This window comes from Thamnophis elegans, chromosome 11, assembly GCF_009769535.1.
Source record: "Thamnophis elegans isolate rThaEle1 chromosome 11, rThaEle1.pri, whole genome shotgun sequence".
Classification (NCBI taxonomy): Eukaryota; Metazoa; Chordata; class Lepidosauria; order Squamata; family Colubridae; genus Thamnophis; species Thamnophis elegans.
Window position 1 is genome coordinate 30,729,317 of NC_045551.1, and position 288,358 is coordinate 31,017,674.

The 288,358-nt window shown below is 39.4% G+C and overlaps 7 protein-coding genes across 13 annotated transcripts in view; 3 read left to right on the plus strand and 4 right to left on the minus strand.

The window, feature by feature from the left end:
- Positions 1–2,268: 2,268 nt before the first annotated feature.
- JADE3 (jade family PHD finger 3) lies at positions 2,269–34,216 on the minus strand. 3 transcript variants are annotated; one of them, XM_032226396.1, is made up of 11 exons: positions 33,874–34,216; positions 20,603–20,662; positions 18,602–18,684; positions 17,271–17,428; positions 16,116–16,306; positions 15,229–15,440; positions 10,780–10,947; positions 8,684–8,800; positions 7,583–8,053; positions 6,353–6,470; positions 2,269–3,518 (listed from the first exon to the last, which is right to left on the minus strand). In XM_032226396.1, the coding sequence occupies exons 2-11, from the start codon at positions 20,649–20,651 to the stop codon at positions 2,626–2,628; spliced, it is 2,460 nt and encodes an 819-aa protein (XP_032082287.1). In that variant the 5' UTR covers positions 20,652–20,662; positions 33,874–34,216; the 3' UTR covers positions 2,269–2,625. The 3 variants fall into 3 exon arrangements, with proteins under 3 accessions (XP_032082287.1, XP_032082288.1, XP_032082286.1); XM_032226397.1 differs by lacking the exon at positions 33,874–34,216 and adding an exon at positions 33,270–33,446; XM_032226395.1 differs by lacking the exon at positions 33,874–34,216 and adding an exon at positions 23,241–24,074.
- Positions 34,217–38,983: 4,767 nt separating this feature from the next.
- On the minus strand, positions 38,984–48,885 carry RP2 (RP2 activator of ARL3 GTPase). Its single transcript, XM_032226724.1, has 5 exons — positions 48,572–48,885; positions 44,682–45,347; positions 43,084–43,198; positions 41,025–41,110; positions 38,984–40,217 (listed from the first exon to the last, which is right to left on the minus strand). The coding sequence occupies exons 1-5, from the start codon at positions 48,704–48,706 to the stop codon at positions 40,134–40,136; spliced, it is 1,086 nt and encodes a 361-aa protein (XP_032082615.1). The 5' UTR covers positions 48,707–48,885; the 3' UTR covers positions 38,984–40,133.
- Positions 48,886–54,341: 5,456 nt separating this feature from the next.
- SLC9A7 (solute carrier family 9 member A7) lies at positions 54,342–122,774 on the plus strand. 2 transcript variants are annotated; one of them, XM_032226372.1, is made up of 17 exons: positions 54,343–54,845; positions 85,845–86,044; positions 86,821–86,898; positions 88,804–88,880; positions 89,718–89,830; positions 90,331–90,436; positions 90,974–91,115; positions 92,005–92,110; positions 93,743–93,831; positions 94,998–95,111; positions 97,969–98,080; positions 98,754–98,907; positions 106,024–106,083; positions 109,429–109,492; positions 114,483–114,565; positions 116,234–116,339; positions 120,826–122,774. In XM_032226372.1, the coding sequence occupies exons 1-17, from the start codon at positions 54,407–54,409 to the stop codon at positions 121,066–121,068; spliced, it is 2,286 nt and encodes a 761-aa protein (XP_032082263.1). In that variant the 5' UTR covers positions 54,343–54,406; the 3' UTR covers positions 121,069–122,774. The 2 variants fall into 2 exon arrangements, with proteins under 2 accessions (XP_032082264.1, XP_032082263.1); XM_032226373.1 differs by lacking the exon at positions 106,024–106,083 and having other exon boundaries at positions 54,342–54,845.
- A 3,851-nt stretch (positions 122,775–126,625) lies between these two features.
- On the minus strand, positions 126,626–137,269 carry CHST7 (carbohydrate sulfotransferase 7). Its single transcript, XM_032227015.1, has 2 exons — positions 135,665–137,269; positions 126,626–127,964 (listed from the first exon to the last, which is right to left on the minus strand). The coding sequence occupies exons 1-2, from the start codon at positions 137,163–137,165 to the stop codon at positions 127,960–127,962; spliced, it is 1,506 nt and encodes a 501-aa protein (XP_032082906.1). The 5' UTR covers positions 137,166–137,269; the 3' UTR covers positions 126,626–127,959.
- A 25,820-nt stretch (positions 137,270–163,089) lies between these two features.
- On the plus strand, positions 163,090–189,978 carry TUBGCP5 (tubulin gamma complex associated protein 5). 3 transcript variants are annotated; one of them, XM_032226581.1, is made up of 23 exons: positions 163,090–163,385; positions 166,572–166,625; positions 166,707–166,815; positions 168,572–168,668; positions 169,156–169,232; positions 170,403–170,532; positions 171,792–171,906; positions 172,752–172,841; positions 173,541–173,634; positions 174,655–174,901; positions 175,001–175,203; positions 176,626–176,741; positions 177,525–177,793; positions 181,981–182,179; positions 183,533–183,721; positions 184,478–184,660; positions 185,206–185,290; positions 185,378–185,498; positions 186,630–186,808; positions 187,529–187,654; positions 188,584–188,672; positions 189,536–189,636; positions 189,923–189,978. In XM_032226581.1, the coding sequence occupies exons 1-23, from the start codon at positions 163,213–163,215 to the stop codon at positions 189,967–189,969; spliced, it is 3,093 nt and encodes a 1,030-aa protein (XP_032082472.1). In that variant the 5' UTR covers positions 163,090–163,212; the 3' UTR covers positions 189,970–189,978. The 3 variants fall into 3 exon arrangements, with proteins under 3 accessions (XP_032082472.1, XP_032082474.1, XP_032082473.1); XM_032226583.1 differs by lacking the exons at positions 163,090–163,385; positions 166,707–166,815 and having other exon boundaries at positions 166,570–166,625; positions 168,576–168,668; XM_032226582.1 differs by lacking the exons at positions 163,090–163,385; positions 166,572–166,625 and having other exon boundaries at positions 166,632–166,815; positions 168,576–168,668.
- Positions 189,979–194,369: 4,391 nt separating this feature from the next.
- CYFIP1 (cytoplasmic FMR1 interacting protein 1) lies at positions 194,370–257,561 on the plus strand. The gene is made up of 31 exons (XM_032226645.1): positions 194,370–194,614; positions 210,743–210,866; positions 210,992–211,081; positions 213,182–213,259; positions 215,624–215,725; positions 216,028–216,209; positions 219,632–219,728; positions 220,055–220,183; positions 221,010–221,114; positions 221,686–221,777; positions 222,590–222,707; positions 223,515–223,637; positions 225,315–225,440; positions 225,540–225,706; positions 228,041–228,188; positions 229,687–229,840; positions 231,836–231,992; positions 232,243–232,339; positions 238,661–238,737; positions 239,638–239,746; positions 240,509–240,628; positions 243,450–243,649; positions 244,847–244,934; positions 247,466–247,609; positions 248,348–248,438; positions 249,362–249,492; positions 251,301–251,373; positions 252,099–252,193; positions 253,725–253,963; positions 256,088–256,235; positions 256,320–257,561. Exons 2-31 carry the CDS (start codon positions 210,750–210,752, stop codon positions 256,482–256,484), a joined length of 3,762 nt encoding a protein of 1,253 aa, XP_032082536.1. The 5' UTR covers positions 194,370–194,614; positions 210,743–210,749; the 3' UTR covers positions 256,485–257,561.
- Positions 257,116–288,358, minus strand: part of NIPA2 (NIPA magnesium transporter 2) — a 35,174-nt gene continuing 3,931 nt past the window's right edge. Inside the window, exons 2-7 of one of the 2 annotated variants that reach the window (XM_032226647.1) lie at positions 270,169–270,224; positions 268,130–268,360; positions 267,196–267,252; positions 264,455–264,545; positions 262,681–262,841; positions 257,116–260,022 (exon numbers count right to left, since the gene is read on the minus strand). In XM_032226647.1, the coding sequence (XP_032082538.1) occupies positions 259,385–260,022; positions 262,681–262,841; positions 264,455–264,545; positions 267,196–267,252; positions 268,130–268,268 (1,086 nt within the window). In that variant the 5' untranslated portion in view covers positions 268,269–268,360; positions 270,169–270,224 and the 3' untranslated portion in view covers positions 257,116–259,384. The remainder of the gene's footprint in view (positions 260,023–262,680; positions 262,842–264,454; positions 264,546–267,195; positions 267,253–268,129; positions 268,361–270,168; positions 270,225–288,358) is intronic. The other variant, XM_032226646.1, reaches the window with a different exon arrangement.

Here is a 288,358-nt window from a genome sequence, read left to right on the forward strand (position 1 = left end):
TCTGGAAAAAAAAGTTATCGAAGACTGTCATAAGAGGCATTCCTACTCCCCTTGTCTTATATAACATGGGATGCCTTTGGTCTAGTAGTTAAGGCACCAGGCCAGAAACTAGGAGTCTGTGAATTCTAGTCTCATCTGAGGTATGAAAGTCAACTGAGAGAGTTTTGGTCTGTCTTTCTCTCTCATCCAAGCCACCTCACAGGGTTCTTGTTACGCAGCAAACAGGATGAGGAAGGAATATTAAGTATATTCACCGCTTTTAGTCATTTATCAATATAATAAATGCCATAAATAAATGTCTTTTCTAGGATAAGATATTGCTAAAATGTTTGATTCAGAACTTTTGTTTGATCCCCATACTGATTTAATAAAGGAACAAATTAATCAAATGCACAGAATTCATTAAAACTCATACAAACTTACTTATATTTATTTAATCTGATTTTAGTCCTATAAAAATTAAGAGTCATACATTATTAAATCTTTATATGGAGACTATACTGGATTATGCGCAAGTTCTTTAAGATCCTCAAGGCCACTTACACACACCTGGGGTTGCCCATGTGCTTTTTTTGGGGAGGAATGTTACTAGTCCTTCATGAATTAACTAAAGAACTAAATGCAGTCTTCCTAAGTATTACAGTCTCTAAATGATCACAATGAAAAAGTAAGGTTAGCAGTTTCATAATTTAATGAAAAAAGTATTGTAAAAAGGAGACGTCTGAAAAAGATAGTCCATTTTTTTAAAAAAACTGAATTTGGGTATGCATATGTGTCAAAACAAGAAAACAAATTAAAAGGTAACACTGCAAAGTTAGCTACTGAACATTTTGTGAAAACTAGCAATTAGATTTTGGAGAAGATACTTGAAATTATGAAGTTAAAAGGTCCTTCATGTATCTATGAAAATCATATAAAAGTATTAGGAAGAACACTATTGCCTGATGAGATTTATTTTAAACCATCAACCTAAAATTTGCAAAACAGTTGTAGCTTGCAGAAGCACCATTTCTTTCTTTTTCTCAAGCATGAGTCATGAATTGTAATGTTTTCTCCCCCTGACTGCTGAAAAAAATGTATCCCAATTTAGTCAGAACCAGTATGAAGAGAAATGAATTTTCTAGCACCATTCTGAATGGCTCAAAACACAAAGGCTACCTTTTCTCAAACTTAAAACAAAATACAATTGCATATTTACACTAAAGGAAATGCCTTAAAAATACAACTTTTTAAAGACAAAAAATAGATACAAAAGCTGACAAAGCAATTTTAAATATGCCTAAAACAAAAAAGTACAGACCTGCCAAAATTTATTATATAACTTTCATGAGTCAATTTATTCTTCCTAAGTAAATTGAATAGTATTAAGGCTTTCAAGGACATCAAGGCCCTCATTTGTTGTTATTGGATTCCAAATGTACAGCAATTATTGTTGTTTCACATTATGGCATTACATTACCAAACTAAATATGTGATTGCTCCAAAAATAAAAAAATTATTCTGATTAAAAATCAGAGTGCAGCAATGTATGTAGCAATGAACAAAAGAATAAATTATGTAATGATGTTATGTGTGTGGATTTTATAATATTACAATGTTAGTTTAAAACAAAATTAGCTATGAAGATGTTTGGGAATCAAAAATACTTTATGATTTTTGATTATTTAAACCTAGAATTCAATGTACAGAGACGTTTGCATAAACTGATTTTAAACATTTTGGCTCAGAAATCTGAACATATTTGTTAGCTTACAAAAAATACTAACATGTTGGGAAGGGAATCAAGTTTTAAGAATATATGGGAAAATTTGGCATCACCGGTGATTGCCTGAATATGTTAAAGAAATTAAGTTGTTCTAGTGTTAAACATTATCCACACACCAGCCATTTTTATTGGCTGGCTGCATAACCTATTTTACAGGTGCAATGCACAACAAGTTACTATGTACAAAGGGATTAAAAACAATTTAAAAATACTAGAAGTTAAAAGGTATTTACAGAATACAGCAATTTATAATAGTGAAAAGGAACACAAATTTTAGACATTTACTATTGGGAAAAATCTAGAGGTCAGTGTGTGTTTGGCAGCATTAACTGTGGAGTTTATAAACTTTCCTCAATAGATTAGGAAGATATATGATATATTCTGATGATATATAATGTTTATTTGAAAGTAAGCCCCACTGAGTTAAAATCGGTCCTACTTCTAGGGAGAGGCTCATATAATTTGTTCTAATATTGACTGAGAACATGATTTTTTTTCTAGTAGTCACATGACTCAATTCAGGAAAACACTTTAGCAGACATTATTTCAAATGTGACAATTCTTGGAAAAGCTGAGCTTGAAGTGTTTTCATGAAATGAGAATCTATTGCAGCTGCAACAAGAATTATATAGTCACTTTGTAGATTGTCACAGGATGATGAGCTTTTTGAGTGTCCCCCCCAAAAAAATAGTTGGGGGAGGGGAGGGAGCAATCTCCTCAAAAGAGCAAACCATTGTAGTTTGGAGAAATATTGTCAATTGCTTGTGGACCCTGCACTCTAACCTGGAGATTTCTCAAGGTTTATAATCATTACTCAGATACCCACAAAGTTGAGCTATTTTCATTTTCAGGGATTTCTATCACCTTTGCACTGAACTATGAGAAATTAAGTTTCTTTTTTTTCTATTTTGACAATCTCTACTGAAGTCTTTATTTGGGCTTTCTCGGCCTGAGCTGCTTTTCCTCAGTCTGATCTGCCCTTTATTCTCTTCACTCTCTGCTTCAGAATCACTGAGTTCCAGATCAGGGCAATACCCATCATTTTCTTGATAGGGGGCACTCCCCATTTGATATTCAAAAGTCTGCTTGCCCCACGGACGCTCTCTTACTGAAAACCTTCTTGATGGTTTTTCACACCTGAGATCTTCGGTAGTCCTCACCAAACTGTTGGTTGCTTCTTTGAACGACCTGCTAAAGTGTTCCATGGTGGATTTTCTGAAGGTACTCTGACTAGCCTGGTGGGCTGAGAGTAAAGACTGTTGTTCGTATGTTGTTTGGCTGGAGCTGTCTCGCTGAGTGATATCTCTAACTCTGCTCATTAAGCCATTAGATTTTTCTAATTTAGAATTGTGTTGAATTCTCCCATTCCCAACAGAAGACTGTCCATGCAATGTAGCTTGAAGTGCCAGTGGTTTGCCAGATGATTGCCCAGGATGGAAAAGTTCAGATAAGTTCTCAGACCCAGAATCCTTTGTTACAATTCTAGCTTTTGTAATGCCTTCCAGTAAGCCATTGCTTCTGTTTTCATGCTGAAATCTTGAGTAGGACTTCATATTTGAAATAAACGTTTCCTTGGATAGTGAAATACCTTTTTTATTATAAATCATGACATTGTTATCAGGAGAAAATGTTTTGGTACCAGTTTTTAAGTTGCTTTTGCAATCTCCCAATGATTTTGGCATTTTTAATTTTAAAGTGATTCGAGGAGGAGGGTAGAACAATGTATTGTCTAGTGCACTTGTTAAGGAATGACCTGAAAGAGATAAAGGTAAGAGAGAGATTTAAGATCCAACTTTTATCATGAAAACTTGTATAATGTATCCTTTATGAAACTGTTACATATACAGTAGCAACCATACATATTCAAAATGTAAATTACAGTTTTTTTAATTATTTGTTAAATTTATTTGCTGCCTATCTTGCTGTAGGGCTACTCTGAGTGGCCTACAACAATAAAAACATAGAAATTAAAAGTGTAAACATAACAGTAGCAAAGTAATGGAACAATACAATAAACAATGAAAAAGGAAACAATGAGAACAGATCGTATGAAAATAAAAGATGGGCAGGCAAGGAAGCAAGAAGCAAGGGGTGGGATTTGCAATCAATCTGGTAGCCATCTCCACCTCAGTAACCCCCCCTCCCAATTGTACTCCTAAGCCTATCAGCAGAGCCAGGTCTTCAGGCTCTTATGGAAGGATAGGAGAGTAGAAGCACCTTGGAGGATATGGAGTTCCAAATGGTGGGTACTATGGCAGAGAAGGCTGCTCTATTGGATCCCGATAGTCAGGAGTTCATTGATCGACGGGATCTACGGTAGGTCCTCTGCCAGCACAAATGGGGCAGGCTTGTCTTAGTGGGATGAGATGGTTCATCAGGTAGCCTGGACTTATGCCATTAAGGACGTTTTGAAGGTCATAACCGACACCTTGAACTGCATCCAGAACCAGACCAATAGCCAATGAACAGAGGTGTAAAATGGGCATTCTAAGGGCCCCAAAGCCTGCCCCACTGAACAAGCTGAAGCTTCAGAATGGATTTCAAGGGTAGTTCCATACAGAATGCATTGGAGTAATCCAGATGAAAGATGGGGGTGGATCTCTCATTCCCTATCAACACCAATTGGTCTGGCCTTGTCTAGCCTCAACTTGCACAGCTGGCCCAAAAGGAGACCATGGTAGAAGGTATTGAAAGCCACTGAGAGGTCAAGGATAACAAGAATAATTGCACTACCGCCATCTTGCTCATCGCACAGATTGTCCATAAGGGCAACCAAATCTGTCTCTGTTTCACAGCCTTGACTGAAATGGGTTCAGAAAATCTCTTTCATCCAGGACTCTCTGAAACTGCCAAGCAACCTCTTCCTTTACCATCTTCTCTAAAAAGTGAAGATGGGAAACTAGAAAACAGTTGTCCAGATAAGTGGGATTGAATGATAGTTTTTTAAGGAGGACAAACCAAGGCTTCCTTAAAAGGTCCCAGGAATGTCCCTTCCTGCAGTGAGAAATTTATCACTGAATAAACCCACCTGCTGGTCATCATTCTGGAGTTTTCACCCGCCATGAGGGACAAGGATCTAACTGTCAGGTAGTTGCACTGACAGTACAGCCACACTTCCTTAAATCCAACAGGACCAACTGTTCTCAAATTACAGAGCAAGGTATCTCCCTAGGCATCTCATAATGACCTGCACTATGCATGGAAACAAATCTAAGCAATTTTATACAGGGCTTCTGCATAGCCTGAAGATGATAATTGAAACCCACCTGGCCTAGGTGGGGGCATTGTAGAAGCAATAAGAGTAGAGAACTAGTATTGTTTTGTCATTTTTATGAGATAGGTCTTACTAATTCTCTAATGTCCAGCTAGAGTCATCATTCGTTTTTCTCTAGTGGCACTCTAGGCATCTCTTAACCCATTTCAGAATCCTCAGTTCCTCCATGAACTATAGGAAATGATGGATGCAAAGGGTCAAGAGTGGTCACAGGTGCAATCTTGTCCAGAGCCTCAGTGGACTTATGGTTCCAAGCCATTACTAAGGCTTCGGCAGCACTGCACAGCAAATTCTTAAGGATATCCCTCAGTTCCTCCTAGCACCTTTTTGGATCCATCTGTCTCCAAGGGCAGACTGCTTGAATGGGTCCAGTCAGAGTGGGTGGTGTAAGAGAGCCTCAGGGATATCAAGGAGTGATATCATGGTCTTTTTCCTCTCCAAATACTGTTTATTTGCAAGTATTAAAACTGCTTTGTTTTGAGAACACAAATGTAATCCAGAACAAAAAATGTTATTAAAAAAACCTCAAATACTTATGTACTGTTTGTACAATTGAGCGTAGATGCCTGTTGGTATCTGCATATTTTTAAATGGGAAAAACAATACGGTACAATCAAATAAAAGCAAATTATTATACTGTCTGAACCTGATGGTGCACTGCTGCTAGGGGCTGTTAGGGGGCTCACAGACTACCAACCTTTTTCTGATGGTTAACTACTACAACTGCCAGCACAACATTCTTTTTTTCTTTACTCTCCCACTGTCTTTAGTTATGGCTTGCATCACAAGCAAAAGAAAAATCCAAAGGTAACAGTCAACTGCTTTCTTTCTGTTAAGTTCTAGCTTAAAAGCTGAAAGGCTAAAAGGATTGATGCCAATGTGAGTGTCAAAGTCAATTTAATACAATGATTCTGGGGGTAATTTTGCAAAAGGAGAATACAGATTTAGATAAGCTTTGAATAAAAATATTAATTTAAAGAAACAATTAGGGCTAAGCCTGGGAAAAACAGTAGAAGAGCAAGGTAAGATTCAGAGAAAAGGGATGATTCCATATACAGACATGGAATCCTATACAGATTCTTTCTAAAGCAATGCAAGCTTCACCAGATGTCTATTTCCACATTCTAGTATATGCTATAATTATCCAGTTATTTGTACAGTGAATATATTACAATTGCATAAATTGACTATAGCATATAATTATTAGATAACGTATTCTTGTGAAAAAGAATTTTTACGATCCAGTGAAAATACGATTTTAAAGGTTGAGAGATACTAAGATATAGAAAATAAATCTGTTATGCATTCATTACCTGCAGCAATTTCCTGATTAATAAGTTGGACTTGTAAATTGAAGACCTGTTCATGTGCTTTGCTATGAGAAAGTTTTATTTTTTCTCTTCTGCTTACCATGTAGCAAAGATTCCTTACCTACAGAAAACACAAAATCAAGCACCTGAAAAAGCTTGCAAAACATTTTTTTTAAAAACCATTAAGAATAAATTCCTTGACAAAAGTTTATTTCTATCTGTATACTTAAAATTATTTATAAAAATGAAATCTAAAGATTCAAATTATATTGAATTATCTTGGCTTAAAACAATTCTTTTTAGAACTCCAGTTGTAACTAACCATGCGTAAAAAACTGCTTCAACTGACAGTGGACGGTTCCACCACAAAACCGCGTTCGACTAAACCGCACTCGACGAAACTGCGTAGCTGACATCATCAACAGGGCGACAACAGCGCGGAGACAGAAGCACGCTATAAACGCTAAACCTAAAATTAACCCCTAAACCTAAACCTAACCCCCCTAAACCTAATCCTAAACCTAACCCTAAACCTAACCCTTAACCTAACCCTAAACCTAACCCTAACCCTTAACCTAACCCTAAACCTAACCCTTAACCTAACCCTAAAGCTAACCCTAAAGCTAACCCTTACCTTAAGTTGAATCGGCTTGCTTTCAAAGCGCTATTTAAAGCGCCCTTCTTTTTCCGCGCTCGCTGTTGTCGCCCTGTTGATGACGTCAGCGACACGGTTTAATCGGGCACGGCTTAGTCAAGCACGGTTTTGTCGTGCCACGACAGTGGACACCCATCTGGTTACAGAGAACTATAAGGATCTCAGGAAGATAAGTTTCCTTTATAATCTTTACATCTTATCTTGCAACTAATGTTGTATAGTTTTATGTTCACCAGAGCACTTTCTTTATGATCTCTTTAAAATACTCCAATTTTTCAAAATATTCCCCTTTATAATTCTATAATCCCATTTTACTCTCCTTTCACATATTACTCTTTTGGATACTTTAAATGTCCACAATGAAAAGATTAGCAGTGGCCATCATGTCGGAGAACCAGGTTAGTCCCTTTCCTGTTTATTGGAGGTAGTTTCTAAAACCAGAGTTAAAAGGGAAGTCTATAACAATCTCATCAATGATATAGTATCTTCCATTTAATTGTTACTCTATCCCTCATTCTCCAGTACAGATTTTTTTTCTTATTGCAACAGCTTCATTTATAACAGCATCAATTACTTACCCTCTCTAAATCCTGTCTTAAATGCATAAACATTCTCATTCGAGTATGAATGCTATCTTCTTTTGGCTGAACCAAGCCATTTTCTTCATCCTCCTTGGGAGGAAATAATGGTTTATTAAAGTTACTCTTCCTTTTTAATTTCCAGTAATTAAAAGTCAAGTCCACAGTGAGCTTAGGAAGCCCCAGTTCTGCTGCAACATCATCTATTCTCACAAGTGAGTAGAACTCTTCCTCCAGTTCCTGAAGTTTTTGGGCACGCAAACTGGTTTTCTCCCTCTCGGATTGTTTCTGGTCTACTGTGTTCTTGAGGTTCTCTGTATCAGACATCAAATTTTGCTTGGTTTTGCTATGCTTTAGACAATATGACTTGAACTTGACTTCATCACCATCATCCAGGATTGTTTTCATTTCTAAGCTATGCTCAAAGGCACATGTGACATGAAAGGCAGTGATACAGCTCTTCACAGAGCACTGTTGAATGAAAACAAATCAAGCATCAACACACTGAAACTCCCCTTAATAAAGCTCTTATGATTATAGGGGCTATTTCAGAAAAAAACTGAAGAAACACTGCTTCCAGCAATGCACTTGTATCTCTCCCCCACCCCCTTGGGCAAACCTTTGACCACTACTGGAATTCCTCCTAAATCGTCTTCCCCAAAACTAGATCACTCTAAACAATTCATCCCTTCCTGGCACACAGTTAGCAACAATTCAAGATTTGAACAGAACTTTTAAGCTCCTTAAAGAAGTTACATGTTTTTCTGTATATGACACAGAGATACAAGAAAAAAGCATGTAGCAACAGTGAAACATATGCACCCATGGAAATGCCAAATTTCTCCTCCATCCCATATCAAATTGGAAACCTTCCACAATCCTACAAATGCCTAACTATCTTGTTTATTGTCCACATTCTTTATCTGAAGACCAAAGATTTCTAAAAGCTGCTTATCAGGGAACAAAATGGCTGCTAAACTTGTATTCTTTCCTCATATTATGAGGAAGATATTTGATACCAATCAGAATGAACTATGCTTAGCTAGTGAACCATTTCAATTTTTTAAGTTCAAACAATACAGCATAGAAATCAGTACATACTTGGATACAAGCACCAGTTTTCACTTTGCATAAACTGCAAACTAAAGCCCATCTACTTGGGGGGATGTGAGACACTTTTGTAATCGGTTCCATCCTTTCTGGACAAGCAATGCTTACCTGCAATGCAAAACAACCAAAACTACTTTATTTTTCTACTTTACCATTTTGCAAAACAAAGAAAACATTTAAACCACAGTAGTAACGCTAATAAGTTAAAATGAAATTAATTAAATTTCTGATAATGTTCCTATGATAGCTAATACAGTAAAAATATAATAAAATACTATAACACTTTGCTCTGAATAGAAGTGATCTATCTATCTATCTATCTATCTATCTATCTATCTATCTATCTATCATAAGCAGTCACAACAGGAAACCTATGGAATAATAATCATGATACAAATAGCGCAATTGCCATACTAGCATCAAACTTCAAAGTATCCAAGGATGGAATTTGTATCATGATATGACCTGCACTGCAAATTTTCAAATTTATGGCTCACTAGGTGTACCATTGGTTATAAAGGAAGTTGAGGTTTTGAGCATCACATGTGTCCAACAAAAGACTAAGCTGGAGAAGACTTCAAGGTGAACCAACTGGACTCATCCTGACCCAGTTTTTTTGCTGATATCTGTCAATTACTTTTAACTAATATCCAACTAATTGGGCAGATTAATAATAAAAAAGATGTCGAAGAAAGGTAATCCTCAAAATGGCAAAGGAAGTACAGCTATGAATTGAAGACAGCTGAGTCAGCACCCTGAACTAGTAGTAAAATGATGGAGAAAGAGGAAAATGTCCCATATTCTCTCTAAGTCCAATCAAATGCAAAAATCAAGAGTTATACTTGTAAGGGTATCTATAATTCAGTTTATATCACTCATAAATTGGTTCCTGATAGCAACAAAAATATTTGATATTGTTTATAATACTTGGCAAATATTTAAGATAAAATAGAGAGGATAGCAAAGTATTATTTGGAAATTAAAATAAAGATGAGTTGGGAAGAAAGGGGTGAGAGTTGAGAGCTCAACATAGCACTCACCTTAACTAGTTAAACAGGGCTGTCAAACTCATGGTTCGTGGGCCGGATGTGTCATGCCCACTCCCAGTTTAGCGAAGGGGAAAAAAGTCCCCATACATCACGTGATCCTGCTGTGACGACGCAAGTTTGACATCCCTGAGTTAAAGGATCTAATTCATCAACTGTGAACTCTATTCTCTTCTGAATAGTGAGGGTGGGGGAGTAAGTGGAAGAGGAGATTGGGGCAGCTGTGAAAGAATAGAGGACGAAAAGGATAGCTAGTCAGAGTAGGATAGTTGTGGTTTCATTGTTGGTAATCTGTTTTGTGGGAATGATAAAGAAAACAAGAATACTAGAAGTATAATGGATGGTTTCATTAAATGATAGGGGATAAACTACAATAAAAAATATAATTAATAAATACTAAAAATCCTTAAATTTAATTGAAGTTGTCTTATAGGAAATATATATCAGAAGAATTATGATAAATATATTGGAAGGAAATTTCTTCCAGAAAGAACTATAGAGGTGGCCATCATAATAAAGCAGAAAATATTCAAAAAGAGAGGGAAGATTTACTTTTATTAAAGGGAAGCTGAACAATTGTGGTTTAAAAAATCTTAAATAAAGTTAACCTGGGAGAATTTTGTTCTAGGAGGTTTAAATATTAATATAGGTACAAATAGAGCATTCAGGAGATTGCAGGCTTTGATGAAAATGCATCAAAGAATGGCTCAAAACTGGAACTTTCTAGATTAACTTTCAGTGAGTAATTATTGCACTAAAGTACGGCGAATTGCTCTTATAAAAAATTGCCAATAATATTCATTGCCAATAATATTGACTTCTTAGCTGAATTTTAACTGTATCTGGAAAGATTATATCAGTTTTATATAAGTTACACTAATAACTTTTGATAAATTGCTGAAATTATTTCTTCCTGCCCTATAGAATATTAAAAATGAAAAATAAAACAAAACAAAAACTAGGGTTCTTGTATCACAGAATCTTCTCCTTGCATATAAACAGTGTAGATAAAAAGACAACATGTAATTAATATAATCATACCTCTGGAATCCAGAGAGCACAACTCACATGTGCCCACTTAGTACCCGTTCTTGTGGCTTTCATAGCTCCACCCCTCTTTGGACACAAGAGACACTGAGGATGTATACCTAAAACACAAGTACGGCAAAGCCAACTCCCCTCAGGAACCTTTAGGATGCCATAGCAAGCCTGGAGATTAAAAAAGAAAACAGTGTTTTATATAAGAAAGAAGTATATATTATTTATCTTTTTATTTACTCTTTTAACCATTATTTACCAATTTAACCACAGCAAATTTTTACACAAACTTATTTTCAAAGTAGAAACACAATGTTCAGAAAAATCACCTTTTCCTTAATAAATTACATTTTATTTTATTCTTAGTGATTAAAACAGAATATCCATCAAGGGCACAGGTGTGGCTTCTCAAAAGAAAAGGAAACTTGGGTAGCAACTTCAGTACCAGCCCTTTTTTCAATTTAAATATATACAAACAAGGAATAGACTATGAATATAAAGAACAATTATTTTTGTAAGTATTATTGATTTAGGAAAGGAGCTTTTTATGACACCTACGGATCTTTTTTACATGTTTACACCATTTTTAAAATAATTTGGGAAAGTACTCTAATTGGTTTTAGGAATAAAGGATCTCAAAAGGACTGTTTATAGATAGTTGCATCAGGAATGTACTATTTTTAACCAGTAGGGGGAACTCTTGGCCAAGCATAAATTTAATAAAGCTGAACATCCCTTTTCATGAGTGTTATTAACAAGGATCATTCTATAGTTTAAAAACTTGTTGCTTTCTGTCCTGTTCTTTTCTCATTGTTCATGAGGTAGAAGAAGATAATTTTCAGAAGATAATTTTCCTTAATAACTTTATGAATTCTTAAAAATATTAATAGAATCAGACCTGGAAATTTAATTCCTTATTCAATGTAAGAATTAATTTAAACCTTCTCCAAGAGATGGCTGTCCAGCCTCTAGTTAAACACAGATATCTCATATGTTCAGCTAAGACTCATTTGGAAATATTCTTCTTTCCTCTATGACAAGCATAAGATTGATCATTACATTGGCTGCATTCAAGATTTGAATGCCCATCAATATAGACATTGCAAATCCAGGCATATCTATTCAGAAATCCTGGGTTATTTCCCAAAGCACATACTTAGAAGATGCATTCAGACTTCCCCCCAACCCTTAAAAAAGGACAAAATCTTGTCTTTTTAGATCTGATCCAGTTGAGAACTCTACTCATCTCCCCTAACATTCACCAGAAAAAATAACAACTATTCAGATCTCATTTTCTGGCAAGAGCTAAAGCAAGACATGGAAGTACTCTACTGCTGATTTCCAGATAATTCCTTCTGTGACTCTTCCCACTTGACCCTTCTCCTTGGGCCTGGAAGTTATGTAATGCTGTTTACAAGTTGCATTGCTAATTTAGTGAGTGACTAATATTAAAATAGGACAAATGACAGCTGAACGTTTGTACATTATTCTGCCACACATTCTGGAATGTGATTGGTAGACAGAGGATGCGGAGTGTGAGGACACTATATGCCAGAGAAGGAATCTTGAACTCAGTGGACCATCCAGTCAGAGGTGCAGCAAAAGGTTACATTGTGGGGAATATTAAAGCAAGATGTTTCTGTATCAGCATATTTTCTATCCTTTCAAGGACAGAAGAAAAAATAATTGGCCTTAAGAGTAAAGGAGTAAATTTCAAATGATATGAGGAAAAGCCATTTGACTCAATTTTAATACTTCTTTACCTCCCACTACATATCAGGGGTGTCAAACTGGCGGCCTGCAGGCCGGATGCTTCATACGCAGGCCATGCCCACCCCAGCTCCACGAAGGGAAAAAAATGTTGTGATACGTCACGTGATGGCAACGTGATGAGGCGATTTTGACACCCACGCCCTGTATGATGACCTGAACTGTAGACTGCACCTAAAGTGATATAACGTGCACAGAGTAGGATGAAATTATTACTTCCAATGATTGAAACCAGCAGTTTTAGTAAGGTAACTGAAAACTGGATTTGAATGCTTTGACACTTTTATTTCTTTTAGTGCCATCTCCTGCTGAAACAGTCAGCAGTAATAAATACAGTTTGTTATTTGATGTTTTTGTCCAAAAACTATACTTTTGCTAAACCATGGATGTAGATTTTTTTTTTTGCTAGGATTTTGGTCATTTTTATATTTTATACATTGTACACTCAACATGTGCTTTCTTGTACAGTAATACTTAGTTCAGAGATTTTATTTATAATAATTACTTTAATTGTCTTCTGATTTATATTTAGTCCACAAATTTTGATTAACATTTGCAAACATTGCTCAATATTTACTAACAAAACAGTATCTGAATAAATTATTACTGTATCTTCTTTTCATGCTTCTGAATCTTCTCTGAAAATAACTTGTACTGTATTTAATGTACGGTATTTAAAGATCAACAATGGCAATGCATATTCTTACCACACATAATATCTGAAACTATTTTCTTCTTTTTCTTCAATTTTAAAAACTGCTCTTTGTTTCTAATATAAATTCATAATGATGCATGTGTCTCTACCATCCAATCCTGTATTTTTCAATATATTTTGTTCTATTAAATTAAATGCATTTTCATACAATTCTCAACACACATAAAAACCCACTTTCATATCTCTACAATTTTACTGGTTTTCATATGCTAAAAAGAACATTCCTGCTATCTAATACATTCCTGAATCCAATTTATGTTATGCTCAGAACAATTTCACATTTCTGAAAAATCCTCTCGTTTATCTTCGGAAGACCATTTAAAAATATGACTTACCAAGGCTATCATAGAGATTTGTTACATTTGTATGTTTGTTTTAGACAGAATAAGTAAACTTAGATATTATATACCCATCTGGAATAATTCCTGTATTGTGTAATATGTTGAATTTTGTAAAGTATCTATCATAATTTTATTACTTATTGAGCCGTTCTATAGTGAGTTAGGTGGCATATACATTTAATAAATAAATATTTAATATTTTTAAATATACAGTATAATTAGACCCTACACTTTTTATTCTTTGTTTGCATGTGTGTGTGTGTGTGTGTGTGTGTGTGTGTGTGTGTGTGTGTGTGTGTGAGAAACATCCTATATCCATGTTCATATAATTATAATCTCATGATGTAAAGTAACAGTGGGGGACTGGGCTGGACAACTGCAACATCCTTTATATGGGGCTGCCCTTGAAGAGCATTTGGAGCAGAATGCAGTGGCAAGGGTAGTTAATGGTGCCAGTTATTCAACATATATCTCACCAGTGCTCTGCAAGTGCACTGGCTTCCAGTGTGGTCACAAATATTGGTCAAGGTGCTGGTAGTTATGTTTAAAGTTTAAAGATGCCTTGGGATTGGGTTACTTATCCAATCTGGCAAGGGACAGGCTCTGGGTACCAACAGCTGAGAAATGTCAGCTAGTGGGGCCCAGATAAGCCTTTTCTGCTATAGTGCCTGCCTTTTGGAACATCTTCCCTCAAAGATCAAATTAGCCCTGACCCTGCTTGCCTTTTGTAAGACTGAAAAGTTGGTTTTGCGTCTTGAGTGTGGAATCCCAGGTGTGTGAGGGAGCTGGTTCTAGTTATGTTAATGGCAGCTGCTATGTATTTCTATGTTTGTATTATGTCTTTTATCCACTTTATTGTAAAATACCCCAAATGTAACCTATATAAAACAGCCAAACAAACAAAGACAACACAATACGGTACAATACAAACAGTTGTTCAAGGTGTATTTCCAGGTATGTAATATATTCACATAGTTTGTGTATACGTAATTTCATTTATTTTTAATGCATATATTTAGCTTCCAATATTTTGTTTCACGACATCAATTTTTCTTTGTACTTCAAATTTTTCTCCTGACTTCTCCTGGTACATTTTTGAATATTTTCACTTGTTTTTTGTTTTTGTTTTTAAAAAATGTGACTCTTCCCCTAGTTCTAAAATTTTGTTTGTCAGAACATCCCTTCTTTTGTGACAATTTTCATCAAGTAAATTTTCCTTCATTTTCTTCATGCTGTTGTTCATATTTTCTATGCTTCATAATAATGTTTATATTTTCTATGATAAATTTTGGATTCCTAGATTTTTCTCTTTTTATTGCTAGTAATTTTTTTGTCCTCTATCAGAGATATTTCCTGATGGCATATTTCATCAGAGTACATTTTTGTTAGTAAGATTTTCTACATATTACTGATACAACATTCTGCTAGTGTTACCGCTAACTGCCCAAAGCTACTGATTCAACAGAGCTTATACTGTACCACTGTATTATACGTAATGGTCATCTGACTACATAACAATATCTCATGTTTCCTTAGCATATTTCCAAAAACCACTTAAAAATCCTTATTCTAAAAAAAAAGGCTGAATGTTGCATTTATATAGGCAAAGAATTAAACCTAACAAACCTGATGCACACAGATGTTACATTTATCACAAAACACCATATCATTTCCATCTTCACTATCAGGAGATCGGCATACATCACAGATTACATCTTCATCATATTCTATACCAAGCCCTTCTTCTGTTTCAATGGCATGGTTCATATTCTCATGACAGTGACGTTCCAGGACTTCTACCATTTTCTCCATGGTATTTTCATCAAGTTGCCCATATCCTGCCAAATGGTAAAAATTACCATTAAAAATGGTACACTGAGTATTGCAAGCTAGATGATATATTATTAGTAGAAGATACCCTAATTTTACAGTTCATGTTAACAACTTTATGTATGAAAGAAATTCTAGATCTATATACTACTAAACTATCATTTCTGCAACTATTAACTGGGTGAAATGGATAAAATGTTTTCAACCAAGGTACTTCATATGGGCTAACTTACAGAATGTGTCAAAAATCTGGGACCCATGAAGCCTGTGGAACTGAAATCTGGCAAATTTTATAAAATATGTTATGTTCTAAAAATTATCATACAACAGTTTATGACACGATACAAAATGTCATAAAACATTTCTTGTGTTGTTTGGATGTGCTAAACAATTCAACGTGGACTATTTTCAAGACAGATATATCTCCAAACGTATCCCAACTTTTCCAATGAGGCAGTACAACAGAAGTTCTATTATTATTGAAGGCATTGAGTAATCTGGTAAGGAAATATCTCTGAAAGGATGACTCAACAGATCAGAAGTTATCCAGTATTCTTTAAAACTTTACAAACCTATAATACTGGGAAAGAATGATAGAACCAAATATCAGTGTATGTATATTTTATTTCAGAACATTTGTTACATTATCAAATGTTGAACAAATTATTATTTTGCTTTCTCACCCATTTCAGCAAGTTCCTCATTTACTTCCTGAAGCCAGATGATGTCCATGTCATCCAAGTCATATCGACACATTGATTCTGCCAATTCTAAAATGTTGATGTAGCCAGGTTCAGCAGACTCTTGGCTTGAACAACGGATGTACTTTCTGGGTCGTGTATAAAGTACTTGCTTTACTTTTTCTGCTACAATTCTAAGCAGCAAAACATTACAGTGAGCTACAAATCCTCTGGTGGAAGAATTTTTGAAAATCAAGTAACAATGAAAGGTATTACATTTTTAGGACCCTTAGGTCAAAAGACAGCATGTTCACACTTTTAAATTTTTCATAATATTGTTATTTACCAAAGGATTACCTTATGTTTAATTTATTTGATCACTAACAATTTGTTGGTTCATTCAACCAACAGCAGTAATGGTGCTAGTTGAATGACAATAGTATGCTTAAACAAAAACGTAACATAAGCAAAATCAAAGCTGAATAACCATAAAAAAGTACTTCCTAAAAATCTGGCTTGAATTATGTCCATTGAATATATACAAAAACATTAGTTCAGCTCTGAAATAATAAAATACATAAAATAAAGGATAATGATCTGGTGTTGGTATGTCCTAACATCTAGAATTGTTAATCTGTTAAAATGTCATCTGCCAAAATAGAACTACCCTGGCATGCCCAGATGAAATGAAATTAAGACTAGCATTCAGAGATATTTTGGATATGACTGCAGAGCAAAGTGGTTACAAAGATGATTTTTTAGACATCCATAGGCAACATGCAGTAACAAGGTGTTTGGAAGAAAGGGAGCCAACAATCCAAAGATATATTTTTTTTTGGAAGAACCAGAAATTCTATCTGACCTAAAAACCATTGAAAAAAAGACCTGCTTAAGTAAACTGTATAAATTGCTGCAGTCAGTTCTGTTTATCAGACAGCACTTCTCAGCACTCCCTCTGAATTAAAATTTCAAAACTGCCTTCATTTATTTTTTATTATTTTCTTCATATTAAAAATTGAAGCAATACATGTTTTATTTCTACAAAATGGAATTTATTGCAGCTGATAACCATCATAGGATAGTACAATGTTAATATTACTTTGGGATGGAAGCACAAAAATTATGTGCTTTAGTAAGGCACACGTTTAACAGAAATACCGGAGAGAAGGTTGGGGAATCATTTCTGGGCTTGCAGGGACTTGCACACCCTTTTCCCATTCTTGTTTCCATGAATCTGCAAACAAGTAATATTCATCTGTGTTAATATGATGAGAGTCTGGCAGTTTCATGGCACTGATGAGGTCTTTTCGAAACACCTGAAGGCATAGTGAGAGATAAAGAAATAATCCATTAAAACTTTATTTTTTAAATTTAATGATAAATATCTACTAATGTATTACACAAAAAAGCCTTCAAGACCACAGGATTATGCTTGTGGCAAGCATGGCATCAAAATTAATGTGTGTTTTTTAACTATCTCTGCATTACAATTTTAGTACAAGAAATACAAGAAATATTTATTTACATTTTCATAAGTTGACCCAATCTAAGGGCATACAACCAGAAAAAGAATAAAAAACCAAAACTAAACAAGAAATAAATAACCATCCCACCACAATGCATGGAGATGTGTGTCCAAAACAATCAATCTAACAAGATTCAAAGCACAGTGGAAAAAAGCTATACAAGGAATGGTGTTGCACAGGCCTCAAAAGGAACAGTGTACCATAACATGCGAGCTCTTACAGATAAGTCCTGCTGTCTTGCCAAAGCCTTGTGGCTTTTCTATGGGACAGGATTTGCTATCATCATAAAATATTCTTACTAGACTAGCAAATTTGATCTTGATAAGGCAATGCCATTTATCCTGCTGCTTTGCCATTTACATATGACCAGAACTTTGGATTGATCCCAAAACTTTACAACTAGCAGATAGTCTACAAGTTACAACTTAAGAGCCGAGGTGGCGCAGTGGTTAAATGCAGCACTGCAGGCTACTGCTAGATCAGCAGTTCAGCGGTTCAAATCTCACCGGCTCAGGGTTGACTCAGCCTTCCATCCTTCCGAGGTGGGTAAAATGAGGACCCAGATTGTTGGGGGCAATATGCTGACTCTCTGTAAACCGCTTAGAGAGAGCTGAAAGCCCTATGAAGCGGTATATAAGTCTACTGCTATTGCTAAAAAAAACAAAAAAAAACTGTAATGGAGTCTGTCCATTAAGGTTATAAGTCATAACCATTGCAAAATGGATCGATCCCATGACTGACCCAATTTTATGATGTTTTTTTGCAGCAACTATAAATCAATGTCTTTAATTTAGTTTGCCATAGCTGTCAATATCCTGAAATAAACTTTATAAATTATAAATCTAATAAATTGATTGTTCATTCATATTAATATATATTCAATAATAAACAAGAATATTGGGATATGAAGAAGCAAACATTTAGGTATACTAGTAAAATGCTACAAATCAAATAAAACCTTACCTCAGCAGGCCTCTTTTGTTCATTTGTTGGTGTTTTTGATTTGCTTCTGTATTTAGAACAAAAGGAGAAAGAAGTAGAAGGACCTATAGGAACATCAAGAAAAAGGAAGAGAATGAAAAGGAAGAAAATTGAAATTTGACTAGAAAAAGAAATTTGCTCAATTTCTGATTTTTCATCTAGTTTTTGTAGAAGTATAAAAGCAAGAATTTCTAAATAACCTAAACATATCAAAATATTAATTTGTTTGCTGAAAAAGCCAACATACATTTGTTGCCCTGGATTATATGGGAAATTTTCTCAAATGTAATTTTTGCAGAAATATATATTTTAGATGAGAGCAATATGTGCATAATTTCTTTTTATGAAATGGGGGAAAGGTGACATTTGTGTTTCTGGATATTTTAACGGAATCTGCATTTGTCTGCATTTTAAAGGTTTATTCTTACATGAGATTTGTGATTATTATTTTTTTGCTAAAAGTATGTTCGTGAGGGATGATGTTGTTTATTTTTTGCAAATATATGTGAGGGGCAAGGGTCCCATATTAATTTTTTTTGTTACAACTATGTGTAAGGGGCAAGGGTTCCATATTAATTTTTTTTAGCATTTATACTTTTCATTCTGTAAACCGAACATTCTGTTCAGCTTTGGCAAGGTATGCATATATGCCTTCAGATTTGGAAATTAAGGGCCTGCCTCTTCCTTGTACTCAGAGAGGAGCAGAGCAAGGAAAAAAACATCCTCAAGAAGAAGAGCCAGAGAGCACAGTTCAGCCTTTTTACATTTTTTGGCTTATGTCTCAATTGACTGCCAAGAGGCTTGAGCATCCCACAAATTAGAAATGAGTCATCGACCAGCTTCAGAAAGCTAATTATAATAAACGAAGTCTTGATTGGTGCATCAAACCTCAATTTCAAACAGAGGTACTTTGCCAGAACTACACTACAGTTCATTGTCCGAAGTGAGTTCAAATTTTCAAATAAATTAGACTACAAAAAAACCTGTGTTACTGTCAAACATAAATTAGACTAACATATACTTAAATTTCCTAAAATTATAGGAAATACCCACCATGTTCTAACAATGTTGTCTACTGCAATCATAACCATTTCCATTGTTAGGAAGCAGATAAACAATTAGGAAGAAGATGCCCTAAATCCTTATTTTGTTATAGATTCAAGAGGTAAATGGCTAGTGAAAGGAAATAATCTGCCTACTTCAAAAGTAGTTACCCACTTTGATTCTATTTTGATCCCTATATACATGAAGGCAATTAATATTTTTCTTAACCTGCATTAGTTTTTTATCTTTATATTTTTAAACTTCAATTAAAAATATTATTTAAAAAGAAGGAATGCAAGAATGCCAGAGGATTTCTAAAACTGCAAGTCCAGCATACTGTATGAATTTTAGCAGCTGATGTTTGGGAATTTCCAGCATTTTTTCCAACAGCTGTGCCACTGCAGCCATAATAGCAAAATGACAAAAAGAGGAGCAGAGGAAGAGCTACACTCACTGCTTAAAAAGAGAAACTGATCAATTGATTACATATATAAAAGAACTGGAATTGATATATAGTGTCAACTAGAATCTAACTTTTATTTATAGTCATTTTAAATTTGCAAGGTGGGGGGGATCTACAAGCTATAACCAAACATTTCCACATATAGGAGTGAGTAAAGCAGCAAATCTCCTTTGGAAAAGAGAAGCTTGAAAATACTAAAAAATACGTTAGAATTATGCAGCTTTTTACATTCTACAAAGGCTCTCAAGAAGCCTCTGTATTTAATAGTTACATTTAACTTCACTTTGTAATGTTTCTAATTTTGTTTTGATCTCTGATATTACTAAATACCATAGCATACAAGAGGAAATGAAATTGAACAAAAAATGCAATTCCCTTTATAGCTGAAGAAAAAGTATAACAGTTTGCCCTCAAACCAAAAAAAGAAACCACAGGAAGAGTTACAGATCAAAGGAAGATTAGATCACTTTATTTACTTTCATTGTCTGAACTGTCACTGCTGCTTAGATGCCTGTGGCGTTTCATCCTGACGCATCCTATAAAGAGTGAAAACAAACAGTTAGCAAAATTCTTCCTGCAAGGGAAATAAGCAGCCAGATAGTTGCCTTAATTCTGCGCCCAGAATTAGTTGGTGCTGTGCAATGAAATACAAGGATATCTTATTTATTTATCACATGTATACAGCTACTTAATTACAAAATAACTGTGGTGTACAGTATTAAAATCAAATTAAGAACAATAAGGCAGAAAATAGTAAACATTTAAAAATAACAAAAATATTTTCTCAACCATACTGCATACCCATAAGGGACTCAGCCCCCAATCTTACCCAATGTTTCAGGATAACGCATGTTTTAAGATTCTATTTGAATGAAACCAAGATAGTGGTAATGCAGATCTCAGGGTGGGGGAGGGGGAGAAGGAAGAATGCTGTCTAGAGTCCAGGTGCAACAGAGAAGCTTACATTCTAGGCCACAAGAGACAACACTGTTTACAGACACTGTCCAGGCAAAATGTATTAAAACATCCATTTAAACCAACTGCATTAATCAAAATACACATTAAGATAAACTAAATTCCTCCAGATCCTTGTTAATAACAATTATTAATTAGGTAGAAAAACATGAAATCAGACTGTATAATTAACTAGGAATAAATTACACACCTCTTGATTCAATCTTTGAAAATATTCACCACAATCCACATTTTAATAATTGTTCAATAGTTATTTATTGCTTTCTCTTATTTAACTAGCTGCCTATAAGAGGATCTCTCCTCTTATTTCATGATATTATTTTTTTTAATCAGAGTGCTTTCCAAAAGCTTTTTGAAAGTCCAACCATGCAAGCACACTTCAAGAGCGTGCTTCATATTTCCAAGAAATTAGCAAGGTTGACTCAGCCTTCCATCTTTCTGAGGTGGATAAAATGAGGACCCAAATTGTTGGGGGCAAAATGCTGACTCTGTAAACCACTTAGAGAGGACTGTAAAAGCACTGTGAAGTGTTATGTAAGTCTAAATACTATTGCTATTGCTATTTTTTACTACCCAATTAAATTTAGCAGAAGCTATGGTAATTCTTCTACATTGGTATTTTTTTGCTATGTGCCCATTAATTTTATAGCAACTAATAGTTTTATAGTTTTCTTTAAAATTTCTCAGATTTTCCAATGTTTTATCTACTAACACTGAAGCAAAAAAAATAAAACCTAATACTACTACTACCTCCTCCACCAGGAAAAAAACTATTCTAGTTTTATCAGCAATTATATAATTGCTTTTATGGGGAAAATAGGAGAAGGAAGGAGTATTATGTATGTTGGGTACCTTGAATTGTTTATAAAGTGTGGATAAAAATCAAATAAATAAATAAATAAATATCACATTACATTTACATACAAACCAATTTAAATATCATTCTAAATCAGGAGTGTCAACCAATACATAAAACACATACAATATAATGGATGCAACATTTAAATAAATACCTCCTAGATTACGTCCTACATTTATGGAACCAAAATATTATACTGGAATTAGCTTATATATTAGTGTCCCAATAACCATGTTTGAGGTATTTCAGAATCAGAGGAAAACTAAATGTAAAAATAGCAGTAGTTCTGTGATTGGAGAAAAAATGAGCCATTTTTGCAACAAAATTCAGCAACTGCTTTCACTTCTAAAAGAACACAATAAAAACATGAAGTGAACATTTCCAATGATTGCCATAAAGAAAGTTCCAGTTTCCTTTTTTATCATTTTCCATTATATTTTTCTACAGAAAAGAGTTCTTATAGAAAGACAATTTAAAAGTTACTATCAATAATTTTATTTTAGAATGTCCTTTTAAGTTGCTTTAAAACAAGATACTGTATTTTTCAGAGCATAAAACATACCAGAGTATAAGACACACCAAGATTTTGAAGAGGCAAATTAGAAAAAAAAAGTTTTTGCACTCTGCAGACCTCCTAAAAGTGACCCATTTTTTGCAAAAATGGGTTCATTTTTTGTCAAAAGGAGGCTTATAGTGTGCTCCTGGGGGCTGGGGGGAGCAAAAAAAGTCTATTTTTTGCTCATTTCTGCCCTCCCCAGCCCCCAGGAGCACTCTGGTAGCCTCCTAAAGGCTATGCACAGCCATTTTGGTGAAGGGGCGGGGTTTCGGGAGACCAAAAAATGTTGTATTCAGTGTATAAGACGCGTCCAGATTTTCACCCTCTTTTTTGAGGGAAAAAGGTGCATCTTATACTCTGAAAAATACGGTAAGTCAAAAATTTCTAATCATGCAATTGAATTATTTCAGTCAATAGCAGATTTGTATCCAATGCTAATATGTGATCTGGTGCTATTTGAACAAGTTTGGAACACTAATTCCTTCCCTTTTCCATTGCAACTCATTCTCTATTTTTTAAAATTTCTGGTAAACCAGAGTTTACGTCTGCAATTAAACTTTAAAATTACAAAAAGAGAAAAAATACTGCAATATGCAATTCAAGAACTCAAGTTTTTCTATGTTCAAATTATGCTGCCTGCTTCCCTAATCATTAAGAAGGATTAAAGAACCATAACATAAAAATCAAATGAAGTCCCATATAGCAACAGGACTAAGTCACATACCACATATTAACAGTTGATGCAACATCTTGATCCAGTGCCAAAAAGAACCAGGTCCAAACCTTTCTGAAGGCTAGCACTACTGGTGCCATCCTTATTTGGGGGTGGGCCATTATGCTCCATAGGGCAGAGACTGTAGTAAAATAATTGAGAAGGCATGCTAATTGAGTGACATAAAATGGCAGTTTGATAGATGAGTCTTGGAGCATGTCCAATCTTGTTGGATAGGCAGATAACTTGAGATAGCCTCTTCTTGGCCCTGTGCCATATATGGTTTTATGGGTGATCACCAGCACTTTAAAATGCACCCCAAGTTCACTGGTAACTATTATGGCTTGTGCCATAATAGGGTTATATGGATGTTCCTGCAACTACTCACACTAATGTGCACTGGATCAGTTATAGCTTCTGATCTTCAAGAACAGCCCCATGTAAAGCACACTGCAGCAATCCAGATGAGAAGCAACCAAGCGATTATTAACTATGAATAGTGCTTCCTAATCTAGAGAAGCAACCAAGCGATGAGTAACTATGAATAGTGCTTCCTGATCTAGGTATGAGCACAACTGACACACAATATAAATTTGTGTAAAAAGACCGTTGGCTTACCTGAACGGTCGTTCTCTGGGCACTGTAAGGAGAGTCCAAGCGTGGGTTAACACAGCCTATCTGTCCTTTGACTGAGTAATGTTTTTCTTGACCACGCCTCCATTTGCCTCCCTATGTTCAGCTTAAAAACAAAAAGACAATCGTATGGTAAAGGTTCAGTCAATAACACGGTCACATTTTTGGAAGAAAAACCTCCTGGGCGGGTTTGGACTCTCCTCGCAGTGCCCAGAGAACGACCATTCAGGTAAGCCAACGGTCTTTCTCCAGTGCGCTGCTTGGAGCGTCCAAGCGTGGGACATGCCCAAGCTATTGTGTCCCAGGGCGGGTAATGACCGGAGTTTCCGGAGTCTCAGCAACTCTTTGCAAAATTCTTCTTCCGAAGGAGGCTGAGGCTGAGGCAAAGGTGTCTATTTTGTAGTTCTTTATAAAGGTGGTGGGGGAAGCCCATGTGGCCGCCTGCAGATGTCCAGAATAGATGCCTGGGTCACCCAGGCTGCTGAGGCAGCCGTGCTCCTAGTAGAGTGTGCGGTGAGCCTGCACGGAGCCGTCTTGCCCTGATGTTCATACGCCAGCTTGATACAAGCGCACAGCCAACGGTGGGCTGATGTTCGTTGTGCCCTTCAGAAAGCTTTTAATTTCAGGGTGCTGGCTCAGAGATTGAGAAGAACCCCTGGCCAGGATGGTCGATAATGCTGCAACCAGATGCCTGAGTGTACTGGGTGCCAGACCCTTGTCCAGACCCTCCTGTAGGAAGTCCAGAGTCTGAGGGACTGAAGCAGAAAAGTCAACAATGTCTCTATCTTTGCACCAAGATGAAAAGGCGGCCCAGGTCGCATCGTATATTCTGGTAGTGGAGGGTCTCCTGGACACTTTTATTGTTTGTATGACCTTGTCAGAGATGTTCTGTTTCCTCAGGAGGTCCCCCTCAAGTGCCAAATGGCTAATTGCAGCCATTGGGGGTCCAGGTGACTGATGGCCCCCTGGCTGAGGGAGATTTGATCCTGAGGAATTCGCCACGGTCTCTGAACGGAGAGACTGACAAGGTCTGCGTACCAGGACCTCCTGGGCCAGAATGATGCCATCAGGAGAACCTCTGCCCGTTCCGTCAGGAGTTTGGCCACCACCTGAGGGATGAGTGGAAGAGGAGGGAATGTGTATAAGAGTTCTCGGGGCCCACCCGCATCTCAGTGCGTTTGTCCCCTCCGCCAATGGTGAATGGTAGTGGGTGAGGAATTGTGGCAGTTGTGTGTTGGAATGTGTGGGAAATAGGTCTACTTGCAGTTTGCCGAATCTCCTCACGATCTGCTGGAACAGATCCGGGTGTAGGCGCCACTCCAAGTGATCGATGCGTTGCCGGCTCAGCCAGTCTGCCTCCTGGTTGCTGGTTCCGGAGATGTGATCTGCTCTGAGAGAAGCCAGATGTCGCTCCGCCCACCTGCCCAGAGCCTCTGTCTCGACCATGAGTCCCCTGGGATGGATACCGCCCTGCCTGTTTATGTGGGCTTTTGTTGCCACATTGTCTGTCAATAACAGTACATGTCTTCCCTTTATCAGGTGAGCGAAGCATCGCAGAGTGAATCGGGCTGCCCTCAGTTCCAGCCAGTTTATGCTGTGGACAGCCTCCCTCTAGAGACCACTGACCCTGGGCAAGTTGACCCTGGCAGTGGGCGCCCCACCCCAGAAGGCTGGCGTCTGTGGTCACTACGACCCTTTCTGGCTCTTTGAACGGACAGCCTTTCACGATCGCCTTGGATCTCCACCAGGCCAGAGATCGGGTCACCCTCTGCAGGAGACGCACACGCCTGTGGGAGTTGCTGGTTTTCGCTCTCTGCATTGGAAGAAGAAAACATTGCAGTTCCCTGGCATGGAGACGGGCCCAGGAAGCCACCTTCAGGCAAGAAATCATGATCCCTAAAAGCTGGGGCAGTTTGATGATCGGCACCAACCTGGACTGACGCCATTGGTTCACCCCGCTCCTCAGGTTGTTCAGTCGATCTGGAGACAGGAATACCTGGCAGGAGGTCGAATCGATGATGGCGCCCAGGTGCTGAATGCGCGTGGACGGTCGGAGCTGGCTCTTCTCCAAGTTGACTGAAAAGCCATGTTGCTGCAACGTCCAAACGGTCAGTAGGACATCCCGTCGAGCCTGCTCTGGTGTGACAGAATGTATGATTATGTCGTCTAGATAGCATTCTAGACGGATGGGATGGCGGAGGTGAGCCACCACCACCGCCAGGATCTTGGTAAATGTTCTGGGCGCTGACGAGAGACCGAAGGGGAGAGCCTTTTACTGGTAGTACCTCCCCTGGGAACAGAACCTCAGGAACCTCCTGTGGGCAGCATGGATGGGGACATGTAGGTATGCTTCCTTTAGATCTATGGAGGTCAATAGATCCCCTGTCCTTACGCAATCCAGGATGGAGTGGAGGGATTGCATCTTGAACCTTTTGTAAGCCAGATGCTGATTCAGGCTTTTTAGATCCAAGATGGCCCTCCACCCCCCTGAATTCTTCGGGACCAGGAACAGGATGGAATAGAAGCCCTGCCTTTCCTGGTCCCTTGGAACTGGTTCTATGGCCTCTATCTGGAGAAGATGGAGTATCTCCGCCTGCATGAGCTCCCTCTCTACCAGGTTCCTGAAGGTAGGGCAGCGGATGAATTTCTTCTGGGGAAAGGTCAGAAATTCTAGGACTAGGCCCCTCCTCATGGTATTGAGGACCCATGTGTCCGAGGTGATCTCTTCCCACCTGTCGGCATATAACTGGAGCCGACACCCTATGGGAGGAACCCTGTGATGGTCACTTCCCCCTGTGGAACTGGTGGGAGTTGTTGTTGTTGCCCCCACGAAATGGCTTCCGAAAGGAAGACTGCTGCTGTCTGTTACGGGACCCGAAGGAGGCCCTATCCTGCTTCTTGTCACCCCCCTGATGGAAAGACCTCTAGTAGGAGGAAGATGAGGACGCCCGAGCGGCATCCTGATTTCTAAAGGTTTGCTTACAAAATGAACCAGAGCCCTTGCGCTCGTTTCTCTTCAAGGTGGCCGGGAGAATTTTTCGCTTGTCCTTAGTTTCTATGACAAATTTATCCAAGGCCTCCCCGAACAACTGCCCTCCCTTGAAGGGGGCGGAAGCCAACTTCCATTTGGCCTTCATCTCAGCCTTCCAGTGCTGGAGCCACAAGAGGCGGCGAAATGTAATATTGGAAGCTAGGGCCCTGGAGGCGAACTTCGCTGCATTCAGCAAAGCATCAGCCGAATATTCAATGGTCATAATGATCTTGGTAAGATCATGGCGCCACTTAGAGCCCCGGGAGAGAGGTTTGGATCTGAGTTGTCTCAGCCAGAACAAGGATGCCCTGGTGAAGAAAGAGGCAGACGTGGACCCCAGGCGGCCGCCATGTGTGTTTTATGGCATGCCTTCTCAGACCTCTTGTCTTTGGCCATCTAGAAGGTCAGCAGGTAAGTTTGAATTGGATGTTCACCGCCTTGGCCTTGTGAAGTATGGACTTAAACAAGGATGGCTTAAAGAGACCAGTGAAGGCTGGCTTGTCAGGAGGCAGGTCTTCGTCCTCCAACAGCTCAAAGCCCTCAGCCACCTCCTCCTCCGAATCAGAGGCCTCAGAAGTTAACGATGTAGGAGGAGAGGTCGGATCTTTGGAGGTGGAGGCCGCAGTAAGATGCCTGGCCTTGGAAGAACCCGATTTGCGGGAATCTCTGTTTAATGCCCTCCGCAATACCCTGGGAGATGGCTAGAGAAATCACTTCCCTCATTTCAGCTGACAATGCTGGGCCCTTAGCCTCTCTCAGGGGTTGCTTGTTGGCATGCACAGGGCGCCTGGCCTTGCCTGAACGGGTAGCCTCTTCCGCGGGTAGCATGCTCTGGAAGGGTTCCATTTCTTCCCTAATAGAGGAACTGGGTGATTCCGGATATCCCCAGGAAGCATCTGGGGAGGGTTCCCTGGACTCATAATCCTCTACAGGAGACCTACTGACCCTGATAGAGTCAGCACCCTCGCTCCTGATAGAGGGCCCCTTGGGAGAATCAGCCCCTTGGTCTGAGGGAGAACAGGCCCTGTGGTGGTGTGGGGCCTTGGCCTCCGCAGGTTTATGGGACCGGGAACTCTCTTTGGCCTTATCTGGTGACGCTGAGGGACCCGGGGAGGACTTCCTGATGGTGCCCCTGTTCCCTTTTCCCCCTTTTGGTAAGGGATCCATCCTACTGCGTTTGCTGGAAGGCCCTGGCTGCTCCTCCTGCGCCTCCTTACAGTCATCAGCCATGCTGCTGTAGGCCATGGAATTGAAGGCCCTGGTGTAGAACGAGCTTGCAGTGGAAGGGCATCAATGCTGGCCAGCCAGCTCAAGCACGCCCGCATATACTCCAGGGGGGAGAGGGCCGCCTGTTGGACGGATTCCTTCCTCCGACCGCCCTCAGATCCCCGAGACTCAACTGAAGGAGGGAAGGGCTAGCCGGCGCCCCGGACTAGGCCCCGCACCCCCGGCGGCAATCTGCGGCTGAGAGGTAAGTGTTCACTCTCTCCCTGGCTCTTTCTTCGTTCTTTGCTCTCCCTGAGCTCCAAAGCGTCCGCACACAGCAGCGACCATTGGGGTGCACAAAATGGCGGCCAGTGTGTGCGCAGCCTCCGCCCGCCAAATTCGCTGTCACTCAGGGAAAAACACATGAAGGGACAAAAATAGCTGCCGCAGTTGCCGGGCAAAACTGAGCACCACCACGGCCAGCGAGCTAGCACTCGCAAGGCTCGAGGATTGTGGCAGTTGGGGATTGTAGGAGAGGGGCGACCACCTGATCCCTCCCCCCTCACTCGCCAACAAAGGCTGGTCAAGCGACTCATGCGACCTGCACCACTTGCGACCAGTGGGAGACAGGAACCAGCCCGGAAACCTCTCAGTAATCTCTATTTTCGGAATAAATCTCTGCAGAAACTGTTTGAGACGGTATGAGTGGTCAAATTATGTTGGGAACCCCAGTCTATCTGTCCTTGAACTGGAGAACTCCCAGAACAGTCCTTACAGGCGGACTGAATTTTTAAACTGAACATAGAGAGGCAAAGGGAGGCATGGTCAAGAAAAACATTACCCAGTCCAAGGGCAGATAGGCTGTGTTAACCCACGCTTGGACTCTCCAAGCAATGCACTGGAGAAACCATTCTAGCCATCCTACTATTATCTCTTTGAGAGTTTAAGAAGATTTCCAAATTGCACACCGGTTATGTTGTGAAAAATCCCATCCAGTACTAACCTGAAAGATTTCCAGCACCAGTGCCCAACTATCAATAGTCATTCAGTCTTCCTAGGATTAAGTTATTTCTACAGTCTACAGACACTGAGACAGAATCTTGATGGCATCACTTGGACAGAATTTGATATAAATAACTGAGTGTCATCAGCATACTATTGAAAATATCCAATCCTATGCCACCAGATAATTTTGGCCAGCACTTCCTTAGTTATAAGACATATAGATTTATGAAACAAAAATTAACTCTTTCATTTTTCAAGTTATCTTCTACAGGCAGTCCTTAACTTGCAACAGTTTGTTTAAAGTGACATGACCATTTTTCACACTCATGATCATTGCAGTATCCCCATGGTCACGTGATTTACATTTGGATGCTGGACAACTGATGCATATTTATAATTATTGCAGTGTCCAAGGGTCACATGATCACCTTTTACAACCTTGTGACAAGCAAAGACAATGGGAAAGCCAGATTCACTTAATAACCATATTACTAACTTAACAACTTCAGTGATTCACTTAACAAATGTGGCAACAAAAATCATAAAATGGGCAAAACTCACTTTAACAAATTTTTCACTTAACAACATAAACTTTGGACTCAATTGAAGTTGTATGTTTTGGACTACCTGTATGTGTAGAACACTCAAAATGTCCAAAAAAAGAATTATAGGCATACATATTAAAAAATAAATAAAAACAAGACAATGAAACATTTAAAATATATAATTCCAGGAGAGAAAGAGAAGGAGAGAGGGTAGGAAGGGGAAGAGAGAGGGTACGAGTAGGGGAGAGGTAAGGGAAGAAAGAAGGGGAAGAAGAGGAGGAAGGAAGTAGAGAAGGAAGGGAGGAAGAAAAGAAAAGAAAGAGAAAATAAGGTGGTGGTTACAACAGGCGCTAGGGGTGGTAAACAAAGCAATCCAAACTGTACCTTATAACCTTTTAAGTGGAATAACAATAGTATAAGAATGGCAAAGAAAAAGAATAACTATGTGAATGTATACCTATAATTGTATGTAAGAGAATAAATGACAGTAAGAATATAAAGCACAATATAGGTAAACAATATTTGGTTATAAATAACTAAGTATAAATAAATATAGAATTGTACATAAAAATAGATAATGAATAAGGAGACCATAAATGCAAAATAGAAATGTATAGAAGGGAAAACACTAACTGCAAAGAAACCGCTGTATGATATACTGCTGTATGATATACGATGGAACTTCTTGTTCCTATGCTGTTTTAAGTCATGTATCTATTTTTGTTGATGTGTTTAAAATAAAAATTTATATATAAAAAAATAAAATAAAATAAAATATATAATTCCAAAATCTAGCTTGTTAAAGAAATAAAGTGGCATATTTTTACAAATTCTAATTTCAGTTTATCCAAATAGAAATGTGATGAATAAATTATAGTTACACCATTGGTTTATTTTAAGATTTGACAGAAATTCTATGTTGCTTTTTGCAGAAATAAATTGCAGATATTTCTACACAATTGAATTGGGCCCATTTTATTTCTCACATTTAGAAAGTAAATAAAAGAAACAGAAACAGGTTAATAGCCAAAAACATTTAAATGAAAGAAATTCATTACTTTTAAAATACATTGTTTGGTAAAATACAAGGCAGTATGAGAATCACAAAACAGTACAGCAATATATTCCAGAAAAAAGCTTAACCTACTGCATAATTTAACTATCCCATTGAAGTTTCCAATTTGCTAAAGAAGAAAGCAATTCAAGTTGCTTTTTATAAATAATTTCAAAACACCCACAAAAAGAATAAAATTGAAATACAATATTATATTTTAGCCTTTTTATTAAAGTTATTAAATAGCTGTTTCATTAAATTATTAAATGTGAGATAATACTCTATCTTAATAAGCTGTGATTTGGATGAGATAACAGATTTTATTATTACTGTTGTTTGGTGCAAATCTAGATTACCCTGCATTTGCTCTGACACCTTACTACATTTTATACCTGAAGTGACCAACACAAGAATTTACCAAATAAATTTAAATTTGTAAAATATCTCCAACATCATTTGCATTCAGAATACAGTTGCAGTTAAAAGAAATCAAATTAGTAGCCACCTTTACATTTTGTTTAGATAGCCACACATTGTTTCTATACTCTGTTGTTAAATACTTAACAATATTTACATTTGTTTTTGGAAGAACTCTCTTTTCATTACCCCTTCTATTCAATTACGTGCTAGAAAGAAGGACTTCTGTGTTCATATCCTTCCGGACCAAAGCAAGTTAACACTGTTCTTTTTTTACTCCTATGCTGCCTTTGAGCAGACATCCTTTCAATGAATAGGTACCCTGTGTGTAGCTGGCGGGAAAGCTGTGGGGAATAGTTAACAGAAGCAAAATGATTATTCCTGATCCTTGTCTGTTTCTACTGCAGTCTGCAAGGTCAGGGACAGTTTCCATTAATTGCCTTTCTATCAATAATTATATAAAGTATTCTATAATTACAGACATACTTGTTTCAAGAATTTATGAGAAAATTGTATTCAGTTCAGAAACATATCTGAGCACATTATGCAGCCAAATAAAGAATCCCCACAACGAAGGCTTGAGAAAATAATTTTAAAATATAGAGGCATATTAGACCTACGACAAAAGGGGAAAATTTCGGATATAGATTTTGAAAACAGACACCTTTTACTTAAAAAGTGCATCGCATCCATTATACAAATCCCATTGACAACAAATTGCAATTTATGAGCACCATGGACAGACATTATTTCTTCATATTCCGATATAACATTTAATTTGCAGTGTAGGTTATATTTATGGGATAAATATAAAGAGTTCAAATAGAGTGTTTAAAATAATCATCTACATTTTTTGCTTTATGAAAATGTAATTAAGATTATTTATTTACAATATGAACTTTAAAGTAGAATTTTTAAAGGAAAATAAAAAGAAAACCTTCCTGTTTTAGAAATACCTCAAATGCATTCACTATTCTTATTATTGTCTTATCTGTTTTCTGCCATAGAGATGCTTTGTGAAAACTAAATAAAAATCAGCTAACTACATTGCTTTATCTTTAGTGACATTTTGTTCTCTGAAAGTTTCCAAAGAAATGCGATAACCATTATTCCATATCTATCTATCTATCTATCTATCTATCTATCTATCTATCTATCTATCTATCTATCTATCTATCATCTATCTGAAAAGTATAACCATCTCCAATCCTGCCCTTTTAATTCCTTTTTATGTGCTCTAACAATATATTTATTATAAAAATTCATTCCTTTCACAAATATTTCCAATTTCTTAATTAATCAAATCACTTATATTCCACTTCTTCTATATTTAATAAGATCTTCATCAATTTTAAAAAGGAAAAGGAATGTCCAGAAAATGAAGGGACACACCAAAAGCTTTTCTCTTCTAAATGTAGACTAGAAACTACTCTTTGTTTAGTTTAATCTCAATTAGAATAAAAATTTAATAAACTTCCATTGAATTATTTTTCAAGCAGCTTAATTCAAGAGTATCCAAATCTGGTGAAACATCTGATGGTTCTTTTTGTTTGATATATTTATGGGAATCCAGATTTTATTATTATTTTGTCTCAAAAAGGAGATACAGAAATCAATTTGATGCTCTGCGAAATATGAAGATTAACATTACTCTGAATATTAAGCAGATTTGTTATCAACAAAACTGAAACATTATTTCCATTAAAGAACTTTGGTGAAGGAATAAGTAATCAATATAGAGCAATTTTTGTCTGTAACAGTAAAATAGTTATTGCATACGGGCTACGGAAGAGATTGCCCAGCAGAGCCACAACCTGAGACAGGGATCCCCAAACTTGGCAACTTTAAGACTTGTGGATTTCAACTCCCAGAATTCTCCAGCCAGCACAGCTGGCTGGAGAATTCTGGGAGTCCTCAAGTCTTAAAAGTTGCCAAGTTTGAAGATCTCTGACCTAGCGAATCGATTTAACTCATTTCTTGCACACATTCAGCAACCTAGATGATGAACGGTTATCAACTTAAGTAAACCACGGCAGATGTGTGAACTCGCCCAAACGCAGCGGTTATACGGTAGACCCAATGGCAGAAAATAAAACACTGCAATAATAATAAAAACAAAGAAATAAGTAACTAAAGGGAGGGTGTTCTACCTCGCTTCCGGGCATAGCGATTCAGGCGGCCACATAAATGCAAGGCTTGAGTCGCTGCTGTAAAGCCGCCGTGTCCGCCCCCGTCCCCCCCCCCCCAAGCCGAAGAGGTGGGCGACGAAGCGAGAGGAGAAAAGTTATTTCCCCCGCCCTCACAAGCCAACGGCCACCCGCCCGACCACGTGTCCCCATCCCAAACACGGGCAGCGGTCCTCGAGGCGGAGCTTAGCACGGCGGCTCCTCCCCTTCCCCGCTCACCTCATGGAGGCTCGGCCCCCTTCCCGCCCCGCCAGCGTGACTCCAGCGGCCAGGCCTTGGCGCCAAGCGCCGCCCGTACGTGGGTGGAGGGCGCGCACACGCGCGCGCGGCGCGACTCGGTGCGGCGGCGGGATCGGCAATGTGGGTAAAGCGCCATCCCGAGTTCGGTCCCTCCATCACGGCGGCTGAGCCGGCCTCGGCCGGGAGATGCCCCGCTTGTTCCGTCTCTCCGCCTGGAGGTGGTTCCAGCGCACTCGCGCCAGCCCCTGCCCTGCTCGTGGCGCCAAACAACCTCGCCGCCCGCCCGGGGCTCGGGGGGGGGGGGGAGAGGCTGTCTTCCGCAGCTCACCTTGTGGCTCTGGGGCGGGCGGCGACCACGGTTTACGCTCCGTCAGGCCTGGAACTCGGGTCTTGCTGGGGCTGCTGCTATCTGGAGTCGCTCATCGGTGTCCTCCTTCAGTCGGCGCGGCGCTGCCCCGGGGCCTGCCCGCCCTGACTAGGGCCCAGCAACATGCCGCCTGCTTGACCTCTCTTCCCTCTGGCGTTCTGGGGGAAGCGGGCCCTTGTCCTTGCAGTCTCCCTCTTGGCAGGCCAGGCGGCGGTACAAGAGCCCTATTGTATTATTGACACTACTGCTGCCGCCACCACCACCGCCGCCTCTCAGGCTCCGCCTCTTCCCCTTCCCTTCTCTCCCACCCTGCCGGCAGCGGCGGCGGATCGGCTCTTCTCTCGCGGTCGAGTCCGATCGGGCTGCCTGGCACCTGCATGGCGAAACGCTCCGCCGCTCCCCGGGTTTCTTAGCATCCCCAGCAGGGCAAACTTCCAGAGGTCCGTTATCTGCTTTTGCCTTCCAAAGCTTGGATAATCTTTGTTCTTAAACTCCCCATTTCTTTTTCTAAACCTTAAATTGTTGGGGAAATCGTCGTACTGTCGTCAGTACACTCTTGTCTCCGTAGCGGGTTTTTTTATCACGTTCTACCCATCGCGTAGGTTGAGAATAACATTACTTCCACCAAAGAAATGTTACCATGCTTATGTACACGTTAAAGTTAATATAGTGCAAAACAAGCTACTTAATGTGTTGGTATACATGGAAGCAGCTAAATAATTGCATTTGTTTTGCTAATAAATAGCAGTGGAATTCACCCAAAGATATTCAGGCAATTCTGGAAAGAAAATATGCACCATATACCCAGCCAATCTTAGCTAGTATTTGAAGGTAAGCATAGTTAGTCCTACAGTAGTTAACGGTATTATTTGGATGTCTTGATGGCATGACAGTTTTAATGTTACCTAGCATGAGAAGTTGAAAAAAAATCCAAAAAGACATAGCGAACCACCTGTGTAACATTGCTAAGAAAACTTTGGATAGAGTCACCAGAAGTTGATCTTCACTTGAGGATATATTTATGTAATTGACAAACAAGTAGAAAAAATTAGAAAATCCATAAATCTTCCTGCAGTCTCTGAAGACAAGACACATTTCAAGTAAGAGAAATTTTAGGAAGAAACAGGATGAGTTGTGATAGAGCAACAATTTACATATGTCAACTGTATGATTGAATAAACAAACCATTTAATACTGTATCTGCTATGCATTATCCTAATACTGATAATATATTGAACAGCCTGATAGTCAATACTTGCACTTTTATGTTAACCAGAGGTGGGTTCCTGCCAGTTCTAACCTCTTCTACAGAAGAGGTTCCACAAATCTACAGCGCTGTTTAGAACCGATTCCAGCTTCCTCCCCTCGCCCATCCGCACATCAAGATGAAGAGTGAGAGGAGGAATTCTGGGAGTTGAAGTCCACAAGTCTTAAAGCTGTCAAGTTTGAACACCCCTGGGGGTTTTTTCTAAAGGGTTAGGGGTGCAAAGGTCTTGTAACTTGACAGCTTTAAGACTTGCGTGCTTCAAATGCCAGAGTTTCTGAGCCAACATTTTGATTGCTAAGCAAGAGCATTAAATGAGTTTCATCACATTTTACAAGTTGGCCATGCCCACCCAATCACATGACTGCCAAGCCACTCCACTTGGTCACATAGATCAGTGTTTTTCAACCTTTTTTGTGCAAAGGCACACTTTTTTCATGAAAAAAAATCACGAGGCACACCACCATTAGAAAATGTTAAATTTTTTTAACTCTGTGCCTATATTGACCATATATAAAGTAATTCTCCCACGGCACACCTTACACTATGTCACGGCACACTAGTGTGCCGCGGCACAGTGGTTGAAAAACACTGACATAGATGACAAGCTGCTCCCACCCGGTCACGTGGCCGGCAAGCCACTCCCACAGAGCAGTCACACCTACAGAAGAGGTTCTAAAAAAAATTGAAACCCATCATTGATGTTAACACAAATCTTAGCACATTTAGGGAAGTGCTATTATATCCCAATACAATGCAATTTCGTCACATAATCTGAGATGCTAGAACAGCTTGCAGCATGGTGCCAATTTCATAATCCCTGTTTTGAACAACTGTTGCAACATGGAAAAGCTGCTGATTCACGTTCAATTATTTGTAGAAAAGGAGACTATTATGTATGAAGTCACTTCATGCATAAAGAACTCATACAGTAGCTGAATTATAAAAATACATCATATTTATCAACCTAATTTGGAAACTAGGTAAAATTTGATGTGTGGGCAATTAAACTGGAATAACACCATAGAACTTTGAAAATGAAATGAAACTGGTAGTGATGGAAGACTTATTGAGGCAGAAAAACTTGATCCAATATGTGCTTCTTTGGCTAGATACATAAAGCAAGACTGGCAAATCATTTCCAGAAACACTAAGAATACCGTACTTTACCAGGACTTGGACACATTCTCAAAGCCATGTGGATACTTATTGCAGTATTGTTTTTGTACTCAATATCCAAAGTTGTAGAACTTACCGTAATTTGGAAGAACCATTTTCAACCTTGCAAAATTCTCATTATTCTCAGCCATTCTGAGTGATGATTGATAAAGAATAGCTGAACCTGTTTTAATTACTTCCCCATATGGTAATTTTTATACTTTCATAAAATTGTATTTGTAGCTTGATAGCATACAACCAGTGTTTCTGATAAAACACATAGCTCTATTCATCATATCATAGTGCTACTATTAAAATCGTTCTGTTATAAAACATTTTATTAACCTACATGTGAATGGAAGTTTAAATGCCAAAAGGAAACTGCTGGATTAAAGCAAAAGACTACCTACTACAGCATTAGCTACACTACTCATCTAGGAACCAGTAATATATCCTCAAACAGGATATAAACATGGCAGTCATCTCCCAATCATATTTGTTGGTAGTAAATTACTTGTAGGATGATATATCACCAGTGTAAACTTACCTTCCATAAATCTAACCAATCTATTTAAAATATATAAGTTGGCACATGCAAAACATAACTATCTCAGACTGTCTTGTTTGAAGTTTGAAAATACTCAGCACATCCAGATCCAAAGTAAGTTTTTATTCTCTCCCCTACATAAAACTCATTGATTTTGTACCATACTGAGAGAAAGCCATCAGGATTATTCTGAGTACTATGTTCATTGTTATTTTATTAACTAATGCTAGGAAAATTAAGAGCTATAGTACTATTCTGTTGCTTTTACCTGTTTGAGTAGAGAGATTTAAAATAAACAGTGATGTTCTGATGTAACCTTGTTACCTACCTAGTAAATTCATTGCTTTTTCATTTTTATCTTGGGAAAATTAAATGAGTAGACAAGACTAGATATTTTTGCTGGCTCCTATGGTCTGAGGACTTTCAAGATTATTGAAGTACAGATATCTAGCCCTTGATTTACATCTATTCATTTAGTGACTATTCAAAGTTACAACAGCACTGAAAAAAGCAACTCATGACCATGTTTTATACTTAGACCTTTGCAGCATCTCCATGGTCATGTGATCAAAACCTGGATGCTTGCCAACTGGCATGTATTTATGATAGTCAAGTGTCCACGGTCATGTGATCACCATTTGTGACCTGACAAGCGAAGTCAATGGGAAAGTCAGATTCACTTAACAACCATGTTACTAACTAAACTGCAGTGATTCACTTACCAACTGTGGCAAGAAAAGTTGTAAATTGGGGCAAACTCACTCTACTGCCTTGCTTACCAATGGAGATTTTGGGCTTAATTGTGTTCGTAAGTCAAGGACTACCTTTAGTCATTTCCCCAGTTTCTAAGAAGCTTTAAACCTCTGCCACCTACACATCTTCCCAATAGTTTTTGTACAGTGTGATTATCAGCATCAGATCCAACAAAATCTTATCTAAAATAAACACAATAAGATTACAGATAATCCTTATTTAAAAATCAGTTAAACTTCAAAAAAGCAACTCATGACCCATCTTTGAAGTTATGATTGCCACAACACCTCCATCTGCCTGGTCATATGTTGCATTTTGGGCAGTTGGCAACCAACTGACATTTATGACCAGATGCATTATTTCACAGTCACATGACTATAATTTGCTACCTTTTTTTGCTATTTTCTGGCAAAAAAAAAAATCCCCTTGGATATGCTGGATTCACTTAACAGCCCACGCACTTAACAGCCATGATGACTCACTTTACCACTATTGTAAAAACAATCATAAAATTGAGCCCGGTCACATAGGTTCTTGATTTACAACAGCAACTACTTACAACTGAAATTCTGGAGTTGTGATCATATTTTGAGCCTGTGTAAGCTTAAAAATTTAGGAATTAACTGCAATACTGACCACAGTATTTTTTTTAAAAATAAAATGTATCATAAATAAAGGGAAGCTTTCATTTAAGTATTTATTATAAAACACATTTCACAAATGCTAGACAAGTTGTATATAAAAGCTATAATGTACTGTATAAATTTTTCTTAAATTCTATAGTACCAATAAATTCAATTCATAAACAATATTAAATACATAACAATTCAGAAATTAATTCATGAGTCCTTCCATTTTGATAATATAAAAACAAGTAAATGTCTGATGCTTCCGTTGATTAAATTGACTGCACAATGCAGAAATTTTCTTCTCTTTTTTCCTCTTACAGTTGTTTTCTGTTAAAATGTACAGGTAAAAATTCTATACACAATCTTTATCCAACATAAAGTGCTAATATAAGAAAGAAACCAGTATTTACATATAAAACATTTAACTATACAAAAGAAAATAATTTTACAGTTGTGTAAAATATCAAACTTTCATATATCAGTAAATTTGCAGTACAATCCTTAAACAGCAACATTTACTCTTATTTAAAGGAAGCTCCTGGGCAGCTACAGCATGGCTAAAAACCATTTTGCTACACTCTGAACAAGTGATAAACTGATTGCATTATTATTTTTTAATTCTCATAATTTATATTGGATCATTTTAAACCACTTCAATGGTATAGATAATATATCTGAAATACTGAAAAAAGATTTGTGTAAATGCTTTTTTTTAACCTTTATTTAATAAACAGTAAGTTTATGAGGAAATTTTGAAGTGCCCTCTGTTTGAGTTGAAAGAATCATGTTATTCCATTATGTGCATGGAGTTTGGGTGGAACAGGCTGTGTAATATGCCTACATTTCAGTTTCTTGTTTGTTAATGAGTGGATATTGATATTAGAGTTCCTCTGTGACCCGTGTTCTGTCTTAAATATCTTCTAAGAATCACTATTTGCTTAATGTTACTCTCAGTTTTTTGCAGTCAAAAGCAGTTTATGAGCTCCACCACTCCCCTGTATTTGGAGAGGAATTCAGTATGTAAAAGAAGAAGAAATTATTTGAGAAAATAAGATAAAGTTCAGCCTGGGGAGAAATGCTGTTCTAGCAGCCTTGTATCTCTGGATCAGAAAAAGATTTGTAAAATGGGGATCAGACCTGCAGGTCACATTCATTTCTATAAGATCTGTATTTATGAACTGAATATATTTGGAAAAAAATATACAAAAATCTGAAGCAGGAGTCCCACAAAAATTCAGTAACAACAGCAATAAAATCCTCTGTTGAAGATACTCATCAGAAGCCATAGCAAGATCTTGCCTGTTTCCACAAATGCCTTTTCTTGAATGGTTATGTCATTCAAGCATAATCAAATAATTGAAAGTCACTGTTGGACTGAGAGCAAAAGTTAAAATAACTATTTTTCTCATTGTTGCTAATTTTGTATAATAAGACAAAGCTACCAGAATTAAAATCTTTTGAATGATATTGATTTCATGTGAAATGTTTGAAAATTTCAGGACATACTAATTGTTAGTAATGCTTGTTCAATGTTGTAAAACATGCCCTTGTGAAAATGAGTTTATGCTCAAAGATACAAACATACATAAAAAATCTTCAATTTGCACCAGCTTTCTAACATCTATACTTCCATCTAGTGTACCATTATAGCTGAAAATATTATATTAAAATATAATATGCAGGAAAGAAATAATCACATTACAGTTAAGAGCGATTAGAGTTTCTTAAATTTTATAGTTTTACTGAAAAATCAGTATTAAAAGGAAAAGGCAAAAAAGGTTAAAAAAAATTCACTTAATTCAGAGTGTTGTACAAACCTAATGCTTGACTCAACTATTAGATATTTTTCAGTAAGGTGCTTTTGTTTCTTTCACATTCCCATCTGCATATCAGCAAAATTATAGAAACTCTCTATTTCTCTTGAAGCAGACAACTTGTCCTCAGATACAAAAACCTGTATTTTAGGATAAAAAAGAAAGCACAATTAAGATTTAGAATTCAAGTGTTTTATTCCAGAATTTTAATTTGTTTTTTTTTAAATAAGCCAATCAACTGGTTCAGATTAGAATGCTAATCTAAAACTGCAAATTGAATGACACAAACATAATAGAAATATATGCTCATTTTCAAAAGATCTTTGAAATTATATAATCTGACTGTTTAAATGATACAGACTTGGTAACTTCTAGCTAATATATAAGATAATTCACTTCAAGAACTAATTTAACATAATTATTCAATATTCAGTAATTATGGACCCACAGTTAATTGAATAATATTAAGAGAATCACCATATATTTATTAAAAGATTCCAAATTCATAAAATATATAATAAAAATGCAAAACATATTAATACTGTAAAAATTTAAAACATTTTTCATTGCCCATATTGACAATATAGATCAGGGACATCAAGCTTGCAGCATCATGTCACCACATGACATATCACGACTCCCCCCCCCACTTGCTTAACTGGGAGTAGGCGTGGCCAGGGTGTAATGCATCTGGCCCACAAGTTTGACACCCCTGATATAGTTAGGAAAATTCATGTGACTTTGTAGTAGCAGTATGGATGTATTTTTATTTATTACTATCACCAAATAGAACCATACATGTGTCCTATATTTTTCAAGTTTCTAAAGAAAGGACAGAATTAATTTCATTTTTAAAAAGTAAAATTCTGTGGAGAAAGTAGTACAGTGGAAAAACATGCTATAATTTCCAGAAAACAGTTTCAAGGAGAATCTGCACCACTACACACCTGAGCTCCACTAAAGACATTGACAACAATGTCTTGACAGGCTGCTATAGAACCATCTCCATTAAACTCTAAAGCAACAACAGGACCTAGGAAAAGGAATAATTAAGAATTAGTATTTTGATATTAAGTTGTCTTCAACTCTGTATGCCTGTGAGTATAAGAAACTGAACAAAATAATCATTTCTACATTGCAGACTTCTCCCAAATCTACTCTGGAATATTGGGAAAACATACCAGGTACAACCCTCTATTTTTCTGATGGGTCCCCTATTAACTTTTGATATTGTAAACTATGGTACCTTTCTGAATTGCATAAATTGAGGATACAGTGTTAACTATATTTGACTCCTACTTGCATAAACAATACTAAATGGCTTTATTTCTGACTATGGCAGATCTGTTGTGGAATGTCATAAAGCACTAACTTGATCCCTAATACTATTTAATATTTATATGAAGCCACTGAGAATAATCTTCAGGAGCTTTGGAACCACATCTCATTAAGGTTATTTTATTTTAAACTATTGCCAAATAATTGACTGCCAGACTTGCAAGTTACTATTTGGGGACAACTTACATGTGCAAATTTATGCTTACATCACTACAATGTAAGGGGGACTTTCCTTCCATTTAATCTAGAAGTGGCAGCAATGTAGATTGCAGTAATCACATTGCTGAGTAAGGTGTATCGTCTTGTAACTTCTGCTGAAGCAACTGAATCACTTTAGGTTAGAATCTGAACCATGTTCAGGATTTTGCTTAAAATGTGTATGTTGGGACCATAATCCTGATGAGCCACCTTTAGTTACAGATCTAACTAAATGCTGAGATTGTGGGGGAAGTTCTGCTATGCTATGTCTGCCAAATGTCATTTTGCATTCTCTCAGATGGGGTTTTGATGTGGTTGCACCTACATTATAGAATTATCACCCCTGGAAGTTTATGAGGTACTCATTTTACTGTCCCAAGACATTTGTTGAAGAAACCTCTTCACAAAGACCTTTTCTAGTTGACTATTGGATAAGTGTGAGGGTTTTTTTGTTTTGTTTCTGCTTTTGTTTTCAATTCCCCTGTCACTTTTATGTATATATTTTATATGTTTTATTGTACAGTTGTTATTGAATATTTTATATTCTGTAGATGGCTCAAAGATCCTGTATATAGCACAGGTGAGAATAAATTAAAACATTGTAAATCCCTCATGTTTGTGAAAGAAAAAAGGGACTAATTATTAAAAAGTATATTTACTAGTAGGAACTATGTCCCCTCCCCCAAAATATTACCTGTAAGTTGATTCTACAGTCACATGACAATAAGCTATAGCCGAAATTGAGCAAATGGGTAGAGGGTCAAGTGGCTGAAGACATCAAGATCAGTCTTTTAAGACAAGCTACCACTTGGAAGAGGCTGCTTGCCTAGTGGATTTAATTTTTCCTGTAATGCTGAAACATGGCATACTTTTTCCCCTTCCCTATCCTTTTCCATATCATCTCTATCCAGTTTTGTTTCCATTCAGTCTCTCCTATCTCCATGTAGCTTTCCATACACACACAAATACACCCAGTTTTATGATGGAAAGAGAATGCGAGTGCATATGAGAATATTCCATTTGACAATATGATTTTATTGTTGGAGGAATCTATTTCATAAATAATAAACCTTATTCTATAGACAAATATAAGTAGCTATTTATACCTTATTTTCTTGACTTGGGTTTTCTTGGAATGCAACGTTTAGCAGGTATATAAGTGGAAATACATGTGTACATATGTCTGTGCACACATTTGTTGGGAGAAGTTCTCCAGAATTTATTTCAGCTAGAGTTGACTAGCCTAGCTTGACAAAGTACAAAAAGTGGACATCATATTGTCGGTTTATACTTATTCCCTGTTTACTTTTTTGAGTTGGGAAGCAAATGAAATGTGCCACTTGGTGACAAGGCAATTTTAAATAGATGTATGTTCAGTATAATTTTCATTGCCCCCTGCCTTAAGAATTACATTCGGATTTAAGAAAAAGTTTTAATTTTTCAAGGTTTTAGTTTTTCAAATAATTATACCTTTGTCAAGTAAAGGGGTGAATTCAAATGCTCTTTGCTGGAACACTCGTTGAGCATCATCAGCTTTCATTGAAATCTCTTTTGTCTGTATCAGCCAAAAGCCTTTGCCAGTCATCTATTGAATTTCAGTAAGAATTGGAATACACATGAAATATGTAAAAATTTAATAAACATCATATGGAAATAATCCTTAAAAAACCCAAAATATTTATTTTTATGCAAATGTTTCTTCCTGCATAGCAATTTCCCCATTATTTAAAGCCATCTATATCCTCTAAATCAGTGGTCCCCAACCTTTTTATCGCCGCGGACCAGTCAGCCTTTGATAATTTTACCGTGGCCCGCTGAGCGCGCGCAGGGGTGGGGGGGCGTTGTTCGCAACGACACATTCGCGACGACGGCCCAGGAGCTTTTGCGCACGGCCCAGGAGCCTTTGCGCTGCAGCGATCATGTCCCCCGGCCGCTGCAGCGATCATGGCCCCCGGCCGCTGCGCGGCCCGGTGCCAGGTACTCCACGGCCCAGCAACGGTCCGCGGACCGGGGGTTGGGGACTACTGCTCTAAATCATAATAAATTGAAGGGGGGAAACACATAACATCGAACCATATAAAGAACTGTGCATCATTATGTGATCCAGAAATAGCTTGAATGGGACCTAAGTCAAGAAAATGAACCATCAATCAGTGAGAAAGATTAAGTCCAATGGAGAATAATTTATGACAATGTATAACAATTCAAATTTAAATGCCCAGATTATTTAATTTGAATTTTATCATAAGTAGGAGGATGAACTCAATGATCTATATGATTCCTTCTAACTCTGATTCTAAAGAACTGTTAGTCAGACATTGACTGACTGGAAATTTCCAATTCCTTCTTGAAACAAGGATGCATAACTTCTGCTGGTGTGATGACCATTCCAGCTTTGTGTAAAATATAATGTAACCTAACAAGCAGCACCAAAGCTCTTTCAGGAAAGAGATTTAAGCATTTGCAAAGGCTTAAGTATCTATTTTGTGCCTTAAGACTCTTTAATAGGCAGTGAAAATCCAACATACAACTCCTCCCATTCTGGATAGTAAAATTTTTTGCATGTGGCTCCTGGACCTTCTTCTTCTTCTTTTTTCTACTTCTGCCCTAGCAAAGCACACTTGCAGTAAAACTAGATTCTTATTCTAACCTTAGATCAAAGAACTTGGTTTGACATGTTTTACACAGCCACTGATCTTTTCGGAATTAAAAATGAGATACAGAAAAACATTTACCATGACGATATTACAAACACTTTTACAAGATTCTCTTTAATGCTGTACCAGCAGACCTCAATTTATGAAGTGGGATTTTTCTCCCTCTGCAACGCTCATGTGTATCTTCAAGTTTTACTCTGGATTATTCTCCTGTTGCATCCTACAGGTTATATTTTCAGAGTGCAAAGCATAGGCAGTCACATAAATGAACACATTTCAAAATTGCATTATGTCAGGATTTGATTATGCCTTCTAAAAGCCATTTAAAAGCTACAGATTTGTAATACTTTAATTTTTAAAATAGCTTTAGTTTTAAACCCAAAGTATAAACTATAGCAAATTGCTTCTTACCTCATCAATTAACTTCCTTGCATTGGCAGTTGTATAGTCTCCAGCAAAGAACACTACAAAGCAAGATTCCTCACTTTTTTTTTGGCGTCCTCCCAGGGTTATTGGAATTATGCTCTTGCTGGCATCAGCTGAAACCCTCACGGCTTTTAATTCTTCAGTAGTCGGCAACGGTACATAGTCTTGAACTAAAGCATCCTCAGCTAGAAGACCCCAATTATTTTCTTCTGAAACTGGTGTGAAGTCATGGATATTGCTCCATGTGTTGTTAAAGATGCTTAGCCCAGCATCTTTCAACTGCAAAGCCAGCTCTGGATAATAGTATTGGAAACATCCAAATTTCATACCTGTAGAAGATTCAATAATGGGCTGGGTGGTACAGCACAGAAATATTTCTATCTTTCGGCAGTCTCGAGTACGAAACTGTTGGCATGCCACAACACACTTACAGTCTTTGCAGTCACGCAAAAACACACTGCCTTTTACAGGTCCTAGAAAAATTTGGCAGTTTATACAGTCGTCAACAGTGATTGTAGCAGAATGATCAAATATATAAATATTGCAATTCTCACAGTCCTGAATGACAAACTGTTGCCCTGCAACTTTCCCAGGTAAACGTCCAACTGTTTCATTCTTGAGTCCAGAAAACATGTAATCTTTTGGATCAATCTAGAACAAAAGCAATATTTTATAGTCAAGGTATATATTCTTAAAAGTCATGAAATGTTCCCCATCATTTCAAGTATGGAAAAAATTTAGAATCAATATTTACCATACTATATTATGCAAAGTATCTAGCATCAATGTTATTTTATTTCCTCTCTTAATATAGTCATAATTTCTATTCCACTGTTGGGGAAACTGAAGGAAATGGGGTTTTTTAGTCAGAGAACTTCTATTAAGAGCTTATAAATTGTTAATCAATACAGTATTGTATATGATAGTTCAAATATGCTATTGATTGGTGAAATACTATTCAATTACAGAGTGACAGCACAGCGTAAAAAGAAAATCAAATATTTCGTAGAAGACATGGGGGAACCTGGAGGCAGTGAAAAGGGGGATCAGCTTAGAATCCTATGTAGCCACAAGCAAATTAAGTCCAATCATGCTTGAGAGCCATGGACTCTTATTTATGTCTAACCAGTATTGACTGTTAATTGAGAAGATTCCTGGGCATAGGCTTTTAGCAATAAATCACTGTAACTTAACCATGTGTGAATCTGATCTTTTGCACTTGTCAGTTTTAGTGGTTTACATTTATTGATATAAAAGATTTCTTGCAAGATGGTAATAAGAATTGTACTTCTATATATAATATTGAAGCACTTCATTAAACATTTACATTTAAAAATATGGATTTTATCAGAAAAGTATAACAATTTGTCTTAAAATGTGTTATTTGATTTAATTAAGTAGTGAGCCATAGTTACATAATATAGGTTCTAGACCTATATATGTCAAAGGCATCACATGCTGGCCACCCCCACCCCTGTTCTAGTGAAGGGGGGGGAATTACGATATGTCACATGATGATGCACATTTGACACCTCTGTTCTAGACACTGCATATAATTCAAGTATATTTTCAGAAATTATATCACATATTCCATTCCTAGAGAATACTGAAAAAATATTTAGCCACATAAAAAATAAAATTCAGAGTTTCTCACACTTCATTGCACATCCAAGATAAAAAACAGGAAAATAGTGGGTGCTAATTAAAATTAAGCCAAATAGAATTGAGAAGCTGTGTCACAACTAATTGACCTAATCTGAAAACACAAGCAAAGCTGTTCGTTAAAATTGGCAGGATTGTGCAAATAATGACAGAACAGTATAGTTCCACATGTTATCATCTTTTAAAGTAGCATTTCAATTCAGTTTAGATTCCTCAAATGTCAAAATGTTCCCCATCATTTCACGGGGGAAAAAGCTAAGCATACCTTTAAATGGATATCACAACCAAAATTAAATTATCAATTGTGTAATATTTGTAGTCCCCATTAAAATGTTTTATTATAAAACCTCATCTAACTTAATTTCAATTCTTCCTAATATTAAGACAAGTTAAATTTATTACTTGGCATAACATTCTAACGCACCAGTTGATACAAAATGGCATTTGAAATATAAAAATTTAAAGGCACAATTAATTTCTGCAATTTGTTTTTAATTCAAAATTCTCTTATTTCATTTTTAAACATTTTGTGCTCCCATAATTTCAAAAAATAGGTGAAAGAAGTCATGTAGCCATGAAAATTATTCCATATGTGGCCTAATTGTCCCTGGAATGAAAATCACAGGGAAATCCCAAGGTGATAAGTTCAATTCAACTCAATGGAGCAAGCAACTCATAAATACGACAAATAAAGCTATAACCCCACCCCAAAATGAAGGTGGAAGTCCCTAAAACTTCCAGCCTTTGGTCATTGCAAATTATAGAGAAGTTATTTTCATAACTCAAGGAAATGAGTCAAAAAATGTTTCCAAGTTTCCTTAGGCACCAAATGTAAAGGACAATTGAAGGTGGCCCTCTCTTAAAGGGGAAAAAACTCCCAGGTTTGTGTTATGTATCTTGAAAGGGAGGATTCCATACAGCTTCACTTATGAAAAAGAGAGAGAGAACCTCTGGGAATACCCGCAGTCTCATTCTTTATACACAAGAGATATCTAGATAGAAAACAATGGAAGATCATTACATCTTAGATTATGTACACAAGAATACATTGATGTGCTCTGAACTATCACTAAGTATTTACCAAGTCCACTAAATTATAATTGACGAAACAGAAGTCAACAAGAAAGGTTGTAGCAATGCTAAACTAATTGTGCTATTTTCACCAACTTATCTACACTTCAAAAATATGGCTTAACACCCATTTCCTCCAAAGGCTCCCTGATTTTTTTTAAAAAAATTCAATATCTTTCAGTATCTCTAACTTTGCAGCTATATTGATCTATGACACCCATGCAGAAATACATTATAATAATCTAATTTAAATACCATTTATCTGCCCAAGGAAGCCCAAATCCAGCTTCCAGAAGCTGGAAAGCGCCATACTGCACAGAGGAGAAAGCTCACCACAATTCTTCAAATTCACCAGGATGGTTAAAGACTGGTAAAGAATATCTAACCACACATCTTTTGAGATGACAGGAATAACCAACCTTTCAAATCTTGAAGAGGCTGCAAATAATGCCTATTCGCCACACAAGCAACACTTGCAGTTTACAGAAATAAAATGACAAGACCAAGCAGGCAACCAAAAACATTGCAAAAGATGATGGTGGGGTGCCAGATGGGCTAAAAAGCAAACTCCCCCAAATCCAGCACAACACCCAGAATCCTCATTCAGCATAATCAACAATGAATATTTTTGAGAGTTCCTCTCCCAACAAAGCGAGAATGGTATCCTATCCGTTTGAGGAAACCCGAAGTTAGGAAAATCTCTTTGGAACGAGAGAGGAAACAGTTCCTGGAAGAACAGGAGAATAGGACAAGACAGTCTTGAGGATGAGGTTACCTAGTCTGGTAACGAGACGTTCAGAAAGTAAATTGAAACAAGCTTGGAGAGGAAACCAGTGCCAAAAATCTAAAACCCAAGCTACAAATATTTATATTAATTCAAAGGAACGGTTGGTGTCTCCCAACATATTCTCTCGCAGGAAACGGGATTAACTCGATTGGGTTCACACGATACACTGATCCGTGATCTAGTCAAACTGGCGAGGGCTCGCGCGACACACCACCAGCCAAGCCCCATGTATCCCAATATATTGTGCAAACACAGCCAGCAAAGAAGAGGAAGTAGCCCTGTGCGCTCAGCAGAGAACCCCCACCCACCACCCACCCCAAGGACAGCCGCTTTCAGAGGAGGAAATCGCGGTTACCTTGGCTCGCTGGTCCCAACTATACTGTGGCTGTTTGTCGGCCTCGGCGGACAGAGAGCCATTCCGATCTCCGCTCTCCGCGCCAGCCTTTGCCTCTTTGGCCTGCTTCCGCCTCTTGGAGAAGAAGCAGCCCATGATCTGTTCTTTCACCTCAGAACACGAACACACACACACACACACACACAACACAACGGGCACCGCAAACACCTTCCCTTCACTGCCCCTCCCTCCAGTCCAAACAGCCCCAGCGGCTCCCGCGAAGGAAATATAACTGAATACGCCCCACCCACTACTTAAAGCTCCTGCTTCCGGCTTCTCCCTCACCCGTCTCCCATGGCGACCGCGGCTCCTCCCTTCCCGGCGTTTTTCCCAATCACCATCGCATGTCAAAGATTTCCGCCAATCTGGTTCGCTGACAAATAACGAAGCGCGTCGTCGACCCCGCAGCTCGCTGTGACTCCCGTATGCTGGAAGCCGGGAAAAGAATTGTGTGTATAAAAGAACGAGGCGTTTTCGCCATTCTGCGCGTGCGCTCCCAGATTCGTTGCTTTTGCTTCGTGGGGGGGTGGTCTAATGAGCGAGTTGAAAACGTACGTCGCTCCTAAGCCTCGAGTAGGGTGTGCACGCAGGTTGCTCAGTGCGGCGAAAAAGCATTCTGCTGATGTACAAGGAAGAGTGTTACCAGCCTTAAAGATCATCTGCACGTGAACCTACGAATCCCTTCTTTCCTGGGTGTAAAGTATTGTGGATTATGCTACTAACTGGAATGGTCGGCTATTTTATCATATTTATTGCATGACCTATAAAGATTTAATCTCTTGTCTAGACAGTACCAGGAAGTTTTTTGTTACCAAGATGGATGTTCTGGCGGAATACTGTCAGCAAAAAGTTTTTTTTCATGCCTCCTTACTTGGGAAGAGGCTTCTGCTGAATATGATGGGACTTCTAAGGAAATAGAAAAAGTTGCTCTATATATGTTATTAAGATAAACATTCCATCCAGCATTTTAATTTGAGGCACAAATGACCAGGATCAAATTATTCTACTTTGGACACATTATGTGAAGACCCAGCTCTCTGAACAAGGTTATGTGCTAGAAAAAGTGGTAACAAGTAGAAGAGGATCACCAGCAGTAAACTGGATGGATTCAGTTACAGTGGTAATAGATGGAAGATTGGGAAGATCACGTTAGGGACAGATCATGGAGAAAAAGCTATGGGTACTAAGAGCTAACAATATCTTGATGGCACATAATCATCAATAGGAGCATAGGTTTTTATTTGCTTTGTGTCTTCAAGTCAGTCTTGATTTCAGCAACTGACTGGACAAGTCCCTCAAGTTTTCTTGGCAAGATTTTCAGAATTGATTTGCCCTTGCCTTCTTTCCATTGTTCATAGGATGAGTAGTACAAAATTCCTACTACTCTAGTAAATCTACAGAACTAAAATCCCTTGTGCACACTTTATATTGGCATTGGCCAATATTTTGCTAGGCAGCTGAGATGATCAGACAGTATTTTATTTATTAAATTTGTATGCTGGCTAGCTCAATGGTTTTGAAATATAAAGTACCTATTAAAAGTGTGTGAAGAATTAAGAAAACAGTCATGTGTATACTTAATCAGAAGCAAACAAAGTTTAAAGCCTTAAGCTAAATCTCAGCTGCTTATCACAATCTAAATTGTTGTGTTTCCCTCCCAAAAATTTGACCAACATACCATCACTCAGGCTGGGGGGACAAAACTTACACCCCTCAGAAAGGGCCCGCAACTTGGGAGTCCTCCTGGACCCACAGCTGACTTTTGACCACCATCTCTCAGCTGTGACCAGGGGGGCATTTGCCCAGGTTCGCCTGGTGCGCCAGTTGCGGCCCTACCTGAATCGGGAGGCCCTCACAACAGTCACTCGAGCCCTTGTGATCTCCAGGCTGGAATACTGTAATGTGCTCTACATGGGGCTGCCCTTGAAGAGCATCCGGAGACTTCAGCTAGTCCAGAATGCGGCCGCGCGAGTGATTGTGGGCGCACCACGGTTCGCCCACATAATACCGATCCTCCGTGAGCTGCACTGGCTACCTGTCGATCTCCGGGTGCACTTCAAGGTTCTACTCACCACCTATAAAGCGCTCCATGGTAGTGGATCTGGCTATTTGAGAGACCGCCTTCTGCCAATTGCCTCCCTGCGTCCCATCAGATCGCATAGAGTTGGCCTCCTCCGTATTCCATCCGCCAGTCAGTGCCGACTGGCGACTACTCGGAGGAGAGCCTTCTCTGTTGCGGCTCCGACACTATGGAACAATCTCCCCGTGGAGATTCGTACCCTCACCACCGTCCAGGCCTTCCGCACAGCCCTCAAGAACTGGCTAGCCCGTCAGGCCTGGGGATAAGTTTACTTTTGCCCCTCCCGAATGTTGAGTGAATGTTGAGTTTTACTATTTAATTTACTTTTGTGCACATTTCTTTTTGTATTGTCCTACACTCCCTTTCCTTTTTGACTGTAAGCCGCCCTGAGTCCCCTCAGGGAAAAGGGCGGCCTATAAATGTCTAATAAATACAAAAAAAATAGGATGCCACGGTATCAAAAGCCACACAGTCTTCTTGCTATTTCCTTCTCCAGAGATTTTCTTCCCTCTCTAACATATGTCTGTAGCATCTCCTGGTGGTCTATCATTCAAGTACCAAGCAAGTCTGATGGCTCACTTTCAGATCCAAACAAGTTACTAACCATAAGTACATCTGAATTCAAGATGTATGTGTCTGTATATGCATTAAAATAAATAATTGAAATATAATTCACATATGCTGTGGTAATTTGCTACTTATTTTTTTGCATGTTGAGAAGACAGTGTAACATGAAAAATATATTTGAATCATATTAATTCATTAAAGGTTTCTAATTCTTTTCTTGCTGCAGAATAAATTACAACATCCTATATGAATAGCATACAATTTATAATTTAGTCCTGTTAAAATCAAGGAGAAGAAAATTGTAACAGCTCTTAAGTGCAATATTAGAAAAGTGGTTTGTGTCAAGATACCCCTTCTCTTTGATATAAATAGGTTTTCTTTTGTAAAGCAGCACCTTAAATAAATAAAAAGGAGGTGGTTTGACTCCCAAAGACAAAGGAAGAAAACAGTCATCCCAATCTCATGGTATTGTAGTCCCAGATCCCAGCCTCTTTAGTCTAATCCAGAGGCCCCTGACCTTTTGGATGCCGTTCAACTGTTCATTGGAGAACAGTTTTTCCACAAACCAGGTGGGGGAGTGGTTTCCTCATGGTTCCGCATGTGCAAGAATGGGGCTTTGCTTGCTTGTGCAGACTGGTTCTTGGCAGGCCATGGACCAGTGCCAGTCCATGGACCAGGGGTTGGGGACCGCTGGTCTAATTAACATGTATGTAACTAACAAGGATGTAACTAAATATGATTATTCCTTTTTTTCTGTGAATTAATTTCAAGATGATCCAAAATGCTTAGTTGATTTTAATAAAAGGAAATTGTCTCTTGATTATTTGTGACCTTTCTGTTCTTGAAATTAGAATTCCACTGCAGCTGGTGGACCCAGATTGTTGGGGGCAATATGCTGACTCTCTGTAAACCGCTTAGAGAGGCCTGAAAGGCCTATGAAGCGGTATATAAGTCTACTGCTATTGCTAAGTCTACTGCTATTTCCAGCATACTGATAATACCTCACCAAGTGAGTTCATGTAGATCAGGGATGTTAAACTGGCAGCCTTCAGGCTGGATGTGTCACATGCTAGCCATGCCCACCCCAGTTCCACAAAGGGAAAAACAAAAAAACATCACGACGGCAATATGATGCAGCGAGTTTGATACCTGTGATGTAGATGTTGAACAGGACTGGAAAGAGTATCAAACCCTAAAAAAAAATTCCCTGGTTCAAAAGTATGCCATGGTTTGAAAAGGATGCCACGGTATCAAAAGCCACTGAGAAGTCAAGGAGAATAAGGATGGAAGTGTTAATCTTATCCCACTCATGCTAGTGGTCATCCAAACGTACAACCAATGCTATTTGAGTCCCATACCCAGGCCTGAAATAAACTGAAATGGGTCTAGATAATCAGTTTCATCCAGGGTCCTCTGAAGCTATTGTGCAATCTCCTACCCAATAACTTTCCTCGAAAATGGCTTCTTGTCAAGGAGTTGAATTGATTCCTGGTTAATATGACTGTTTTCAACAGACAGGGAAGTAAACATTATTCTTCTTCTTTAAAAAAAAAGTCTCTGAGGAATTAATTAGCCCAGTTGATGATAACACAAAATACAAAATAATCAAGAAGTTTAAAATGATGACATGGAAAAAAACGCAAATCTGAACTAGCTAATTTACCTAATTGTGGTTCTATGTACACTTACCAGAAAGCAGACTCAATGATACTTGCCTCAGAATTGCAATCAAAGGAGTGTACTATGAATAATATTTTCCATTTGTCTAATACTTTGAGTGTTTAGATGTCTGATAATTATTATAGCAAAACTCTTGGCAATTATATCCTCTGAGCATAATTATTCTTAACTGATAGATCAAGACTGAAGCTGAGACCAGTAGTTGAACCAAACCTTCGCATCACAGTTGGTATCAGGAGAAAACTTAAGATATTTTATGTGCAGTTAGCATTGTTTATATTTAATTTTCAAGGGATTGCTGTTTTGAATAATTTTATTTACAATGTTAATTTGAAGTAGTTATGTAAACATTTAATCATCATTTTAGCCATTGTTTATCCACTGCAGGATGAAGACTTATTTTGCATGTTTCCAACCAACACAATTCTGAGCTTTCTTTTACCAATGTTTTAAATTTTACTTTGTTTTAAATATATTTTATGTGAAAATACTGCACCTGAAAAACAAATTAGAAAATTTCCCAGTATTTTGAAGAGACTTGGTGAAGCAGAGACTTTAAGGACTGCAGTACACAAATCTATGTAGCAAAATCCCGTTTATATAAGTCTTAAATATTGCCTACTCCCAAGTAAATGTGTGTGCAGAAGGGACAATCTTGTGCCCAGTGGTGATTCCTATCAGTCGCAGCCACTAATACCATCCTAATTGCATTCACACAACCTGCCTCCCCAGAATAAACCATGGTTTTCCAAATTTTTCTGGGTTTGAACTACTTTCCAAGTCATAATTGACCACATAAGATTGGATGAACACGCAATGAAATAAGCTACAGCTTGGTACGCTAACTTGTAACTAGGTCATGCAAACTCAAGTCACAGAGCAGAATAACTGGAGATGATCAACTTTGTTTTAGGACCTCGGTTTGAGGCTGGATTATTGACAGTACCAAATTGGCCTGCCGTAATTTCCTGGTTCATCCGCGTCTTTTACTTTTCCCTTGGAATTGGGGAAAGAGGGCAAAAGCCACAAGAGCAGAATGCCCTCCGGAGTAGCAAGTGAAGACGAACCTCACTCGCAGCCAGTTTATTCCGAACTAACAGAGCTCCCTCAGCCGAATAAAAGAGGGATCGAACAGCCTCTTTAATGTGAAGGTTTGGGATTCTATTTTGAAACGCGACTACAATTCTCTATGTAATTCCAGCGAGCGGTGCAACTATCGAAGACCCATTTCTCGGACTCGCCTTACGCTAGCTTTCTAATATCGCTTTGAATAAAGGAGAGCATCAAGGAGAGCGATCCACCCCCCCGCCCGCAGCCTGCAATGGTGCAGCCCACTCTATGGCCTCTTTCTGCTGCAAGCATAGATCCCGCCCCTGTGCAACGGGAGGGAGGGAGCGAAGGCGGCGCGCTGCCCTAAGCGTGGCCAGCCTTTAAGAAACGAGGCGGGAGAGCGCCTCTCGGCAAACTTAATGCCGGAGCTGCGACGCCGAGGGGTGGAGTTGGGCGATTCTGCCTGCCGGAGTCACATGCACCTGCCTGAGCGCCCAGCACCGTCGCCCGAGCGGAGCCCGCCTGGCTGCTGCAGTGGCTGCTGGCAGGAAGCTCGGCGCGCCGAGAGGACGCAGGCGGGCACGAGCGGTGGTGCTCCAGGGGAGCCTGCCATGACGCGTCTGCGGCTCCTGCTTCTCGTCCTCTGCCCAGTCCCCGGGCTGTGCCTGGGAGAACGGGGCAGCAGCAGCGCCATGGAGGAGATCACCACGGAGAAAGAAGCGGAGGAGAGCCACCGGCAAGACAGCGTGAGCCTCCTGACGTTCATTCTTCTCCTCACCCTGACTATTCTCACCATCTGGCTTTTCAAGCATCGCCGGGTCCGCTTCCTCCATGAGACCGGCCTGGCCATGATCTACGGTGAGTCGCAGGCATCTGGGCATTCCCGCTGCTGCAGACCGGTTCTTCAGGACCGCCGCTAAAGACCGGTACCAGTTTTGTATTTGAAAGTAATAAATGGTGGGCGGGCATCTAAATACATGTGCGCACGTCTCTCTGTGTCTCTAGAAAGCCTCCCCCCCCCCCCTTTGGCTTATTTGACAGATCGCAGGGAACAAATGACAAACTGGAGGTTTTTGTTTTGTTTTGTTTTTGGGGTTTTTTTGCGAGTGCGCCGGTTCACGGTCACTCCTGTTCCTCCCTTCCTCCCCCAAATACTTGGTGTGGCTTCATTCTTCACTGATGACTTTTCAACACATCGGTATTAATTTCAGGATGAATATTTTCCAGTTCTACCTGGTGTGTCCGCCCTGTCTTGGCCTTTGAATAGGAACTGGCAATATGATCTCTAACAAGGGGGGGGGGGGGACAACAGAACCTCTTGCATCTTTTGCTTTGTTACCCGCACAAATATTTTATCTGTCTGTATTAGGAAGATTAATGGAGATAAATATTCTATAGGGAGGATAAACGGTTCTCATGGTCACATGATTTTCCTCTCCTTCTTTACTTGGGAGATTAAACTCTTCTCTCCACACCTTTCTGCTAAGAGTCATTTAATTCACTTGCTGCATCAATCGCAGTACGCTCCTGTTCAATATTTGATCCTCTTACAGGCTTGAGAAGAGGGTAGAATATCCTAAAATTTGGGTATTGCCAGGTGTTCTTTTGCTCAAGAAAATTCAATGGCATTATTGGGTGTAGTTTCCCCCCTCTTCCAATGTGTGAAAGGTTGTAAAGGGAGCTCTCTCAATGGATATTCTATTATTTCTTTCTTGTGATATGCGTTTTATATTATATCAAAGGATCATCATTCTTTCCTTTTACATAATAAAAAGTAATATGAACTGTACCTTTTTGGATGCTGTTACTAGTTAAATAATCATCTTAGAGATGTGTTATAGTATTCTAAAATATATCTACGTTAAATTTTCAAGTCCTATCATGACAGTTGTTCATTAATGAAACAAATAAAGATGCGGGGTGGAAGTTGTGGTCAGTGCCCTATAGTTAATATTTGAATTGTGGCTTGTGATATGCTACCTTTGACTACCATGTACCTTATTTCTGCACCATACACATGGAACTTTTTTTTGTTATTGATACCTTGAAATTTGTAGAAGGTGAAACAAACCTTTAAATGGGGATGCCTTTTTCCCGATCAACCAGCTCTGTGTGTTTATGTGTTAATCTTTGGCTTTTAGTGCTGTTTTTTCCTCTCTGATTGTACTGGAACTAGATACTAGTTACTAGTACTAGTAACTAGTTATTAGTTCTAGATACTAGATAACCAATTTTGTTGTATTTAAGTACAATGACAATAAAGATTATACTTATACTAGGAAAGATTACACAATGTATCATTGTGTCCATTGTGAGTGATTAGGCAACCAAATGAACAGTGTACCCTTCAAGGGGTTTCAGGATGCACAACAAAGTAAAAATGAGACCAGGGATTTATTTGTTCCTGCCATCGGATGTAGCACAGGCTTGTGATCAGTTCAATGCCTGCCAGATTTGATTAATGAGTGATGCAGAGGACTGTATTGAATCTACAGTGACAGCATGTAACCTTGTGATGATTTGTGCTTTTCAAGCCTTATTTGCAGTATTCAAATTTGGATCACCTTTTAAGATTTGTGTTTAATGTTGGTAGCTGGCATAGGGAAAAAAAGACCTAAAATTGGCAACTGTCTCTGTTTAACTTTCTCTGATAGAGATGCATATTCTGGTAAAGATCTACCAATGGATGTTTACCCAGAGCAAAAAAACATGTTTCTTTTCCAATGGCTACTCAGTGCCTTCTTAAAAGTTAACTGTTTAAAAAGTTATGGAATTTTCCTCTTCTGAGGTTTCTCAGTTTTGACTCTCTCCTTAGTCACTTGTTCCTTGCTGCATTACTGTGTGATACTGGAGCTGCTTTTTTTTAATGCCCCAGATCCCTGCAGATCTTGAAAAACAGATCAGAACCTGGTATAATCCTGCCTAGCTGCTTCAGAAATAAGCACCGTCAGCTCAGCAATACTTTTCCTTTTATTATTTACCATTTTCATCTCTTGTTTTTCTGGCTTTGTGTGTACAACTTTGTAGGAAACGGCTTAATTAAATCATTCATGCACTGGATTTATATCCCATTTTTCCTCATGAGGACAGAGGGCACATGTAGGAATCCATTTTCCATCATGATCATCATGTGGCTGGATTGAGTATAACTGGACCAGTGTCTCCCACTGATATTTTAGGGTTGAGGGTGAACATGATCCTAGTCCTCAAGGTGATTGCTTCACTATATAGACTTCCTATAGTGAGCAATCACAAATAATAAACTTTTTTTCTCCTCCATGAAGATTGGAGACCTTCTTAAAATTGCCTTTTTGTCCATTTTTTAGAGAAGTTGCTCTTCTGGGATCTGATTAGAATAATCTGCAACACAGCTGCACAGCTAGTAAAGGAGAAAGGGCCACTTCAACATTTTTTTAAAATAGCAGTGGGCTGCAAAGGATTACCTGTCACACAGATCATCTGTTTTGGTGGCTAACACAATAATGGCAGCACTGGAGCTAGCAGCACTGGTAAGTCCTGGAGGCATTGGATGTGCTTGGCAGTGTGTCTTTTGGAGTAGCGACAGATCGTGCTTGGCAGCAATGATATTTAGTGGCAGCAAATTGAGTTTTTAAAAAACAGTGGTAGGCATCAGAAGGCTTCTTGGAGGGCCCCATGCTATGCAGGCCTAGTTTAGAAGGCAATATATGGGTTTTATTCTACACAAGAAGTTTTGAAATTAATAGGTAATATTTATAGAATGCACAGATAGCTATTAATAGGCTATATATTTAACCTTTGTGGGTTTTAGTCTATATCTCTACTGATTTTTTAAAAATCTTTTGGAGTTTTCTTCACAATTATAACACTATCTTATTATTCTGTCTTTTCTAACATCTTTTTTGTTAAGCTTTTATCGTGATAAAATCAAGAAAATTGGCAGGTGCTTTATATTTCCATAAAGAAAGGATTGCAAAACAGAACAATGTTCCCTTTGTTTAAGTAATGCCTTCAGAGTATATTGTACTTTTAAATTAAATAAACAAAAACATGTTTTGTCCTGAGGTGCTTCAACCTAAATTGACAATGAAATCAGGAAAGCATGTGAGCAGGTGCCCTTAAATTTTGTGTCCATGGTAGAACAAGAAACTAATTCAGCCTTCCCCTGTAAAATAATATCTAGGTCAGCTGGACTTAATTCTTTAGCCGTTATCAGTTATGTGATAGACTACCATATCAGTATCAAAATATCTAGCTTTCCCTGTAGCATAAATGTACAATGATTATGATTTGAAGCTTCAAATATAGTTAGTGTCCTCTTCCCACTGTTTGTGTCAGATAACGGATCTCGAGATTGTGGGTTGCCTTTCTTGGCCACTGGATGGCCACTGCAAGGTTGTATTTATGTGCATGATAAATCGATGCTGAATCACAGGCTCATGACTTGGCTTCAAGTGATTCATTCACTTAATTAAACTAACTTTGTGCGTCCTTTTCCATACAATTATAGAATATGAAGAGACTGCAGAGTTACTTTAATCTGCTTGTTCGGTACAGGATTTGCTAGAGCATTTGGAATGGAAAGTTATCCAGACTCTATTTGAAGATCTCCAGTAACAGGAACCTATCACTGCAGAAAGCAACTGATTCCACTAGTTGATAGCTCCTAATGTAAGAAAATTCCTCCAAATATCTAACCCAGGTATACTTTCCTTTTAATTTCATCCCATTTGTCCTGTCACATATTGAAATAGAAAACAGGTTAACTGCTCTTCTACAGATGGTTATCGACTTAACAACCATAATGGACCCCAGGATTTCCATCATGTCATGATGGTCGTAAGTCAAAGCAGCTATGTAACCAACTCATTTTATGACCTTTTTTGCAGCAATCATAGAGCAAACACAGTGGTCCGAAAGCAAATGTGGTGTGTATAAAGCAAGTTCATTCCTATAATTGTTTTTTCTTCACTAGAAACCAGCCAAAATGGCTGGAATTTGGAAAAGAACTGTGTTAATCATGGTCACATGACCATGGAACGTGGCAACTGGTTGTAAAATTGAGCGAGTTGCTAAACACTCAAAACGGAATCTTGTAATTGTGTGTGCACACTCCACTGTCAGAACTCCATAACCAGGTTGTAAATTCAACCGGGGGGGGGGGGGTGTCTTTCATAACTTCAGTCACTAAGCAACCAATTATTAAGAAACCTGTACAGATGGTCCTCAGCTTACAATTATTCATTTAGTGACCATTCAAAGTTACAGCAGCACTGAATAAAGTGACCTGTGACCATTTTTCACATAATCATTGCAACATTCCCATGGTCACATGTTCAGAATCCGGTTACTTGGCAACTGCCATGTATTTATAATGGTTGCAGTGTCCAGGGGGTCATGTGATCAACTTTTGTAATCTTATGTCAAGCAAAGTTAGTGGGGAAGCCTGATTCACTTAACCATGATACTAACTTAAGGACTTCAGTGAATCACTTAACAACTTTAGCAAGAAAGGTTGTAAGATGAGGCCAAACTCATTTTAACAATTGTCTTGCTTACCAATGGTCATTATGGGCTCAGTTATGGTTGTAAATCAAGGACTAACTATATATCAGTGTTACTCAACATAAGCAACTTAAAAGGTGCTGACTGAGGAATTCTGGGAGTTGAAGTCCATACAAGTTAAAGTTGTCAAGGTTGAGAAACCCTGCCCTATACAACAAACATTTAAGATACCAGAAGAGTTCAACAATGTCTTTCCTTGGTCATCTTTTCTCATTTGGTGACTAAGGCAAGCTCTAATTCCATTTCAGTGTGGGGAAATCTTTTGTCCTCCAAATGTTGCAGCATTATAATTCCTACCATTTCTACAGTGAAATGCTTCTTGGAGTTACTGTCAGTGTAGGTCAGCAATGTCCAGAGAGTCATAGGTTATTTTCACCTATATGAATGTCTAAAGCCATGGTATTTTGGTGATTGGAGAAATGTTGTATTCTGTTGTGTAGTGTTTTCTGGGCCGTATCTTGAGTATGACAATGACAAACAACACTTTTGGTGTTGACACCCTAAAAGTTTTTTTTAAAATTGGCAATCAGAATTTTTTTAATGTTCCTTGTGTTATAATTCTATATATGATTTAAACCAGTGACAATCAACCTGGTCCCTACCACCCACTAGTGGGTGTTCCAGCTTTCATGGTGGGCGGTAGGGGTTTGCTGTAACTCTGCTTTATAAATTTTATAAAATTACTTCCTACTTTATAAATCACCATTACTGTGGAACCGGTGGGCGCTTAGAAAATTTTACTGCTAACAGAGACACAAAAGTGAGCGCTAGGTATAAAAAGGTTGACTACCCCTGATTTAAACAGTGAAACTAAGCTTGACTTCTGTAACTTCATGGACACCACTGAACAGTGTGCTTATTTGAACAAAACAATTTTTTTTAAGTAACCGTACTTACACAAGGCCAGGGCAGCTTGAAAAAACTGCTAGCAGACCTTAAAACAATTCTTTGTTTTCTAGTGCATTTGGCAGCTTGACCTTGTTAAAAATTTGTTGTTAATCTCTTCTGGCTTGTTTTGCCTTGATGTGATATACACACCCACCCATTGTGGCTCCTAAGCCATTGTTTTTGGTGGGGGATGGGCTCATATATTGTGCTAAACTAAAGCCAAGCACCATGTTATGGATTAGTGCTATGTGTAAATCAGGTTCTATTCTTACTTGTTAAAGATGGTATTAAAAGTATTAGTTCTATATATTTTTTCCTTTTTAGATGTTAAACTCTGCAGTTTTCTTCAATAGCTTCCTGTAACTCCAGTCCCCATCTTTAAAATATGATACAAGCTTTACATCTGGGAATTGGAAATATTTTTTACAGTAATAATGGAATAAGAAGATTGAAGGCAAAAAATGATTTATTTTTTCAGGATTGATAGAGAAGACTGACAATAGTTGGCTCAATTCCACGAAAACCATGAAATTTGTTAAGATAACTGTGCTAGCTTTTAAATGTAAATGCCTATAGAAGATAAAACAGGGCCTGATGAAAAAGAGGCTGAAATCTCAGAATTGCAGAAGGCTATAAAAATTAGTAAAAGTTGGAAAGAAGTGTCAAGGTTGTCTGGAGGAAGAAATATGAAGCGTTCTTTCCTTTCCCTTTCCTTGCTATTAAGGAAGAAATTGTAACACTTTTGTCTGCAAACAACCAAACCCTGATATTACTATTATGCTGATGGAAATTCAAGCAGGAAGTATTGCCATTCTGATTAGCGGTGCACAATTGCAGCTGATTAACTTGCACACACTCATATCGTTACTTCCCTGTGTGACAATCCAGGTAGTCCCCAATCTACAATAGTAGATTGTTTAGTGACTGTTGAGCGTTACAATGCCACTCAAAAAATGATTTATGGATTTTTTCACAGTTACAAACATTGCAGCATCCCCATGGCCACTTGATCAAAATTTGGATGCTTGGAAACTGGTTCATATTTATGACAAGTGCAGTGTCCCAGGGTCATATGATCCCCTTTTGTGAACCTGTGATAAGCAAAGGTAATGGGGAAGCCAGATTCACTTAACAACCATATTACTAAACACCTTCAGTGAGTCACTTAACAACTGTGGCAAGTAAGATAGTAAAATGGGGCAAAACTCACTTAAGGTCTCACTGAACAACAAAAATTTGTAGCCATAGGTTGAGCTGTAAGTTTAGACAATTGATTGTTTTTATTTATTTATTTGAGTTTACATAGTAGCCTAATGAATATATCTTGGATTTAGCATGTGAGCATTGCATACATTAATGGTTAAATGCATTGCACAGTTTCAAAGGAGGATGGTGTAGAAATGTATCTATTTCCCAAAATGTGATTCAAAGTCACAACCGGCACTGATAGTTTCCATTTTTCTCTTCCTTGCAGGTCCTCAGTATACACTTTGCTGGCGATATCACACTCACAATATACCAATGCAGAAACTTGCACGCTTCATATAGGGGTTAGGTAAGTCTGAACCTTTACACCAATATTGTATTTTTTCACTTCTCTTAATATTCTTATTTTATAGCTTGTCCATAAAATAAGAGTATTTTAAAAGGAAAATATGCCATATTGAATAGCAACACAGGTTTCATTTATTGCTATGAACATTAGTTATTGTTAAGGGGTGTGATGTCGCCAGCAGAGTGCATCCTGGGCTGGCTTGGGCTGGCCAGTCACTGAGTACTTGGAGGTTATGTTGAGGTCTCAGTTTTGTGGACTTTTTGAGAACATTATCTTTTGGGGAGGGAGAAGGCAAAGGTAAGTTGCTACCATAAAATGCCACTTCAACCTCTAGTCTTAAGCATTTCCATTGCACCATATTGAAGACCATCAATTCTAGTGTGTAGTGCGATGACTCTCCTAGACACATCCCCAGATACCTTTCCAGATGTCAGTTCGGAGGAGGATGAACCAGTCACAGGTGTATCAGGATGGGTGTTTGTCAATGAGAAGCTGTCTGAGAAGGATTTGGCTGAAGAGCAGCTGCAGCAGGACAGCCCTGAGGCTCCCGGTGCAGAAAGTACACAGCGGCAGCTGGTCAGTGATGAGGAAGAAAAAACGCCTTCTGCAACTGATCCAAGGGCAGACAAAAGGCAGGAGCAGCAAAGGTCATCCTGCTTGCTTATGAGGAGGCAGCCTCGTCCCTCTTGATGGGCTCTACCAGAGACTGGCTATTTAGCACAGCAGACTGATGGAGACGATGATGGAGACAACATGTTCATTTCTTAACTGCGTGTTTCCTGGTCGCTGTGATTCCTGCCTTGCTTTGGATTGACTTGGTGCCTTAACTTTGGAACATGCCTTTTGATTTCTGGATTTTTCTTGCCTCGTGAATCCTCTTGTGTTGTAGATTTATTTTTACCTGGTGGATTTGTCTTATTTAGGAAACTTTCAAGTGCCTTGTGGACTCATTGGCCATTGGTCTACTTTTGGCTGGACAGTTTTTAATTGGGACAGTTCTGGGGTTTTGGTGAAGGGAATTGCTGGGAAATATTAAATAAATATTAAACTCTGAAGTAAATAAAGAAACCAAGATCTTGGGAAAATAAGTTTGCTTCTTAACCTGTGTTTTTGTTTGATGTGACCAAATCCCCTATGGAGGGAGCTGTGGAGAGTGAGAAGAGAGACACTTAATCACTCACTCTCCTGTGATCTCTTCTTTGCAACCTCTTTCTTTCCCTAACCTTTCCCTCTCCGGATATCTTATCTGCCTTACGGATTGTTTTGTTTTTAAAACTAAAATTTTCCGTGAAGTAGTTGGTAAGGAGAGGGTTTGAGTGGAAAAATAATATTAACTAAATTCTAAAGTGCTTTGATTCAGATTGGATTTATCTTGTTCTGTGGCTTTTTTCTCCACTATAAAATTGAGCTTTGTAAAATAGCTACCGTTTCCCTGAAAATAAGACCTCCCCAGTATCATCCTTCTTTTTACAGCTAGTCCTCAACCTGACCCCAATTGAGCCCAAAATTTATATTGCTAAACAAGGAACTTAAGTGAGTTTGCCTCGGTTTATGACGTTTTGCTGAGTTGTTCAGCAAATCACTACATTTGTTAAGAGTCATGTAGTCGTTAAGCATATCTGGCTTCCTCCATTGACTTTGCTTGTCAGAAGCTGCCTGTGACAAATGGTGATCACATGACCCCAGGGCAGTGCAACAGTCATATATGACAGTTGCTAAGCATACAAATTTTGATCACATGGCCAATGAGGATGCTGCAACAATTGTAAGTGTGAAAACTGGTCATAAATTACTTTTTTCAGTATTGCTGTAATTTCAAATAATCATTAAACAAATGTTGGTAAGTGGAGGGCTATCTGTACTGTTTCTCTGCTGTAAACACCTGTTCCTGTTTTGCTTTTCTGGGGGAAATTCTGGGGGAAATTTCATACATAGTATTTTGTTTCTGAAGATGGACAGAGTTTCAGTACAGCTGAGGACATGATGCAGGGATCTGCTATACAAAATCCATAATCTTTGGGTGGTCCTAAATTATCTTGGGTGTACAAAGCGAACTCTGATTTTTAATTTAAAAACTTCTGACAAGGAATGGTTCCATTTTCGGTATACACTATATGTTTTTTCACATGAACAGTATTATCTCATCATTTGGTTTGTGTACTCTAGGAAAGAATGATTGTTACAGGTAGTCCTCAACCTGCAACCATTGGGCCAGGGACCATTCCAAGTTATGACAATTCTGAACAAATGGTGGTTACATGGAACTGTCCTAGTATCCTAAATTTTCATATAAGCATGATCTGAGCTTGGTAACCCATTTGCACTTACTACCGGTTGCCAAGAACTCCACAATCGTGATAACCATTTGTAATCTTCTCTTCTGGCTTTCCCAGGCAACAAGAAAGTCAATAAGAAAGCCAGCAGTGAATGTTGCAAGTCACTAGGATAGCTCTCCCCCATCCACTCACTGTCCTCCAAATCCTTCTGTGCTTGAATTGTGTCAACCACTCACATCCCTCTATATACCCTCCTCAAACCATGCAGAGCCTGTTCCACATGCCTACACCTGACCCCTACTTCTCATACATCCCGCTCACCCTCATGCATCCTCCTTAACTTCTCTGCATCTCCATGCATCTCACTAGTTTTGGTTGTGGGAAGTCTCTAGGATGTTGCCTCACATAATTACTGTGCAATTGAGTTAACAATGGCAACCGGGACTTCAGGGATTGCCATCGCTAAGTGATGCAGTCAGATCCACCAACTTTGGCTTGGCACCTTGCTGGCATTCTACCATCAATCGGGGAATGGTGAGGGGAACAAGTGGGCAATAAAGCTGTATGCCTTTATTATGGGAAATTGGGAAGGGGGAATTGACAGTTGAGGAAGAACAGAGCATTTGGGAATCTAGTTTGTGCTGGTGTGCTGGCGTCTTCAAGGCCATTTGCCCTGAAAGTAAAATTTCACCAACCCAAACACCTGAGTGTTTCCCAAAACATCTCGGCAGTGCTGGATTTGCTACTCATGGATGTGCCATGGGTGAAGGGCTAGGGGAAGGTGCAGTCAGATCCACCAACTTTGGCTTGGCACCTTGCTGGCATTCTACCATCAATCGGGGAATGGTGAGGGGAACAAGTGGGCAATAAAGCTGTATGCCTTTATTATGGGAAATTGGGAAGGGGGAATTGACAGTTGAGGAAGAACAGAGCATTTGGGAATCTAGTTTGTGCTGGTGTGCTGGCGTCTTCAAGGCCATTTGCCCTGAAAGTAAAATTTCACCAACCCAAACACCTGAGTGTTTCCCAAAACATCTCGGCAGTGCTGGATTTGCTACTCATGGATGTGCCATGGGTGAAGGGCTAGGGGAAACCAAGGGTTTAGTTCTGTATTGGCATGCAGGAATTTTAGATTCTGTTTGACTTTTAATAAAAGTTACAATTTATCTTTTTCCAGACAGAATTCTGGGTATTTTAAATTAGTCTAGTACGAGAATAATTTCCAGAATATTGCTTTTTGAAGTGTAGGCTTCCTTTTGGAATTACAGTTAGCACTGTTTGACCATGTGGAAGAAGAAAGCAGCCATTGATGAGAACAGCATCTGCAAAAGATGAAGTAAGAGTAGGAGTCATAGAGAATGGCAATTCATGAAAAGACGGATTGTCTTGTTGTTTATGTTTAGTTGGCAATCTCTTGCATATGCAGTAAGAATGAAGTTTTAACATACTTGGACAATTTGATAAACTTAAAATAATTGATTGCATTTAGATATGTTGTTGAAAAAAAGAAAAGATTTTGAAATGCAGTATTTGTTCTCCTGCCTATCACTGGCAATAATAGAATTTGCCTTGTGTCCTTGTAACTGTATGTTATGATGATGATGATGATGATGATGATGATGATGGATGATGATGATATCCATTCAGTTGTGTCTGACTTTGGCAGGTCTCATCACATCTTCTGATCTTGTACTACTTCTTTACATTTTTCTATGATTTGGTTGCTGTCAGCTTTGATGGTGAGTCGGTGACCCATATAAACTTACTGTATGTAAACCATAAATGTACTCACATGGTGATAGAGCAGTTAGGCCTTTCAGCAGATGTCCAAACTGGAAGAGAATGAAAGAGAATAATAAATGCATCATTAACTTTTCTTGCAAGCATCTGAGAAAGAAATTTTAGGTAATTTCCTCCTTCAGTCTCATTCTTAATCAGCAAAGTGGAAGCAGATAAAATTTCTGTAAGAACTTTTGCTGTAGAAGACAGATTCTCTCGGTTTTCAATTTATTGGCCCAATGAGAAATTTCTCACTTAGAAGGGGTATTTGGAGAAGATGTAAGCAGAGTGGGCAGCTCAGTGCACACAATTATATCCAAGTTCCTTGCAAGTGAAGCGACAAGACGGCATAAATCACGTCTTCAAAAATTTGTAGTGCATTCATTTGTTAAATGGGGTATTGAATAGTCATTTTCCTTGCAAAGAAAAGATCACCATTTGGCGAATTGTACTTTGAGGTGGGGGACGGACAAAAACGAGCTGCTGTACATGGCTACAAAAAAGTAACTATTACAAACTGCACACCTTAGACCAGGTAGGCAAGATGCTATAGTGCAAGCTTGTGGTTGTGCTAGGCGTCCCAGGGCCTCTCCTACCCCTAAGGCACACAATGCTCCACTTAACAACCTGCACGGTCACTTAACAATCACAGTGGGGAGAACAGGGATTGAGGTCATTAAGCAAGAAAATCACATTGGTACCTTGTTTAATGACCAGTATGATTTGTGACAATAGTTGTAAGGCTCCATTATGATCATAAATGGAGGACTACATGTCTGGTTCTTTAGGATAACTCATTCCCACCATCAGTAAGTGAACAAAGTTCACCCATTGCCACAAGATGCAGTGAGGTTCATCAGTTTGATTTGACTAAATCCATCAAGGTATAGGATGCTTAAGTCATGGCAATGTTCTGAATCAGTGTATGGTTTGAGGGCAAGTTGCTGCAATGCAGACTAGATTTCCATTTTGATTTAACTATAATTAACTATGAATAAAACATAATTTGTACAACATATTGGACAGCAATGGGCAACCTTTTAATGAATAAGGGACATACTTTGGTTTGGGGGAGCTGAAAAACAGATAGGAATACATCATTTCATTTTTAAAAAGAAAAGAACTGGAGACTAAAACATATGGAGACTAAAACATATGAAGAATGGTTGCAGGAACTAGGTATGTCTAGTTTAATAGAAAGACGGACTAGGGGAGACATGATAGCAGTGTTCCAATATCTCAGGGGTTGCCACAAAGAAGAGGGAGTCAAACTATTCTCCAGGGTAGAACAAGAAGCAATGGGTGGAAACTAATCAAAGGGAGAAGCAACTTAGAACTGAGGAGAAATTTCCTGACAGTGAGAACAATTAATCAGTGGAACAGAATTTGCCTCCAGAAGTTGTGAATGCCCCAACACTGGAAGTTTTTAAGAAGATGTTGGATAGCCATTTGTTTGAAACTGTATAGGGTTTCCTGCCTAGGCAGGGGCTTGGACTAGAAGACCTCCAAGGTCCCTTCCAACTCTGCTATTGTATTGTATTGTATTGTATTGACTATGCCTTGTATCCTTACTTTAGAGTTTGCCAGATAGCTTTTATGTGTTTCCTAATCCAAGGTGGCTCAATGGCTAAGACACTGAGCTTGTCGATCAGAAAGGTCGGCGGTTCGAATCCCTAGCACCATTACTTGTCCCAGCTTCTGCCAACCTAGCAGTTTGAAAGCATATAAAAATGCAAGTAGAAAAATAGGTGGGAAGGTAACAGCGCTCCATGAGCATTTGGCATTTAGCCATGCTGGCCACATGACCATCTTTGGACAGCGCTGGCCTCTTCAGCTTTGAAATGGAGATGAGCCCCCTAGAGTCAGAAACGACTAACACATATGGGCGAGGGGAACCTTTACCTTTAATTCAAAATTATAGAAACTGAGATCAGCTTGGTGAAGGTGCTCTGGGTATTGTACATGCAGCACCCTTGTTCTAAGGCATGATCTGCTCCTTTGGATTTGGCTTCCCATTGTAAATCCAGCCATAGGGCACTGTGACCTGAAGTTTTTGGACTTCTGTAGTAAACTAAAATAATGGAATGAACTGACCCAGCATCTGTGTAATAAAACATACAATGCCAGAAGTGGTTAAATACTATTGTGTTGTTTTAGCAGGTGTTCAGCAGTTGTAATATAGAATGTATACTATTGAAACAGCATTATTTTGAATAGATAATGGAATGAATGAAAGCTGAAAGCACTTTGTAAGTGTGATTGTTTATTCCATGATGTACGAAGAAGATTAATGATATGCTTGAGATACTTTCCGATAGTTTATTACTGGACAGTGAAATATTTTGTTATAGTGCTATGCTTTTACAGAATGAAGAAGACACTGACTCAGATCCATTTTGACAGACTTTCCTATTACTTTAGAGTAATTAAAATATCAGTAATATTATATTATGGTGTTAATGTTTTTTTTTAAAGATATGCTTGAGAGTCAATGGAACAGGATTCATATAAAATACTTGGGCCAAAAAGTTGAGGAGTTTTCTTTACTACTTCTCCTGCCACTGTCCTACAAATTCTAGGTAAACCTTCCCCACTTTAGTGCTCTCCAAGTATGTTGGGATCTTCAAGCAATGGAAGAGGCAACTTGCCTGATGCAACTTGCATCATAACATTATGACACTGTGATACAGTATATGAATTTGTGCCCAACATCAGGCTGCAAGTACACAAGGTCCTATTTGCATTGGTGCCAAGTTTTTTTTATCATTTTAATTGTAAAATAAAAAGGTGCTTTCAATTTAAACTACAACTCCCAGAACTTCTAGATGGAAGCAAAATCCAAAAGCAAGAGAACATTTGCGGCTTTTACACGCTTCTGATGGGCCGCTCATGCTTGTAGCCGAATGAGAAGAAAAAACACCGGACAAATCCTTCTTGTGATAAGCTTTGGCCCCGAGCAAATGCCCGGGAGGCTTTTTTATTAGTCCCAAACAAAGAAAAGGTGTATACAATATTACATCAACAGGCACATGACTAAATACTCCAATGATAATAATGCAGCGTGGCAAAAAGCTTCATCTCTGGGCAAAAAAGGGGGTGAGTGAAGAGGGGGGCTGCTTCTTCCCTGGGCAGGAGAAGTGAGATAAGGAATAGGGAGGGGGGAGTGGAGGAAAGTGAGCAGCTCGCATTCCTGCCTTTGAAATGCTAACTGCTAGATAGATGCTGGTACAGAAAGGCACACTAATTAATAGGAAGACTTACGTATTGCTAACAAGAATGTTTTTGTTAGCATCCATCTCTGGGCCTGTGTTTTCCAGACAGCCTTAGCCGTCCTATACACAGAAGTGGTAATGGATCTCAACATCTCCTCATTTTTGTTTTAAAATGAGAAGGAGGAAAGCAAACATATCAAAATGCAGATTCTTCATCATCACTGGTTATAGCAAACACCTTTACAAACAAATTGTTGTCCAACTCATGGTCGTTCTCAGCGTCCAGAAGGGACTTAGTTTCGTGGATAAGCACGTTCTTCCTAGCTGAGGAAAAAAGGCCTTTGAATAGCTGAAAGAGGGAGGGTAGGCATTGAATGCAGCAGCAAAGTGACACAAGCACTACTATAATACATACAATGGAGGAAAAAATGCTTCTTAACCAGGAGCCATCCGGTAGCCAGGACCACAGACCATCCCACCAGGCTGGCAGGACGTCTTCTCGAATCTGGGAAGCCAACTCCTTTAAGGAACTGATCTGATGCTTAACCAATTGAGAGGTGTCTGACAGGTTAAAACAACACATGTTTTTGACAGATTCACAGCCTAGATGATGTACCAGTAACAGAAAATCAATGGCAGCACGGTTGTCTAAGACAGCATGTCTGATCTCTGCCTGTTCCATATTCAAGGCAGCTATGGCTGCAGATGTGATGTTTATAGTTTTTGCAAGGGAACAGGCAATGCGATGGGCTGTCCTGTGGTTATGCATTGCTAATGCCGGAACACCAACTATAGAGGTAGCAAGGGAAAGATATTCAGCCTCGTTAAAAAGATTAATTGAGCTGTCACATGTTTCATCAAGGACTACCGACCTCTGTGGTCGTGGAGTGAGGTCCTGTTTGGTTGGTAGAACCGCAGTGAGGCGACTCAGACAGCAACGTGTATCTGATAGATTAGCAGGTATGTAATTAAAAGTTTTTTGACCACATGTGAAAAACCAACCAGCAGGAAGCAGAACGTGAGCCCAATTGTAGGAAATGTTCTCATAGGTGGAACAGTTGGCAGGAAAGATTCCTGTGGGCATACAGGATTGTGTGAGAGAAGCAGTACAATTTTGAATGCGTGCACATGTAATGTTGGGTCCACTAGCTACAAAGGGTGTGGTGAGAGACATGGCATCAGCTGGGAGCCGTCTTGTGAAAGGGCCCCACACCATAGAGTCACCGTAATTAACTTCCTTTCTTTTTTTAAACATTGCTAGCTGGGTGTCTTTTAAAATAACAGAAAGAGGTGTGCAAACTGGTATTAAACAATTCCCTAATAACATGTTCAGGTCCACAGCTTCGCTTAGGCAAAAATTGGATACGTTTGCCTGTTCTGCCAAACGCATCCACAGGTTGTATGTCATTCGAGTGTGCAGACCGTGAGAAGCAGCTGACCTTTTCACCCTGTGTGTGAGAGATCTAGTAGGCACATGTAATGGTTCCTGTAACTTGTAAGAGGCACGATGGGAAATTTCACAGCGTATTAAAAATGCAAGCAATACTAAAACTATGCCACACAGTGAAAAAATAATGATATGAAAAAGTTCTAAAACTGAAAGGTTTCATACACTCCTGCCACCGCGACAGGGGATAACCTGGAGGTCTTCTTCGAAATAAGGGACATCCTTCTGGTGGCGAATACGGTGGAGGGTGTCCTTCCCCTTTTTCCTGGTCGGGGCAGGAAACAGCCTCTGTGGTCTCATATGGTGGAGGGTGTCCAGGCCTGTTTCCCAGGTCAGGCCAGGAGGCAACCTCCACAAGCTGTACCTCATTTGGGGACTGACAGACGATCGCCATCCCTGGAAGTGTGTGGTGGTGATTTAGGAAGAAAAGGTCTTACGTGTCTTCCTGGCACCCAGAGCACCTTGTCTTTTAGCTGGATGGCAGCGTAGCCCCGTCCCCAAGTGATCAGGTCAGCAGGTCCTCGCCACGTCAGGTCAGGCAGGCAGCGATAGTAGACAGGTGGACGGGGGGTGTCTGCAGTAGGTGGAGCTGCAAAATGACGAGTCGCTGCTGAGGATGGTGGGCTGCCGGTAAGATTTAAAAAATTCAGGGTATAAAGGCAGAGGTTAAGCGTGTCTTGCACTGCTGGGAGGCCAGGGGGCATTTTTCCCCTATTGCCAATATATCTGTCCAGGGCATGTTTTAATGTCTGGTTGGCGCGCTCAGCCAACGCCTGACCCTGGCTGTTATAAGGAATGCCAAATTTATGTACAATGCCCCATTGGTTACAAAAGGCAGCGAAGGCTGCACTTGTGTAAGAAGGGCCATTGTCTGTTTTTAATTCTTTTGGGCGTCCCAGCGATGCAAAGGTCCGAATACAATGATTAATAACATGTTTGGTGGCTTCGCCCCTTTGGGGGGATGCCATAATGTAGCCTGAATACGTGTCAATTGAAACATGTAAATATTTCCAAGGGGCAAATGAAAAATATTGGGTAATATCCATTTGCCAGATTTGGCAACACTCTGTCCCCCTGGGGTTTACCCCCATAGGGAGAGAGTTTGCATGCTGGCTACAGGAAGGGCACTGCTGAATAATAGCAGAAGCCTCATTTGCAGTAATGCCAAATTGTTTCATGAGCGCTTTCTTGTTCTGATGAAAGTAAGAATGACTCTCCCATGGCGTGGGAGCTGTCAAGGTTAAAAGAGAAGAAGAGTTGGCAGCAGCCGCTGCCGCAGTGTCGGCCACATCATTGCCTTCCTGGAGAGGCCCAGGGAAGGGCTGATGGCTTCGAATGTGGGAAACATGAAAAAAGTGGGTGCGGGCAGAAATTAACTTCTGCAAAGATAAAAAGAGCGAGAGTAATTGTGGTTCCAATGAGGGAGAAAGATAGGCCTCATAAATTGATTTCACAATCTGAGTTACATAGAGGCTATCCAAAATCAAGTTAAAGGGTGTATTTGGAAAAGTTGAAAAAGCCAAAATAGAGGCAGCAAGCTCCGCACGCTGAGCAGAAGTCTGCGGGGGGGGGATTTTTGTGCACCACTGACCATTCTCCTGCCAGGCACAAGCACCATAGGTTTTGCTTCCGTCAGCAAAAATAGTCATGGCCTGAGGAAGTGGGAGGGGGGAATATGGAGTGTGCCATTGCAGGGGAACAGTTTTCAAAAGAGCCAATCTTGGGTCAGGGGGTGCATGGCAAGAAATCTCACCTGGCCAGTCAGCGAGTGCAAATTGAAGGTTTTCCGAATTAGCAAATAAGGTCTCCCAAGTTGATAAAGAACAAGGGACAAAAATCGTGGAAGGTTCAATTCCTGCCAACAATTTTGTTCTGACACGGGCTTTTGTAATTAGAGCTGCAAAAAGTGCAGGTTTCTGAGAAATTGTGGATTTTGGGGTGTGAGACAAATGTACCCATTCAATAATTAATAATTTTGAAGTTTTTTGTACCACGGCTCCTGTTGGGAGCCCAAGAGTGTTACATATAATGAAAGCTAAGGGAGTGTTATCCTGAAAACGATCCACCCAAATTTGAGAAAGGGCCTCATTTACCTCTTTTAAAACTTGCTGATGTGTTTCATCTAATTTAATAACATCTGCAGGGTTTTTGCCCATTGTTAATGCAGAAAACAATGGAGCCAATTGAGGGGTTGTGAGCCCCATATATGGGCGTGCCCAATTAATGGAGCCCAAATATTGCTGTAACTGTACTAATGTGGGAGTGTGTGGCAAGTCCAATTTTGGCATTGCAGGTGCAGCATGAGAGGCCAAAAGCTTATGACCCAGATACGAAAAAGGTTGTGCTGTTTGAACCTTTTCTGGAGCTATGTGCAGGCCATTTTTATGGAGAAGATTAGTCAAAAAAGGTAATGTTGCTAAAACCGTGCCTGGGGGCCCACATGCTGCTACCAAGATGTCATCCATATAGTGGTAAATTAAAAAGTGAGGATGTGCCATCTGATACGGCTGCAAAGTTTTGTCTACAAAATATTGACACATGGTGGGGCTGTTGAGCATTCCCTGAGGCAGGACTGTCCATTGAAAGCGAGAAGCAGGTTTGGAGTTGTTAAATTCTGGGACAGTAAAAGCAAACAGCTTGCGATCTTTTTCATGGAGTGGTATAGAAAAAAAGGCATCTTTTAAATCAATGATCATGAGATCCCACCCTTGGGGAATAATTTTATTAACAGCCCGCAAATCATGCAAAAAAAAACGCCATTTACCAGATTTCTTTTTTATAACAAACACTGGGGTAATGTAAGGGCTGTGGGATATCTCTTTCCTCTTTCTCTCTTCTCTCTCTGTCTCCCTCATCCTCTTTCTCTTTGTCTCTTTCAGTCTCTGTCACTCTTTTTTCTTTCTTCCTCTCTCCCACTCTTTTATCACTTTCTCTTCACTCTCTTTTCCATTCTTCAGTCACTTTCTCTGTTACTCTCTACTGCCCAACTTGTCCCCATAATTTATCTACTTTCCTAGTTTCCTTACTGGAGCCCTTGCTCCCTCAAACAAACACACACACACAAACACACTCATGCATGCACAAAAGCATTCTTCTCCATTCCAATTCAGATCCTATAAATCAATTGCTCTTTGAAGCATCTGTGAAAAAGATTCAGGTGCTCAGGCATGAAAATATCATCAAAGCAACAGAAGAGAAATCAGAAGAGTCAGTAAGAAAGGGAGTAGCAAGAACTCCTTGAGACATGAACTCACGATGAGGAAAGACTAAGAGAGGTATCGTAGGGGGTAATGGAAGAAAGGTAGCCAGGATGACCGGAAGAAAGTAAGAAGAGCCAGGCATTGGAGCATCTATAGATTCACTTGCCAAGAGATTGAAATAAGAAGGAAGATAAGAAGCAGCCTTTTATGTGAGGCTGGCTTAGTTTCCCGACTATGAGTCAGGTTGGAAAGCAGGCAGAAGCTTCCTCTAAAGGGATGTAATGCCGGGGAGCTTCAAAGGCTGAGGGTGACAAAGGCATGCATATAAGGGAAGAGAAAGCCTTGGATTCAAAGTGCGAATTTAGTGAAGAGGTTTCCAAATATGGCAGGGGGGGGTCCGGTCCCCCCATCATGGCCTTTTCATGAACTTTTAAGCATTCCATGACGATCTGCCAAGTGGAGAGTATTTTCGCTGGTGATTTGTGATTTTTTGTGATTTGTGATTTTATTGACATTTGTAGGCCGCCCTTTTCCCTGAGGGGACTCAGGGCGGCTCACATAAAATCAGGGAAGGGGAAATGCAGACAATAACAAAGACACATATAATAAAAACAGTAACCAACATGCATTCATCATTCGGGAGGGGCAACTATCTTCATCCCCAGGCCTGACGGGCTAGCCAGTTCTTCAAGGCTATGCGGAAGGCCTGGACGGTGGTGAGGGTACGAATCTCCACGGGGAGTTCGTTCCAAAGGGTCGGGGCGACTACTGAGAAGGCCCTCCTCCTTGTAGTTGCCAGCCGACACTGGCTGGCCGATGGAATACGGAGGAGGCCCAATCTGTGTGATCTTATTGGTCGCAGGGAGGTGATTGGCAGAAGGCGGTCTCTCAAGTATCCAGATCCACTACCATGTAGGGCTTTATGGGTGATTAACAGCACCTTGAAGCGCATCCGGAAATCGACAGGTAGCCAGCGCAGCTCGCGGAGGATAGGTGTAATGTGGGTGAACCGCGGTGCACCCACAATCGCTCGCGCGGCTGCGTTCTGTACCAGCTGAAGACGCCGGATGCTCTTCAAGGGCAGCCCCATGTAGAGCACATTGCAGTATTCCAGCCTAGAGGTCACGAGGGCCCGAGTGACTGTTGTGAGTGCCTCCCGATTCAGGTAGGGTCGCAACTGGCGCACCAGGCGAACCTGGGCGAATGCCCCCCTAGCCACAGCCGTCAAATGGTGGTCGAACGATAGCTGTGGATCTAGGAGGACTCCCAAGTTGCGGACCCTCTCTGAGGGGTATAGAATTTGACCCCCCAGCCTGAGAGATGGAATATTGGTGGAATCCTTGGGAGGGAAACACAACAGCCACTCGGTCTTTTCTGGGTTGAGCACAAGCTTGCTAGCCCTCATCCAGTCCATAACCGCCTCCAGGCCCCGGCTCATCACGTCTGCCGCTTCATTGAGTTGGCACGGGGCGGACAGATACAGTTGAGTATCGTCCGCATATTGATGGTATCTGATCCCGTGCCTGCGGATGATCTCTCCCAGCGGTTTCATGTAGATGTTGAATAGTAGGGGGGATAAGACCGAACCCTGAGGCACCCCATATGTTAGGGGCCTAGGGGACGATCTCTGCCCCCCCACTAACACCGACTGCGACCTGTCTGAGAGGTAGGAAGAGAACCACCGCAGCACGGTGCCTCCCACTCCCACCTCTCGCAGTCGTCGCAGAAGGATACCATGGTCGATGGTATCGAAAGCCGCTGAGAGGTCAAGGAGAACCAGGATGGAGGGAAATCCTCCATCTCTGGCTCTCCAGAGATCATCAGTCAATGCGACCAAAGCGGTTTCTGTGCTGTAACCGGGTCTGAAGCCTGACTGGAAGGGGTCGAGATAGTTTGCTTCCTCCAAGGACCGCTGGAGCTGAAAGGCCACCACCTTCTCAACAACCTTCCCAAGGAAGGGAAGGTTGGAGACTGGACGATAGTTATTAAGGACAGCTGGATCCAAAGATGGCTTCTTTAGGAGGGGTCTCACCACCGCCGCTTTCAGTGCGGCGGGGAAGTTCCCCTCCCGAAGAGAGGCGGTCACGACCTCCTGGATCCAGCCTCGTGTCACCTCACTGCTGCTGGTAACCAGCCATGAGGGACACGGGTCCAGTACGCAGGTGGAGGCACTCACAGCCCTCATGGCCTTGTCCACATCCCCGGGGGTAACATCCTGAAACTCAACCCAGAGATGTTCCATCTGATCCTCTTGTGCCTCGGCTGGAACTGCAGGGGTGGAGTCCAAGTCCGACCGAAACCGAGCAATTTTGTCCGCTAAGAATTGGGCATAATCCTCAGCTCTGCCCTGCAAGGGTTCCCCCGCCTCCCTTTTATTTAATAGGGAGCGGGTTATCTTAAACAGGGCGGCTGGGCGGGACTCAGCGGACGCAACCAAGGTGGCTATGTGGGATCTTTTCGCTGCCCTAAGCGCTCTGGTGTATTCCTTGGTGCAGGTGGTTACCATTGCTCGGTTCTCCAGCCCTTGGAGGCTGGAGAAAATACTTCCCTAATTTTGCCCAAATGGTTGTTCGAATTGAGCCCTTCTCAGGATAGGTGGGACAAATTTGATAAATGTACCTGAGAAAATTAGTAAGATCTTTTTTTGAAGGGATGGGGAGAAAGTTCCCATTGTTTTTTAAGATTAATATTGAGGATTTGGACAATTCTCTAAGTTCGAAAAGGTGTGCAACCCGAGGCTTAGAGAATCCTGCCCCCATTACTCATGAGTCTGGGAGGATGCTCCGTCTGCGACGGCCGGTCCTGGTATGCAAGAGGCGTTCCTTCGCCGGTGAGCAAGAGGACTCCAAATTGGGACGAATGCAGCGACGTGCTTGATCAGCAAGATCACGTCGGGGGTCACCAGTTGCGGCTTTTACACGCTTCTGATGGGCCGCTCATGCTTGTAGCCGAATGAGAAGAAAAAACACCGGACAAATCCTTCTTGTGATAAGCTTTGGCCCTGAGCAAATGCCCGGGAGGCTTTTTTATTAGTCCCAAACAAAGAAAAGGTGTATACAATATTACATCAACAGGCACATGACTAAATACTCCAGTGATAATAATGCAGCGTGGCAAAAAGCTTCATCTCTGGGCAAAAGAGGGGGTGAGTGAAGAGGGGGGCTGCTTCTTCCCTGGGCAGGAGAAGTGAGATAAGGAATAGGGAGGGGGGAGTGGAGGAAAGTGAGCAGCTCGCATTCCTGCCTTTGAAATGCTAACTGCTAGATAGATGCTGGTACAGAAAGGCACACTAATTAATAGGAAGACTTACGTATTGCTAACAAGAATGTTTTTGTTAGCATCCATCTCTGGGCCTGTGTTTTCCAGACAGCCTTAGCCGTCCTATACACAGAAGTGGTAATGGATCTCAACAAACATTAATTTGGGGAAGGAGATTCAGATATTCTTCAGCTTACAACAGTTCATTTAATGACCATTCGAAATTACATCATCACTGAAAAAAGTGACTTATGACCATTTTTCACACTTGGAACTATTGCAGCATCCCTTTGGTCATGTGATTTACATTTGGATGCTTGACCACTGACTCACATTCATGACAGTTGCAGTGTCCCAGGATTACGTAATCATCTTTTGCAAACTTCTGACAAGCAAAGCCAAGATTCACTAAACAACCATGTTACTAACTTAACAACTGCAATGATGTACTTAACAATTGTGGCAAGAAAGGTTGTACAATGGGGCAAAACTCAACAGCTGTATCGCTTATCAACTGGGGCTCAATTGTGATGGTAAGTCAAGAACTACCTATCTTTCTGGATCACTTTATAGAATTAGATGTTGGTGGCAACAGGTTTTAGCCACAAATAAAAAAAATGTATTGACTAAAATATTCTATACATTATTCTGCATTTGAGTCATAAAGAAATGCTTGAAGTTTTCTTCAGATAAAGTTCTGTTAACCTAACAACTTAAATGAACTTATTCCTTATAATGGGGAACAAAGATGAGTTGATTTATTAATATTTCCAACTCAGGGCTAACTTGCCCAATTCTAAAAAAATATATCAGCATATTAGGGTTTTTCATTCTCTGAGGATTTAGAGGTCTGTTACCAAATATAAAGACAAGCCAAAGGAAAGTAGTATAAATAATATTAACTAAATTCTAAAGTGCTTTGATTCAGATTGGATTTATCTTGTTCTGTGGCTTTTTTCTCCACTATAAAATTGAGCTTTGTAAAATAGCTACCGTTTCCCTGAAAATAAGATCTCCCCAGATAATAAGCCCAATTGGGCCTTTGAGCACAAAAATAAGCCTCTCCCCCCAAAAATAAGCCCTCCCTGAAAATATTGCAACACAGCAGCAGCCATAAGGTGACCACGCTTGCTGCCTCCTGCACCTCAAAAATAATAAGACCTCACCAAAAATAAAGCCAAGCCCTTATTTCGGAGGTCAAAAGAAAATAAGACCCTGTCTTATTTTTGGAGAAACATGGTATTACATTTCTAAAAATAAATAAATGGATGTGCTATTTATTCACTTTGTGCAATTAAAATGCATGCTTTTGAAGAAAGAGAAAACCTAACAATTCTTTCATCTTTCTTAGTTGCTGTTTGAGTTAGAAGAATGCCTTCAAGAGAATAAGATTCCTCTTAAGGTTTATTTGTTTGTTCCATCTTTAATAAAGACAGGTATCATTTAAATGTTTGAAATGTGAGACATCAGATTTAATCTCCGGGCTAACAGAAGGGCTCCTGTTTGATATTGGATGAATCATTGATGGATTGCCTAACCCATCTCAGAGGAAGGTTGCTGAAGAGATGAATGCTGATAGGGAACAAAATGAGTTGTTCCAAGCCTTAGAGGAAACCAGGAGTAAAGTTCAAATTGCAGCTGACACTGTGGACAGCAAATTCCGAGTTTCATTACTTTTTAAAAATAAAATGCTAAGATTGCATCCAGCTTTGGTAACGAATCCTACTCTTGGAAATATGAAATAGATCTAAATCTGATCTTTTTATAAATGCAAAAATGTTTGCATTGTGATGTATCAATTTTATTGTTATCAATATTGTGATAAATTTGACAATGATAAATTACACATATAGGTATAAAATAATTTAATTAGGCTTCAGGTTTTGTACTCTGATCTATGCCAGCTACAAGTAGTTCACAATTTACAACTGGTTAACAATGGTTCAAAATTATAACAAACTTTGAAAAAGTGACTTACAACCTGTACAGTCAGTTATGAGCATCGCTCCACCCCCATGGTCATATGAACACAGTTCCACCCATGGCAACCAGCTCCCATTTACAAGTGATTGCATTGTTTTATGGTCACATGGTCACAATTTGCATCTTTTTTTTGTTGATTTTTGACCAAAAAAACCCCATGGGAAAGCTGAATACACTTAAGAATCATGTGATTCCCTTAACTACCACTGTAAAAATTATTGTAAAACCAGCTTTGACTTATGATCACACAATGGAAATTTTGGTCCCAATTTTGATCATAAGGACTATCTGGACCTTAGATTTTTCCTGAAAAGGGATTAGAGATCAATTGCATTTAGTCAGCATGTAATTGGCTGCTTTTGTACAATGTAAAACAAAACTAACCATTTTATGACTAATGCAACGTGGGAATGCAGCTACTTATGCAGCTTTCTTGGCAAGACTTTTGAAAGTAGTTGCCATTGCCTTTTTCCTAGTGTTGAGAGAGAGGAACTTGTGCCTAAGGCAGAACTAGAACTCAAAACTACCTGGTTCCTATTTCAGGGCCTTTAACAATGACTACAAACTGGTTCTCCAAAAAAGTACAGGCATGGTGCTTACTTTTTTGAACAATGTTTATTTGCATTTTTCTTTAGAAAGCCATTGGTAATTGAATCTGACAATAAATATATGTGATTTGGGTGTTTGTTGATGTTCCAATATATACTTGAAGTCCCTGTTATCTGCCAAACTCTCATCATAATGCTGGGCATCTACAAAATATATCAGTGATATTATTGAAAGAATGAGGGTTTCTTGAACTTGTGATCATACTCTTTTGCCCTGAAACATTTTATGTTGTACCTTAGGAACACTCAGGGTCTTGAGCCCTTCTCATTAATCAATTTACATCCCAATTAAAATGTTCAAGGAAGCCTAGATAATCGATCTGGACATGCATTAGGTTTTGTTCCTGCCTAGGCACAACAATACCACCAAAATAATAATTATTTTCTAGTTTTGGAATGATCTCAGGTCTGACCTGAAGTTTATTTTTAGGCATTTGAGAAAAAAAATTACCATGTTTAAAAAACTAGAAAAGCAATATTTATTGCATTCACGGATTGTAAATACTTCAAAAAAAATGAGGCATTCCAGTGGAAATGTGTGTAGTCATTAGGGAAATTATAACTTTAGTATGTTGAAGAAACATAGTTTCTCCTTGACTAGAGATAAATGGTCCTGTTCTATAACAGGTTTATTTCAAAACAGTTATTAAACCAGTCAAATCTCCTTTAATAGTTCTGACCACACACACTAAAGGGAAAAAAACAATTTGGGAAATATGGAACAAGGTTATATTATATCACTGGCTCTTTCTCATATGGTTAGAAAAGCATCAATAATGTTTGGAGGTTATGATGTGTGTTGCCAGGCCTTTGTAGCAAGTGCTTTGTTTTTTCAGCTGTAGGGTCTTTTCCAGCAAATTTGCTTTGAATAGATATGAAAGGGAGATGAATGGACCGCTTTAAGTATTCCCACTACACAAGTTAATTAGTTTAACCCTGTGCATTAGTGAGTCCATTTTAACTGAAATTTAAACGGGTTGAGTCAATGGATCCTTTTTTATTGACATCATCTTTACACTTACCTCTGTTGATTTAATTAGGCATCTTATGGAAAGTTTTTCACTTTGGTAGAAAAGGAAAGTGGGTTTAAGAGCATGATATACAGTATTGTAAAGATGTGAAAGTGAAACTTAAAGGTGGTAACAAACTTAAAGGTGGTAACAAACATCAACCTCTGCAAGTGGGAGGAGGTGGGAGTGATGGTATTATGACATCACACAATGCCATGGATTATTTAATATGTGCAAATTACAGAATTTACATCATTTGTATGGTGATGACATCACAATGGCTTGCACCAGGCACCTGTTAGATAAGCAGTGCATAAATTCCCTGGCTTAGGTCTTTCAGAATTTTGTCCTTGTGACTAATGTCTTAAAATACCAGAAAGAAAGAAAAACAATTTTAAAGCCATTCAGCCATGAAATTCAGAGGGCTGGTCACTGTATTCTTCCTCATCGGGTTGTTGCAACAATAACTTACAAACTACAAAGATGAATCATTGTGTGTCACTTTCAGCCTCCAGAAGAAAGACAGGGTAAAAATACAACAAGATAAATAAATGCTGCTCTTTTTCTCTACTTCTTTTACTTCGATCATTAGTTTTATAAGATGGTTATTTAATAAAGCTTGTAGAAATACATTTCCTGTTTTCCTTTGGAAAAAATCCTAATAGTTCACGGTTTTTTATGTTGTTCCTTTTTAGATATGCTTTTAAAAAAATGTTTTTTTACAATGAAACAAGGTTCTCATTGATTGGTTTCTGTTTACTTTGGTGCAAACAGGGATATCAAGCAACTGGAAAGATTAATTCCCTTCTGTGAATTGCATCATCCTGTTGTCCTTGTCATCTACTTTTCCTACCTCCCTCTGCTTCCCAAATTGAAGACCAAATACAAACAGAAAGACCGGTTGAACAGGAGAGGCCACAAATTTGAACAAACCTGCCAGAGTATGTGTAGAAGCCAATCTCTTCTGTCAGTTCAGCAGAAAAAAGCCTCAGGTGCTGCTGAGATAACAAATGTTATCTTTTCAAGCACTGGTTGGGTTTGGAAGCAAAAGGATACTCCTTCTCTTCAGCTGTTCATTTCTGAAAGTGAAAGGGGCTGCAGAGACATGCTGAGCTAATACTGCCATCCTGATAAAGCCCCTGTGCCACCAGAGGGCTGCTATTTGAGCAGAGTAAAGGCTGCCCTCACTCTATATATAGGGTTTCCCAGTAGGAGCTTGATTGGCTAAGACACCTTTGTTCTTTATTATGTAATCACACTTCTGCTAAAACACCTATGAAGACAGGCTTTGAAAAGTTAACTAACCAAGAAACCTAGCCCACATGTTGGAAGTGTGCAATTAAAGTGGCCTCTTACAGTTGCCTTAAGAATGCTTGCCAATATGACAAAATGAGGTCAAACTAGGTAGAGTTCCATTATTCCACAGGGCTTTATCTGTTCAATCAGCAAGTCCCTAAAGAAGATCAGAAGTGAACTTCTGTACAGATTCTAACTTTCATTCTCCCACGCTTCAGTCATTCATAACCACAGCCTTAAGCATTAGCACCATTTTTCTCCTGCTGCTCAAATTCTTAGCTTCAGCATGCCAGCAATAATTACAGAAAAATTCTAGGTTCAAAATATCCATCTGTGGCTCAGGTTTTTGTTTTTTTCAGAATTAAGTATTTTGGCTTAGATGCTACTATTCTTCTGCTTTTATTTGCTTCTTCTGCAGGTGCTTTTTTGTGATCAAGTTTTAAAAGCAACTATTCAGAAAGTATTCTCAACGCTCTTGTACCCAATATAAATATATCCAAGTCAAAATGTAGACCTATGATAAGCCCTTCCTGTGTAGGGCTTTGGCAGAATGTTTAACATGACTTAATGTCTCAAATAACAAAACCAAATACATTTGAACTTAGATTAAGGACTCTTTAAGTGAGCAAACTGGTTATTTAATCCTGTCTTACAATACTTCTTTAAAACTAAACAGCGGAATTCATTTTGAAGCTGGCTACTTGTCAAATCAACCTGCTAGTTGCTGGAATCGCTGCAGAAACCAAGGTGCTAAACAAAATGTATTCTTTTCAGTTTCCAAATTGATGCTTAATTACTCAGTGTGTTTTGGGTTTTGTCCAGTGAATTGCTCAAGCATAAATCGGATAAAGATAGGACATTTTAAGGATCAAATGCTTACATTTTATGTTTTCTTTTAGAACTTCTGAATGGTTTGGTGGTTATCAGAAACTGCAATATACTGAATCAAAAAAGAGGGTATGAATCCCTCTTAATGTTTTAGAAAAATGTTTTAGAAAAAAATCTAGTATGTTTATGGACATGAGTTTATTTATAAATAGAACTTCCTCATTTTCCAAATAGGAATTAAAATGTCAACATATGGCAGCGCCGCAGTTCTAAAATGATGCCCCACTGAACCTATTAAGCTTGCTTTGCACAATGCTGTGATTCACAGGTCTGCGACTAAAAAGCTGTTTGATTATTTTCATCTAATTTCCATGTATTTTGGTGTGCTGAAAACAAATAAAATATTGAAAAAACTCCTAGACGTCATGATTTGCCACAACATGCAAAATTGTCTTCAAATTTATCATTTTTTTTAATTTTTGGTATTTTTTTATATTATGGATTTTTAACCAAATTTAAAGTCCAAATTACTATTAATTAATTCATATATGTACATTTAAGATATAAAATGCCAAAAAAACCTTTAAAGGGTTTGTCCGAGTTATGTAAAAAAAATACCACTGTAAATCTGATGGTCAGCAATATATACATAAGCTGAGCAAGTTTTAAGTCTGTGCTTCTAATGGTAGAAGGGGTTAATCTTTCCTGAAGAATCCAGTGGGAGGGAGAAACAGGGCAGATAGCAGCATTTCCGGTCAGTGCAGGGGACGTGGCCAGCACTGTGATGTCTCGTGTACAGACACAGAGCTGCTCTCTCCTGCATGCCACACTTGTGCAGGAATCATCATCAGGTTCTTGGTTCTAGGCTGTTCACACTTTTTCATTGCAATTCATGTTAGCTCATCATTCTTCAACCGTTATGTTATGGCTCTGCGAAAGTATATTAATTCATCTGTGGTGAATATACAGTGTTGAAGAAACAGCAGAATATTACAGACTTTGTGAAAAAAGTATACTTGGCATACTTTGGACTAAAAATTGGAGATCAAGATAAAGTTTGGGCACCTCATAAAGTGTGCAAACGGTGTGTTGAGGACCTCTGAAACTGGTTCAAGGGTAAGAAAAAAATCTTTCCGTTATGGGATTCCTATGGTATGGAGAGAGCAAAAGAACCATAGTGATGACTGTTACTTTTGTTCATGCGATGTGAAAGGGTTTAATTCCAATTGGAAGCATTCCATTTCATACCCCAATCTTCACTCAGCAATTCGTCCCATCCCCCATAGCACAGATATACTAGTACCCAAGCCCCCTGCTACCTTGGAAGAGATACCTAACTCTGATGAAGGTGAAGTCATACCTGAACCAGATGACTAATCAAGTTCTGACTTTGAAGATGATACAAGACCAAAATTGTTTTCTCATGAGGAGATGAATGATTTGGTAAGAGACTTGAATCTTCCCAAAGATGCCACTGAGTTACTCGGATCAAGGCTGAAAAGAAGGAATTTATTGTTGCCAGGAGTGTCATCTTCATGGTTCAGACATCGTGAAAAGGAGTTCGTTCCTTACTTCGCCCAGGTAGACAAGTTCGTTTATTGCATCAATGTCGAAGGTCTGATGGGTCAATTTAAAATCCAATATGATTCGGAGCAATGGCGTCTTTTTATAGATTCTTCAAAAAGAAGCCTCAAAGCAGTTTTACTCCACAAAGGTTTTTATGCTTCCATACCTGTATGTCATTCTGTACACTTGAAGGAAACCTACAAGAACTTGGAATTGGTTCTTCGTAAACTTAAATATGAAGACCATGGTTGACAAGTGTGTGGGGACTTGAAGGTCTTGTGCATGCTGCTCGGGCAACAAGCTGGATATACCAAATACCCTTGTTTTCTGTGTCTATGGGATAGTCGAGACCAACAAAATCACTGGAACAAGAAGAGTTGGCAGGCAAGGGTACTAACTAATAAAGTTCTTCTACCACCTCTCCACATAAAATTGGGATTGATGAATGAATTCGTAAAATCACTTCCAAGAGATGGAGAATGCTTCAAATACTTGGTCACCAAGTTTCCATGCCTGTCAGAGGCAAAATTGAAGGAAGGTGTGTTCGTCGGACCAGACATTAGAAGGCTTATAGTTGATCAAGAATTTGTCAATACCATGACGATCCTCAAAAAGAAGGGTGGATTGCATTTAAAGAAATCGTACATAAATTTTTAGGCAATAACAAAGATCCTCACTACAAAAAGAGTGTCGGAAGAATGCTGAAAGCATTTCAAGCTTTAGGTTGCCTGATGAGTTTGAAAGTGCATTTCCTCCAGTCCCACCTTAACTACTTTCCTGAAACTTTTGGGAGCTGTGAGTGAGGAACAAGGTGAACGATTCCACAAGACAATAAAGAGATGGAAAGGAGATACCAGGGAAAAGGGAGCATTACAATGATGGCAGACTACTGTTGGATGCTTCAAAGAGACATTCCAGATGCTACTCATAAGCGTAAATGCACCAAGAGGAACCTCACAAGGAAGAAGAATTGAGTTTAGTGTGTGTAGGTGAGCTCATTTCAGTTCAAAAAAGGATTTTCGTGAAAATATTGTAATAAAACTTTAATTTTATAAGCCTATTTCCATTTATTTTGAGGTATTGCCTTATTTAAGATAGTTACCTAAATTGTCAGGAAACGTGATGTCCTATGACAAAATGGAGGTCATTTTCGGATTCAGCACACCAAAAAACATAAAGATTACATGGAATAACCAAAACAGCTCTTGAAAAAAAGTTTTTTTGCAGACCTGTATTATGGTTGTACTTACAATGATGAGAAAAATATCTGCATACCCATTCTTGTGTAGAACACGAAAATGAATATAAAATGTAATCAGTCAATGACAAATCCTTCTTAATAATAAAACATGTAAAAGCTTATATGGCCCCAGTAGGATGTAACTTGTGGTCCTATTTGTCTTTCAGGGTTGATTGTTGGAGTAATCTTGAGATATGGTATACCTCCTGCCAGTGGTCATGACAAACCTTTCAGCTGTTCTCAGGAAGACAGGGCTTATTCCACTCTGTTGGTCAACATCAGTGGGAAGTTCTTTGAATATACTTTAAAAGGAGAAATAAGCCCTGGAAAAATACACAATGTGGAACAGAATGATATACTGCGAAAAGTGAGAGCTGCCTTTTGTTGACTAAGGTTCCTTTCTTACTGAATGGTACCATTTGACACAAGATTTTTTCAAAGCTGAAAATATGAAATGCTATGTGATCTTTCCTAGTAGTAGGATGCAATTTATAGTGTTGTTCAGATACAGTAACAACCCATCTCTTCTGCATTCTGTGGTCCTTAAGCATGATTATTGATCTTTCTGTAGCAATTTGATAGTTTATTTTCTCTCCTCCTACTACCTAGGGTACTTCCTTCATATAATCTCAAAATCTCAGGGTGTGTGCAACATATATTATTAAATAGTTGTTTCTTCTTTCTCACAAGTCATGATGTGGTTTGCTTCTTCTTTTATTTTTTTTATAAATCAGGAACTAAATGTAAGGGGTAGATTATCCAAAGCCACCTACCCCTATCCATATCCTTATCCCTAATAAGGATATGAATCCAAACTTCTTTTGTTCAGCTGCTGGTTGTATTACTAACTGTGATCTCAGTATCTGAAGAAAAGCCACCATTTTGCTATGTGCAACCTGTAGGTTAAGTGAAACTTTTGTTGGGAAAATTAAATGGTTGCCTGAATCATCTTGCAAAGTGGAACACACACTTATGAATTAGAGCAATGTAAGAACTTCTTGCAATAAAATCTGTTTCCTGAGGCAGATATCAAAGTAATAATTTCAGAAAAATAATTTGAAAAACATGTCACGAGAAACTATCAAAAATATAGCCACATAGACATTTTATTCAGTAACATATTCTCTCTCTTTTTCTTTTAAGGTAACTTTTGACCCAGAAGTATTCTTCAACATCCTTTTGCCTCCCATTATTTTCCATGCTGGCTACAGTTTAAAGAAAGTAAGCTTCATGTACTCTTATTTTCACAATTGGGATTTTTACCTTGTCTTCACATACAATTGACTTTTTCGTATATTATGTTCCAGTTTGAAAGGTTTACTTTTGGAAACTACTGAACTGCTAGAATGGCATGTTCTGGAGGAGAAATTGATCATGCTGGAGTTCACAGGAGTAGTCTGTTCTTTAATTTGTAAATTGTTCATATCCCTGCTATAAATTAGTTACAGTTATCACCTAACTATGTGGCCACACACTTAACTTCCATTGGCTGATGTTCAGACCTCAAAATTTATTGTAATCTCAAATAGTGTTCTTTAGGGTATCAACCAAGATCTTCCAAGTTTTAGAAGGTTGATTGGGTTATATGGAATAAGATGCTCTTGGAATGTTTTCAAGGTACATAACCTGTATAGAAATTTTCATATAATCTTCATGATGTAGGCCATGTCTTATGCTGAAAGTCTTGTAGTTTATTTTCATAAGAATAGTTCCACTTAGAAAATAAGGCAGTCATCATCTAAAAAGCATTCAGAGAGATCTAACATGGCAAATGATAGCCATTTTATTTTTTCCTTGTCTCTTAAAGAAGTAAGATGTGGGTTTATAGTATTCAGTTAAGGTAGCTGCTCAAAAAAAAAACAAATGCAAAAGTCTTTATTGTTTTTTGTGATTATCGTGAGATATTTCATTATAATCAGTGGAAATTAGGGCTTTAAACTCAGCCACAGCTGGATTTCACTTAATATTTTCTTCAGTTTCTCCGTTTACATAAAAGCCTGCTATGCTTTTTTGCAACCTGGTATGTGTGATAGCTGCTGCAGATGTTTTGTGTGCCTGTACATTTGTGATTTTTTTTTAGTCCAGAGATAAAATTAGAATGATCACATATCTGTTGAAACTAGTGGGCTAGATTTCTTGAATATTAAGGTAGGAGACTGGATATCTTTAGCAAGGATGCATTCTATATTCTCACCTATATTACTTGCTTTGTTCTAGTTTTTGTTTCATAATTGGTAAGAAATAAAGGATGAAATTATAATATTGTATTTTGCATACCCCAGAGTATGCAAAATCCTAAACCCATTTAGGATTGTAAACAGCTTGTTGACATGATAGACCAAAGTAGATGAACCCTTATGGCCTGTAAGGTGTTGATAAATATTTCCTCCACCACGGATTCAAACATGACAAAGTCATTTTTAACCATTTCTTGAATAGAGAGAGGATTATGTGTTAGTAACTGGATTGTTTGTAATTAACTTGCAAGCTCCATTTGTGTGAGCGGTGTGTGCGTGTGCTCACCGCTCATGCAAATGGAGCTGTATGCTCATTTGCCCAGCACACATGCAGAGTCAACCCTTCTTCCCCCTCGCCAGTCCGCAAAAGGTTGGGGAACTCTATTCTAGAGGGTTAACTTATGAAGCAAGCACTTCTCCATCAAATAACTTCCTTTTTTGGCATAGCCTGACTCAGCCCTGAATGGACACCCTGAGCTATATAGATCAGTGGTTCTCAACCTGTTAGATTAGATCAGTGGTTCTCAACCTGTGGGTCGGGACCCCTTTGGGGGTCGAACGACCCTTTCACAGGGGTCGCCTAAGACCATCGGGAAACACATATTTTCAAAAAAATACGGAAAACATAAAATAATGTTATGGATGGAGGTCACCACAACATGATGAAATACATTAAAGGGTCACGGCATTAGGAAGGTTGAGACCCACTGTATTAGATAGACCACCGAAATGATTCAGAGATGATTGATGTTCTAACTAAAGCCATTCTGTTCTCTGGCCGGCGTTTCCGCACTCACATTACCAAATGTACTCTCTTTTTTGGAGTTTAGCAAAAATTCTGAAGGACTCCTTTTTGCAACTAATTCACTTTTGTCCCCCCTCCCTACAGAGGCACTTTTTCAGAAATCTTGGATCAATTTTAACTTATGCTTTCTTGGGAACTGCAGTCTCTTGTTTCATTATTGGGTGAGTTTGAGTATTGCAATACTTTTTAGGCCTTGTGGGAGATAATTTTGGAATCAGCTCATTCAGTAAAAGAGCACACAAGACACGATATTTGGCAAAACTAACAGTCAATACAATTTTTTTCTCAATAACAAAGGTAACATTTTGGTTACCTTTTCAAAATAGCTTTAAAGTAGTTTCCTCCCCCTCGCACCCCCCTTTGGTTCCTCTCTTTCTATGTGTGATGTGTATGAGAAGAATCAAGGGCAATGTTGCCCTCTTATTTATTTACATTTAATGAAAAGAGAGGTCATGAATGTAATCTCAGGCCCATCCATTTCATTCATGTAGCCATATATAAATTAAGTTATATACTACAATGGTTAGAATGCAGTATTGCAGGCTACTTCTGCTGACTGCCGGCTGGTTGAAATTTGGCAGATCGAATCTCATCAGGTTCAAGGTTGACTCAGCCTTCCATCCTTCCGAAGTAGGTAAAGTGAGGATCCAGATTGTTGAGGGCAATATGCTGACTTTAAACTATTTAGAGAAAGCAGTAAAAAGCACGTTGAAGTCTAAGTGCTATTGCTATTACTTGGAAAACAAAACAAACATAGTTTTATATTTTTTTAAAAAAAGAATAACAGACTAAATCTAAAATAATGTGGTTTTGTGACCATTTCATTGTTGTTTATATTTCATATTTCTCTACATGGCATTTTATGTGTTATATTATATTTTACTGAATTTCATGTATTTTTAATTCTGTGTAGAACTGGAAAATATCTAAACAAGGCCAGAGAAATAAATGAAAATACTGAAAAAAATAATGTTTCCTTGCATCCTCTTATCCTGCAGGAATCTCATGTATGGTGTGGTAAAACTAATGAAGCTGGTGGGACAGCTTTCTGATAAATTCTACTACACTGATTGCCTTTTATTTGGAGCCATAATATCTGCTACTGATCCAGGTGCAAACTTCAGTTCTTAAAATTAGGTTCATACATGGTTGTAGCATGTTTTCATTTGTGGTTCAATTACCTTATAATTGGCTGGGTTCATACAGTGTGTAAGGCATAAAGCATACTTTACATATGCAGTGGTTTCACAAACATGCTAAGCAAAACAAACAAGCAAAATGTGTTTGGCTTAACATGATGTGTGAATCAAATTTTGTGTCTATATGGTTTTGTATAACTAATAAAGTACAGTTACTTTGTAATAAATTTAATACATACAAAGCAAGTTAAATATTTATTATAATCATAGACCAGCATAATTCATGGAAATATAGAAATTGCAAAAATGCTTATGTCATTTCACTAACACTCAACCTCTCAACATCTTTGATTACATGTCAGTATTGCAACATGAAAACATTTCCCTATATAGTAAATGTAAAGAAAATAAATTCTGTAAGGAATTATATACAATGTTAAATCTTTTACTCTTTTTTGTTTCCTTATTTTAGTCACTGTCCTGGCAATTTTTAATGAACTTCATGCTGATGTTGATTTATATGCACTGCTGTTTGGAGAAAGTGTTCTAAATGATGCTGTTGCTATTGTATTATCTTCGTAAGTAAAATGCTCAGGGGTTTTGCTGTGTTTTGTAATGTCAGTGTGGGGATATCATTGTATTTACCTGGAGAAATTGGGGACATATGCAGAGGTGAAATCTATTTACCTTCGCTACCAGTTCGCAAATGTGAGAGCTCACACATGCCACCTCCGTGCATGTGCAGGACCTTCCGTGCATTCGCAGAGTGTCAAAAACGGACGTGATGATGTCTGGGCAGGTGGGTGGAGCCTGCTACCGAGTGTGCCTGAAAGGTAAGTAGAACAGCAGGGAGTAGGGGGGGAATCCATTGTGCCACACGATTTAGATTAGCTAGAAAGCAGGAAATCGTGCATCATGGCTGATCATCGGAAATATTGGTTTGCCTGAATCAGTAGCATTTTTTTTACTACCGGATTAGGCGAACTGGTCTGAACTGGTAGCATTTCACCCCTGGAGAGATGACTAGGTGAGAATTGCCTGATGTCTAAAACGATAAATGATGTAGGATAGATTTTTGGCTCATTGCTATTTCCCTTTTCCTTCTCTTTTTCCAGTTCTATTGTAGCATATCAACCCACTGGGGAAAATGCCCATGCCTTTGATGCAGCAGCCTTTTTTAAATCTGTGGGCGTCTTTCTTGGAATCTTCAGTGGTTCTTTCATGATGGGAGTAGTGACTGGAATTGTGACAGCTCTTATATCCTTCTGCTAAAAATGCCTTCCAGCTGTTTGCATGTGCAAACCAAGTCCTAGTTTCCCTTTTTGGCACAGGCAACTTGTTTTTCACTTCTTTGCAGCTCTTATCTCTGGAGAATTGTGGTGGGTAGCATATAATCTTCTAAAGCTGCTCTGAATAAGGGAAAAATTTGCACCACAGGAGAGTTGGTTTAGAGACAGGATCTATTGTGGGTCAAGCCTAAGTCAAACTTTTCATTCAGATGAGGCTAAAATGGGAAGATTATATGCAAGAAAATTTAAGGAGGATGCAGATAGCAAGATACGGAAGGATACAATGAGATGAGAGGGATGAAAGGAATTCAGAATCTGTCCATTGTCCAAGCAAAGATTTAAGGCATGGTGGCTCAGTGGCTAAGATGCTGAGCTTGTCGATCAGAAAGGTCAGCAGTTTGGCACTCCAAATCCCTAGTGCCATGTAACAGAGAGAGCTCCTGTTACTTGTCCCAGCTTCTGCTAACCTAGCAGTTCGAAAGAATGTAAAAATGCAAGTAGAAAAATAGGAACCACCTTTGGTGAGAAGGTAACAGCGTTCTGTGCACCTTCGGCATTTAGTCATGCTGGCCACATGACCACGGAGACGTCTTTGGACAGTGCTGGCTCTTCGGCTTTGAAACAGAGATGAGCACCGCCCCTTAGAGTCGGCAACGACTAGCACTTATGTGTGAGGGAAACCTTTACCTTTACCTTTAAAAACATTTTTCATCTGGCTACATTAGAATGTCATGAGAATCAGCAATTAACTTGCATAGCTGTTCTACAATTCTGCCTCATCACTAATACCTTTGAGACAACTCTCAGTAATTCTTAAATCACATCTAGTCTTTGTATGGCCTTGACAAAATGTTCACGTGACAAAGTTTACCAAACTACACTGCTTTCCCTTGCTGGAGACAGCCCTTTTTTTCCTGATGTCTTGGAGTACATTCTTGTTGGCTGAAGCTTGTGGTTTTACAGGTAAGGCACTTTTATAGAAAAGAAGAATGTAAGTAATGTCATGATGACATAGCAATTCCTATTGTTGGAACACTATCATTGTTCCTGTCATCAGATGTGTATGTTTATTGTTAAGATAAGTAAATTAATTTATTTTTAGCAACTATTCCTGAATGGAGTACATAATTGAATAGACTTCTGCAAACATTTTGAATTCAGTCTGGGCTTTGAATCATGTGCAGGAACAAAATCATAGTACTTGCTCTCAGTATCTAAAGGCAGTGGCATCTTTTCCTAGAACTGTGTGTGGTGGCCTTAAATATGTTTTGAACTGATACTAGATTCACACTGATTTGCCTGGAAGCATCGTTAGAATATTGAATTTGAAAAGATATGCAAGCTATAATTTAGTTCCTTGCCCTTATCCCTACATCAAAATAAATGCTAAAAACAACAGTGTATACTTTAATTGAGAATGACTTTTGCACATTTCTTAATATTTTGATGATGTGTATGTTCCTGGACTAAGTTGCCTTTAGTGGTGTTACAGAGTTCAAAATCGGCTTGAATTGTACAAAAAGAGGAACATCCTTGTATATTTTGAATTGGCTACTGTACCATAAGGCAGCTTTTGCTAATCAGATATGCAGACCAACTCCCAGAATTCTAAGCCAGCATGACCATTATTGAAAATCCCGGTAGTTGAAGAGCTTTTATTTATAATATTCAGATTTTCTATTTTGTAGATTTGTCATTGGAAATACATTTTTAAACATTATTATGGAGACTGTGATTTTTTGAAAAGCAAACTCAGAAGTTTCAATCAGAGCCAGAAAAGCTGAAGTTGATTCCTTAGCTCTGTATTTGTTTTCATTTAAGTAAGATTGTTAACATTTTTAATAGACTGAATTTTATATAAATACAGAATTATTTATATTGAACTATTGTAGACAACATATGATCTATGTTGTATTATTTTTGGTTCTAGTAGGCTATTTACAATTTTCTTTATTAGCAGGAAATAAATCTTTTAAAATGTTGAAGCATTGTATGAACTGAAATGTAGTACATTCTAAGCACTAAGTTTCAAATATCACTGAATTGCTGAAACATAAAAGCGTCTAGTTGTAATTTTGTCCTTTGTACCTAGATGGTTGTAGACAAAATGCTTGTATTATATATATATATATATATATATATATATATATATATATATATATATATATATATATATATATATATATATATATATATATATATATTGATTTCTCAATGTCAGAATGAGCCTAGTATTTTATTTCAATCTCACCAATGGTTTGAAGAATCGGGAGTTGTCAAGATTCTCTCTACAAATATGGAATATATATAATAATGGGCATCTGAGAAGATGCTGTATGGCAGGCTCTACAGCAGTTTTCTTCTAGGAATACAGAACTAGTATCTAGGACCTATGATAATATCTTCAAGTAAGATTAAGCTCTGTAGCTTTTCATGGGGATACATGCCTTAGAAAAGGTTAACCTACCAGGTCCTCATAGGCAGATATTTAATACTTTAGGAATGAAAGAAAACATATTTAAAATCTTAATGAGCATAAAAAAGAGACAATCTACAGTTTTTTAATGTTTCTTTTTATTGCTGTTTTCTTGACAGGGGTAGTATCTGTTCTTTTCTGTGGTATAACACAAGCTCATTACACATACAATAATCTATCTGTTGAATCAAGAAGCCGAACCAAGCAGGTGAGGAAAAAAAAATCTTGGCTTTGCTGTGTAAATAGGCATGATTTGTATTGTTCCTATGCATTTATTGTGTCAGGTGGTTCTTACTTGATAAGAACAGAAAACGCTCTTTGCAATTAATAAAAATTGATGAACTGAAATATGTGATTGGGAAAACAATCAAGTGCAGTCTTCTTTGAATTGTAACCCAGACCTCAGGGGATCCCGAGTTGTACATTGAACTGTACTCTGTCATGTTCCCCAAAACATTGTTAGGCTTACAGAACTATGGGGCTGGGACAAAGATTCTTGACTATTCTTCTATACTTTTCCCTGTGTGTGACTTATGTATTCCCATCTTTGATACATGATTCTGCTAGGATACCTTTCATGAATTATGGCAGGATTGGGACCTTCTTTTATTCAGTGGTTTCAGTTGTGCTGAGACATTTAAGGACTAAAGCAGTGACAACATGATCTGTTCTTCCTATATGACTAAATGATTGTGAGGCAAGGTCCAAACACTGGTATCTATAGATATGGTGATATACTTCAACATTCAGCTAATGGAATACTAGGCACCTCTTATGCTACTCATTGTAGTATATGAGATGATACATAAAAGACATTTGATTCGTAATTAGCTTTAGTGATTTAGTTTTTAGGGGGGTTAGTGTTATAGCTCTGAACAGGAATCTTAGGTGCTTCACATATTGCTGAATAATTATTCATAAGATAATTATCATAAAACAGGAATTCCTTTCTGATCTTGCTGGATTACAACTCTCATCATCAGCTGTGCTGCTCAGATTGCTTTAGATGTGCACAGCTGATGATGAGAGTTGTAGTCTAGCAAGATCAGAAAGGAATTCCTGTTTTATGATAATTATCTTTGCTATTCTGGAGGACAATTCAAATTAAGTATTTATTAGGAAAAGCTGCACATATGAATTTGGGAATTACCTTCTTGACATTATACTATCTCAGGTGTATAATTTCAGATGCATAGTATAAAATGATGAAAACAATTGTAACAAACTGACATTATTTTCCCATTATTTTCTATCATTACATATAAGTTTATTTTACTTAGCATGAGCTTTAGACAAGAAAACATAGATATTTATATAAAGTGTCAGGTATATTGAATGCATCTGGCAAACTAATCTTTTCACATTTACCCTCAGCTCTTTGAAGTTCTGCATTTCCTGGCTGAGAATTTCATATTTTCTTATATGGGCTTAGCTTTGTTTACTTTCCAGAAACATGTTTTCAGCCCTGTTTTCATAATTGGAGCTTTTGTATCCTTTCTTCATGTTTCAAATGTATGTTTCAAAGGTTTTGGAAGTTTTCTCTGTTTTTATGGCGTTGAAATAAGATATTTTTAAAAGTGCAATCCCATAGATGTCTACTTAGAAATAAGTCCTACAGAATTCATAGGATTAGCTCCTAACTACATGTGTTTAGGGTTTCAGCTGTATTTTATAGCAGGTTGGAAAACAGACTACAGTAGCTTTTGCTGCAGCCTCTTTTATAAAACCATGGCTTTTGAATGTTATGTTGCTGTAATACAAACAAGAGGATGGAGCTTCTTAAACTATAATCTATTAGATATTATATCTGAAGATTAAATATTAGAAAAAAATGTTATCTCTGTCTTTGAGTCAGAGTATTGTGTTGGATAAATCTGTGTACTTGCATGATCTTTGAAACCTGCATATTTATTAAGGCAAGTATGAGATTTGAGAAACCTTCAGAAGAAGGTAGACAACGTGTGTTAAAGTCAGATGACAAAAAGTCAAATTCTGGTATCTTCTGACATTCTCAAGAGTCTGAGACTAAAACTGAAGGAGAAGTAGTTTGGCGATAAGAAAAAAAAAATTCATGGAAATATAATTTTGAAAAATATAATTACATTAGAATTACTTTAGTTTCATATTTCTGAGAAAGATGAAAAAGAAGAACATGGTACTTGCTGAAAACTAGAAAATGGAGACTTATACTTTCAGATGAAAACTGAGGGATGAGGAACTTTATTGTTCCTAAATATATCATGCAGGGTGGGGCACCCAAACTTAATCTTGCCTTCAGGATGAAGTTTAAAAAATGATTTTATTATCATACCTTTGCTGATTCTGTTACACTTCTGAGGTTGTGTAGTCAGCCCTAGAGAGAAATTTACTCTAAACCAGAATCTACTTTTTCATCCCTCTCAATCATTTTCATATAGTAACGGCAATATCTTAAGTTGTACTGATTATTGTAAATATTTATGATGCAGTTTCAGAGAACTGATACTAAAAGGTTTCTCTTCCTCTTCTTTTTGCTGTCATGTACTTGATTTCTCCATGGAGATCATTAACAGTGTCAGGTTTGGTTGTTATTCAGATGAGAGATCTGGAGGAAATCTCAAGAATATAGACCAAAGTATGGTTGAAGAAACATCCCCCATGAAAGGAATGGTGAAAAATTTTTGTACAGTTAGTCATTGACTTATGACCATTCAGTAAACATTCAAAATGGCTATGGTGCTGAATGAAGGGATTTGCAACCCGTACCCAAAGTTTTGGCTTCTGAGCTCCCCTACAGTCAAATGATCACAATGTGGGCGCTTGGCTACCATAGGAGCACCACCCACCTGTCTTTCCTCCTTGTTTGACTGGGTGCCTTGGGCCTACTTCCCACCTGACTGGATCCCTATAGGCCTTGGAGCCTGCTTCCGCTTACACTGGGTCTCATACCCTTGGGCGTTCTTTGCAACCCATCATGCTATGCTCCACCTACTTCTTCCAAAGGTCCTCTTTCAGAAAGAGAATCAGCCAATGTCCCACAGCCTTCCTATTTAGAAGTTGCCTCTTGTTGTTTTGGAATTGGCTAAAATTCTCGCATTCCAAGAATTAATTAATAATTACATTTCCTTACCTTCTTACAAAGATTTATTGGCTTGTATAGTTCTCTCCAAAACCTGTAACAGAGATAGAAATTCAAAGTACTACTGGTACTATTTTGCCCTACAGCATTGATGTTTCAGCATGAAAAGATGATTAGGAGAGCCTATTTATTTATGGATTTCATAACTCTGCCTTCGGGTTCAGTTTTATTGGTTAAGCAACAGTAACATTCTTTGGAGCTACTCTTGAATGTCCTTGTGTCTCTGTTTGTATTGAGCTGACCAATGCCCTTTAGGAAGGCTCTTGCAACATTCATATATATGTAGAACTGACAACTCTTTATTTCAAAGAGACCTTGTTCTTCCCTCGTTATCTTAAATCTTCTAAGCCAATTTAGGTTAGTTCTGTGGAGCATCTCTTCCTGTTAACTTTTATATAGACGCTCAGTTTTAAGTGTTCATAAACATTCAGTAAATACTTCTTCTTAAGCACTTGCAAGTGAGCAATGCACATAGGCAAATGAGCACCTAAAAAATCAAGCCACAGTTTTGCAGGTGTATGCAATATGGAGTATATATGCAAGGATTTTCCCATTTGAATTGACTTGGCAAAGAAGTGCAATTTATCTTCTGCTTGCTTTCTCTAAGGATCCGTTATTGGCTTTCATGATATGAGTGGATTCTTAGTGACCAGTGCAGGAGGGAGATTGACTGACTGTTAATCCTATTTTATTTCTCAACAGCAGCCTTATGCAGATAATGAAGAACAAATAGATAGCAAGAGATGTTGGTTCTCTTAGTATTGAAGTAGAGGCTTCCCTTGTTCAAACCTCACAACAGATTTCAATGGAACAGAGGTGTTAGGATGTAAATATTACATGTTTAAGAGTAAGGGTTTGTTCCATGAGAAAAAGATGTTGAAGGATACTTATTCTTAAAATTATTAAATTAAATTATCTGAGTTTTAGTCTTAGTCTTAATAAGATGTTTTACCATACTATTTTATACTTCTGCTATGTCCCAGTGTTGTTTAGTAGAGCACATAGATGCAGTATTCCCTGCTTTGCATTTGTTTTTTATAAGTCATTGCTTAGTTTTGGTTCAGATTTTGTGTTTTATGCTAGTCATTGACTGAAATAAGGCAATTTGATGTTCGATGTAACGTTTGATATTCTTAAAATTAATGGAATTACTTGAAAATAATACAAGAGATGTATATATATACTGTATATATGCCTGTTGGATTCTTAACCAAAAGTTGTGGTTAGCTAGCGGTTTTCCTGGGACGAGCTGCACACATCTATCCACTCTCTTTCTTCCTGAATTTGGGTAGAAGGCACAAGATCTCCTGGAATTTTCAACATATGATGATGTTTTCCGGTAAATCAATAAGACAAAACCAATAAAAAAGGGTTTCCTTAGTCCTTTGAAAACAATAACATTTCTTGTTAAAGTAAACAAAAATAAAAATTCTAAAGTCATGTCAAGCCTCTAAATAGATCACAATTTATCTCTGGCAATTTATCTCTGGAAATCTGAAAGATCTACCAGAAGGGGGGAAAAAGCAGTTAAAAATTCAACACTGATTTGAAAGAATAATACATACAGAGAGGCATAAAGATTTAAATATGTCTTGAAAATATATTCTACAAGTCAAATGTTGGGATGTCAAACGCTATTGCAACTTGGGTCCAACTGCTAAATTCTTCCTCAAGTTTCATAACTTTGAGCTTTCCCACCATTTACTGTGGGTTTTTTCCCCTGAAACTTGATTTTATAAATCACCAATTAAATGGTGGATTTCTTCTAGCTGCTTTGTTAATTGTTGAGAGGCTTGCATAATCTTCAACAGATACATACTGGTTTTGAACAGCATTCATATTTCATCATAGTAACAGATTCTCTTTCCTGGAGCTGAGAATCTGCGTGTAAGGTTCGTAATTATAGATTACATCAAGTATTAAGCGCTGGCTTTCTGTTTGGATGGAAGTATTCAAAGCATCTCTCCTCTGCTGTGTGACAACCACCATCTTTTTGTCACTGTTGCCTGCAGGTCTTCGTGGAGCCATGGCATTTGCTCTTTCCATCCGAGACACTGCAACTTATGCTCATCAGATGATGTTCACTACAACCCTACTTATTGTCTTTTTTACTGTCTGGATCGTTGGTGGAGGGACAACACCCATGCTGTCATGGCTAAATATAAGGTATTCTTGCTGAATTTGAACCAATTTGTTCATAATTGACTTTTTTTAAAAAAAAAATCAGTGTCAACCTAGGTATTCAGACTAGAGCCCGTTTGGTCTATTGGTTAAAATACCAAGTTAAAAAAAAACAGGAGACTGAGTTTAAATCCTGCTGTAGCCACTTTCGGCCAGTCACTCTCTCTCATCTCAATCCATCTCAGTGGAGCTGTTGTTGTGTGGAAAATAGGAGGAAGGCATGTTGGATATGATTGCCCCCTTGATTTATTTGTAAAAATAATAAAGGCATGCTATAAATAAATAGAATAGTGTACTTAATTGCATAGAAAAATATGATCATAATTCATATATTCAGAAGTTTGCTTACTTTGAAAGGTTAAACTGGTTTTGTATATGTGGGGGTTTTTATGTAAAGGGAGTGTTTCAAATCGAAGATTGCTTTTGATTGATTACTAGTATGAGGAATAATTCTAAAGCAAAGAGTTGCTTGGACCAGAATCTATAGTTTACTCATAACAAAATTCCATCCTTGATTGTTTTCATTATCCTTCATTTCAGCAACAAAGTTCTTTGGGATGTATTTTGTCAAATGGTCAGGAGATACTCTTTCCGAACACTTAGGATTTGTTTGGAACTTTGGGATTGTTCTCTTTCTTACCCAAAGGAGAACTTTCTAGTCACTCCTGAGCTAAATCATGGATAAAGGAGTGTGCTTCGTAAAGAGACAAGCTTTTAAAGATTTGCAGTGATAACCTTGTCTCTTTTTAATTAAGCTGAGTCTGTCTGTATGTATCAGATACAAAATCATAGAAGCTGCAGGACATAAAACAATCCAGACGATGGCAGTCATGGGCAATTGTAATACAAAGAGAAGAGAAGGAGGAGGAGGGATCATAATACCGTAGTATTAGTTGGTTAGAGGTTGAGGCACTGCCAGTTAATCAAATTAGAGGATACAGGTAATCCTCATCTTACGACCACAATTGAGCCCAAAATTTATGTTGCTAAGTGAGACATTTGTTAAGTGAGTTTTGCCCCATTTTATGACTTTTCTTGCCACATTTGTTAAGTGAATCATTGAAGTTGTTGAATTAGCAACACAGTTGTTAAGTGAACTTGGCTTCCCCATTGACTTTGCTTGTCAGAAGGTTGCAAAAGGTGACCCCGGGATACTGCAACGGTCATAAATATGAATCAGCCATCAAACATTCAAATATAAATAACATGACCATGGGGATGCTGCAATAATCATAAGTGTGAAAAATGATCATAAGTCATTTTTTTCAGAGCCATTGTAACTTCAAATGGGCACTAAACGAACTGTTGTAAGTCGAGGACTACCTGTATTCTCCCTGCAGCTGAAGAATATTCTAGTTGAGGTTAATAATACCGTACTTTGGCACAGTAAGAAACATAGCTGTTACTGATCTTGCTTGTGTTCAGAGGCAATGTGCAGAGGAGGGATTCTGTTTAACTGAACTTATAATTAGAGTATAAGATGAGGATTACTAGTGAAAACAAAGGATAATGTTTACAAGTGAAAAGTTATTTGCATAGCGGTCATTTGTTATCAGGCAAACTTCCAATACAATTTTTTTGTTTACCTTATTCAGTTAGATATCTCTAGCAAGTATTAATGTCCTGCATAACGTTTGGCTTAACTACTTTGAAGATTTCTTAAAGGTTCTTCATTAGTAAATGCTTGGAAAGAGGGAGCCTTTAGTATAACCTAGTTCATTAAGATGGAGGATTGCATTACATTTAAGTCCTGCATAAACATGAGCACTTAGCATCCAGTTATCTTTCAGATCTTCAGCCTTTAGAGGAAAATAATGCTTGAATCAGGATATCCTAAACCACTATGATGCAGAAAAGAGCTGATAAACTGCTTACAGTTCTGACAAAGGAAATGGAGGCAGCAGCAAAAATGTTTTCTGTGAAACAAAGTTTGTGCTTTAAAAATCAATAATTTGAAATGTCTTGTTTTTCTTATATATACCAGAGAGATTTACTCACTTAAGGGAAGTTCCAAGAATCTGTACTAAGCACATAATATTACCCAGCCACTGAATAGGTTTATGTGGTAATAGTATAGGATAGTGTTGACCAGTTTACAATATTACAATTTCAGATCATGTCTAAAGAACCAATGATAGGCAAGAATTTAGTGTGGCTTATTGTGATTAATTATTCCGGCTAGAGATTATATAACTGTGATGGTGAACCTATGGCATGCGAGCCACAGATAGCATGTTGAGCCATGTCTGCCGGTACACAAGCCGGTACGCGAGCCGTCAGTCAGTTGATTTTCGGCCTTCCGGAGAACCAGGGGAGGCCATTTTCACCCTCCCCAGGCTCCAGGAAAGCCTCAGAGGACAAAAAACTGGCCCAATGGGCCAACTAGAAGTTTGGAAACGATCCATTTCCAGCTTCCAGAGGCCCTCCCGGGGAGTCGAGGGAGGTTGTTTTCACCCTCCCCAGGCTTCAGGAAACCTGAAGCAGTTTCTGAACTTCCAGTTGGGCCGTTGGGCCCGTTGTCTGCCATCCCCAGGTTCTGGAGGCTTTCCTGAAGCCTGGGGAGGGGAAAAAGGCCTCCCCTGGTCCCTCAGAGGCCCTCCAGAAGCTGGAAACGAATCATTTCCGAATTTCCAGTTGGCCTATTGGGTCTGTTTTTTGCCCTCCCCAAGCTCCAGTGGCTTTCCTGGAGCCTGGAGAGGGCGAAAAGGGCCTCCCCTGGCACCCCGGAGGAAATACCAAGCTCAGCTTGGAGACGTGGAGTTCGGGTGAGATCATTCGACGGCATGGGATAAAATACCATCAATATGCAGACGACACTCAGTTGTATCTGTCCGCCCCGTGCCAACTCAGTGAAGCAGTCAATGTCATGTGCCAGTGCCTGGAGGCTGTCAGGGTCTGGATGGGGGTTAACAAGCTTGTGCTCAATCCAGACAAGACCGAGTGGCTGTTGTGTTTCCCTCCCAAAAATTTGGTTAGTATTCCATCACTTAGGCTGGGGGGTGAAATTTTACGCCCCTCAGACAGGGCTCGCAACTTGGGAGTCCTCCTGGACCCACAGCTGACTTTAGAACATCATTTGTCGGCTGTGACCAGGGGGGCATTTGCCCAGGTTCGCCTGGTGCACCAGTTGCATTTCTACCTGAACCGGGAGGCACTCGCAACAGTCACTCACACCCTCGTGACCTCAAGACTGGACTACTGCAATGCGCTCTACATGGGGCAGCCCTTGAAGAGCATTCGGAGACTTCATCTGGTCCAGAACGCGGCCGCGCGAGTGATTGTGGGTGTACCTCGATACACCCACGTTACACCTATCCTCCGCGAGCTGCACTGGCTTCCAATCAGTCTCCGGATACGCTTCAAGGTGCTAGTTATTAATTATAAAGCCCTTCATGGTATTGGACCTGGGTACTTGAGAGACCACCTGCTGCCAATTACCTCCCAAAGACCCATTAGATCGCACAGGGCCGGCCTCCTCCGGGTTCCATCCACCAGCCAATGCCATCTGGCTACGACCCGGGGGAAGGCCTTCTCTGTTGCAGCTCCGGCCCTTTGGAACGAACTCCCCGCGGAGATTCGGACCCTCACCTCTCTCCCTGCTTTCCGAAAAGCCGTTAAAACCTGGCTGTGTCGGCAGGCCTGGGGTTGATGAGCTCCCCTCCCCTCTCGACAGGTGTGGTTGTTGGTCATTTTAATATGTTTATTTTGTACTTGTATGTTTCCCCTTCCCGTTTAAGTTGTTCGCCGCCCTGAGTCCCTTTAGGGAATAGGGCGGCATATAAATAAACTTAAACTTAAACGTGCAGTGTGGCACGCATGAGAGGAGTATGGGGGGGGGGGTGTTGTGCGCACATGTGCATGTGGGGACACGGTTTGCATTATGAGTGCCGGTACACGCGCATGCACTCTCACATTTGTGGCTCCCAACAACAAAATTATTCGTCATTACTAATATATAACATTATAGTTTTGAAATGAATTTATAAACCTGAGTTGGAATGATTTAGATTCTGAATTGACCAGCCATAAATATTTATGTATTTACTTATTTTATGTAGCTGCTCTACTTATATTAAATTCTGGGTGTCTTCCAATCAATTAGTATTAGCAAATACTTCATTTTAACAAGTTATTAAAATTATGTGCTATCTTTCTGCATGCTGCTAGAGACTGAAGGACAAAATAGATGAGAAAGGGAAAGTATACAAGCCACTATAGTTTGCCTTTGATAGCTATTAACTTTTTTTTAATTGAATAATAATTTAGGCTCTAATTTTATGGCTTGAAAATACTCATGTCTGAATTGAGTCACAGTTTCATATAGTTGATGCATCAGTTGCTAGCACTTGGTGGGGTAATTTCTGAAAACTTCTGACAGTTGGAACTTTGAAACTGTTCAAGATAGCCTGGCAAGACTTATTCAGTCAGTGAAGAACTAGCAGAAAGGCTTGATCCATATTTTGGAACTTTTATTTAGTAATTTTAAAACAAAACATTCCATAATTTTAGTTCCTTCTAAAACATCAAGAATGGCATCTTGGATAGATGGTATAATACCACATAAGTTTTGCATTGCCCCAGGAACATTGATCCAGAATTTTGAAAATAAATATAACCTGTTAAATTTTATATGTGTATTTCCTTCTGTGTAATTGAAATTCTGGTAACAATTTTATCCATAATGATCTACAAGCATTATGTGCAAATACAAGGATATTTATCCTTATCTTTCTAATCAGTTAAACTTTGATTCAGCTATGGCTTCACAACAGTATGCATCGAAATTTATTCCTACTGTGTTTTTTTCTCCACACAACATTCCTTCAAAGAAAGCCTCTTAAAAGGAGGAGGAACATTCTAGAAATGATGAGATACATTGCAAAGGACTTCAGTGGAAGGGGCACAGTGGTGAAAAATTTAGCTAAGGCATCCGATGCAAACAGAACTTTTCTTGACAAAACACTTGAATTACGATCACAGAAAATGCCACAATATTCCCTTGCCATTTCCATAGAGAAAAGAGCAGGAAAGCAAATACAAGTAGCCCTCAAATAACAGGCATTTGTTTAGTGACTATTCAAAATGACAACGGCACTGAACAAAGTGACTTATGCCCGTTTTTTACACTTACACCTGTTGCAGCAGCCCCATCGTCACATGATCAAAATGTATACACTTGCCAACTGGCATGTATTTATGAGGGTTGTTCGGTTTCGTGATCACATTTTGTGACATTCTGACAAGCAAAATCAACGGGGAAGCCAAATTCACTTAGCAACCATGTTTACTAACTTAATAACTGCAGTGATTCAATTAACAACTGTGGCAAGAAAGGTCCTAAAATGGGAAACTCATTTAACAACAGTCTTGCTTAGCAACTGAAATTTTGGGCTCGGTAGTGGTCGTAAGCCGAGGACTACTTGTATAAATCATATAGTTTGGACACATTGTGCTGCAAGGCAAAGATGGGTTGCATTCCTTCTCTACATTTTTGATGTGACTGCTGAACTCTTGAGTCCTGAGTAATAAAATACCATGATGTTACACTGCATGCAAATATGCACCAGCTGCCACATTATAATCAGTCTCTGGATTTTAACCAATAAAGTGTAATACTTAGATGAGGATCTGGCCTGAATGAAATAGAAAACTCTTGCCTATAATGGTGCATTGCAGATAGTCCTCAACATATAACCATAATTGATCCCAAAGCTTCATTGCTAAGTGGGACAGTTATTAAGTGAGTTTGGTCCCATTGTATGATGTTTCTTGCCACAGTTGTTAAGGGAATCTTTGCATTGTTAAGTGAACTTGGCTTCCCCATTTACTGTTTGTCAAAAGGTTGCAAAAGGTGATCACATGACCCTGGGACACTGCAACCATCATAAATATGAACCAGTTGCCAAGCATCTGAATTTTTATCGTGACCGTGGGGATGCCGCAACAGTCATAACTGTGAAATATGGTTATAAGTCACTTTTTTCAGTATTGTTCATAACTTTGGACAGTCACTAAATAAACTGTTGTAAGTGAAGGACTACCTGTATTTGAATGATCATATGAGGGTCCTTCAGCAGTCCAAGCTGAAGCTTTCTCTCCAGGAATAGATTTTTTTTAAAGTTCACAGTTCACTTTTCTTAGTATTGTAAAATTAAGGAGAAAACAGTAGAAAGTCCTTTGATGTTGGTCAAGCAGGCATCCAGAGTTACTGAAGAAACAACTGAGAAAATCACAGAAGAAGCAAAAAAAACCTCAGGAAAGTAGGTTGCCACTCCAGGAAGCAAGGACCTGGAAAGAAGATGGCCGCATTCCATAAAAGCATAATGAGAAGGACAAAAGTGATTCTGAAAAGAGTAGAAACAAATGAACCTAGGAATGAGAGGAGGAATGATGGGAAAACTTCTTATTATAAGTACCTCTGATTAATTATCATAACAAGTTTTCTATATACATTTCAGCTCAAGATTTTTGTTTGCTTAGTACGGTTGATGAAGATTTGTAGTGTTTCATTATGTGGAAATTTGTAAACTTAAAGCAGGAGGTCATCAAGACTTCCTCCATCCTTGCTCTCCACATTCCATTGGAGCAGTGGTGGTGTACACTTACCTTCCCTACTGGTTTGCAAATGTGAGTGCGCGCAGATCCTTCCGTGCATGTGCTTTTGACAGAAAAGGGGGCTAAATGGGATGCCATAGAACCGGGCGTGGGTGGACAGAGCCTCCTGGAATTTCCGCTACCGGTTCAGGCGATCTGGTCCAAACCAGTAAAATACCACCTCTGCATTGGAGTCAAAGTGGATGGCAGTGAGAGGGGGAAATGAATGAATGAACCCTGATTATGGATCAAGGAAACTTGAAAGGGAAGGTTTGCTTGGTGCCCTTAATTTCTTTTAATTATAATCTTAATAATACTTGTTAGTTTACTGAGTTACTTAATATTATTGTCTTTTATTTTACTGTTCTTTTTTATTTTCATACTTTGCATCCCATTGATAATATTTTGTTTTGGGTAAAGCAGTCCTAGAAGAAACAACATGGAAAGGCAATTAGTTTTTTTTTTTAAATGTGTAAGTAAACCAATCCCATTTTTGTGCTATACTAGAGTCGGTGAATATATTCCATCGGTGGAAGAGATGAATGAAAGCCGTTGGCTGTATTTCAGGTGACCAAACAAAATGACCTTTACCTGGTGCTTGGCTTTCTTCATTTTTCTAACATTTTCAAGTGTGTGCATTCTTTGTCTGCTGTTGCATGCCTTTCTCTTAATGCTGCAGAAGACTTTTTACCATTCTTCGTTTTTCTGCAAAGTTTGCTATGTGTGAATTGGAAAAAATACTATTGTCATTCTCCATGATGTTCTGTCTAGCAACTGAAAAGAATGCAGAAACTCACAAGCAACCATAAGTGTGCTAGGAGCTAACTCCTTTGTAAATCAAATTGCATTTATTATCTTGTCCCAAAACCCACTTCAACTTTTTTACATTATCTGGCCTTTGCCAAACTGGGCTATTTGTCCAAATCCTCATGAGGGTTTGGATTTTTTTACATTGAAGAATTTCTCCTTAAATAAACTAAGTCAATTTGTAGGTAGAATTCTAAAGAAATGTTTGCCAGAAATGGATTTGGGAATAATAATAATTCAACTGGCAGCCACATATTAAAAATACATAGGTTGCAGATTTGGTTTTTGAATATCTAATAACTAGATTTTTGAAAAATCTAAGTAATGTTCCACTGGTTTGGATTCTTCTATGTCTGCTCATTTTTTTCTTTTGCATTAAATGCTGTAGCTATGGGTTACTATGGATGTTGTACTGAAATTTAAAACCCTGCCAAATACAAGGCTTTAGAGACTCAGTTTTGCTTATCCTTGTTGTGAGGAAAACATGAAATAACTGAGCTGTTTGAGCAAACTATAGTTTTGTACTGAGTATAAATAACTATTATATAAATAAAAACATTGTTTGCTTGCCAGGCATCAGAGAAAAGAGGTGGGAGTTTATGATTTTGGAAGGCTGTCTTACAAATTTTTGCCAATTATGTTTCCCAAGCAGATGGAACAGAGAGAAAGCTCTTTCCAATTTGTATTGGGAACATTCTCATTCAGATAACCTCGTTTGAATTATGGAGGAGATTATTACCGCTCAAAGTTTGGGTTTTGATGTACAAATAAAAGTAGAGTTTTATGGTCCTTGGTTATGATCTATAAATAAAATCATATCCACCCAGAGTCATTGTATATGAGATGGGTAGCCAATAAATTTCATAATAAATAAAATTGCTAAAAGTATCCTGGAATTAGAATAGAAGCACAGTAATATTTAACAATTGTTATTTTACCAGACACTTTCTGCTATTTTGCATCTTTCCCTAAGTAGTTGTGCTTAAATATGAGTTCATAGATGTTGCTAGTTTAGGAAGCCAAAACTGTCAAGACCCTGATCTGAAAAAGAGGCTGTGCTGTCTTCCTCTCTATTCTATACACATAAACTGCAGTCTAACCTAGATTAAAATCCATTGCCTGCACTTGTGTATAATACAAGATCCTAACTGTTCCCTTGGGCCATGTGTCCTCAAACTACGGCCCGTGGGCCTCATGTGTCCCGCCAAAGCCGTTAATCTGGCCTGCGCAGGATCACAAGGCTGCTCGCCCACATCGCCCCCCCATACTCTTCGGCTGAGTGCAGGACTTACCTTCACCAGCCCCACGGGCTAGAGCTAAAAGGTAAGGCCCACAATTTTGGCCTGCAGAGATGTTCTGGAGGCAGGGGATGTGAAAAATGGGGTGCACAGAGACCCTAAAAGGCAAAAAACCAGGCAAAAACGGCCCATTTTTGCCCAAAAAATTGAGCCATCTTTGCCTGGTTTGGGCCTGCAGAATGCTTCTGGAGGTGGGGATATGTGAAAAATGGAGTGCACAGATGCCCAGGAGGCTAAAAAAACCCAGCAAAAAGCCCCATTTTTCACCTCCCCCGCCTCCAGAAGATAGATAGAGATAGATATACAGAGGGGGGGGTGACAGAGAGAGAGAGGGACAGAGGGAGAGGGAGAGGAAAAGAGACAGAAAGAGAAAGAGAGGATAGAGACAAAGAGAGAGAAACAGAGAGGGAGAGGCAAAGAGACATAGACAGAGATTTCTCAAGCTCCTTGGGGCTGGGAAAAATTGCTGCAAAACTGAGTTTCCTGAAGTAGACCACTAGACTCCTAAACAACTGAAAAAGCGATCTAGTAAAAAATAAAGGCAACCAAAACAGCAATATGCAAACAAAAGCAAATAAAACACCCCCAGGAGCAAAACAAATTAGAGTTTAATTTGTGTGCATTGTTCAATGGACTGTTAAATTGGCCATGTCCACCCAATCACATGACCACGTAGCCACTTCCACTAAGCCAGTCCGGGCCCCCAACAGTCTGAGGGACCATGAATTGGCCCCATGTTTAAATGGTTTGAGGACCCCTGCCTTGGGCCTTTCCTTGTCAATACAGATTGCCACTCAAGGCCCCAAGAATTAAATTGCCCCATACATCTCCATACCAGGGTTGCAAGTCAGATGAGAGTGTCTTGCTCTTCAAAGTACAACCACAGAGTTAACTTTATGTTTCTGTTTCATGTAATTTAGCTGGGTGGATGCGAAACAGTAGAAAGCTATAGATGGATAAACTGAAAATGTGGCTTGTTCAAAAGAATTTGGGCAGTAAAGTTAAGAAACAGAAAATCATAGTGGAAAGTTTTGTTTGTTTGTGATGAGTCATAGAAACCCAGAGGAATATAAGATATATTTTAAAAAAAACATTTCACTGTATTGTAAGTTAAAACATTACTACAAAGAATCCTCTTTCACCTAAGAATGGTATCAGCCATATTCCTTGCCCTTTGCATTTACTTGGCAACAAATTTCCCTTGGGTTTGAATTTTTTGTTGGGTTCTAAACTTCACTGATAAGGTGTGTTATTGGTGAGTGATCTTTTCATGCTTACAAGATTTCTACTGCCTTAAAAAAACTACTTGCTTATGGTGTATTTTCCGGCAGCGTTGATTAAACTGTTGGCTTGCTATGCAATCGGTTCTTCAGTCTTTATTTCACTTCTGATAACTGAATTCCTCAAAGAAGCCTCTACAGAATTGATGTAGTCACTAGAGACTTCCGGTCACATTCTCCTAAACTCTGGGCACTGATTTAAAACCATGGTATAAGTGCAGGAGATGTGTGTGTGTGTGTGTGTGTGTGTGTGTGTGTGTGTGTGTGTGTGAGAGAGAGAGAGAGAGAGAGAGAGAGAGAGAACAGGGTGAATTCGGTAGAGTGGTGGCTTCTCTACTGGTCCTCAGACCCTGATAACATCTAGTCAATGCTGTAGGTACTTATTATATTACCAGACACTTTCTGGTACTCTTTGTACTATGCATACGTACACTATGCTAAATCTTTTCCACTAGCCTCAAGCCCAGTGGAAAAAGTATTAATTCGGTTAATTATCTCCTGCTCTTTGTTTCCCGATATTTCTACAGAGTTGGAGTTGACCCTGATCAAGACCCTCCACCCAACAATGACAGCTTCCAAGTCTTACAAGGAGTAAGTAGTTAACTTTTTCAACAGGTCAGTGATGTTCCTATACAAGCATGTTTGAGCAGCATTCATATTCTACATTTCCGCTCCCCACCCTAAACATGTGATCAACTCATGTGGTTGTGAATTTCACAGGTAAGATTCAGCCTTGTATTACAATATATACCGTATTTTTCGGAGTATAAGATACACCGGAGTATAAGATGCACCAAGGTTTTGGAAAAAAAAGTTTTGGGACTCTACAAACCTCCCCAAAACGGCACATTTTTTGCAAAAACAGGCACATTTTTTAAAAGGGGCATGAATAGCCCTTAGGAGGCTTGTAGAGTGCTCCTGGGAGGGTTGGGGGCCAAAAGCGAGCAAAAAACAGCCTGTTTTTCGTGAATGGGTGGTGGTTGGGGGGGGGGCAAAATTAGCAAAACCCAGTTCATTTATTGCTCATTTCTGCCTTCTCCATCCCCCAGGAGCTCCCTGAAAGCTATGCACGGCTATTTTGGTGAAGGGGGCAGGATTTCAGGAGGCAAAAAAAGCTGTATTCAGTGTATAAGACACAGCCAGATTTTCAGCCTCTTTTTTGAGGGAAAAAGGTGCATCTTATACTCTGAAAAATGTGGTATGTATATGGGGCAGCCAAGTTCTTTGTTAGAAAGTTTTAGATGTTTAATCTTCCATTTTGTTCCACTCTATATGTACATAGGGAAAGGAAGGGAAAGAAGGAAGTCACATATTGCCTTGTTTTCTTTCATCTTTGTCCTCTTCTGCTGTGCCATCTCACCTTGTTGCCCCCATATCTATTTTATGTATTTCTTGCCAAAGAAGATCCAATTTTGTGTTTGTTTGTTTGTTTTAGGAAATTTATCTTGCTACCTATTAGCACATGGCGACTCAAGGCAGCTTACAAGAATATAAAAACTTCATATAGAAGCAATAAAACTAATAAAAGAGAATCATATAATAAAATAATATAATAAAATAATCCCCACCCTGGTGACACACATCACATGAGCCATTTAATGGGCTCCATCCCACTCTGCATTTCCCAGGCCCGCTGGCAGAACAAGGTGTTCAGCACCTTCCAGAAGAGTGTTAGAGTGGGGGCCAGTCTAATCTCTGGGGGAATTATATTCCAGAGAGATGGAGCCACCACGGAAAAGGCCCTTCTTCTGGGTCCCACTAGGTATACAGTTGAAACTCGAAAAATTAGAATATTGTGCAAAAGTTCATTTATTTCAGTAATGCAACTTAAAAGGTGAAACTAATAGACTCATTACATGCAAAGCAAGATAGTTCAAGCCATGATTTGTCATAATTGTGATGATTATGGCTTACAGCTCATGAAAACCCCAAATCCACAATCTCAGAAAATTAGAATATTACATGCAATCAATAAAACAAGGATTGTACATAGAACAATATCAGACCTCTGAAAAGTATAAGATGCATATGTACTCAGTACTTGGTTTGGGCCTCTTTTGCAGCAATTGCTGCCTCAATGCGACACAGCATGGAATCTATCAGCCTGTGGCACTGCTGAGGTGTTATGGAAGACCAGGATGCTTCAATAGCAGCCTTCAGCTCTTCTGCATTGTTCAGTCTCATGTCTCTCATCTTTCTATTGGCAATGCCCCATAAATTCTCTATGGGGTTCAGGTCAGGCGAGTTTGCTGGCCAATCAAGCACAGTAATCCTACGGTCATTGAACCAGGTTTTGGTGCTTTTGGCAGTGTGGGCAGGTGCCAAGTCCTGCTGGAAAATGAAGTCAGCATCCCCATAAAGCTCGTCTGCGGAAGGAAGCATGAAGTGATCCAAAATCTCCTGGTAGACATCTGCGTTGACCCTGGACTTAATGAAGCACAGTGGACCAACACCAGCAGATGACATGGCTCCCCAAATAAACACAGACTGCGGAAACTTCACACTGGACTTCAAGCATCTTGCAGTGTGTGCCTCTCCATTCTTTCTCCATACTCTGGGTCCTTGGTTTCCAAATGAGATGCAAAAGTTGCTTTCATCAGAAAAGAGGACTTTGGACCACTGAGCAACAGACCAGATCTGTTTTTCTTTAGCCCAGGTAAGACGCTTCAGACGTTGTTTGTTGTTCAGGAGCGGCTTGACAAGAAGAATACGACATTTGAAGCCCATGTCCAGGATCCATCTGTGTGTGGTGGCTCTTGATGCACTGACTCCAGCCTCAGTCCACTTCTTGTGAAAGTCCCCAACACTTTTGAATGGCCTTTTCCTGACAATCCTCTCCAGGCTGCAGTCATCCCTGCTGCTTGTGCACCTTTTTCTTCCACACTTTTCCCTTCCACATAACTTTCCATTAATGCGCTTTGATACAGCACTTTGGGAACATCCAACTTCTTTTGCAATTACCTTTTGAGGCTTTCCCTCCTTAAGGAGGGTCCCAGTGATGGTTTTCTGCACAACTGTCAGGTCAGCAGTCTTTCCCATGATTGTGATTCCCACTGACCAGACTGAGAGACCATTTAAAGGCTCAGGAACCTTTGCAGGTGTTATGGCTTAATTAGCTGATTAGAGTGGGGCACTTTGAGCCTAGAATATTGCAGCTTTTCACCATATTCTAATTTTCTGAGATTGTGGATTTGGGGTTTGCATGAGCTGTACACCATAATCATCACAATTATGACAAATCACAGCTTGAACTATCTTGTTTTGCATGTAATGAGTCTGTCTCATATATTAGTTTCACCTTTTAAGTTGCATTACTGAAATAAATGAACTTTTGCACAATATTCTAATTTTTCGAGTTTCACCTGTATCTCTCTAGAGCAGTGATGGGCAACCTTTTTGGCGTGGTGTGTCAAAAATCGGCAAAAAATCGAGCATAACTCGGGTTGTGTGTCACTTCGACAAAAACATAATTTTATAATAATCTTATAAAGGTGTAGCTTCCTGGAAATGTATTCCCTCCTTTCATCCTCACTTTTTTCCAAGAGCTGGGAATGATTAGTTTCAAAATGTCTATTTATATTCCACGTTCTGCTTACTACCGTTTCAGTACATAGAACGCAAAATGATCTGCCATTTTTTTCTATAATGCCATACATCTCGCTCCATGTCTCTTGAAAGGGTCGGCCACTGCCACTACCACTCCCTTTACTTAACCTTTGTTTTTTATTTTTTGGGTGCTCCATCAGTGGGCCAGTGACAGAAGATAGAATTATAGATAGCCAATTAGGGGTTAACTAGCCTAACAAGCTAACACAACCTCCCCCTCACTTATCTCAGTTATTGTGGGCAATTACAAGTCCATGGCACCCCAATAGTTGCTGCTAATGGCGCTCACAGTTCCCGTTGGCACTCCGCTGTTCCCTGCTGTGGTGCGGTCGTAACCGACAGTCCCAGGAGTAGACTCTCTGTGCCGGCCTGACTGGAGAGAGGCGCGCACTGTTCCCGCGCTCCTCTCCTGCAGGTCCTCCCTCGCCGCGCTGATGACGTGTGTGCGCACGGCACACACACCTTACCAGCAGCCCCTGCGCTCAGAAAGGGGCGGCGGCGATACAGTAAGTGAGTGTGGGCGGGGGAGATCACATGTCCCGCCCCCCCCCGTTCCTCCAGCACAGATTCTTTCATCCTCGGCGGCTGTGCAGGAGCCGAGGATGAATCGCATGAAATCCTGTGCGTGTCACCCCAAATGGCTACGCGTGTCAGCACTGACACGCGTGTCATAGGTTCGCCATCACTGCTCTAGAGGATGGGACCTGCAACATTCCTTCCCTCCCTGCTCTGGTGGGTTGGATATACTCTATGTGACCGGCAAGAGATGATCCCTCAGATAACCTGGTCCCAAGACATGAAGGGAACCAGCACCTTGAATTGCACCCGGAAGCAAATCAGCAACCAATGCAGCTCCCACAGGAGAGGTGACACATGTGCACACCGAGGTCTGCACAAAACCATGTGGGCTGCTGCATTTTGCACCAACTGGATGCTCTTCAAGGGCAGCTCCATTTAGAGCATGTTGCAATAGTCAAGACGGGAAGTGACTAGGGCATGAGTGACCATGAGTAGCGATTGTTGGTCCAGGAAAGCTGGCGCACAACCCACAGTATTCCTAAATTTATGTTTTTAAAATTAGTTTTTGCATATCAAAACAGCTAAAGCTTAGTGTCCCACATCCCTGACAGTCACCATATCCATTATGGTGGAGGGAGAAATACAATGTTCCTTTTGAATAATCTTACTTCCTTTTCAAATCTCTCCTAAGGATCTTTCTTTTTTGTTACCTTCTGTTTTCAACTGCCCTGACTGAATCTTCTAATTATCAGCAATTGTCCAAACTCATCTCAGGAAAGAAAACCATATAGCTAGTTAAATAATTTATTGATAATATTTATTTATGTTTATACAGACACTTTTCATCTGATCTTCCTTATAACCAGAATTCCATTTTGACAGTTTTTATGCTGTTTAGAGCTATATAATTAGGATAAAAGGCAGGATGCTATCCTGATACTCATGCTCTAAATAGGAGTAGTATAAGTTACTATACATCCTCCCTTTAAGTCCTATGGAGGAACTCCATGTTTGTAAATGTTTCATACAACTCATATAGCTTAAGTACAGGTAAACCTTGGATCCAGTTGGTATATTTAGTAATGAGATTCTGTATTCTGTACATTTTCATACAATGGACTCCAGGTTTTGTATGGATATGGTCACTTTACATTCTTGTATCAGAAATGAAACTGGAAAAAAGGATACCCTCTTCCCCAAGATGTCCTTTATTTGACTTTTTTGGCTTTCATTTGGCAAGATGGACACATTTCCAAACAAAGTGCAGGGTTGTATCCCTCATCCAGTTTCATTTTCTAAACATGTCTGTAGGTGTTATGTTTCTGACCCCTTTGAAAAGAAAAAAATCTGCTGGAAAACTATTGCCATTGATCAGTTTTGTCTTGCGTACACTCAGTTATATTATTCCTTTATTTGACAATGTTCCTTGCATAACAAAATCATCTTTCCTGCCCAGGATGGTCCAGATGCTGAACGAAGGAATCGGACAAAACAGGAAAGTGCATGGATCTTCAGGCTTTGGTACAGCTTTGACCACAAGTATCCTTTCCAGACTCTTAATAGACAAAAGTCTATGCAATACAAGAAGCCATTGTAAAACTGCCAATCCTTGTCTGGTCTGAGCAGGCCATGTAAAAACAACTGCTAAATGAAGTTTCTATTATGCTCCAGAACAGAAATGAAGTAGCCAAATGAATCACTCTTATTGTGAGCAAAAACCAATATGGCCTATCCCTCCAAGAGGTACAAGACAGAATATGTGAAGAATTCCTATTAGAGCAGCTCAGCTACAAGAAAACATTATGAACATGTTATTCTACATCTTCCAGATTCATTTCAGAAAGTTTCAGAAAGTTGGTCCAGACCATGAGATGGTTGTTGACTGCACTTGAGTACATCACTGCTGAATTTAACTGTTACACTCAAGATGCCTATATTAATCTTGAAACTAACATTTGGAATTTGGTTTATAAATAGTTTTTACAGATGGTTCCTCTACTAGTTTCACAGCTTGTTTTTACACTGGAGTTAGTTAATGTGCTCTGAAGGCTTCTTTATTTAATCAGCGCTATGGTCTGACTGATGGTTGATTACCTTTTGTCCCATTAATTCTTCATTTTCCTTTTTTCCTTATGATGCCTGATACCTGGTGGCTAGCTCTATTCATAATTCATAGTTCAGTAGAAGAATGGGCTGAAATTACTGTATCTATTAATAGTGGGATGTGGTGTATCTATTAATTAAGGTGGCTCAAAGGGACATAGTGGCTCAGTAGACGCTGAGCTGAGCTTGTCGATCAGAAAGGTTGGCAGTTCGGCGGTCCGAATCCCTAGCACAGTGTAACAGAGTGAGCTCCCGTTATTTGTCCCAGCTTCTGCCAATCTAGCAGTTCGAAAGCATGTAAAAATGCAAGTAGAAAAATAGGGACCACCTTTGGTGGAAAAGAACAGCATTCCGTGTGCCTTCGGAGTTCAATCATGCCGGCCACATGACCCTGGAGATGTCTTTGGACAGCGCTGGCTCTTCAGCTTTGAAATGGAGGTGAGCACCATCCCCTAGAGCCGGGAATGACTAGCACATACCCTATTGTTCAGAGTATAAGACACACCAGAGTATAGGACACACCAAGGTTTTGAAGAAGCAAATTTAAAAAAAAGTTTTTGTATTCTGCAAACCTCCCCAAAATGGCCTGTTTTTTGCAAAAATGGGCCCGATTTTTTCAAAAAAAGGGTGGGGGCATGAATAGCCTTTATGAGGCTTGTAGAGTGCTCCTGTGGGATGGCCCCCCCAAAAATGAGCCATTTTTTTGTGAAAATTGGCCCCCTTTGTGTCAAAAAAGGGCATGGATAGTCTTTAGGAGGCTTATAGAGTTCTCCTGGGGGGCTGGGGGGACAAAATTGAACAAAAAATCGTCCATTTTCTGCTCATTTCTGCCCTCCCCAGCCCCCAGGAGAACTCTGAAAGCCTCCTAAAAGCTATGCACGCCATTTTGGTGAAGGGGCGGGGTACTGGGAGGTAAAAAATGCTGTATTCAGGGTATAAGACGCAGATTTTCAGCCTCTTTTTTGAGGGAAAAATATGACTTATACTCCGAAAAATATGGTATGTGTGAGGGGAACCTTTACCTTATTAATGATAGTTTGAACAATTTGAACAATTTGCACATGGTTGCTTGGTAGGTGTATTTTCCTTAATAAAATGTGGCAGATACCTCAAGCCCATTTTGACCCACAGTGGTCCACCTCTCACAACAACTCTTCCAGGTTGGTGTGGATTGATAGCTCGTTGTTTAACTAGTCCCCAGGTTTATGAGGTAAGTGCATTTTGTTGCCTACCAAATTCTTAAGCAGCATGAGATTGAGGTGGTGGTGGGTGGGGAGAAAGGAACTGAATGAGAAGAAGGGTAAATATTCCAGGAAATCACGATGCAATTTTAATACATTTTAATAAAGTTTGCTTGCACATCTGGACAGAAATGGGGTGTATCAACCTTTTGAGGTGAGGTGGAAAAACAGACAAGGTAAGGATTCCAAGATCTTTATTGTTGTAAAGTAGATGAACAAATTTTGAAAGCCTATCAGAATTTGTCTCTCCCTAATTTATACCAAACAAAATCAACGTGAGGTTGTTTTGAGGTTTTCTCTCTCTCTTTTTCCTCTTTCTCAGGACTGACTCATATTTTCAGAAACTCTCCCCCTTCCCTTAACAATTCACACATTCCTTTCCTACTTCCGAGGCCTGGTCTATATTTCTTTCACACTGTCCTCTCATCAGAATCATGCATCCATTTTGCCCTAGCTGCAAATGTATCTGCTTTGATGTAGAATAGGACAGGACTTTCCAACCTTGGCAAGTTAAAGACTTGTGGACTTCAACTCCCAGAATTCTGGGAGTTGAAGTCCACAAGTCTTTAACTTGCCAAGGTTGGAGACCCCTGGAATAGGACATCAGTATGGAAATTATGCATGGCTATGTTTAGTTATAGGAGTATATCAGTCCAACGAGTGTTGTTATTAGTGAAGCAAATAGAGCCAGATACTTCTCAAGTGAATTTAGGAGATCTTATCTGCAAGAATGCAAGGAATCGGAGAGGCCAGCATCAGGTTATTTTTGGAACATTTTCAAGTCTCCAGGGATCCAGATGGATTGTTTTTCTCTCTGCCTCCAAAGAATGTTTTGGATTACTGGGACTCCATGTTAAATTTTTAACATGGTTTTTCTATTTAATATTGAATATGGAGATTAAGTGAAGAATTTAGTCTACATGTATAAAAGAAAAAGAAAAAAAGTCCCTACGATTACACTGTTTCTGAAAAAAATCTGTAAATTAATCTAAAACAAAATACTTTTAGAAAGCAGAAACTTAATAAAGAATGCAATTTTAGGTTTCCTCTTCTTATAAGCACATTGGGAAGAAATAAGGAGAACAAATGTGCTTTACTTCTGGGGAAAACAAGGAAAGAATCTTTAGAGAATAATACAATGATTTTTTATTCTTTTTTTAATGGGAGAGTTAGCCATTTAGAGCATTAATTAAGACATCCTTGAAAATATTTATCCTTTCCTTTGTCTCATACAATATTGTAGAAAGCAAGGTGCTTGGTTTTCATTTTTGGCCTGTAGCTACCCTTGGAGTATGCTATGTTAAGACAGGTGCATATGACAAAACTAAATGACTTAATTTAATTTAATATGGTTACAGTACAGGTAGTCCTCGATTTATGACCACAATTGAACCCCAAATGTATGTTGCTAAGTGAGAAATTTTTAAAGTTCGTTTTGGCCCATTTTACAACTTTTCTTGCCAGATTTGTTAAGTGAATCGCCACAGTTGTTAAATCAGTAACTCGTTTGTTAAGTGAATATGGCTTCCCCATTAACTTTGCTTGTCAGAAGGTCACAAAAGGGGAACAATGACCTGAGATCCTCATAAATGTGAATCAGTGATTGAGCATCTGTATGTAAATACATGACCATGGGGATGCTGCAATGGTCATAAGGGTGAAAAATGGTCATGAGTCACTTTTTTCAGGCTCATTGTAACTTTGAACAGTCGCTAAGCCAACTGTTGTAAGTTGAGGACTGCCGTAACACCGTTGACACTGTTAATTGGTTCTGGGAGGTGCAATGAGAAGCAAAAACGAGAATACCAAACACATTTCTCCATAAGGAGTAACATAATCAGTCACAAGGTAGCCAACACTCACAAGTTCAAGCTTGTGCGTTGCGTACCAAACAAACAATGAGTCCATTTTTAAATGCTTATTTTATTTGATTGCAATAGGTAATTGAAGTGGCATCTAACTAATCAATCAGTGAATCATCTATCAGCAAGGGTCCTGTCTCAGGCCATGCATTCACAAATACATAGGGAGGTTTGCAAATTTACTGTGAAGTTTCCAAGCAAATAAAACAAGCAGCCAAAGGAAATGTACATGCAAACACCCCCTCCCCCACACAAATCAAATCAAGTCCCTTAAAGGCCAGCAAGTTTCTAAATGCAAAACAGCAGGCACAAGAGTGGGCAGAAGTCCAAGAACCCAATGTCATAACAGAGTCATCCGCCAGTCCAGATCCAGAATCACGGTGAGGATATTTTGAGTCAAGGGACAAGGCACACAAAATCTAGATCAACAAATGGAGAGTCTTGAGTTTTCTGGACTTCTTAAATAGAAGCAACGTCGGTGTTGCTCAGGTGGAAGAACAAAGTTCCTTTCTGGCAAGGAGCCTTGCAGAGTGCCTTTGCTCTGCTCTGTTCTCTGGAGTGCTTGCACTGGGTGGGGTGACAACTCAGAGTCCTCATCTTCTAAGATTGGTTGCAGCTGTGTCTTCTCCAGTAGCATAGTTTCGGCGGCCTGCAATTTCTCAGGCAGCAATTTGTCGGACAGCTCAAGAACTTGAGTGTTTATTGTTGGTTTCGTCATCAGAGTCTGAGGTGCCCAGGCAGCAACCTCTTTTGTATTCCATTTAAGGAGCTCCACACAAAATATAGAATGCACTAGTTTAGATACACTAATTTAGGAGATATTTCTGATTGCCTCCCTCCAATGACAATTTTCATAAATTCTCTGCTGTTGTAAACCCAACAAGGTAGACCAGACTAAGAAATGAATGCCATGTAGGACAAGGCTCCTTTTATATCAGAGTCTTGCAAATTGTAATCTGCTTCCCCCAACGCATACTTTAATTCCATGTAAATCAGGGATTCACTCAGATGTTTTCTCAACTCCTTTTCTTGGCCTTGCCTCAAGCCCTACTTATCTAACTACTGTCTTGATACTGTCATTTCTTCCTGTCGCCCAGGGTGATTTCCTAGCTATTTTCATACCAACCTCTTTTTTTATTTAATAAAAGCCTCCTACGGTGACATATGAATATACATTTCCAAACAGATTTTTCCAGAAAAACTGGTTTTTCTCCAAAAGAATTTTTTTCTCCAAACACACAGCTGGAAACATCATTTATCCTGTGATTTCATTTATTATCTAAATCATGATGGTCAAAACAGATCAGTACAAATCAGATTAGTTTGCTGAAATGAGGCTGAACAGATTATTGAAGTATTCATATGGTATCCTCTATCATGCAGTAGAGGACAAATATAGATCACCTCTTGTACAAAATATGCACATGAAAATACCCGATTCATAGTACTTTGCAAAATAAGTACAGGTAGTCCTCGATTTATGACCATTCATTTAACAACAGTTTGAAATTATGGTGGCGTTGGAAAAAGTTATTTATGACCTGTCCTTGAAGTTACAACCATTGCACCATCCCTGCTCTCAGTTGATCGCTATTTGGGTGCTTGGCAACTGGTTCACATTTATGATAGTTGTAGCCTTTTGCAGTCCTATAATCATGATTTGTGACCTTCCCAGATGGCTTTTGACAAACAAAGTCAGTTTGGAAAGCCAGATTTGGTTAGACCATAATGATTTGCTTATTGACCATGGCAAAAATGGTCATTAAATTGAGTCTGGTCATGTGATGATTCATTTTACAACTGCATCAATTGTGGTTGTAAGTTGAGGACTACTGGTAGAGGTTCACTGTAGATGGAAAATTAAACAAAAAGGGATGTTTATAAGATATGAAGCTACGATATCTACGTAACTTATGTCATATCTTAGCTGCTAAAAATAGAAAAAGGATAACTATTAGATGGCAGAAAAGAATTGGGATCTCTGATCTCTTTGCTGGCATCTAGAGGTCACCTGGATTTTTGTAGCCCAGATAGCACAACAGACCATATTGTTGGATTGGACTCTGGTAATAGTTTTATTGAAAGGCTACCTTTCAATGCCATTTAGAACAAAATAAAAATCAATAAAAACAAAAACAAATGCCCAAAGGAAAATTTCTTTCAATACCTGTAGTAGGCTGTGAAAAATAAGAAGTTCACATGATAGTAATCAGACAAGAGAAATGAAGTCCAAAGCTGGAATGACATTTGTGAATGTCTTGCTAATTTCCTCTAGTTTTTTTTTAGCTAAAAGCAGGGAAGGAATAGGTGCATTCAATCTTTCAAGAATCTTGCTCCAATCTTTTAATAAAAATAGCATTGATTTTTCTGATATGGACTATTTCTAAGAGCTGACAGTATTGACAATACATCTCTGTTTGGTAGAGGGGGAGGGAATAGATGGAACTGTTAAACAAGTATACGCCAAAGCTACTCCCAAAACATAGCCTCTTCCATATGAGGGATGTAGCTGCACCAAGTTTCTGACCATTCCATTAACATGCAATGGATGTTTCTGCTGTTTTCCTTAAAAACCTTCTTGAACACATTTCAGAACCAAGAACAGCTTAGAGACGAAGATTCTGATTTTATCTTGAATGACAGTGACTTGACACTGACCTACGGAGACACAACAATAACTGCTAATGGCTCCTCTAGTTCCCATGGTGCTGTTATCAACCTGGATGGCAGGAAGGCAAAGAGTAGCTCTGAAGAAGCCTTGGAAAGTGATCTGGGAACAGAAGCACCTGAGGTGATGAGCAGAGGAACTCGGCTCGTGTTTCCGATGGATGCATGAAGACTGCTTGGCATATGGAGCAGTAAAGGATAGGTCCAGTGCCCCCAAATCCACACTATCTGCAGGCCAGTTGTAAGTGGAGACACTTATCGAGTAAATTAATGTCCCTTGTACAATGTAAGTTTTTTTAAAGTCTCAAGATGTCCTTGCCCCCCCCCCACTCCTGTGTCTTTCTTAAAAAAAAAAAAAATCGAGATGCTGAGAATTTCTAAAATGGAAAATGTCTAAGGTTGTCGTATTAAGGGAAAAACACAACCTTGAAATGAAAAGCTAAATGTCATAGTTCCTCTAATTCTATGCACTGTGGGGATATTAAGCGTCCCGGCGTCTAAAATATTTCTGACCCACGGAAGGCCTTTTCATCAGAAGTCTTTGGTCACTTTTGTCAGGGACAAAAGATGCAGTGTTGACTTATACTCGAGAAAAAAGTAGTTGGAAAAAAGGACGAAATTTCCATATGAACATTTTCCTGGACTTGTTGGGGGGAAAAAGGAAGAAAAAAGTCCCTTCTCATTTCAAGAACATTTGTATTAGTAAAGTTTGACATTAAATTATTCTGTATCTGACAAGGAAAGGAATATATATATATATATATATATATATATATATATATATATATATATATATATATATATATATATATACATACATACATACATACATACACATACACACACAACTTTTTGAGACTTTCAGTGTGAGTCCTGTGGTTGCATCACAAGCTGAGCTGTTGCTGTCTAAAATACATGTTTTTTGCATCGTGCCCTTAATATTCTCCAGTAGACATCTGTAGACAGTAACATTCTTCTATTACAAATGTGAAGAATATTGAATGGGTCTAGTGAAGTTACAAACTGCTGTACAATTGCCCAAGAAGTATTGATAGAATCTGTCTCAGGCTATTGTAAACTTTCCCAGGCCGATGTCTTCCAGATGTGTTAAACTACCATTATTAACATCCCCAATCAGCATGGCCAAGCTAGAGATCATCGGATAAAAGCCATTTATTTGGACTTAAGCAGTGTATCTTCTGTTTAACAGGAGAAGACTACTGTAAACTGTACCTGTTTCTCTGATGTTTGCATCAGAACAAAAGGTGTAATCGTAATCAGTTAGAAAGACAGTGTTGGTGTGTTTGTTAGTGGCATATGGCACTATGATCCTGATGTTTAAAAATGGTACAGTGCCTTTTATGTAATAAAGAGTATCATGTTGTGACCGAAATAGGGAGACCTTGTCTAAGGCAATGTTTCTCAACCTTGGCAACTTTAAAATGTGTGGATTTCAACTCCTAGAATTCCCCACTCAGTGTGAAGTCCATGCATCTTAATATTACCAAGGTTGAGAAATGCTGGCCTAAGATACAGCAGTGCTCATTTGCAAATAAGGCATATGCAATTCTAATTATAAAAGAGCATCTGCTTTCCATGGTGTAATTTGGCAACTCTCTACAGCTTTCTTTGTCAGGAGGTTAGCTGTTAAAAAGCAAGTTTAATAATACTGTAGCGTAATAATTCAACTCTTGGGCACTATTTTAATGGGCTGCCCTATAATTTAAAAATGCTTAGGAAAATAAAATATGCTCTCGCGTTCTTGTTTTTTCTTTCTGAGTACATTTTTAATTGCTGTTTCATTTTTAGTCTGTTTGTGAAATGAAAACTACATTTGAACCTACCTATGTAATAAAGTCTGTTACTTTACCATGACTCTTATGGTGTCACTGATCAATATTTAACTAAGAAGATTCAACTTTTCAAAAAGTAATGTTACTTTAAATTATCCTTTTCTATAGAAGTATATATAACTGGATTAGTTGTGGAGAAATAAGACACATCAACTGAGTAATAATGTAGAGATTAAATGATTCTCATTTCCCAATTCATTTCACATGTCTGATCCTATGAATTATCAGCCCTCCAAGGTAAACCAGACAGGAAACAAGATTAGATGAACTAATTGTACTAATTAATTAGTAGAACAGGTTCATGTGGCATACTAGTCCTCTTTTTTGAAGGAAGTAGTTGTAAGTTATACAGCAAGAGTGTGAAGGGTACCAAGCTCACAAAATGTAAATGGGAATCTACACTGATTAATAATCTTTACTATTTGCATTTTCTAACTAGAATTAAGAATGTATAATGGAATATGAGAATGACCTTGGGAGAAAGAAGGAAGAGCTACAGCCTAGACAACCATCATGTGAAAGATATCTCAGCACTCAGAAAGAAAGAAAGTATTTAAGAAGAGACCCTCCCTGTTTTTCTGGAAAGTAAAAGTAAGGATAGGGAGAAGTGTTTTTAAACTTGTAAACTTCTGTTAATGTAACCTTACAATAAAGTAGTCTTAGTACTCAGGATTTGTGTTTCTTGTCTGGACTGCCTCAAAGGACTAAGAACAGAGGTGCTGGAATATAGTTAGGATAAAGATTGCTTTGACTTCCAGCGGAGGCACAGCAAGTTACACACGTCTCCATGGGGAATGGAGATGACCACAGCAAAGAACCAATGTTTCCTTAGAATCTGACTGGACAACAAGTTGATAGAAGATCCTCCACGTGTACTTGGGATGGCTGCTCCACATAAGGAGACCGCAGGACGTTGGCCTCCTGTGGGTGTGAGTACTGGGAGATAAAGAGATTAATGCTACAACTGTGGCAGGGCCTTTTAATGGCTACAAAGTTTGTTAATCTTCTAATCATTTTTGCAAATGGCTTATCTAACCATCAAAAAGCTATTAGAGATTTTCAAAATGACAAGCTTGAAAACCTACCTAGTGAATGTATTTTCATTTCTGAATAAAAGAAAAAATATCTATAAATGTAAGAATTTTAAGTTGAACATTTTCTTGGTTCAAAATCTTAAAGCTAAATAAGATTTTGAACCAAGAAAATTATAAACAATTAATGGTCCAGATAAGCATAGAATATTGAAACTTTTACAACTGAATTATGGGAGTGAATAGCTTTTTCTGAAAACCAAAAGTACTTTGCCTACTGTAATCATAAAACAAATTGAAAAGTTTATAATTTAAATTGAACACTAAAGGGGATTAGAGATTCCAGGTAAAAAGAACAAAATGACAACAAAAGAACACTGCCTTTGCTTTTAATTGGGATCTGTAAAATAACACAAAACATAACATTTGAAATATTAAAGGTCTTTGAAGATGAGGCCAGAAATTAGTAGCCACAAGCAACGACAGATGTGAAACAAATATGAAAGTAGTGGAATCCAAGACATTGGATTAAAAAAACTGGATTATAAGCATGAATTTATGATGGTTGCAGCATCGCAGGGTCACATTATCATCATTTGCAACTTTCCCAATGGCTTCTAAGAAGAAAATTCAGTGGGAGAAGCTGGATTCACTCAACGACCTATGAAGATTTGCTTAACGACTGTGGCAAAAATGTTTAAAAAATTAGATGCAACTCATTTAACGATCACAATGCTTACTGTCCCAACTGTGATTGTAAATTGAGGATTACCTGTATAACAATTATAAGTCCTATCTAGATATGTCAATGAAAGTAGAACCAGCCTCTAAAACAACAATCCATCAAAGTCTTCTAGCTATTCTGTTATGGTAATTTTATAGAAACTTTATCTATAATCCCCACTTGATGCTAGTGCCAACAACATGAAGCAGAAAATGTCAGATATCACATCCTGGACCTTTTCATTTGAGTTATGGACCTTTTGGGCTAAACTGAGATGGACAAGTGGCCAGTACTATCTGGAAATCATATACTGGAAACAAGGCAAAATAAAATGTGCAATGAATACTTAATATCAGAGAGCAGGCTGAAAATATTTAGTGTGCCAATCAGCTGTATAGTAGCAAGCCAAGCAGTGGCAAGCTTGAAACTAGTGGTCATGGTAGTGAGCCCTGGAGGAGTTGAAAATGCTTGGTAGCATTTTTTGGGATAGAAGCAGCAAATTTATTGACTTTTCAAACAATGCTCACAGGCCACATGCATTCTCTATTCAGACAACTTTTTAGTCACCTTCCACTTAGGAGGAAGGGGAGTTCTCAGCACAATTTCATAGCTTTACACTATTTTCTTCTCAATCTATTAAGTTCCTTTCTACTAGAATTGATTACACGGAGTCTCATTTAGCAACCACAATTGGGACCAGTAGCACATTAAGTGAGGCAATTTGTGATCTTACTTTGTTTTATATTTGATTAATTTGGTGCTGGTTGAGCACTTAAGAAACAAATCTTGCTCTACATACATCTTATAAACAAATTTTGGTCTCTAGTGTCATAATTAAAAATAGTCTCTCCTATAATAAATTTTACATGAACTTGTTTCTTCATAAGTACAGTTGTGTATCAAATGTAATATAATATTGGCTGTACCTTAAACTTTGTTTATGAACTTTGTCTCAACTTTCTTACAAGAACATAAAAGGACAATCTAATAGAGATAACCATGAAAAGGCCAGCTAGGAAAACTTCCTCTTCATAGCCTAAAATATCAAATATCATAGAATGAATTTAGGCATTAAGTCAATGCTCCACTACACTCAGTCATCATTGCTGAAGCTACAGTTAGGTTCAGAGATTCTATTATGTATAAACCAAGCAAATATTATTGGTTCCACCACAAATCCGCGAAGCCCTTATCCACGGAAACATAAGCGCGAAGACTAATTCGCGCCGTTCTAAGCGCTAAGGAAAAATGCGACCCTACCGCGATGACATAATCGCGGAGGGCAAATTCGCGCATTCCCAAGCACTCAGTACCCTAAACCTAACCCTAAACCTAACGCTAAACCTAACCCTAAAACAAACCCCTAAACCTAATCCTAAAGCTTACCTTAATTGAAGTCGGCTTTCTGCCGCGGCGCCGTTTTAAAGCGCCCTTCTGTTGCCGCGCTGTTGTCGCGGCGGTGATGATGCGCAGTGATGACGTCACAGATTTTATCGCCGCGATTTTGACCAGCGCGGTTTTGTCGTGCCACGAATATTATTATGGTTCAACATACAACCTGTGAGCACAGCCATCAAATATGACCTAATTCTCTAAAAAGATTTCAGTGTCATCCCTGTCTACCACACCTCTATATTCTGCTCTTGCAGAAGGGCTGGGTCATGTATTGCTTTGGTTGGATTTGACTTAATTATGATATGGAAAACTACCAATTAGAAATACGTAGCTTAACTTTAAACATTAAAACTTTCAATTTTAGGCTGTGTTAAAGCAACACACAAAGGATAAGCCATAATTTACAGACTGCAGTGCCTAAGGCAAAACTACAGAAAGCATATTGTTTTTATTATCTCATAAAACAGGAACATCATAATATAGTTTGTTTTGGCTTAGGTTTGAATATAGCCGTTTGGTTTGCAATATAACATTTGTTTATCACATGATGTCTACTCACCATTTTCATCATATTATGCGAAGGCAGTATTAGATTTGAAGTTGATTTTCTTAGTCAAGATGAACTCCCTTTCTGGTTACAAAGGTCATTTTTGGTCTCAAGTGTGTCAGTTTAACCCCTTGTCCCAATTTCTATAGTAATAATAATACTCATCACAATAAAAATCAGACCATATTTTAATTTATTGAACCAATGGCCATTTTCAGACTTTAAAAAAATAGTTGAAATTAAATTCAATACAGAGTGCATTTTCTTGTATTATATGATCAACTTCATTTAAAACAATAAAAAGGCACATCTGCTTTTTCAAGTCATCAGCATAGTAACAGCAATAGTGTAATCTTGTTGATGGTAAACTCTTAAGGATAGAATCAAATGAGGGAAGAAATGGTAAGGGAGGGCTTTAAAAACAGCTAGAAGATACTATTTATCTTATACCTTCTGTAGTCAGGATTCTTTCTTGATATTAGTCTGAGTGATGCACTAACTAGGGCTGCTTTGAGGGCTTTCTATGGGCTTTTGTGGATGCATGCAGAGAAGATCCTTCTGTCAATACTTTTGAAGTGAAGTGGTCCATCTCAGGCACTGAGGCAGAAGTACCTTGACTGTGCCTTAAAACAAATTGTTCTTTCAATTTAGTTTGATTATAGCTTCATAAGATAGCACCATTTTGCTCAACTCTAGAGTTGAGGCTTTATGTTTATGAAAGAGGGTACAAAGATTTTGATATGACTATTCTACTAAAATCTATATGTTGGGACAATTTCCAAACCTCTAGGTAAATTGGCTTTTCCCCTGTGAGATCAAAAATGAGTCAGACTTGTCTTTCTACTCCTCCACACCAATATCTCTTTTTGATACTGGAAGTTCCTGTTCATTGTATTAGCTCAAAAGGGGACAGATGCAGAGACAGAAGAATGTTTAGATACAAAAGATACAAGGTTCATTCATCCCTAAGCCACATTCCTGAATTGGGGGGAAAATATTTATATAAATATGTTGCCTGCTGTTATTTTGTATGAATATGCATTTGTTTAAGAAGAAAAATCAGAAAAGAAAAACGACATTTTTAAGAGGAAAATGTGGGAGGAGTAATCAACAGATCTTTAAGATTTCCACTTCTGTTGTTGACAAGTCTTTGGGTAGGTTGAAAAGGTCAAAGTCATAGTTGGATTGCCTTGCCTGAGATTCTAAATTCCACTCATCTTTTTACTTGGTATGGTAGGTGGTTTGAATGTCGATAAAAACAAGTAACACATTCGTTGACTGAAGATAAACACTTCAAAACCTAGAGGGGCACAGATATTGCACTGTGACAAATGTAATATTTAAAGGGGTTTTTTTTCTTCATAATAAAAACAATTTCATTAAAGCTTCCCAGTATTCATTCTGCCATGCAGAATTTACAGTAAAAATTGCAGTTCATTGATGGTTCCAGTGTCTTTAGAAAGCAGAGCTCCATCCAAAGATTTTCTGTCATAAGTGAGCAACCAGTCTGTTAGCCTGTGGTGATGAGAAAAATCCACAATTTAGATTAGGAATTCTCCAGTTAAGGTCTTCAATTTACCTTGCACACATAGGTAAGAAGATAGCATTTTACTCTTAATCAGCCTGTGTTGGTTTTTTTAAATTAGGTGGTAACATACGTCAATAAACAAATTATATCATTTGCCAATAAACAAGCTAAATCCCTCACTACTCATCCCCAGCATTATAGGGAGAATTAATAAATTGCTAGCATTTTGTAATATTTTAAGTCTGTATGATTTTAAGTTTTTCAGTTGATGAAATTGTTAAGGCATCAGGCTAAAAACTATGAACACATGAGTTGTAGTCTTGCCTTAGGCATAAAGCCAGCTGGGTGACTTTGGCCAGTCACTTTCTCTCAGATTGAGGACATAGAGTATGGCAAGCCACTTCCGAAAAACCTTGCCAAGGAAACTTCAGGGACTTGTTCAGGAAGACTTCAAGAATCAGACACAATTGACCAGAAGGATAAAATAGTCACTTCATGATTCTGAACTAGACCTAAGATGAACTACGGTAGGTGTGACTGCATCTTATGTTTCAGTAACTATAGCAGAAACTATTAGTCACATTGATTGCAAGCTCTGTAATATGCAGGCATGCAGTTCCATAATCCTTCCATAAAGCATTGTATGTTCATTTCATTTCAGTTCTCTCATTTCAGAGAACTAGACTAATTTTCCTCAAGAAGTAATGCCAATGAGGGCTGCCGTTGGGGGACTATATTAAGTCTTTCTAATAAAAAGGCATGGAGAAGGAATAGTGATGCATTGGGAGAGACTGAGTGAGGGAGTTTTTAAAAAAAATAATTGATCTTATGCCAAGTACATTGGGAAAAACAGAGAAAAGAACATGGGCTGCAAATAATAACTGGGGAAGAGATGTAGGTGATAAAGGCACGCTAAGATATTCTGGCCCAGATATCTGATGGTGCTTGGGTAAATTATCACGGCATCTATCATTATATTGAAATATTGGATGACATAGATGTATGGCCTATGTGGCTGATAACCTCTGACCCACCTCTGGCATCCTGGCTTAGCAGGGAACAATGATGAGGTTAGATAGAGGGTTATAGCATAAGTTGAGATAACAAAGAACACACTACTCGGGCCTATTTTAAGATGCAGGTGAATCTAAAGAATGTCTACAAATTTCAGTTGGCATAAATGCTGCAACCAGGTTTCCAACTGGTGTGGATTATAGGGATCACATTATAACCATGCAGAAAAACTTTCATTGGCTGTCAATTGCATATAATGTATCTTTTTCACTAAATGTTTAATTCTTTTAATTTTACTTATTCAATGTCAAGTTTTAAATCTTGTGCTTTTTGTTTTAAAAGTTGTATGCTCTTATAACCATTGCTTATATAAACTGAAGCAGAAATTACATTTAAAAAAATGCATTGCCTATCGTGTGGTTACTTAAAAAAACAACTAAATTGCTGAATGAGCTCATAGCACCAACTGATTCACAAAGTAGCCAATTGCAATTTGGTCTAATATGTTTTGCAAATCCAGCCAGTGTAGGCTAATTTGAGATTTAATGTACTATCCAAGATTTCTTTGGCAGAAATATTGTTTTTAAGAAAAGCTAAATGTTTACTCTGCAGTGGAGAACCTGAGGCTAAGGGAGTTTGAAAAAATAAAATTATAAAAGTGAACAGTTACAGGGACACTATCAACCATGTTTTTTGAAGGAAGATTAGGTTAAATTACATTTTTATTCTGTAGTCTACGTAATACTAAAAAGGTCTGTACATCTTAGGTTAATTAGTACCTCATATTTTCTTAGTCTTTGAAAAAAATCAGTATATTTAAAAAGGCTATCTGTTGATCATTATATATTTTCACTAAAATTACAGAGACCTAAGCATATGTATATATTATGTAAAAAAATAGGGTAGTCCCTAATTTAATGTATACATTTCTGGGTGTTCCATGACATACTTTACTATGAAAACAGCTATTAAGGGAAAATTAATTTACTCGGACATTAAATATGTTTGAATTTGTGTTTAAAAGGCAATCAAACCTTTTAGAATTTTAAAGATCAGAACTAGCATCTTACATTGTGCTTGATTCAATATATAAATTTGACATTGAAAAAGGATAGAAAAAATATTGGTGCTTTCAATGTTTAACTTTGGTATTAAAGAAGATACATGGAAATACTATGGATATCCAATGAACACCTAGATCATCAAACAAATCAACCCAGAGTTCTCACTAGTCAGATAAATGACAATGGTCAAATTATGTACTTCATATATATTTCGGTATATGAAGACCTCTAATGTTGGGGAAAGGAAAAAGAAAGAGAGGAAGAGGGCAACCAGTTCAAAGTTGAGGGACTCAATTATAGTGATGGTGGATAAACCATTGGAAGACTAGAAAGACTAGGTTGGAATAAATGCTCCTGGAGAAAATTTATGTGGTCACTAAGAAACAATGCCAACTTTAAGGCAGATAATCATCCAATCAATATACAAATATTTAATCTATAAAATTATCATTCATATAGTGAAATAATTATGTTTGCAGTGTGGCATTTTAATTCAGTTAAATTATTTTGATTCAAAATCTTACATTCAAAATGTGGCAAAAACCCAATCTATGATGATTAAGGTACAAAGGAATCCTTTAAATTATGCAAGTAAACACTGTTTTCAGACCATGTATTAATGTAGAACTGATTTTAAAAATGCATTCCATGGTTATTGGGAAACACATTTTATATTAATTTTGTACATGGAATACATAACCATTACTTTCTAACGAAAATCTAGTTTATTTAAGTGCTACAGAGGTATGAATCAGCAAAAAGATATATGAATGAACACTTCATGACTTTATAGATGACATTTTGTTTGCTACATGTTATAAAAAAAAACCTCTGCCAATAAATTGATACATTATGCTTTAACAATCTTCTGCCTGCTTTATAAATGACTGTTCAACCAATTTATTATGGTTATCCAAGCTGAAACTGAAACCAGAATTTGTAACAAATATTCATTGCCTTAAATTTAATTTTCTATATGTTCAAAGAGCAGCTTTTGTTGATTGAAAGATACAGCCAAAACCCTAATGGTAAAGAGCTGCATGCCATGGTAAGTAAAATGGTGGTAGGTATACGTATATCCTTACTAATGGTCTTTTTGGTACAGCATGCTGTGCAATAGTGTCCAAAGCAAACTGTGGTGACATCACCATGCAAATAATAGTGCTATGCTGCAAGGTATTGACTCAGATGTGCTAAATCATAGTTTGCTCATTACGGTTTATCAAATAAGCCAAAATTAGTGATTTGCAATCCTAAAGTTGAGTAGCATGTGCTAAAGCAAACCAATGACATAACTAATCTTTTCTAAAGATACCCTTCAAATAGTACTAAATTTTAATAGTAATCTTAAACTAATACTAATTAGTTTAATACTGACACTTTGACCATGTTAAACACGAGTTATAGGATTTGAAATCTAATACTTATGAGACCATTACATTGTCAGAGACTAGTCGATACAATTACAAGGCCGGTTTACCAGTTAGTAACTAAAATTAACCCAACAATCCAGATTATGATTCAATGAGATTTATAAAACCACTCATTAAGATTTGTAAAATATGGCATATGGTGCAAAAATGCAGACATCCAACAATAGTTAATTCAACAAATCATCATTTAATTCAACGTGTGGTCTAGGTTTTAGATGAAAGAAAAGTGTCCTAAAAGGTCCAAAATGCAGGAATAGCTACATATTAAAGAGCTAACAGAAAATAGGATATAGAAAAGAAACACAGCTGAGAGAAAAGAGCATTTGTGTACTTTTACTGACAGACTTCACGAAAGTCTGCATTCTACACAGCGCTTAAAAATAATCCTTGGTTAGAAGCCATCAGGAAATACCAGAGTTGTAAGATATACAGAAAAGTTGAAAAGCATTCTAGAAGAAGGCAATGGCCAATCACCTTCAGAGCTGTTGCCAAGATCAATACAGAATTATTTTCATGTGGCTACCAGCAGGACATCTTCACTTTTTAAATAACCAGACAAAATGTAGCAGCAGACTAAATAATACTGTAGTAGGCAAACAACCCGTTTTGTTTGGGGGAAAACATTTTGTTTTTAAATGTTTTCCCTCCAGGCCTTTCATTCCTGGGGCTCACATCCTTGCCCTAAATTTTTTTGGAAGGCTACCTGATAGTCTTATCAAGGAACTCAAACCAGGCCAGCTGCTGATTCAGGGTTAATTTCTTTTTCCAGTTGCAGATAACTGAGCTAGAATGTTTTTTATACTTACTTATCAGGCTTATGGATGAGGGTCAGAAGGGCCAGGGCTGTAACATATTAGTAATGAACCAACCTTCTGGCAGGACTGTCCTTTACCAGGAATGTGAATTGTTGCCTATTGCTGGCTAATGATCATATGCCTTTGCTTTCCAAAAGTGCATAAAAGGTATTCCAATTTGTATATTGGGGGCTCTTCATTACAGAATAAACAGATTGCAATTGCCTACCTTGTGTGATAATTGACTACTTCAAAACAGGGAAAAACAAAATCAGCCTTTGGCTGGGCCAGTTCATGGTTTGGCTATCAATGCTGATAGAAGGTACTCTAGGTGCATAATTCCTCTCTTCATTTGGTTTATTTTAAAACTGTAAAACTGGAAACCAAATTTATGTATTTTCAATTATGTCACCAATAAAATGTACACTTTCACCTCAGCTAGGTAACTATCAGAATGTAACATCTTTGTGAAAAATGAGTTAAGCTCTCTCAATAATATAAGGTTAATTATACAACTGATCAAGTGAAGTCAAGGTCTGGAAATACAACATTTGTCCAAGGCCTACAAAGCAAGTGGATGGATTTATTCAATATACAAACGTATAAGACATTTATATGAAAGAAGACAATAAATGTTAGAGATGCTAGCTCTATATTTCATATTTGGGTGCTGATGTTTAAACTTTGGTATGGAGTAGGTTTATGGTCTGTATGAATTTTACTATCTACTCTTGCTATATCTTCAACTCATTATCAATCTGCTGTTAAATCCCACACCCAAAAGCTGATTATATATCAGTCTAGCATTTAAATAAATCTCATGTTAGTGGTTACATAGGTTTGATGGTTTGAAACCTTTAGGATATAACATTTAGGTTAACACTGTGATCTTAATATTAGTTTAACTACCTGGGTATAAGCCTAATAGATGAGAACTAGACTAAGAAAATATGAAAGGGTATTGCAAGCCATGATTAATTCTGTGCATAACTCAATCACATAAAATAAATAGTAAAAGATCCACTGTACTAGAAGAAACTGGAGAAAATATACATCTTTTCTCTTCAGGTTTCTTTACAGAGATTCTAATGTACAGCTCTTCTCTAATTCATATTTCTATTCAATTCTTAAGTAATGAAGTGAAAAATACCATCTCAGCTTTGCAAGTCAATTACAATACAGTATTCAGCCTCGTAGTTTTATACATTTCAAGATTTATCTACATATTTAATAATACATGTAGAAATTTTTGTGTCCCACTTTATATACACCTCTTATGTACAGTGTTTAGTATGGGACAGCACAGTATATGTTCACTAAGATTAAATTAAACAAACCAAAGTATGATTTGTCATTATTTGTAAAGCCAGCCTATACTGGAGATAATGTATCACTAAGATCCACATAAAACTCTGAAATGATTAAGTGGAAAGATTCAGAAAACCTGAAATACAGCAAATATTTTTTCACAAATCTGTATACGAAATCACTCTCAGTCCTGATATTACTTTTGTGGGCATTCATGTCAAGTAATATCAAAAGTAGCATTAGTAAATCTGCACCCATCTAAAAATATCTACTTAGGAAAGGGAAATATGCTGTTGTGAGTCTTATCTGGTATATTACTTATAAATGTCCACAACTGTAGACATTTACAACAGTAGTATTAACCATTGAATAACATCTGGATGTATCTGCATACAAAATCAGGAATATCAAAAGCAGGATAAGTTTGCATGCTCCTGTTTTTCCTAAAAGACAGAAATGGCAACTACAGGATGTCTAATGCTTGTTTCCAGAATGTTTTTCTTGATTGTTTCTTCATTGTTTTAGAAACTAAAACTTACTGGGCCAAATCTCAAGCTAAGCAGCATAAATATTTTCTAATTTTGGAATTGATTTACAGCTTCAGGACTCTTGAGGTTTGATGTGTCTGTACTCAATCCCAATTTATGAAGTAATCTGTTTAACCATGCTTTGCAAATGCTTCCACAAAAATTTCATGAAATGTTCCTGCAGCTGTTCTTAAAACATTCCCTCTTCCTTGCAAGTGGAATGATTTCCCCCAGAAGCTGATTTAAGAATACACTTTTAGCAAGAAAGTTTTATAATTGCCTTACATTACAGTAGTCCATTACCAGTCTCTTGGCATTATAATTTTTGGCACTTTAAGACAAATTGGCTCTACACACAAAACAAGGCATGCAAGTAAATAAGAAATTGTTGATGGCACATTGCCTTTATGTGGGAAAACTAAGCCCATTTACCATTCAGAAATGAATGGTAAGATAATTGGAGTTTCTCAGGTTTTATGCCAATGCAGCAGTTATGAAGCACTCCATTTTCTGTACTTTTTACAACCTACCCAATTTCAAGGCAGGAAAGTTGCTGGCTGAGACATAGTGGTATTATAACACATTTGCAAGCTTTTTCTTTCTCTGCAGACCAAAATTATCACTTGAATGATTTACAGTGCATTTCTTGTTTCAAGCATGTAAATAGGGTCCTTTCAACTGGTTGCAATAATCCCCCTTCAGTAATTACCCAAAAGCTCTTTATTATGTTCTGTATAATTGCCACTTTATAAACCAGTTTCTCCTTTTAAAAATCTTTTGGCTGGAAACTTTTAAACATACCAATCATTAACAGCCAATTATTCTTGGTATTAGGGAAACCTAAAGTGTAAAAAGATACTTGAGGTAGAGAACACATTGAGAGATTTAAAAACAGAATTACTGTGCACTCTCCTATGCAGGAAAAGAAAGTAGACAATGCTTCTTTTATGATGGCCATTTGCATCTTTCAAGCTTTAAAAAAGTAGCCTTTCATTCTATATTAGGCTGAGGATCCTCAAAATGTTTTGACTATCCATATGGATTTTGTTTTAAATCTGACTATTACGATTGTTTAAGACTCAGCTTTAATAACCTGCTTTGCAATCTTATGCAAGTTCCAAGAGACTAAAGTCCTCATTCAAATACAGGAGTTCGTACTCCTGTACCAACAGGAGTTGGTATGTTTGTCATCTATTTGTCAAAAGTAGGGAAGGAAACAGCTATAAAATAAAATAAAAGCACATCTAAGGCAGCCTTCTCTGGGCAGATATTGCACCAATGCACCATAATAGCTTGGGTGATAGGTCTTGCCTCAATGGCACCAAGATGGGGAACACTGAGGCAGAGTAAATGCCAGAGTGGGACGGATAACCCTCCTCTTCACTTTATGACTCATAGAATCAACTGGAAAAACATGCCCCATTTCTGTCGGGAGGTCTAGTTGCGGAGGTGCCCCCTGTGAGCAAAAGATGGGGTCACCCCAGTGCTCTATTAAGGCGGAATAGACGTAGTTAAGTGGATTGTGCCAGGAGCGACTTGACGGCTACCTGGATGAGGAGAAGCGCCGGAGCGTCCCCTAGCAGAATCACGCCGAACGCCCTTTTCGCTGCTCGCCGGGTAGGAGAGGAGCCGCATGGCTTCCCCGCAGGTAGCCTCCACTTGGCGCACCTGATCCCGGCTGAGACGCTCCCGCCAGGCATGGATGGCTTCCCGGGCATCGCGGGCGGAGATGAGGAAGGGGCGCTCCGAGGAGTAGGCGGCCCCGCGGGTCATGTTGAAGGCGAAGGCCTCGAGGGCGGGCAGCGCGGGAAGGTCCGCGAAACGCAGCAAGCGGCTCAATTGGGCGCGCGGCTCCAGCACCAGGTCCTCGTAGCGCACTTGCGTGTACCGGCGGCGCAGCCAGGCGGGGGCCCGGCGGGAGAAGATCAAGTCACGCAGCCAGGCCTGGCAGATCACCTCCAGGGCGCCGCCCAGCAAGAATTCGGCTCGGTGCTGCGGGTGCGTCCGGGCGGCTCCACCGCCGACCCCGGCCATGGCCGCGGCGGCCGCGGGCGGAAGCTGCCGGCGGGGCAATCCTCGGAACTCGGCGTGATACCTGCTGCGCAGCACCTGAATGCTCTCCCGAAGCAGCGCCTGCTTGGCCTTGAGGCGAGAGTTATGGACGGCGCGGGGGTCGCGGAAAAGCTGGATGACGTGCAGGTTGAGCTCCGGGTCCCTCAGCAACGGCAAGAGCGCCCCCAACTCCAGCAGCCTCACGTCCTTGATCACCATCACCGGGTACTTTCGGCACTCGGCTTCCAGCTCCCGCAGCGGACGCGGATGGCAGCTCCGCTCGCAGGCGGTGCTGTCGACGAGGCCCACGTCGGCGCGGGCCCGGGCCGCGTGGGGACAAAAAGGCGCCGAGCAGATCACCTTGTTGGTCCGCCAGCCGAAAATGCTCGCCGTGCTCAGGTTGCCGCTCCCGCCGCCCGACTTGGCCCCGAAGGAGGCGGGCAAGGGGATGAGTGGGTCGCGGCCGGCCGGCGGCGTCGCGTAGAAGCGCAGGACCGAGAAGTCGCAGCGGAAGAGAGAGCGCATCATGTCCCGGAGGGCGCCCTGCAGGCTCAGCGCGTCGCCGGGATAGAGCGCTTGCCACAAGTGCCACATGGGTTCGTACAGGTAGAAGACATCCGGGTGCTGATTGAACAGTTCTCCCAGGAAAGACGAGCCGGTGCGCCAAGTGGCGTGCAAGTAGATGTGCCGTTTCCCGCCCGCTCGGCTCCCCGGGCTGGGCTCTCTCCCGGTCCCGTTGCCGTCCTCAGTCTCTCCCGCCGGTGGCGGGGGCGGCGGCGGCGGCGGCGGCTCTTCCCAGCCCCAATCGCCGAGCGCCTCCTGCAGGCTGGGGCAGCGGAAGGGCAGCTGCCACTCCTCGCCCGCGCCCCCCCTTCTGGCTCGATAATCCAGCGTGTAAGACAGGAGCAGCAGGAGCAGCAGCGTGTAGGCGGCTAAGGCCAGGGCAAATCGCCGGTGGGGCTGCCATCGCCACCTCCATCGCCGCCGGCTCTTCATGGCTCCCCTCGGAACCACGCCTGAGGGAGCTGCCCTCCTCCCCGCCGCGGTCGCCCGGTTCAAAAACAAGCTCAAACTTGAGGAAGGCGGAGGGGAAACCAGGGAGGTGGTGACCACTTCTGCAGCGGCCGCCTTCCCGGCGTAAAAACACGCCCCCAGATGCCGGCAAGAGGGTGGAAGCGATCGCCAGCCCGCCGTTCCTTCAATTCAGGCTGCGGCTCCGCGGTGCTTCGGGGCGATGCCAACGCACCCCATCCTTCTGAGCGCCCCGGCGTTTTAAGTCGGCGGAAGGTTAAGGCTGGTCTCTTGTTCCTTTTACTTGGTGGGGGAAGGGAGGGGAAGGGAGAAGACTGTCGGAGTGGCGTTTTTCCAGGCAGCCTGTTATTTGCATAGGATGAAGTTGAGTGACAGTTCCCACAGCATTCAATACCCTCACAAATCTAAATGCAAATTAAGTAATTTAAGTTAAAAAATAGGTTTTGTTTATTTATGGTTAAAGCGCTCAGTGCTTCCCACTATCTCATTCTCCTTGCCCTGGAGATGAGGATAAATACTGAAGAGGATAATCCTTAAGCCTAAAAAGGTGTAGGCTAATTATACTCTGCCTTCTCACCCTGTAATCCTCAAGGTGAGCGTTGGACACTCATAAAACAAGATCCTTAAATAAGTCAAGAATCTACATTTACACATAACATTTAGTCAACATCCACGATTTGCAAATGACAGCTGAGTTTGTTCAATTAAGTAATGGTGTCCTTTGAAGTCTGAACCCAACAGCAATACAAACTTTTAGTGAAGGGAATAGACATTATTTGATTGCACTGAAAGACTCAATTCCCAATGCAACTCAAAGGAGTTCAAGGTGGAAAAAAAGCAGGAATGTTTGAGTTCCTTGGAAAAGAGATATCTAGAGAACAGAAAAAAAATCAAGCTGTAGATTTCTGTAAACAGGTCACTTTAACTGAAGATATATATTAATGGATAAAATAAAGTTTGATTTCTTGGTTTCTGCTGCAGAGAACATCCAGTTCCTTGATTTGTCTAAATGTAATATATAAATTATAAATGTAATATATAAATTATAAATGTATTCCATGAGAAAAGCAGAATGGAATCTTTTCTTGATTACATAAAGGTAAATAGGGCCATACAAGAAGGTTTTTTTTTTAAAAAAAATCCATTTAGATTTTTTAAAGTAACATTTCTTGGTATTCTGAACTGTACTTGGAAAATGCATCATTAATAACAGCCAATTATATATATATATATATATATATATATATATATATATATATATATATATATATATATATATATATATATATATATATATATTTCATATAAATGAAAAGATGTTTTTGTCTTTTGGGGAAGAGGCTATGTCACTCCTGATTTACTTTCTCTACACACAAATGTTTGCAAGCATATGGGCATGGTGTGCAGGTATGCACACACAGAGAAAACAATTAGGCTTTAAGACTCCAGTGATAATAATGGAGATCATTTTAAAGGCCCGATTTTGACTTTTTTAAGGCTTCTAAAATAGATATAAAGTAATTAGTTTTCCCCTACATTGTAGCAGCCCTTCTTTAAAACTGTGTCCATGTGGGTTTTTTAAAACTTCACAATAATACAGAGGAGCAATTTTTCAAGGAACATTACAGCACTGGTCAGCTCTTACAGCACCCTTTATGAAGGTGTAAAATGGTGTCCGTTAAACATAATGGATCTTATTTAAGTATTTCTCAATGATCAGCTGTGGATTGAAGATGCTCAAGGGAAGGGGAGCTCAAATTTGTGAGCTGACTGGAAAACCCTTCAAGGGCCGCAGAGTATTTAATAAAAGTCTGATAAATATATTGACTCACATAACATCCTACGGTACATCAAAATGTGTGTGTGGGGGGGAGGGAATTGATGGCTTCTTTGTTGTATAAATCAGCTAATGTGATTTATAAACCATGCTCTTTCCCTTAGTTATGAAAATTACTATTGGGTGTTTTTAGTTACTTTTCCAAGTCTCCTTTAAGTAGATTATCTTACAGTACTAATTTTTAAATCTTATTTTAGACTACTGCTATAATTTGAGAAATTCATGTAACAAAGATCAAAAGTATTCCAGAGCTATGAACCTTGTTTTCTAAGCAAAATACTAGATATCATTTAGAATATGCAGAACATTTAATCCTATAGGCCAAGAATATTCTGTCTAGTTTATGTGATGTGTCAGTTTGGCCATAATCAACTATTATAAAAGCAAGACAGAATGTGCTTATTTGCTGAGCCATAGTTACTACCAACATAGTAAACTCCCTGAATGTTAAATTTTGACTCCCCTAATGAACATTAATTGGAATAACAGATCTAAATACATTCACTAAACTATTTACAGCAGGAAATAAATCAAGATAAGAATCTGTGCTTCAGTTACTTGTGATCTCTTTGTCTTCTGATGTAAAAGAGATTAATTGAGACAAAGGGATCACAAGTAGTTACAGCACCGATTTTTCTCTTAAAAATGTGCAGGAATGAAAATATTTGTATTCTGTTTAATCTTGTATGAATTTAATACTTTGTATTACTTTGAGTTAACACAGAATAAGTTTTGGCCCTATTAATATATACAGGAACTCTGGGAAGGTTGCATACGTGCCCTGATAACCATTATGTAAATACCATAGTTGCCTTTTCTGGTCATTGCAAAGGTGCTTTTTTTTTTTATTCAAAAAGAAGCAGGACTGTTTTTTCCTTGAGGAAGAAGAAGTTTCCTTTAGATGAGAAGAGAAACTTTTCTTCTTCCTCCTCAAGGAAAAAACAGTCCAGCTGCCTTTTGAAGGAAAAAAAAAACACACTTTTGAGACAATTATGATTTGGATGACTGAGACTCTCCGGAGGCTTTTCTGCTCTTGTGATTTAAATGCCATTTAAAAATGGATTTTTAACTTCAGTTTAATAAACTAATGCTATTTTCTGATCATCTTCAAAGCCAAAATATGCCAATATGTTGCAGCTGAATACCCATCTGCCCAGGGAAGCCTCTTTTAGTACTTGCTCAGTACACCCCCCCATCTGATTTTAATACTTCAAAGTCTTTTTAAGCTTAAAAATAATCAAATAATATTTGTATTACCAGCATTTACAGCAGAATAAAAGAAACAATTTAATATAAAAATGTTATTAGAAAAAAATAAGACAAATAATATAAATAAATAAAATAATATTTAATTAAACATTTGGTGCAATTCTATAACTTGATGAAAATATTTGGCCAGCTGGTATGTGAGTGTAGAAACAGCATCAAAAAGCAATAATTAAAAATAATTGAAAATGCAGTATGCTGCAATCATCTTTACTGACTGTACAATAATAATTTCAGGCTTTATACAAGACCATTTAGAAAAAATAAAAATTGGATGAAAGCAGTCCAGTGCTTTGTTTGGAAAGTCCCTATCTGCCCAGTGCCCAATAATAACAGCGTCTTCATCAGCAAAAAGGGACAGCAGAAAAAATTGTTGTCTTGTAAGTATTGGTAATTGCTTATGATTTCCATCAAAACCACTTCACAAATAGGCAATGCTTCCATGGTAACCATCTTGAGAAAGTGCCCATAACATGCTTTCAAAATTTTAGAAGTGCTCACTTATCCAACATAGTTGTTCACTCCTGTCTTAACGATAGGTAGACTAATCTAGCTCACAGAAAAGTTCCATATAGGAACTCTAGTACTGGCAAAAGGTGAAACCTGCATGGAATACAGAGATAATTATTTAGTGAAATGAAAGGATACAGACCATTGTTTGTAGTCTGATAGTTGCTACTTTTTTTCCCTTTTCCTTTATTACCATTAATCATCTTTATTTGCTAGCATGCATTCCTATGTCTTGTTAAGCTGCTAGAACGTCATTGACATTTGAAAGTCAATGAATGCACCCAATGTGACAGCAGATAGTGCTGAAAAGATTAAAGACTGTGTGGCTAATATCAATTTCTTTTTTAACAATTGTTTTATCTTCTCTTTCTCTTTCTTTTTACAACATCTCTTTAAATGCCACTTTATATATCCTTGAGGTTTTCTTATGAACTTGATTCTTTCCATTCAGTTTGCATGAGGGTTTTTTTTAAGAACAGAAGGTAAAGAAGGCACTGGCTCAATGGTGTGTGGGAGTGTTGCTCCTGTTAATACTCACTTAAAACAGGTGACTCTCCTGTTTTGTGAGACAGACTGCAAGTATTCTGCTCAAAATACTTAACATAGTAAGATACAATGCTGAGTTTAGAATGAATTCTTGCCTCTTACAAAGTACTGTATGTCATATGTTCCAGAATCACAATTAGTAATTTATGTCTTTAATGGAATATATTCTCAAAATATAATACAATAGCGAACCTCCCACCCAAAAGCCCCAAATTTTGTCCACCATGCCAGACCATCAGCCTGACCTTCATCCCACAGTGTGTCTATATGGAGAGGTGGCAGGAAGGCAGGAGGCTCGTATGCCACTAGTCCTAACCAGCTGAGGTCTTCCAGATGTGGTGATATAAGGAAAAGGCAAGTTCTCTTGGGACTGGGGGAGAGGGAGGAGGCTCCTATGCTGCTGGACCTACCTGGCCAAAGTCTTCTGGCCCTCAACAGATTTCCTGATGGCACAATGGTTAGAATGCAGTATTGCAGGGCCAGGAGTTCAGTTCTGACTGGCTCAAGGTTGACTCAGTCTTCCATCTCTCCAAGGTCAGTAAAAGGAGGACCCAGATTGTTGGGGGCAATATATTGATATGATTTCAACTACTTAGAGAGGGCTTTAAAGCACGATGAAGCAGACTATAAGTGCTATTGCTATGTCAACTTCCTGGTGGATGCTGATTGTCCCAAAGCCTCCCACAACTTCTGAGGCACCCCTGGACGGTCGCTTTAATGACTGCAATGGAGAGAGCTGGGATTGGGTCATTGAGCAAGGCAGCCACATGTCAATGACACTTTATGACCAAAATTCTGATCTCAACTGTGATCATAACTCAAGGACTACCAGTAGGAATGAACAATAGCTGTTTCGGGTAAAAACTAATAAGATAAACATAGGCCATGATAGTATGGATGAACCTGCTTCTTGACTATCCTTGAATTAAATGAGTAGTTTTAGCTGCTATGTTATTTTATTTCTGTTGTTTTTAATTTTGGTTGATTTTTTTTAAAATTATGTTTTTATTGTTTTTAACTGCTAAGTTTCCAGGAATCAAGTATATGAGATGGTTAGCTATATAACAGAAATGAAACAATGTTTTCCCTTCCAAAAGTCTTATATTATTTAAATCAGGAGATTGATGCTAAATATACTAAAAGGATAGTTATATTTTCAAATATAGAGACCAAATATTCATTTCTATCATAGCAGTCTTATGCACAACATCCTAAAAATAAAAGAACTTCAGAACTTAATCTAATTATTTTTGGCATTTTCTCTTTTAAATTGTTTAGTATTTCAACATCAAATCAGGTTTTTTGCTCATTTCTTCTCCCCCACATTTGCCTATCATGCAGCATAAATAGAAACTTTTTGTATTTGAAAACTTATTTTCTGAAATGTTGATTGAAACTAATTGTTATTACAAAACTGTGAAAACTAAAGAATGTTAAGGCAAATAGAGGAATAGGTCTTTGAATCAAATAATTCTTTTTTAGAAATCTTTTTTAATCACTGTCCTCCTGATTTAGTAATTCATAATGGTTACAAATAATGGTTACAAATAGGGCAAAATCATTTTAAGTGATAACCTAATTCAAGAAACTATTTAAAATAGTTCCATATGTAAACTGATAAAATATTATCCAAAATATTATTACACTTTAATTATAATGGAACAGTGGTCTCATATGTAACAAAATGGAACTGTGCTGTTTGCTAGATTACATCATTTTCACTTGTTTTTTTACTTGTGATGGTTTTTACATGTTTGATGATTTAATAAGCTATTGTACCCTAGTTTAAATCTCTAAGCCTCAAATTTTTCTTTTTCACCACTCTGCATAATGCTGCTGTCATAAAGTGGAGCAGCATTTTACATATGTATACATTTATGAATGTGTATTCTATATTTTGCATCAACTTGTTCATTTTTTATCTTGTGTAAAGACCTAAGAGTGTAAGCCTAACACTGATGGTCAAGTCAATATTTTTAAAAGATCCTTCCCCTATCAAGACTACCCCAAACTGTTAGTTCAGTTTCCAAAATCTAGTCTGCTTATGATATGCATCCCAATACCTATGGTTAATATACACTCTTAAAATCCCTCAAATATATTCTGTGGTACTTCCATATAATGTTATATGATAGCCACAGAAGGAATAGTCAAAAGGTAGCATTTCTTGTTGGGCAGTTCAGCTTTTATTTTGCTACTGCAAATGAATCTATCAGCCATCACCAAATGACATTAACTTGTCACTAATGCCTCCAACCTACACCAATCTGAAGGAGTGGTGGTAGTATATTAAGATGCATTATGCTATTCTGAATTCTCTTTAGAGGAAAATAGAAAGCAAAAAAACTACATCCTTTTGAGCAGATGTTTCCACCAAAAACTCTCCATGTTCTTATTCAAACTCCCCCACCCCATCTCAGTACTAAACAGATTACATGAAGAATTTAGTTTTATCAACAGGAACCAATCTTCACCATTCTCTTTCCTTCTATTGTAACCAACTGCTTCTGCTGAATTATGGCAATTCCAGCAAAACAAACACCAGTGCTGTCATCTCAGGCAGTTAAACTGCAGGTTTCTCATAATACAGTACTTCCCTGCTCTGGGTAATGGAGAAAGAGTCAACATATTAGGAAAAGATAATTCATTAGGCCTTTCTAGTTGTATAAACACATGGCATATTAAAATAATAACTGGAAAACCAACTTTACTGAATCAGCCAGAACTGAGCTGTCATCATTTCTTGGAAGAAATTGTACCTCTGAGCATGCCTGTTTACAACCCATAATTTTTATATACCTTTCAAGGTAAGGTAAAATCTCTAGGAGGGAAACGGTCAGGTTCCGAAGGGTTAGTGAAAACAGCCAAACATGGAGATAGTTTGAAAATGCAGTTTATCTAATTCCTTCAGCAGGAACTGCCCAACAAAGCACTAAGGCAATGAATAAATTGTCAGAGCTGACACCCGGTGCTCCCCACCACCTTTTATAGTTACTTGGTAATTAGGCTAAACTCCACCCCCACACATGCACACCCATCACCTCGTGACCCAGAGTGAAAACCACCTGGCAATCAATCATGGATTGTTCGCAGTCACTTATCAGTTCTGGAATGTTCTCAGTGGAAATCTCCGGCAGTCAATCATGAAGAGCTTTGTAGAGTTCTCAGCTGGGCTGCTTGTGGAGGAGGGAAATCTCCATCTGGTAAGCATGACTCTTGGCAGCTGGCCCAGTTGCTCCCCTCCCACTGAATGGCAGCTGGAGCTGACATGTCTGTGAAGCTGTTACCGGTAGTAGTAAACATCCTGCATGAAGGCATCTTATCTTTGCTATCTCTGCATGAAGATTTGCTAATATTGTGTATTAATCAAACTCAGGAAAAAAATGTGCACAGGCACATGTACACACTTTAAGAGAGAAAAAAGGAGAGGCACTTACATAAATATAATACAATAGTTGCTCCTCCTAAATAGAACTCTAAGACTGTTGACATCACAGTGAGCCTTAGATGCAAACTGATATGGGTTTAGACGTAAAATATAAAGTACTAGGATTTGTCTGCAGGTAGATCTTGATTTATAAGCTGTCACTTATTTCAAAGTTATGACAGACCCTGAAAAAGAACTTTCAACCCAGTTTTGGAGTTATGATGTACAATCCTCCAACACAGTCTTGTGACTGCATTTTGTGTGCTTGGCAACTGGCTTGCATTTACAGCTATTTGCAGAACGTGTGATCATGTGACCATGATTTACATTTTTACCAGAATGGTGTTTACTTCTGGATTTTGGCAAAACTCATAGCAGGTTTGCTTAATAATTGTTCACTTTACAACCATGGCATTAATTTAATGATCACCTAAAAAAGGTTGTAAAATTGCGCCTGGTCAACTGGTACCTAACATACAACTATCACAATTTATAACCAAAATTGCAGGCTTAATTATTGTTGTAAGTCAATAAAGTCCGTCCGTCTGTCCATCCATCCATCCATCCATCCATCCATCCATCCATCCTCTCTCTCTCTGTCGGAACTGCCCCAGTCTGATTCCTTAGGGAAGAAAAACCCTCAACTCCATTTTATTGACATGAAAGGTACTTTTGTTAAGAGATGCTGGTTGCAGTAAAGTCTGGCAGAAGTTGAGTTTCTCCGTGCAACAAAACAATTTCTTTTAGTCCACTACATCCTCCCCATGACCAGTTCAAGCCCAGCCAATGCAATGCTGCCAGGAAGTTTTGGGAATGCTGAGGAGTTTGTGCTGGTAACTTTCCACACTGAGGGCAAACAGCCTTGAAGATGCTTTGGCATAAACCAGTCTCACAGAGATCTGTTTTTTTTTTCCAGCTGTCGACACTTTCCCAAATTCCCACAAAAATGCATACAGGTTATTGCCCATTTATCCCCTCCCCCATGTCTCCTCCCCTTTGCAGGATGCCAGCATGGTGACAAGCCAAAGATGTGGGCCTGACACACATAAACTCTTTATCTATTTTACTGTCCATCTTACAGAATGACTCTGGATGATGTACAGTATATATGTTATATATTGTATACATACAATTTATATGGTATCAAAGTTTTATAGGAATTATTTTCATTATTTCAATTATTTTACTTTTCTGGAATTTTTTTATCCTTTTTGTTAAATTTTTACTGAAGAAATAAAAGTTGTTTTTTTTTTCAAATGCACCCTGTTTTTGAAACATTTTTTTAGTGTCGGAAGTGAGTGGCTTCCATGTTAGAACCAGTAGCAATCCAGCTCTTCAGACCCTAACACAAGTTTCTCTCTGATACGTTATCTTGCTATGACGCTAATTTACAGAATACCCTGAACCTTAAGGGAATTCTATCAAATCCCTTTGAGGGAATAGATTGTTGATCCTTGAACCTGATGAAAAAACATTAACAGTATAGTAATTCAGCTTTTCAAAATTGTTATTCATTTCTCTTTCCAGACTATAAAACCTCCACTGAGTTTGAACCAGGATAAAGTCGGAACTTTTTGGCTTGTATGTTCAATGAAATTACATATTTTGTCTATATTGTAGGCATTTAACTAATTCCAACATGCAGCAATAAACATTTCTTAGAGTATATAAGTATTCAACAATAACATAGGTATGAAGTTTAGATATAAAATTGCTCTCTATCATAAATAACAAACCTGAGACATTTTGCAAAGGACATTGACTTTTTATTTCCCACAAAGATAAGATGATAGATAAAATAAGATAAGCTTTATTGCCACTTTTTCTGTGAATATATGCTCAAACACACACACACACACACACACACATCATTCTCCCAGCAGACAAAGGTAACGCCACAGTGGTGATGAACATGTCTAACTACCAAGCCAAACTATCCAACCTACTCCAAGACCCCGCTTACAAATCTCTAAACACAGACCCCACCACCTACCTGGAAAAAACCACCAAATCCAAAATAAAAGCCTCTCCCATCAGTGAAGAGATCCAGCAAAGAATCATCCCCAGAGAGAAATCTTCCAGATGCCCCAAACTCTATGGCCTCTCCAAGATACACAAAGAAGGAACACCACTCAGACCCATAGCCAGCTCCATAGGCTCACCTCTACAGAATCTTGCCAAATTCCTTGCCAAACAACTCCAACCCTATGCAGAATCCATCACCTCACAAAACTCACATACAAAATTCACTCCACTTCATAGAAACAATAAAGAAACAAAACCAACAACCCAGCGACCTACTCGTGAGCTTCGATGTCATATCCAAGAGCCAAGGTGGCGCAGTGGTTAAATATAGCACTGCAGGCTACTGCTAGATCAGCAGTTCAGCGGTTCAAATCTCACCGGCTCAGGGTTGACTCAGCCTTCCATCCTTCTGAGGTGGGTAAAATGAGGACCCAGATTGTTGGGGGCAATATGCTGACTCTCTGTAAACCGCTTAGAGAGGGCTGAAAGCCCTATGAAGCAGTATATAAGTCTACTGCTATTGCTATTGCTATATATCCCTCTTCACCCAAGTGCCTATAAAAGAAGCCTTGACAGCTATCCAGAACAAACACAACCCCCCTAAACACATCCTGGACCTGACCAACCACTGCCTAATCAACACATACTTCATCCATAATGGACAAAGATACAAACAGATAGAAGGAACACCCATGGGATCACCCCTCTCATCCATCATCACAAACTTATATATGGAACATTTTGAAACTAATGCCTTAGATAAATCTGAACACAAACCCAAAGTCTGGCTTAGATATGTCGATGACACTTTTGTGATTTGTCCACATGGGAAAGAAAAACTGGACAACTTCCTCACACATCTCAACAGCCTACATTCCAAAATACAATTCACCATGGAAATAGAAGCAAACAACCAACTTCCCTTTCTGGACATCCTAATCTACAAAAAACCCAATGGCTCCCTAGGACACACCATCTACCAGAAAAAAACACATACCAACTGCTACTTAAACGCACAATCCCATCACCACCCTGCACAGATCAACTCTGTAGCCAAGACCCTCATCTCCAGAACTATACGCCTAGCCGACAAAGACCACCTGAAAACTGAATTACACACACTAACAAACGTTAGTCCATCTCCAATGGATTCCAAAGATAAACAATTGCCAACCTAATCCAAAGGGAGACTCCCCCCAAAAACTGAGAGTCAGAACAGGACAATTCAATTCAATTTACTTTATTTGTATGCCGCCCTTTTCCCTGAGGGGACTCAGGGCGGCTCACAGTTCAAGGGGGGGGGGAAGAAACAAACAAGTTACAAACATGAAAACCATACACCGTTAAAAAAGCACAACAGTCATACCATTCGAGTGGGGTTGCAAGTCTTTTAGCCCCAGGCCTGTCGGAACAGCCAGATTTTAAGGGCTATGCGGAAGGTCTGGACGGTGGTGAGGGTACGAATCTCCACGGGGAGTTCGTTCCAGAGGGTCGGAGCAGCCACCGAGAAGGCTCTCTTCCGGGTAGTTGCCAGACAACATTGGCCGGCAGATGGAATTCGGAGGAGGCCTAGTCTATGGGATCTTATCGGTCTAGTGGAGGTAATTGGCAGTAGGCGGTCTCTCAAGTACCCAGATCCAATACCATGAAGGGCTTTGTAGGTGACAACTAGCACCTTGAAGCGCACCCGGAGATCAACAGGCAGCCAGTGCAGCTCGCGGAGGATAGGTGTTACATGGGTGAATCGAGGCGCACCCACGATCGCTCGCGCGGCTGCATTCTGGACCAGCTGAAGTCGCCGAATACTCTTCAAGGGCAGCCCCATGTAGAGCACATTGCAGTATTCCAGCCTAGAGGTCACAAGGGCACGAGTGACTGTTGTGAGAGCCTCCCGGTTCAGGTAGGGATGCAACTGGTGCACCAGGCGAACCTGGGCAAATGCCCCCCTGGTCACAGCTGACAAATGATGTTCAAGAGTCAGCTGTGGATCCAGGAGGACTCCCAAGTTGCGAACCCTATCTGAGGGGCGTACTATTTGACCCCCCAGCCTGAGAGATGGAACACTTGGCCAATTAGTGGGAGGGAAGCACAGCAGCCACTCGGTCTTATCTGGATTGAGTACAAGCTTGTTAACCCCCATCCAGTCTCTAACAGCCTCAAGGCCCTGGCTCATCACGTCCATCGCTTCATTGAGTTGGCACGGGGCGGACAGATACAACTGTGTATCATCCACATACTGATGGTATTTTATCCCGTGCCGTCGAATGATCTCACCCAGCGGTTTCATGTAGATATTAAAAAGAAGGGGGGACAGGACCGAACCCTGCAGCACCCCATACGTTAGGGGCCTAGGGGTCGATCTCTGCCCTCCGACTAACACCGATTGCGACCTGTCCGAGAGGAAAGAGGAGAACCACCGTAAAACAGTGCCTCCCACCCACACCTCCCGCAGTCATCGCAGAAGGATACCATGGTCGATGGTATCGAAAGCCGCAGAGAGGTCAAGGAGTACCAGGATGGAGGCATGACCTCCATCCCTGGCCCTCCAAAGATCATCGGTCAATGCGACCAAAGCGGTTTCCGTGCTGTAGCCAGGCCTGAAGCCTGACTGGAATGGATCTAGATAACTGGTTTCCTCCAAGGACCGCTGGAGCTGAAAGGCCACCACCACCTCAACAACCTTCCCCACAAAGGGGAGGTTGGAGACTGGACGATAGTTGTTCAGGACGGCTGGATCCAAAGATGGTTTCTTCAGGAGGGGTCTCACCACCGCCGCCTTTAATGCGGGGGGAAAGACCCCCTCCCGAAGGGAGGCGGCAACAACCGCCTGGATCCAGCCCCGTGTCACCTCCCTGCTGTTAACAACCAGCCAGGAGGGGCACGGGTCCAGTACACATGTGGAGGCACCTATAGCTCTCATGGCCTTGTCCACGTCCTCAGGGGCAACAGCTTGAAAATCAATCCAGCGATGACCTACCAGATTATCCCTTAGTGCCTCAGCTGGTTCTGCAGGATTGGAGTCCAGGTCCGCCCGAAACCGAGCAACTTTATCCACGAGGAATTGGACGTAGTCCTCAGCTCTGCCCTGCAGAGGATCACTCGTATCCCTCCTATTTAGGAGGGAACGGGTGATCCTGAACAAGGCGGCTGGGCGCGAGTCAGCGGAAGCAATCAGAGAGGCAATATGTGTTCTTTTTGACGTCCTAATTGCCCGGATGTAAGCTCTGATGCAGGATGTTAAAAGTGCTCGGTTCGATTCGGATTTACTGGATCTCCATCGGTGCTCTAGGCGTATCTTTCGGCGCTTCATCTCCCGGAGTTCCTCAGTAAACCAAGGAGCCCTCCGGGATCCACTGCCTCGGAGCGGCCGTAGAGGCGCAATCCGGTCAAGAGACTCCGTCGCTGCCAAGTTCCATGCAGCAACCAGAGTCTCCGTCGAACTGCGGGCGAGAGTATCCGGAATAACCCCAAGCTCCATCTGGAAACCCGAAGGGTCCATAAGTCGCCTGGGGCGGAACCACCTGGTCGGTTCCTCCTCCCTACAGTGGGGGTTTGGTCTCCGAAAGTCAAGCCTCAGTAGGTAATGGTCCGACCATGACAGGGGTAGGATCTCACTACCCCTCAGACCAAGATCACAACTCCACTGCTCCGAGAGAAATACGAGGTCGAGCATGTGACCCGCTGAGTGAGTTGGGCCCCGAATTACTTGGGTCAAGCCCATGGCTGTCATGGAAGCCATGAACTCCTGCGCTCCATCAGAGTGTTCACTGAGCGAAGGCAGATTGAAATCCCCCAGAACCATAAGCCTGGGGAACTCAACTGCCAGCTCGGCTACCAACTCGAGGAGCGAGGGGAGGGCTGTTGCAACGCTGTTGGGAGGCAGGTACGTTAGCAGCAAGCCCACTTGACCCTTGAGGTCCAACTTCACCAGCAGGGACTCACACCCGACAAGCTCCGGAGCAGGGATCCTACGAGGTACTAGAGACTCTCGGATAACAATGGCCACACCCCCACCCCTTCCCTGGGCTCGCGGCTGATGAAGCACCTGAAAGCCCTCTGGGCACATCTCTACGAGGGGGAGTCCTCCCTCCGGGCCCAGCCAGATTTCAGTAATACATGCCAGGTCTGCCCTCTCGTCTAAAATTAAGTCCCGAACGAGAGGAGCCTTATGAACTACAGACCTGGCATTTAGCGACAGCAGCCTGAGACCAGGGTCCTGATTACTCGCGCCATCTGGCCTTGGAGTGGGACTCATAGGGCCGGAAGGAGGGATCTCTGTGACGTAGCGAACCCTCCTTCCCCGGTAATGGCCAGCCCTAAAGTCCCCGCCATATCTGCCCCTCCCTGTTAAGACCGTAATGCTCCGGCCCACTCCCATGTCCGTAGTCCCTCCAACCACCCCTATGGCCCCCGCATTTCCTGACAGGCCCTTCGAATCAGTCATCCTCTCACGCAAACACAGCCGCTCATCCATGCATTCCCCACATAAGTTAATTAAAACACAGAAAATACAACAATAATGGGGTTAAAAAGTGGGTACAGTCATCAATCAAACATACCAGTCACACCTCATACATAAAAACACGGAAAATTGCGATTGGCGCAGTTTGGAGATAAATAGTAATAGGGCAAGAGAAGAAAAGTCTTTACACCCGGGAGCTCCTCTTCCACTGGATCAAATAGAAGGGACAGAGTTCTACAGTTTAGAGTAGGTGGGTGGTTAATCCCGATCGCAAGGGGAGAGAGCAAATTCCCTACCCACGTCCTCTTTGTCCTCCACCTTCCTTTTCTGCAAGGGTTGTAAATACAGGATGGCATGCACAGCTCTCGGCGAAAACGGAGATCAAAGAACTCCATGGCCGAGCAGCAGCAGCCAGAGTGGCAGGGGATGTGAGCGGTCGAAAGATGGAAACAGTTCAGGTGGGAACAGTTCAGGGAGGCAGCGTTGTCTGGGTAGGCAAGCCGAGAACAATCACAGGTGGTTGCAGCAGTGGTAATGGGAGTCGGAGGCAAAAAGTCGGCCACAGGGATCACAAGCCAGGATTGTAAAAGCCGGTCTGAGACAGCAATAATTAGGTGATAATTAAAGTCAGAAAGCCGCAATGGAGGGGGGGGACGCATTAGGATCAACCACGGCAACAATGAGAAAGCCAGTCACACGGATCCATAGTGCAGAGTAGTGAATTCCCCAACCCTGCCCAACCCCCCAGGGCAGCAAATGGCCCAGTGGCGTCCTGCCGATGAAAACAGGGTCACAGCTCTTTGAACTCAAACCAAGCCAAAACAAACTGCCGCCGGATGGAAAAAGCCGTCGTTCGAGGGGGGAGGGGGGCACCCCCAGGTCGTTCACCAGCACCCCCAGAGACCGTCCACAGCCGTCAGAGTACTGCCCCCAAGCGAAGTGTCCCTCTGCGGCCAAACTCAGGCAATGCCGCCCCAAAAACAGTCGAGCTTGTTGATAGCCGTTCATGAGAGGGGGGGAGCGCTGCCCGCCCACGTAGCAAGATTGTTCAAGCCGCAAGCTCGTTCAAGCCACAGCAGCGCTTTCCAAGCATCTTCCAGGCACTTTCTGAGGTAACAAGCAAAACACCGTCCCAACTCAGCTAGCGCCAACCCAAATTCAGCCAGGTTCATCCCCAGCCCGTTGCCAGCTGGAAAGCCGCCGTCCGTGGGAGGGGGGGAGCACCGCCCAACAACGCCGGAGGCTGAAGGCCGTTCGAGATTGTCCGAGAACGTCAAAGCCCGTCCCCAGGCTGCCAGGGCAGCGTTTCCCAAAATAATCACCCCTCCAAGATCGTTTCAATTTCTCCTCACGCAATTCCGCTCTGCCAGGGTCTGGCGTTCAGCGGGGGCTCAATTCTGAGCGATTTCGACATCGCCCTCCTCCCTTACATCAAAGGCATCACAGATAAAATCATCAAAATTCTCCACAAACACAATATCAAGACAGCCTTCACTGACCAAGAAATAGCCAACATCTTAAAAAACCCCAAAGACAAAATCCAGCTAGAAAACAAAGGAGTCTACGAAATACAATGCAAAATCTGCCCTGCAACATACATAGGACAAACGAACAGGAAAATAAATGCACACATTGCAGAACACAAGAATGCAATAAGAAAAAAAGAAAAAAACTTCCTCCCTTTTCCAGCACCTTAAAGCTACAGGACATGAAATTAATTTTGAAGGAACCAGGTTAATCTCCAAAACTGAACACTTCAACAAGAGAATAATTATGGAAGCTATGGAAATAGAGAAACATCCCCACAACATGAATAAACGTGATAATACCTCCCACCTACCAGACATCTGGAAACCAGCCCTAATCAACAAACAAACCCCACCCACCACCCAGGCCATTACAACACAAAACAACAATGGACACACAGTCAGCACCAATCAGCACTAATCTACCAATCATGATACAGCCACACATCCAATCAACCCACTTGTTGAAACAGGGCCAGCACTCCACACACACCCCACCAAGGTTTGTAGAGGGACGGCTGCTCCGATCACACTTTAAGCCCAAAACACCAGCCTGAAGATGGCGAGTGAGATCTCGCCGAAACGTTGCCAAGACAATCTCAATCTTACATGGGAAAAGACCCAAATACAACAAGACCAGCATACCTACACCCGTGAAAATCTATGAAAAAAACACACACACACATACATACTTATACATACACAAATACATATGCTACACACACACACACACACACACACACACACACACAATACATAGCTGAAAAAAGAGTCTTGAAAGTTAGCAAGGATGATACTATATGGCAGTGGTGGTGAACCTTTTTGGCGCCAAGTGCCCAAACTGGAATGCGTGCATGCACCCATGTGCTAGTGCTAGCCAGCTGGTCTTTGGGTTTCTGGCACTCTGGCACATGTGAAGAACAGCTGGCCAGCATGCAAGTAAGGGCTGGAGACTGGAAGAGCTGGCGACAGCACCCGCACCTAGTGTGACATAGGTTCGCCATCAGAGCTATATGGTATAAATCTATCATATAATCTAGTTGTTCTGCTTCGGATACTGCAAAGCCTCCTCCCAGAAGGTAACAAAGAAAACTGGTCATGGAGAAGACGTGTAGCATCTCAGACAATACTGTGCACCCTGGTCAAGCATTGCTTATATGCTATGTCTTGGATAGAAGTAAATTTCAAATATTTTTCCTGCCATACTCATCATTCTCTGCACAGCCTTCCTGTTTGAAACAGTAATACCTCAAAACCACACAATAATACAATATGACTGGATGCTTTCAATCTTCCCTCTACAGAAAATAGTAAGATGTGCTCTTCTCATACAACACAAAAAATGCAGGTGCTGCTGTGCCCGCTTCATCAGTATCTCACTGTGTGACCAAGCTACTGCTTTCTGAGAACAACGGATGCAAAGATGGATGCATCACCTCCAGTCAGCTTCCACCACAGCCCATCAATAAATGCAACCAAAACAGCTGCATTTCTGAATCCTGCCATGACACCTGATTGAATGTTTTGCTTCCTCCAGGATTCTTTGCAACTACAAGCTGCAATAAAATTTGAATAGGGAGGTAAGTGATTAGGTATATGATTGTGAGAATAAGACAGAATGACACTTTGAAATCATAATCCACTAAAAGGGAGGGTCTGAACAAAATATATTTCAGTGAGGACTTTATTTTCGGGAATTGGTGAGTTAGTATGATTTCTGTTCTGACAGAACCACTAGTGAAGATGTTCAGTTGAGATTGTTAACTGTTAACTAACCTCTTAAGAGTGTTGTGAGAACCAGGCCTGTTCGTTTCTCCCTATGGTTTTCCTAAACTCCTATCAATGTAAAAAAAACACAAAGCATTCAGTGGCTTTTTAAAGAAAAATACAATAACATAAGTTAAATGGCACTTATGATCAAGACATATAAAACTCTGTAGGGCACTTAATTAACTACAGGTAGTACATATATTCCTACACGTATTTCTAAGCAAGAGGAAAGTAATGTTTTGGAAGTATAGAATGCTACTGATATGTAACATAATCTAAAGTTTAAGGCCCTCTGTATCAAAAATAGCATCTTGAATATGGTTCACCAGTTAATTGGTAGTGAATGTACTATTAGGTTTATATATACTCTAAAAGAAATTGCATGTTGTATGAATTTAGACTTATATACTACCTCATGCCTCATTAACTTCTCTGAAGGTCAATATGATAGGTATGAATGCATCTCCTTTTCCAGATGAAAGCTAAGGAACATGACATTCTCAAGAAGTTTCAGAATATCTTTGCACATAATTCTTTGTAGAATCAGGTTATGGATAAAAGAAACAGCAGGTCTTCGAAAGCTAGACAACTTTTCACATAAGCCTACAATTTTACTAACAGTTTAATTTAAGTGTCACTTTAAATGAACATGGTACAGAGTCTATTAACAAGAATCGAATAAAAATAATGCCTAGAAAATATGGCAATGATATTAAATTGTAACAAATTATTGTATTAAAAAGAAAAGATCTAGTTATTGCTATTTACATTTTGTAAGAGGCATACAAGCAAACAGAACTAATGAATGCATATTGGTTAGCTTTGGTTGACGTAAAAATATTGAAACCTTCTTGTTGTAATATAGTTCCTTGTGTAGGCGTAGCAGTCACCCATGGCCCAGTGGATAACGGGGCATGCAGAGCCACGCTGAATCACACAGGAGACAACTGGCTCCGAGAAAGCCATAACATTCTGATAGTGAATAACATAACATTCTGAGATGTGCCCTACCATTGACGTCCAGGATTTGACCATATATATAGAGAGAAATTGTACTTTTACAGGCTGTTTTTTATCACATGCTATTGCTCCTCCTGCCTTTGTTCTGTCTCAATAAAAGGGGCTACCAGACCCCCAATCTGGGTCGCTCCATCTCGAGAAAGTTCGTGTCCTGTCTTTTCTCAACATTGGCCTCATGGACGACCCACGGGAACATCACATTTGGTAGGAGAGGATGGTTTCTTCACATTTGGTGACCCCGACGTGATGCGAGGTGATAGATGTGACTTGATTTTCCTGTGTCACCAGCCTTTCACTCATCCCCGACTTGGCAAAGTCTCGCAACCAGGGCCGGCCGTCAGCGAACGGAGAACCCTCCCAAATCGTGAGTATGGGCTCGGGCTTCTTGAAGGCTCAGACTGCACACCTGCAGGAGCTTCGGGATCTCCCCAAATTCTCCATTGCAATCTCTCAAGCGGCAGATCGCCTGCTTCCCATTGCAATCTCTCAAGCAGCAGTTCGCTTGCTTCCCTTTCCCCCGAAAAAACATTTCCTCTCTCTATTGGCTTACATCTAAGAATTGTCCCATTTACCCTGAGAAGGGCTCTCTTAAAGTAACCTCGAGCCCTGCCGGGAGTTCTCACTACTTGGAGACTTCTTGTAAGATGCCTTCAAATTCATGAGGAAGATATGCAGGGGGTTGCTTTTAAGCCTTCGGCAACATCTCCCCCACACTACGAGGAGATCGCCCCTCCTGCTAGCCAGGCGATGGCCCTCTCTGAAACTCCTCCACCTCCCCCGGCCCCTCCGGAAGAGAAGGTTTTCCCTCTCCCTTCCGCCCCGCAAGTGTGGCATAGCGCTCTCCAAGACACTCTGCGTGATGCTTACAATCAAGGGGATATGGAATTGGTACAGGATTGTTTCCCCGTAACCTTTCAAACCAACGCGGCTGGGGTGGTTGTGCCTAATTATATCTCCATCCCCTACAGAGCTCTTAAAGATCTTAAGCAAGCAGTTTCCGCCTATGGGGTGCAATCCCCATACTGCAAGGGACTGTTCCAAACCCTTTTGTCAGGCATGCTTCTTACCCCCTCTCAGTATGCCATTTGGACCTCCGAATACCTTAGAGAGATTAACAAGGCGATTGCCAAGGGTCTGTCCAACAATGTTACCGCCCCTCAGCTAAGGGGAGGGGATGGGTTTGATACGGGGCCTCTGCAGGCCACGGCCCCCCGGGAAGCCCTTGGAATTCTTTTCACAGATGTTCCACAGAGTAATTGATTTATAGGATCCGAATTGGAATGGAGAAAAATGGTTTTGTGCATGTGTAAGTTTGTGTGTGTATGTGTTTGAGTGAGCGAAGGATCCAGTAAGGGAACTGCGCCTATTTAGTAGGTAAATTATGGGGACAGGTTGGGCAGTAGAGAGTACAGAGAAAGTGATGAAAGAGTGGGAGAGAGGAAGAAAGAAAAAGAGTGAAAGAGAACGTGAGGAGAAAGTGACAGGAGAGAGTGAAAAGAAACAAAGAGAAAGAGGAAAGAGATATCCCACAGCCTTTATAACACTCCTGTGTTTGTTATAGAAAAGAAATCTGGTAAATGTCATTTTTTGCATGATTTGCGGGCTGTTAATAAAATTCTCCAACCCGTGGGAGCGCTGCGGCCTCCCCAATCTAAATTTGATTACCCAAGAATGTGACACTTGTCTCACACCCCAAAATCCACTATTTCTCAGAAACCCTCCCTTTTTGCAGCCCTAATTACAAAAGCCCTTCCACTCCAGTGGAAGCCTCCTTCAACAGCTTTTTTCTATCAAAGACACTATAACTGTCTTTGCCGATGAGAGCAAACATTGGAGAGCATGTGCCTGGCAGGAGGATGGTACATGGCACACCCAGCTCACAGAGCCACAAAAATCTGCTCAAACAGATGAATTGGCTGCTTTCAACTTGGCCTTTCAGTTATTTGACAAACAACCGTTTAACTTAATTCTTGCTAGTCTTTATGTGACTCAGATTATAACCTGTTTGTATGAGTCTTATCTCTCTCCTTCTACTGATTCACAACTTTTGTCTCTGTTTCTCACTTTACAAGGTCTTGTCTTCTCTCGCTGTTATTTTTTCCATGTCTCCCATATCTGAAGTCATCAGCCTTTCCCTGGGCCTCTCCAGGAGGGCAATGATGTTGCTGACGCTGCGGCATCAGCCCCCCCACCCCATGTCAATGTTTGTTCTGCTATCACACCTTGGGATAGCCACTCTTACTTTCACCAGAATAAAAAAGCGCTCATAAAACCATTTGGCATTACTGCAAATGAGGCTCTGCTATTGTTCAGCAGTGCCCCACCTGTAGCCAGCAGGCAAACCCTCTCCCTATGGGGGTAAATCCCAGGGGGACAGAGTGTTGCTAAATTTGGCAAATGCATGTTACCCAATATCCTCCATTTGCCCCTTGGAAATATTTACATGTTTCCATTGATACGTATTCAGGCTACATTATGGCATCCCCACAAAGGGGTGAAGCCACCAAACATGTTATTAATCATTGTATTCAGACCTTTGCATCGCTGGGACGCCCAAAAGAGAAATTTGGCATTCCTTATAACAGCCAGGGTCAGGCGTTGGCTGAGCGCGCCAACCAGACATTAAGACATGCCCTGGGCAGATATATTGGCAATAGGGGAAAATGCCCCCTGGCCTCCCAGCAGTGCAACACACCGGCAGCCCACCATCCTCGGCAGCGACTCGTCATTTTGCAGCTCCATCTACTGCAGACACCTCCCGTCCACCTGCCTACTGTCGCTGCTTGCCTGACTTGACGTGGCGAGGACCTGCTGACCTGATTACCTGCGGAAGGATCTATGCTGCACTCCAACTAAAAGACAAGGTTCTTTGGATTCCAAGACCATATTTGCCAAAACCACCTATACAATCACCTACACAAACACAGAAGCAGCCTGACCATGACCGACCAGCAGGAACCACAGCTTGAGGCTGTCTCTGTCTCTGACCTGGAAAACAGAGCAGAGCACCCTCCACTCCCCCGACCGGCTGCCCCGTCTTTCGCCGCAGATCCCCCTACTATGTGCTTGGTTGAATGCTACCTTTGTCATTATTTGAACCAGTCCAGAGAAATTGAAACCAGTGTGGACAAATTACATGATACCGTTCAAACAGTTGGACAAACATACAAAGCCTTGGACTCCTGGTGGGATTGGATGACCTCTTGATTACCAAATTTTTAGCTGGTTGTGAAATGTTTCCAAGACCATTATAAGCCTTGTTGCTTTGCTGATACTGTTGTGTTGCTGTATTCAATGTGCACCCTCTTTAGTAACTATGTGTAAGAATATACTCTCTAGCTTGGCTCCACAGAAGAATATTCACATTGTCAACCACATGGAGTTATATGAACAGTCAACCCCTGCATGGGGAAAGATCCCTTCCGCATGCCCAGTGATGAAGAAGGAGACGCTGCCTTTTAAAACAAAAACAGTGTTGGAAAACATTCCGTGTGTGTGTGTGCAGGGCAGTTTCTGCTGTCTGAAACACACATACACAGGGATGCAAAAACATCGCACCAGAAACATTTTTCCGGCCTAAACGGCCAGGACTCATTATGCAGCCTCATGTAACATGAACTATGTGAGCCAGCAACTCCCACACATGCCCTTTCTCCCCCCTATGCTGTGCTGTAACTGTCTATTCCCCCTTTGCCCACCCTTTGCCATGATGTGATTTTCTATTGGTTTATGTGTAGAATGCTGTGATCAGCCCTGTCAGATGAAGAAGAAGAGTCTTTTGACAAAAAGAAAATAAAAAAGTAGGAGATGTTGTAATATAGTTCCTTGTGTAGGCGTAGCAGTCACCCATGGCCCAGTGGATAACGGGGCATGCAGAGCCACGCTGAATCACACAGGAGACAACTGGCTCCGAGAAAGCCATAACATTCTGATAGTGAATAACATAACATTCTGAGATGTGCCCTACCATTGACGTCCAGGATTTGACCATATATATAGAGAGAAATTGTACTTTTACAGGCTGTTTTTTATCACATGCTATTGCTCCTCCTGCCTTTGTTCTGTCTCAATAAAAGGGGCTACCAGACCCCCAATCTGGGTCGCTCCATCCCGAGAAAATTTGTCTCCTGTCTTTTCTCAACATTGGCCTCATGGGCGAACAGCGGAAACTTCACACCTTCTAAAGATTTGCAAGCCAAATGAATATAAATATGTGAAAAAGCCTGTGCAAGGAGACTGCTAATTAGCATTTATAAAGGTCAGATCTCATTCCCAACAAAGATTAAGACTGTTCTTCAATTTAATCCTCAACCAGAGCTCAGAGCAATTTTAATGATTCTTTTCAAATGTTCAGTATAAATAAAATACTGCATAAAAAAGACAAAGTCCTTCATTTTGGTAACATATTTAAACATAAACATTTCTACAAGCACCCTGAAGAAGGGTAAAATCCCATGAGCTTTTTGATTATGGCGTCTCCCTTTCCTTTCAGAAAAACTGTTCTATCTTTGATACTAGTAAGGAAAAATGTGTGTGTGTGTCTGTGTGTGTGTGTGTGTGTGTAATAATCATAAGCTACTACTCAAGTTCCAGTAAATGCATTAAATAAAAATATTGTGAAATATAGCAAAATAATCAATCATTTTGATTAATAACTGGTATCACTTTTTTTCTATTTTCTTTTTATAACGGCAATAGAAAGATGGAAAATTCCACAGGTGAAAAAAATGTTGCTGTAACAATGTCACAATGGAGAGGCTGGAAACTGAGGAACTGTGAATGGAATAGTGGAGTATCCTGACTTATGTTAGCATCACCTCTTCTTGGAATGAGTGAATCAGTGTGGGAAACCCTTGTGCAGATGTGAAGTAACAGGAGATGAACCAGACAGGTTTTGGGATGCTATACTGAAATCTAGTCACTGTGAAACAACATGGATGGAAAAAAATTGAGGGAGGGAGGGAAGGAAGATCCAATTTAGCCAAGCCTTACCTCCCCACTGTCCTTCCCTGGAGATCTGGGGACAACCCCAGAAGCAATGCCTGCTGAGAACAAAATTGCAGCAATGCTTCTTGGCAGCCTGGCTGATCAGAACCACTGCCATTATGCAATGTTCTTTTTGGAACACATCACACACCCCAACATGCCCCCAAGTTCATCTATTCTGTGTTCAGTGCCTTGACTTTGATGGGCAGCTTTTTCGGATCCTGCAAAATATTTTTTCAGGCTACAGATATTGTAATTAGTCAGAGTTACAATCTGTACATCCAGTGGGCTGTGAGTCTGAGACTATGACTTCATGTATGTTGGGAAGACAAAGCGATCAAGGTTTTGGTGATTTGGGGCCTGTCATACTGCCTATGTTTACACATTGCACTACATCTCTAATATAGTATACAGGTTTTATATCAAACTCTAATGTAAAATGTGGAAAGACATGATAGCAATGTTCCAATATCTCAGGGGTTGCCACAAAGAAGAGAGAGTCAAAGTATTCTCCAAGGCACCTGAGGGTAGAACAAGAACAAGAAGCAATGGGTGGAAACTAATCAAGGAGAGAAGCAACTTAGAACTGAGGAGAAATTTCCTGACAATTAGAACAATTAATCAGTGGAACAGCTTTCCTCCAGAAGTTATGAATGCCCCAACACTGGAAATCTTTAAGAAGCCATTTGTCTGAAACTGTATAGAGTTTCCTGCCTACACAGGGGTTGGACTAGAAGACCTCCAAGGTCCCTTCCAATTCTGCTATTGTATTGTATTGCATTAAATCTTGGCAGAGCACAACCAACCAGTATGTAAAAACTAAACTATATTACATAATGGTTGTTAAATTGTAACCCACAATGTTGTTCAGATATATTTCTAAGAGTGGTTTGCATCACTCAAAGAAAAAGTGGTTCATAATCCAAAATGGCTTTATTTATATGACATGCTAAATAAAAACAAATAATATAGCAGTTAAATAATATGGCTTAAATGAATTTTGCCCCATTTTACTACCTTTCTTGCCACCATTGTTAAGTGAATCACTGCAGTTAGTAACATGGTTGTTAAGTGAATCTGACTTCCCCATTGACTTTGCTTGCCAGGTCACAAAAGATCGGTCACATGACCCCAGGACATTAAAACCACCACGAGCCAGTTCCCAAGCATCGGAATTTTGATTACATGACTACGGATGCTGCAACATTCATACATGTAAAAAATCGTCATAAACGTTTTTGAGTGCTGTCAAACTCTGAACAATCACCAAATGAACTGTTGTAATTTGAGGATTATCTATATTTGTGACCTCACTACAGCTAGTGGCAGTTAATTCCATTGTTTTTGTACTAAATGTATTTGAGTAAAATACTGTTGTACCATTAATAGGTCCTTCATTTGGTTTTAATGAGAAAAACCTCTTAACTATACTTTTCACAGCATTGTTTGAATTAGTATCTTTCTTTTCTATCTACTTCAATCTAAAAGGCTATAATATTGTTCGGGTTTTTTCCCCTAGAACTGCACTAGCCTCTTTCTTTGCATTTCCAGTTTTACAGTTATCATTTTTCAAATGTGGACACCATGACTATACATTTATACTTATTTGTATGATTTGTGTCTCAACATTTTATGTAGCATACACTCCCTATTTCTCCTCTACAACTCTGTATGGGTTGAGAGAACGAGTAGACCAGTCACAAAATTTCTCTTGTAAAAGGACTACTACTTGGATCTCTTGGTGCTGGACCAATACTTAGCCATCTCTGTACTGGTTCTCCATTCAACTTTTTTATTTTATTTTTAATTTCCTTATTAATTTCAAGCATAACATTTGCCTTTAAAAAACACAATGCAATGACATTTTTATTAAGCTATACACTGTGATGCTAAGTCTCTTTTCCCGATTAGTGGTATCTGAGCTGGTATTAATTAGAATATTGTACATGTCAATGTACATCACTTTTTTTTTTACAATTTTTATGACGACATTCGCATCTCTACACAACTGACTTGGAAAAAATGAAACACAAAATCGCAATTAAATCTCTTCCTCCCACGAGGATTATCAGTTGCGGGAACAACTTACTCTGCAGTAAACATGCAAAGAATCAAAAACATGACCCACCCAGTCTCGTTTTCTGTCTAACTTTTATGCATAGGAATTATGCCGGACGTCCTAAGTTAAGGACGCCGGCTCTAGTTAGTTTCTGGATCAAGGTTGCCTAAGTGATGGAGGTGGTTTCCCCCGGTATATTTCTAATTATTATTCAATTATTCAATCAGACACGAAGACAAAGTTTTATAAGCAATTGCAGAAAATGAATATCAACTACAAAATAAACAACAGCAAAAACCCCAATGCAAAATTATAGACCCGCTTCTCAAACAGGCCCTCTGGGAAAAGGGGCGGGCGGGCTGAGGGAGGCGGAAGAAGCGAGAGCGTGGGAAGTAAAGTGGCGCATGCGTAGACCCTCACGCAAAGCGCTTCCCAACCACAGAAGAGTAGCGGAATCTCGCGAGATGTGAGCCGTACTGGCCACCGAAATAAACGGAGCCCTTTAGAGAAACTACTTCAGCACCAACTCCCCCACCCCACCCACCCCGGTTTCATCTCTTTCCCCCCTCGGCCCGTGATGGCGACGGCATCGTCGGCCACGACTCCGCCTGCTCACTGGAGCCGCTTTGACCAAGAGCAAGACCTAGCGGTACGGGAGCTCATCCGGCAAGTAACCGGCCTGGACGAGCGGAGCCCCGAAACGTCCGGCCACTTCCAAGCGGCGCTAAATTTCGCCTGGTCCAACTTCAGGTCCGTTAGGCGTGAGCGCGGGACGAGGGAAACGGGAGGCGTCTCGTCCCGCGGTATTTTGGGGCGGGCGGCGTGAGGGGAAAAAAAGGCACGCGGGCGGTTGGCTAACAGGACCGCCTTAGATCCGCTTTTCCCTCCCGATGAGTGGAGAGAAGAGAAGGGAATAGGAATAGAATTCTTGATTGGCCAAGTGTGATTGGACGCTCAAGGAATTTGTCTTGGTGCAGATACTCTCAGTGTACATAAAAGAAAAGAAACATTCGTCAAGAATCGTATGGTACAGCACTTAATGATAGCCATGGGCTACAAATAAGCAATCAAATCATATTAGGAAACAGTCAATATAAACCTGTATTTTAAAACTTTAAAACTGCAGTGTGTAGTCCCCATAGCAATGATAGCTAACCTTTTAGCCATGCCGGGGGGGGGGGGGTTCATGGGTTCATGCCATACCCAAAATTCTATGCACTCTGCACCCTCCCCACTGTGCATGTGCACGCGAGTCCCCCCACCCCCATTGCTCATGCAGTGGCACTGTGGAACTTTTTTGCCCTGCCCAGGCTCCAAAGGCTTTCTAGGAGCCCGGGGAGGGCAAAAACTGCCTCCCCCGCCCCTGGAGGCCATCCAGAGGCTAGAAACAGCCCGTTTTCCAACTTCCGGTTTGTGTGTTAGGTTTGGAGGTTTTTTGCCCTCCGGACGGTGAAAAACGGCCCAACACGCAAACCAGAAGTCCCATTTGTGCATTGGGCGGTTTTTTGCCCTCCAGGGCTTCCCTGAAACCTCCGGAGGGCGAACAAGGACTTAAAATCATGGTTGAAACCAGCTGGCACTGACAGGGCAACACCTTGCGTCCCCCAGAAATGGCTCCATGTGCCTCCTGTGGCACGCGTGCCATAAGTTCACCATCATGGCCCTATAAGATCTGCAGAAGTTGTTAGCAAATTATAACTCGAGATACTGTAGAAGCTACATGCTTTACAGAAAGGAAAAAATGTTAAATGTGTAAGGAGTAATAATTCCTTGCATTTAAAAAGCCCTCCATCAGGAGAGACGGAGACTGGGTCACATGCTCCTTAGATGTTCCTTTTATACGGAGATTAGGAAAAAACATACTCTGCCAATAACTGCTAGGTATCCTGACCGTTCCAACACTACCTATCTCCAATGGCTGCTTAAGGATGAACAGTCCGTAACTACAGCGCATGTGGCCAGATTCTATGCAGCAGCACTGGGGATTCATCACAAACATGTTATAGAACAGTGATGTTATGTAACAATTGTGGCAAACCCTTTGCACTGCTTAGTCACTTCAATTTTAGCATTGAACCTACAATGGGCCACACAGTTTAGGGATTGCAACTATCTTATAGTCAGACCATGTATAATTGACACTGGATTTTATTATAGATTTTAGTTGTTATTTATTATTTTATACTGTAAGTTTTAAGTGTATATATACTGAGTGCTTTTATTTGTTCTGGTTGCTGCTCTAAGACTAATAATAAATTGTTGTTGTAGTCTCTGGAACCCTCCATCAAGGAGATGAATGACCAGTTGCTCTGACATCAATAGTTATTAAAACTTTTGAAAGCTTAGTTGCTGGCCCATCTCAAAATCATCACAGATCCACTGCTAGACCCCTAGCAATTTGCCTACCATGTAAATAGATTGGCTAATGATGCTGTTAATTCCCGCAGCACTGTCTTATGTCTAAGGATATTTACCCATGTGTGCAGGGCTGTATTACTATTATCCTTCTCATCTTTTCTAGTACTTTTTCCATTGGTATCGTATAATTATATACTTTGTTGTTTGAGCTTATACACCAGAGACAAATTCCTTGTGTTCAATCACACCTGGCCAATAACGTATTCTATTTAGTGAATTCAATAAAAATATTTTTGCTTAAATTTAGATTAAATTATTTTGTTTAGTTTCAACCCCCTTTTTTTGTCCTTGATCACATTTACTTCAGAAGTACCTCCAGAACACTGAAGTAAAGCTATACCTCTGCAGGGGTAACACTGCTGAATAGATTATAATTAAACACGCATGCTTGTGACATTTTGTCTTGTCTTTTAATGACCCCGTAATCCCTTGCATCAAGGTGGAGTTGGGGCAACTGAATGGAGCTGAATGTTTATTGTCCTTCCTGTCGCCATTGCGGAATTTGCAGCATATATTTTCTCACTGTGCCCAGAGAGAGAAATATCTGCTGCCACATAGGATTGAACTCACATCCTCCTGATTGTGAGGCGAGAACTCCACCTCTAGGCCACTGCACCACTCGAGCATGCTTGAGACGTGTGGATTAAATGAATTAAAGGATTCAAATAGATAAAGTGGTACTTGAAGATAATGCCAAAGGAAATAGATTTTTTTTTTCAGATAGTCCTTGACCTCTGACTGTTTGACAGTGGTTCGGAATTACAACAGAATTGCAAAGGTTGTTTTATGACCTCTGAAGCACTTCTAGCTGTTGCAAAATGTACCACCACATATAACTAGTTTCCAAGCACCCCACAGTCATGTGACTACACACTTGCAATCTTCTCTGCCAACTTCCCCAGAAAGTCAGTGAGAAAAGTTGCAAGCTGTTGCCAAATGCTGAGAAGATTTGAGCTGTGTTCTTGAATCCTGATTTGAGCTCTGTTTCTGCACCCTGCCACGGGAATTCCTCTCCATGCATGAAGGGAAACTCAACCTCATCAGAGTCTAGAAATTGAGCTTAAATTCTGAACATTTGAGCTGGAGGAGTTCCCTTCCGTTCACAAAGAGGAACTGAAATCTTTCATCAGATGTCTTTTTTAACCAGTTCCCAGAAAGGAGAGGGAACTGAAATCCAAGTGGAGAAGCTGCATAGTAAGGAGAGAGGGCGCCTCAGGCAAGTGGGGGAGGCATCAGGATCTGAAAATCCATTCCTATGTTAGTCTTATATAAATAATAAAGACAATGCATCAGATTGATGTCAACATGTTTGGAGAACATTAGAGTGAGCAAGGCTGCTTTTTACAGGTCGATCTTATGAAAATAGGCTGAATACTCTAGGGTTTGTGACTATAGTAAATAAATAAAAATGAAGCCCATCCTTTGTAAAAATGCTATTAAAATACACTTATTGAACAAAATACAAGTTAATCATTTCTGACCCATGATCCAAAAGATAATTCTGTATTTTTTTTCTAGGTTTCATCAATTTCTTGATGTCAGTAGGCACAAAGTGGAGAAAATAATGGAAGGGTAAAGTTTTTGTGTTTCTTTTAACATTAGATTAATTATTTTATACCTAAAGATTAGTAAACATGCCATATTTTTATATAGAATTTATGAAAAGCTGGTGGTTCACTCTGACCTTGTTAAAGCTGGAAGTTGGAGGAGACTAACAGAAGAATTTCTGAATTTGTCTCTTCCCACCACAGAAGGAACAAAGGTTTGTGAGTTTTAGAACATAACTCAATGCTATATTCTTTTGTCTTTATAGTTCTTTTAAAGCTGATCATTTTGTAATGGAAATTTATATATCCATCAGAAATTAATTTAAAAAAATTCTTTTCTATAATATTATTTTTGTTGTATTCTCAGACCTCAGCATGTAATTACCATGAAACCTATATAACATGGCATGTAAGACATTTGCAATAACTCTATTGAAATAAAATATTTTGATAGGCTAGTAGCACTGTGATTTATGAAGATTTAAAATGTCTTAGACATAATTAATTAAAATACAAAGAATAGTTCCTGGGCTCTGAAAAGAGGATAATTCATGAAAATTAATATTACTTTGTTAGCTCCAGCACTACAGTAGTTTCAAAGGCAATAACCTTCAACATTGCTTTTATGCGAATATTTTATTTATCTGGTAAACTTATATGCTGCTCATCTCTCCTAGAGATAACTCTTGGCAACTTACAATGAAAGCAACAAGACAAACTATTAACACATTAAAATAATAAATGTTAACATTACAATTGACTTAAAATTAAACAAAGATGGCAAGGAAGGGAGCAAGATGCACACATGGATCTTATCATAGTCCATTAATCACCTCCAAAATGACATCTCCTCATCGGGGGCCCAAGCCTTTTGGCAGAGCCAGGTCTTCAGCCCCTTTCAGAAGGCCAAAATGGTGGATGTTGATCTCAGCTTGGGTGGGGGCACAATATTCCAGAGGGTGGGATCCATGGCAGATAAGGTTCTTCTCCTGGATTCCACCAGTCAGAATTCTTTGACCGATAAAGTCTGCAGCATGCCCTTCTCCAGTGCATCTGGAGTGGGTCAATCTCATGTGCAATATTCATGTTTTTCTGCTCTGATTTGTAAGTGTATATATGGGAAGGATAGGGACAGTAAACAAGGTGTTTTTGTGTGTATTTCAGGGGTGGGTTTCAACCGGTTCGCGGCGGTCCCTGCGAACCGGTTGGTCGGCGAACCCGGAAGTAAATAACTTCCGGGAACGGCGAAGGGCCCACCTGCCCGCCTGCGCTCCTTACCCGGTTTTGACGAGTTCTGCACTTCCACGCATGCGCAGGACGCATACAGCGCCTGTGCGATCCTCCAGGAGCAGCTGGAGCATCGCACAGACGCTAGTACGCATGCATGCGCCACGCGCGTGCACGAGAACTCTGCCGGCCCCGTTCCAACCGAACCGGTTGGAACGGGGCGAGAAACCCACCCCTGGTGTATTTATATTTATTTTATTATGTTAAGGGTTAGGTTAGGGTGTACATTTAGAAAATGCCTGGATTTAAAACAGTGAAGAAAATCAGGAACTGGAAATATATTTTTGCCAGTCAGTTAAATTTGTACCTAGATTCATCACATAACACAAGAATAAAAAACTTATGTTTTCTTGCCAAAATGAATTTCTAACACAACAAATTGTAAATATCTGAAGTGAGTGTTCTGATAACTTCAAAACCATAAAATGTACCGTGAAATATTTTTTCTACTTTTTTCATCTTGTGAAGATAAAATCCTATATTTGAAATATATAACTTGATAAATAGAACTATACTTTTATTTTGTACTTACGTATTTCATGCCTTAATTCTAATCCTATTTAAGATGAATGATAAACTAAATTTGCTGTTTTTCTCTTCTAAATATACCATTGGATTAGAATTCTAGTATCTTCTTTTATTTTGCTGTCCTGTTCACTGAATTACTTGTTTCCTGTGTCTAAGACAGATGCACATTATGCTGTACTATCACTTCTATTATATTTGTCTGATTCTCCTTCCAACACCTGCTTTGCCGAAGAACCAAGAGAAAAAGCAGTCGGTAGGTTGAGAGCATCCAAGAAAATATGTGGAATTGAAATCATACTAACCTTATTCTACTATTTTGATTATATATTTTTCAATTTTGTGTTCTCTTTAAAAAAATAATTATGTGCCAGGAAGTTGCACATAAGCAACAACATATGCTAGATAGATTCTCTCCACTAAGATCTGTCTCTAACCTGGTCTTTTTTGTACTCATTACCACTGTAAGTGACTATTATACTATTACATGACTTTACATGACATGGCATTACACATAGTATATGTCATAACATTTTTTATAGTAGTATAGCATTATGATGAGGCTTTCTCAATACTTAGCTTTTCAGAATCTCAGCATGGTAGCATGGTGCAGCACATTTGTTTCTTCTTCTGAAAAAAATAGGTTATAAAACTAATTAATGAACAATTATACTTTTTCCTTAGATTAAATATATCAAGATCACTGAGCGTATATAAATATTATTATTGTGCATTTTCCATAGAAAAAGAGAAATTTGATTGGAGAAAATATTTAATGGAAGATGAAGACCTGGACTTTGTTCCTGATCTAGAATCACCAGTAAGTAATAGAGAATTGTTCTGACCCCCTCCTCAGTCCAGTAACGAATGCCGAGACAAGCTTAATTGGAATGTACTTTAATAGCAAGAAACCAAAATCTCGGTGGCTGAGAGCCAAGCATAACAAACAGATAAGGACCTTGGCAGCAACTCAGACAAACCTTGGCAGCAATCCAGCCTGCCAAGGTAGTTACAGAAGTTCTCCAACTTTTAGTCAATGCGTTGACTTCTGCAAAGAGGGCCGTGTGCACAAGTAGTCTTTTTATAGTCTGGAGAGGAGCCTAATGACCACCAGCTGAGTGCAATTACCTCCTATAACTGCGTAACTGTTCCTTATGCCTATTAGCTCTTCGATGCCGGGCATCCAGGAACAAATCACTGCTGGACTCAGGCTCACTCTCAGGCTCACTCTCCCTTGTCTCTTCCCCACTGGTCCAAGGCTCAGGCGCCTCCTGGTGGCCAACTAGCCTCTCTGCATCCTGCTCGGAGTCGGAACCCTGTCCAGGGTCCTCCACAGCCGACTCATAGGGCCCCTCGCTGTTGGAGTCTGGTGGCAGTTCCAACGGCTCCTGCTGGGCCACAACAGAGAATAATAATTTGTACTGAATAAATAAATAATATTTAGCATTTAGTCAAGAGAAATTTGCCATGTAGAAATAGATTTTCCATTTTCTCAGTAAATTCTTTTATCTATATTATGATTATATGGTTGGTTTTAGTCAATTTAGTTCAACCTCATATTATAGTTTTTCCCTAAGGCAGATGTAGGTCTCGGTCTCAGTTTCTCTCTCTCTTTTCATCCCTCCCTCTCTCCCTTCTTGCTCATAATAGAAACATTGTAATCATTGATGATTTTCTGCCAGCAAATCTTTACCTTAACATTCCCACTTTGCCTTAGAGAATTGGAGAATTGCTCCACTCTATTACCTCTGTGGTCCTAAAAAGCTAATGGTACGGACAGTGAAATTATTAAATTGAGCATTATTTATAGTGATGTCATACTGGAATTCATAGTGCATTGTTTATGAAATGAGATATTGAATATTTATATCTTAGATGCTATATTATACAGTAATATTTTAATGCCTAGTAAATTACAAAAGTCCATTTAAGTTTCCACTGTGCCATTATCATAGAGTGAAGTATATTTTGTGCTTTTAATGTTTTATAGGAGTGGTCAGATGTAAGTGATGAGGATACTGAACCTTTGAGCAGAGAAGATTCTGGCATTCAGGTAGATAGGACACCACAAGAAGATCAGGATCAAAATAAGAAGTCAGCATCTCTTGCCAACTGGAAAGGTATGTTTTCTGAAGCAGGTCGTTACAATAGAATGGACTATACCAGTTCTTATCATGGCCTATTTGATTTACACTTTATGATAGTTTGTAGTGGTATGCTGTTAGCAAATGTAAATGAAATGTTTGGGGGTATTTAGAGAAGTTTCACATTTACTTTACTCAGTTGGTCTGCTTGCTGATTATATAGCTCATAAAAATTCCTGGTAGAATTCTGAAATTGTTAGTAGGAACTGCGCTTATGCTGATATAAAATTGTCTTCGTAGTTGTTGGAATAAAATATATATACAATTTTTCAAATATATTATAAAAATATACAAAAAATCTTAATTTCCATGCTACTTATTTTAGCAATTTAGCAGCATTTGTATGTTCTCTGTGTCTGTCTATATATATAAATTTAAGCATAATCCAGCATTTGTTGATTATGCTTAAATTTATCTCAATTTTGTTCATATTTAGTAGAAAACATGAATATACAATATATACCGGTTCACCTTACATTTCTATAAGAGAATCTCAGAATAAGCTAATACATAGGCTTTCTGAATAAGACACCATGCAATTTACAGCTGAAAACATAATTATTTAATTTTTTTAAACCTGGTTTTTGAACCTGGAAAGTCTACAAAGGTGATTAAAAACTTTCAGAGCTAGTGTTATGTAATGATTGAGATGCTGGACTGGGTAGTTGATTATGGTCTCTAACCTTCGTCTTCATCTTGCAGTGGACTTGATATGGGCTCAAAATTATAAATAAAATTAATAATATGTGAAAAAGTAAAACAGATGCAAAACAAATAGTTTCTTATGAAAGCAATTAATTAAAAAAAATCTTATGTTAGAAATTTCTAATAGTTTTTAAAAATATAATTCCTCAGTGTCTAAATAGCTGTCCAAGGATTAGAGCTTTTTCTGGAAAGAGTTCTGCCAAAAAAGTAGATATGCTTTTTTTGGGAAAGATATTCAAACTATGTCTGTTCTTTTCTGAGAAAAAAAGTGCAAGAAGTAATTTCTTCAAAAAGTGAGAAAAGTGAATAATTGTTTAATTTTGTTTTGCTGCTTTTGGCTTGTGAGTTTTCAAATGTATGGTTGTGTCAGTACACCCAAGTGCTCTTGAGATTAGAGGTTCATTTGGGCAAGCTTCCACATTTGTTTGATAATAAGTTGATTAAAACATTATTTAGCTCTATATATGTGGTGGATAATGAAGATTTTTTTTATATAGGACAATACACTGATATAACTGTTTTCTCTCTAGATGAACCTGATGCACGTACCTGGTTAGAGCAACATGTAGTGGCTCAGTATTGGACTGGTAGAGCTGTCCGTTTTTCCCATAGTTTGCATTTTCATTCCAATTTAGCTTCTATATGGTAAGTTGTCAGTCACATTTGTAAATTATTACAGCTACAATCCACATATAGAACTATACTGACTTCTTTATGTTTTCCTGTACAAACTTTGTGATAAATTATGTGTTGTAGAACTATACAGGTAGTCTTCAAGTTATGACCAGTTGCTTAACGACCATTCAATATTGCAATGGACCTCCCCCAAAGCTACTTATGACCTGACTTTGAAGTTCCAATGGTGCCCCTCCCCCACAATCACATGACCGCATTTTGGGTGCTCTGCAACTGGCCAGCATTTATAGTCATATGACCATGATTTACAAATGTTTTTGCCAGAAACCAGCATTTATTTCAAGCAAACCCACATCCACACCCAATAGCAAATTGTGGGTTTGCTTAATGACTGTGTATTTACTTAACAACTGCAGCATTCCCTTTACAACCACTGTGAATAAGGTTGTAAAATTGAGTCTGGTCACATGGTGATTCCTTTATGATTGTCATAATTTACAGCCATAATTGACAGGGTCAATTAGGGTTATAACTTGAGGACTATCTAAATCCTTATTCAAAGTCTCAACTAAGAGACAATAAAAGATTTGAAGGGTTATAAGATTCTTGAATTAGGTAGTATTAAACGCTTTAAAAATCAAAGCAAGTTTTGATTTAATATATGAATAGAATGTTTGAAATGAGTATTTTTCAGAATAGGACTATAATGCAGTTTGATTTTTCAAGTGTTACAGTGATTTGTTGATGTAGTATGTAATAAAGTTTATTGGTCTTATAGGAGAAGAGGATGAAATAAATAATGTTGGATGTTCTTTACCAATACAATAAAAGTATTAAAGTCATTTTTCTCTTAGGGAACAGCACTTATATAATAGTGATCCATTATATGTCCCAGAAGAGAGAATTCTTGTCACTGAAACGCAGGTCATTCGTGAAACAATTTGGTAAGAAATTTTCAAAGAAAAACCATTTGAGGTTTGTTTTATGTTGAATAATACATGCTATATTTAAGTCTCTATGGTTAATTTTAAAATTCAGAAAATGGTTTTATACTACTGTTTTTATTATTATATTAATATTATTAATTCTAAAGCAAATTGTGCTAATCAAAATGAGGAAAGTAGAGTTTCATGAGGCAAATGATGCTATAACTTTTATAGCCTACATTAATACTTGCTTTTAATTTTTTCTCTGTAAAAAGGAACTGTAAATAAAATGTTGTATTTGAAAGAAAAAACCGCTATCATTTCTGTTTTCAGAAATGGGTGAGTTTGTATCTATTATATGGTACCATTTTGCAAATATATAATGCAGGGTTGTCAAATTCACGTCATCATGCTGTCACATGACATATTGTGACTTTTCTCCTTTGCTAAACGGCTTGGGTGTGGCCGGTGCATGATGCATCTGGCCCGTGAGCCACGAGTTTGACAGTCCTGATATAAAGTATGAAATATCTGTTGAAAATCAAGGATTTTGACAGTTACAATATATGATGGACTCCTTTCCAGAGTCACTTGTTTTGTGAGATGGACAGCTATATAAATTTGAAAAGCTAATTGAATGAATAATACTAACTTCTGAATGTATGTTTTGCTTGTATTTTACAAAGGCATGTGCTGAGATCATTTTTATTTTTTCAGGCTTCTTTCAGGTGTAAAAAAACTCTTTATATTTCAGCTGAATGATGGAAAGATAACTGTGAGAAATGACATAACAGTAACGCATTTGACACATGTGAGTAAAATGATTAGTGAATTTAAAATAAGCAAATATAGCAATTCAATATTAATTCTTTAGCCAACAAATTAAAAATAGGATAATACTGATAATCCTTGCTTAATTCAGTGATCACTTGAACTTACAATAGCCGTGAATAAATGATTGAGTTATGGCCATTGTAGCACCCCTGTAATGTCATCAAAATTTGGGTGCTTAGCAATTTCCTGACACTTAAGACTGCAAGTGTGCTTCAACAACCCCCATTTGCCTATTTCCCCTTGTCTTCCCTTTACTTGATGGTGGTGATATCATTGATGGCCCATAGCCTTCAGCAGACTTAGCCAGCTATCACTACTTCTGAATCTTTACTTCAGCTCCAGTGCTGCCACTGCTGCCAAAGAGTGCCACAGTGGCCAGCCCTCCACCCCCAGCAGCACAATCCAAACCTCAGTTGCCATCCCAGCTGACCTTCAATATCTTCTGCTGCTGACAAGGCATGCCCAGTTTGGCCTTATTTAAGGCAACTGCTGGCACACACCAGTCCTTTTTCCTGAGGTTGTCTATGCATGCTCTTCTCCGTATTGGACGCTGCCCTCTTGCAATGCTTCTGAGATTTTCCGAAACTTAGCAGAAAGCTGTGCCCATCCCTCTCCAAATTGTCATGATGATTTGGAAGATTTTAGAAGCATCACAACAAGCATTGCACTATTTGAAAATAGTGAAAAATGAGTGAGATAGGTGAGTGGGGAAAGTTCAAAAGAGGCAGTCTCTTGCTTTACTGAGGCTCAGGGCTGGGAAGGACAAAGCTGGGAATAGCTTAGATCAGGGTGTGTCCTCTTCTAATGATGACCAATCAGGCATAGATTGTCTAGTATAAGGATAAAGGTGGCATGTCCCCCCCCCCATATAATACATTGTACTTTATTTTAATTGTGCCTTGAATTACTCTGCAAACTTTGCATTTTGTAATTTCTATATCTTTTTTCTGCTTTCCTTTCAAAATAGATAAATAAATAAAAATCTTTTATTTTGTAGAATTCATTAAGATCAATGCTGGAGCGTATAGCTGCTTATGGGCAAGTGGTATTTAAATTACAAAAGTTTATTGATGATGTCATGGGTCACAGCTCAGAAAGTGGAATACATGGAACCATATCTACTCCCAAGAAATCTGTGGAAGCCCCTTTTAGAACCTATCAGGCTTTTGTGCGAGCTCTCTATAAATATTTCATTAATTTCAAAAAAGAACTTACGGAAATTGAGAGATGCATAATCAATGAAGGTAAAACAATTGCATTTTAACTGAAATTTTTGTTTTAATGTTCTAAAGTGCATGCTTTCTAGATATGACATAAAAACACGAATCTATACTTTTTTGTAGATACTACAGTTACCCTTTCCATAGTCATAGATAAACTATCACATCGATTAGCACAGCTGAAAGTAATTCATAAAGTTTTTAGCACTGGAATTGCTGAAGTACCACCTGATACCCGCAATGTTGTAAGAGCATCTCATTTGCTCAATACCTTGTACAAAGCAATTCTTGACTATGACAATATGGGGGAAGCTTCTGAACAGACAGTAAGTATAAAAAAACTTATTTAATAAATGATAAATTATTATTTAATAACGATACTGGAAAAATATAGTTTCTACTCAAGTTAAGTCTGTAATTCTTTTGGTTCATAGATGATTATTCTAGTATAATGTCATTTTATTAATCAGGCATATATGAGTTCAGTTAATTCTCTGTCCTAAGTGTAAATAATACCTCATCTGTGTATCATCAGTTTTTTAAAATAAATCTATCTATCAATGTATTCTTTCACACAATTTCCTATCTGTGTGAGTTAAGACACGTTGATTCAATGGCAATAATTCAGCTATACACCATACATAAATAACAAGCTCTTATAAACTGTAATGATATAAACTGATATAAGTGATAGCTAGACTTCTCCATAGCAACAAGAAAAGTTTTCTAGTTGCTAAGTTTTCCTGTTTTAAAACTTTTTATGTAAAATTATTTGAAGTTCTCAAATTCACAACTTAGATCCGTGTATCTTTTTTTTTTTGGTGATAAAATAATCTGAAATGCGGTTTTATAAAATAGACTCTTCAGTCAGATATTGCAGCACCCTAATTAGGATATGTATAAATTGTAGAATGCTGCACAGGAACACAGTGACTGAGTTGGAATAGAGATAACAATTTCTTTGTGAGTCAGACTAACTTTTTCTCATAAGGATTACATAAATAATACAATTCTGTTTTAATAGTGTAAACATTTTATTGCCAGGTAACTGTTGTTTAAAACAGTTGCTTCTGGTTTTCTATTCAGAATGTATAACCGTTTGTGTGTTTATGTGTGAAGATATTATAAAAGTGCATTTTTACAGACAGGAAATTAATTTGTAGGCATATTGTTGATATACAGCTCTGTTAAACAATGAAGAGGCACTCAGATGAAGCCACCTGAATATTGCTTAAATATGATGATGTAAATTATTTTTAGATTTGGCTGGGAAACAAATCCATGTGTGTGATATATTATGACCACACAGAATATAGAGCAGCTGTAGAACTCTTTTTCTATTCTCCCATTCTTGTAGCAGCTTTCTAAATTAGAAGTTTGCTAGAATAATATCTTCCCACCATATATCATGTGGGGAAAAATGGAGCCCAGAATATATATTTAATTTAAAATTTACATAATGCTTTGTATATACAAACATAAGAATTAGCCCTGCTGGTTCAAGCCTTAGTTGAGCATTTTCTTTCTCTCACTGAGATTAATCAGGTGCCTCTGCTAATAAGCATCTTCCTTCTGCCATTGTTTCTCTGATCTTAAAGTCATGCTTCCCCAGCCCTTCAGGCTATAAGCTTTTCTAAATGCTGAATATATTTTATAAATTTTCTAATGATGCTGTTGTTTCCTAATTCAGTATTTATTATTATCTACTCCTCTCTATTCTCTCATAATTTTTTGTAATTTCATTTCAGGTCTCTCTTTTATTTTCTCTGTGGGTTGAAACAGTAAGACCATACCTACAGACAGTGGATGAGTGGATTGTCCATGGTAATTTATTTGATCCTGCTAAAGAATTTATAATTCAAAGGTAATGATAGTGAACATCTTGTGGATATCCCAGAGATGCTTTTTCAGGAGGCAACTGGACTTTCTTCAAAGAAAAAACAAGAAAGTCCAGTTGCCTCTTGAAAAAGCTTTCTTGGGATAACCATGAACTGGATGACTGAGAATCTCTACAGAATCCTGTGGATATATTGATAATTCTAGGGTGTAGGTAATTTTTGTGCTGATAGTGGTGGAGCCAAAAGAAATCCTGTGTAAGTATACTTACATATTGCTAAGTATCCATATAATGCACAGAGATTTAGGTAATCCACCATAGAAAAACTCATTTATTGTTAAAATTCTAGGCTGCATTTGCAATTTAAAAAATTGACATATTTCTGGGAGAATACTTATAACCAGGTTCAATGCTTTAGTTATTTTATTCCTATTTTGTGTGATTTAATATCACAATTATTACAGCTAATTGAATTCAGAATATAAAAATGTAAGAATCTTCCTATTTTGGCTGCTGACCTCTATATCTTAATTTTAATCTTGGTGTTTTCTTAATCAGTATGCATTCTAGTATACATGTAGCGGCTTTGGAATTTTACTTGGCTGTGATGAGCCTTCAAATCTCTGTATTTTTCCTGAATCTTATCCTTAACTATGGAACTGAAAGCTGCAGATGGTGGATGAATATTCTTATCCAGTTATTTGAAAAACCTATTTTAGATTATTATTGTAATTATAAACACATGCATTGTAAATAAATATATGCAATTTTCTGATAAATTTCTGACAATTGCCTGTTTTTTTTCTGCAGAAACAAAAACGTTTCTGTAAATCATAGAGACTTTTGGTATGCCACCTACACATTATATAGTGTATCAGAAAAATCTGAAAATGAAGAGAAAATGAGTGATAATGCTAGTGCCAGTTCTGGCAGTGATCAAGCACCATCAAGCAGACAGCATACCATGGTTTCCTTTTTAAAACCTGTATTAAAGCAGATCATTATGGCCGGGAAGTCCATGCAGTTGCTAAAAAATTTGCAGTGCAAAGATGGTTCTCCACAGCCAGCTGCAGCCCGAGGTAAAAACTGAAATTCCACAAAATGTTCTTTACTCTGTAATGTTATGCGTATTGATTTTTAGAATTCATGTAGCACTGCATGAAACATTTGACTGGACAAAACTGCACAAAACATTTGACTGTACTTTTACTTGACTTTAAATATAGATAATCCTCAGTTTATGACTATTTGGTCAACAATGGTTCAAAGCAGTGGTGGGTTCCAGATCCCGTTGCAACCGGTACGGTGCAACGGGGCCAGGCGTCCACCACATGCACGCGTGCAGCACGCGCATGTGTACTTACCACCCGCGATGCTCTGTGACGCTCCAGCTGCTCGCTCCATGTGCATAAGCCCTGATCAGCTCAAATATAAGTAAGGAGGGCAGGCGGGTGGGACCTGGTGTTCCCAGCAGACACCAGTATGCCCGTACCGGGGCGTATCGGTTGTATCCCACCACTGCTTCAAAGTTACAACAGGCTTGGAAACAGAATACCCGAGTTTAATCCAGTAGAATTTTTATTAAGATATTTTAGTCCACTCAGAACATGTTAGCATGTTTCTTAATGTAAATCAGGATTAAGGCAGTTGGTGTGGGATGATGACCTGAGATTATAGGATTTCTAGTCCAAAACCCTTAAGGTTTACTCGGTTGCCCATCCATGGAATAAGTGGTAATCTGGAATTCATTGGATGCTTAGAAAATAGCACCATCCATCTCAAATCGGAGACTATTTGTATCTTAGGCAATATTTCTATCAACAGTTAATTTTTGAAGAAAAGGTAGAAGGAGCTATAATTTTATTACTTTTTAATAGAATAAGATAAAATCTATAGGCCAGTAGTGGCAGTTGAGATAACAAAGCTAACCTAGCTCTAGAATAATAGATAATTTTTAAAAATCTGTTAGCAGAAAATTTCAAATTTATATGTTTATATTCTGCTGCAATCCTACATACCTCTAAGCAGTTTACAGGAACACCTAGATCAGTAAACCACCGACAATTAGATTAAGGTAATAAAAATCTTTAAACCATATTAAAAATGAATGTAATTTAGTAAAACAAATATAAAGCCAGGTGTCACAACCCAAATGCCCTGCGGAAGACTTCTGTTTTTGCTTGCTTCTGGAAGACAGCTGTGATCACAACTAAGCTTCAAGGGATGCCATTCCAGAGTTGACACTACTGCAAAAAAGCAGTACCTCTAGCACATCAGATGAAACTGGGAAGAGACCTCTGTAGTGATAGCTTTCATCTGCTATTTCAGCAAGAGCCATGAGTCCAATGGGGCTCCTAATCATACATCTACTCCTTCATGGTAATGCACACTTTTTATTTATTTAGTTACAAAATGAGGATGGTTGTCCATCTCACAATGGGGAATTTTGTTGGCTAACAAGAAATTTAATTCAGATAAATTAAAAATAAGAGGGATGCGGTGGCTCAGTGACTAAAACGCTGAGCTTTTCAATCAGAAGGTCGGCAGTTCAGTGGTTCGAATCCCTAGCACCCGTGTAACGGAGTGAGCTCCCATTACTTGTCCCAGCTTCTGCCAACCTAGCAGTTTGAAAGCATGTAAAAAATGCAAGTAGAAAAATGGGAACCACTTTGGTGGGAAGGTAACAGCGCTCCATGTGCCTTCAGTGTTTAGTCATGCCGACCACATGACCACGGAGATGTCTTTGGACAGGGCTGGCTCTTCAGCTTAGAATTGGAGATGAGCACTGCCCCTAGAGCCGGAAATGACTAGCAAGCATGTGCAGGGGAACCTTTACCTTAATTAAAAATAAACTACCAGACCAATTAAGAAATCCAAATTGTTAATTCTAGCTTACAATTAATAAACCACAATCATCAAATAAAGTGGACTCACCCTGTCCCCAATAGATAAGGGAACAACCAAATCTTTTTTCTCTTAGCTTCCCCATCTGGAAATACCATTGGACCTGCCAGAAAACCCCGATGACTAATTAGTAACTCTTATCTTGCTAGGACTCAGCCTTACTATGTTCTCTTCATCCTTGATCCTCATAGATTCCAGACATAGGATAAGATTTCAATAGCATCATTATGTTAACTTATTCCATTTTGGATTTTTATACTGTAAAGCACATTATCTCGCTGTTTATGAGAGCAAAACAGACAACCATACTGAAAAAGAACATATAGGGCAAAATTAGCAAGCCACTGTCTACTACTTAAACTTGTTTAGGTGATTAGGACTGTTATAAGGCATTTGCAATTGCTGACACCTGAAAATGAAATGAAAACATTTTAGACACACTGTATCACTATTTGTTGACATAGTGTATTAAAATCTTGTTGTTGTTATTGTTGTTATTATTATTATTATACAATTGTATCACAGCGGCCAGTTGTTTTGCCGGATTTGGCATTGGTTACTAGTCGGGCCCCACCCAGGGGCCTAGGACGTCGTAACGTATTTTCGTAATATGCGTGCAGATCCAAGCAGTGCGGCTTTTTGCATTTGACTGATGGTGATTTTGTCAATTTTTAACTGTTTTAAATGTAATTCCAGTGCTTTTGGTATAGCACCCAGTGTGCCAATTACCACTGGAATTATCACTGCTGGTTTGTGCCATAGTTGTTGATTTTTGATTTTTAAGTCCTGGTATCTTGCGATTTTTTCATGTTCCTTCTCGGCAACCCTGCTATCACCTGATATTGCGATGTCTATGATTGTGACCTTATTTTTCTCAACCAGTGTGATGAATGGTGTATTATGTACCAGTATTTTGCCTGCTTGTATGCGAAAATCCCACAAGATCTTGACCATCTGATTTTCGGTGACTTTTTCAGGCTGATGTTCCCACCAGTTTGTTGCTGTTTTAATATTATAATTTTTGCACAAATTCCAATGGATCATTTGTGCTACTGAATTGTGCCGCAATTTATAATCAGTCTGCGTGATTTTTTTACAGCAGCTGAGTATGTGATCAACAGTTTCATCAGCTTCTTTGCAAAGTCTGCATTTGGCATCATCAGAGGATTTTTCGATTTTGGCCTTAATGGCATTTGTGCGGATAGCTTGTTCTTGCGCAGCCAGGATTAGTGACTCTGTTTCTTTCTTTAATGTACCTGTTGTTAACCATAACCAAGTTTGTTCACTGTCCACTTTATCTTTTATTTTTTCCAGAAATTGGCCATGCAGTGCTTTGTTCTGCCAACTCTCCATTCTTGATTTTATCACATCTTTTCTGTATTCTTGTTTCGTCTGTTGGGCCTTCAGTAGATTTTTGTTCTTTACTTCGATTAATAGATGTTCTTGACTTTCTTTTAAATAATCAGCCAGTGCATGTTTTTCTTCTTCAACTGTTTGCTTCACTTGTAATAATCCTCTGCCACCTGATTTTTGGGGCAGATATAGTCTATCAGTATCACCACGTGGATGTAAACTGTAGTGCATTGTCATTAGTTTCCTGGTTTTTCGGTCCAAAAGGTCCAAATCAGCTTGTGTCCAGTTAACTATACCAGCTGTGTATCTTATAACTGGTATTGCCCAGGTATTTATGGCCTTGATTGTATTTCCACCATTTAATTTAGATTTCAAAATTTTCCTAACTCTGTTGGTGTACTCTCGCCTGACAATAGTTTTTACTTCTCCATGCTTGATGTTATCCAACTGCAGAATGCCTAAGTATTTGTAGGCTTCATTTTCTTTGCATTTAATTAATTGGCCATTGGGCATTTCAATTCCCTCACATGCAGTGATTTTGCCTCTTTTTATGGATACAGTGGCGCATTTTTCCATGCCAAACTGCATTGAAATATCGGTGCTGAATACTCGGACTGTGTTTTAAGATTACTGATAGTGGGATCATTGCGATGATGAAGAGAAGAGGTGAAAGTGAATCACCCTGGAAAATTCCTCGCTTGATATTAACCATTCCGTAGATCTCATTCCCTACTGCCAATTATGATTATTATGATTATTATGATTATTATGATTATTATGATTATTATGATTATTATGATTATTATGATTATTATGATTATTATGATTATTATTATGATGATTATTATGATTATTATGATTATTATTATTATTATTATTATTATTATTATTATTATTATTATTAGATTTCATTGTCAGTGTAGTAAAAAAATTCAAGTGTGTTTTTTTCTGGTTTTTATGAACAATTGTCCTGAAGAAGCAGTAATCTATGTTTCAATATCCAATTCAGGTGCAGAAAGGAAGAGCTTGTACATGTTATTTTTGGAATCCGTGCAATTGCGTCTACGTCATGGAGATGACCATATTCAAGATACTTTGACAGAACAGCAAGTTACTAAAGAAAGCCTAATAAAGATGCAGTCCATTGCAGAAAGACATTTAGAATTGGATGATATTCATGATCCTTTACTAGCTATTAATTTTGCAAGGTAGTGTAAGACGTTTAGAATATTTTTTGTCCTTTCTCGTTTTTCAAACATCGATATGATTCTGCCAAAGAAATACAAAAAAGTCCCTGCTATTCCAGCAGTATGTATGTGATTTTTAATACAATATTCAACAAGTTAAATAGTTAGATGTCATACATTGGTAACCTTTATTATGTTAATTAATATCTCCTATAACAGATGTCAGGATATTGTATGGAAAATATAAATACATAGGATAATACATTGGTTAGAGTAAAATATCAATAATAGAAGTATGAATATACAAAAATGCAATAGGAAATGGAGTTTGCTTAGTGTACCAAAATTTAGTAGAAGAGAAAGAACTGCACCAAACTCATTAATGATCCAGCTTCATTATAACTGAAAATGTAATTCCAAATCTAAGTATGACAGAGATTGGAGCTAAGAAGGAAAAGGATTTAATCCAGAGTTGGATTAACACCAGGCAAAGAAACAAGCAGAAAACTACCCTAATCAAGGAACTACCAAAGAGAAAACCACAGCTCACCAACACTGACAGTGCAAATTTTTGTATATAAACAGAGCACACACCACACTCACTAGTACTGATGATGCTATGGAGTTGGATAATGAAACATCTGCAAGAAAACAATGAAGCTTAGAGAACACCAAGGATTCCACAATTAAACTCTTGAGTTCCATATATTCTATAGTCTTTTCAAATTATAAAACTTTAAAATATTTTATTAAAGTGTACATTTAATGATAGAAAAAATACAGTAGAACCACATTTGTATATTACTATTTTTTCAGGAGTAGTTTCTTATATAGCTATTTTCTAAAAATTGTCTGATTTCTTACATTTTTTTACAGTGGCCAAATGTGAAGATTAGGGAGACTTTATTTCTTACACCAGGGGTATCAAACTCACAGCGTCATCGCATGATGTATCATGACTTTTTCCCCTTCGCTAAACCAGGTGGTGTGGTTAGTGTGTGACGCATCCAGCCCACAGGCCGCGAGTTTGACAGCCCTGTCCTACACTGAATACATATTTTAGTTTATGTCTAATATGTTGAAATAATATAATGTCTTCAAGAAGTACATTTCCCCCCTTTATCATCAAGCAGTCATTATGGAGAAAATCTATGTGTTTGCTAAGTATTGGCAACTTGATGTCACATACACAGTTGCTAAACAAAAACAAACAAACCAGCTACAGAACCTGTGAAAATCTGTCTCTCAAAATTAGAGACCATTTATATCATTGTATTTTCTGTATGGTTTGCTTATCTGTAATATATTTGTACAAATTCTATATTTGTTTGAATTAATATGAAGGGCCTAAAGTTAACCCTTTTTTTTTGGCAGATTATATTTGGATCACGGAAACATACACGAGACACTTTCTGCTGGTGATGTTTGTGTAGATAGGTCATCTGAATCAGTTACATGCCAGACATTTGAACTGACCCTGAGATCTTGTCTTTATCCTCATATTAACAAGCAGTATCTAGAATGTTGTGGGAATTTAATGCAAACTTTGAAGAAAGATTACAGGTAAGAATTTAAATAAGTTGCCAGTTTTGACATGTAGCTAATATACAGTATATTTTCAGCATCATAGTAGATATTTATTTGTTCACTAAAATCCTTATTGTACATTCTTCACCTGGTAGAAGAAATATTTTAGTAGCTATGACTATGTACTGTTGTGATGGATGGTTTGAAAGTGGGGACTAGGTTGCAGTTTTCATTCTGCATTGCACTTGCATGTGGCTTGTGCTGGCTTCCCCCTGACCTGTGTACTGCTTGCACTGGCCCTTCCCCGACCCATGTGTGCTTGCACTGGACCTCCCTTGGTCTCCCACACCCTGCCTGCTGCATTATTGCACTCCTTATGTGGGACCCCTGCCTCTTTCTGCTTAATGCACATGTGTCACAACGCAATCCCAGGCCCAATTGCTGATATAACCCAAGAACTACTTATAAGCTTAAAATTATGACTACATTCCAAGCTAGTAGTAGATGACAAGAATTTAGAATAAGGTGAGAAGCTTTTTGCAAGGAAACTTAATTGATAAACAAGTTAGATGATGGGAAGAATGTTGAGCAAGCACCATAAGATAATTGTCTTCTGTAAAACATAACTATATTATGTCTGAATTAGGTCTCTTGAATAACATAATTCATTGAGATTTATAATTGTTAAATATGGTTGAATTCTATTATATTAAATGTTTTTTAACATCTACATCTTCATTGCATAAATGAAGAATTGAAATGTAAACTATGAAATTTGTATTTCTTGTTTAGGCTGGTAGAATACTTGCAGGCAATGAGAAACTTTTTCTTACTTGAGGCTGGTGATACAATGTATGACTTTTACACATCTATTTTTGATAAAATACGTGAGAAAGACACATGGCAAAGTGAAGCATTCCTAAATGTCCAGCTTCAAGAAGCAGTTGGACAACGTTATCCGGAAGATAGTTTAAGGTAATAAAGTAATTAGAAGAGGAAGAAGGATTTGCCATAAATATGCCACTTCTGTTGTAAAGGAATTTAAAATATTAACTTTAGCATATTCTACTTCTGTGATGTTAACATAAACTAAGTTGATGTAATTTTAATGTGAATGAAGGCATTCACATATTAATATTATCCAGGTTTATTGCTAATAGTAAGAGATATAGATAATGTACTTAAAGTAATTGTAATTTGGCTCTTTAGTATGAGTGAATTTTTAGAGGTTAAAATTAAGAAAAGTTTATATGTAATAATTAGGTGACCACCATTTTTAAATGATTTGAAGCAGGCACTAATTACATCAGTTTAAAAGTAAATGCAACTGTCTGGTTTAGAATTGCTGTGATAGGTAATATCCCATGTTGAACTGAAATTTCCCATTACAAAGTTTGCAACAAAGTGATTATAAATGGTAATCTTATCTGAAAACATTTGTGTTGATTTTATTTCATTAATTGTATAGTTATTTGTCTTGGAATAAACAGTTGATAATAACTATATGTTTTTCTATATAGGTTGTCAATTCTATGTGAAAATATTGATATAGCAAAGAAGAAGTTGCCTGTTCATACACTAGATGGTTTAATACTGAGTTATAAGGTAATACTTGCTTTTATTGAAATGGAAGGCTTAACATTAAAGCAAAAAAGGATACTGATTTTTGTTTTGTTTTGTTTTTCTATATAGGTCCCTTGGCCAGTGGATATAGTTATAAGTGTTGAGTGTCAAAAAATCTATAATCAAGTTTTTCTTCTGTTGTTACAAATAAAGTGGGCCAAATACAGTCTGGATGTGTTGAGGTTTCATGGTAAGAGGATTAATTCTCTGTAATGAAAATATAATTCTAAAACCTACACTATCTTCAGCTTCTACAGAAGTACAATGTGAAGAGAGGAGAGGAGGAGGGAGGGTGGGTGAGAGAAAGAGAGAGAGAGAGACAGATATGAAAAGATAAAATAGAACCTTATTTTTCTGAACCACCATTCAGTGAACTTCAGATTCAGTTTGCAGTATTTTATTTTAGAGTACCTGAAACAATTTAATGGATTTGTGGGAATGATGCAACTTACCCATGTGATGTTAGCATTGATTGCTTAATTATTTACATAACATAAATTATGTCAGATACATACAGTAAGCTTGGGTTTAAGAGACATTTTTTTAAAGCTATAGTCCTGTTGTCTAAATAGTTTGTTAAAGTTTTACTGCAGTGTAAAAAGATTTTAAATTCTGAGATCAATTGAATGTAAGGACAAGTAATGTTGCAATGCAGTCATCATTCTAGTCATCATTACGACGATATTGTATTTTAATCCCACTTTCCCTTTTCATACACCTAAACTGACAGTTTTCATCAAGCAAGGATGCATATTTACCATTGCATTCTTTTTGGGAAGATTTCAAAAATAAATTAATGTTTATTTATTGTAGTAATTAGCAATATTTTTGTACTGTCCCAATCAAATTACACTGGGGAATATAAAGAATTATCACAAAATTAGTATCTTTCTGTGGTTCACAGATTACCTTGATTGGGCTGCAAAAGGTTGTACTCTCAACATACAAGTTTGCTAAAGTATAATAGATGTAATTAGTTTGAATCTGCCAATAAAGAAATAATCTGCAACTAAAAGAATAAGTAAATATGAGCATGATATTATGCTTAGGTACTGCTTATGAACTTCATGTTGAATATGTAGAAAGAAAGTTGGGGTATGTGAATTCTTGGTTAGGTCTTTCTTGGCTCTTGCTGTATTTTAATTAACTTGTTTTTTGCCAACTTGACATCATGTCATTACTCTGTTCTTTGAATAGGTATTTTAGAGCAGTATATTCAGAAAGTTGAACTTTTCACCTAAAAAATGTGTGAGTAGTAGTGTAATTTATATTGTTTTGCTTTTTTCCCTATTATTTTTTTTATTGCATTTTTCTTCTTAAGAACTAGTCATAGCAGCAGAAAAGCTCCAGGATAATAGAGGGATGACACTTGATCAAGAAGCTGTTCTTCAATTTGGATTTCAATCGGAGCCCATTAAACAGCAAACTCACCGCATGTTCCTTTTAAGAATGAAACTCATGCACTTTGTTAACAGCCTACACAACTACATTATGACTAGGGTATGTGATATACAATGCATTTCAATAAGATTAAAATAACATTTTGTAAGCAATCAGAAGTGCTACACTGTTTCTTAGTGTAGCAAAAAGACTGCACATTTTTACCTGATATATGATTGTCATTCCTAGTTTAACAGCTCTTGGGATTTTAAATAACAAATAAAATGCTTTCAAATACATGAAAACCTCTTCTGTAATATATTCTTGCTAATGCCAAATACTGCAAAATAAATTTATTAGTCATGAGAATTCAACTTTGGTTTGCATTCTAAACTATTCCAGATGTACTGTTGTTGTATCTGTTTAAAGGAATATAAAGGGAAAACCAGTATTTATTCTCCAATGTAATAATAACCTGTATCCTTCCCAAATAATAGTTACGATTTGAAAGAAGACATTCAGATTTCTACTTAGTCATACTTACTGACAAATATTCAAGTTTATGTAATATTTCAGTCTGGCTGAATTTTAGAGATTCTTAGACGTGGTTCCCAATTATATTATCACTTTTAAAAAAGAGTTACATTCTTTTCTGAAACTGTTTTAATCTAAGGAGTGCATATACTACCTTAATTATTTAACTGCCATTCATTGTAATTAGAAATGTCTTGTATTCTGTAAATTAAACTTTCTGAAGATTACAGTACAAAGTTTTAGAAAAATATAGAGCAAAGAAATTTAAATTTTGGTTCATTATACATTTTGCCTCCTTTTTATAAGATTCTTCATAGTACAGGCTTGGAGTTCCAGCATCAAGTAGAAGAAGCAAAAGATTTAGATCAGTTAATCAAAATACATTATAGATATCTTTCTACAATCCATGACCGTTGCCTCCTGAGAGAAAAGGTACATCAAATATTATTTGTATGGAATCTTTATAATATTTGCAAGGGGTTGGAATTATTAATGTCTAACAGTTAAACTATAATGCATGTAAATTGATATTTGGAATGTTAATCTTTAGATGGTCACATTGATTACACTGAATAATACTTTCAGTCTGTCCAATACTTCAATAGAAAAGAAGTTCATTGATGAAGACTGAGTACATACCTGCAGTCTTCAAACAGGGATCTCTGTGTCAGATTGTCATGGAAAGAGGAACGAAGCAAGTTTTTTTTCTAAATAGCATCCAAATATGTCTTGCAGCATTTAATGCTGGAAAAATAGTTGACTATTGTCTTTAGTAGTTACAGAGATCAATAGGATCCAGTACAATTTCTTGTTGCACCTATGATAGATTTGCTTAAGCTCCAGCAAGAAACAGAGATCAAATGATAGGTCTTAAAACTGACAAAGTTCATTATCCCATTTTCATATATTTAAATGGTTTTCCATCCTCCAAATTTTACATGTAGATGCCTCTTCCTTGGGGGAAAACCTCTAGTTTTCAGGACTTTTTTGCTCCTTTGGGTTAGTAGCATGGCATATTTAGTGTGTATTTTGGTATAGGTCTCTGATTAATTCCCCCCCCCCCATAAATATATTTGGAATATGGGTATTTCCTGTAGTGGGATTATCTGCCTTATTTTACTGTATGCTACTCATTCCTAAAGACTCTGGGAGCTAACAATCTTTTTTGTGCTGTAAATATTTGCAAAAATGTATTTCCTAACGAAAAGTAACAACACACAAGATATAATTATCCAATAATATATTAATACATTACCAATATATCAACTTTAACAAATAAATGAAGAATGAAATATGTAAATCTACTTTGAATCTACATAAATTTGTGATGGTAACTGTTGCCTGTTACATTTGATTTCCAGGTTAGTTTTGTGAAAGAAGCAATAATGAAAGTTCTGAACCTAGTATTAATGTTTGCAGATCGTTGGCAAGCTGGTTTGGGAGCCTGGAAGTACGTACCTATTCAATTTATGTTTCACAATTGGTTGACAGAATTGGGACTTGTTTTACTGACATTTGTTCTATGAATGAAGTCTTATGAATAAGATGAAGTATAGTGTTGACAGATTAATTGTGTAGACCACAATGGAATACATTTACATTGGATCTTATCACTTCTGGACACATGTTAGCTTTACAATCAGTGTGTCTTTTTAAGTATATTTTTCTAAATTGTATATTCAGGGAATAAATTAGACATAATCAGCAATAAAGGGAATTGCATTGTTGGAACTCTGTTCTGTATAGTACCAGGTATCTATGTGTTCCAAATGCTCTGATAGTGAAAAATCTTGGATATCTTGAAATATCATTTGGATTCTTAAGAATGGTTTCAGCAATGATTTGTGGGTTTCCCCTGAGCAGCATTCAAGACTGTGATAATACATTTACTTCATTAATGGGACATCTGTGAAAAACTCTAATACATATGATATAGTATAACAATACAAATATGTCGCACCTCTACTGTGAACATATGTATCAAGTCATCTAACCTAATGTTAAAGTTCACATATTTAAAAAGTATGCATCGTTGTGAGAAACCTAGGATGATAAGAATAAAATTAGAGTTTTCAAGATGTAGGTTGTTGCAAGAGATAAAACCTTAAATGATTTGTATGATACAATATTAAATATGGTACAAAGGATAAAAGATAGTTAACAAAGTGATTATAACTTTCTAATAAAAATATTTTCTGTTCAAAGCTTTTTACTACAAATACCTTGTTTTTACTCAGAAAGAATAACAATATTTTTACCCAAACTTGATTTTTGTTTGTACTGTCTGTCTAAATTATCTTTCATTACTTTTAGGATGGAATCCATAACAAAGATGGAATCAGATTTTAAAAACTGTCATATGTTTCTTGTGACAGTTCTAAACAAAGCAGTCTGTAGAGGCTCTTTTCCACATTGTGAGTATTTAAGGAAAAAGGTATTTTTTAATATTAACAATTTGTTGTTAAACATTTAGAATAATGTGTGCAATATTTACTTTCTTAACTTGTAGCCCTAAATACTTCTAATCATAACTAACATACTATCAACTATATCCTATATAATTGGAGGTATATATTAATTAGAATTGTTAGAAATTTGTGTTACTTGACACTAAGAAGTAGTTTTATCCACTTCTGAAATGTTTTGTTCAAAAGACAGTTTATTTTGATCCTAAATACTTTATTTGTTTTTGATTCACAGTGGAATCTTTAGCTTTGTCACTCATGGCTGGAATGCAACAAACTTAACATGACATCCAAGGATGAAATTATACTCAAGCAACAACTTCTTTGAAACAATGTGATGTTGGCTAAAATGTCCTGTGATTTATGTGGCAAGCATTTTGTTTTAATAAGTTCCAGTACTTCAGTCCTAGGTTTCTCATATGTACAATTGTATAGTTATTACACTTGAAACTGTACAAATGTAAATAATGAAACTATCATTAATTTTATATGTGAAATGTTTGTCTGACCAAACCATATTTTTATTTTCCTAGGTGAGGCACAAACATCAAAACAAATGTTGTAGAACTAACCTTAAATATTTCCATTAAGATTACTAGTGCATAAGTTATCAGTTTACTTAAATGTAATATTACTGTTGTTGGAGTTTTCTTTTCCCCTCTTTAATGTATAACTATTTCTGATGAAGTTAAATTCACAACTGTAGTTGATGTAATAAATATCAGATTTCAGTAAAATTGGCATTGGAAAAGTACTTTATGATTATCATTTTTTATACTGCATAGAGTTAATTTTTTGGCGTTGTTAATAAATATTACTGAGCTTTTAAATTTTGCAATGACAGGGAGCCTTAGTTTAACAGCCATTCATTCAGTGACCATTTGAAGTTACAACAATGCTGAGCAAAGAAACGTATGATGCAATGCTGAAGTAGGAAACTTAACAAATATTCCCCAAATTTTGGCTTTTGCAGCATCCTGCTGTCAGTTGATCATCACTTGTGACATTAACTGCCAGCTTCTGATAATCAAAATAAATGGAGAGCATGACATTGAAGGGGTTATAAACAGGAATCACATGACATTGTGCCTAATGATCATGGGGGAAAACAACCATAATATAACTGCCATTGTAATTCGACCTAGGCCCATGATACTGTTGCAGGATCAAGCCTGGATCAGTTACTGGGACCAGATTGTGCTAGACTGTGCTAGAGAGAGGAGCCCTGCAACATTATCCTGGAACATGTACATTTGCCTTCATTCTTGACATGATACTGAGTTTTGATAGAGTTGATGATAGAGTTCCTGCTCCCAATTACCATTGTTAACAGAATTATCTATATGACTGCTGTTGATGTCAGTTCACAAATAATGTGAATATATCATTTTCCTTACAGTACAAATATACATGATTATGATTATGGCATAAGGATTGAAAATGAAAAAAAAAAGTCTCAGAGTTGGCTCCAAATTGGTCATTTTGCAAAAAAAAAAACAACTCTGGATCGCTTTTAATAATCTGCTGAAAGATGTAGTTGAATGGAATGTCCATAAGACCACAGTGCAATATTGCTTATACAGTGGTAATCTGAATGGAGAGTTGTCGGAAAGAAACACAAAAGTAATCTTCTAAAATACACACACACTCACACACACACACACACACACACAGAGAAACAATAGCTGAAACAGTTTGGAACAAAATACTTCAAACTGGTTAAGCAACACTGTAATATTCAGTCACAACCAGGCAAGAAAAAAGGATGCAATAATTGAAGAAACCTTGACTACCGTTTAGTATATGGATAGTTCTGTTACGCTTTGGGGATGGGGTAACATTCAGCAGCACAGCATATATTTTGCAGATGGAAAGAGTTCAATTAAATATCAGTATATCCTAAAAGGTAATATCCCACTATCATTTAAGAAACTAAAGCTAAAAAGAGGGTAGATATTTCATCAGGCTTCAATCTGAAACACTGCCAAATCAACCATGAATATTTGGATGAAAGAAAAAAAAGTTTTGGAACATCCTTCACATTCCCTAGAATTGATTTTTGTGAATCTGAGGAAATACCTCAAACACATGATGCATGTAAGGAGACTCAAAAATATTTGTGAACTAGAACAGTGTTTTTCAACCTTTTTTGTGCAAAGGCACACTTTTTTCATGAAAAAAATCATGAGGCACATCACCATTAGAAAATGTTTAAAAAATTTAACTCTGTGCCTATATTGACTGTATAAAGTGTTTTTCCCACGGCACACCTTACACTATGTCACGGCACACTAGTGTGCCGCGGCACAGTGGTTGAAAAACACTGAACTAGAGCAAGGAAAAGAGGGAAAGGTTCTAAAAGCAAGAAAACAAAAACTACATAGAAATGTTGCCATTTCTGGCAAAAGATTTTTCCAAAGTCCAAACATTTGCACTTGCCATATTGTTTATAATTTACACAACTGCACATGAACAGTAAATCTATGCAACTGGATCAGGTTGTCAAATGCTATATCATTCTGGAAAAATTGTAGGGGAAATACAAAAGTTGCACAATTCTGAGCACGTACTACAAACTTTTATGGCCATAACTTCATGACCGAAAAAAGACTTCTTAAGTTTTTGTTCCTGTTTTGGTATTAGAACTGAACTAAACATGTGAGTTAGAATTTTTCTGGGACAGATGTTTTACTTGGAGTATATCAGTTACAAAGCTGTTTGTTGGTGATTGTAAACAATTGAGCAGGAATGATTTCATGAGTCTCCTCTTATAACTAATATTTCAAATGCCTGCCCAGATTATGAGTATTAAGGTAGGGCAGGAAGATATGAAAATGTTCCTATTCAAACATTTTCTGAATACCTCTTTTATCATTTCATATAATTCTTTACTGAGACAATGGCATTTTAATTAAAGACTCTTTGATGGTGCAGTTTATTTTCTTGAAATTGATTCTGTACATTCTGGCAGTTGCAGTAATCACCATGGCTAACTCCTGTTACATATTTTCCTTTTTGAGCATAAGGTGTTGTACTACTACTAAGGAAAAATTATTAGAATGTACTACTGTATTGAGAACCAGATACTAGAAACAAAACAATCTGTTTCTGCAAAGAGCAAGATCAACGTAAGAACAAACCAAGAATGGACAGTATTAAAATCATGAGGTTTACCTTTCTTTAAGAACAAATAATACTAGTTATTTTTCAGAAAGGACTGTTAATGCCAGTGGCCTGCTATGATAGTGCTACTTATTGTAAAGTAATTTATTGGAGTCATTCTCCTTTTTAGTATAAGGTGACATCTGCCAAAGGATTAAGTCTCCCCATAATCCTAAAAAAGAGAAGAGATCAGACCATTTCAGGCTTTCTGTCTTCGATTCTCATTTAAAAAACAAATCTCCTTTCAGAAAAGAATGAACAATCTAATATGGAGCTTTAGAAAAAAAATTGGACCTTTAAGAGCAAAGTTGCTTTGCCTGTAATGTACAACTTTTTCAATATGCTTGCTGATACAGGATTCAATCGGAAATTCTATATAGAAAAAAGACTTGTTAAAATTATTCATAATTTCAGAGTTTTTTTTAAATCTATTGTCAGGCAGAGCTTGGACAAGTCCCTGCAGTTTTCTTGGCAAGATTTTTCAGAAGTTGTTTCTCATTGCCTCCTTCTAGGGTTGAGAGAAAGTGACTGACCCATAGTCACTACAACTCATGATCTTCTAGTTTCTAGCCTGATGGCTTAACCACTCAATTGGCCTTCCTAGATACAAATTAATCCTAATATAAAGTTTAAGGTTTATATAGCTCATGAATGATATGGTCTATTGAATGATTCCCATTATTAAGATAAAATGTTTTTGTTTAGCATGATATGCAACCTTGCCCCACCTGCAAATCGCCGTTCACAGTTAATGTAGTTGCAGTCCATTAATACAACCACAATATATTACAGTTTTGGCAAGAATCATTCTGTAGTCTGGATACACCTCATAAAGAGATTCCTTCTGGATTCATAATCTACAGATAATTTTACAACCACAATTGATCCAAAAATTTCTGTTGATAAAAGTTTTTAAGTGAGTTTTGGCCCATTTTACAACCTCTTGCCACAGTTAAGCATATAAGTTAGTAATATGGTTAAGTGAATCCGATTTCCCCATTGACTTTGCTTGTTAGAAGGTCGCAAAAGTTGATCACAGGACCCCCAGGACACTGCAATCATGAAGACATGCTAGTTGCCAAGCCTCCAAATTTTGATCATGTGACCATGCAATGTAATGTGAAAAACGGTGATAAGCCACTTCTTTCCTATGCCATTGTAACTTCGAACAGTCACTAAATGGTTGTTAAGTCAAAGACTACCTCATATTATAGTCAAATTTTGCAACTTCAGTTTATGGTTAAGCAGGACTCCCTAACTTGGTCCACTTGGCTTGTTTTCTCTGAATAAAGACTCACGGATGACAATTCACCTCATGAGATCACAGGTGACAGTATTTGCAGGTATGTAGAAAGTAACTTTTTTCTTTCCTTTGTGAGAAGAAGCCTTGGGAGCTTTGCTCTCTTCTACTAGAAACCGGGCGTGAAGACCAGAAAGGGATTCCCTCACTCGAAGGAGGAGCCGCGGATAGTTCCCTGGGCGGACTGACTGCTTCCGAAAGAGATGGCCGAGGGTTTCGGTCGGGACGGGGGAGGAGCCGGAGTGGGAGGAAGGGTGTTTCCTTGCACTATTTCCCGGTTTGACTCAGGCAGGAAACTTCGAGCGTTCGGCGGTCCTGGAAGGGAGCACGGGGATAATCCCGAGGGACAAGACCTGAAGGCAAAGCCGGAGACAAAGCCTAAGGGGGAGTGAGGCCGTCCCTCGGAACGGCTTGCATCTCTGGGCGTGAGGAGAAACCCACAGGGCCTCCTCGGCACGAAGCTGGGTGAGAAAAACTTCCATCGATTTTTCTTTCCGCTTTCCGTCCGAGAAGAAGGGAGAGCCCGTGCCAGGCGGCTCTTCTTTTCATTTATGTAGCGCTGGCCGTCCCTGCAGGGAGCCTCGCGTGCAGGTGGCCGCGCACACTTGAAATGCATTTATTTCCACGGCGCGGCCTAACCGGAGAGGCCCACTTCTCGTGGATTTTGGGCGGGTCTCCCTCGCATACCAAATTCCGTGGAAGTTCAAGCTTCCGGGACATAAAATGCCAATTTCTTCCGCGGCGCCTAATAAGTTTGTGCTTGGAGCTGCGCGGAGGAATCCCGAAGAGGCTGCTGGGTTGAACAAGTCCAGTCTCGGTGCAGAGGTGCGGCCTTGGAAGCATCGTTGTTTAAGTGGGATAAGCCCTGGTGTCGGAAACAGCCTTTGGGGAGATAAGAAGGGAGGGAGAAAGAAGGTTGCACACTAGGAATTGTGGTGGAAAGGGAACAACTGGAGAGGTTCTTCTTAACTCTGCATCTTATTGAAGTTGTGATCCATTTGAAATAATTCAGACGTGGGTTCCTTTTCCTCAAGTTTGCTGTAAATTGCAGTGTAATCGCAATTTTTTTCCCGAAATTTGAAAGAAATCTCAGCCAATCTCACTTAAGACTTATGAATAAATTCAGAATTCTTAACCAACCCATCCACAGATTTTATTAATTAAGTTTGACGGCCTAGTGTCTTTTTATTAAGAATAGGGGTTCGTTAAAAGCTGGGAATGACCTTTCCTATTATAATAATGGCATCATGCACACAATTTATACTTATTAGAATTCATTGAAGGAGTGGGAAAGAGTCTGCTAATGTTCACAGTGTGGGAGGAAGTAGATCAGAGCTGTAATCCAGTGGGTATTTACTTTGAAAGTTGCAAATATATTTCAGGCTTATGTTTGCAAATCATGTCTGTATTAGTTAATTGCTTGATCAATTTTCTGTATTTCTATAATAAATCAAAAACTAACATCATGAACCTAAAGCTAACATCATGTTTCAATTTGCACTAAAGGATATCATAGTTGGTGGTTTGGTTGATTAGCCTCTAGGGTCATATGTAGTAGATTGGAAACATAACAAGTGATTATACAGATTATGTACCTTCCAACATTTGCTGGCTTTCCTCCTTTTACTTCTTACTTTAACTGACAATTTTGGAAACTTCAAAAGGCTGCATATTACTTTGTGTTCAGTAAGTTGACTTTATAAAGCAACAGCTTTTATCATGGATTTTACATTTCAGTTACAACATATATATGTATTTTAGTAATGCACTGTTAAAATTGATAAATCTAGATATAAGAAGCTACTATAAATTCTCATGTACTTGTAATAAGATAACAGATTTGTGGTAAATATGGTGAAAGGAATAGTTACTTTCAGCCCTTAAACTAATATAGAAACTAATTTTTAGAGTAGCTTTAACCACAGTGTTCATGCACATGCAATTGAAGTGCATTGTTAGTTGCTATGTAGATTTTCTTTCACAGCTGGTTTCAGTCTGTTCCTATCAGATTCTGATCGGAAAACTAGTTTGAAGAAGCTGTTGATTGAACATCTTATGGTCTTTATTTTGCAGTAAATGGTTTTATTTACTGTGAATATTCATTTGCAATAAGTGTTTTATTTTCCTCAGTTTTTGTTTCTAAGTATTTATATGTCATTTCCCTCTAGATGCTCAAGGCATTGTACATAATGCACTTCTCCATCCCCCCTCCCAATAGTTTTGTAATGTTTGTTGGGTTGAGAGAGAAGGACTCCTTCAAAGTCACTCATTCATTTAATATGGATTAATTTTATTTTGGCAGAAGGAAGTGTTATCTGATTAAAGAAAAAAAGTAAAGCATATTTATTCAGAAGAACGGTTTACCTGATTATGGAAGATTAGGCAGAAAAAAAGTCTGTATATTTACAAATGATCAAAAACTTTCCCCCAGAACATAGCATGGCAGATAGCTCTGTGGAAGAAGGATTCAAAGTGCATAGTTGGAGCAGTCTTTGAGGTTGCTTTTCCTCTTCTCATGTGGCAGCTGCTCTTAAAAGGAAAGAAACAGCCTGTTACATTGAGCTCTAAGATGATCATCTGCTTTCTCTCCTTGAAAATTCTCCCAACTATAGACGCCTTTTCTGATGGATGGAAAGGGTTTTCTTTCATGCTTTTGAAGTGCTTGAATAACAGCTTTGGTTCTGGTATAATTATATTTAACAGTTGTCTTAAGGTGTGATAAAGTATAAATTAATATGTAAGAAGCAATCATGTTTAATCAGGTTAACTTAAAAAAGTCCAGCATTTATTTGGATTCTTCCCAATGCTTTATCCTGGCCTGCTAAAATACTCTAACTAAAATACTGTATATGTTGTTTTGAACAGTGTGAAATTTTGTACATTTTGTTTTGAACTGCTTGAAATGTGGGATTATTTAAAAGAGTGTTAATTTAAAGCCTAGTCATCAAATGGAGAGGATATAACTCAATTTACATTGTGCTTCAGATGCAGCAGAGACATGGTATAGATGTTTCTTAAAATATTAGCTGCAGACCAAATCAGGAACTAAAGTACACTAACTTGGCATCAAACTAGGCAAACTAGTTGTGTAGCAAAAAAGCAGTGGCAGTGGGAGCAATTTTTGACTTCCTACTGGCTTTCCCATTGACTTTGCTTGTAGAAAGCAGGAAACAGTGGAACTTATGATCTGTGACCATGGCTGACTGTAGCAGTGCTGCAGTGACCACAACTTTGCCAATATAAATGGTGTGAAGATCTTTGAAATTTCAATCCAATGAGAATAATGTGTCCTGGATTTTGGATACATTCTTTAAGTTAGCCCATTTGAAGTGGGCTAAAAGTTTTTGCCCTGTTATACACCATTCTGCCCAATTGAAAATTATAAACAGGCAGACAGGAGAATTTTAGTAGCATATATATTACATAACAGAATAGATGGAACAATATTAGAAGTTTAATTTTGTTCTGTAAATTATATTTTGAAGGTATCTCTTTCATAAATGTCCTTTTATAAACTATATTGTACCAGCATAGTTGAGATGTAGTTTACATATAAGAATACAGTGGCGGGTACTAGTGAACAGTAGATAGGTAACCTTATTTTTTTTAGTGCTCCTCTGTTGCACAGGGAAGCATTTTAGTCATTGTCTTTCTTACTCCCCCCCCCCCTTTGTATTCACTTGTATCCAACCAAGGAGGAATGGGCACAATTATATAAAGTAATTATATTTCTACATTTTTAAAGTCTCACATTATTTTTCCTCCTAATTCTTCTGCAACTGAAGGGTAGAGGCTGCCACAAAAAGGAGGGGGTCAACTTATTTTCGAAAGCAACAGAGGGAAGGAGAAGAAACAATGGATGGAAACTAATCAACTTGGAATTAAGGACAAACTTCTAACAGTGAAGACAATTAACCAGTGGAAGAGCTTGCTGTCAGAAGTTGTGGATGCTTCCATCACTGGAGGTTTTTAGAGGACATTGTGCAGTCACTGATATCTGACATGTCACTGACATCTGACATGGTATAGGGTCTCCTGCTTAAGCAGGGGGTTGGCTTAGAAGACCTCCAAGGTCCATTCCAGCTCTATTCTGATTGATTGATCATAACTTTCCAGCAGACAGCTCCTTAACTGGTTTTAGATGACATGTCCTCATAATGCAACTTTCATCTCATTCCTAGCTCACATTTTTCTTTAGCTGTTTCAAATTACAATTTGTGTCGTTCTTATTCTCCCAACCAGTCTTGCTACATGAACAATAAATGTCTCCTGATGATGTCTGGCTGGGATCCCCCAAACTCCTACTGGACACTTTTACTTGTTGCTGGAACACTCCCTTTCCTCTGTTCCTGGTTACTTTTCATGTATATTTTGATTTAGGCTGCAGGAGAAGTTAGGTTCCCAACTTCCACAAATGAAAATGCCTGCTGAGGCATTTCACAATGCTCTATGCATTGTTTCTTGTATACCTAGGCCTAGCATTCTTTTGGAAGAGCTTTAGATCTGTTTTTAAATACATGTTTTCTTCTTTTGAAGAAGCAGGAGACCTGTATTTGTGTGTGTGTAAATTTTTACACTCTGACGATGTTAGCAGCGTTTAACAAAAGCTAAGTAGATAATATATTTTAAGTTCCAGAGAGGTAATTTGTTTAAACTGGGAAAGAGCCAAATTCTTCCAGAAATGTTTTGCTGATTCTATTTCAAAAGACTACATTACAGGTTTTCAGTTCTTCCTGTTGATATGGGTGTCATATGGCCTAGTTACTACTATTGAGGTGGGAGTTGTGGTGATGCTTTGTATATTCCATAGCACAGGGGTCCCAACCCCTAGTCCATGGTCTGGCACCAGTCCACTGTATTCCAGAGTCCAGTCCACACAAACAAGCACAGACCCATCCTCAGGATGCAGATAGCACATGCAATCACGCCCTCTGGTCCACAGAAAACCTCTCTCCATGGAACCTGCCCCTGGTGCCCAAAAGGTTGCCCCCCACCCCACCCCGCTGCCCTAGCATACTTGTGAGTGCTGGGGGCCATTTGTTGTCAGCTTTGCATTTTATTGCTGCACTTAGAGATTTGGTGTCTTACAGGCTGATCTAGAAAGAAAGAAATAGGCCCCAGGCTTATGATAAATAGGTTTATTATAGAAAAGTGAAAGAACCCATTATAGAATAATTTAAGCAACTGATGTGTATCTGATGCAAGTTTTAGTTATAATGAAATCATGGTACAAATTTTTGTATCAATGTGATGACTGTTGACTTGTCACTTGAACTGTTTTTGAATATGAGCTTCCTGGTGGACCAATAATTCTGTCTTCAAAATAGCTTGGCTGACAAGTGAGGCAGAGGACAGTCTTGATCTGCATTAACAAGAAACTCCCTTAAGACTTCCTCCAGCTTCAGCCTGCATATTTCCTCTGCCTCCTCAACTGTTGCACATCTATGAACAAGCTTTGAATTGATGTAGGTATCGTCTTTAAGGGGACAGTTTTTGTTACCTGATTCCAATGTAATTTATAATAATAAAAAGGCTACTCATTTAAAACAATTTAAATAACCAACACTGAGCTATGTGTTACTCCGCTACCTTCTTTTGAAACAAAGCTTTTGTGCTTTTATTTTTTGTCAGATACTGGTTGTTCTTGCTTCCTTATACCAAAAATAGGGAACTTACAGCAAATGCTGATCTTTTAAAGAAAACTCTCAAATGTTCCTTTTTATGTAAAATTCATGTGGCTAAAGATAACAGACAATTGATAGCAGTTTTGCAGAACAACGTGGACATGAAATAGTTGCAATTTTATTATTCATACTAAGAAACTATTTGTGTGACTTACATGAGTTTACTCACCACTTTGGTTCTCTTGATAGCAGTAAACTTAAGCTAGCATCTGTTTGTTACACATACTAGATTTTGGATTTTTATTTTATAAAACATTCAATTCAAAAGTATGAAATTATTTTGAATTTGATGTGCACTTTTTGCAGCATTTTGGAGGCATTTTGCATGCCTACTCACAACAGCTCCGAAACGAAATTTCAAATCTTCCAAAATGTGCACTACATCCAGTTTTACATTTAAAACACTGCTTTATAATATTTTTCACTTTAAATGTTTCAGAATGAAGAGTTTTGCATATCCTTAGATTCAGTATTGGAGAACCCAGAAAACAAGTGTTCAATTTACTTACGTTGGCTTATGTCAATTAGTGCCTTTGCTTTTTGTTTATTAATTTGTTGTTTTCGTTAACAAAACTTGTACAGTAATTTGCTTGAAAAACCTTTTGGCTAGGGTTTGTACTCAATCCTAAGAAGGGAGTGGGGTATTAAACAAAGTCAGGAGAAGAAATAGTATGTTAAAGTAGCTCTATTTTATAGATTGGGACCATTTAATGTGCCAAGGTTTTTGTAAGTAAATCTACAGTAAATCTTGGATAAAATCAAATTAAATGATCCACTTTAATCACAGTTGAGTCAAGGTTTAGATTGAATCACAAATTAGCTTTACATGTATTGAGGTTAACATGTTCTCTGAATGTTGCTTATATTAGTCTTCATTGATATTATATACTGTTTGATTTGATTTTATTGCACTTATATGCCGCCTATTCCCGGAGGGACTCAGGGCGGCTAACAAATCAAGGGGAGGGAATACAAACAAGAGGAAAAAAAACGAACAAGCAACTACAAAAAGAATTTAAAAACAATCAACAGCCACACAATTCGAGCGGGGACGGGAACTCGTCAGCCCCAGGCCTGTCGGAACAGCCAGGTTTTAAGGGCTTTGCGGAAAGCCTGAAGGGTGGTGAGGGTCCGAATCTCCACGGGGAGCTCGTTCCAGAGGGCCAGAGCAGCCACAGAGAAGGCCCTCCTCCGGGTGGTAGACAATCGGCATTGGCTGGCAGATGGGATTCGGAGGAGGCCTAGTCTGTGGGATCTAATAGGTATGTTGGAGGTAATTGGCAGCAGGCGGTCTCTCAAGTACCCACGTCCTCTCGACGCAGCCAGCAGGTGGGGCCAGAGCCACAGGCTTCTGACTGGCCTAGGCGCGCCTGCCGGCTGGCGGGAAAATCACTGGGTGCCAATTGGCCAGCCGCCTGACAGCTGTCATATATAAATAGCTGTCAGGCGGCCAAGCGCTGTCCATGTTCTGAAGTTGTTCTTGTTGTTACCTGTTAAATAAAGACGTTGAATTTTACCTCACGCCTCGTACTTTAAACTGGCGACGAGGATGAGCAACACGGATCCCGTCATCGTCCCTGCCCTGGCTCCTTCATCGGTCTTTGCTGCATTCAGGCCAGAGGCCGAATCCTGGGAGGCATTTTTAGAGAGGTTCGAGGTCTTCCTCCAAGCACATGACCTCTCCGAGCTCCCTGAGGGGAGGCGACGGGGCACTTTTTTGCACTATTGCGGGCCCGAAATGTTTGCCACCACACGGGATCTCTCTCTGCACCGACCTCGGTGCACACTATGCCGCTGGATCTCCTCATGGCTTGGCTCAAGTTACACTATGAGCCTACGCCTTCCAAGTATTCGCACCGGCAATTTTTCTGGCGCTGTATCCAGAGACAAGGACAATCCATCAGCCAGTACATGGCTGAACTGAGGGCAGCCGCGATAAACTGCGAATTCGCAGATCTGGAGGTTGCCCTCCTGGAACAGTTTATTTACGGGCTCCTTGACATCAACCTGCACTGTCGAATTCTGTCCTGTGCCGAGCTGTCAATGAAGATTGCGGTGGACGAAGCCCGAGCTTACGAGATGGCCGGCCAGTCCACCCCAGCTGTCCGACGGTTCCCTCCGTCCGCGTTGCCGGTGCTTGGCTTTGCATAGCCAGATGATGGTGCTCGATCCATGTGCCGATGCTGCCTCTTCTGTCGACCGCCTCCGGTCCTTGCCCCCTCAGGATGGCGGCGTGTGCCTCAGCTGTGGTGGCCGCCATCCCAGGGCCTCCTGCCGCTTCCGAACGGCTCTCTGCTGCCGATGTGGGAAGAAGAGCCACATCTCCAATGTATGTTGCTCCGCTCTGGGAGACGCTCGAAACCCAAGGCCTCCTCCTGCTGCTCCTGGTCAGCCTGCTGCCTTCCACCGCCAGCCTCCGGGGTCCTCCTCCACCCGCCTGGGGTGCTATGCAGTTTCCGACCCCGAGCCTCTCTGCCCGACTGGCAGCCCGACTCCGCTGCCTCTTCCTCCTATGGCGGCCAGGGTAAGATGCACCTTCGTGTCTTACTCGCCGGCCACCCCTGCAAAATGGAATTGGACACGGGCTCCGCCCGCACAATTATGTCTTGGTACACCCTAAGGTCATTAATACCGACCCTCACCGTTAGCCAGCTGGCTCCTGCTGACTGCCTCCTTCAAGACTATCAGGGGAACCCGATCCCCATCCTGGGTTGCGGGTACTTCCCTGTCACTTTCCGCCAATTCCATGGGTCCCTGTCCCTTGTGGTGGTTCAAAGCCCCCTTGCTTCTCTCCTTGGGCTAGACTGGTTTAGGGCTTTTGGGCTCAGCATAGCTGGCATTAACTCTCTCCGTCTTGTTTCTTCCCTAGATTCCGTTTTGTCAGAGTTCGGTGACGTTTTCTCTGACACCCTGGATTGCTACAAGGGCAACCCAATCTCCCACAATTTGGACCCCATGGTGGCGCCCATCTGCCTGAAGGCACGACGGGTTCCTTTCATCCTACGGGCTCGCGTGGACGCCGATATTGACAAGATGGTCTCTCAGGGCGTCCTGGAACCTGTCGACCATGCCCCCTGGGAAACCCCCATCGTCCTGCCCTTAAAGGCTGATGGCTCCCTGAGGGTCTGTGCCGATTACAAGGCGACCCTGAACAAGGCCCTTCAGGCACATCCCTACCCGGTGCCTGTAGTGCAGCACGCTCTGCACTCCTTGGGCCAGGGCAAGATTTTTGCGAAATTGGACCTGGCCCAAGCCTACCAGCAGCTGCCGGTAGACGAGGCCTCCGCCACTGCCCAAACCATTGTAACCCACCGTGGCACTTTCAAGTGCCGCCGGCTTCAGTTCGGGGTCAGTGTGGCTCCCGGGATTTTCCAAGGGCTCATGGAGCGGGTGCTCCATGGCATCCCGGGAGTTGTGCCCTATTTTGACGATATCCTGATTGCCGCTCCGGACCAATCAGGACTCATCAAAACCCTTAGGGCTGTCCTCTCCCGCTTCCGTGCCGCCGGCTTGCACTTGAAGCGCTCCAAGTGCCAGCTTGGCATGCCATCTGTGGAATTCCTTGGCTTCCTTGTGGATTCCCGCGGAATCCACCCCACCCCTTCTAAAGTCGAGGCCATCGCCTCCGCCCCCACTCCCTCTTCGAAGGCGGAGCTCCAGGCATTCCTGGGGCTCCTCAATTTCTACTCCTCTTTTATTCCCCCCTTCGGTGTGGGGGCCGTGCTCAGCCATCCTACCCCGATGGCTCCAAGGCCCCTATTGCATTCTACTCCTGCACCTTGTCCAAAGCTGAGCGAAATTATAGCCAGTTGGACAAGGAGGCCCTTGCGGCCGTTGCGGGAGTAAAACGTTTTCATCCCTACCTCTATCGTCGCCGCTTCACTCTCCTGACAGACCACAAACCTCTCCTGGGCATCATCTCCGGCGACCGCCCCCCCCATCCTATCGCCCCGCATGGGCCGTTGGTTGGAGTTCCTCTCCGCCTATTCCTACTCCCTTGTCTACCGACCGGGCAAACACATGGGCCACGCCGATGCCCTTAGCCACTGCCCGCTACCCCTCCCTGTCTCCGACCCCGCCCCCTCCGTCACGGTCGCAGCCCTGATCGATGACCTCGTGTGTCCCCTCTCGGCCTCGGACATTTCTCAGGCCTCCCGTTCCGACCCTCTCCTCCAGCGGGTCCTGGACACAGTTTGGCGGGGCTGGACGGAAGAGACTTGCGCGGCCGAGTTTCTTCCGTTTTTCCGCCGCCAGGACAAACTGTCAGTCCTTCAGGACTGCCTCCTCTGGGGCTCCCGGGTCGTCGTACCTGCTGCCCTCTGCCAGCAAGTCATCGACTGCCTCCATGATGGGCACCCGGGCATAGTGCGGATGAAAGCCCTCGCCCGCAGCTATGCCTGGTGGCCCTCCATGGACACGGACATCGCTGCCTGGGTCCAGCGGTGTCCTCCCTGCCAGGCCGTTCGGCCAGCGCCTCCCTCCGCCCCTACTCGCTCCTGGGAGACCCCTGCCTCCCCCTGGAGCCGTCTACATTTGGAGTTTTTCGGCCCCCTGGACGGCCGTTCCTTTCTTCTTGTAGTGGACACTCTGTCCAAATGGGTGGACATCTTTCCCATGACGTCCACCACAGCCGCTCCACCATCCAAATTCTTCAATCCCTCTTCACCACCCATGGCATCCTGGACGTCATCGTCTCTGACAATGGGCCCCAATTCCAATCTGCTTCTTTCCTTTCCTACCTTGCTTCCCTGGGCATCCAGCACGCCCCTGTTGCCCCTTACCACCCGGCTGGCAACGGCATGGCCGAGCGCGCCGTGCGTTCGACCAAGGAGGGCTTGGCCTGCCTGGCCCACCTGCCTTGGCCTGTCCGCCTCTGGACCTACTTGCTCGCCCAGCACTCCACCCCCTGCCAGTCTACCGGCAAGAGTCCCGCGGAGATCCTCATGGGTCGCTGCCTGAGGACCACCCTTGACCGGTTGCATCCCTCCTTCTCTCCCACATCTGTTCCCCTGCCTGAGCCCCCTAGGTCTTTTCTGGTGGGTGAGGGGGTCTTCGCTCAAAATTTCATGGGGGCCCCGAAATCGCTGCCCGGGGTCATTATGGAGCTAAGAGGCCCATGCTCTTATAGGGTCCAGCTGGGTGACGGAAGACTTTGGCGGCGCCATCTGAACCAGCTGCGCCACCGGACTACCGAGGGCCCTCTGCCACCAGCCGCCTTGCACTGTTCCCTCTAAGGTGCGCGCCTGCGCGGCCGCGCACCTTGCAAGAAAGCCCCGCGCAGAGTTTCTATCTGCCGCGCAGAGAAACTCTGTAAAGGAAACGTTTTGCAGGCGGCCGGCTACAACTGGATCCGGCAGTGCTGTTGCCTGTTGGAGGAGGAGGAGGCGAACCAGCCTGCCACCACCGGCCACAGCCAGCCCCGCCGCTCTTCCCGCCCCCTTCCCAGCCCCACAGTCCAGCGGACGCAGAAGAAGCAGCCCCGGGGCTCCGCTGCTATCCCAGGGGAGGAAAATCGTGTTGGACCAGCAGTGGCTGCAACAGTGAGGAGTTAGGAAGTGGGGGATGCAAATGCCCAGCTGTCCGCAAGGCATAGAAATCCTCCCATTCCCCACAATCCTGTCAGAGCTGAAGAAGCTCTGTGCAAAAACCCCCCTTTGTTCCCATCTTGCCTGAGCTCAAAACCGCAGCCTTTAAAGGAGGCTCAGTGTAACGCGGAGGAAGGAAGACGTTTCCTTCTGGGGAAAGAGCTGGAGGCCGGGAGAAAGATCCAAACGCGGACCCTGGCTATCTCCCACCACCACCTCCTCGCTTCCAGGAACTCCCCGCAACCCCCCGCCCCACAAGAGAGACATCAGCGCCGCCCCGAGGGACACGCAGCGGCATCGTCTCCCCCCCCGCCTGAATAGGGACTCCCAAGTTTTCTAACATTATCTGTTTCTTCTGTTTTTCAATGCAATCAGAGACAAAAATGTTATGTCTGAAATTAAAACACAAGAAGATTGGTATAACTTCAGAATATAGGAGAAATATAAGCTTATTTACTAGATATTCAGGAATAAAACCAACGTTATGAATAGCTTTCACACAGGATACAATATTTCAGAATGCAGAAATGAAGAAGCTGGAGACTTGCTTTGCAACATATTTTACGCACCAATTAGGAAATTTTAATTTTAAAAAACTTAAGAGAAAAAAATACCCCTCACAATAACCCATATTCTTAGAGACTTTCATTTTGGATCTACAATACATGAGGGTGCCTTAGCACCTTGGAGCCATACAGTGGTAGGAAGGGACTGTGATAATAGTTGAATTCTATTTTAATCCACTCACACTTTATAATTCTATGCCTAATGTTAATCTTTATTTATTCTCAATAACACATTAAAACCTTTAAAATGCTTTTGTATGAAATCATGCTAGAAAGAATCATGTGTCTCTAACAATTTTATTGAAATTATAAAACAGGCAGTGACATTTTAATAATTTGAGAGACAGTTTACAGAAAGCAAAATTGATTGGGGTTATTATAATTCCCCATTTGTTACCAGAGTTTACTTCTGACAAAAAACAGGAGGAAGCCCTAGGAAGGGCTATTTTACACATTCCTTGAGGGGCTTAATAGTTAAGGCGCTGGACTAGGATTTAAGAGACCTGGTTCAAAACTACCCTCAAGACACAGCCACTTTTTTTCGCAGGAAGGGAGAGTTGAGCTGGTGCTCTGCAGATTTTGATTTTAGAAAAAGAAAATAAAGGCTTCTTGGTCCACATGGACCGGAAAGTCAAAATCCAGAAAATTAACCTTGTTTAGGAAAGTTTTGCACTGATGGAAAAATAGTGTTTTCCAGTGAAAGTTTTTTCCCTACTTTTCCTTGTTTGCTTTTTTGGCCTTCTCTTCTCTCCTCTCCTCTTTTCTTTCTTCCTTTTTTCTTTCCTTCCTTCCTTCTTTCTTCCTTTCCTCTTTCTCTCTCTTTCTTTTTTCTGCCTCTTTTTCTTATCCTCCCACCCTCCACTCCCCTTTCTTTTTCTCTTTCTCCTCTTTCCTTTTTTGTCTCTCCCTCTGTCTCTGTCTCTCTCTCCCTCTCTCTTCTTTCCTTCCTCCCTCCCTTCCTCTCCCCTCTTTGTTTGCTTCTTTAAGTGCTCCAATTGCTAATCTATATCAGTTGGTAATTTATTTATAACTTGCTAATATCACTGCAGACTATTGGATAGTAAGGGGGAAAGTATAGTCCTCAACTTACAACAGTTCACTTAATGACTAAAGCTACATCAGCACAGAAAAAAGTGAATTACAGCTGTTCTTCACACATGATCATTGCAGCATCCCCATGGTCATATGATCAAAATTTGGATCTTTGGCAACTGCCTCATATTTATGACGGTTGCAGTGTCCTGGGGTCACCTTTTGCAACCATCTGCCAAGGAAAGTCAGTAGGAAAGTCAGACTGACTTAACAACCAGGTTACTGATTTAACCGCAGTGATTCACTTAACTGTAGCAAGAAAGGTTGTAAAATGGGGCAAAACTCACTTAACAAATGTCTCCCTTAGCAATAGAAACTTTGGGCTCAATGATGGTCATAGATTGAGGACTACCTGTATAGGGAGATTTCGTTACTTAATGGATATTTACATGGTAGAATTGAGTTTCAAATAACACTAAGTTCGTTGTCTTGGGTGACATCTATGGAAAAAATCCAGGTGCTCAGGTATGAAAATGTGCTGCTCAAACACTATACTTTTCCGCTCACACAGAAAAAAAATTAGAGGGAACATTGCCGCCTTGCCCGTTCAACCATCGCGGCTAGGGTCTGCTTACCCAGTGGCCGCCCAGCCGCGTCCAGCCGTGGCCCTGCCGTCTCCAGCCACATTCTCTGCTTCACAACCGCCGCAGCCGGGGCCTGCTCGCCCAGTGGCTGCCCAACCTGCCCAGCCATGTCCAGCTGCGGTGCTGCCAACTCCAGCCGCGTTCCCCGCTCCGTGCCACCGCCCGCCTATAGCTCCACCAAAAGAAGGAAGCCTACCTTCAACTTTTCCCGCGGACTCAGGGGCCGGGCCTTCCCATCTGCTGCGTCACAGCGGCAGACCACCTCCTCTGACGACGGACACTCCCTCTCTCCGGCGATCCCAGCCCGTGCGCAGAAGACCGGCATACCTAAAAGACTACCAATGTGCTGTCTGGGGGGAAGGGGTGTTGCGTCCTCCCGACGCGCGCTGTCCGTGTTCTGAAGTTGTTCTTGTTGTTACCTGTTAAATAAAGACGTTGAATTTTACCTCACACCTCATACTTTAAATATACCATTATAGTTTCCCTTACATCTTGAAGAATAGCAGAGGTTTGAACTGGTGTTAGAATTTGAAAGGTATCATTTATTCTGAAGGTACTTATAAATATTCATATTCACTTTGCTTTCTCAGTTCTCAAGGGAATATATTAATTGTGTTTTGCATTTTCCCATTTTTCAACTACAGGAAATACAGGTAGATCTTGTTTAGCAATAGCCTCATTTAGCAACTGGTTGGCAGTTACAACAGTGATGAAAAAATAACTTATACTGCACAGGCAATCCTCACATTCATGACCTTCACTGGTCTGTAAAGCAAAGAAAAGCTGAAGTAAGATTATAAGCATGGTTGCAATTTTACTTAGTTGCTTCATTTAATAACCAGGTTGCTGGTCCCAATTGTGATCTCTAATCACATTTTTTAAATATAATTTTACCTCTATAAAAAGGTTTAAGGACAATTGTATTTTGAATACATTTGCAATGCTTATTTCTGAAGGCTACAAGGATTGTCAAAGCAACTAAAAGCATCAGGTTGTTTTCCCAATTAAATAGAATCTTACTGGTCCTCCCCAGTTGATTCTTTTTTTCCTTCTGATGACCAGCTGATTTCACTATCAAAAATGGTTATTTGGTGGATCTGCTTCCAATATTTTGAAGAAGCAACTAGGAAAAATTCAAGACAATCTTCGGACATTTGTGGAGAAGAGAGGGGGTCTTGATGGCTGCAATTCTCAGTCAGAAGGTCACCTTTTTCCTTCAGCTGCTTTTTTTCTTCTTAAGCATGCCACATACGTCATAAAAGCTTCCTAGGCTGTAAACGAAACTATCTTGGAAATGAAGTGGAGTCTTTTAAAGAACAGTGTGTTCCCAAATCTCACTTTCTGAGTTTGAGCCGTGGTGGTGCAACGGTGAGAGTGCAGTACTGCAGGCTACTTCTGCTAACTGTGTGCAATTTAAAATCCCACCAGTCTCAAGGTTGACTCAGCCTTCTATTCTTCCAAGGTGGGAAAAATGAGGACCCAAATTGTTGGGGGCAATATGCTGACTCTGTAAACCATTTAGAGAGGGCTGTAAAGCACTGTAAAGTGGTATATAAGTCTAAGTGATATTGATGTTGGCCTTGCCAAAAAGTCGAGTCCATCCTTCAACAATTCCATTATCTCAGAATTTATTATATTTGTATTCTTTCAATCTTTTCTGGCAGATCTGTATTTTCCAAACCAAATCAGTGGTAGGTTGCAGGTGGTACGCCCCATATGGGCATACCGGAACCTGCCTAGAGCACTGGATACCGTTCCAGTATGGTGCTCCGGAGGGCCCACCCGCCCGCCTGAGCTCCTTACCAGTCTTTTAAGTCTTCAGTGCTTCCCCACACATGCATGGCGGTTGGAACGGGATCCGGAACTCATCACTGAACCAAATACTTTCTGAACCAAATACCGGTTGGAACGGGATCCGGAACCCATCACTTAACCAAATACTTTTGTCTTCACATCTGACAGCAACAAATCAGGTTCTAATTCACCTAGGCTCATCAAATATTGTCTTGTCAAGATGAATTATTCAGCAATAGATATGGCAGAGATATTTACAACACAGACTTATGAACTTTAGAAATGGGATGCAATTGTTGGGAAAGTTCCCAATTAAAAATGTAAGGAAGGGTTTCATTATTAAGAACCAAACAAGGGTGTTTCACCAGATAAAACTGTTTAGGATGATTTGTTATAAATAAGAAATTGTGTAGTTTATAAGTAAATTGCAAAAACAGACTGTTAACACAGTGCTTTGAACTTAAATCTGTCTGTTTAATCTGTTAACTTTTTTCTTTCATATATGTAATGTATGGCAGGTCAATTGGGTTGCAAATTTTGGAGCTGTTTTGCAAGAGGAGAAGCTATTGTTGCAATAGATTTGTCAGTATTCAACTAGAGGATAATATATATTTTTGTCCTAGTTCATATTTTTAAACATTTTGTCTAGTTTTGTTTTGTCTCTGTTAAATTCTTTATTTTGTAGTTTGTATTTTAATCTTTTGAATAAAATAAAAAAATTGAGCAAAAAAATCGAACCTTATCTTATTGATTTGTTAGGTGACTATTGCATTTTTCTACGTTTGCATTATAGAAGTAGCCCAAGGATTAGATTGTTTATTGGCCTGCTAGTTGAGAAAATGATGTAATCATTCTACTGCCTAAATTTGTACTTATCCTATGCAGTTGTATGATGTAATTTACAAATTGCGTTAATATACAGTATGATGTGGTTTATTGCTTTTTTCTTACTGAATTTGTAAGAATTAGTATATTTATGTGAGACATGGTACATTTACTTATTACAACTTCAGAAATCTAGATTAAGTCGCCTTAAGTTGGACAGTACACATTATGATTTTTCTTTCTCAATGTGATAGTCATGCTATGACTGTTGACTGTCATCTTTAATTAGTGAATACTTATATTAAATATTTCCTACATTTGATGAAACTATTTTCAAAAAGTGAATTGGGGTGAATGCACGTTGAGTTTTCTCTTTTAAAAGGGAGTCTATTTTTTAGATTGCCAGTTTCCATATTCATCATAATCTGTTATGATTTTTAAAATATCTGCCTTCTTTTTATAGAATCAGAATGACTGCCCAAGTTACTCTGGAGGATGCTTTGTCCAATGTAGATCTCCTGGAAGAATTGCCACTGCCGGATCAACAACCATGCATTGAGCCCCCTCCATCATCATTGCTTTATCAGGTATGATTTTTGTTAAAATAAATATTCGCTAGAAAATGTAATACTTAGAAGTATTCTACATTAACACAGCTGAATCATTTTTTCATGATTATTGATTATTTTGGATTATTTTTTATTCCACACAGCCAAATTTCGACACCAATTTCGAAGACAGGAATGCATTTGTCACAGGCATTGCAAGATATATTGAACAAGCAACTGTTCATTCTAGTATGGTAAATATATTTTTCTATAATGTCTTTACAACGGCAACAGTAGACATAATGAATTTCCTTCAGGTAGAGCTTGATTATACGGTGTTTTCCTGAAAATAAGGCAGGGTCTTATTTTCTTTTGACTCCCGAAATAAGCGTGTGGCCTTATTTTTGGGGAGGTCTTATTATTTTTGAGATGCAGGAGGCTGCGAGCATGGTCACTTCAAGAATGCTGCTGTGTTGCAATATTGTCAGGCAGAGCTTATTTTCAGGGGGGTGGGGTTATTTCAAAAGCCAATTGGGCTTATGTCCGGCGAGGTCTTATTGTCGGCAAAACAGGGTAGTAGAAAGAAATAAAGTATTAAGTTTGTTCATTTGCTTCATATAGAAATATTTCATGTATTTAGGAATTATTTGTAACTAGATGAGAATAATATTTATTTTATAAATATCTCATTCTTAGCAATGATACACAATTATCATCTGTTCTAGGAATTTTTATGTGCGTTCATGTGATCTGTAATAATTTTTTAGCATTGTGGGAAACAACACCAGAGTTCTTTGGGATAAAGTGCAAGTTTAAATGTTTTGGCAATTGAGATAGCAATGTAATACCAGGTTTTATTATTAATCCTAAAGCTATCATTGGTTTTACTCAGGCCAAAGTGGGCAGCCTCTTACAATTAGAGATGCTAGAATAGAAGAAAAAGATGGTTAATGGAAAATATCTAGAAACAGTTTAAAATGCTGCCAGTTGAAAAGGGAGAAGACAAAGCCAAGGCAAAGAATAAACTAAGTCAAAATCCAAGAAGTCAATTCAAGTCCAGGACAGTGTGCAGGATTATGGGAACACATTAGGCAAAGGTGTTTCCCCATTTGGCAAACCTACATCTAAACTGCATATAGTTCAGTCAGAAGGCAGGCCCACTTGACAGCAAGAGTGACTTTGAGTCGATCATTAATCTCTCAGAGCTTTTTTGTGTAATAGCTCACTTCTGTACTTCATCTTTGTATACAGTAACAGTATAACACAGTTGGAAGGGACCTTGGAAGTCTTCTAATCCAATACCCTGCTGAATCAGGAGATCCTATACTATTCCGGACAAATGGTTGTCCATTAATGTCTCTTGGAGATAGGACATACCTAGCAATACTGTTCTTGCAGGCTTGGATGTTACTCTGAGAAAATTGGATTACAGCAGGGGTGTCAAACTAACGACCCACGGTCCAGATGCGTCATGCGCAGGCCACGCCCACCCCAGCTCTGCAAAGGGAAAAAACGTCGCGATATGTCACCTGATGGCAACGTGACACCACAAGTTTGACACCTGTGGATTAGAGTCTCTGTCTTATAAGCTCAACTCTTATCACTGAAGCAGTGTAGAAGTTTTAGGAATGTACTGTATAAGCTAATACATTATTCTTGCCATGGATCAGGATTCAGTAACTTCATTAGCTTCTAAATTTTCCTCTCACTCCTAAGGTTGAGTTACTTATGAGAACTGTGAAAGTGCGGTATAGGTACGATTCTTGCTTAGGGTATAAAATAGTCCTTAATTAAAATCTGGAAAAAAAAGTTCTGTCCAAAGTTGCAGATGTGGTTGTGACAGAAACACATGCAATGATACATGTTTTGTGCAGAAGCCCTAGGTTCTCTCCTTAGCACCTCCAATTTAAAAGAATGCCAGGTAGCAAGTGATATGAAAGACTTTGGCCTGAGATTTTGGGAATCTTTTGGTTAGAATAGGAATACAGATGATCAAGTAATCTGATCTTCTGGAAAGTAGCTTCTTAAGTAGGATCTAGTCTGTGAGTTTGCTTTAAAGTAATAATTTTGATTTAAAGTAATAATATTGCCTTAGGCACATACTAGTTCAGCATCCCAATAAACCTCCCCTTTTCATTTTTTGACAGGATGCTCAATATTATTTGCAACAGTAATCTGGTTTTAAATGAGATGGAAGAATTGGGGCTTCTAACTTAATTAAGAAGTACATTTCTTTGTTGATATGCTTAAGATTTAGAGAAATGATGCAAAATATTTTCATTTTTTTCATCTCTGTTAGCTTGATCATTTCTGTATATTTTATATCTTACATATTAGCTTTGGTTTTATTACAGAATGAAATGTTGGAAGAAGGTCAAGAATATGCTGTTATGCTATACACGTGGAGAAGCTGTTCAAGAGCTATCCCGCAGGTAGAATAATTTCAGATTATTACTGTAATGTCCCATAGAGACTTATGGACAAATAATATCTTATAGTTGCATAAGAATAAGAGATCTTCTATAAATGGGTCAGTCTCTGAGCTTTTTTCTTATAGGTTGTATTATTGCATATCTTAATAATACATTTACCACACATAAATGTTTTCAGTGACCTATTAATAATTTCAGGCTTTTTAGACATAATTACTAAAACCACTGAGTCTAGATGGAAGTACTGAACTAGAAATACATTGGACAAACATAAAAGAAGATTCCCCATACCCCTCCCCTTCTCAGTTGCACAGATGTTGAAAATACCAACCAACTAGACATCTCTTTGTTTATGAAGCAGATCCAAAGTGCCCTTTATTGCCTTCATGGTCAAAAATATATCATTCATGTTTCTAAGAGGTAACATCATGACCCTTCCCAATATGTTTCTCTAGTCCCAGAATCCAAGAATAATCTTGGATTTAAGGATAAGTAAAAACTGTCTTGCAATCTTTTGGAATGATATCCATGTTGGTGTTTGAAATCAACCCAATTTAACCTCTCTGACTATTTGTAAAATCATTCTGGAGAGAGAAAAATCATGTTTTATTATCTCTCTTCTTTTGCTACTTTTCACATTCATATACTCACACTCTTTTAAATTTGAAGAATTGTAAAAATATCAAATGGGATTCCCTCCTCAGATTTCTCCATTTTCAGTCTCCTCATGAAGTGTCCTCATGATGTCACAACAGTATGGAAGTAGTTTGCTATTGCCACTTTTGGGCTTTTAGATTTTTTTCAAAAAAGTTTAGCCTAGCTGGAATTGCCTAGCTGCCTTCTATCAAGTAATAAACCAGTAATAATCCAGTTCTTTCCAGCTTAGGTCTTCAAAGTCAGCCAGGATCAGATAGATGCTAATATCTGGTGGAGCTCTTCTTCCTCCCCTATATATTGTTTCTAGCCACAGGCTTTTAGCCAAGAAATAGAAGTAACACTGGAGTAGCAGCAGTATACAAAGGCTTCTTTTAAAATTTAGTATTTCTCCGTATTTTTTAATCTTCCATTGACAATATAGAATCTTTGATATGTAGGGAAGAAATGGTTTGGGAAACTGTGCTTCTGCGCATACATTCTTGATCATTCAATCTTCCCTTTTCAGCCCCAGTGAGCAGAAGACCATTTATTTTCTTCAGTTTGCCGATCCAACAGACTCAACACTTATTTGCAGCCCATCTGCTCCTAAATTTGGCTGCAGTTCAAAAATTGCAAATATATTTGTTTCTTCATCATCTAGGGATAACTTTTCTTTTAATGCATATCCTGGCATAAGAGGGAGATATTGCAGAACATCTCTAGTCCTGCTCTAGTCCTAGACAAGTTCATTTGAGGACTCTTTTATTATGGAAATGGACATCTTTGTGAATTTCTCTTTCCCTCCAACTAGTTTTATATTATTATAACCTAGTAATGAGGAAAAAAAGATACAGCATCACATCCTGACAATGGCATTTTCTGTTTCTTATAAGAATCATAAAAGACCAACTGTGTGCTCCTACATTGCTCCTACATTGTGTAGGAATGACTAAAACATTTTTTGAAAAACTCTTGAACTTCCATTAAAAAATAAAGCATAAATTGGACATTGTTGAATTTGATGAAATGTTCTACTTTGCTGATAGTTCTAAAAGTTACAGAAAAATATCATTCTCGAGAAAAGAAACAAATTCATTGAAATCAATATTGCTTTCTCTTATTTCCAACAAAGTAATTAGTCAGAAAGTAAGCCACCTGGGAAAGCCAAGTGAGATCATCAAAAACATAAAAAAGCAAAAGTTAGAATATTTTGGGCATGTGATGAGACACCCAAAAAATACAGCACATTTCACTTAATCCTCCAAGAAAGATTGAAGTCAAATGAGGCCCAGGCAGAAGAAGAACATCATGGCTTCAAAATCTAAGGGACTGCTTTGGACAAAACTCAACAGCACTTTTTCATGTGGCTGTTAAAAATAGGATCGCCAACATGATCACCAACATCTGATGACGGATATAGCACAAGAAGAAGAAGAAAGAATTAGTCAGTCCCTAAGTGTTTATAAGATCCTTGGGACTGAAAGATATATGCTCCGATTCCAGGGAAAGAATATGCCCACCAAGGTTTTTATTTATATAATTCATCAATCTTAAAAACCGTTACTCATGTAAAATATTTATGAAATCAAATATTTGTGAAAACTTATTACTAATAAAAAGGAGTATAAAATGTTGTTTTTAAAAATGCATATAAAAATAAAATTTTATATGGCAGAACATGATTTAAAATTGGAAATGTTTTTTTCTTTAACTTTTCTTCCTTTTCAGGTAAAATGTAATGAGCAGCCTAATAGAGTGGAAATTTATGAAAAAACTGTGGAAGTACTTGAACCAGAGGTCACCAAGCTGATGAATTTTATGTATTTTCAGGTAAATAGTTGTTAATTACTAGCATCTCTCTGTCCAACACCCCACCCCACCCTTTTTTTAATGCTTCTATTATGGTATTGTCCCTGCCATACCTTATCTGTTGAATAGAAGATAGATGCTTTATATTGTTCTAAATAAAGAAGTCTCACAAAGAGTTTTTGAATGTGTCTGGAAAAATCCAATTAATGCAATTTGTGTATATAGTCTGGTTCTATTGGCATCATATTGTACTTGCAGTTAAGAGGGAAATAGCTTGCCCTTTGTGCTGGTTTTTTAAAATATGGATTTATTTTTATGCACAGAGAAATGCCATTGAAAGATTCTGTGGAGAGGTGAAACGCTTGTGTCATGCAGAAAGGAGGAAAGACTTTGTATCTGAAGCTTATTTGATCACTCTTGGAAAATTTATCAACATGTTTGCTGTTTTAGATGAGCTGAAAAATATGAAATGCAGTGTGAAGAATGACCATTCAGCCTACAAGCGGTGAGAGGTTTTTTAAAAAAGTAACAAGTACAATAATGAATATAATTCATTATAAATGTATACAAAACATAAATAAACAGCAGCTCAGCAAAGAACCTACAATTAACTTCTCAGTTAATACAACCCAGAAACAGACTCACCCATATAATCAGGGCTCCAGGTTCAATAGCAAAACAGGCCTTAAAGGCTTTGCAAAACACACGTTGGGTGAACCTGATTGTCATGTTTTCTATACCAGTTCATACATTTAGATATTTCTAATGCTCTTCTGTGTTTTACAGTGTCTACTTTGCTAATATTGATAGAATGAATATATGTTGGAAATCTAAACATGTTTTCTAAATAGTACATCAATAACTAGAATTTCCCAGTAACTGGTAGCAGGTCTTTTATTAAATATTCCATGAGGCATCAATCCAGGCTAATGGATATGCCACTCAGAATCATCTTATAGGGGAGATGGGTGGCATAAAAAAAGTAAATGAATGAATAGTTCATTTGACTAAAACATATGATTAAAATCTGCTTTAGATGCTTGCTCTCTCTAACAATAATACAAATCATTACAGCATATTTAATTTAATTTAAACGGAGCTAGATACCAGCGAACCACAGTATGTATTTAAAATGGACTCACTCTGCAGGATTTTCCCTTTAGGGGAAAAACACTAGAGTAAAAGTAGACTGGAACAGTTGGACCACAAGGTGGCAGTAGTTTTCTTTAGTCATATGCCATTATTCTTGTTGAAAAGAACTTTGATACGATTGTTTCATTTTATATACTTCATCTGTGCAAAATAACTTCATAATTAGGTTCAAGTTGAAATATTAATAAAGCTAAACATTTGTTAAAGACATGACTCTAACAGTTTTAATGAATTGTTACCTCTGGATCCTGTAGATAAATGTTCTGCTTTCCATTTTCCCTTCACTTAGACTAAATATTGAATACTGTAAATCTGTCATGATGGCAGAAAGCCTGTCACTTATGATTTGTAGGAAGGTTTGTGCCACAATATTGTACCCTTCAGCAAAACCAGCCACTCAGTTCATCATGTTTTCAGTTCATTAAAGATGATTTTTTCCCCTTGCCAACACAGGAAGGGCATGTATGATATGTGCAAGGTCTTATATTTTGCTATAGCAAAATGCACGATATTCATTGCATACATTTGGACTTGCTTCTGAGTTTTTACAACCTGCACAAAACCATCCCTTCTGAGATTATGTTTGCCAAAATTTGCCTGACAGAAATGAGCCAGGTGTTGATTAGGAGTATAAGACGCGCCAAGGTTTTGAAGAGGCAAATTAAAAAAAAAAGTTTTTGCACTCTGCAAACATCCCCAGAATGGCTTGTTTTTCGCAAAAACGGGCCCGTTTTTTTTTTCTTTCAAAAAAAGGGTATGAATAGCCCTTAGGAGGCTTGTAGAGTGTTTCTTGGGGGGCAAAAACGAGCAAAAAATGGCCCTTTTTTGCTCATTTCTGCCCTCCCCAGCCCCCAGGAGCTCTCTGAAAGCCCCCTACAAGCTATGCACCGTCATTGTGGTGAAGGGAGGGGTTTCAGGAGGCAAAAAAATTCTGCAGTCAGTGCATAAGACGCACCCAGATTTTCATCCTTTTTTTTTTGAGGGAAAAAGGTATGTCATAAACTCTGAAAAATATGGTAATTATTAATGGGCTCATTAACTCCTTCCTTCCTCCTTTCTTTGTCTTGTCTTCGACAAATACATTATATGTAGGATTTCCTTGTAGGAATCCTACTGCCCCCTTGTTTGCTCTTGCATTCATGATCATCTGTTAACCTTTGTGGGTTGGGAAATGAAGAATACCTGATACTTTTTTAAAATCAGCTTTCAGCTGGCAACTGAAAATGACAAACTTCTGTTTTCACTTCATTATCTGATATTTTTATTATATATTAGATAATTATCACATATTACTTATTTATTACATATTAGATGGGAGTTTCAGTTTCCATTCCTCTAAGTGTCATAGTAGCGTCTTTGAAGTCTTAAATATATCAGGCTTATCTCATAGGAGTTTTTAATCTGTTGTTGAAAGTACTATTTTACTATTCCTTTTCCTCTGTACTTGTACGACTTCGGTATATAGGTAGTCTTTGACTTACGACCACAATTGAGCTCAACATTTCTGTTGCTAAGCGAGACAATTGTTAAATTAATTTTACCCCATTTTACGATCTTTGTTACCACAGATGTTAAATGACTTGCTGCCATTGCTAATTTCTTAACACAGTTGTTAAGTGAATCTGGCTTCTCCATTGACTCTGCTTGTCAAAAGGTCACAAAAGGTGACCACACGATCCCGGGACACTGCAACAGTCATAAACACGAGTCAGTTGCCAAGCATCTAAATTTTGATTGTGTGGCCATAGGGACATTGGTTGTAAGTGTGAAAAACGGTCATTAGTCACTTTTTTCAGTGCTTTTGTAACTTCAAATGGTCACAAAATGAACATAAGTCAAGGATTACCTGTAATAAAACAGTTCAAGAATTTAAGAGTGATATCTTGCATTTCAGTCTATTTTGGTTATATGTTTTTAAATCCACTTTTATTCTTACCAAAGATGGCTTAATAATATGAAATATCTAAATAGGGATTTAATAAGAAGAATAAGCAACAGAGAAAGGAAAACTATTGATTTTGGGCAATGAGTCTATTCTTTATTTAACTAGTCAGCAGAACAGAGACCCAAAATTAGAATATTTTCTTTTCTTTTCACAAAGCCATGATTGTTAAGGACTAATTTACTAATTCCAGTTACTTTCTTAGATGAAGTATTTTCAGTGTCTACTTTTGAGCATTAGCAACTACCAAGGAAGAAGGTTCACCTTTTCAGTTAACAGAAAAGCATTTTTGCTTACATACGTGTATCATGTGTAAACAGGTTTGGTTGCTGAATTGAATACTACATTTTTACTGTGATTAAAACTATAATATTTTATAATGTAATAAACTATAGTAATACCATGGCTTTACTTTCACATTGTGATTAGCTTTTTTTCTTATTACTCATTCACTGAACCTGAGCAGATGGTAACCTTGGTTGATTTAAAAAGTGTTGCATGTGGCAGGACATAGAATTTAAATGGAAACCCTAGAAAAATCTCAGGATTACAGTCTAGGAAGATGAGACTATGTAGTCACAGGTACTGTAGCTACTATGGATCTTTCCTTTTTACAACCAATTTCGTTGTATTTAAGTAAAGTGACAATAAAGATTATACTTATACTGATTTATTAAAGATATAGCCTCTGTTTCTTAATTTATATAACTGATTGTGAAATAACATTAACTTATAGATATAAACAATTTGCTGAAGAATCCGAGAAATCATAAAATGGTATAATTAGAATTATTTTTGTAGATTTAACTAATTTTCCCTTTTTTCCTTGAAAGGGCGGCCCAGTTTTTACGTAAAATGGCTGATCCTCAATCTATTCAAGAATCCCAGAATCTTTCCATGTTTCTTGCCAATCACAACAAGATTACACAAGTATGTTTTACATTTAACACTAACGTTATATAAATTAACCATTAATCCCAGAATCTTTCCATGTTTCTTGCCAATCACAAGATTACACAAGTATGTTTTACATTTAACACTAACATTATATAAATTAACCATTAATCTATTCTTTGAATTTACATTATTCAATACATTACGTTTACAAAATTCAATTTTTTGCTGTGTAATTAATAAAAGTATAGGCACTTCTAATCTGGTATCTTAATAATACTGGATGGTATTCATTGATTCATTTTTCATTGTTTTAGTATGATTTAAGACAATGTTAAATCACATGCTTTGCTTTATTCTAGTCTTTACAGCAACAACTGGAAGTAATTCCTGGGTATGAAGAACTACTAGCTGATATTGTGAATCTATGTATAGATTACTATGAAAATAAAATGTACCTAACACCCAATGAGAAGCATATGCTTCTAAAAGTAAGTTATATTGCTGGAAACTATAAAAACAGGGTGAGATGGTGTGGGGTGAGGTGCTGGCAAAGAGTTCACTTGAAATGCTAATACATCAGAACAATTATTCTACTGAAATGTTTATATCTTTTTATTGTCTCCTACAAATCTCTCTTCCTTTCCTTTCCTTTCCTTTCTTTTTCTTCCCTTCCCTTCCTTCAGATGAAAAGACCAGAATGGAATGAATACATCAAAGCAATTTGGTCATAGGTAGTAAGCGAATTCCAGAAGTAAATGTTTTGGACTCAGTGGTTAGTGGAACAAATTGATTCAGCATTTATTAATTGCGCTGACGTTTAGCAAAATGAACATAATAATTTTTGAAAATACCAGTGCATTTAATTCTCAGTGGTGGTAGTCGTCTTTAAAATTGAACAAGTAGAGATTGTGCAAAGAAGCTAACACAGAAGTTTCTAAAGCATATATCACCCAGTATTTAATTACATATTATAGAAGACTTAACATTGGTTAGCATGTTTTATTGATCCCAGTGCATATTGTGCCAATTTACCAGAGAACCATATCTCTGGTTTTTAGCATTTTTGTTAAATATGAAAAAAATCCAGCTGCCTACTTTTATTGTTTCTGGTGTAATCATTTTTTTCTCTTTCTTCTGATCTACTTTATGCCATGTGTCTTGGATTGTAAACTCCCATGTAACAACTGTCCTGTTACTAATTCTTGTAAACTCTTCTTAGAGCTTCTTTGGGCTGAACAGCAAGGTAAAATGCTTCAGATAAATAGGCTTTTATTCTTATCTGAAAGTAATATTCCTATGTTCTTTTTTTTATAGGTGATGGGTTTTGGTTTATACCTGATGGATGGAAGCGTCAGTAACATCTATAAATTAGATGCCAAAAAGAGGATAAATCTCACAAAGATTGACAAGTTTTTTAAGGTTGGTGAAGAATTGTTAATCTGAGTAGTAATGTATTTTTATGAATATCTTTGTTTCTTATGCAACAGGCTGAATCCTTGACAACCAAACAACAGGTTTATAAGAGTCAATTTTGTAGTGTACAGAAAAAAATGCCATAAATAGCAAAGTATTTTTAAGATACTTGGTTGTTTGCACATTGAAAGCTTTCCAAGCTCTGATTATATAGCCACCTGTTATGCTTAAAAGGTATAATAGTTCAGGCATAGAACCTGTTCAGGAGGCATTTTGCCCTGTGGATGTTTTTGCCTGAGTTTTAATTGAAATAGTTGAATGGTGTTGATATACTGGGTATCGTTTACTGGCTTCACTCTATTTATGAGGTTTTGGAAAAGACTATTATATTTATTATAGCAAAATTACATTGTATTGAATTTTTTGCACATTGTTTTAAATGACGTTCTTACTTGCATCCATGATTTTATGATTGCTTTGTAATAATTGCATACATTTTAATGGTATATAAGCAGCTTATTTGAAAAATATGGGAGCGTGAAATATGTGTAAGATTTGCATTTTATTTCTTACATAGCAGCTGCAAGTAGTTCCACTGTTTGGTGACATGCAGATTGAACTGGCAAGATACATTAAAACTAGCGCTCATTACGAGGAGAATAAATCTAGGTAAGAGTAAAAAATATCCAGCTATCTTTGTAAAGCATGCTGTAGAATTGCTTTATATTATTATCAGCTTTATTATATCACTTAAAATCATGATATAGGGTAAGGTTACCTTGATAGCAACAACTAAAGACGTTAGATCAGGGGTGTCAAACTCAATTTCATTGAGGGCTGCATTGACTGTGGTGGATCTGGGGTGGGGGGAATGGGGGGCATGGCCAACTGGGTGGGCATGGCCAGCTTGAAGCCACTCTCCAAATTGCTGACATGTTTCCTCATCGTATTGGGTAGACCCGGTTGAAGCTATGTTGGCCTGATCTTTTCTCTTTGAACTTGAATTTAATTTCTCCTAAATATTAAGCAAACTTTGGAAAGTATAACATTCACTGTGCCAATTTATTCTTTTTTCACTATTTCACTTTTTCACTATTTTCTGATCTCATTTTGGAGTTTTGGTTTTAATCTTTAAAGATTTAAATGTGTCTGAGGGAGTAGATGTGCTTGAACATGAAGTTCTTCAGGAGCGATCTGTTTTAAGTTGCTCCTATTTACAGGAGCTTGCTTTTCTTGTACATTCTTAAAACGTTGAGTCTGATTAAGTTGCATCTTCTTCATATAGCCTTTAAAATTGTATTACTGGTAATTGTTGGGATTGGCTATGTTACTTTATGTTTTAAATTATATTTAAATGGGGGATACTTGTACATCATTTAGTTCCTGCAAAGTAGTTTCAAAATGTTTTGAAATAATTATTAATTGGAAGTTTCCTCCTTCTCGGTAGTGTGATCATTTCACATTTTGTGTTACTTTTGCAGATGGACATGTACTTCTTCTGGCAGTAGTCCCCAATACAACATCTGTGAGCAAATGATCCAGATAAGAGATGATCACATGCGTTTTATTTCAGAACTGGCTCGTTACAGCAATAATGAGGTATGTGGATTAGTGGGGAGTACATTTTAAGCAGAGGTAATTTTACATTATGACCAATTATTTTGCATGCTTCACTCAAGAGACTCTAGTATGTAACTTCCTTTTACAGACCATTTAAACTTATTCCTATTCTATGTCAATAGAAGATTTACTCTGGGTATGAAGTACAGTTCTGCTTATGAATTCAGATTTCTGAATTCCTGTTTTATAACAAATTCTTTTTGAAGATGGCTTTTTCTTAAAATCTAGGCAGAGATTTGTTAATTGCATAAACAACATAATGTCAATTGATAAGAGTTTTGAGGATTGTTGGATTCCGTTCCCAAATGTTTTTGAGCATATCCCTTGGGTGTTGAAATGTAACTGAAACCATCAGTAAAAGATTTTTGAACCTGGTTTCTAACTAAACTTCCTATTCTACCCCACCCTTGCACCAAGCCATAAGGATACTAGATCAAATAGCCTTGTATGAAGAAGTTAATGATATAAATGCATTCTATTTATAAATTAACATATTCTCCTGCACCATGTTGATATTCATGCTCTTTACATGAAGAAACCGTGTAAGAACAGATTCACTTAATTTTCAAATTGCTTATTTAACTAGACCAGATCTTTTAGATGGTGGGCATTACTTTTGTAAAGCCACATATTTTGAGGGTATCAAATGAATAGAGTTAATATTGGACCATCACAAATTCTCACTTAATTTTAATAAAAATGATTCTTTGTATTTGTTGGTTCTTTGCATTTAAACCTGGCTTTCATTTTATATAAAATCATTTAACAGTCATACATCCTTTGTAGGTGGTTACTGGATCAGGACGTCAAGAAGCTCAGAAAACAGATGCTGAGTATCGGAAACTTTTTGATCTTTCTCTTCAGGGTCTCCAACTTCTATCACAGTGGAGTGCACATGTTATGGAAGTGGTATGTGGAAAAAATGGATAGGAAGTTTTAAAGGAGAAATTGAGAAAAAATATATAATTGTAATCTTAGGTTGCATTTTAGTAATAAAATCTTATTGGTTATTTCCAGTCCAACATACGTGAATTAAGAATCACAACATGGATAGTCATATCTTCAGCAGATCTAAAGTTATCATAGCTATTGTGGCCAAATATCACATTTGTTGAATTGTGAAGCAATTTTTTCACCAGTTAACTCAACATGGTTTGAGGGACCCAAGTTTCTCTTTATCACAATCACATGACAACATAGCACAAGTAGTAGTTGTGTTGTGCCCATCCACAACACAACTGATGACAAATATGGACCTGGCCTGGAAATCTGCAAGGTTATTCTGTTGTATGGGCCCTTTGCTAGAAGGAATAATTGTTCGTTATTCCTTCTAGCAGAGGGCCCATACAATAGAATAATCTCGGAAATTTCCAGGCCAGGCCCGGCCCACATATTTGACCAATCACCTTCATTGTTATTGTAGACCTTTGAATACACATGTAAATCGTTTTGTACTATGATACGGTCCCATCTCAAAAGCAGTATTTCAGAGGCACACCTTCTGTGTCAGCATAGGACATCTGCAGGATACCAAAAAAGTCAGTCTGCTTTGGCAGCCGATGGTGCAGCCCATGGCAAAATGGTGGATTTCTTTGTAGGATAACTGCTTTTTCAGTGTTTAATTTCTGGTACAATGTAAAATAGATGTGTTAGGCTTCTGATGACTATTTTGTGTAAAATAACCCTTTCCCATTCATAATAATTTAGATACAGACAACAAATTTGTGACTGGTTACATTAGGTACTCACTTTGACACCAGCCATGCCCTTGTAGCCCCCCTCCCCATTTTCAGTTTTTTTAAAATTGAGACTAAAGCACCTATCTCAAAACATTGTCCACCATATGTGTGATATGGGCACTTCATTTAATGTATAGCCTTTTATTTATAACATAGGATATTTTTATAAATTTCTGGAGGACATCCGTGAATAATGTTGCTTATAATATATCTGTTAACAGAAGTTACTCTGATGGTCTTGTAAAGTTGGGATTTCTCAAACAGAACAAGAGATCAGGACAAAAGAAGTTCACATAGAACTTCATGTCTTAACTCTGGGAAAGGGTATTAAACTGTGATATCCATCAGTATAACTTCACTTATAATTCACAACAAATTATAGGAGTTTCTTTTCTTAATGATAGGTGTTATTTTGAGTGATTTTATATCATTGGTACTTAATATATATGAGCAAATTAATAACTGCCTTTTGAAATGTACCATGACAGAAATATTAATATTATTTTGCTGCATTATATTTGATTCTAGTATGCTGTGCTACATTTTAAAGTATCAGTTTGGATTTAAATACTTGCAACTAGTCTTATGTGGCAATTAGTTGCCTAGATTGAGATGGATACTTCTTCTAGACTGAAAGATACCCTATATCAAGCCAATTCAGTAGAGCCTGGATAAATGTAGCAGTGCATATATAGAAGGGTTATTCTTTTAAGTAGAATATGTGGAATGCATCCCATGTCAGCTGCTAATTAAGAGGTACAAGTCTCTATATATTCAATAGTGAATGGAAAGTTTTGTTTTATTTTGCTCAGTTCTGTGTCATTCTCATTTTCTTTGTTGATTTCAGTATTCATGGAAGTTAGTACACCCGACTGACAAATATTCTAACAAAGATTGCCCTGACAATGCTGAGGAGTATGAAAGAGCAACTCGCTATAATTATACAAGTGAAGAAAAATTTGCTCTTGTAGAGGTAAGAGAATGCAGATGAGTTCTGCAAAATTTCTAGCTTGCCCTCCTATAAATCTGCCTCATTAGACAAAACTAACATTCCCTCTTCTCCCCCATGCAGGTCATTGCAATGATTAAAGGATTACAGGTGTTGATGGGGAGAATGGAAAGTGTCTTCAATCATGCCATTCGTCATACAATCTATGCTGCTCTCCAAGACTTTGCCCAAATCACACTTAGAGAACCATTAAGACAAGCCATCAAAAAGAAGAAGAACGTCATCCAAAGGTAGTGACTGACATTATTCATACCATTATATATTTTTTCAAGCATTTATCTTTGTGAATATTGAGGAACATTATTATTATTATTATTATTATTATTATTATTATTATTATTATTATTATTATTGTACATTTGTATCACAGCGGCCAGTTGTTTCGCCGGATTTGGCATTGGTTACTAGTCGGGCCCCACCCAGGGGCCTAGGACGTCGTAACGTATTTTCTTAATATGCGTGCAGATCCAAGCAGTGCGGCTTTTTGCATTTGACTGATGGGGATTTTGTCAATTTTTAACTGTTTTAAATGTAATTCCAATGCTTTTGGAATAGCACCCAGTGTGCCAATTACCACTGGAATTACCACTGCTGGTTTGTGCCATAATCGTTGAATTTCGATTTTTAAGTCCTGATATCTTGCGATTTTTTCATGTTCCTTCTCGGCGACCCTGCTATCACCTGGTATTGCGATGTCTATGATTGTGACCTTATTTTTCTCAACCAGTGTGATGTCTGGTGTATTATGCGCCAGTATTTTGTCGGTTTGTATACGGAAATCCCACAAGATCTTGACCATCTGATTTTCGGTGACTTTTTCAGGCTGATGTTCCCACCAGTTTGTTGCTGTTTTAATATTATAATTTTTGCACAAATTCCAATGGATCATTTGTGCTACTGAATTGTGCCGCAATTTATAATCAGTCTGCGCGATTTTTTTACAGCAGCTGAGTATGTGATCAACAGTTTCATCAGCTTCTTTGCAAAGTCTGCATTTGGCATCATCAGAGGATTTTTCGATTTTGGCCTTAATGGCATTTGTGCGGATAGCTTGTTCTTGCGCAGCCAGGATTAGTGACTCTGTTTCTTTCTTTAATGTACCTGTTGTTAACCATAACCAAGTTTGTTCACTGTCCACTTTATCTTTTATTTTTTCCAGAAATTGGCCATGCAGTGCTATATAATAATTGTATTATTATAATACAATTGTATCACAGCGGCCAGTTGTTTCACCGGATTTGGCATTATTATTATTATTATTATTATTATTATTATTATTATTATTATTATTATTATCTACACAACAATGTGAAATCATAGTTTCCAGTTCTTCAGCTGGTGTTGGTTTCATACACATTGAGATCTTCCCAAGAACCTAGAATGTTGTAATGTATTTGTGTAGTATGTGTATGAATGTAAACAGTGTGGCCTTTTGCAATTGACAGGACCAGTTGGCAATATTGGATGCCAATATGTGTAGTCCTTGACTTATGACCACAATCAGCCCAAAATTTATGTTGTTAAGTGAGACATTTGTTAAGTGAATTTTGCCCCATTTTACAATCTTTATTGCCACAATTTTAAATGAACCACTTCATTTGATAAGTTAGTAGCCCAGTTGTTAAGTGAATCTGGCTTCCCCATTGACAGAAGGCTTGTCAGAAGGTTACAAAATGTGATCACATGACCTTGGGACACAGCAAAGGTCATAAATATGAACCAGTCGCCAAGCATCTGAATTTTTATCACATGATCATGGGGATGCTGCAAAGGTTGTAACTGAAAAACAATCATAAATAACATTTTTCAATGCCATTGTAACTTTGAGAGGTCACTAAATGAACTGTTGTAAGTCAAAGACTACCTGTAATCCAAAATAGGCATTTATCAGAAATTGAAAGAGAAGAAATAGAAAGTTACGTTTACATAACACTAGCTTTTGGTAAAATACATCTTTGGAAAGAACACTGAAAATAAATTTATCCTACTTGCCTTTAATTGTTATGATTTCTTGAGAGTAAGTAATAGGTCTTTAAAAATTGATCAAAGCGGCAGTCCCTTAGATAATGACAGCCTAAACATCCTAAAATTATGATCTAGGCCCACAATCAAACAATTTTTTGTCTATGCCTAGATCCCAGAACTGCCTATTATGTGGTCAGATGTTTTGCCCATCCCTAATTTATATAAATAAACTTCTTTCTTCAGTACATGAAATCACATTTCATATACTTTCACACTACATGGAATCAACATAATTTGAAGTTCTAAATGTATTGTTGGTTGCAGATATCAGGGATTGGTCCTCACCTATCAACATCACATATATTACACGTGAGGGAGGCTTTAGTTGTTTTTGTGTTTATTGTGGCAAGAATTTTTTTCTCAAGGTTTAAAATTTGCATGCTTCCAGACTGATTTATAAAATGATAGCATTATCAATTGCTAATATATTTTAATATCACAATTATTCGTGTATAATAACTAATAATAAGCATATATCTAGTTCCTTGTGATTCTTAAGGACTAGCTGATGCTCACAAACCCTCTTGAATTATGGTTAGTATTCTACAGGCTATCAGAAAGACTGTGTGTGACTGGGAAGGTGGGCGTGAACCATTTAATGACCCTGCACTAAGGGGAGAGAAAGATCCCAAAAGTGGCTTTGATGTTAAAGTTCCAAGGCGTGCTGTAGGTCCCTCCAGTACCCAGGTAACTCCCTCTACTAATTCTTGCATGGGTGTCACTGACCAACAACAAAAATTACTGTGAAATAAATGTATTTAAAATGTCATCAATTTTAGGCGATTTTATCAGGGATTCTATTTTATAATTTTCTTTGCTGATTATGTTTTTTCTGCCACTTTTTTATTCAATGCAAGTAATCCTTTGTTTAAATACAAAGTTTGTCATAGCTCTAAAGATGACTACAAATTATTGGGATTTAGATTTTTGATATGCTCAAGATTTTGCTCCTGAAAAACATCATGGCCTATTTTCCACTTAAATTTTAACTGTTTGGTGGGGTTTTCAATTGGTTGCTATATTGAGGTGAAGGAGAGGAATATGTTTTTCTCCACTTAAACCTTTGAATATATCCTGTAAAGTTAAACTTTTAAAGCTCTAACTTATTTGGCTTAGAACACAAGGGAAACAAGTACCAAATAATTATAGTCTTTTGATTAATATGCATTAAGCTCATGTCAAACTCATACAAGGCTATGCTGAATTCCATAGCCATTGTGTATGGACTAAAAATGTTATTGCTTGGGAACTTGTTCTTGAGTATGCTACATGTCCAGTTCCACTGATGTTTGTGGCACCCTCAATAGAATTTACCAGGACAGGTTACCTGTCATCAGCTTTCTTTTCTTGAACTTTCTTTAGTGCCTTTTACTTTTCTTTCACAGTTCTCTATCTATCTAACTACCTATTTATTTATTTAGACAAATAAAAATGATTCCAATCAATCAGTTGTGAAATAATATTGCTTGCAGTTTTCGTGTTAGTTGCATCATCCTCAGTTCTTTGGCATGCTGTGTTGGAACAAGAAATCTTTGTCATAGGAAAATGAATGATCTTTGAATTTGATTGTTAAGCTTCCTTAACAAACTTAAGATCTTTTTATGTGCTATAATGAAATGTGTAGGCTGAATAAATAAAACTTCTTACTTGTTGGTCAAAGGGTTCTGTATTCTTCATTGTCTTGCTATTCATATTTTAACAAACTAATACACTGTATATTCGTCTGATTTTGTGCTTTCTCCTTTTCTCTATTTACCCATGTGTATTTATTAACGGAGTCTCTCTTTTCCTCTTTTGCCTTTTCCTTTTCTGTTAGCTCTTCCTGGTTCGTTCTATGACAGAGTCCTTAAACTATGCAGAGCTGTTGAAGCAGCTCAGATCTCTGGGAATGGAAAAGTTATTGCATGTGATAAACAAGTTTCTGAGGCAGTCCTACATCTATCCCACTCTTTTAAATTTTGGTGGTAAGGCATTACTTATTATTTTTAAATAATGTCATGCCATGAACTGTTCCACTGCAAATTGTGGTGCTTTCCCCCTTTCAGTTTCCTTCAGGTTAATTATTTTTTACTTTCCTTATCAGGTTGCAAATTGAAGTAATCTTCCTTTTGGCAGATAAGTAAAGCTCGACTAATGTGCTATGTATGTTTTTCCTCCGACATGAATGTTCTGTTTAATAATGCAGCTTTACATGGTGAGAACCATGTTAGAGTCCCTCATTGCTGACAAAAGTGGTTCCAAGAAAACCTTGAGAAGTAGCCTTGAGGGGCCCACCATATTGGACATTGAAAAATTCCATCGAGAGTCTTTCTTCTACACTCACTTGATAAATTTCAGTGGTAAGATACATACGTAGATGATCAATGTTCAGCTTCAGCATGTCCTAATACTTCTAACACATCCTGGGAAAATGTTTCCGATTTATTTAACTTTACTCTTATTTAAAATATTCTATCAGAACTTAGCAGCTTGGCATCTTTTTTCCTGCTGTTGAGAAAAACAGGATGCTGGATTGATTATTTATTTATTTATTTATTTATTTTAAATCCTGCCTTTATTATTTTTAGAAATAACTTAAGGTGGCAAACATAACCTAATACTATGTGGTCCCTCTGTCTGATCCAAAAAGACTTTTGTTAAGTCTTTCACATTTGAGAATACAGGTACTCCACGACTTACGACCACAATTGAGCTGCAAATTTCTGTTGCTAAATGAGACGTTTGTTAAGTGAACTTTGCTCCATTTTATGACCTTTCTTGCCACAGTTGTTAAGTGAATCACTACACTTGATAAGTTAGCAACCCAGTTGTTAAAGTGAATCTGGCTTCCCCATTGACTTAGCTTGTCATGAGGTCACAAAAAGGTGATCACACGACCTTGGGGCATAGCAACGGTCATAAATATGAACCAGTTGCCAAACATTTGGATTTTGATCAGATGATAATGGAATGCTGCAAAGGTCATAACTGGGAAAAACATCATAAGTCACATTTTTCAGTGCTATTGTAACTTTGAATGATCACTAAACAAACTGTTGTAAATCAATGACTACCTGTATTACATACAACCCTAGGCTTAAACAGATTTACTTGATAGATTTTTCTAGTTGGAATGGTTTTGTTGTTCATAAATAGTTGCCAAATAAGAGCCCCTATGTTGATCCTGTGAAAATAGCAAAAATGTTTGCCTAGTTTGTTTCTCATCCCTTTTTTTTCTAAGGAGAGATTAAGTATCTTGCCTTGTTTGGCTACCATTTTCAATATTATTGGCTTTAATCGGAAGCATGTTGTTCAAGTGGATTTACCTATTGACATGTGTTAGGGTGTATCATACTGCATTGCCTGTTCAATCCACAATGTGGTTGGATAGTTTCGCTTTGAATGGGGGGAGAGTTTGTATTTCAATGTCCTTCAGAAACAATGCTAGCGGATAGTACACTGATTCCTAAGCACTGAATTGAGATTCTGTGGAGTTTTTGGAGAGGGTCTGCCATTAGCATCATTTGTTTGGGCTGGATATTGCTATAAGAAACAAGATTATCTCTGCTTAGCCAGCTGTAAGAAATGTATGTGTGTATTACAGAAGCTTTCTATAAAGCACTATGTACACAATGCTGGTCAGAGTTGAAAGATGCACGTGGCTTTTTGGGCTCTGTTACATTTTTTTTAAGGTTACCTTATACTTTAAAATTCTACTCTATATTAGAGACCAGGAAATACTCTTAAGAATCTCTTAATAAAATTTTTGGGAATCAGTGTTCTAACTTACTGAAAACACTTCTATTATGGCAGTCCAGAAGGAATCTTGTGTTTTGAAAACAATTTACTTGTTCTTAACTATTCCTTCTACTTACTCCTATACACAAATATTTTTCATTAAGTATCCATCTGATCAGTGCATATTGTAGCAGAAAAATAAATGTGGTAAGGCAAATAATCTAATCGGGTAAAATAAATAATAATGATGGCTGTTGCAAGAAATTTCCATTTTCCTTTGCAAGAGCTGAAAAGGTGATGTTCTCAATATTTAGCACAAATTGGGAGAATGGTTTAGAACATCTGTACTACAAAACTGACGATACTTCCTCTGCCAAAGTTTTCAGTAAGAAACCCATTTGTATTTTTGGTGTCTATTTGTCTCAGCAGCAGCAGCAGCAGCAGCAGCAATTTACAATAACTCTTTAGGCACTCCATCCAAATGCTAGTTTCAGTTTCTTCACATGCTATTGCAGCGTCTCTTACGCGGTTGTGCTTCTATAACACTGCACTATTAAAGTAGCTGTTCTCCCTGGTTTCAATCAAAATTAATTTGATATAATTTCCTTTTCAATAAGAAACCCTCCAGCAGTGCTGTGATTTGTCCCAGCTATGGTTCAGGGAATTCTTTCTGGAGCTCACAATGGGCAGAAGAATCCAGTTCCCCATTGAGATGTCTATGCCTTGGATTCTAACTGACCACATATTGGAGACCAAGGAAGCATCAATGATGGAGTAAGGCTAATAAAGTTCTTTCTCTTCTTGTTTTGTAATTGACTTGTAATCACTAAATTTTAGTCGAAATGAGATAAGAATATTTAAAATTATTTGAATACAAAGTTGCACACAAAGTATTGGGCAGATAAATGCTGTACTTTTCTTATTAAAGTTTTAACAGTTTTGCCTTGAACAGCAGCTTGGTATATTAAGACAAACCGTAGGAGTATTTTACACATCACTGACTGTGTTTTCATCTCTTGTTTAGATATGTTCTATATTCTTTGGACCTGTATAATGACAGTGCTCATTATGCACTCACCAAATTCAAGAAACAATTTCTCTATGATGAAATTGAGGCAGAGGTAAGTCATAAGACAACAAATAATTCATATAGAGGATAAATACTTAAACAGGTTAAGTTAAAAGAAGTTGTATGAATGGTGTTGAAAAGTATAGGACTTGCAAGGATAGGATTTTCAAATCTGTAGCTCAAATTAATAGAGGAACAGCCCAGAAAAATATTTCATTTTTACTAAGGAATAATGGGCCAAAGTAATAAGTAATTTCCAAAAATTATCAGTAAGTGCACAATCATACAGAGTGTGTGTTTGCATATCTTGCTAGGGCATGTCTTGTTTAATCATGATATATTGAATAAGTCACAATTAGGTATAGTATGTTCTCAAAACATGATAAGGCAAAACCAGGCAATCTCTTTGCAGCCTAACAAGATATGTAAACTGAACCACTAAGCCTTATCAGTGATTAATACATTGGCAGAGGGAAACTAATTTTTTTCAAAATGTAGAGATTAGTAGGAAAAATAATTCAGTTAGAACAGAAATGTAAGTTAGTTGACTCTGTCATCTTGTCTGAAAAATATTTTAAGAAGTACAATGAAATGAAGTTGAATAAATATAAACAGATGAATTAGTACTGAATTTAGAATATCAGGGTACATATGTTTATAGTTTAATAAGCCACATGCAGAAAACAAACTTAATATCATAGATATTTTCTTAATAATTATGTAAGTGGAACAAAATTTCCTACAGTTGGAAGATAGATTATACAGGTTAATTCTCCTGTGTGCTGCTTGGGGAATCCAAGCATGGGTTAACTTTGTCCATTAGCCTAGAGACTGAGTTATGCAAATTGGTGACCACGCCTCCTCTGACTGGTAGGGTCAGTTTTTTAACTCAGTCCAGCCAGACGAGACGTATACCAATTTTCTCTCCAGTCTTCTGAGATAAAGTTTGCCTTTGTTTGGATTTTCATGGGGATGTGTGTGAATGTTTCTTATTTGGTATGTAAGGAGAGGCGACAGTTCGCTGTCTGCCGGTTTTCCTACCCGTTTTGATTCGTGGCAGGCATTGCTGGCTCTTGCAGCCGCTGCCTTTGGGCTTGGAACTAGCTTGGATCATTGGATGGGAGGCTTGGCGCTGGGCTTACCGCCCATTCTGCCTTCTGGGCTTGCCGTTTGGGCTTCGCGATGAGGCTTTTAGCTGATGGCTTGTTACTGCGCCTGAAGCCTTTCCAGCCGCATCGGAGGACCGGGAATTCCCACCGTTCATGGCGCGGTTAATCCAGGAAGACCAGCCATGTTCGCCCGCCGTCCGCGGCGCGGTCTGTCTGGCTGCGTCGCTGCTGGGAGCGACAGGACCGCTCTGGCGCTGCCACAGGCATCTCTTCCTGCGAGGGAGTTTCGGACCGGCTTGCTAACTAACGGCCGGTTTGAATATTGGCGCTTGAATTGCGGCCACCATTTTGAGGCCGTTTCCGACGCATGCGCCCTAGGCCTTTGAGATGGGGCGTTGGTCTCTTCGCGCCGGGAAAGCTGCTGAGTCATCGCCCCTCCCATTTCCCTCACTTCGAGCTTGTTCACCCTGGTGAGAGGATCGCGCTGCCACTGCCTTTGTTGACCACGAGGCTGCAGTTCTTGCACAGTAAACCGGGGCTTTTTTGTATTATTTGAGTCTTTTCACTTCTTAAAGTTACAATGGCCGATCAATCCACCTCAGGGGGTACTGTAGAGTCCTCTACTGAGGCCCAGCATTCTGCCCAAGCGGGGGTTAATTCGAGGCCTGGCAGGGCCGCATCTAGAACCACTAGCCAGAGGCCCAGGGAGGCATCCAGGGCTCCGGATAAAAGCCATAAAAAGAAAGATAAATCAAAGAACGTTTCTAAGGCTTCTGGGAAAGGTAGAGTTTCTCCTTCCACGCTAGTTTCTCAGCATATTTCACCAGCTCCTATTCCACAACCAGCAGGACACCAGGCCTGGTCTCCTGATCGCCAATTACCTGTTATTTCGGAGGCTGGGGTGGGGGGGTTGGGGATCCAACTTCCCCCAGTTGTTACTGAGGCCCAGGCTTCCTCAGCTTACTTGATGCCACGCACTGGGCCCTCCGCCACCTTTACTCGTACTGCTGCAGGCCTCAGACCTATAGAAGGCTATGATCAGGGTTTTTCCCCAGATCTTTACCAGATGATTTCTGCAGCTATTTCCAGGGGGGTGGATGCTGAATTGATCCGTAGAAACCAGCCCCCTGTGACTGCCAGTGCCCCTAGTGGGCCCAGTCTTCAGGTTCCACAGGTGGATCTTCCTGATCTTGCAGCTGGGCCTTCTTCGCCTCTTCCTTCTACTTACAGCGAGGATTCCGCATTAGTGGAGGAAGGAAAGTTGATTGATAGGGAGTTCTCTGATGATGAGGGTTTGATCTTTGATCAGCCTAATTCCTCGAGCTTATTTCGGCCCACGTTATTCAAGTCATTGTTGTATAAAGCTAAGGCCGCTACCCATATGGGAGACATGGCTTCTAAGGATGGTTCTGCAGTAGGCCTTGATACCACTGAGCGTCTTTTCGCTGAGCCGGTCTCACTGCAGGAGGTGATTCCTTCTCCAAAACTCTTTATGGATCTTATTCAAAAACAATGGGATCAACCGACTGCGGTTACCCCACCAAGCAATGGGGACAGGAAACTGTACACTTCCACTCCTGATTTGGAGAGTATTTTGCAGTTCCCTACTGTGGATCCACCAGTAGCGGCTCTGGCCTCCCTGGCTCTCATTCCCTCTGAGATTTCTGAGGGTCTGAAGGCGGAGGATCGCAAGGCCGAGACTGTCATTCGTAAGACTCACCAGGCTGCAGCATGGGCCTTGCGCGCTGCGACAACAGCGTTGTTCTTTAATAGAACTTCAGTCCTTTGGCTCAAGCAATTGCAGGAGAGGCTAGCCCCTGATGAGGTGCGTCTTCACCAAGATGTCACCAAGATTATGACTGCCCTGGAATTCTCGGCGGATGCCACTCTTAATGCAGCCAAGTTCGCTTCCCAAGCTGTAGTCTCCAACGTAGCGTCCAGGCGCCTGTTGTGGCTTCGCCATTGGCAGGCAGATGTTAAGTCTAAATGGCGCTTAGCTTCCACACCCTTCAAGGACGGGGCATTGTTTGGGGCCGTTCTTGATCCCATACTCATTGAGACCAGGGACAAACGCAAGGTTCTCCCTTCCACTGGGGGGGCGCAATAACAGGAGGCAGCAGCCATATGGCAGACGCCAGCCCTTTCAAGGTGGCTACTCGGGATATTCAGCGGCTCCCTTTGTTCCCCACTACCATAGACCGTTCCACCAGACTCAGGATCACGGCCAGGACCGTGCGGGGTCCAGGGATAGGGGGCGCCAACAGCATCAGGCGCAATCCCATAATAGGCGGTCCTTTTGTGGATCTGGTAACCGGTCCTTTCGAAGGTACCAGTGACTCCCAAGGCGAGGTGCCAGTGGGCGACCGCCTACTGGCCTTCGCTCATCAGTGGGCGGAGACCACATCCGACGTCTGGGCCCTTCAGGTGGTGAGATTGGGCCTCACCCTGAAATTTCTCTCCATCCCCCCCGAGGCTATTCATCAGGTGCCCAGTTCCCAATACATCATCTTTTATCCATCAACGCCATAGAACAGGTTCCCAGAGGGCAGGAAGGCCTAGGGTTTTACTCAATATTATTTCTGGTGCCCAAGAACTCAGGAGGATGGCGGGCCATTCTAGATCTGAAAAGACTCAATTGGTACATCAAGTACCAAAGGTTCAAAATGCAGTCCTTAAAGAGCATCTTGGCATCCATCCGCCAGGGCGATTTGATGACATCAGTCGACATCAAGGAAGCGTACCTCCATGTGGCCATTCACCTGGCACATCGCAGGTCTTACAACAGTCATTCACAGCTCAAAGTTCGACTGCCGTCCAAGCCTCTCAGATCCCTTCGGTGGTGGACATCCTCCAAGCTTTTCAAGGGCTGCCCATTCAAGGAGCCAGATCGTATCCAGGTTACGACAGATGCCAGTCTCTTCGGATGGGGCGGCCATGCCTTGAACCGTGTGGCACAAGGCCGTTGATCGAGTCGAGAGCTGAACAACAGCATCAACTGGCTAGAGCTCCGGGCCATCCGTCTGTCCCTGTGGGAGTTCCAGGACATTGTGAGTCACAACCACGTGCTGATCCTAATGGACAATGTGGCCGCCAAAGCGCATGTCAACCGCCAAGGGGGCACGGACTCCAGGGCCCTCATGCTGGAGGCGGAGATGTTGCATCATTGGGCGGAGTCCAGACTGTTGTCGCTCTGGGCGGAGCACATCTCGGGCGACTCCAACGTCCAGGCAGATTGGTTGAGCAGAGCCACAGTGGATCATGCGGAGTGGCAACTCCATCCCGATCTCTTCCAACAGCTCTCTCGCCGGTTCGGCAATCCAGTAGTGGCCTTGTTCGCACAACCTCACAACGCACAGCTGCCTCGCTTTTACTCCAGATATGCGACTCCCGGGGCGGAGAGGGTGGATGCCCTGCGCAGCCCGTGGCCAGCCGGCCTTCTCTACGCCTTCCCGCCGCTGCCAGTGATACCGGCGGTTATACAGAAAATATTGATGGAGCAGACGGAGGTCCTCCTGGTGGCTCCGATGTGGTCCCGACGTCCCTGGTATGCCGACCTGATGCACCTGTCGATCTCACGCCCGTGGAGAATTCCGGACGAACAGATCCAGCTCTACCAGGGGGCTCTCATACATCCGAACCCCCAGTTGTTGCAGTTAGCCGTGTGGCACGTGAGCAGGCTCTGCTGACCGAGCTTCATTACTCCAACGAGGTCATCGCCACAATTCAAGCGGCCCGTCGCCCCTCCACCACTCGGATTTACGAGGCTACCTGGTAGGCTTTCTGCAGATGGTGCCGCCGGACTGGGGCAGATCCCCTCCAGGATTCGGTGCCCCGAGTTTTGGATTTTCTGCAATCAGGTCTCAACAAAGGTTTGGCTCCCAACACGCTTCGCAGGCAGGTCACGGCCCTTGCCACGGTGATTGGGGGCGGTCAGGGACGTTCCTTGTCTCAACATTCGCAAGTCAAGGCTTTCCTGAAGGGGGCGGCCAACATCCGACCTCCGACCATGCACCGCTACCCTACATGGGATTTGACCTTAGTGCTCAGGGCGCTTATGGACTCTCCATTCGAACCTATTACTTCCATCAGTTTTCGACTATTGACTCTTAAGACCGTGTTCTTGGTAGCTATTACATCAGCTAGGCGGGTTTCCGAACTGGAGGCCTTGTCAGTTCGGGCGGACCTCTGTATTTTCCACCCCAACAGAGTCGTTCTCCGTTTGGACCCTGCCTTTCTACCGAAAGTCAACACGTTATTTCACAGGGCTCAGGAACTCGGCCTCCCGGACTTTTGCCCCAATCCTTCTCATCCACAGGAGCGCCAATGGCATCACCTGGATGTGCGCAGAGTTCTTCGTCGCTATGGCGTCCTTCAGGCGATCGGAAGTGCTTTTTGTGTCCTTTCAGCCATCGTCAATGGGGCAGGAGGTTTCTTCCCATACAATAGGTCGCTGGTTGAAGGCGTGCATTGCTCTTGCTTATGACAGTCAATCTCGGCAGGTACCCAGGCGCATCACTCCTCATTCTACCAGGAGTGCAGCTACCACGGGGGCCTGGGTCACACAAGCTTCAGTGGAAGAAATCTGCAGGGCGGCAACCTGGTCTACGCCTTCACCGTTCATCCGACACTACAAAGTTGACGTGTATGCCTCGGCTAAGGCCTCTTTTGGGTGGCGTGTACTGCAACAGGTACTCCCCCCTGCGGGGGACCCTGGCCAGCCTAGCTCCCGCCCTGGATCTTAATTGCTTTGGCATGTCCCATGCTTGGATTCCCCAAGCAGCACACAGGAGAACGACCGTTGACTTACCTGAATGGTCCTTCTATGTGTGCTGCGAGGGGAATCCAAACCCGCCCGCAGCTTCGGCTGGCCAGGGTTATTGTGACTCTTCACCTGATTGACTTCTGATCTATGACTTGACTATGACTGTTTGTGACTAGTTGTAACTTGTTTTTGTTGCCATGTTTGTATACCTGTTGGGCTACGGCCTCTATTGTTATTGTTATACATCATTAAATGGCTGACTTCGTACAAAACTGACCCTACCAGTCAGAGGAAGCGTGGTCACCAATTTGCATAACTCAGTCTCTAGGCTAATGGACAAAGTTAACCCATGCTTGGATTCCCCTCGCAGCACACATAGAAAGACCGTTCAGGTAAGTCAACGGTCGATTGCTGGGGAAGGTACCTTTTCATCCTCCATTTTAAAATTGCTCAAAAGAAAACGCATTTGAATAAAGTGTCTAATCTTTCATATTTTCTTTAGGTCAACTTATGTTTTGATCAGTTTGTCTACAAGTTGGCAGATCAGATATTTGCATATTACAAGGTTATGGCAGGAAGGTATGTGACTCCATTAAAGTTTGGGGCTAGCCTGGGCCTTCAGTTACTGCCTTCCCAGTGTCTGAATTAGCATGACAAATGGTAAATAATGTTGAAAGTTGTAGTTCAACAATATCCTGGGTGGTAAATTTATTTACATTGCCATACATTGGATGTATGCCATACATTGAAAGATTTGCTAGTGGACAATCATTTAAATATGAGTCACCAATGCGATGCAGTTGCCAAAAAATCCAATGCATTTCTAGGCTTCATTAGAGGGATAGAATCAAGATCATGTGAAGTGTTAGTGCCACTTTACAATGCCTTGATAAGACCACACTTAGAATATTGCACCCAGTTTTGGTTACCACTATGTAAAAGAAATGTTAAGATTCTAGAAAGAGTACAGAGAAGAGCAACAAAGATGATCCGGAGACCAGAGGTATCTAAAATACAGGAAGAACAATTGCAGCAATTGGGTATGTTTAATTTAATTTTTTAAAAAAGGACTAAAGGTAACATGATAGCAGCTTTCCAATATCTAAGGGGCTGCCACAATGGGGTCAACTTATTCTCCAAAGCACCTGAAGGTTGAATAAGAAGCAAACGGATGGAAACTTATGAAAGGGAGAACCAACCTAGAAACAAGGAGAAGTTTCCTGACAATTAGAACAATTAATCTGTGGAACGGCTTGCCTTCAGAAACTGGATGCTCTATCACTGGAGATTTTTAAGAAGAGATTGAACAACCATTTATCTGAAATAATGTAAGGTCTCCTGCTTGAGCAGTAGATCGGATCTTCATAGTCCCTTCCAACTCTGTTATTCTCTTACTGTGTTATTTAAAATACTGACATAATGATATTAAAAGATAACCTCTATTATAGAGTGTTATTTAATAATCTCACTTTTGTGCAGCCTTCTTCTGGATAAACGATTAAGATCAGAATGTAAGAATCAGGGTGCAACAATTCCATTGCTAACATCTAATCGATATGAAACATTGCTAAAACAGAGACATGTCCAGGTTGGTATACTATTCTTTCATTGCATTTTTTGATTACAACTTCCATCATGCCCAAGAAACCTCACCAATGCTTGTCTGAAGTTTCCTTTTTTGTTTTATTTCAAAATGATTCATATTAAAAAAAATATTTAGTAGCCCAATCTCCTTAATCCTGTATATGAGGTGGGAATGGGCTCTTGTATCTTAGAGGCTGAAAGCATGTTTGAGAACAGCAGTTCTATTTGCATCTCTTTGTCCAAAGATGATTAGGTGAAGTCAATCTTTGGCTAAAACCCCTTCCAGTTCAGGCTCAGCTAACTTAGGGTTAAGGAAGGTAAATCTGGTCATAGTATGAAAGTGAACCAGATTTGGACATCAGTGTGGGCCTATACATGTCACTATTTAGTTGATAATGTGAATAATTAATATTTCTATAAGTTAGTATATCCTGTGAATAACATAATTTGGGTATATCGTACTTGCCAGTTATTTTGCTACATTTCACCCATCAAAGATTACTTGGATAGGTGTCTATTTTTAATATATGGTTGCTGGTACAAGTAAAAAGTATAAATGTAGTTGAGCATGTAGAATTAATTCATTTACGTGACATTTCCACCTTCAGGAATGTACTGTGATCTGGAAAAATGTATTTGGCTTGTTGCATAACATTTCTGCAAACCAAACGTACCTTAATGCATGTGGGGCTCAGGACATTTGTTCTTACAGATATGGAATAATTACATTAAAACTTCATTTAATATTTTTGTCTGTTTTCTTCAGCTTCTTGGTCGGTCAATTGATCTGAATCGCTTGATCACGCAGAGAATTTCAGCAGCTGTGTACAAATCAATGGAACTGGCAATTGGGCGTTTTGAAAGTGAAGATTTGACCTCCATTGTAGTAAGTGCTGAAATGCATTAGGATTTAATGTCTCACTGGGTCTGGAGTTAACAGAAAATGTCAAATTTGACAAGGTTCCTTCAGCCAGTTGTTATTAATAACAAAGTTAATGCAAGAGTGTAATATGATCAATGCAAAGAAATACAGGTGCTCCTTGACTTACAATCACTTATTCAGTGACCAAGGTACAATAACACTGAATAAGTGACATATGACCATTTTTTATAAAACTATTACAGCATCACCAAGGTCACCCGATCAAAACTTGGATGTTTTTGGCAACTGGCATGTATTTATGATGGTTGCAGTGTCCCAGGGACATGTGATTACCTTTTGCTCTGAAAGGCAGTGTCGGTGGGGAAGCGAGTAACACTTAACCACCGTGTTACTGATTTAACAACTGTACTGATTCATTTAATAATTGTGGCAAGAAAGGTCATAAAGTGGAACAAAACTCACTTAAATACTGTTTTGTTTAGCAACAGAAATGTTAACTGGGCTCAATTGTGGTCATAAATTGAGGACTACCTGCAATTTATTTCTGTCCTGTACCATCTGATTTCTGGATTTTACTTGATTAGAAACATTTGGCTCAGAAGGAATTAAAAAACTTTCCCTGCCAAGAATCTGACCAATCACCAGCAAAATGACAATAAGAAAAAAAATGAGGAGTGACCAGATAGGGTTACTTGTACTCATCCATGAATTGTTATTCTTTTTGGATATTCTTCTGTCATCATTGTTCAAGGATAGGGCTTATCTGTACTTTCTTCTCTTACTATTTTGATTCTCTTACTATTTTGTGAGGGTAAGAATAGTAACATTATCCTCAGCCCACTGCAGATTGCCAGAAAAGTGATCTCCATCTCTTGTATGTATTGTTCTCCCCTTTGACCAGCATAAGCAGGAAAGCATCCACCTGCTGTGCACAATACCATCTTCCATAAATGCCTCTGTTGCAGTTGAGTGGAGTATGCTATGATAGGCACACACATCCTCCAATCACTGTTCTGTGCCTTCAATAACTATTTCATGCTGGGCTGGTGAGCTGAGGGTCCATTTTAAATGAACCATTGCATGAAAGCCATGAAAGCTGCCTCAACCAAGAAACAGCCACATGGCCATTTTGCCAGTGGGAATGGCAAAAGCTGAAAGTTATACAATTGCCCAGTGTTTCATCATTGCCTCTTTGTCCTTTTAGAAATTGCTAGCATTGAAATGATAACATTTCTTTATTGTGGTAAAGTAATACCACAATAATAAATAATAACCATAATAAATAATATGGTTCGGTGGCAATCCTTTGGGCTGGATGAGCTGTTTGCTCTCTCCCTGGCACCTGGGGCCCACATCCTTTTTCCATAAATGGCGTATCGGGGTAATCAAGGTAGGCCCGAAACATTGAAAGTATAAATGCCACACGTATAATTATGGGTAATATATCAATCAGTCACATCTTTATTAAGATCAAAGGCCAGCATGAGAGTGGTAGGTAATATATAAATAGATATTACATAGATATTAATTAGGAATATGCCTCATTAATACAGAGGACAGTTCGATCAAACAGAGTGAGCAGAGAGTAATTCTGGGTATAGGAACTAAAAGAGCAATTCACATTTGCCTTCTCAAAGATGCTAAGAAGAAGACACAAGCCAATTTCTCATCAAAGTGAAGGATTTTGATTGAAATCTAGAAAGGGGCTCTTTTCCAGACACATTCAGCATCAATGTCAAGCAGAGATAAAGCTGCATTGCAAATTGCCTTTTATCTCTATAACAGTAGTTGGTGACTACCTCCAATTGCAGCAATTTATTTCAGATGTCTATGTAAGGATTGCAGTTGGTGGCCTGTTAATTTTAGGGTTCTTTCAACTATATATTCTGGTTTAAATTATGGAGTCTAAGATGTTTCCCCACCCATTAATCTGTATAAATAAAATAGATCTCATGTATTCTCCTTGTGTAATGCTGTTGGAAATACTGTATTTTTGTGTGAAGTGACTGGAAATCATGGAAAAAAGAAAAAATAAATTTCTGATTTATGATTTTGATGATTAGAAAAGATAGACTCTAGAAAGGGAATTATTTGGTACCCTTAAAGAGATAGGCTAAAATATATGCTGTTAAGAAGACCTTTCTTGCCACAATTGTCAAGTGAATCAATGGCTTCTCCATTGACGGTGCTTGTCAGAGGATTACAAAAGGGGATCACCTGACCCAGGGACACTGCAGCCATCATAAATATGAGTTAGTAGCCAAGAATCTGAATTTTGATCACATGACCATGGGGATGCTGCAATAGTTGCATGTGTGAAAAATGGTCATGTCACTTTTTTTCAATGCTGTTGTAACTGAGTGGTCACTAAATGAACTGTTGTAAGTCAGGACTAGCTATAAAGGCTGCAAACATCTCAACAATACGTGCAGTGGAGAAGAACATGTGCAATAGTTTCCATCTGACCATCTCTGCAAGGACCTAAATAGTTCATGAAAAGAATCTTTCAATATCTTCCAGTGCAACTGAGGGAAAGGCATTGAAACATGTCATCCTATAGGCTTTTCAGTGTTTAGGAACTTCCAGTTAGATAGGAAACCAACGTATCATATATTTAAAATTGTTACAACAAAAATGATTTGAGACTCTGGCTCTTTGTCCATTATATACATTTGAAATAAGTAGGCAAGAAATAATTCCAACATAGATCAACATTTTTCTAATGTGCACAGTCACTAAAAAAATTTAATGATTTAGATCTTTTAGAAGATTCTGATTTTTTTTCTCTCCTTATGACTTTTATCTGTCCATGAAAAATTATCAGGAGTTGGATGGATTAGTAGAAATAAACAAGATGACACACAAGCTCCTGAGCAGATATATGACTTTGGACAGCTTTGATGCTATGTTCAGAGAAGCCAATCATAATGTATCTGCTCCCTATGGAAGAATCACTCTTCACGTCTTTTGGGAACTCAACTATGATTTTCTTCCCAATTATTGCTACAATGGGTCAACCAACAGGTTAGTGCAACAATTAAATATTTTTTTTAATACTGTACTTAATTTATGATCCTGGTACAAAAGTTTGCTCTGATAGCTACATGTAGCCAACTTAACTAAGGTTTTAAGTGTATGAGTCTTGATATCAGCGCTTTCTGTCGACAGGGATTTCTAGTTTTAAAAAAAATATTTGAAATCCTTTTCAAGAAAGAGGTTCAGCAGTTGGCTTGAGGCATAAATATTGGGAAATGACCTATAAAATACTAGCAGCTTCCTAGTTTTTTACAGCTCCTTTCCCAGTAGTTACTAAATATTTCTATGTGTTCTCTTGTGTGCATTTTTATATATGTGCTTGTGCTGTTAAAATTGTTTGTACTATGTGGAGCATGATATTCGATTGTAGCTTTTATACAATAGCCTCACTATTCATGAATGCAGAGGGCGCAAATATGAATGTAGCTTTTGATCTCATTTAATTAGAACAAACTTTGTAAAAGAAAGGCTTTAGAACAATTGGGTAGATTCATAGAATTAAGGTTAAAAAAGAAATAAAAGGCAGCAGTTCTGCCATTGCTTGCTTTTCTATTGCGTGACACATTAACTCCACCGTCATATTTCTCATAATTCACATAATAATACAGAATTGATTTTTTTTTTTTAAAGGAATAGGATCTGGTGTGGTGTAGTGGTTAAAATGTTGGACTGGCACAAGGTCTGGTGTAGTGTTTAAGGGGTTGGACATGTCAGTCTATTCCCAGCCACAGAAGCTCACAGGACTAGTCTCTGCTTCTCTCTCAATTCAACATACCTCACTAAATTGTTGTCTCGAAAAATAGAAGAATGTTAAGAGTGACACCTTGAGCTCCCAATTTAAAATAAAAGCAGGATATAAATCTAACATGCTTTCATGACTAAGGTGGAACTTACATAATTATAAATTGCATTGCTGTGATGGAATATAATCTGGGTTGCAAGCAGGGAGGGAGTGCAATCTAGATGATCAAGAGACAACTCAGTTCAGAGAGCTTATGTGGAAAAAAAGGATGAAGACAACCCTCCCTAATAATTCCCAGAGTATATTTCTATGGGGTTAGTAGCATGTTTTTAGTTTGGCAAGATTCTGTCCATTAGTGAGAAAAATAAAGAAAACTACTTGAAAGAATCACAGGTCTGTCTTGGTTTTTGGAGCCTGACAGTTGCCTTGTTTGGTTTACATAGGTTTGTTCGAACAATACTACCATTTTCTCAGGAATTCCAGAGAGACAAGCAGCCCAATGCACAGCCTCAATATCTACATGGATCGAAGGTTAATATTTTTCTTTATTTGTTTTCATGTAGCAGGTGTTTCATAATTTTCATTCTGTAGCACTATGTACCGTGTTTCCTCAAAAATAAGACAGGGTCTTATTTTCTTTTGACTCCCAAAATAAGCACTTGGCCTTATTTTCAGGGAGGTCTTATTATTTTTGAGGTGCAGCAGGGGGCAAGCGTGGTCACCTCATGGCTGCTGCTGTGTTACATTATTTTCAGAGAGGGCTTATTTTGGGGGGAGGACTTATGTTAGCGCATGTGCTCAAAATCCCAATTGAGCTTATTATCCAGGGAGGTCTTATTTTGGGGGAAACAGGATATTATATCTAATTTTGCAGTCTCTACTTTTTTCAGTGGGGTCCATTTTAAGAATAGTTGCACTCTATAACTTGTGGGGTGTAATTGTTTATTTGTTTCTGAAAGACAGATGTACAGGCAGTTGTCGACCATTCAAAGTTGATTATCAGACGACTCCATCGGCAGATAAAATAATCCACTTTTGTCCTAGCGGTTTTGTGTCTACATAAGGGAGCTTGAGAATGCTATGCTCCAAAGAAAGTTCATCCTTAGTTCTAGAAAATAAGATCATAATAGAGGTAGCCCTCTTAGAAGGTATCTCATTTGGTCTAAGGTTTTGTCAGTGAAGCAAAGGGATTATCCAAACTGTTAAACATATTTTATTATATCACCCATTTTATGTTAGCACATTCTCAGAGTAAAACTGATCCTTGACTGAACTAAAAGTACTGATTGCTGAACGATGTAGGCCCCCCTGCAGACATACTACATTTGTTTATAATGTACAAGCAGGTGGGACTTACTTAATGCTGTAATGAGGAAAAAAGCACAATGAAGGTTTGATATAATACAAGGAGCATAATTTATGGATTTGACTTCTTAAAATTCTCTGCAGTTTATAATGTCTTTGTCTTTAATACAGATTTTTTTTTTTTGCTCCAAATTGAAATGCAACAAAATCAGAATCCTTTACTGTATACGGTATAATTAAATCACTTATTTAATCTGAGTATTCAAGAAAGCAATGCAGATGTACAAATATACAAATGTATTTTTCACGGGATTTTCCCCTTAAATTATTAATATTGGCAAATGCTTACAAGTAGTAAAATTCCATAAACTATGCTCAGAGTAAAAATCCTGAGATTGTCATAAAATATTCAAATAAGAATGATAGTTTGCAAATGAGCAAGTAGGTTTCTTCATGATTCATAGATGCTGCTACATGCTTTTTGCACAATACATTTCCCATTCTTTGACCTTTTGTTTACAGAGGTTTCTTGTGATGAGGGTTGTGTTATCTTGTACTTACATCCATTCAAGAACAGCCTGTTCTGCTCCCTAAGGAAACTTATCTTTCTTCTTATTTGCTAATGCAAAGGCATTCTGAACCACTCTTGCCAGACTCTGCTTGCTTCATTGGTGATTCAAGTGAATAATTCTCAATTCTTTAGTGACTACTACTTAGTCGCCCTGAGTCTCTTGGGAATAGGGCGGCATACAAACCTAATAAAATGAAAATGAAATGAATGAATGAACCATTGGACTGAGGGGGAGAGAAATATCACATTAGAAAGAGCATTTGGGCTTTATTATTCTTAAGTTTGTTTCACAGTGCTATTAATTATCTGTATCTTGTTATATTTCTTGTGGCAAAACAGTCTTTGTAACATTTGGCTGATATTAACACGTAAAAGATTTTCCTATACATTACTGATGCATTAAATGGCAAATTCATATTCTAACTTGTTTTATCTCTAAAATTTTACAATATAAAGTAGTAGAAATCATGTGCCAAGGCAATTCATTGTAATAATTGCAAGGGGTTTTTTTAGAAAAAGAGAAGGGTAGTGGATTACTGTAATGTGCTCTACTTGCTTCTTGAAGACCACCTCAAAGTTACAATTGGTCCAGAATAGTGTGGGACACATAGTGCAGAGTACCTTGGAGTTTGCCCATATCACACTGCTGTTGTATAAGCTGCATTGGCTTCCAGTTTCTTTCTGAGTGCAATTTAGGATCTAGTTACCACCTTTAAACCCTGTATGGCAGTGGTGGGATATGACCAGTACCCCTCAGTACGGCCCGCTCTCCTTACCGCTATTTGAGCTGATCAGGGCATTTGCACACGGAACTTACGGTGCCTGCGCAAGGCTCAGCCGAGCAGCTGGACGTCACGAGTGTTAGGTACCCATGTGTGTGCTGCATTTGTGCTGCATGGTGGGCACCCAGCCTGGTTTCACCATACCAGTTGCAACGGGATCCAGAACCCACCACTGCTGTATGGTATTGGTTCAGATTATCTGCAGGACTAATTGCATTTAATTAATTACAAAATTCATTCTTTTTGTTCCTTTAACTGAAAGTATCATATATTTCAAACATCATTTTACTTTTTAAAATTAAATGTAATTTGATTCCCTGAAAGTATTCTTTCATATATTTTGTAATGAAAGGAGATATACTTTCTAACTTGATTTGAATGACTTGCGTTGTTCTCCTCTCTAGGCTTTGAATCTGGCATACTCCAGCATTTATAGCAACTATAGGGACTTTGTAGGCCCCCCTCATTTCAAAGTGATTTGCAGACTACTGGGATATCAAGGGATTGCTGTGGTGATGGAAGAATTACTGAAAGTTGTCAAGAGTCTGGTATGTGGATTATTTTTATTTCAGTAAAATAGAAAAAGCTACCCTTTCTTCAAGTTCATTTAATCACTCAGGTTTTTAATTTTATGTTCCTCACATATTTTGGATCACAATTCATACTGCTCCAGCTATTAAAGGAGTATCTCTGGGAATGCCAGTGACTATAAATGAGTGAGATGGTATGAAAATAGGAATTATAATTGTGTGTGAAAATCATTCTTAATTATATGATTCTTAGAAGCATAAACATTATTCTGTTTCCCTTGAAATATAAAATTTCATACTGTAGTATGGATGAAAGAAGAAAGTCACAGGAAGTTTTAGTTTATTAATTAAAATATTTGACATCTTTTTCCATTTCATTTTGGGACTTCAGCTTGTCCCACTGTTTTCTAGGGGATATCATCAAAGTATGCTTAGTCATATCTGGCTAATTTGCCTAAATTTACATCTTGTATTAGCAGTAAACAATACAATTAATGTTTTCACTCAATTGTTACTTTTTTTAAAATACATAAATGTACCTATAGAAATGAAATGTGTTTTTTGTACAACTATTGTACTTGTATGTCTTATCATAAGTGTGTTCACTTTGAAGCAGTGTTCACATGGCAATGTTCATATTTTTATGTAAATGAACCCTGCTTAAAATAGTAGTACAATTAAAACATTGCTTGTTTCTTACGAACCCCAGTTCAATTTATGCTCATTTAGCAATATTGTTTATATTTGCTTTCTCAGTTACAAGGCACAATTCTTCAGTATGTAAAGACCTTAATGGAAGTAATGCCCAAAATCTGTAGGTTGCCTAGACATGAGTATGGCTCCCCAGGTAAGTTCAATTTTGATGAATGTTTGTTTCTTCTTTTTATTGGGTTATTTAATAAACAATTATATAGTGTTTAAAAAGATTAATATTGCTATATTTTACTTTTCAGTTTGTCATAGATTGGAGTAATACATTTTCAGGTTTCCTCCAATATATTTTGTAGGCATCAGGAGTTCCATAATTGACCTTCATTGATTATGGATACAACAATAATCTCAAGATTTAGAGGAGTGTCCAGCATTGGCAATTTTAAGAATTCCCCAGCCAGCCATGACATTTTTACCTATATGTATGGGGGGGTGGGGGGGACGACCAACAGTTCAAGAAGGGATCAATCCTGGTATCCTGAAATATTCTAAGTGAAAAGAGATTGTATTGATAGCATTTAGGCCTATGGAATATAATATCACAACTATGGCTTCCTTATCTGGATACATGTATTCCTTGATTTATGACTACAACTGAGCCCAAAATTTACGTTGCTAAGCACGACTCTTGTTAAGTGAGTTTTGCCCCATTTTATGATCCTTCTTGCCATAGTTGTTAAGTGAATTTGGTTTCCCTGTTGCTTGTCAGAAGATCGCAAAAAGTTGTCACATGACCCTGGGACCTTGCAACCGTCATAAATATGAGCAGTTGCCAAGCATCCGAATTTTTATCATGTGACCATGGGGCTGCTGCAATGGTTGTGTGAAAAATAGTTATAAGTTAGTTTTTTCAGTACTGTTGTAACTTTGAATGGTCACTGAATGAATCATTTAAATCAAGGACTACCTGTAATGAATATAGAGGAAAAAATACTAATTTTCGGTGAATAGCATACTGTGGTGCTGACTTATGTGACCTTTTATTCGCTCCCCCCCCCTCTCTCTGTTCTGTGTGTCTCTCTCTCTCATTCTCTTTTCTCCTATTACCACATTCTTCAGGAATTCTGGAATTCTTTCATCATCAGCTCAAGGATATTGTTGAGTATGCTGAACTGAAAACTGTGTGTTTCCAAAATCTGAGAGAAGTGGGAAATGCTATTCTCTTCTGTCTCCTCATTGAGCAGAGCCTGGTAGGTGTGGAAAAGCAGTGTCAATAACAGATTACAGTACAATGAAGCCAAAAGAGCATACAGTATGTACTATTAGGCCATCATGCAAAGGCATCAATTACATATTTGTGCCCCAAGTACATAAGACTGTTTGCATATCGACATTGTCATACATGTTTCAGCATTTGCCCCCTGCTGCAGAAGCCAACGAGTGCTATTGTTTCCCTGTATGCTTCATACATTAAAGATTAAATCAACCATCAATTAAGAGCCTTAACTTTCAAACACTTTTTAACTATTTATAAAAATAACATTGTGAAGAAGAAATTCTAGCATTTTTCATAATAATTCAAATTTAAAATTTGCACAAATTATTTTGGGTCTTTTTCCCTTCAAAGGAGAAGTCCTATTTCTTTTATGCCCTCTGCTGTCTGGTTTAGAAAAAGAACTTTGAAAAATAAAAATCTGTCTTTAGAGAAATTACAGAGAAGCTCTTGAAACACCATCAGTGTTGAAGATACATGAGTAATGAAAAATCAGAATGGTTCTTCTTGCACCTAAGTGCTCGTAAAATATTTTCTAATTTTAAAAATATTATATATACTTGAGCTACTCCATAGAGAAGCTGTCCTTCAATAGTAATTTTTCCTAGCATTTCAGCAATTCTGTATATCATCTAAGGCTGGGGTGTCAAACTTGCAGTGTCATGGTGAAATCACATGATGTATCGGGATTCCCCCCCCCCTTGCTAAATGGCAGGGGCTGAGACGGCACGTGACGCATCTGGCCCACGGGCCACGAGTTTGACCACCCTGATCTAAGGTATCTACGTGGGTGGCTAAAGAAGTTAAGATGGCAGTAGTGACTATGTTATTGACAGTTTGCCCCTTTTTATTTACATTGACACATGCATGTATAAAAAGATGGGGCTTTGCATGGTGGTGACTGTATATTTTTATTTGAAAGTTCTGCCAAGCTAACTGGAATAATCATTGGAAAGAAAAACCTGTGCTGTAAATTCTCACAGCATAATCTGTATATCTCCTTCATTCATTCCGCATATTGAAAGTATATTCTGAAAACAGCCGTTTGCTCCCTTATGAAGGTAGCCTTCCTGAATTTTGGTCTGTTGGAATATAAAACAGCCTCCTGGCACAGATAGTTTCATCAGTGTTAAGCGTCTAAATGAACAGTTATCAAATTCAATACATTTTGAAGATCCTTTAAAAAAAAAAAGAGAGCCCTGTCATTACTTTCCTGGATTTTCAGCTCTATTATGAAAACTATCCTAGGAGAGATAGTGAATTTTAGAATAATGTTGAAAACAAAAACTTAATTCTATGTCCAGTTGACATCTTTCCATCTGCTGCTTGAACAATGGAAATTAACAATTTGTGTTATGCTTTTTGATAAACTCTGCTATGTGGATTGTTTTACTTATAAAATAAAATTTTATTCTGCCCATGAAACTACTTTGCTATTCTGATTGCAACTGTTAGACAGAGGCAAAACTACCAAAAGATCATTATATCTTGCAAGTTTAAAAAATGTAATACTTGCTACCCTGGTGTTGATCAATACATTCCTGCTGGTTGTTTGAGTGGGATTAGTCATGTTCCTCAGCAGTATTTCTCTTTTCATTTTCCTCGTTTATGGAACTGTTCCTATACATGGGGGCACAGGCCAGTTTCCATCAGGAAATCATGGAAAAAGTGTTCTTTTTTGGATATTGCTACTTCAGTTCAAAATCAGACAACAACCACAGTGTTGCAGTCAGAGATTCCCAATCACAGCTCTCTAGTGTTATATCTTTATTCTCTTTGTTGCAGTCATTGGAGGAAGTTTGTGATCTATTGCATGCAGCACCATTCCAGAATATTTTACCAAGAATTCATGTCAAGGGTATGCTTTTTCCTATGGCTTTCCAACCGAAATATTCATGCCAAATTATGCTGTCATTGTGGGACTGCAAAATCAAGACAAAAAGCTAATGAAACACAGCACACATTTGTATCAGAATTAAATAAAGCTTTGTTATTAGTGGTGCATATCTATTGTGCAGAGAATAGATTAAGCATCTTAAATGGCTGGAAAAACTTAGTGTGATTAATGAAGTAAAGGAACTTTCTGCACTTTATATTTTTACCTCATTTAAGTTTTGTTTTGAGCACTTTCTCCCCCTTTTTATTCTGGTATCGTTTACATATCCTGCTAGTTTACAAAATGAAATTTCATAGGTCTTTCTTCTTGCTTAGTAGATGGTTAAGAAAATGTGTCATCTTCATCAGATATTTGCCACAGAACATTTCCTTTCACAAGATGTATAAGCCATGTGTATTTTAAAAATTAGGATGTTTTTCTGCGTATATAAAAAAAGCATGTGGCAGCAAATATATGTTTAAACTTCACAGCTCCATTTTAGGAATGAAATAAAAAGCTCTGAAGTTTAGTATTTATTTTGTATTCTTGAATATAAAAAATGTGGTGGTGGAATAAATCAAACAAAACATTAAGCTGAAACAGGCTTTATTAGCCTCCTTCAGACTCTGAATGCAAAAAGTTGGGCTAAAAGAACAGTACAATGAATAAATGAAAAATAAGTCACATTATTCTCTGTCTGTTTCCAGAGGGGGAAAGACTTGATGCTAAAATGAAGAGACTAGAATCAAAATATGCTCCACTCCACCTTGTTCCATTGATTGAAAGACTGGGAACACCTCAGGTAGTCCTTACGTTTTTTACAGAACTGCCATTTTACCTACTTGCTTACCACCATATAGAGGATAGAGCTTTTTGGCATCCTATGTTGGTTGAATTAGTAATTAATTTCTAAATAATGAGATTTTATTTTATTGGATTCCTAATTCAAATTTTAAAGAGTTATGTGCCATACAACACTATCAGCTAGCCAGATTATGTGATTTATAACACTAAATAAGATTGGCCACAATTAATATTTGGATGGAGAAACTATTTGGCAGAACAGACTGTAAAAGTAAACTTGGAAACTGAAACAAAAGGGAATGAAAACTATTTTCATACTATACCCAGAAACTGCACAAATATGCCTATGAGTTAATGAAAATCAAAGATGATTCCCAGCCCCCCTTTTATAAAAACATTATTTTCTCTTATTGGGAGAAAAAAAAACCCTTGAATATTCAATTTTTATATGTTCCAAAAGAAAATAACTTTCTCATTTGTTAATTCCATTCATTAGAAAAAGACTTGCTTAAGATGCTTTGAAAATATTTTATTTGAGATATACAGATATATTTGGAATGTTGAGAGCAAATTTAGTCCAGTGATTAAGGCACCGGCCTCAAAACCAGTAGGTCATGAGTTCTAGTCCTGTCTTACGCTTGAAAGCCAGCTAGGTAACTTTCGGTCAGTCACTCTCAGCCCACATCATGCTAGGGCAGACCTGGGCATTTTACAGCCTACGGGCCACATTTGGTCTGTGGGCTGTCCCTGTTGACCTGCATCGGTCAGTGGAAGAGAGGGTGTCAGCCGGGGGTAGGGCATCAGTAGAGAGTGGGGATAGTATTGGCAGGGACCTGGGTGGTGGGCAGAGAGTTGGTGATGGGGAGACAGGATGGTGGCCATCTGCACCAGTTCCATTGCTTGTATGTCTCACCTCTGGGCTAGGCAACACCAGTTGATCAATTCCTGTTGCAACTAATGAATAAACGTTTGGTTGATTTGAAAAAAAAATGGAAAAGTGTGAGGAAGAAAAAAAAAACAAATATTAGTAGGCTCTTTTTGGATTCAATGACTACATCTATTAATTCAACACTGGGGAAACCATAATAGCTAATGATGCAAACATGATGTAGAATTTCATTCCAAAATATGACGCTTTATGTAGAATTCTAGGTTTAATGAGCTTGGGATTGAGTGAAGAGAATCAGCCTCTGCAGGTGAAAATAAAACAACACATTCTGTCAAAAGGATGGATTTGAATCTTTATTGATTTTTGATGTCTTTCAATTGTAGAAATTGAAGATGGATCAGTATATTTATCATGTACATTTAATGTGCTAAAAGAGGGAGCTGATTATGTTAATAGTATATACATTTTATTTTCAAATTTTAGTTACACATACGTTATTTTGTATGACTTTTATCTAAATTAAATAATTTAAAATAGGGTGGGAAAGTATCGTTTTCCATCCTATTTGAAACTCAGTAGCTCATTTTCACGTTAATAAGTTCTTCATAGACTGATACTGTATTGTTGGTTGCAATTATAGCAAATTGCCATTGCAAGAGAAGGAGATTTGCTAACCAAGGAGCGTCTCTGCTGTGGACTTTCTATGTTTGAAGTCATCTTAACAAGGATTCGAATATTCCTGGATGATCCCATATGGCGTGGTCCTCTCCCTAGCAATGGTGTGATGCATGTAGATGAGTGTGTGGAATTTCACCGCCTTTGGAGTGCAATGCAGTTTGTATACTGTATTCCAGTGGGAACCCATGAATTTACTGTCGAGTATGTATCCAAATACTGGCAATGGCATTGCTATTTAATAGTGCTTTATTTTTATTTCTGAAGTTAGATATGACTATGATATAACAAAGGAATTAAGAATTTACTGTATTACTAAACTCTTAATTCCTTTGCAAATATTAGTAAACTGTATATTGTTGATACAGCTACTTACGCAAATGCATTTGGTCAGTCTCAAGACTTTGTTAGACCAAAACATTAAAATACTATTTTAAATGTAGTTTAATAAATGCAAAAATGATAATCTAATGAGTCACAGTTGACTATGATTACAATGATTTTTTGTTTTCAGCATCTAAACTTTGGAGATATCAAATCAGTTTTATAGTTTTTGGGGTGGTTCTGTTTCATGTAACTACCGTATTTATCGGCGTATAACACGCAGTTTTAAAACTAAAATTGCAAGCTTAAACCCTGCCTGCGTGTTATACGCCGATACTCCGGGTGGCAGAAGCCCGGGACCCAGTCAAATTCGCTGCGCAAGGTGAAACGGCCGGCAGCAGCCCTGCTCTCCTGCTGCGGCTTCTGTTTCAATAGGGAAGAAAACTTCCTTTCGCTTCCCGGGCTTCTGCCGCCCGGCAGAAGCCCCGGGACCCAGTCAAATTCGGGAAGCGAAAGGAAGTTTTCTTCCCTACTGAAACAGAAGCCGCAGCAGGAGAGCGAGGCTGCTGCCGGCCGTTTCACTTTGCGCAGCGAATTTGACTGGGTCCCGGGCTTCTGCCACTCGGCAGAAGCCCCGGGACCCAGTCAAATTCGCTGCGCAAGGTGAAACAGCTGGCAGCAGCCTCGCTCTCCTGCGGCCAGCGTCCGTTTCAGTCGCTTCCCTTGTCCGTCTTGATTGCTGGAAGCAGTAACAAACGGCGCGTCCGCTCCGCATCGCCCTGACAACCACCCCAGCCGGCGGCTGCCAGGCCTCGCTGGAGTCAATTGCAAAGCTGCGTTCAGCGCTTTGAGGACCTGAGGCATCTTGGGAAATGTAGTTCCCTATCAGAAAGAATGGAGTAGCTGCGAATTTGTAACAACATAATATAACTTGGTGCTTCGCAGGTTACGAAAATCTCGTTTGATTTGCACACTGTTTTTTAAAAGTTAGATAAAGAAATTATGCTGTGAAAGCGACTAGATAGCCCCCTCCCCTTCCTGTGTGTGAGAAAGGGAAGGAGAGGAAGGAAGGAGGGAGGGGGGAGGAAAAGAAGAAGGGAGGGGGGGAGAAGATGGAAGGAGAAAAGATGGATGGAAGGAGAAAGAATGGAAGGAGAAGGAGGAAGATGGAAGAAGAAAGGAAGAAAAAGAAGAAGGGAGGGAGAAGGAAGGAGGTAGGAAGAAAAGGGGAAGAGAGGGAAAGAGCAGAAAGACAAAGAGGATGAAGTTGATAGGCAAGAGGAAGGGGGAAGGAAGGGAAAAAAGAGGGAGAGAGTGAAGATGAGGAAGAGGTTTTTGGTTTTCCAAAAAGCAGTGATTCTGATTAAGTTTTTTTGCTCAAAGAGGTGTTTTTTCATTTCATATTTGCCTTTTAAGAGGAGTTAATGTTATAATTCATGTTCTAATGTTATAAATTTTAATCCAACATTAAGTTCCGAGCTTCCAAGTCATTTATTTTTAATGAAAAAAATTTTTACTCAAATTTTTGTTAAAATGGGGGGTGCGTGTTATACGCCGGTGCGTGTTATACGCCGATAAATACGGTATTTCTTTAGAACTGTATGAAGATAAAGATCATATACTGAATCAAAAATAGTGAATATAGTATTAGGCAGGGATGCAGAAATTTTTCTGATCCCCCAAAAAGCCAACAGGAAGTAGACAAAATTCAAAAAAGTCTTCTTTGCATTTGTAATGGTTAAAGAGACAGATGCCTAAGGCATCCATTTCACACTTAAATCTAAAATTCCATCCTGAATGGATCCTGCCCTACCCATTTCTGAAATATAGTCTTTGACTGCATACTTATTAGCAGTACCATTTAATAAAAAGATATTGCAAAATTCTGCAAAACATTCAGTCAGCATTGTTAATTGTAGTGACAGACTTGGGACTGGGAATCCAGAATCCTGATTTACCTTACTCAATATAATGTAGTGATTTCTCTACACTTTTACTTTGTAGACAATGTTTTGGAGATGGGCTGCATTGGGCTGGCTGTATGATTATTGTGCTCTTGGGACAGCAGCGTCGATTTGATGTGCTCGATTTTTGTTATCACTTACTGAAAGTACAGAAGCATGATGGCAAAGATGAAGTCATCAAGAATGTGGTAGGTTTGACCAAGGTTTATTTCTCACTTTGTGTGTCATTTTGGTATCTTTCCCTTTTACTGATTATAATTTTTGTTTTGTAGCCATTAAAAAAAATGGTTGAGAGAATTCGCAAATTCCAGATCCTGAATGATGAAATTATTACCACACTGGACAAGTATTTGAAATCTGGTGATGGAGAAAGCACACCGGTGGAACATGTCCGCTGTTTCCAACCTCCCATTCATCAGTCTTTGGCCAGCAACTAGAAAAGATCTGTGATCTTTTGAAAACAATGGTCAGTTGCAGCACATTTTGGAACTAGATTTGTTGTCTAAGGGAGACTGCCCTGATCTTCATTGCTTTCCAGGATCAACTAAAACGTTTGAATGGTTGTTTTCAAACTCAATTACTGTACACAAATTTCAGATTTTAGACTATTTTTAAAATACTTTTGATAAAAACACTTTGCAGTGCAACTATTTTAGGCGTAAATCGTTGCGTTTCTCCAGTTTTTATAATTGTTTTAAAGGCTTAATATAAGGGATCTTTATTTACTTTGGCTAACAAAAGTGAATTTTATTATAGGAGTATGCTTGAAATGTTTTTGTATAAGGAAAGTAAAGCTGCTCAGCTTATCTTATAAAGACACTCCGTTTGCTATTTTTTAATCAATAGAAGGTTCTCTTTAGAAAACTATTTTACCCCATAATGTAATCAGCTTTGGAAATAAAAGATTTTAATGAGATTTTAAAAGTATGATTGTAAGATAGAAATAATTAATGCTTCGTGTTTATTCAGATTTAGGGAATCGGTTAAATACCCTTAGAATAAAGGACTTCTGGTTTTTTAGCTTCTCATAATCTGAACAGAATCTGAATCCTGTTTTTATATCTTGTTGGAAGCAAATGAAGTTGAAGGTGAAATTATTGTGGAATAGTATATAGGGAACACAGCTTACATTTACTAGCTTAGATTTATACCTTTTTCAAGGGTTATTTAGTTTTAGAAAAATTATCTTCAAACATTTAACTGTTTGAGAAGTATACTTTAATGAGTCATGATTCAATAGTTCTGTCAAAATTCTGAATTAAATGTTACTGTAATTTTAAAGTATTGTTTGGCTTTTCTGGTCTAAGAATCACTGTTTCAATTATGTATAAAGTCAAGACATGTTTGCAAGAGAGATTATCTCTGTATCCAATTTTCTAGGTAGCGTAATTATATTTATAACATAGGCAGTAATATTAAAGTTTCTAACACAATGCAAACTATTCTAAAATTATAGATTATCAGACCTAAGAGCAGATATGATCAACCCACAGCCATAAGAGTTTCTTTCTAATTTGAAGTAGAAAACCGATAGGCTAAGTTCACAAAGTATTTAGCTTGGTTAACACAATGTGATAAATTTTGAACTATTTAATCCTACTGTAATGTTATGGAACTCTGTCATACATTTCTTTTCTAAGTGTTAAAATAGGCTAACTTGTTGGGATAATTTCCAGAAATAAAGAAAAATGGGAAGTCATTATCCTATTCATTTTAATAATATATCTCTGCTCACTGCAGCACTTCCAGTTAAAAGTTTGCCTATCCCTGCTTTAAAAGATTATATTCTGATTTAATGTTTACTTATTTGGCAACCTTCCCTAGTTATGGTGCTGAACAAGAACCTACAGGTATCATGACTGTGGCCTTTACAGCTTCCTACAGTCAGATGTTCACAGCCTTCACTGTTTACTTTTAACAAGCAAAGTCAGTGGAGAAGCAAGCAGGAGACGGTGAGCCCTGCAAATGGCTTTTATGCGACTGGGGGGCATTGCAACTGGGTGGGACTTGCATAATGACGGCAACTGGAACTGCCACAACTGCCATCACATCCAATTACTTTGTCACTTACCAACAGAGTTCTTGATTGGTATATGATTAAGCTATATTGCAGAACACTTAAAAACTGCTACAATAATCCACACTATTTCCCACAACAGATGCCTTCAGCCATTAACTGAAACATCTAATTTCATTGCATTTTTGTTCTTACAAACATTTGAGACTTCTTTTCTAACTCTGAATGCAATCAACTGCCAAAATGATGAAGGTAGATTAAACAATTGGCATTTGATGCTCTCCTCCTATTGCATTTTATTTAATTTATTCTCTTTTAAGCTTTTCCCAGCTCAGTCTCAATTAGTTTCCACCTTCCCAATTTTGAAGGTCAGCTTTCTCAACTTTTCTTCCATATAGAGAGGCTGAAACATAATCTACAGGCATTCCTCCATTTTGCAAACACAACTAAGCCTGCCTTCTGCCTGTTGATTTGTCTCTGCTTTAGATGGAGTAGAAAGGTACATGCATTTTTTATTGCCTTTGGTGTTCCAGAAGAACAGAGAGTCAAACCATGCAGGTAATAGTTGTTACACTAGAAAGACTGGAAAGGGGAAAAAAGGCAAGTTTATTCTTTCATCCCACTTTCAATAATGGAATGAATAATTTTGCCAATTGTTATGCATTATCCAGCAGTAATCTTAACATGAAGCACTTTAAACACTTGAAACCAGTAAGTACTTGTATGTGTTTTGGGTATGTGCGAACATATACAAACATGGTTTACACCCAGGTATTTTCTTAAAATAGCATTTTTCTACGTAATGACCTTTGTGAGCTAATATCACTTAAGTCTTGTTCCTCAGGAATGTCTGCTTCATTGATTAAATAAAAACACATTGGTTGCAATTGCAAATCTCCTAGACATCTGATCATAAATTGTCGAAACATAGATTGTTTATGGATGAGTAGCAGTGTTTTATAATAAAAACAAGTCACTGCATAATCCATCAAATTACCATAAAAGATTTGTAGGTGTGCAAGACCAATATAATTCATCAGAAATAAAGCATTTTATTTGTTAAAATTGTCATTAGTGCAAGAAGTCTTAAACCAAAACAGAATATTTACATATTCATACTAAGTTAAGCAAATAACAGAGTGAGGTTCTTTAGTATTTTTAAATTAAGAGTAAGGCAAATAAAAATCCACCACTGCTCTTTGACCAAGTTAGCCAAACCTAAAAAAATGATTGTCTACAGTATTATTTAAATATATCTGTTTGAAAAATGCTGTAAAAGTGGCTTTTCACTATGAAACGAAAGTTACAGAATTGTTGTCTTTAGGAGGCTGACAGATTTCCATTTCTCCTGGAAGATATTCCATCAGGGGAGTGTAGGTCACTTTTGCAAGTTGCACTTTCTTCATCGTGATTAAACAGTTCATATGTGCTTGGCATGCAGCCATTTATTCCTTTGTTATCTTTATGTAATGTCACAGGCAAATTTGCTAGGGAAAAATTGACATCCTTAAAGGCATGCAATAAAAATATCCCCACGATTATGGTGATAAAGCCACTAAATGTACCAATAATGTCATCAGCTGCCATGTGTTGCCATTCCTTGAAGAGGATCGCAGAACAGGTTAAAACAGATGTTGTGAAGAACACATAATAGATTGGTGTCACTACAGAAGTGTTGAATATGTCCAGGGCCCTATTCAAATAGTTAATCTGTGTGCTTACACAAGCAATAAGACTTAGCAGCAGAATCCAGGCCAATGGATGTTTCAGCACAGCTTTTCCTGCAAAAAGTTCCTTTATAGCAATGCCCAAACCTTTTACACAGGATACAGATAAAGCTCCAATGACTGAGCAAATTGTTATGTACACGAGAATGTTGGTCTGCCCATGCCGGGGTCCCACTACAAAGATCATGATCAAGGATACAATGACAATAAGTGTTGCAAAGACTACAAAACCTGAAATATTAAAAAAAAAATGGAATGTTGCAATTGTACATACTAAGTAATAACACAATTTGAAAACTTAAAAACATCTGGAGTCTGTCAATGGTTGTATGATTAGCTAAGGAGGACAGGAACTCAATGTGACCAAAAGTTACATTTGTATATTTTATTTTGCTGGGGGGTGGGTGGGTAGGGGAGGAAGTTGAGTGCAGTAGATGTGTATAGCTTTAATATGTATATTTTAAGTATAGGGATTGTTACATCTCCAAATGTATGCATTTTGCCAAATTTGATGAAATAATTGGAGGGGGGGGGAAGAGTCAAGTACAAATTTTAGGTAGCCTACCCTTGAGTTAAAGATACCGTATTTCCCCGAAAATACGACAGGGTCTTATATTTTTTTGACTTACGAAATATGGCCTTGGGCTTATTAAATGGGAGGGCTTATTGTTTTTGGGCTGCCGGGCGGCTGCTCCCTTGAGACCGGGCTCCCAAAGAGCTGGGCACAGCCTCAGGGTCGAATGGCTTTGTTGCACTGTCGCAGCAGCAACACAGCAACCATGCTCGCGAGCAGCCACCTGGCAACCCCCCTTTCCAGCCGGGCACAGCGCCGCTGACTGACCTAGCTGTACCCGGAAGGTACCAAGTAACGTGAGCGCCTGTTCGCCGCCCTCCGCCTCCTGCAGCTCGGCGCCTTTGGAATGCCCCTAGGTGAGTGAATGGGGCTCTGCATGGCTGAGAGGGAGGTTGCGAGAGCAGCTTTTCCGCTCCCCACTCACGCAACTCACAGGCTCATGATGCCCTTGGCTAACTCTACAGTACCTGCAGAGCCAGGGCATCTCTGCTGCTGGCGTGACCCGTCAAAACCGCGCTCAACTAAACCGCGCCTGATTAAACCGCATCGCTGACGTCATCAACAAGGCGACAACAGCCAGCACGGAGAAAGAAGGGCGCTTTAAATAGCGCTTTGAAAGCAAGCCGATTCAACTTAAGGTAAGGGTTAGCTTTAGGATTAGGTTTAGGGTTAGGTTTAGGTTAAGGGTTAGGGTTAGGTTAAGGGTTAGGGTTAGGTTTAGGGGGGTTAGGTTTAGGTTTAAGGGTTAATTTTAGGTTTAGGGTTTACAGCGTGCTTCTGTCTCCGCACTGTTGTCGCCCTGTTGATGACGTCAGCGACACGGTTTAGTCGAGCGCAGTTTTGTGGGTGAACCGCTGCTGGTGCCACCCACCGCTTTTTTTCTGGCTTTCAAAGCATGGAGGACAGATGCCACTCTGGCAGTACACTCTATGGTAGCGTACAACCATAAAGGGGGGTTGCCGGGAGGCTGCTCATGAGCGTGGTCACCTCATGGCTGCTGTGTTGCTGCTGCAACAGCACAACACAGGCATTCCACCCTGAGGCTGTGCCTGGCTCTTTGGGAGCCTGCTTGCAAGAGCGCAGCTGCCCGGCAACCCCCCTCTTCAGCTGGGCACAGTGCCGCTGACTGACCTAGCGGTACCCCGAAAGCACCAAGCAACGTGAGCGCCTTTGCCCCCCCTTTGTTCCCACGGCTGGGTGCCTTCGGGATACCACTAGATCGGCAAGCGGTGCTCTGCCTGGCCAGGGGGGGGGATTGTCCAGGGGGCTTATTTTTTTGGGGGGGTGCTAATATTTTTGCCCACCCAAAATATGTGGCAAGGCTTTAGTTTCAGGAAAGATCATATTTTTGGGGAAACATAGTGGGAATGTATAGAAAAATACCCTTGCCCTATAGGATCTTTGCTAATGATGCAATTTTAATATTTGCATAATTCAGAATACTTCAGTGATAGGTTCTAGCTCCTGTTGCAACCGATGCACTGCAACGGGGCCGGGCGTCCGTTACGTGCACACACGCATGTGTACCCACTGCCTGCCATGCTCCAGCTGCTCAGCAGACTTTCACATAACTGCCGTATGCTCCATGCATGTGTGCAAATGCCCCGGTTGGCTCAGATAGAAGTAAAGAGAGTGGGCGGGCAGGCCCTCTGGAGCATCATACCAGAATGGTACCTGGTACTCCCAGCAGCCACCAGTATGCCCGTACCAGGGCATACCGGTTGTATCCCACCACTGGAATATATATATTATTTCATGAAGAGTAGCTAAGACTTTCTTAATTCTAGCTATTAACTAAACCTATGTTGACTCTCAGTAAAAATTGGAGAAATTCTTCTCCACTTGATACATTGATCTTAAATGTCATAGTCATTCTCTTAGCTCAGAAGCTCCAGAAAAAAAGGAAATCTTACAATAAACTGTCATATTTACTGTCTGTGTAATCTATTTATTGCTACAACTTTAAACTTTGCAGGATTAAACCATTTAATAGTCTTCTGTTAGTGTTCAGAGAAGGCAAGGGTTAAAAATGAGCTATGGAGTTGAAGATGTACTCCAACCTCATTCTCAACATTCACAAATGCCTCTTCAGATTCTTGTGTATTGAGTGAAGTGTATACATGAGCACTGTAAGTACATTCAACTAAAAGCATTTGAAAGCCTCATTGGTAGGGCAGCTAGATACATGGAACTAAATATATTACAAAACCTATGCAGAACAAGTCTAGTGGAATGTGAAGAGACACTCGAAGCAGGGTTAGATCCTGGCCCGCCATATATAATTGAGTACAGAAGTATCTCTTTGAATCTCTCACCTGGATCACCTAACTTGTGGGAGATTTCACTCAACGTTTCAACTTCCTCTTCTTGAGGTGCATGAATGACCATCACAGTGGAACCAAGTATGCTTAATAAACACCCAATTTTTCCATGTAAATTAAGTTTTTCGTTTAAGAAGTATGATGAAAGAATGGCACTAAAACACACAAATATAAATTAGACATCAAGCGCTACTGTAGGTAATAATCTATAGTAACAATTATGTGTTTGTATTGTTAAAGAGTAGAATTTCTGCTGGGGGTGGGGGATTGCATATTTTTAAAATGTTGAAAGCTATCAACATTTTGAAGGCCTGTCAGGTTTAGAAGGCAGAATGCAGGTATTCCAAATAAATCGTTATCAAATAGCCTTATTTAAAATAAATTGAAATGCTTATTCTTTGGACAGAGACGGAGAGGCTTTATACTTTAAAATCCAATTTCAGAAGGTCTCTAAATCCTCGGGAGATTTTGAGGCACTCACAGAGTTTAAGAGAAAGTGAGCAAGGACTTTCTGGTTGTGACACTTTATAAAGATAAATTCATTCTTTTACATATTTTAAAAATAAAAATGATCATGATTACTTCAAGGAGAAAATTCTACACTTTTGGTCTTCAAGTAATGACTATAATGAAATCTGCCCATAATGATTGTCAAGTGATTATCAAGTCTTAATAACCCTCATTGCTGCTCTCCCCAATGCATTTTTTTAAAACAAATGCACCAGTCCTTGTGGAACCTAGGGTGCCTCGGGTAGGGGAGGCCCAGGGGGCCCAGTGCAGGCATAAGCCCACCTGATGTGGACTTCCCAAGGCCTCCCCCCATCCCCAGATACCCCATGCTCCACTTGCAACCCTTTGGGGTTGGGCTGTGTCACCACTCCTATCCTCACAAGATCCAAGATCTCCAGAGCTCAAGGTGGGGTAGAGAAGAAGACACCCCCCCCCCCCGGTTCTATGTGGAACAATCCCCCAAGTGTCTTTTAAAGAAAAATAACATTGGCAAAATTCTCGGTTTTCCTTTCCTCACTAGATGCTAGGTTTAGTTCCCCCAGCATGAGCTGTGCTAGTATACTAACACAGCTCATACTGAGAGAACTGAGGCTAGCACTAGCAAGGAGAAGAAATCCTTCTGATGGGGAGCTAAGACCAGAGAAGAAATGCTCCCATGCTGGGTAAACTAAGGCTAGCATCTAGTGAGAAAAGAAAACCCCAGGGTGAGTCGCAGTCTTAGTGCCTGTGGGAACTTGGTGGGGAGAGCATGGGGGGTGGGGGGAAGGGGCAGGCATATTGCAGCATCTCTACGGTTGGTTGCAAGAGCAAACAACTGCAGGGGTGTCATAGCAAATGTAACTTCAGTTCTGGGTCCTGAAACTTCAGGTTTTGCAGGTGTCTATTGTAACTTTGAAGGGTTGCTATATGACTGGTTGTAAGTCAAGTACTACCTGTATCCAATTTCAATTCAAAATATTAAATCTACAAACAAGTAAGCAAACTCTCATGCACAGAACATTAAACTGAATTGCTGATAAATTTTGATTATGTTATACCAAGATTTATTTCTAAAATCATCTATGTTGTGACTTTTTTGTAAGCAATCGGTGGGAGGAGTAAAGACATCAAAATAGAAAATTATATTGAAACATTCAAAAAAGCAAAACTTAAAGCAACTGAGCCAGATCTCAGAAACCCAGTTCTCTGCCAGTATTAAAAGCAAGTGCTTAACCAGATCTCTTGATATTTACAGAGATACCCAAAACTACCTTCTTACCTTACAAGAACACTGAGAGCTCCCAATGGGGTCACTAATGTAGCTGGTGCAAATGCATATGCAGCAAAGTTAGCAACTTCACCAGCTCCCACTGAGGAAAAGACATGGGAAGGGAAGAGGTGAGATAAACAGAAGAACAATTTTCACTGCTACACCTACTATTTTAAGTAAATTCATACTTGGAAAAGATAAAAGTAAATTAGAAAGTAAAGGAGAGAAGAAGGCAAATACAGAACAGCACATGAATAATCTGTGGTAGATAATTCACATATTACCTATTTTTACAATTAACAATAGCAATAGCACTTACATGCTGCCCTATGGTGCTTTACAGCCCTCTCTGGGTAAATTGCTCTGTAGCAATTTACAATGCTAGCATATTGCCCCCAACAATATGGTAAAACAATATGGGTCTCGTTTTACCAACCTCTGAAGGATGGAAGGCTGAGTCAACCTTAAGCCTGTGAGGATCTAACTCCTGGCTGTGGGCAGCTTACAATACTGCATTCTAACTACTGTGCCACCATAGCTCTTCAAATGCTCTACTTTCTAGCTATAGAAAATACTGGTCTGCAAGGAGATGATCGAGTTGAATAATGCCATATACCTCACACATCTTTATTAAGAAAAAACATGCAAAGTTAACAACGTTGCTATGGATGCAGTACAGGGACTCTTGTGGTATCTGCTGATTACTCCTTAAAGCAGCTGTGCTTTTCTTAGGGCTGTATGGTAGTAAAGGAAATATTTGAGTTAAGAAGACATCAATAACCTAAATCTTGCCCACTTTGGATATAATCATTCTATATCTAGTACAGGTGACCCTCGACTTACAACAATTCATTTAGTGACTGTTCCAAGTTATAACTGCACTGAAAAAAGTGATTTATGACCACTTTTTTACAACCTTTGAAGCATCCCCATGATTATGTGATCAAAGTTCAGATGCTTGGCAACTGGTTCATACTTATGATCATTGCTGTGTCCCAAGGTCATGTGATCCCCTTTTACAACCTTCTGACAAGCAAAGTCAATGGAGAAGCCAGATTCACTTAACGAAGAAGTTAATAATCTATCAACTTCAATGATTCACTTAACAACCCTTGCAAGAAAGGTCGTAAAATGGAGCAAAACTCACTTAAGAAATGTCTCACAATAGCATACATTATGGGCACAACTGTGGTCGTAAGTTGAGGACTATTTGTATTAAGTATTTGGATTTCACTGAAAAGAATGCCAGACTATAATTTCTGAACTATTGTATTAATCTTTAAATCAAAAAATCTTGGTATCTTTCAAATTCTACAAGAAATATCGAGCCTGTCATATATCAGAAAATAAAGATTTTCAGTACATTGTTATTGCCTGCTCCTACTAAAGTCACTTTTTGGTTTGTTTTAGACATTGTATTACTGTATATACTCGAGTATAAGCCTAGTTTTTCAGCCCACTTTTTGGGCTGAAAAAAGCCGCCTCGGCTTATACTCGAGTCAGTGAAAAATTTGCCCGAAATGGAGGAGAAAAAGGGGCGGGGCCATGCCGCTGGGTGACACTCGTGAATGGCCCAGTGCCCCTGTGAGTTTCCCCTCCCTCTGTGTCAGTTTGCCGCGCAGCGCGCACCGCACCATCCCCCCTCCTCACGTTCTAATGTAATGCAGGGCTGTCTTACGATTCCCCTTCCTCCCCCTCCTGCCGCTCTGCAACGATGTCCCACCTCCTCCTTGTTATGGCAAGCAGCCACATAGCGATGTCCCACCTCCTCTGGTACAGTGATCCAATGATAGGAATCACTGTGCCGTGTGTCATAGGAGGCGGGACATCGCTCCCGCGGCTGCACGGGACATCATCATCACAGCGGGACATCAGCATCATGAGGTGAGTGAAGTATTTCATTGAATACACCGCTAGTTTACTGTTTTTCTTTGAAATAAATATTCAAAAACATTATTGGTATCTATTTTTATTTTTGAAATTTACCGGTAGCTGCTGCATTTCCCACCCTAGGCTTATACTCGAGTCAATAACTTTTCCAGTTTTTTGTGGTAAAATTAGGTGCCTCGGCTTATATTCGGGTCGGCCTATACTCGAGTATATACGGTACTATTTTTATTATATTTTTATCCTGCTCATACATGCATACATAATGTATGCATGTTTGTGTCTGTCTTTCTGTCTGTCAACTCAAGGCAGCAAACATACCTAATAAATTCTTCTGCCTCTTATTTTCCCCACAATAATAAGCCCTTGAGGTGAGTTGGGCTAAGAGATTATAATTGGTCCCAAATTACCCACCTGTCTTTCCTGCGTAATGTAGGCTTAGAACCCCTAGTCTTCTGGTTTCTGTGCCAATACCTTAGTCACTACTCCAGATTTAGTACAATGCAATGGTGGGTTGCAGGCGGTACGCCCCGATACGGGCGTACTGGAGCTTGCCCAGAGCATTGGATACCGTTCCAGTAGGATACTCCGGAGGGCCCACCCGCCTGCCCGAGCTCCTTACCAGTCTTTTAAGTCTTTGGTGCTTTTGCGCACAGCGCATACAGCTCCTGCGCGACACTCCACTGAGCAGCTGGAGCATTATGGAGGCGCTAAGATGCATGAGTACTGCGTGCGTCCATGTGGACACCACCAGGCCTGTTCCAACTGTATCGGTTGGAACGGGATCCGGAACCCACCACTGGTACAATGTATGAATTAGTGGTTATGCTAACAGTCAATTTCTAGTTTTTCCAGGTACTTACTTGACAAAAGTCCAGCCCACCATAGCCACTCTTTAAGGTATGCATGGCCACCTTGTCCTATTTTTTTAAAAAAAGAAAAGGATGTTATGATCCATTACAGATTACTATACTTTAAAAGTATATGTTAAAATTCTTGTAAAAATGCCAAGCTACTTGTTAAAAATTCCTGGCCAGTCAGTATTATTGTTGGTTATTAAAGATGTTTCAAAGAAGCAGCTGTGTCTATCAAATCCAATTGGTAAGGCATGATTGAAAGTCCATTGACCTGTGTGTATATTAGAAAAAGCAGGTGTCTATGCATTTTAGATTGAAAATAACCACCATGTCAGCAAGGTTGTAGTGAGTCCTTTCATTCACAACTTATGATCAAAGCTGGCTAGCTAAGGTCTCAGGCCCTTGTGCATCCCCAGAAGCCAGCTGTAATCATATTTACCCAACATCTATTGCGTAGCTTCCTGCAATTTTAATGTAGAAAACACAGTAAAGATATACATATTATGAAACAGATAACATAATTTATGAGGGGGGGGGATCCTAAATTTCCCTCAAAAACTTTTTAAAAAGCAGAAAAATGTGGCCTCAACTCTGTATTATTGTCCTACTGACTTTAGCATTCAATCATTTACACAATATTAAAAATGATGCTCACATTAATAATTAAAGCATCTATGAAGAAACAGGAACTTTTCTTGCATCATGAAAACCAAAATCGCATTTCGAGAATTTAGAAGAAGCTGAAAATACAACTGAAAGCTAGCTTTAAAGTATTGAAATAAATACTTGTAATTTTGTCCTATACACCAGATTCTCCATGAAATCAAAGAATACTTACTTAAAAACTGATGCTATGTAATACTGGAAAAAAACTTACATAGCTTATAAGGATGCAAATTGAATTTAAAAAATTAAAATTAAAAAAGCCTCAAAACGTTACCTGCTCTCATGGACCCTTTTCTTGCCAATCGAAGGAGACCCTTTTTCTTTAGGATGAAACTCCCTCCAATGAAAAGACTGGAACTCATTGCCAACACAAGCCCAATATAGAAATCATATTTTCCTCGACTCTCAATCATTTCGTCAGCTGCTAAAGTTTTCCAAACTGTCACATTGATCAAGGTACAAAGCTGCTGCTGATATTGGAAGCAAGACGATGCCAAACTGGAATCTAAAAGAAATATATGGTGTTATAACCCAGCACATCATAGAGATCAATTATGTAGTAGTAAATAAGCCCTTTTTAAGAAAGATTTTGCCATTAATTTCAGCAGAAAGCATAGTTCCAAATAAAGGTAGGCCCACTGGCAATCCATTTCAATTAAGAATTAATTTTCCTGTAAAAGCATTCATTTGCTTCATATGACCCCGATAATCCTGTTCTCAAACTGCTGCACAATGTACATTTATTTCGTAAGGAAATTAATTTTCCCAACCAATAGTACAGTTAGTCCCATTTGTTCAAAACTGCAAACAGAGGTAAAGGTAAAGGTTCCCCTCGCACACATATGCTAGCTGTTCCCAACTCTAGAGGGCAATGCTCATCTCCATTTCAAAGCTGAAGAGCCAGCGCTGTCGGAAGATGTTTCTGTGGTCATGTGGCCGGCATGGCTAAACGCCGAAGGTGCACGGAACGCTGTTACCTTCCCACCAAAGGTGGTTCCTATTTTTCTACTTGCATTTTTACATGCTTTCGAACTGCTAGATAGGCAGAAACTGGGACAAGTAACAGGAGCTCACTCAAACACAGAAAGAACACATCAAATCTCTCAACACAAAATATCTGAATTTTATAGTTCAAAATTTTCAGGTCTCTTTTAAAATTTTGTTCAGAAACATTGGACACTTTTGTTATTCACATGACATTCTCACCCATAGGATCATGTCCACATCCTAATTGTGTGAGAATTACCTTAAGAAGTTAATCAATTTCAAACTGATTGATATGACACAATACAATGAAAACTGAAAGAAAAATAATGGAATTTTATACAATGAAATGATATACCAAAATAAAAATATAACAAATGAAATGAACATTGTAATAAATATGATAATATTCAATTAATCAAATTTTGATAGGAAATAGATAGAATATGAGAAAAAGATTAAATCTTAATGTTATGTACATTCCACTGGAAAGTCCAAAATTCTTATATAACTTCTGATCAAAAGTTCTGAAAAGGTTTTGCGATTCTCAAAACACTTGATCAAAAGTACTCAGACAGTAATAATGGTCTAAAAAAGAAAAGATTATAAAAATCCAAACTTTCAATGACTTTGAAAGACAATATAATAATAATAATACATCCTTAAAGGGAATATCAACCTCTGTAACCCCAAGTGCGACCACAGTAATTCTTCAAGAGAAACAGGTGTGATTATAAAGATCCTCTAAAAGGAAGTGAAAGCTGAAGTTCCTGATCATTTTGGCTTCATGTTAACTGATCAATCATAAAATTCAACAAGAACATTCTTGCAAATTGCTACATCATCACATTTAAATATTTAAAAATACCCAGCCCAACCCAATCAGGAAAGTGCTATGGTTATCCTCAAAAAAAAAAAAAAAAAAAAAAAGATGAATAGATTGCATGCATTTATCTGATGTTTCATAATAGTATTATATGATATTGCTTTGGAAATAAGTAATATCCTAACTCATCTCATTGCAATGCCTTTCAAAATGGAAAATTGACATATTACTTAATTTTTCAGTTCAGTATAATGTTTGATGGGCTACATTCAGTACTGAACTACTGCTTTAACAGTAGTTACTAATGACATTATTGATTAAGAGAAAGTAAAACAATTTCTTAAAACTTATTATTTTACAAGCAGCTACTTTTTTCTTAGTTTCCCAACTTTTAGTTTTTTATCAGACACAATGGCACACAATTCTCTTCAGAACAAAGGCAGATTTCCACATCACCTGAATATTTTTTTTAATTAAACCAATATTCTTATAAAGAGCCTTACCTTGATGACATTTTTCAACCCATTTGTCTTTCGTATTATTAATCAGAGAGGTGATGCTAAAAAAGAAAAATGCCAAACTGAACTCTGGCACAAGTTATGTTGTATATAAGTCTCCCTATTTTTAGTAATATCTTCTGCAAACTATTTACACTGATAAGAACAAATAATTCTTCTCGTCCCTCTCCCCTCCAAATAATAAAGCTCCTGAACTGCATATATTGCTACTTCTGTCATGACATTCAGTCATAACATTGTACAGGTCATCCTCAACTTATGATCAATTTGTTCAGTGACCATTCAAATTTATGGTGTTGAAAACATGGACTTACAGTATGACGTGTGCCCAAAGTTATTGCTGTTGCTGTATCCCTGTGGCCACGTGATCAAAATTCAGGCACTTGACAGCCCACCCACACTTAGGACCTCAGGAGCCCTTCAACTCCCTCCACTCATCTATGATCCATCTTCTCTGATCCAGTTATTTTAAAATATACATTTAGAATTTGAACCAACTAAAGTGTTAAATTAATCTGTAAGAGAGAATTTTGGTAACTTTCATGCTGAAAACGTATGTTTTTCTTACTTACATATTCAATATTCCCACTAAAAACAATTCTTAGCAATCCAGGCTCATTTCACAAACTGCATTAGGTCATAATGGGTGGAGTATTTCATTTAGCAAGTTAAATACATTTCATTACTGAAGACTTTAAATCAGGGAACCTGGCTTATCAATTTAACAAATGAGTTAGCACAATGCATAAACCAAGTCACTATGGATTATATTAGCTTTATATACATCTTGGAGGTTATAATTTGAAATGTGCACAATTCAGTTTGATTAATCATACTCTTTATAGAGACAGTGTTTGGGCAGTAAAGTCCCTGTGGCAATCAAGTTTCAAGTTTTCTACTCAGTAAAAAATACATTTTCTATGGGATAAATTATATTCTGATTAAATTTATTCTGTTTCCTTTGTTGTGCTTAGAAATTAATGTACCCTAATTCCATGCAAGGCTGATATCTATCAGTTTAAATTTGAATAAATTTGTATAAGCTTTTGTTCCTATTAACATAAAGACACATTATAGCATTTGCTCATTCTTAAGTATGATTCTATCAAGTAAAAGGCAGAAGGTAATTTAACTGTCTTTGTTAATTAATATAATTTGCAAAGTTAATGATGCACATTCATGCTGCACCCATGGTGAATATTCCAGCTTAATACCTAAAAGGTATTCAGGTATGATAAAATAAACATTCCTTAGACTTGAGATCAATTAAACCTCAAAGATAAACTTCAGATCTATTTTTGTTTAAAAGCTTTAGGAATTTGTTATAAATTATTCTAAGAAAACTAATTAGTGATATTGTACTGGTTAATTGATTAGGTGCCATTAAGTCAGTGCTAACTCTTAGCAATCACATATATAAAAGGATGATTGACAGTCCCAATTATTCCATTTTTATTTACCCCATTGCAAATCACCCTATCTTTTAAAAAAAATGATCAACTGGATCAAGACCAGAGAAGGGCTACCAAGAAAGTGAAAGGACTGGAAACAAGTCTTATGAGAAACAGTTGAAAGACTTAGATTTGTTTAGCTTGCAGAAGACTAGTTTGAGACAGCAGTCTTCAAATACTCAAGGGCTGTCAAATTATAAAGGATTTGGATACTCAGGGGCTGTCAAATTATAAAGAATTTGGATATATTTTCACCTGCTTCTGAGGTTAAGACTAAAACTAGAAGGACAAAATTTCAAAGATATGTCTGTCTGTCTGTCTGTCTGTCTGTCTGTCTGTCTGTCTGTCTATCTGTCTATCTATCTATCTATCTATCTATCTATCTATCTATCTATCTATCTATCTATCATCTATCTATCTTCTACATCTGTGTGAAAAAGTCCTGCACGCTTTACAGTTTACGACATTTTTTGGATAGGCCATTGATTTTATGATATTTTATTCTAACTGCTATGCAAATATTATTATATTTAAATAAATACTGGTGGTTTTTAAGTGAAAAGCATAAGCTTTTTGCAATTTGGTGCCGTTTGGATGGGGATTGTGAATTTTCTTGCATGCTTACAATGCAGGCTTACAATGACTATAAAAACAGATTAACTGATGCATACCCAGTGGCATACGTGCTGCAATTACTAAGGCCGATGCTAGTGTTTTGTTAACATTTTTATTGTTTGTGGTCCTGAAAAGGGCATTGGTACTTACCTGATACGCCTCTTCTCATAGTGGGGGGGGGGGAGTATCCAGAATGGGTTGACTTTATCCTCTTGTTGATTGGACTGAGTCAGCAGAGCTCTTGGTATAAGCCCCTGGTCCACCAGGATCCACCCAGTTTATTGATGAAGAACTCTATCTGATTCGTTGAACCATCCACTCCAGACCTTGTTAAGGTTTCTACTTTTTACTGAATCCTACTTTGATCATGTTATTACCACCTACAACATAGTAAACGTTACCTTATCATGACGGTGGGAGGGTCTGGATATTCCCCCCCCCCACTATGAGAAGAGGCATATCAGGTAAGTACCAACACCCTTTCTCCATAGTGAGGGGGAGGAGTATCCAGGATGGGACATACCAAAGCCAAACGTCCCTAGGGTGGGTAATAAGTTGAAGACCACTGGCCAAACTAAGCCTGGTGAGATGTATCCCCTGCCCTGTGGGCAGCCTGTAGTACCCTGCGCTCAAACGAAGCCTCCACCGAGGCAAAGGTGTCCAGCTTGTAGTTCCTCACGAAGGGTGAGGAAGAAGACCCTGCGGATGCCCTACATGTCTCCGTCAATGAGGCCTGTGTAGCCCAGGACACCAAGGTGACTGCACTTCGTGTGGAATGTGCTGTGATGGGGCTTGGTGCCTGCATGGCCTGGGACTGGTAGGCAGTAGCGATGCAAGTCCTCACCATCTGCCTATTGTGGTGGAGGTCACCTTTTACCCAGAGACCCCGGTTGGTAGGAGACCAACCGGGCCTCGGACTTTTTATGTCATCATACCTGTACATGTATATAATATTTCACTTCTATATTTACACACCTTTATACACAGTTCTATATATATTTATATATATCGTTTTTTGGCTTAATTAATTTTATTCTTGTTTTGCAGCCATTTGTACTAATTGTTCCAAATTTCATAATATTCCGACTCTTCTTTATCTTTTAATTTCAGTGTTAATTTGTCCATCTCTGCACAATCCAATAATACCATGCTTCTTCATCCACTTCTGGACGGACTTGGCTGGATGACAAGGAGCGTTGTCATCCTGGAAGTAAAAGTCCTTCCCTACAAGTTGCTGAGCTGAAGGAAGCATGGTCTTTTCCAGGACTTCAGCATACTGCTTGGAATTCATGATTCCCTGCACGATTTGTATCCGACCAATACCAGAAGCAGCGATACAGCCCCAGATCATCACGTGCAATGGATGCTGCACAGATAGATTCAGGCAGTACGGCCTAAATTCTTCAGCTGGAAATCTTCTGACATACTTATTGCACTGATTCCCAGTCAAGTAGAAATTGCTCTCGTCACTGAAATGACCTTGGCCCACTGTTCACTGGTCCACTTGGCATACTTCTTGGCCCATGTATGTTGACGAGAGCGGTGAGCGTCTGTGAGCAAAGAATCCTGCTGCCTTTGAGCCCTCTGGCAAGCAGTCTGCAACACACTGTGCTTGTGCACACTTTTACATCATGTTTCATCCCAAATTCTTGTAATCTGAGGTGAGGTGAGCTTCCTGTCAGCCATCGAAATGCGTTGCAGAGCCCGATCTTGCCGTTTTGTCGACTTTCTTGTCTTCCAGAGCGGAGCCTGTCATCAACTGAATCAGTTATTTGGTATTTTTCAAACACACTACTCACTGTGATGCGATGGCATTTCACTCTCTTGGCTATTTCTGTACAGGAGTAGCCCTCTTCATGAAGCACAATGATGAGATGCTACTGTTCAGTACTGGTGAAAGCAAAGTAACTTTTAATTGCAAATTTAATAAGATTTGTATGCCGCCCACTCCCTAGGGACTCTGGGAGGCTAAGGCAAGGCCTTCATCCTTGCCCGCAGCCAGAGCTAAATTAAATTTCTCGATGCTTTTCATACCTATTTATAGTCAGAGAGTATGACAACATTGATTGGCTCATAGATTTAGCCTCTGTGCATTTTGATTGGTTAGACAAAGCTCGCTGCTGATTGGCTACTTTTGATCCTAACATTCTCAAAAATTCAAGTTGTGTTTGTTTTAGCACATAAACTCACTCAAAACCTTCAAAAGACTTTGGCTATATTAATAAAAATTATGCATCTCAATCCAACTATATAAATTTTCATCAAAGTACTAATTTTGGGTGGTTTCTATGAGTGAAAAGTTGATTAAACGTGTAAATACAGCTTAAAACTGAAGTGCAGGACTTTTTCACACATCTGTATCTATCTATCTATCTATCTATCTATCTATCTATCTATCTATCTATCTATCTATCAATCATCTATCTATCTCAAGAATGGTGTAGTACAGAGGATTAGACTTCAGTAGTTTTGGAGTCCCTTCCAAATTTATGATTCCGTGATCAAACAAATCATTATTTTGTGGATCAGATGAAAGGGGCTTCCTTTCTTCTCTTATTAACAGAAGAGTTCTATTCTCACTCTAATCTCTTGTAAATGAGATTTCCCATGAGAAAACATAAGGCCAACCTTAATACATTGGATTTAAAACACAGCTTAAGTTTGGATTATGTGACACTACTTGTTTCTTAATTGGTAATAGTATATACAGTAATGAGGCAATTGCTGTAAAACTTTGACCCATTCAAAGCAGAATGACCGTTGGCTTACCTGAATGGTTGTTCTCTAGGTGCTGTGGGAGAGTCCAAGCATGGGTTAACTTCAGCTTGCTGCCCAAGGACTGAGTTCAAAGTTTGTGTAGCCACACCTCCTGATCCTTAAAAAATGAAGGGATGACACCAGAAGGATGCGGTAAATAGATGTGATATGTCCTTAGAAGTGGTAACTTGTGCACCAGCAGATGACCCCAGGGTGGGGTTGAACTCTCTCGCAACGCCTAGAGAACAACCATTCAGGTAAGCCAACGGTCATTCTCCTAGGCGCTGCTTAGAGTCCTAGCATGGGACAAAGCCAAGCTATGTAGTCCCAGGGAGGGAAAAAGGATTGTCTTGGTTAGCAGGAGCCGCGAGGACCCATTGCAAGACTCTCCTTCAAAGGTTCAGCAGAAGTTTCAGCAGCCACAAAGGATTCCAATTTGTAATTTCGGATTAATGGGGATGGTGAGGACCAGGTAGCTGTCTGCAAATCTCCTCAATGGGCACTTGCATGGCCCAAGCAGCCGTAGTCACGGCACTCCTTGTAGAGTGAGCCATTAAGCGAGGAGGGACCGACCTAGCCTGATGTTCGTAAGCTAGCTAAATGTAAGTCGCAGCCAATGTCCTATGGTGGAAGATACCTTTCTGCCCATGGAAGCAGGTTGAAAGGATACGAATAATAATTCCGACTTGTGGAAGAAGGCTGTTCTTTTCCTATATACGCTCACCGCGCGGCGTACATCCAGTTTATGCCAAATGCGCTCTCTGGGATGTCTGGGGCACGGGCAAAAATTTGGAAGGACCACTTCTTGCATCCTATGAAATAAGGTGTTAATTTTCAGAAGGAAAGACAGATCCAACCAAAGAATGACCCTGTCAGGATGTACATTATAAGGATCCTCCCTGACTGAGAATGCTGCCAGCTCTGAAATTCTGTGAGCCAAAGTGATGGCTATAAGAAAGGCAGTCTTACAAGGTAAATGTCATAGACTAATGGAACGAATTGGTTCGAATGGAGCCGAGGTTAAGGTCTGCAGGACAATTGATAGATTCCAAGTTGGATATCAGTGTATCAGCGGAGTTGGTAGCTCCTTTCAGGAAGCTGGGATGCCTGCTGAGAGAGAAGTGTCTCTGGAAAAGTTGGTGGCTAAGGCAACCGTCTGTTGCTGAAGCGTGTTGGGGGCAAGACCTTTGTCCAACCCCTCCTGGATAAATTCCAGGATTTGTGGAATTGTCGCTGCAGTGGCGTTGATATGATGAGACTGAAACCAAGATATAAAGACAGTCCATGTTGCGTCATAGATTTGCACCGTGGAAGGTCACCTGGATGCCTGGATGGTGTGGATGATCTTGTCAGAAAATTTGTCCTGCCACAGGAGGTCCCCCTCAAGTGCCAAACGGCAACTGGAGCCACTGAGGATCCGGATGTGGGATGGCCCCTTGGCAGAGGGAGATCTGCTCCTGAGGTATGCACCAATGTTTGGTCACCGAAAAACCGACAAGGTCAGTGTACCAGGACCTTCTCAGCCAGTGAGGTGTGACCAGTAGGACCTCTGCTCCCTCTGTCAGGATCTTTCTGCTCATCTGCGGGATCGGGGGGGGGGGGGGGGCGGAAAAGCGTAAAGGATGCCAGCAGCAGTGGAGAGTGTCCATCCCTTCTGTCCCGGAACAGTGGAACCAAGAAAAGAACCGGGGGAGGTGTGTGTTGTCCAGACTGGCGAAGAGATCGATCGTCGGAAAGCCAAATCTCTGAGACAGCTGGCGAGTTTAGAGATTTAGAGATTTTTTTTTAGAGATTTTATTAACATTTGTAGGCCGCCCTTTTCCCTGAGGGGACTCAGGGCGGCTCACATAAAATCAGGGAGGGGAAGTACAAACAGTGACATAGACACATATAATAAAAGTAATAAGCAACATACATTCATCATTCGGGAGGGGCAACTATCCATGTCCCCAGGCCTGACGGGCTAGCCAGTTCTTGAGGGCTGTGCGGAAGGCCTGGACGGTGGTGAGGGTACGAATCTCCATGGGGAGTTCGTTCCAAAGGGTCGGGGCTACTACTGAGAAGGCCCTCCTCCTTGTGGTTGCCAGCCGGCACTGGCTGGCCGATGGAATACGGAGGAGGCCCAATCTGTGAGATCTAATTGGTCGCAGGGAGGTGATTGGCAGGAGGCGGTCTCTCAAGTATCCAGATCCACTACCATGCAGGGCTTTATGAGTGACTAATAGCACCTTGAAGCGCATCCGGAGATCGACAGGTAGCCAGCGCAGCTCGCGGAGGATAGGTGTTATGTGGGTGAACCGCGGTGCACCCACAATCACTCGCGCGGCTGCGTTCTGTACCAGCTGAAGTCGCCGGATGCTCTTCAAGGGCAGCCCCATGTAGAGCACATTGCAGTATTCCAGCCTAGAGGTCACAAGGGCCCGAGTGACTGTTGTGAGTGCCTCCCGATTCAGGTAGGGTCGCAACTGGCGCACCAGGCGAACCTGGGCGAATGCCCCCCTGGTCACAGCCGTCAGGTGGTGGTCAAACGATAGCTGTGGATCCAGGAGGACTCCCAAGTTGCGAACCCTCTCTGAGGGGTATAAAATTTGACCCCCCAGCCTGAGTGATGGAATATTGGTCGAATCTTTGGGAGGGAAACACAACAGCCACTCGGTCTTTTCTGGGTTGAGCACAAGCTTGTTAACCCTCATCCAGTCCATAACGGCCTCAAGGCCTCGGTTCATCACGTCTGCCGCTTCATTGAGTTGGCACGGGGCGGACAGATACAACTGGGTATCGTCCGCATATTGATGGTATCTGATCCCGTGCCTACGGATGATCTCTCCCAGCGGTTTCATGTAGATGTTGAATAGTAGGGGGGATAAGACCGAGCCCTGAGGCACCCCATATGTTAGGGGCCTAGGGGACGATCTCTGCCCCCCCACTAACACCGACTGCAACCTGTCCGAGAGGTAGGAAGAGAACCACCGCAACACGGTGCCTCCCACTCCCACCTCCCGCAGTCGTCGCAGAAGGATACCATGGTCGATGGTATCGAAAGCCGCTGAGAGGTCAAGGAGGACCAGGATGGAGGAATGTCCTCCATCTCTGGCTCTCCAGAGATCATCGGTCAATGCGACCAAAGCGGTTTCTGTGCTGTAACCGGGTCTGAAGCCTGACTGGAAGGGGTCGAGATAGTTTGCTTCCTCCAAGGACCGTTGGAGCTGAAAGGCCACCACCTTCTCAACAACCTTCCCAAGGAAGGGAAGGTTGGAGACTGGGCGATAGTTATTAAGAACAGCTGGATCCAAAGATGGCTTCTTTAGGAGAGGTCTCACCACCGCCGCTTTCAGTGCGGCGGGGAAGTTCCCCTCCCGAAGAGAGGCGGTCACAACCGCCTGGATCCAGCCTCGTGTCACCTCACTGCTGTTAGTAACCAGCCATGAGGGACACGGGTCCAGTACGCAGGTGGAGGCACTTACAGCCCTCATGGCCTTGTCCACATCCCCGGGGGTAACATCCTGAAACTCAACCCAGAGATGTTCCACCTGATCCTCTTGTGCCTCGGCTGGAACTGCGGGGATGGAGTCCAAGTCCGACCGAAACCGAGCAATTTTGTCCGCTAAGAATTGGGCATAATCCTCAGCTCTGCCCTGCAAGGGTTCCCCCGCTTTCCTTTTATTTAATAGGGAGCGGGTTATCCTAAACAGGGCGGCTGGGCGGGACTCAGCGGACGCAACCAAGGTGGCTATATGAGATCTTTTCGCTGCCCTAAGTGCCCTGGTGTATTCCTTGGTGCAGGTGGTTACCATTGCTCGGTTCGATTCGGACTTATCGGACCTCCATCGGTGCTCTAGGCATCTCCTCCGGCGCTTCATCTCCCAGAGTTCCTCGGTGAACCAAGGGGGTCTCCGGGATCCGCCGCCTCGGAGGGGCCGTAGTGGCGCAATCCGGTCGAGGGCCTCTGATGCTGCCGAATGCCAAGCAGCAACCAGAGTCCCTACCAGACTGTGGGCGAAAGTATCAGGAATGACCCCAAGCTCCGTCTGGAACCTTAGCGGTTCCATAAGTCGCCTGGGGCGGAACCACCTGGTCGGTTCCTCCTCCCTACAGTGGGGGTTTGGTCTCCGGAAGTCGAGCCTCAGTAGGCAGTGGTCTGACCACAACAGGGGTATGATGTCGTTACCCCTCAGACCAAGGTCACAAATCCACTGCTCCGAGAGGAATACGAGGTCGAGCATGTGACCCGCCGAATGGGTTGGGCCCCGAATTACTTGGGTCAAGCCCATGGCTGTCATGGAAGCCATGAACTCCTGCGCCCCATCAGAGTTTTCACCGAGCGAAGGCAAATTAAAGTCCCCCAGGACCATCAACCTAGGGAACTCAATTGCCAGCTCGGCTACCGACTCGAGGAGCGAGGGGAGGGCTGCTGCAACGCTGTTGGGAGGCAGGTACGTTAACAGCAGACCCACTTGACCCTTGAGGTCCAACTTTATCAGCAGAGACTCACACCCGACAAGCTCCGGAGCAAGGACCCTACGAGGAACTAACGACTCCCGGATAACAACGGCCACACCCCCACCCCTTCCCTGGGCTCTCGGCTGGTGCAGCACCTGAAATCCTTCTGGGCACAGTTCTACAAGGGGGACTCCTCCCTCTGGGCCCAGCCAGGTTTCAGTAATACATGCCAGGTCTGCCCTCTCGTCTAAAATTAAGTCCCGGACGAGAGGAGCTTTATGTACCACAGACCTGGCATTTAGCGACAGCAGCCTGAGTCCAGGGTCCTGATTACTTGCGCCATCTGGTCTCGGAGTGGGACTCATAGGGCCGGAAGGAGGGATCTCTGTGATGTAGCGAACCCTCCTTCCCCGGTAATGGCCTGCTCTAAAGTCCCCGCCGTATCTGCCCCTCCCTGTTACGACCGTAATACCCCGACCCTCTCCCGTGTATCTAGTCCCCTCAGCCACCCCCATGGCCCCCGCTTCTCCCGGCAGGTCCTCCGAATCAGACATACTCATTCACTCACCCAAGCAGTCCCCACAGAAAAGTTAAAACACATAAAATACAATGATAATAAATGGTAAAAGTGGGATCATTCACTCAACCACATACAATCCCATGCACTCATCATACCAGATAAAAAAATTGCACGGTTGAACGGTTGTGCGAATTGGTGAAGGCAGGATCTTAGAAATTTGGCCTTCTCGTTAACAAAGTCTAGTGGGAGTCCAATAGAGAACTGTATATGGTCCAGAAAAGTATATGGCCAGAAAGAAGTACCAATAGTGGCCACTGGAGGGAGTCCAAGTTCTTGGCACACTGCCTCTCTGGTGTAATAGTGCTTGATGATAATAAAGGTATTTGATGGTCCAGAAAAATACCAGTAATGGCCACTAGAGGGAATCCAATTTCCCAGCCAACACAGCACTCCTGAGGCAGTGATGATTGCAATGGTAGCAGCTGATGGTAATGGCTGCCGCAGGGAGCCCGTAATTGAGTTCTTACAGCTTTACTTCTAAGCCAAGCAGGCAGATGGTCAAGCCGTTTAAAGTCCTGCAGAACCAGCGGCGAGATCGTAGTAAAACGCCGCTTCAAAATACAGGGGGGGATATCAGCGAAGCTATAGCGGAGACAGGAAACCAGTTCCTCTGCCTCCCGGTCCCAGTCCCAGTCCAGTCCAGACATCTCTCCTGGACCTCCCACCCCCTCTTCGGGGCATAAACCAGCCCCACGATGTTGTTCAGTCAGTGAGGGGGTTCGGCACCCTTCCAAACAGCGGGGCCAAAGCCTCCGCCTCTCGCACAAAGCCGTCGCCGCCACTTCCCAGCTGTTTAAAAAGGCCGATGCAGAAAGCCACGCCAGGGGGGATATCATCGTTCCGGAGCTGTTCCTGGAGCCGCTCAGAGGCGGCCCCCTCCCCAAACAACCACCTCCCTGGGAGGGCTGAAGGCTGGCGCCCAAAAGGAACCCCTCCGTTACCATGTTAGGGGTCCTGGGCGCCGCGGTTAGTGTCTTCTTATTCTCAGGCATTCGGAGCGGCGGAATTCGGCAGCCATTCTATTCTCACGCATGCGAGTTGCTGAAGGTGGTTTTGCTTAACCAGTCCGCGGTCACGTTATCCTCCCCTGAGATGTGGTCTGCTTTTAACGATTCGGGGTGACACTCTGCCCATCGCCCTAGGGCCTCTGCCTCTGACATGAGGGCCCTCAATCGAGTCCCACCCTGGTGGCCCTCAATTGAATCCCACCCTGATGGTTTATGTGTGCTTTTGTGGTGATATTGTCTGTTAGTATTAAGATGTGGAGTCCCTCGATGTGTTTGCAGAAATGATGCAGGGCGAGTCTGGTGGCTCCGAGTTCCTGCCAGTTTATGTTGTGGGAGAGCTCCACTCACGACCACCTGCCCTGTGTCATGTGCGTTTATAGGAGGGCGCCCCAGCCATACAGACTGGTGCCTGTTGTTATGATGAGGCGCTCCGGATCTTTGAAGAAGGACCCTTTCATCAACGCTACTGACTGCCACCATTTCAGCGACTGAAGTACCCTCGGAGGCACTCGTACCACTCTCTGGGAATTGCTGGCTTTGCGTCTTTGAATTGCAAGGAGGAACCACTGAAGGTCCCATGCATGAAATTGTGCCCAGGGAACTACTGCAATGCACAAGATCAGTTTCCCCAACAATTGGGATAGGGTGACGATGGATGCTGACCTGAATGCACGGACCCGTCGCACAAGGGACGTGATGCTGGTCACCCGCTCCTGTGTGAGGAAGACCCTGCAGGTTTTGGAGTCGATCATTGTGCCCAGGTCGTCGATTCTGGAGGTTGGTGACAAGTGGTTTTTTTCCAGGTTGACGGAGAATATGTGCCATTGGAGCATGCGAATGGTGGTGTTGAGGTCTTGATATGCTTGCGCCACGTATGACACCTGTATCAGGATGTCATCTAGGTAGCACTGGAGCCTCAATGGACGAGATCGGAGATGTGCTGCGACCGTGGCGAGGAGCTTGGTAAAAGTCCTGGTGGCCGATGACAGACCAAACGGTAGAGCTTTGCACTGATGTTTGTCTGCAAACTGGAATCTCAAGAATTTGCAATGCGCTGGATGAATGGGGACGTGCAGGTACACCTCCTTCAGGTTGATTGACGTCAAGAAGTCACCCTGCCTGATGCAGCCCAATATGGTTTGAAGTGATTGCATTTTGAAGCGCTTGTACGCTACAAAGGACTTTGGAACCAGGAAGAGGATAGAGTAGAATCCCCTTCGCTCCTGGCCCACCGGAACCTGCTCAATGGCTGCTATGTTCAGTAAATGCCGGATTTCCACCTGCATCAGCTGACGCTTGTGGTTGGATTTCAAAATTGAGCAGTAGACAAGTGTCCATGAAGGAAGAGAAAGGAAGTCCAGGGTGAGGCTGTGACGGATGGTGTTTAGGACCCACATGTCCATCACCATTGTCTCCCACTGGGCGGCGTAGAGTTGGAGACATCTGACTATGGGAGGGGACTGATGATCATCACTTATGTCTACGAAAGGGGCAGTTGGAAACCCCCCCTTGAAAAGACTGTGGTTAGTCTGCTGTTGTCTGCCCTTGTCCCTAAATGAAGACTTATCGTGGGTGCGATCCTGTGTCTGGGGATAAGATTAGTTAAATCCCGCAGAGGTGGCTGCAGGATCCGCATTCCGAAAGGGCTGCCTATGAAAATAAGAGTAGCCCTTGCGATCAGACTTCCTGGTAACGGATGGTAAGATCTTGCGTTTATCCTTGGATTCTATTAAGACTGAATCCAAGTCCTCCCCAAAGACTTTTCCCCCTTTGAAGGGAGCAGAAGCAAGCTTCCATTTGGACTTCATGTCTGCCTGCCAGTGGTGGAGCCAAAGCAGGCGGCGTGAGGTCACATTGGAAGCTAGGGCTCTTGATGAGAATTTGGTGGCATTGAGAGAGGCATCTGCTGAATATTCGACTGCTGCAATAATTTTGTTGACATCCTGGCACAACCTAGTGTCGCCAGCTGGCAGTTTGGATTGCAATTTATGCAGCCAGAAGAGGGATGCCCTATTGAAAAAGGAAGAGGAGGAAGGAGCCCTCATGGCCCACGCAGTAGCCTGGTGGGTCTTGTGGCAGGCATTCTCTGCCTTCTTATCCTCTACTTTAAGACCCTCCAGCAGGTCAGAAGGAAGCACAGAATCGGAGGTTAGGGCTACAATGGGATCATCTACGAGAGGAAGCTTTAAGAGATCCTCTATATTGCTCTAGAGTAGAGCTTCTTGTCCACCCCACTATGATTGGCCATTGATCCAGGCTGCGCCCCCTGATGCTGGATGACATCCAGAAAAAACTGAGGGGCTGGAACCAATTCCTGGGGTGGGGTGGTTTCCTTGAAGAAGCCTGCACTTGCATCTTGAGATCCAATGACCTCCTTATTTCCTGGCTCTGGAGTACCAATTTGGGTGGATGCTCTGGCTTTGGTGAGGATAGCCTTGAACATAGAGGGTTTGAATAAACCCAAGAAGGTGGGTGTGTCAGGAGCTGAATTTTTTATCTTCCAACAAATCTGGAGCCTCCTGTCCACCCTCCTCCACCTCCGATTTTTCGCTGACAGCAGAAGAGAGAGGAGATGAAGATCCCTGTGGCTGGTCTTTGAACTGGAGGGTGAGCCCTAGTTCTAGATCGACCCTAGTGAGGCAGACTGTGATCCAGCTGTTGGATGCCTTAATAAATCCCTTGAAATATCGCACATGCAATGACCTCCTTCATCTCATGGGAAAGGTTAGGGCCTTGGTCCTCAGATAGGCAATGGCCCTTGGTTTTACAGTTAGGAGACGGAAGGTCCTCCTCCTCAATGAAGGAACAGGCCTCACACACTGAATCCTCAACCAGGGATGGACTGAGGGATCTAGGAGATGCCCTGGATGGATCGGGTGATAAGTCAAGCTTCCCTTCCTCCACCAGAGATGGAGAAATATCCCAATGGAAAGTAGGCTGGGAAGGGCCTACAGAGGCCTCCACAGATGAAGAAGGAGCCCTGGCAAGCCTTTAGGCTTTTTGAAATAGTTTTTCCAGGGCTCTTTGGCATCTCTCAGCAATATTTTCAACAGCTTTGGACGCCTTCTTAGGCTTGGGTTGTTTCCTCTTAGATGTACACCCAGTACCCTCACCCTTGCCAGCAGGACCGGGCCTGTTGTGCTTACTGGTGGATGGACCTGCTTGCTCAATATCTTCGGCTGCGCTGTTGCTTGCCATTGCCAAGGGATCAGGGCACAAGAAATTGTCATTCACTGCAGGTCTACTGCCCTGGAGGTCAAAGTGAAGTAATTAAAGTCCAAAATAGAACAGTCACTGTCCTGAGGCAATGAATGAGTTGGCCCCAATTGGAAAAGATCCAGAGCGCCCACAGATCCGCGCTAAATGCAAAGGGTATGGCCAAATCACACAGCCAAACACCCTGCAGCCACTCAGAACATTCTTCCTGGGGAGGGGGAGACCTGTCCGGAGCAAAGTTGGTAAATTAATACCCCTCGCAGCAGTGATCTGCTTTGGAGACAGGTAGTGGCAAGGCAAACAGCTCAGAAGAAAAGCGCGCCAATTTTAAACTGTCTAAAATGGCCACTGCACGGCTTGGAGCGACACTGGGACTGTCGGCAATCTGGACCGCTCAGGAGAGCCTCTGGAGCAAGAAGGAAAGTCCTCCAACAGTTTTAGGGCACCCCTAGGTTCATCAGCAGCCATTGAACGAACCTCCCACGGTGGTGCCTCAACCACGATGATCACGGAAGGCAGCTTCGCACCGAGCAGCCTGCTCCACGTGTCGAGAAGAGATGATGCGGAAAAAAATCTAAACTGCAAAAAAAACTAAACTCTGAACTAAATACAAAAATAACAAAGGCTACACTATACTGTTTGGAGAGTCCAACTTTGCTGCTCAAGTACTGGAGCTCCCCAAACTGCGTCCTTTTAGGGCGACTGAGTTTTTAAAACTGGCCTCTATAAGGAACAGGAGGCGTGGCTACACAAACTTTGAACTCAGTCCTTGGGCAGCAAGCTGACGTTAACTCATGCTTAGACTCTCCAAGCAACGCCTAGGATAATGTATATCTATGATTCACTATGATTGGCTCAACAAACATATTTTCTTTTACAGAAAACAATTAATTCTTTTACTTTCTTTTTGTACACTGTATCAAACAATTAGCTCAACTATATTCAGGAAGAGGCATCCTCGTTTCTTGCTGCCATTTCTTCTCTTCGAATAAAACTATGCATTATTTCCTACAATACTTCTCATTAATAATTCATATTTGCTTCCAATTTTAATATATTGTCCCCGAACAAAAACATAAGCATTAAAACAAAAAAGGTACTAAAGCTTTGTGACTTACAAGCCTGGGCATGGATTTCTATTAAAAATTGGCATGGGTCCTTATAATATTTTAAAATTTGCACACAATTCTTTCTGTTTAGAAACTTTTCCCCATGCTGGATGAAAGTATGTAAAAACTCTAGCTTTCCCAAGTAATATTTAGCAAATTGGGCCACACTATACCAAACTGGAATCTATTATTTTCTAAGACTAGTTTTGAACAGAGTAGATGCAAATCATTAACAGAATTTTAATACAGAACATGGGAAAATACAGTAAAAACTATTATAGTTTTTTATGGCTGAACTTTGACTATAGACCGTGTGAACTGTGTTTCATGTTGCAAATATTGACATGTAAGCAATGCAGAGCAAAGCACACTTCCTGATTCAATGTAAATTTTAAATTAATTATAACATTATAAAACATGAGTTTTTCTTCAAGCTGTGTAAATGGGACTATACAGACTTCATCTATACACATATAGATCCATAAAAAACATGGATGCTTAGTTATGTGCCAGCATTGTCCTTGATTATGGCAATAAAAAAATCTACATGAAGGACCATGTGGGATTACCATTTACTTTTATTATTCATATTGAATTCAGGTGTGTATTATCTGAATATGACAATGTTTCAAGATAAAACTATTATTGTAATTCAATATTCTACATCCAAGTATATAAATATAGACAGACAGACAGATATAAGTAAATACTAAGTCAGGCCCCGTAGGCCAAACAGAATATACTTTACTTGATGGCACTTCATCAATATGCAATACAATAAATATAACACATATTCACCCTTATTTGTTTAAAAAACAAATATTAAACATGACTTCATATATAACAATTTCCAAATAAGGAAGGTTTTTCAAACCAGGCTTCTAAAATTGTCTTGGTCTTTGAATTTGAATGGGCCATGATATTAATTGCAATCTACTGCATCATTCATGATGAGCTGTATTGAAGTACTCCCAATACACAAACTAGTAATCAGCATTACTGTTTAAAAGCCCTATGAGGAATATTATCCTCCTAAACATTCTTATTCAGCCTACATCATAAAGGTAGAATATTAACATTCTACAATTATGATGTCTAAGAGTACTTTTCCTTTGGACTTCAACTATATATGACTAAAGTTCAACAGCCACCAATGATAGTTACAAAAAGTATTTTGTCTAAGGTTAGAGTCCAACCATTCAACTTCATAAGTTTTTGGTTTGTCAATATTGCCTTTTCCCAACCCTTTTTTATTTCCTTTCTTCTGAGTAATGTTTGCTTAGCCTGAAGTAAATTCAGAGTTACTGCAGAGTTCTCCTCTGAGAGAACAGGGCTGCTTCATGGGTTAAGATCTGCCCTCAGATAACATAAAGTATCTTTCGCTACATGGCTTCTTCTTGATGTGAGGTCTGCAAAATTTTGTCCACAGGTTTTATTTGGTGCTGGCCAAGTCCAGATGATTTTCATTCATGCCAGTCTCAAATAGCATTTTATTTTAGAGCTTCATTCTAGGCCCCATATCGTATTATTAAAAAAAGCAGAACAATAAACAAAGTAGAATTTTTATGGTTGCAAATGTCCTGGAGATCTGGAGCATGTGTGATAGTATTTTTGCCTTGATGTATGGGGGCAGGAAATAATTGTCTGGGGTTATTTTAGTGTTCATGCATGCTTTTCTCAGTGTGCCATTTTTAAATTGTATGTACTTGTATCGGGACAAGTTTATCATTTGTGAAATCAAGCTCATCTCATGGCCCATTTCTGTATTGACTGCTTTTCTTGATCCTATTTAGTAATATAGAAACCTGAGCTCAAGAACAATGGTTTTGCGTTTTGGAAATCAGATTCATTTCTGCATTTTAAATTGTTTTGAGCATAATACTTTTTATTCAATCTCACCTATATGCTTCACCAAAATGAGATTTTTAATGTCCATAACAGATAATCTTGTAATGGAGCTTGCCCATCATTTTTTATTTATTTATTTATTTTTCACATTTCTACTGCCCATCTCAAAGAGGGACTCAAGGAGATACAATAAAATGTCATACACACACACACACACAGATCTGGATTGTAAGTACTCTAGCTGGAACTTTGGTCACTAAGCAGCCAATTTTAAGTCAAGGACTATCTATATTCAGCCATTTTATGTCAGGATTTCAAATATGCTTAGAAGCTCGTAAAATCCCTGCTCCAAATATTAATTTAACTATTGCAAAATTCACGTACCATTAACTGCTATTATGCTGGATAGATTGATAGGAGTAAATCCAAAATCTAGGATACTTTTCCCTCTGCTTACATAACCTATTGTGAATCTAAAATGATAAATTGTTCTGACTCGGGTCCTGTTGGCAAGTGCAGTTACCAATAAAGTCTGTTTTATTGTACAGCTATATCATGACAGATGGTCCTCCAATGGTGCCAGTAAAGCTCCACCACAATTTTGCCTGAAGGAGCTACCCACTGTCACTGCCACCTGGTCCCACAAACTCAGTCAATAGTTACCAGAGCCGATCCACAAGGCAAGAAGGAAATCCACAAACAAGGTTCTGAGTCCACACAGCAAGCTCCAAAATCCACAAGGCTGAATCACAACCCAAAATCCACAAAGTAGTGTTTTTGAGGGCCAGGGGAGTGTTCACCAAAGCAAACGGTTGTTCCTGATAAATGCACCTTTCCCCTGTGTCTGGCCAAAACATCCCAAGTCAGGTGTTTCTTGTGAGGCGGAACAGGGCTGCTTCCTTGTGGGCAACCTCGCAGACCTCCTCTATGCTTCCCTTCACTCCACTCTCTGTACCTACAGGTTGGGTGGGGAGGCAGCTGTTCCTTGTCAGAGTGGATGTTGCCTTTCATCGGCACCATTGGCAGCTGATCCTTCCCTGCTTTCAGGTGCAGATGGAGATGGAGATGGCTCCTCATCTGGTCGACCACTTCCCCAATGCCGGATGGCCTGGGAATGCATTGTCCTCAGCCCCTGGCCTCCCTGGATGTTCC

Coding starts and splice junctions, on each gene's coding strand:
- JADE3 (XM_032226395.1), bottom strand. CDS start 23,265: ATGTTGCATCAACTGTTAATATGTG. Junction 18,685..20,602: donor TGACAGTTCAGACAATGAAA/GTAAATAAAGTG, acceptor ATGTTCCTATAG/GTCCTTCTACTTCTTTCTCC. Junction 6,471..7,582: donor TAAGACAGGATTTAGAGAGG/GTAAGTAATTGA, acceptor TGTTTTCTGTAG/GTAAGGAATCTTTGCTACAT.
- RP2 (XM_032226724.1), bottom strand. CDS start 48,706: ATGGGCTGCTTCTTCTCCAAGAGGCGGAAGCAGGCCAAAGAGGCAAAG. Junction 45,348..48,571: donor GTTGGGACCAGCGAGCCAAG/GTAACCGCGATT, acceptor CTTTTGTTCTAG/ATTGATCCAAAAGATTACAT. Junction 43,199..44,681: donor CAAGGAAGTTAATTGATGAG/GTAAGAAGCAAT, acceptor GAAATTCAATAG/ATGACTGGCAAAGGCTTTTG.
- SLC9A7 (XM_032226372.1), top strand. CDS start 54,407: ATGCCGGAGCTGCGACGCCGAGGGGTGGAGTTGGGCGATTCTGCCTGC. Junction 95,112..97,968: donor TTTTCATAATTGGAGCTTTT/GTATCCTTTCTT, acceptor AGTTGTGGTTAG/CTAGCGGTTTTCCTGGGACG. Junction 109,493..114,482: donor GCTTCCAAGTCTTACAAGGA/GTAAGTAGTTAA, acceptor TTTCCTGCCCAG/GATGGTCCAGATGCTGAACG.
- CHST7 (XM_032227015.1), bottom strand. CDS start 137,165: ATGAAGAGCCGGCGGCGATGGAGGTGGCGATGGCAGCCCCACCGGCGA.
- TUBGCP5 (XM_032226581.1), top strand. CDS start 163,213: ATGGCGACGGCATCGTCGGCCACGACTCCGCCTGCTCACTGGAGCCGC. Junction 163,386..166,571: donor TTCGCCTGGTCCAACTTCAG/GTCCGTTAGGCG, acceptor TTTTTTTTCTAG/GTTTCATCAATTTCTTGATG. Junction 184,661..185,205: donor TATCCGGAAGATAGTTTAAG/GTAATAAAGTAA, acceptor TTTTCTATATAG/GTTGTCAATTCTATGTGAAA.
- CYFIP1 (XM_032226645.1), top strand. CDS start 210,750: ATGACTGCCCAAGTTACTCTGGAGGATGCTTTGTCCAATGTAGATCTC. Junction 229,841..231,835: donor TCACTTGATAAATTTCAGTG/GTAAGATACATA, acceptor CTTTTCAATAAG/AAACCCTCCAGCAGTGCTGT. Junction 244,935..247,465: donor AATATCTACATGGATCGAAG/GTTAATATTTTT, acceptor TCTCCTCTCTAG/GCTTTGAATCTGGCATACTC.